This window comes from Cibotium barometz, chromosome 56 (genome assembly GCF_041138505.1).
Source record: "Cibotium barometz isolate CiBa-2024 chromosome 56, ASM4113850v1, whole genome shotgun sequence".
In the NCBI taxonomy this organism is placed as follows: Eukaryota; Viridiplantae; Streptophyta; class Polypodiopsida; order Cyatheales; family Cibotiaceae; genus Cibotium; species Cibotium barometz.
The window spans coordinates 24,434,308-24,722,665 of record NC_141101.1 but is presented as its reverse complement, the minus strand read 5'-3'; the positions used below and the strand labels follow the sequence as shown (position 1 = coordinate 24,722,665).

The 288,358-nt window shown below is 43.2% G+C and overlaps 4 protein-coding genes and 2 pseudogenes across 22 annotated transcripts; 3 read left to right on the top strand and 3 right to left on the bottom strand.

Annotated features, from left to right (window-relative positions):
• The first annotated feature begins 25,667 nt into the window (after positions 1-25,667).
• On the top strand, positions 25,668-29,957 carry LOC147607051 (pentatricopeptide repeat-containing protein At2g03380, mitochondrial-like). Of its 2 annotated transcripts, XM_086791605.1 has the most exons (4): positions 25,668-29,104; positions 29,213-29,611; positions 29,726-29,839; positions 29,925-29,957. In XM_086791605.1, exon 1 carries the CDS (start codon positions 25,809-25,811, stop codon positions 28,647-28,649), a length of 2,841 nt encoding a protein of 946 aa, XP_086647731.1. In that variant the 5' UTR covers positions 25,668-25,808; the 3' UTR covers positions 28,650-29,104; positions 29,213-29,611; positions 29,726-29,839; positions 29,925-29,957. The 2 variants fall into 2 exon arrangements, with proteins under 2 accessions (XP_086647731.1, XP_086647730.1); XM_086791604.1 differs by having other exon boundaries at positions 29,726-29,957.
• A 24,743-nt stretch (positions 29,958-54,700) lies between these two features.
• On the bottom strand, positions 54,701-206,214 carry LOC147607047 (uncharacterized). 15 transcript variants are annotated; one of them, XM_086791589.1, is made up of 27 exons: positions 206,004-206,214; positions 205,744-205,864; positions 205,343-205,452; positions 177,939-178,022; positions 158,589-158,669; positions 158,340-158,503; positions 158,145-158,220; positions 157,898-157,987; positions 127,770-127,913; positions 127,440-127,673; positions 127,157-127,279; positions 119,719-119,870; positions 107,349-107,502; positions 88,416-88,532; positions 88,137-88,262; positions 86,566-86,649; positions 86,343-86,455; positions 75,988-76,078; positions 74,975-75,163; positions 74,121-74,176; positions 73,895-73,982; positions 73,416-73,508; positions 72,878-72,994; positions 56,177-56,269; positions 55,854-55,925; positions 55,623-55,709; positions 54,701-55,274 (listed from the first exon to the last, which is right to left on the bottom strand). In XM_086791589.1, the coding sequence occupies exons 1-27, from the start codon at positions 206,091-206,093 to the stop codon at positions 55,230-55,232; spliced, it is 2,994 nt and encodes a 997-aa protein (XP_086647715.1). In that variant the 5' UTR covers positions 206,094-206,214; the 3' UTR covers positions 54,701-55,229. The 15 variants fall into 15 exon arrangements, 14 of the variants coding, with proteins under 14 accessions (XP_086647715.1, XP_086647716.1, XP_086647719.1 ...); XM_086791590.1 differs by having other exon boundaries at positions 205,744-205,855; XM_086791593.1 differs by having other exon boundaries at positions 205,744-205,906; positions 206,004-206,177.
• Positions 138,965-139,961, top strand: LOC147607050 (uncharacterized; annotated as a pseudogene).
• On the bottom strand, positions 186,834-189,692 carry LOC147607049 (uncharacterized; annotated as a pseudogene).
• LOC147607048 (uncharacterized) lies at positions 189,713-197,278 on the bottom strand. The gene is made up of 6 exons (XM_086791126.1): positions 197,266-197,278; positions 195,227-196,177; positions 191,392-191,537; positions 191,245-191,347; positions 191,072-191,134; positions 189,713-189,798 (listed from the first exon to the last, which is right to left on the bottom strand). Exons 1-6 carry the CDS (start codon positions 197,276-197,278, stop codon positions 189,713-189,715), a joined length of 1,362 nt encoding a protein of 453 aa, XP_086647252.1.
• A 29,506-nt stretch (positions 206,215-235,720) lies between the features above and the next one.
• On the top strand, positions 235,721-262,940 carry LOC147607046 (glycosylinositol phosphorylceramide mannosyl transferase 1-like). 4 transcript variants are annotated; one of them, XM_086790915.1, is made up of 6 exons: positions 235,839-237,063; positions 257,244-257,498; positions 257,604-257,658; positions 257,752-257,921; positions 258,019-258,089; positions 262,191-262,940. In XM_086790915.1, the coding sequence occupies exons 1-6, from the start codon at positions 236,897-236,899 to the stop codon at positions 262,349-262,351; spliced, it is 879 nt and encodes a 292-aa protein (XP_086647041.1). In that variant the 5' UTR covers positions 235,839-236,896; the 3' UTR covers positions 262,352-262,940. The 4 variants fall into 4 exon arrangements, with proteins under 4 accessions (XP_086647039.1, XP_086647040.1, XP_086647042.1 ...); XM_086790913.1 differs by having other exon boundaries at positions 235,721-237,063; positions 257,244-257,658; XM_086790914.1 differs by having other exon boundaries at positions 235,761-237,063; positions 257,253-257,658.
• Positions 262,941-288,358: the final 25,418 nt, after the last annotated feature.

Sequence of the window (288,358 nt, the reverse complement as noted above, 5' to 3'; positions counted from 1 at the left end):
GAAGTAGGAAGCTTAGAGTAATTAGTGTGGTAAAAGTGTGATTAGAGTAGGAAGTTTAAGTGGAGTTTGCTAACTTTAACCATCTTCGTGTCCTTTGTTTTCTAGATTTTATCAATGTGTGATGGAAGAAGGATGGAAAACCCTCCATGTGCTTAGGTTAAAATCCCATGACTTCCCTATGTACCAATTTCATCATCAATCGTTTCGATTTTTCCCAGTTTTTGCTTAGTTAGACTAATTAGATACTTTCGCAAAAAATCTTGATTTTTTAGAGTTTGATGCTTAATTGATGGTAATGTTCCATCAAGTTGAGCCTCAAACTATAAGGGGTCTAGGTGATAAATGTGGCCCGTAAAACTATGTAGGAAAAAATGGCTCACTGGAAGGTCCAACCATTGGACTATGAAGTCCAATTGTTGGTCCGGAGTCCAATCGGTCCCATCGCTCAAAAATGAGCAAGAGTGGACTTAAAAATCAAATCAAGGGCAGTTCTAGTCTTTGCAGAGCTGTAAATAGTAAGAGAAGCGACTAAATGGGGAGTTATATTATTATTACTGACTGAATCTAATAGAGAATATTGAGGAAACGTGCAAATTGAATGCAGAAAAATTTGAAAAATCTATTTAACTGTTTTGCTGACAGCTAGCATAGGTGCTGTGTTAACCCAATTCTAGGGTTAACAAGAGCTACTGCCATTATCTTACATCAAGGAGTCACGGTAGATACGCCAAAGGGTCATACATTCAAGATATGAAGCAATAGTGTCCAAAGCTACAACTTGGACGGGCGCTCGTAATGGTGTGACGGAGCATTTATGGTGATTCCCGCTTCAAGAGCGTGTGGTAGCAAGATAGGATGAAGTCCTAAGTGATGTACTTCATAGATATATTATGAGAGTAGTCATTGTAATAGCATTAGGCCTTTTATGAGCCTAAAATGCCCGGTCGACCACAATTTAAGTGATTGTAAACACTTATGGCCATGTATATAAGTGAATTTCTCTCATAATACAACAAACTCTCCCATTGTGCAATTGAGTCTTGCTCTTGCTAATCCTCTTGCTAATCTCTCTCTAATGCATGCTAGTGAGTGTGTGTGAAGTGAGGTGAGAGGTAGGACGAGGACCCATAGTGTAACGCGGCGGTGTGACAATGCTCGCGGCGGGAGACACAGTGGAATTTCTTCTCAAGGAGTTGTAGAGCTTGGAGACCTCAAGGGTTATGAGTTTAGCCATTGGAAAGATTCTTACGATAGTTGAGGTTCACCAGGTAATCTCTTTTTGGATGTGTTTCAAGGAGGGTTAGGGTGAGCCATAACATTTTTGGCGCCATTGCCGGGGAGCCATTTGTAATGAAGGGGGCTTGGAATTATATTCAAACAGAGCCCATAGGCATAGTAATGACCGGGCAAGTGTAGAGGCCCAACATTAATGAGTGAAATGGGGGCAAGTATATAAGTGAATATTGTACATACTTTTACCAACATACTTTTATCAATGAATTGATACTTCTTGGAGCTTCATGCTTCTTGGCTATGGTGGTACTCCCTTCAGTGCATGTGGTACTCCATTATGAGTGCAATATTCTCTCTCTCTTTTTCCCTTCATTACAGTGGTATCAGAGCTTTGTTTTTTATCCACCATAATTTCTAAAAATAAAAAAAATCTGCATTTTCTTTATTTTCTTGGAGTTTCTTGAGAATTTTCTCTATTTTGATTGAGTTCTTGATCAAGAAATGGGCATGGGGAGTGTGGAATGCTTGGATCATCTTGAAATTTTGATTTAGGTAAAGTTTTGGGGTCATGAATTTCTGGAGAGGCGGTTGCCCCAAAATTTGAAAGGGAGGATCAAAATTGGAGAAAATTAGTGGCTAATCTTGATTAATCTTTACCTAATCCAAAACGTTTTTTTATTAGCCCCTTCATCTTCAAATGTCTGATTTTTGAGAGAAATAGGGTTTCCTTTCTTTGCCATTGATGATCAACTCTTTAGGGTTTGGATGAAGCATTTCAAGAGCTTCCTACTGATCGTAGCGATTGATTGATTTAAGCTTCTTCCATGGAGAAATCAGATCGTCTATGGCACCATATTGCTGTTGTTTTCAGACCGTTTCTGGCTGTCGTTTACTACATTTTTCACATTACCATGAGTCGAGTTTGCTTTTACATGTCATGGCTAAGCTTAGCTTAGGTTTAAGCTAAGCTAAGAAGGCTTCGGTCGAATACCATCTGCGTGGCTGGCCGTGACTGTATGAAACGGTATGAACTCTGTGATCTAATCATGTGATTGCCCTAGATAAAGCCTCAATTGCTGCGTTAAGCCTAAAACAAGGTGGTTTTCACCTCACGATTTCTTTTAAGCAAGCTTAAGTGTGCTTAAGTTTGGCTTAAGCATAGCCAAGGTCACTGAGAAACATGGAGAACGGGTCATGAAGCAGCCACCATTATCAAACTGCAAGTTCAAACCAATGATTCGATCTTCTTTAAGGTTTCAACCTTCTAAAGCATCAAGCTTCAACATCAAGCAAAATCATGGAGTAAGGGTACATTTGATATGATTGAATACCATTGTTAAGAAACCTGATTACAAGTGATTATGGCTGCATTTGAAATGTTTGGAATGCGATTAGTTTGGCTACTTGCATGCTAATTGCAATAATGGGAATGTTTTCATGAGACTTTGAAGCTCTTGCATAGCCATTACATCTATGATTAGTTTGGCTACTTGCATGCTAATTGCAATAATGGGAATGTTTTCATGAGACTTTGAAGCTCTTGCATAGCCATTACATCTATCATTGAAGGAATTTTGGAATGCATCATATGAGCTCTTGCTTTGCTTAAGCATTAAGCAAACATCAGTCCCTTAGTGTTCATTGAACCAATTGGAGTCTACTTGCCATATGATTGTTTGATTGGTGCATTGATGAGAGCCATGGACCAAAGGCAAAAGGGCGGAAGTGATGCAAATTAGTGAATTGTGCTTGTGAATCACATGATTTTTGGATGCTATGTGGATGTTGTTTTGTGGTGATTGATGTGATGGAGCTACTTTGGATGAATTGGGGAAAGCATGAGTGCATGCTCTTTGTAATGATGAAATGAAATAGCATGAGTCATGCTATAAACATTGTAAGTACTCCTATCTTATCCTTTTGAAGCTACATCCACATACACTTCACATGTATCCCACTTTAATTCATAGTATCTAGTATGCTTGTGAGGGTACTTCGGGCATGGCATGAACTCTCCTTGTCGTCGTGAGTGCTTTTGGTAAAGCGGCAAGAAGGGAGATTAGGTACTTGAATGTGAAGACTTGGCCCCAACTTGTGCCAGGTATGAGGGTGGGAAGGCTTGGCTGAGAGATCAGCAAGCATAAAGCTCTTCTCCGATATACAATTGACTCTATTGTAAGCATGCCGAGGCTATGGTAGCCATTGATCACTTGATTGGATATGCCATGGATGTTTGCTAGTGGTCAAAGCATAAAGGTCACATGAGCAAGCATATTCTTTTGATGATGATTATGTGGGGCATTAGATCATGAGTGGATATTGGACAATTGCTTTTATATTTTGATTGAGATTTGGGCCAAATTGTGAGGAAACTATGGCAAACATTTTGTGAAATTTTTACACTCTACAGTAGGTAAAGAAGTGCAATTCAGTCCCAACTTACTCAAGATCTCTCAAGGGCCTTTGGAAGTCTTAAAAGGGTGTCTTAAGGCGGTCCCAACTAGCTATCAAGTGGTGGATTCGGACACCATCTCAGGGTACAAAGTGGACAGCTCTATCAGGCTGAAAACCCTAATTCAATCAAAAATGGTGCGGACTAAATTGAAGGTGTTTACATAGCTTGCGAATACTACTAAAGACCTTCCCAAAGAGCCAACAAGTTCTCAATTCCATGACCGTTTAGATGCTCAATCCCTCATAGTTGACTTTCAGCTAAAATTCAAAACAAAGAGGTATAGGGGTGATCCAGGGTGATAGAGGTGTTCTTCTTATCGAGACGGATGTGGCAAGCCTTTGATTTGCGGCAAAGCAATGTTCTCATGGAGCAAATGTCCAATGCTATGAATGAGAGCTTTAAGAAGCTTGGTGATGGGGTAAATGAAGTGCAAAGGTGTGCGAAAAAGATTGATACTTCCCTTGATAGGACAGGAGGCTAGTCACAAGCACAAAGGTCATTTCTCCAAATCCATCATCATCTTGTGGGCTTAATCGACATGGAAAGATTAAAATTGAAGTGGAAACTTCCAATGGGTATACTCAAGGTATGAAGACAACACTTCAAGAGAACCCAAAAGATGTTTCTCATGTTGATTCACCATTGTCAAAGCCTTATGGAAAGGAAGGAATGCATAGGCAAGATTTGATGGAGTCCAAACAAAAGAAAATAGCCATAATTTTCAATGAAGACAACAAAGATAGATATGCATGGTTATATGATGAGGTTATACATTCCATGTTACCAAAGTTTGTGGCAAAGGATGAATTTGTGGATCGTATGATTTCGACTCCTATTGGAAGCTTTTGGTTCAAGCATGGTGAATCATTTGTAGAAGCTTTGCTCTCTTTTGATAGGGAAGGAGTCACTCGTATTTAGCTCAAGTATTGGATTCGCAATTGGGATGCCTACTTTTGTGCATTTCCATGTAATGAAGGTGACAAAGTGAGGCAAGTGACATGCAAATTTGGAGGCAAAGCTAGATAGTGATGGTTGCAAGTTATGCATGAGTACAAATGGGATTGGCCAAATTTAGCCTATCAAGTGGTGTAAAACTTTGTGGCTACTCAAGAGCAATGGAGCTTTAGGGAGAAACGCATGTCATTATTACATGTGGATTCATTGCCTAAGTATACCGAGGAATATTGGTACCTTTCCTTCTTTGTGCCTAACATTGAGGAGAAGGAGATCATAGGTGGATTTATACAAAAATTAGGCAAGGAGTTCATGCAAATGGTCCAATGCATCATGGATATTGACAATAACATTGCTCTTAATGAGATCATGTTGTTAGTGGAGCTCTTCTATAAGCCTACCCCGTCTATACATGGGCTTTCTTCTACTAGGAGTTCACTTCAGTTCACATGTCTTATTGGAAGCCATTGCTATGGGGACACTTCAAGTGCTGAAGGAGATGCTAATGATTTGTATCAAGTGGCTTCAATGCATGTATGGATGGATGAAAATGAACCAATGGACAACCATGAAGATGCAAGTGTTGATGGGAAAGATGAAGAGAAAATGCATGGATCTTTTCTTGGGGAGAATTGTATGGATAAAGATGAATGCAATGAGACTCTTCTTGATGAGGGAGACAACTCTTATGAAGATCTTTATGGTGTTGCATTATATGAAGGATTTGTGGTTGCCGACCATGAAGATGTGGCATATGATATGGATTCACAAAATGATGGTGTGGATGAAAGCAATAATGTGGTTGATTGTGATCCTTATGATGACATTTATGAGAAAAATGCTTTGGGTAATGATGATGATAATGCTTTGCTTCATGGAAGTGATTCATGGGTGGACTTTGATGGCGGATTATTGGTTGGCGACACTTCCAATCATGATGTTTCATACCCATTTGATCCTAGTATACATGGAAAGATGCTTGATGTGGATTTATTTCCATATAATCCGGGTGGATAGCATGCATTGCCACTTGAAGCAAAGGGATTTCCACATATGATCCGGGTGGACAACATGCATTGCCACTTGAAGCGGATGAATTTCCATTTCGGGTGGATACTATGCTTGAGTCTTCATGGAATAAGTACAGCCGCATGGTGTCTTTGGACAGCTATATGCATGGAATGGGATGATGATATGAAGGATGCCATTGCTGTAAATTTATTTTATGGACAGCCATGGTCATTGGTATACTTCACCACTCATCAATCACCACTCAACAAGACTCCATGCGCTTATAGATATCATAGAGAGTAGCCCATATGTATATCAAATAAGCGGATAGCTCTATGTGGAGTTCTTTTGTGTGAGGCACTTTTGGAGATGCAACAAATGTACTTCCGCATTCATGAGGGACGTTAAGAAGATTCCAAACAACCCATATATTGCTCCATACATGGTTTTGAGGATGAAACCTTTGGGTGGGGATGGTTTGTAATGAAGGGGGCTTGGAATTAGATTCAAAGAGAGCCTATGGGCATAGGTATGGCCGGGCAAGTGTAGAGGCCCAACATTAATGAGTGTGAAATGGGGGCAAGTATATAAGTAAATATTGTACATACTTTTACCAACATACTTTTATCAATGAATTGATACTTCTTGGAGCTTCATGCTTCTTGGCTATGGTGGTACTCCCTTGAGTGCATGTGGTACTCCATCTTGAGTGCATGTGGTACTCCATCTTGAGTGCAATCTTCTCTCTCTCTTTTCCCCTTCGTTACACCATCCCTTGGCTTTTTCCATCATTTTGTCTCTAATCTACGCACAACCAATTGTCCATTATCTTGATTAATGGTTTCCCATGAAAAGATGGGATTTGATGGTGATCTGTGTGAGATTTGGTGTAGAATAGCTCTCTTTTTTGTTTTTGAAAAGAATGCTTTTTGCTTGATTTTTGGATTAATTTGTTATTTTTATGGTTTTTCATGTTCTTAGGGCTTGCACACAATTTGTATTAGGCTTAGTTTACATTCATTGCATCAAACAATGCATTAGAATGCAATTTTTAGTGAATGTTAGCTCTCTTTATTAGTGTTAAACATAGAACTAAGGTCATTAATTCTAGTTGAATTGTGTATTTGTTGTTGAAATTGTTTGGATTAGAGTGTTAGCAAGCATTAGGAGTATCTTAATCTTTCAAAAATTTTCTTAAAACCATAAAAAAATCCTTGAATTTGACTAATTTCTTTTAATGGACTGGTTTTTATCATTAAGGGTAATTAATCTTGTTCAAGACACCAAAAATTTTAAAAATGTGTTAATTGGGGTCTAAATGGATCATATGAGTAGTCGAAATTGGTGTTTTTGAGTGTTTTGGGAGCATCTAGATGCATCAAAACACCTAATTACATCAATTTTTTCATCAATTGGAGAAATTTGACTCTTTTTGCTTACGTTTTTCTTAAAAGAGGAGATCATAATTAAGAGTCTAATTAATCTCTTATTTTAGATTAATTTACACAATTATTGATGTGCAAAGATTAGCATTCCCTTGCTCTATCCAATGATGTGCTCAATTGTGTGAATTAATTAAGGATTAGTGGTTAATTAGAGTCCTTGATTAGTGTAAAAGAGGAAAAAATTAGTGAAAAGATTAATCTTGGATTAATTCTTAATCACTTTTTTTACATAATTGATTAAGGCTAATGAGTATTCAATGAGTAGATGCTCATAAGTTGCCAAAATTGTCCATTTTGGGGATCATTTATGAAGGATGTAAGGGGTGTCATTAAAACGTTGACTTTTTTTATTCCCACTTATCTTTGTGGAGAAATGCATATATTCCTTTCATTTTAAATTCAAAAAATATTCCCCTCCTAGAAAGGAAAATTCTTATTTCCCACTAGACTCCAAAAAAAAGGGGTGGATCATGAAAAGTCTGTCGACTATGAAAATTTCGGCCTGAGAAAAACTAGGCCGTGAAAATTTCGACCGTGAAAAACCAGGCTATGAAAAGTCCGATGGTCGTGAAAAACCAGGTCGTGAAAAGTCAGGCTGTGAAAAACCAGGCTGTGAAAAGTCGGCCGGTGAAAAACCCGGCTGTGAAAAGTCTGACCGTGAAAAACCAGGTCGTGAAAATTTCGGCTGTGAAAATTCCGACCGTGAAAAGTCAGACATGAAAAATTCGGTTGTAAAAATTTAAACGTGAAAAAAATAATAATAATTTTAAAAATCAAATTTAATATTCCGTAAAGTCCAAAAACCAAACATCCTTAATGTCTCTAAAAGTGAGGAACGAAATGTCTTGTGTTGAGTGCAATGACTACGACCATCCCAATCCTCATTGTGCATACAAGGCACCTGTTCTTCTATACTGCATATATTGTAAAACCTTTGACCATGATACTAAAAAGTGTCCTGCTTCATCCACAATGGACTCAAAACCTCCATCTCTCGTGCACCAAACAGAAACAATCCAAAGGGTAGAAATTACTCAAGAGGCAGGTAATCGAACACTTCAGTGTTTCTATTGTCGTCGTGGACCTTACAAGAAGGTGGAAGATTGCATAGTTTGGAATACTTTCATGCCCATAGTCACTGATACCTTACGACCAATGTGTGAACGATGTGGCATTGATCACATGTTCCAAGATTGCCCAAGATGAGTTGCTTCAATGCAACTTGTCTCACAAAATATAACTCTTAACATCTTAAGTGTACAAAATAGAAAAATGGCCACGGTGCCCTTGAATGTGCTTACACGTTTACAAGCCAAGGCACAAGAAACAATCAAAAGGAATGCAAAAGACAATACCTCAACATGGGTAGAAGAACATGCTTTAAAACAGAACCCAAAAGAGAAAACAAAACCTTCTAAACCCAAGAAAAACAAGGGACTACAAGTAAACAGAAAAGAGCCAAAAGCTATACATGATGCAGAAGCATCCACCTCAAAGACCACCACACAAACCTCAACACCCATATGTGCAACACAGGATACAAAAACCCAGAAGAAAATTTGATCTCATCGCATGGGTAAATGTAATGAAAAACTGACAAACTAAAGAAAGTCAGAGAATGAAACAAGTTCTAGTACATCACTAAGTGAGGATGAAACAAGTTCTTACTCTTTGCTCAATGCACCACATAGACCAATCAAGAAACTAGAACCCATTCAACCACCCCAAATAGATAATAATGATCACATGACATATATGCGGAATGCAAAAAGCAAGCTTAGGAGAACATGCTTAGCTTGGTTGAATGTCTTACAAGGTCACCGGTTGTGATTGAGCCTCATAATGCCAATCATAAAACAGCAACCAAAATACAAAGCCTAGATGAGTACCGATTCCTCTTTCAAGAGAAAGACATACTCTCTACAGAAGAGTCATTTGAAATAGATTGTACGAACTATACGCTTGAGAAAGCACGTGAGAAATTCGATATTTCCCTTACAAGATTAAAACAATCTCTTAAAACCTCATTTGAAGGAATGCTCTTCTCTCATGATAAAGCCAGCATCACATCATAACTTGCACCTTTAAGGGCTCAACCTGAGTTAAACCAAGACATCAAGAACTCCATAAAACAGGACTGTAAGGATTCACAAATTTCCAAACAGACCTCATTAAGAATTGTCAGAGAGCCAAGTGTGCCAGTGTACGCATTGGGTACTCTTGAAAAAGCTGAAAGCCAAAATGAGGATGAAAGCCAAAATGAGGATGAAAATGGAACAGAAATCGGATCTGAAGCCGAAACAATAACCGAAACAATAACCGAAACACCCATGGTTCCTTTGGAAGATTCTATCATGGTATGGTTGGATTTTCCTACAGGCAATGATGTTAAATGCAAACGCGCATTGATTAGCTCTAGAGCTAGTCATAACATCGTGACAATTGACACTTGGGTGTCATTGGGACAACCTAAACTCATCCCTACAAGCAATAGTCTTGCACAAGAAGCCAAGGGACAAAACATTCAAGTTCCAGGTTACTTTAGATACACTACTCAAACAATTGATGGCGATATAGAATTTACATAATGACCTTGAACACTCCTGCAAGCAATGTAAAATTGCTATTACTGGAGGAAGAAACCTTGCAGGAGCTGGAACTTTCAACATATCTTACTGAAAAGATCCATAGGATTTTGGTTAGATTGGAAATTGCAAATAAAATCACCACAACTCAAGCACAGCTTTATCCAACATGAGAACACAATCTCATGACCCTTGAGCTATGGGAATTATTAGGTCAACCAACACTCACGGCACATCCTGAAAGGATTCATCGATAAATCTCACCAAAGGAGACAACCACATGCTCAAAGGCCTCATCATCGACAACCACTCCACAAGAGACTCTAACCTCATCATCATCATCAACAATGCCCATGAGTCTTAAACTTGCAGCCTCAGTGCTAACCAAAGTCAAGGAGGGCCCCAAAGCTTCCACATCAACCCTAAAGAAAACTCCACCAAGACTTCCACAATCACGATATCTTACTAGTATCAAAATGTGGGTGGAGAAGCAACTACTTGTAGCTCAAGGCTACTGTGAAGGTGCCAATCAAATTTGGGTGCCTTGACAGTCAAAACCTCTTCCTCAACGTAGCACTCTGAGGCCAAGGAAAAAGAAAAGTACTCAACGACACAGTCCACAAAAGCCTATGCGAGTTCCTCAAAGAAATCCACCAATGCAACAAGTGTGGGTACCAAAAACACTGCTGCACGCACAAGAGTACTACCAAAGAAATACCAAAGCTTGGGTCCCCAAGTGCATCACAAAGTCCCCTAAGCTTGCACAAAGAAGAAAGCCTCAACAAGCACATCGGCCACCAATTTACAGTGTTCATCAAAGATGGGTGCCTGTGCATGTACTTCAACAAACAACAAAGGATACTATGATGGTAATTCTATCATATGGTTGCCAAAATCAAACAATGTGAAGAAAACCTCACCACCGAATTCAACCCCAACAACTTCACCTAAAATTCGACAAGAATGGAGGCCAAGCAACGACTAGCAAATCACTCAACAACTCTCGTGCATGCAGCATCAACACAAGAGCTTGTGTGTTCAACCAAAAAATCAGCAATCTTTCCCCTACTGCCTCAACAACATGTGAGCAACAAATTCCAAAATCAATACCCACATCTGAGCAACAAATTCCAAAATCAATACCCAAATCTGCCACACAGACTTATGAGCGCATCAAGGACAAAATAACAACAAATTCCAAAATCAATACCAACATCTGAGCAACAAATTCCAAAATCAATACCCACATCTGCCACACAGAGACTTATGAGCGCATCAAGGACAAAATAACAATGCTCTTGTCACCCCTCTGGATGTGAGAAATAAGTGAATAAGAAGTAGTTGCTTGCAAGTCATGACCTAGATGATAAAAAAAAACTATCGAGGTCAAAACTTGGAAATTCATGAAATTCCATCTCACGGAATTACAATTCATGGAGTTCCACCTCATAGCTTAAGAACCTGCACTTTCACAATTTAAGCCTCATCACGGATTAAGACACCTCACGCATTAACCATTTCCAATAATCTTCAATAACCATTATATATTTGTTAGCTTATTGGCTTACTATTCTTTTGGCTAAACTAATGTAGCAGCAGCTCCATGAGTACATATCCATACTCATGCACTGGAGAACATTTGCAGCAAAGCCTCACCATCGACAACTTTCAGGTACATCTCTGTGTGGGGGAGCCATGGTGGGCGAAAGCCTGGTCAATGGTACAACCCATCGCTTGGAATTTTCCTTCAAATTACAAACCTCTCCAAACCATGCCACCATCTTCACAAATTAATGATCTTCAATCCTTACTGAAGATATCTATATTAGCCTCGTAAGTCGACATATTTTTTTCAATCCTCACCAACAAGTGGCTACTTCAACACACAAAGCAGTTCAATAAGAGTCTATATGACTCAATTCTTGTACTTCATGTAAATCTACTTCATAAGAGCACTTAAATATACATAAAAACATAAAAAATACATGGGCAGAAGAAGATAGGAACAGGTCCTTCTCAACAACATTTGACAAGAATCGTGCCACACAAAGGGACATCATCAAAAGCCAATTACTTCAAATGATGAATGTCGCTTCAATAAATCAAATGAGGAACGGGGAATCACCATCTCGTTCTGATGATTAAGTCTAAGTTCCTCCTAAATCCTTCCCTCTCTTCTCTACCATCATTAACATCTCTTAGTGTCCCCACTAACAAAAATCACATGTAACCTGGCCAATGATTGCCAAAAACAAATTGAGCCAACAAAAAAAGGGGGGGAGGCTCGTACAAATATAAAAATATAATCATTCGCAATAAAAACCCCACCCCATTAGGAAATCCCAACACACCACTAATCTCTTCGTTCATTAACTAGCTTTTCTTATTTCTTTTCCGGAGGAATAAAGACAATTGAACGTCACTCAATATCAAAGACATCGACAAAGCTTTTTCATTCTCCCCACACAAAGGCCTTTAACGCGATCTCGAGGACGTGATCGCAATCAGGAAGGGGGGAATGTCAACCCAATTCTAGGGTTACCAAGAGCTACCGCCATTATCTTACATCAAGGAGTCACGGTAGATACACCAAAGGGTCATACATTCAAGATATGAAGCAATGGTGTCCAAAGCTACAACTTGGACGGGTGCCCGTAATGGTGTGACGGAGTATCTATGGCAATTTCCGCTTTCAAGAGCATGTGGTAGCAAGATAGGATGAAGTCCTAACTAATGTACTTCATGGATATATTATGAGAATAGTCATTGTAATAGCATTAGGCCTCTTATGAGCCTAAAGTGCCCGGTTGGCCACAGTTTAAGTGTGTGAACACTTATGGCCATGTATATAAGTGAATTTCTCTCATAATACAACAAACTCTCCCATTGTGCAATTGAGTCTTGCTCTTGCTTATCTCTCTCCCTAATGCTGCATGCTAGTGAGTGTGTGTGAGTGAAGTGAGGTGAGAGGAGGGACGAGGACCCGTAGTGCAACACACAGTGTGACAATGCTCGCGGCGGGAGACACGGTGGAATTGCTTCTCAAGGAGTTGTAGACCTTGGAGACCTCAATGGTTACGAGCTCGGCCATTGGAAAGATACTCACGATAATTGCAGTTCACTAGGTAATCTCTTTTTGGATGTGTTTCAAGGAGGGTTAGGGTGAGCCATAACATGCTAATACGCTAGAAGTGTAATCATGGGACAGTCCAATCGTCGAACTACTCCCATATGATCGATCAGGTGTACGAGAAACTCCAAGAGTCTAATCATTGACTAGTGAATCCTATAATTGGATGTATAGATGTTATATGTACATTATGTGTGCTATGTTATATACAAATTATGTGTGCATATACTAGGAGGCTAACCCACATTAGGCTTGTGAGCATGGGAGCATGGGAACAAGCTCTAGTGGAGCATGGGTTAGGACTAACCTTAAGGTTTAAGGTTAGGGTCAGGCATCCAAGGGTCACACATGAGGAATGGAAAGTCAAGAGTCACTTGAGGGCCCTCCTATATAATAGGGGCATGGGGCACACTCAAGGGGGCTTGGAGGCTAGGAAGCTTGAGGCTTATGCTATGGTCTCTTGTGTAGAGATCCATATCTACTCATCTACCATTTCACACTATAGCTACATGCTATTGGATTGGAGTTATACCTCTTGATGGTATGGGATATCAAGGTAGAGGTATGATGTATTTCATTTATGATTCATGTGTGCATCCCTTGGGCTCAGGGGTGGTTGGGTGGTTGAGTTTATACCTGATTTATGCATGTTTATGCATAACAATTATCTAGAGAGATCTTAGGGTTTTAACAGTGGTATCAGAGTAATCTCTATTTAATTGTTGTTGATTTTTTTTAGTAAATTTTAATATTTACTAATAAAAATATTATGTTGTTGATTTGTGTTGATGAATTGCACGTGGATCATTGATATGGTGATTGGAACGTGTGTAACTACAATTCAATGGACGAATCGACGTTGCGGGGGAATACCGTGAGTTAATGCTATTTTTTCTTTTTTTTAATGGTTAAAATCAAGCATTAATGGATTTTTTGACAAAAATACCATAAATTTTATGGTAGATATTTTTGTAGAATGGATTCCCTGAATTTCTAGAAATTTTAGAAAAATTTTTCTAAATTTTTAGGAATTTTTTGAGTATTTTTTTATTTAAAATATATTTTTATATATTTTTTACGGGTTTTTTCGCGGGAATGCGATCAAATTTCTGTCAATTTGCTACTGAAATTCAGTAGGGGACAGCGTGTTGATGCATAAATTGCTCTCCCGTGTGCGTGGGATCCTCTCCGCCTCTCAAATCTGATATTTCCTTCATTTTCTCGTGAAATTTCTCTTAAAAAGGAATTTTTTAAATTAAACATTAATCATAATTAATGTCTAATTATGATTATGAGTTTAATTAAAAATCTTAATTAAAGATTAAGCTAATCTCTCTCTGATTAAAAGAGAGAGAGAGAGAAGAGATTGGAGGAGAGATGGAAATGGAGAGGAAAGGGAGGAGAGAGGGGAGAAGAGAGAGTACTCTCTCTCATTCTCCATGCGCAGGCGACGGGAGGGGGAGCTGCGCACAGCAGCCGGCGGAAAAAAACGCCCCCCCCTAAAAAATCAAAACCATGTAATAAGCTATAAAAAGCTTATTTTTCTTTTTTTTTCATTTTAAAAAAAATGAGTTTTTTATTAAAAAAACTTTTGAATTTACATCAAAAAAAGGCTGGAAATTACTGAAAATTACGGGATTTGAGAAAAAAAATCTCTGAAAATTCTTGAAAATTTTCTGGAAATTTCTTCTTGAAAATTTCTTGGCTTTTCAACTTCCGGAAAACCTTTGGCTTTCCGTTTTCCCGAAACCTTTTGGCTTTCCGAATTCCGGAAAAACTTTTGACCTCCCGCATTCCGGAAACCTTTGACCTTTCACATTCCGATTTTTTTTTTTGTCTTTTCATTTTCCCAAAACTTTTGGCTTTCCGTATTCTGGGAAAACCGTTGGAATTCTGAAATTTTTTGACCGTTCGTATTCTAAATGCATTCGGGGTAATTTAAAAATTTCAAAAATTCTTGAAAATTAGTGAAAAATTAGACAAAGGTTATTTTAAATTTTGGAAAAATGTGGGGTTGGTGTTTGGCATGTGGTGTGTCCATTCGGGCGCCCGTGACCATTCAAATTCTTTTAAAAATATATTTTTTGACCTAGAAAATTAGAAAAATCCATTAAAATTGAAAATTTTCATTGGATTTGAGAATTATCGAGCGAAATTGGAAATTTCGTGAACGATGGGATTCTCAGGAAAAATTAGGAATATTCTGAAATTATTTTTAGAAATCCTAAAAATTGGTATTTTTAAAATATCAATGGTATTTTGGCAAATTAAATTGCTAAAAATTTTCTGAAAAAATATAGGTTTGGAATGCCATGAGATAGGTTTGGTGGAATTCAAAATTATTATATTTTGAGGCCCTATAAAATTTGGAAAAATTAGAAAAAAATCATGATAAATTTTTCTCTCTCGAGAATTTAATATTTTTGAGGGTTATTTAATGTTGAAGTACGTTTTCTCGTGCTGACATTAGATAGATGCGGGTTATTCGCATATTATTAATACGATTATACCTCGTATTAATGGATATTTATGTTTGGATTAATTCTAAACGATGTATTCATGATTTTTTTACCATTGTTTAGCCATTCTTTTTGGACATGTTCCTTAATTTCTTTTGATGGCTATAATTTTCGTTCAAAGTGTGTTTCACCTTTGACATTTTTCCATGATAATTTATTTTGGCACTTATTAAAGTGTGGATTGTGCTTAATTTCTTAAGCCTAAGATAAACTCTATCATGGATTAGTTGATCGGTTTATTTTGGTGGATTTCTATTGGATGTTTTCCAAGTTTTATATGGACTCATCAGGTTCTGCCTAGATCACTTGTGTCTAGGGTTTTTTTAATTGAGTGCTACACACATGTGTTTCACTTTCTTACTTTGGAGTTTTATTTGAACAATACAATGTTTATATACTCCGGATTGATGAGTTGGCCACCAATTTTAATTCTTTTGGCATGTTTATGTCCATTAGAAGGTATGCATTGATTTTTATGATCAACTATGGTTTTTATGGATTTAAGAAGCTTCTATGCTTTTATCCATGGTTTTATAAGGATCTTTTGATCTTTTGAATAATTACATGTGCTTTGAAGGTAGCATTTGCCTTCGTTTTTTGCACATAATTTTGGAGTATATTTCTTATACTCTTGTATATTTCCAACTCGGATACCTAGTTACTTATATATCTAGGTGAGTTATTTTTCTACCCTAACTTTATTGTGTTTTGGGTTGTTATCATTAGAAAGGCGCAAATAATTCAATTTCTTTTCTAATGATGTACTCATAAGGAATTATTCCTTGATGTAGTCTCAAGTATATAGAGACAGGTTTAGTATGTGAAAGTCTGGATAAGGCCATCTTATTCCTTTAATACAGGATTTTATTCATATTTTCCTAGACGGCATACTAGGGAGTTTCAAATTGTTAAGGTATGTATGGGTGGTATCATGGTGGTATGGGACGCTAGGGATCCCTCACATATATTATCTTATGGGATAATTTGGGCTCAAGATTGTTGCTTTGCTTACATCACTTAGCATGTTTACCTCAACATTCAAAGACAATCTTATTTTCTAAATTCACTAGAAGTTATAGTGTGGGCATTCTTTAGATAAACTTCTTTTATCTATAGCCTGCATGTTATGATGAGGGTAATCTCATCGGCATTTTCACTTGTTGAAATCTCTTTCTTTAGAGTTCAAACAAGTTTATCTTGTTGTGTTCGGATAAGGAAATTTGGATTCTTCCTTTATTGGCATTTCTTTCTCTAGTTCCGTACTTTAGGTGATTTAGACAATCAACCTGATAGGTTTACGGATGGACATATGTGTCTCATCGAGACGTTGATGACTCTCTATGTTGATATGGGTAACTCGAGACGTCGATTAATCCATAAGCAGATGTGGGTATGTCGGGGCGCCGATGAATCCCTGGTTTCTGCTATTATAATGTCATGCTTTCCTACTTTATTCCGAAAGTTTTACAGCGAGAAAATTACTTTGAATGTGAATTGCTCTGATCATCCGCAGTCTGATGGGCAAACAGAGCGTATGAATCAGATTATAGTGTATATGCTTCGTGCATATGTCTCTAGAAAATCATCATATTAGGAAAAATATCTTCCAATGATGGAATTTGCCTATAACAGTTCTAAATTTACAGCTATTATTTTAGTCCGTGCATACTTATGTATGGGTTTCAACTCAGGGCACCTATTGATGTCAGTCTTAAGGACATCGAGCTTGATGCATCGAGGGATTTCTTGCGAGATATGCAGGAAATGCTGACCGAAGCTCGGAATTCTATCAGGAGTGCTCATGATAGGGCACGGTTTTATGCTGATAGGGGACGCTCATCTCGGTCTTTTGAACCAGGAGCGTTGGTTTATTTTAATGTTCCTAAAGATTCTCAGACTTTGTCAATGGAAAATGCTCGAATTTATCTCCTAGATATTATGGTCCATTTCGAGTTATACATCGGATTGGCACGGTTGCTTTTGAACTTAAAACTACCTCCACATGTTAGAGTTCATCCAGTCTTTCATATCAATAGATTGAAAGGGAAACTGGGAGGTGAGGATAGCACAGTTACTCCTCAAGAACTCGTTGAAGTCGAAGATTTATCCTATGTTCCACATGAACCTGATAAGGTACTTGAATTCAGGGAAAGGAAACTTTGTAGTTGACTAATCCCTGAGGTTAAAATTTAGGTGGAAAGATAGGGAAATTGAGAATTCGACATGGGAGTCGGTTGAGATTGTTCAAAGCAGTTCTCCTTCTTTTCATTGCAAGAGTGCAATGTTTTGAGAGAGGGGAAGTATGTTATATGTACATTATGTGTGCTATGTTATATACACATTATGTGTGCATATACTAGGAGGCTAACCCACATTAGGCTTGTGAGCATGGGAGCATGGGAACAAGCTCTAGTGGAGCATGGGTTAGGACTAACCTTAAGGTTTAAGGTTAGGGTCAGGCATCCAAGGGTCACACATGAGGAATGGAAAGTCAAGAGTCACTTGAGGGCCCTCCTATATAATAGGGACATGGGGCACACTCAAGGGGGCTTGGAGGCTAGGAAGCTTGAGGCTTATGCTATGGTCTCTTGTGTAGAGATCCATATCTACTCATCTACCATTTCACACTATAGCTACATGCTATTGGATTGGAGTTATACCTCTTGATGGTATGGGACATCAAGGTAGAGGTATGATGTATTTCATTTATGATTCATGTGTGCATCCCTTGGGCTCAGGGGTGGTTGGGTGGTTGAGTTTATGCCTGATTTATGCATGTTTATGGATAACAATTATCTAGAGAGATCTTAGGGTTTTAACAGTAGACCAATCATAGTACAACCAACGATATACAAGAAATCATGTACAACTAGCTTGATCAATTGTTAAAAGTATGATCGCTAGACAATCCAATTAGCATGAGTCATTTAAGACCCGATTGCTCGTAGACAGTCAAGTCGCCAGTCATTTGAGATCAGATCATCTGCCTAATGAAGCTCAATCATGTACCAGCCTAATCATCAAAGATGTAATCGTCATGGGTTTGATCGCCCAATTGAACTAGTCCAATTTTTCGATTAAAGTGTCGAAAACTTCTTGAGACTAATTTTATAGTTTGTCAGATCTATAGGCCCCCCCAGAAGAATTACCATTCCTTAAGAATATACAAATATTAGAATATCGAGAAAAATCCATAAAAAGAACCTCTCTGTAAGTGACTCTAGCATTGGACCAAGTGCTTATGCATTTATGTTCAGGTTAAAGAATTATCACTTCATACTTGAACCCAATTATGAACACGAAACATTATCATACGTATCAATGCCAGGGAGTGGGATGGGACCAAGAGTCGACTTACCCACCCTAGTAGCTCTTGATTTGAGTTTGGAAGTAGACCAAGAATCCTTTACTATGGAGGATACTAGATCAAGATTGTGAGGCATTACCGTGTAGTGTTTATAGAGGAGTCATCAAGGAAGGAGCTGAAAGGTCCCAAGCTAGGAATCCTTCACTATGGAGGGTATACTGGATCAAGATTGTGAGGCATTAGCCCAATTTAGCATCTAAAGTCGGATATGACCGAATGAGACTATGTAGTGTTCAGAGGGGAATCATCAAGGAAGGAGCTGAAAGGCCCCAAGTTAGAAGACTAATGGGTGAGAGAAGGGCTGCAAGCAAACAAGTCAGGAGCTAGGCCAACAACATAGGAACTAGTGAATCATACATCTTACAACGTTATGGCTTCCACACAACGAACCAAGCCCCAATCTTCAATGACACAAAAGGGATACTCCTAGAGAGATGGCCAATGCCATCTTACAATGTTATGGCTTCCACACAACTAAACAAGCCCCAATCTTGAATGACACAAACAGGATACTCTTAGAGAGATGGCCAATGCCATCAGTGCGTGGAATTGAGCCAAACCTCTTGGATAACCCTAAGTGGTATTGTTGGCTAATGGAAAAAGGGAGTTCTATCTAGACTCTGATGGAATGATGTATATCCCAAACAAGGGATAGAGAGAAGGTTAGACCAATGGCCATTGCAAAAATAAGATAGAAAAGTGCAAAAGATTGTAAGAAGCTACCAGAGCTCAAACAGAGCCAGCATCCTAATTTCATTGGGTAAATTCTTTTTGAGGAGACTTAGAGTAAATGATGAAGGAATGGTGATGTATGAGGATGCTTTATGCTTTATGCAACCTCTAAACAATCATTAATTGCCATTGCAAATGAGATAGAAAGGTCCAAAAGACTGCAAAGAAGCTAGTAGAGCTCAAATAGAGCCAGAATCCTAATTTCATATGGTAAATTCTTTTTGAGGAGGCTTAGAGTCGATGATGAAGGAATGGTGATGTACGAGGATGCTCTATGTAACCTCTACACAATCATTATTCCTAGGGACTTTCAGGATCATTTCGATTCCCTGATACACCCCTAGTGAGTAAGACTGATCAAATGACATATGTTGATTACGAAGGTAAGGAATATAGAAAGATCTAGGAAAGGGGGAATTACACCACCCTTAGCCTACCAGAGTGAAAGAACAACAAGAGGAAGGAAAGCAAGAACCTCTCAGGAGGAAATCACTAAAAGAAGAGGCATCTAATGGAGGAGCAAGAATTCTCATTCTATAGGTGGAAAAAAAGACTTCTGTGTTCCTTCCTCATTGGACCCAATTAAGAAGAAAGGAAGAGGAAAAATAGTACCACACAGAAAGAGGTAGCACCTTGAAAGAATAAGGTTAACCACTCCCTTAGATACTAGGGTACCAGCTCAAGGAGCTTGGGAATGCAAGAGACTACATAGTCTCACGAATGGAGAGCTACGAGCTTATATGACCAATGTGCTCCCAAAACCCTTACCCAAATCATCAGTTGGAGTACTAGTCTATGGGTATACATGGCCATCTTATTCACTAGTACCTCCTAGGAGTACTAGCATGCGAGTATGCAGCAAGACCGTCTTATGCACCAGTACCTCCCAGAGAGGTAAACCCAATTGGCTCTAGAACCAACATGAGCCTACATAACTTAGATCACGAGTTTGTATTTCTAATGAAAACAAGAAGAATGCTAGATGTCATTCCTATGGTGACTTCCCAGAGGAATAAGGGACGAATACGATCATGGCCATCCAAAGATTAGAGCCTCACACATATCCAAGCTAGTGTCCAAGTTTAAACGATTAGGGGATCCCTACAGCCATCTTGCTGCATTCAGACAAATATTCCCAACACAGAGAGTAATAGATCGTAAAACTAAGATAGATGCTTTTGGATTGACTTTAGAGGGTAATGCATTGTTGTGGTTCCAAATGCTAGAAGACTCACAAAAAGGGACCATGGAGGATCTTGAACTAGCATTTCCCACAAGCTTCTCCAAGACTAGTGTTAAGTAGCATAGATTAGTTACACAATTGTACCAATTCTAGTAGATCAATTACACAATTGTACCACATGCTTCTCCAAGATTGGTGTCAAGCATGGATCAATTACACAATTGTACCAATTCTATAGCTTGAGCACGAGTCTATGAGAGACTATATTAATCATCTTAAGAACCTAAACATCAGATGTCCTACTGAGGGAAAACCAAGCCAAACCAAGTCGATCTCATTGTTCTTAAAGGGATTGCCACAAGACACATAACACTAGTGGAGTGTTTCCTAGACGCAATAGATTTCGACAATAACTTTACAAGTATCCCTTCCACAAAAAGTAGAAGACCATACTCTTTGGTCAAAAATAGAACCCAGTGTCAAAAGTCAAGACACTAGGAAAATAGGAGAGCCCAAGAGCACAGAATACATTGCTAAGGCAGTGATCAAAAGGCTAGAAGAAGGGTGGAAAACCTCTGCTAGGGGGAGATAGGCCATCTGCATTTAACTCCAAGATGGGAAATGACTTGGTGTGCTGTTTGTATGAGTATCTAGTCTTCTTATGAGCAAGGGGAAACCAGTGGTGCGAATATTATAGAGAAGACATGGAAATCATGAATCATCTAAGTGCTATTAATGAATGTCTACAATGATAGAAGTGTCTACATTATTGGCATCTCCTCAACAACTGTTAGCCTTACCAACCCTACCTACAATAGGACTAGACACTACTTGTGTAGCAATGAACCCCATGTTGGCTAGAAACCCATACAGAGCATAGCTCGAACTTCAACCCATAGATCAACCTATTAATGAGGTAATTATGGATGATGCAGTGAATGAGGAAAGGGTAGTCACACAAGCACTTAAGAGTATGCCAAAATGGCTGGTGCAGACATTGCAAGACAGTAAATTTTCTACTCTTATACCTAGCAAAACACGTGCAAGTTCTTATCATGCTTGGAAGCCCACCCCAAAGTGAATACCGTTCGGGGACAACAAGGACCAATGATGTGGGATACATAATAATTGACTATATTAATGCAAATAGCATCGGGAGCCTATAGACCATGAGACATTAATGGCCTAAGGAGAGGTCCTCTTGCTTGTTTTAGATGTCAAGGCTCCCATAGAGTAGCTGAATACACAATAAAGGCAAATCCAGAAGCTATAACAATAGAGATGATGCATTAGGTGTGGCATTAATCACTTGATTTAGTGCTTGCATCAATCACTTAATTCAGTAGCCAACAACTTCAAATCCATCTTCCATCATACCCCAATCCCCACCATAGAAAGCTTTGGGATAGTGAGTGTCATAAGCCAACCTTAAGAAAAAGAAGAAGAACGGGAAGTACCAATGATGATTGTGACTAGGACATAGGCTTGAAAGAAAAATCAGGCTAGTCCTCAATCTACAACCCAAGCACAATCAAAACTTTTGAAAGTGTTGAAAACAAGAAATAAGGTAAAGAATATAGCAATGGAAAAGCTACATTACTCCCTTCAGAGCCAACTAAAGTACCCCCAATCATCCCCACGGACCTTGAAAAGTCCTAGTGGTAAGGAGACAAGGGTAAGAAACTCAAAGGACCATCCAAGTTATGCTGAGATCAAAGATGTTTCTGATTCTGGGAGAAAGTAGAAAGACCTTTGTGAGTCCATAGAGTCTTAGAATTAACAACCCCAGGGATAAAACCAATTGATGATTTGTGCTATGTAGAAATAGAAATTATCCTAGAACCACCAATTCAAATCACTCTTGGGGGTGAGGAAAGTGAAGATGGATCAATCATAATGCATCGAAAGAATGAGGTTCTTGAATTAGCCAAGAAAGTCGTGAAAGGGAAATACACATTCAGAGTATTATAAGAACACCTTCCTAAGAAGTTACACCTTCCTAAGAAGTTACACCTTCCTAAGAAGTTACAAGCTTACCCTAACCCAAGAGAGGAAATCTTGAAGTTGAATGGTGCACAAGAGTTGGTTTAGTAGACCCAACTAGAAATAGAAGGGGCAACAACAAGACCAATTTCTATGTTTCCACAGTGTTAGAGCTAGTTAGAGAGAAGTCAAGTCTCAAGGAACAAGAATTGTCTATAGAAATGCCAGAGCCTCATGAAGAGCTAAAAAATGAAACAAAAACATTAGAAGAGATCCAAGAGCTTGAGGAAACCGATAATATGAGGTTTCTCCACAAGCCCATCATAAAAAAGAGGCTCAAACAAGAAAGGAAACATGCCCTCGGAGAACCCCTAATGGGAAAATACACAGAGACATTACCTTCAGAGTGTGTATTGGATGCCACACAAATCTAAACCTAGCTCATTACCAATCGCATTATCCTACATGGGTACGGATGAGGATTCGACAATAGTTGCAAACGTGTCATCTTTAAGGCCTGCATTGAAAGGAGAAATGGGAGTCTCAAGAACAATTCTCTTAGCCCCAATCACTATAACCATGGCTAAATACTTAGCATGCAAGCTAAAAGCTTAGGATAAGTCCATCAGTTGGATGAAAGAAAAGCTCAAACCAATTGGAGAAATTGAGGAGACAGACCAAGCTAAAATAGATAGCCCACGATGAACATTCAAGGATGTTCTAGTACTATGAGGGAGATGATATGAATGCCACCATTCTAATCAAATTGGGAGATGTGACCCACCACCACTGCAATCCTTAATGGGGGAGCACGAGTGAGCATTGCTACCAAAGACTTGTGGCAAAGATGGGTAAGCAAGCCTCTTAAAATAGAAAAAATAGTCCTTAAGCTAGCAGATATGAATTTAGGAACCCCTATGGGAATCTTGAAGGATGTTGAGGTAACTTCGTGTGGCTTGACCTATGAGCATACATTTGCCATTCTTGACTTTGGAAGGCCTACCTGATGTAATAATGGGAAGACCATTCATTCACCAATTATTGATAATCCACGATTGGGGATATGATATCATTTACCTCCGCAAAGAGGGAAATACCATAAAAGTAAGGTAAACTTGAAAGACCATAAGTATAAAGAAGTAACCAGAATGCCTATTGTTGATGATTTGGGGGCTCAAATTCAATACACATACACCATTTTAATAGACAAAGCAACAAAAGATGCAAGGATGAAGATTACATAGTTTCATGACCAAACCCTAAAGAGGAGGAAAACTGGATACACTTCCTAGCCACGATGGATGTATGCCCTACACCAATGGGAACATAGTTTTGTAATGAAAATGGTAGAGATATAATCCCAGTTAGAACTGTGTCCCCAGTGTTTCCAAAAACAGAGACACCAATTCTGCCACCACAAGGAGGAAGGAATCAAAAACAGGAAGAAAGTCTTTCAAAGAGTCGAAAATGGTACCAGTCAGGGGCTTAAGTGCAAATTTTGCACCAAGCAGCTCCTTAGACAATGAAGGAGAAGCATTGCAAGAACACTTGTCCCTTCTCAAAGAATTCCTCGAAAAGTGAGAAGCTCTACTCACAAAAGAGCTAGAAAACCAGTAAAGATTAGAGCTAGAGACCCACCAAGCCTCAAGGGGGAAGAATAATACTTAGAATATGTGGAAGCTCTACTCACAAAAGAGCTAGAAAACCAGTAAAGATTAGAGCCAGAGACCTGCCAAGCCTCAAGGGGGAAGAAAAATACTTATATATGTGGAAGTGTTGAAGGTAACAAAGGAGTTTTGATCTAGTTACAAATATTTGGGGTTTATGACTATAGAAATGTGGGGTTCCATTCCCTACTGGCTGTGAATGTAGGAAAAAACTAGAAATATTTGGCAAAATACACTACCATTGCATCATTTTTTGCCTTGCCTTTTGCAAGATATTGTGAGAAATGGGTTGGAATTATTCAACCAAAGCTCTTAGGGTCAATCATTAAGCAGTACAAGGATGGAGGTTTATTTTACAATTTTTTTTTTGATTTTTTAAGATATGGTATATATATATTTTGATTAGTATTTATTGTTGTGTAAGTATCAGTAATTTTTATAATATAAAATCAATCATCAAGCAATCCAAGGTGGATATTTATTTTTACATTTTTGGATACGATGTAGATGTGTTTTGTTAACATTTATTGTTTATGTAACTGTAGTTATTATTTACAATAAAAACACTACACAGGGGTTTTTACAACTTCTTTTATCTATATGGTATTTTCTTTGTACATCTATGCTACAAAGATGTGGATGTATTACGCCCTACATGATTGGGCAAGTTTGTTCATCCATTTATACCGCATCAAGTGTAGTGCAGTGCTATAGCATTGTATCAAGTTCCCTTTATACCACATCGTAACAAGTTCCCTTCATATCAAGTGCAGTGGGTGCTATAGCATCCTATCAAGTTTCCTTTATTTTGCATCAAGTGCAGTGCTATGACATTGTATCATTATAAGATGTAGCTATTGATTATAAGTGCATCTAACTGGATTGATGGTTCATCACCATACTTTCTTTATCAACAATACTATCACTATAGTGTGGGTGGACGAAAAGGAGGGAGGACCTTCCTAGCAGTATGCATTCTCTTGAGCTAAAATGAACTAGTTGTTTTTAGTGTTTGATATTTTATTTATTTAGGAGCTAAATTGGAATAAACTATCATCACAAAAAATATTATCTAGAGCGTGTACTTTATCTAATCAATGTCCTCTTTAGAGGGTGTTGTACTATTGAGCCAACAGTGTCACATAAGTTTTCACAAAGGTTGAAACAAAATTTGTAAATATGTTATTAAGGAGGACAAAGCTCCATTGGTCTTAGAAGGAGAGTCTAGATGAAAAGGGCTCATGCTTCTTTGAGTAAACGTCGAAGTAAAGATAATGAAGCAGCCCTAACAAAACCCCACAAGACCACCAAGAAAAGTTAAAGGCCTGAGCCGCTAATGTCGAGGTCGAGCCACTAACGCCAAGGTCATCCAACGAACGCTTGAGCCACTACTAATGGGGAGGTCCTTGAGGTGCTTTGTAAGAAGACTTTACTCTTTGACTAGGCCTTAAGTGAGGAAATGTTGAGCTCTCTTTGGTCGGGTAACCAGCCTGAACAGCGTATGGTAAAATCTTGGTCGATAATGGCGTGCAGGCTGTTGGGCCATGGAGTCTGCTCCTTCTTCTTCTATGGCGGGTTTAATATGCTATTCATGCTTGGCGAGTGGCTCAATCTGCAAGTGCCACTCGTGTGTTGCTGTCGCTCCATCATCCACCAGTCATGGTGCACCAATTCCTCAACCCAAGCACCTTGCAGACCCCTCCAAATGGCGAGACAGCAGAGTGGTCAATAAGCGGCCAGAATTCCATGAAAGAGAGGTATGCAATCTGAGCAATCCTGATTCTCGTTCAGCTCTCCATTATCATCATCAACACCACCATCATGATCATCTTGAACATAATTACCATCGTCATGATCATCAACACCATCATCATCATGAATGTCAACACTGTCATCATGAACAGCATCATCATCATCATCATCGTCATCATCGACAAGATCGTCCTCATTACCCACAAGATTATCATCATCAACAAGAGTCCCCAATGAGCCTTCAAATCTCCGGATTGATTCATGAATTTCAAACCTTCTGTACAGAGGGGCACCTGGACATGGCACTGGATGTGTTATCCCACATGGATAATGTGGGCACTGTCCCTACCCATTCCATGTATCTGTTCCTCTTGCAGGCCTGCAGTAAGCAGAAGGCCATGAATCATGCCAAACAAGTGGGTGCACACCTGGTCTCACATGGTCTGGATTCTAACACCTTTCTCATTGACAACCTGGTGAGCACTCTGGTGAAGTGTGGTGGCCTAAAATATGCCCTTGAGGTATTTCACTCGTTGCCACATAGAACTGTTTTCACCTGGACTGCATTGATTTCTGGCTACACTGAATGTGGAAAGGGTCAGGACTCTTTGAGATTGTATCAATTTATGGGGGAGGAAGGTGTGGAGCCAAATGCGTACACCTTTGTCAGCCTATTCAAAGCCTGTGGTAGCATACTGGACCTGGATGCTGGCAAGGCATTACATGCCGATGCCCGGAGAATGGGCCTTGACTCTTATGTCTTTGTTGGGAACTCACTTATCAGTATGTATGGAAAATGTGGGGACATATTGGAAGCAGAAATTGTGTTCTGTGGATTACCTAAGCATGATCTCGTCTCTTGGAATGCGATGCTCTCGGCATACATTGAACAATGTGACGGAGTGAAGGCTTTACAGATGTATCATCAAATGCAAGAGAAAGGAGTGAAACCAAATGACCGGACCTTTGTCATTTCCCTTCAAGCATGTTGTATGCTTAGTGTTGCTGAGGAAGGGCAGCCAACCACAAAGAAGTCTCTGAAGTTAGGCGAGGCACTACATGCTGATGCAAAGAAAGCCTCTGATGTAAATATTTTTGTTCATAATGCACTCATATCGATGTATTGCAAGTGTGGGAGCATTATGCAGGTGCTTAATGTATTTCATGCAGTGTCTCAGCTCAATGGGGTGTCATGGACTGCACTTCTCTCAGCATATGTTGAACATGGCCTAGAAGAGAATGCTTTACAGCTTTACCGACAAATGCAGGAGGAGGGCTTTAGTCCAGATGAGTGGACGTTTGTGGTTGCCCTTCAAGCGTGCTGCAAGCTTGCAGAGAAGGAAAGAGATCTTGTTATGGAAAGTCAGTTTACCAAAGTGTCATTAAAGATCGGTCAGGCATTACACACTGATGCCAAGAAAAGTGGCTTTGATTCAGGTGTCTTTGTTGGTAGTACGCTAGTGAAATTGTATGGCAAATGTGGGACTTCTACGGAAGCAGAGATTGCATTTGGTAGGTTGTCTGAGCCCAGCATCGTGTCTTGGAATGCAATGCTCTCAGCATATGTTGATTGCAGTGAGGAAGAGAAGGCTTTGCAGCTTTTCAGGCAAATGTCAAGGGAAGGTCCTTGTCCTAATGTGGAGGCCTTTGCAATTGCCCTTCAAGCATGTTGCGCACTTGCAGAGGAGGAGGAAGCTGTTGTGGTAGAAGGGCAATCGACAAAATTGAGATCTCTCAAATTTGGCCAGGCACTACATGCCGATGCCCAGAAAAAGGGGTTTGATTCAAATGTCTTTGTCGGGAATGCACTCGTAAATATGTATGGCAAGTGTGGGAGTGTTCTTTGTGCGCAAAAGGTGTTTGATGGGTTGCTTCACCGTGATGCTGTGTCATGGACTGCCATGCTTACAGCATATGTTGAACAGGGCACAGTAAAAGAGGCTTGGCAATTGTACAGATTAATGAAAGAGGAAGATGTGACTCTAGATGAGGTTACACTTGTCTGCATCTTGCAAGCCTGCAGTGAGATGGGAAGTGTTGAGATCTGTAGGCACATTCATTTTGCTGCTGTCTCTGCTGGATATAATTTGAGTCTTCCTGTGGCCAATACTCTTATCCATGCATATGGGAGTTGTGCAAGCATGGTTGATGCTGAAGCAGTCTTCAATTGGCTGCATGTGCCTAGTATAGTTTCATGGTCAGCAATGATTGCTGGTTATGCTCGAGCAGGAAACTATGCTGCAAGCATGCATAATTTTGAGAAATTGTTGCGAGAAAATGTCAAGCCAAATGAAGTCACATTTCAGTCTCTTGTTTCTGCTTGCAGTCATGCTGGTCTCATGGAGAAAGGCATCGAGTGCTTCAAAATGATGACGACAGATTATGATTTAACTCCAGACCTTGAGCATTATGTCATTATGGTAGACCTCCTTGGGCGTGCAGGAAACTTTCCTGAAGTTGAAGACATGTTGAGAATGTGTGAGCAGCCAAATCTAGAATTTTGGTTGAGTTTTCTGGGTGCATGCCAAAAGCATGGTAATGTGGAGCTAGGCAAACATGCATTTGACCATGCAGTTCATCTACATCCCAAACAAGCTGCTACATATGTCTTGATGTCTAACATCTATGCTTGATGTCACAGAACTGTGCAGTGGAGGTTGATAATGCTAGACAGAAACACAGTGCCTTGAAGCAGCCTGGCCAAAGCTGGATCAAACATATGGTAAGAGATTACACAGCCGAACACCTGTATGATCTATGAAAGATAGGGAGAATATAGTTCATGTGGAGATCTTTTCACCATTGCAGCGAGAATTTCATGGAAAGTTTGCATACTTTTGCATGTTTTCCTTGTGGCCATCACTGGCATGAGTTTGCGCATTTGGCTTGAGAACAAGCTTTGAGTCTCACACAAACATGTAGTGGGCTTCTTGTGGCGCACAAGTTGTTGCCAATACTCAAGAGTAGACAAACTGGGAAGACTTTGATTGCAGAAGAGCCATTTTGCTATTAACTCCCTTGCAGAATGTGGATACCTTAGCAGATGATCTGTCTCTTTCCATCTATCCATCCTTCATGCAAGGAATCGGTAAATGCATGTCTGGTTTCATTTTCTTGTTATCTTGTGTAGCTTTTCTCTTTTACCCTCTTTTGCCTCGACTTCCGGGGTAACAATTTCTTGGAAAATTTTTTGCAGCACTGGTGTTGTGGAAGGGTGATTGACTCATGCAGAAGGTTTGGGTCTGATGATGGGGGATCTGCTCTCAATGGGCCGGGAATGAACACCTACTGTGGGATGATTAAAATCAGCAAGGAGGAATTTGCCAAACCATTTCCTCGTCTGAGGGTTTTGTTTACTAGACAAAAGCTAACTTAGCTGTGCATAGGACAGAAGGAAAACCAATCTAAAATGGCAGGACAGGAATTTCCCGAGGCAAAACGTGGAAGTTCACTTAGCCTAATGGCCATACCATTAGATCAAACACATACAAGAGTGACAGATTACCAATGTTGGATGGGAAACCAGCTCCAAAACTGCAGAAAACTGTCAAAAAGTGATAAGTGGAGAAGTGTGAACATCTCCTTTGGACAAGTGGTAAGTGTTAAGTGGACAAGTGTTAACACCTCCTTTGGATGAGTAGGTTTATAGTTTGTGTGAGAGAGATATATAAATTAATTTTAATGATTGTTCTTCTCTTTGAATATGCAGGCTGATAGTGAGATCATTAGATGCAGAGTCCCACAGCAACATGCTGGCTTTAGCTGTGGTTGGAGAGTGTGCTACAACGCCATGCACTCAATGTTGGGATTGCCCTTAGAAAATGTAAGCATGCACTTATTCTTCTAATGATATCTCAGTTTCTTTGTACATTCACTGATAGCACATATGTAATTTTTTGTATGTGTAGAATCTACGATTAGCGGAATATATAGATTTTGATGTACAACTATTCAAGGCCACAACAATTGAAACTCTAATCAGCAATATTGGGCAACGAGAGCTTGATGTGCCATATGCATTTGTGCAACATCAAGGTGGGTCCATGATGTTACGTACCTAGCACTAACCCTTGGGGTTAGGGACTAATTCAGTAGGGTTAGGGGAGCCATGGGATTAGGGAAAGCAAGTGGATTTATGGCTAAGGTTCATATTTAGGGAAAGCAAGCAGATTGAGGTGGCTAAGGTTTATATTTAATAAATCCAAGATTATTGGCTATTTATGATTGGACTGTTATTTATAGCAGCAATAAGCACTATATAAGTGTCTTGGGCTATTATTAATTCATTGTGGTCTGGACTTGGACCAAAGAGGCTTACTCCTACCATGGACGTGGCGGATCATGGGTAGTCTTGGGTAGGCACTGGTGGTATGGGATGCCAGGGCTGACTGGCCTAGACTCGTGGGAGTGGAACCTTAGCCCTTGGCTCAGGAGAGGTTGTAGACGCGAACCTACGGTTGGGTGGTGAGCTTGCTTGTGCCCCTTTTATTTGGTTTCTCTAATTTTGTTTATGCATGTGTATTAGGTGATCCTTGGGAGGAGTCTCTCACACATGACATATGGGCATGACTAAAAAGATGGAACCCCCAACCCCCATGGCCCCCTTGAAGAGATCCTTCTACTTACTAAAAAGAAGTAAAACTGCACAATAGCATACAACCACCTTCTAGGTGGTCTACAAAATAGTACAAAACAAGGGAAGAGGGGTGTCTCCTTCCATGGCTACAAAACAGGGGAGGGGCGCAAAAGAAGAGCATGTCCTTTCCTAACCTTATGCAATGGCTACACAATCTTCACTACACTCATACACAATCGCAATAGCATACAAAGAAACAAGCTGTCATGTGCATCACGGATGCCATGGACATTCTCAGGGCTAGATCCGGAAGGGGCAAACAGATAAAGACCATGAACCAGTAGAAGATAGGTAGAACCAGAATGTAGGAGCTTCAGGTGTAGCATCTGAGGTGAGCATGGAGCAGGACAAGTGGGATCATGGAGGGAAGCAGATGGCTGAAGCACATGAATCCAGACAAGGGCTGTCGGCTGCAAGAAAGAGGATGTTGGCTGTCGGCTGAAGTCAGCAGAGAGGGTGGGCAGCAGGCACATCAAGGACAAGACCAGCAGCAATCGGGCAGCGCCAAAAGGGCTTGTATGGACATGGAACTGGCCGACCAGCAGTCGGCCAGCATAAAGTGTCCAAAGACCCATATAAATAGGGCCACATGCTCAAGGTTTGATTCATTCAATCCCACTAGGGGTTTGGATCCTTAGAGGTCCCATAGGGGACAGATTTTAGGGTTAACCACCTTTTTATGAAGGCAGCCAAGGGCTGCAACATATGTACCCTTTTTGTACCATAGTATATACTGAATTTTCAGCACTTCTCACTCTCTCTCTCTCTACTCTCTCTCTACTTGCGTTTTTGCATCAGATGGTGCGTTTTTGCATCAAAAGGTTTCCAAGAGTGTTTAGGGCTGAAAGAAGACTCCCCAGAGCTTCCGCGTGTTACATTGGTATCAGAGCATCAGGCTCAGCAAAGCTAAACACTGATTCAGTCCCAGATGATGGTGTACACGTCCAAGGTACAGGAAAGTACACGGATATGAAGCCCAAGGCAAGGAACACAGATCGGGAAGAACTCCCAGGAGGTTTGTTGGTGGTGTTCCACAGTGCCAGATGGGGATGGCAGTTCCGTGAGCCAGATAGGTTCTCAGGTAACGGTCCCAAGGGAGGTTGATCCTCCAAGGGTGATGTGAGAGTGCCAGACTCAGTTCCAGGAATGAAGACCAAGACGGTGTTGAGAGTCAGGGTTGGAATGGATTGTGGACTAGAGGAAGACCAGATGCATAGATCTTCATCAGAGACAGAGTGGTTTGGAGAACAGGCCGGGTTTTCAGAGATAAAGGTTTGCCAGGGATGGATGATGACAGAGGGACTTCGGGACAGGATTGGGATGATGACAGTCATCCAAGAGCAGGTTGGATTCCCGTCATCAAGTTTAGAGAGGGGGATGTCATGTGCATCACAGATGCCATGGACATTCTCAGGGCTAGATCCAGAAGGGGCAAATAGATAAAGACCATGAACCAGTAGAAGATAGGTAGAACCAGAATGTAGGAGCTTCAGGTGTAGCATCTGAGGTGAGCATGGAGCAGGACAAGTGGGATCATGGAGGGAAGCAGACGGCTGAAGCACATGAATCCAGACAAGGGCTGTTGGCTGCAAGAAAGAGGATGTTGGCTGTCGGCTGAAGTCAGCAGAGAGGGTGGGCAGCAGGCACATCAAGGACAAGGACCAGCAGCAGTTGGGCAGCGCCAAAAGGGCTTGTATGGACATGGAACTGGCCGACCAGCAGTCGGCCAGCATAAAGTGTCCAAAGACCCATATAAATAGGGCCACATGCTCAAGGTTTGATTCATTCAATCCCACTAGGGGTTTGGATCCTTAGAGGTCCCATAGGGGACAGATTTTAGGGTTAACCACCTTTTTATGAAGGCAGCCAAGGGCTGCAAGATATGTACCCTTTTTGTACCATAGTATATACTGAATTTCCAGCACTTCTCACACACTCTCTCTCTCTACTCTCTCTCTACCTGCGTTTTTGCATCAGATGGTGCGTTTTTGGATCAAAAGGTTTCCAAGAGTGTTTAGGGCTGAAAGAAGACTCCCCAGAGCTTCCGCGTGTTACACAAGCAAATGATAATAAGAAAAATAGAGAGCTCACAAGCTGGAGACTAATAGGGAGTGATTTACATAATAGCAAAGAGCATAACGAGCGTAGCTTCTTGGCTGAGTATTCTAGCCCTTGACTAGCAGAGAGAATGAAAATTAGAGACACTAGTATACATCATCATTCTCTCTTTAGCACAAGAATAGCTTATAGCCCTTTTTGCAAATGATGAGAGTTAATTGATGTGGACAATTGCAAAAATGTTGGGCCATGTTAATCCAAGAGGTTAGTTTACCCCCCTTAATAGATATGGCCGTGTCCTCACATTGTTTTTAAATCACATAAAAGAATGTTGGTAGCTGGGCTAATCTGGAGTTTTAATATGAGTTGGAAGAACCTGCATGTGGCTACTATCGTTGGGCATAGCAGGATTCTATTATATTTAGCATCAAATACTTTCATGCATAAGCATGAAATTTGTTGAACACGACGAAGGATCTTCTACATTTTTTTGAATTCATGCGAAGAGATATGGTGCTTGATGAACATTGGGTTGAATTTTTTCTCCCTTAGTGCTCTACAATACTAGTTCCAATATTATGGGTCCTTGAGTTATTTAATGTGCCATTGGGCTTGAATCCATCCACCATGTGAAGAAGGGGGTGTTCTTTCTTACACATGCCATTCTTATGATGGAGGGTGGAGCTAATGAATCTAACCTTTGAAGTTTATAAGTGCTTTGAGTTTCTTATACATAGTTGTTCCTTGTCATAAGATGTCAACGTCAGACATCTTTAAAATCTTGTAGCTCATGAATTCCCAAAACCAGGGTGTAAGCTCTTCCTCTTTATCAGCCATAAGAGGGTTGATAGGTGGAGAGGGTGCATCGACTAGTGGTCTAAGCTGCTCGAAGAGGTCTCTAAATTTTGACACAAACCACAGGGGAGACTGATGATGTTTAACTAGTGTTGGTTCATTGAGAGGACAGGATTGGATTCGCAATGATGAAATTTTCTGATGTAAACCTTGATTGGACTTGCTACAGATTCCTTGAAAGAATTGTTGAGCATCCAAGCTTCTGATATAATGTTGGTAGGAGGATATCCTACATGGATATCTTCTATTGTGGATTTGAGTACTATGATGTTAATTGGATGATATTGTATACTTTGGGAGTTTTCCAAATGAGAGCTACTTGGTCTGTATCTTGCAAAGTAGGACCTTCAAGGCACTCTAGACCTTTGTCTAGTGCTTGAAGGTAAGCCACAAAATTGAGGCCTCTTAGTGCATAGAAGTCATTTGAGATTTAGATTAAGACATATCACCCAAGGAGGTTAATACATGATGGGGTGCTTGGAAAGGGGGTAGATATCAATTGGATTGGAGAGAGAGAGAGAGAGAGAGAGAGAGGGGCTAGCAATGGAGGGTGAGAATGGTGATCAATGCATGAAAGAAGAGCAGAGAATTGATTCGAGATAAGAGAGTTTGTGGAGACTTGAGTCCATCTTAATGGAGGCAACCATCAAAGTCTTGACCTTTCTCTCCTTGCTTTTTCTCCATATCCTTGTATACATTATGTAGGATGATCTGTATGTCCCTACGAGGTTTCTGATACTCGCTTTCCTTTTATTGTGCAAGGTCCACCAGTGATTCGTACTCCTAATTACACAACTAAACTGTCGTCAATCCTTTGTTTAAGAGCATTATTGTTTTAGCCATATGTGTGGCTGCTTCATCTACTTCTTGGGCTCAAGTGTATTTGCCTTCTGTGTTGTTGCCTTTGCAGCCACCTTCTTCTCTTGAAGTTGTGTAATCTGTGCTTGGATCTTCACACAACTACCTTCTCGTCCTACTCCTCTTTTTAAGCTTCAGCTTCCTATAGATTTTGGCTTATAAGTTGACTTTCCTTAGCTAAAATCTCATCATGTCACTTTGCATTGTTAACATAGCAAGTGCATGGGTGGGTTAAAGGAGGCAACACCATAAGTGATTTTCTTAACATGACAAGTAGGTTGTAATTTTCCCTTATTGTTTGTACTTAAAAGTGTACTTTCCTTGGAAGAGGATATGCCACTTGGATGTCCATTTTAGTTAAAGCAATCTCTATTTGCATGCAATTGGGTAAGGTGTCTGTTCCAGTATTTGTACCTTTTGGTAGAAGGTGATGTATTTCAAGGCCAGTGGAATATCAAGTCCCCTAAATGGCTATTTTTAGACCTTCTTGAGTCTCAATTTGTCGAGATAGGGAGCTACTTTTGGATCTTAGAATGCCTCATAGCATTTAAGGTATAGTAGTGAATTCAAAAACATGTTCAATTCTATGCTTGAATGGTTGAATGGATTTGTACTTCTCGATTAGGTCCACAGCAAGGTGTGAATCCTCCTTGATGATGGTGTCATTTTTCACAAAGAATTTCAAGGGGCCTGAGGTTCTCTTCTTCTTTGCAAGGGAGTTTAACAATGTTGAGTCCATGGTGTAGATCTAATGGTGTGTTGAAGGATATGATTTGTGAGGTAAAACTTATATAATGAGTGATTGTAACATTAAAAAGTGAAGAGTTATTATGAGCAAAGAATGTTTTATGGTGTTAGGAATGACTAATGTTTCTATCCAATCTAAGGATAGGAGTTTTAGCTCATAGTCTATGACACTTTCACTTTGTTTGACATCCAAGGCACCTTGCTTTCTTCAACATTTAGATTCTCCAACACATTGCTATCTTTGACATTTCATATTTCATTATTTCCAACACCAATGTGCTTTCTTTGGCTCTCTTTTTTCTCATCATCAAAATCACTAATTTTTTTATGTTCTTTATTTTGTTAATGGTTTTGTAAGTAAGCACTTGAAGTATACAACATGTACGTAGGTTTTGAGAGCTACATTTATATACAAGTACACCAAGTATCTTGAGTGGAATTTAATCAGCAACAAGTAAGAACAAAATGTCTGATCAACCATGAAGATGATTCGGAAGTGATAAATGTCATTTCTGTGTGATGAAGAGTCAACACCTTGGTTCTCTAATTATCTAGCTACTCTTGAGGTATTGATGGAAATTTTCCCTTATAACTAATTACCACTTTATGGCTCCATTGGTGTTGAGAACCTTTCTTTTTTGGTTGTGTTACTGCATGCTTTAAGGAGATAGATTCTAGAAATTTAGTGTTTTCTTCATGTGGACCAAATTAATCACCCTCTTGTGGAGTGGTTTCTTGTTACAATAGAGGTTATTAACTTCATGAGTTGTTGGGTCTTAGCATGTCATGTCCATTGAGCTTTTTGAGGGTGGCTACCATTGCAAGATTTGGAATATTACACGTACAATTTGGCTTGCAAATTGGTACCCAAATCCATCCATTATCTTCATGAAAATGTTGCATATCTAAGGGCTTCTTGAGCAACCAATGTTGATTTGGCTTCATTGGTTGTATATATGGTGCTTTGTTAAGTGAAATTCTTATAGGTATTTGTAATTGACTCTAAGGAGATCCATATGATTATTGTTGAGATTGAGGAATCAATTTTGGCAAACTTTTTTTGGTGATGGGGTTAATATATATTGGCCTTAATTCACCAAAATATTGGGTATCCACCCTCTTCGTAAGTATGATTTGTTCTTACACAGTTCTTGCAAGAGTCACACAAAACTTGCATTATGAGTGAATTTTGCATTGAAGCTTCCAACACTTATCAGGTTATGGGTATCCATAGTATAAACATAGGTCATTGTGGGTGTGAGAGTTGGATGTCTTGAAGAAGTCAAGGTTTCCCAAGACATGTATTATGATTGTGGTTAGTACCAATATCTTCTAGTACTGACCATGTGGAAATATGGTCTTTTTGGAGAAACTTAAGTTCAAGTTGAGCAAATTTAATGATTGATTTTCTTTCATTTGTCTCTACGAGACTTGGCATGTTCATTGAGATTTAAGGACATGAGTGTTTTATGGGTTTTGGATGCCTTCATTTATAAGCTTGTGCCTTAAGGTGCATCTTTTGTTTTTGCCTCTTTTTTATGTTTTTTCTCCTTCTGCTTACAAAAAATGTCTTGAGGGAGTGGAGCAAGGTAGTGTTTCAATGTTCTATCATTTATGTTTTTTCTCCTTCTGCTTACAAATTTGGAAGAGATATGTCTCGAGTGAATGGAGCATAGTAGCGTTTCAATGTACTATCATTTATGTTTCCTTATAGCTTTCATTGTCTTTCAAGGTCAACTAGTCTTTCATTTATGTTTCCTTCTAGCTTTCATTGTCTTTCAAGGTCAAGTAGTCTTTCATCTAGATGACTACTTGAGAGATTATATATGTTATAATTTAAAGACTCAAAACTAAATATTCCATTAACATAATTGCTTGTGTAAGCAATTTGATAGGTCCAAAAAACAAAGGGTAAGATTGTTTCTGCTAGCTTCTCCAATTTTGTTTGAAAATGTGTACGATATTTTATTGGTGCCTTTAGATTCGCCATTCTCCTTGTGGCTCTAATAGGTTATAGATTCGTGGTGTATGACAAGTAATTCTTCTAAACAAGAGTGCTACTCATTAATAAATATGATTTCGTCTTTGACTTTTGGTTTTGCCACGTGAGTTTAGTACATTAGAAGTGGCTTAAGATTATTGTCAAAGAATCAATGTAGATTATTCAAAATATATAGTATTTGTGGGCTCTATATTGTGCAGTTCTTCCACCATCAATGTACTAATAGGAGTATCCTCAAAGATTGTGGTTACGGTGGCAAAATGGGAGGTGATAGAGTTAAATTTAGAGCTCTATGCATGTCTAGGAAAAAGATTTTGTGCTCCTATTGTTGTATTTGTTACTTGAGGTTGTGTAGTAATGCAAAAGGTTATACCAACAATTGTTGAGGTTTTGGTGCTTGAAGATTGTGCTAGCTATAGCACTAGGTTGTATCATGGTTTCCCTAAAGTTGAAAATACCATAATAAAAGATATTTGGAGCTTCAAATGAGAATATTTCATGTTCGTATGGTTATGCAGACTTGCTCCACACTGTTAATCCTATTTTAGAGTTAACAAGGTTTGGCACACCCAATTATATGCCAAAGCATGAGTAATCTACATCAAATGTCAAGGATGGACACACCAAACTCATGTACAAACAAGACATGAAGCTAAATCTCAAACTTGGACAGGTGCTCGTAAAGGTCCGACGATGGATAATTAATGGTGTTTCCCGCTCCAAGAGCATGTGGTAGTGAGCTAGGATGTGCTCCCTAGTGTTGTAATGCATCAATGTATTATGAGATGAAGTAATGTATAAGCAATAGGCCAAATAGAAGTTGGGGGACCTGCCCGGCCACAGTTTAAGTGTGTGTGAACACTTATGGCCTAGTATAAAAGGTAATTTCTCTCATAATGCAAGGACATTCTCCCATTGTGTAATATTGAGCTTTCCCTCTTGCTAAGCCTCTCTCTAATCTCTCCTCTAATGCATGCTAGTGAGTAACATTCATTAATCACTCCTTTAATAGAAAAAACTAGTCCATTAAGAGTAAATAGTGAATTTCAAGAGTTTTTTCATGGTTTTTTTTAAAATTTGATGATTAAGCTTCTTACAAAAGTTAATAACAATAAAATGCACTTAAACATAACAAAAAACATAGAATAACAAACACAAGCCTCATAAGAAGTGCATTCCTCCATGCAATGAGGATGCAATTGACACTATTTTAGCATGCTTCTAAACACAAAAAAAGAGAGTAAAAGAAAGCAAAATCCACACCATTTCCACACAAATTTTCATCAAATCCCACTCTCATTCATGGAACTCCACTATTCAAGAGTGTGAGTAATGGGTAAACTGTAGATTAGAGAAAAACAAATGATAAAGCCAAGGGATTTCTCCCTAGTAAAAAATGTTAAGGCTAAGAGCTAGCAGAGAGAGAACCACCCACCTCTACTCACCTCAACATGTTGTGGGAATTTTTTCGATGGGGCTGAGCTTGTAACCCTTGAGGTCTCCAAGCTCAACACCGCCGTGGGTCACACCATCGTGTGCATGACGAGCACTACTCCCTCTCACATCAAATCACTCATAGAACTTCTCTCCCAAGGGGTTAGTCCTAACGCAAAACATGGTAGTGAGCAAACCTATGCATGTGGTTTTTAACACATTTACTCCTTCCACACATGCATTTGTGGGTGTTAATGTGAATGGTAACTATAGTGCACACCAAGTCTCATGGAACATCAGGTTATGGCTGGCACACCTGTGGTGTTGACGAGCACTAGCTTTTGTTCTAGCCTATTTTCTATGGCCATGCGCAGCCAAATTCTGGCATGCTTCGCTTCCTAGTCTTTCTCTTCTAGGTCACAACGACTTGGGTCATGTTAATGGAGATATGGCAAGTATGCAGCTTGTTTTGCCTAGCCCTAGCTTCATGCTGGGCCTCTCGTTTCATTACACCCTTCTTTATTTTTTTCTCTTTCTTTTGGTGAATAACCTCCAAAGCATTTGCAAAATTAAGGGGCCATAGTAGGGTCTAAGTTTTCTACCATTGAACAATCCTTTCATCTCTACATCATCAAGTGTTTCGATGCATACAGATCCTTGAGGGGTGAGTTCGCACACTAAGAATGGTCCCATTCCTTTGTACTTTAGCTTATTCTTTTGGTTCTTTGTGCTATACATGAGAACCATATTCCTGACTTTGATTTCTTTGCCTTTGAGCTTCTAAATGAACCATTCCTTGTGCCTCATCTTTTCGATGATCATTTTGCTGATGATTATATGTAGTCGAGCTTCATCTAAGCATTCAAGCTCAAATAATCAACCTTTGGTGTTCCTTTTTAGTAAAAGAGCTTCTTGTCACCTAATGTGGTACCCAAGAATAGATGTCGACAAAGTTTTTTTAAAAAAAAGTGTTTTTGTGTCCATTTTGACCATATAGGGTGTCGAAATTAGGGTTTGAGTGTTTAAAAGCATCAAAACACCCAAGTACATCATTTTCTTCATCATTTGGTGAATTCTTGCTCTCTTTTGTCTCATAACACTAAGAAAAAAGGGCATAAGTTAATCTTTAGTTAATATTTGATTATTAAGTTAATAACACAATAAACTGTGCAAATGGTTTAGCATTTTCATTAGTAATCTAAAGATATGCAACATTGTGTGAATCAATTCATGATTAAGGATTAATTAAAGCCCAAAAATTGAGCCACAAGAGAGAAAAAATTAGCATGTATTAATCTTTAATTAGTACTTAAGCTAATTTTTTTACAAAACTCATTAGTGTTGATTGGAGCTTAGTTGTCATGTATTCAATGCATGTTTAAGAGATGTGTAAGAGGTGTGTGTAAGAGATGTGTAAGAGGTGTGTGTAAGAGATGTGTAAGCGGGGAGTGGACATAAGCCTTGAAAAGGTTACAAGTTTTCATGTGCATTGAATGAGGTGTAAGAGGGAGTGGCTACTTTTGTCCCTCACCTTTTTGGAGAAACCACCTTTTGAACATTCCCACTTGTGAAAACCAAGAAACTACCTTAACCAAAATGGAAACTACACTGAGTAGGGTCACACGTGCCACATGGGAACCCCAAAAAAATCATAACGGCACATCACCAATCGCTACCATGACTGCCACATCACCAATCACAGCATGCTTGCCACATCGCCAATCATGTGAAAAAAAAATACAGAAGAAAATTTTGAGCCATGAAAAAAAATCACGATGCCACATCATCGATCATGCCATGATTGCTACATCACCAATCACGCCTCTTCTTGAATCACGTTCATGAAAACTTAAACCTGTAAATCATAGTGCAAGAACAAGGTTAAAAGAGAAAAGAATGACTAGCCTAGAAGGGCAAAGCTTACTTCTACACACGCAAATGTGTAATTTAGACGTCAATAGACCTCGAAGCCAACCTTATGTAGTAGCCATTGAGACATATGCCACACATTGAGGCCTCACACTCCTTAGGAACTTCATACCTGCATTATTGGACCAACACTATACACATGAGTGCTCTACCAGGTTCCACCAGACCTGTAATGACCCAATGCCACCAATCCCAAGTCCCTTGCATAACACTAATCTAATCACTTCTCAAATCCCTTTATCCTTTAGTAAACAAACTCTTTCCATGTTGAACGGTTTAGGAAGGGGAGTCACTCATGGGTTGAAAGATGTTCTAAGCCAAGAAAGAGCTACACATAGCTCAAGGGATGCCCTTAAACATGTTGCCTGGGAAATATCCAAATATATGTATAAATTTAATGATTCCATGGACCCATATGAGTTCATACAAGTGTTTGAACAACGTTGTCATGCTTTTAGAGCTATTGACTGCTCGTCTAAGGTTCAAGCTTTCACATTATGCTTAACGGGCAAAGCTAGTCGATGTTTTACCACAATACGACCTGAAATCAAAGCCAATTTTAGAACTTTGAAGGCAACGTTTATCTTTGGGTTCTTGAGGCAAGGTCATTGGTGGTGTGCATCATTGAAACTTTACTCGATTGAGTGGAAAATTGATGAAACTTTACAAGATTTTATCCTCTAGATAAAACCTCTGGATTCACGATGTGAACCATGGCGAAAATTAAATGACGCTTAATTGAAACGATGTTTTATGATGGGGCTTAAAAAAATGGCTTGCACAATTTGATCCTCATATCAAATCTTGTGACCTTTGACCAATTTTGCAAAGAGGCTATCTAATTGGATGACAATATGTTGGATGATAACCTAGAAGTGGATAATCCCTTGACCTTACAAAGGGTTGTTAAAAAATTGATTTCGAAGCTCACCACTCAACAGCTTTACACTGCTTTGATGGGAAGAGAAATTTGCAATCCTACACATGACATAAAGCCAATGCTTTTATATTGCAATCATTGCGAACAAGGCAATGAAACCACACTTTATCCTAAGGTTTGTGCAACTAAACCAACTAAATCATAAACACAAGTCTCAACTCAACGAAATACTGTACAAATGAATCAGTTTGAGACACAAAACCCTCAAACCTTGCAAATGCACGAACTCACATTAGAAAGTCTCATGCCCTTGGCCCAGAATGAGACCAAACAAGGGACAGAAACTGTTAATAAGGACGTGAAAAAAACCTTCATTCCAATGTTTTTGCTGTTGTGAACCACACAAGATAGTAGATTGTACTGTTTGGAACACCTCGTCTCTAGCATCAGGCATTGCATTGAAACCTCTATGTGAGCAATGTGCATTACACCACTTGTTCAAAGACTGTACAAAACTAAATATAGTAATACCAAACACAATAGAAGTCGCATCACTCAACATTGTTAGTGTGCAGAATGGACGGTTAACCATCGTACCATTGAATATGCTAACACGACTACAAGCCAAGGTGCGAACTGAAACAAAATCTAACAATGTTGAAACTTCAAAATGGGTTGAAAGAAAATGATGTAGCACATCCAACCAACAAGGATCCAAAGCAGAAGGATGAATCCCAAAAATTGAAACACAAACTAAACGGAGATAAACAATCCTTGAGCCAACCAAAAAATCAACCACAAAAAAGGGATTTGGAATCTTAGAAATCAAACAAAACCAAGGGCAAGCAGAAGATGGAGATCGAAACAAATCAAATGAGGTAAAGAAAATTAAAACAATCTCACCAAAGGAACCCAAGTCCGCTCAAAATGTAGGAACATCTGTTGTACAAGAAACATCAAAACTTCCATGTGAAACTATTGATGTTGATAGCAAAAAACAAGTTCCTTTTTACTAGCAGACAAAGAGATAAGGATGCAAGTGCACATGAAGGGACACAAACAAAAACTCAAAACAAAACTTTGTCATGTGCCACCACATGGGAAAACACAAGATTAGAAGACAAGAAATATTTCCAACCAAATGAAGAAGAATTGAGTCCAACTGATAATTCCAAGCATGAAACATAAGAGAGCATGATGAGATTGTTCAAGAACAAACAAAGGTTTATCAATTTCCCATTCAAAATGATCTAGATTTGCCAAATGAAACTCAATCTCTGAGATAAGGTGATTGGAGAAACCTCAATGTGCAGTATGGAGGTGGAAGAATGTCATTGGCTTATTGTAACAATAAGCTAGAAGCAAATGAAACTAGAAGTGTCCATGAAAATGAGACACAAACATCAACACAACGAATGGGAAGGGGTAAAGAATATACATCTTTGTACACAATTGTTATTGTGGGTCTAACAATGACCTTCAAACCCTTGGTTAACCTTCGATGCAAAAATGTAGACCTAAAAATGCTCTAGGAAAATACGAGCTAGGGGTTAAAGATCAAATGAATGAATTTGGAAGTGAATGGGGATCATTCACTGAAATATCTATGCTAGCTCTTGAGGAACCAATCCACATTTGGCTAGATTTCCTAATAGGTAAAACATTCAACAAAAATAGGCAGTGATTAGCCTCAACGCTACTCACAATACTGTTTCGGGTAGCATTTAGGTATCTTTAGGCTAATCCATGCTCACTCCTAGTAGGCAAATGAATGTGCTAGATACTAAAAGCCAAGACCTCAAAGTCGGGGGAGTTATCTCTCACACACAATTCTAATTGAGGATAATAATGTTAAGTGTGAATTTCAAGTTACCCCTAAGGAGTTAGAGGAGATTGTGGTGATTAGTTGGCCAACACATGTACTCCATTGATGAAAGTGATCAAACCATCTTCTTGGAAACCCATAAAACATCCTTCACATTGCGACTACGCAAGGAGTCCTTACTTGAAAGGGAGACTGTAGAATTAGAACCCCTCTTGCCAAAGTCAAACCAGCTGAAAGCTCAATAACTTGAAGCTTCAAAACCTAAGACTCCAAAACCTAAACCATTCCAATGGATTCCTAGAATGGACATTACCTTTGAAACGAGCTTGGGAGTCCAAACTATCCAATCTTAAATCTATCCTTATAGGCAACACAATCTCATGACATATGAGCTATGTCGTTGTATAGGCAAGCCAAGCTTACAGGTTCATGAATGGATTTTGTGGACTGACACTCAAGGCATGTCATGTCTAGGATCTTTTGAATGCACAATTTATGTAGAGTCTAACACTTTGAAATGTAAGAGTTTTGTGTTAGAGTATGTACTGGAAGCAAATCTTATCCTCGAAAGGGATTGGGCTACCTTGGTGCAAGTTATACCAAACTTCATTAGAAGGCAATCATACAAGAAAATGCTAGTAGTAAAGGAAATATGGATTCCGAGAGTATTATTGCAAGCCCAAGGATATCATGAAGGTGCAACCCAAATTTGGATCCCAAAAAGACAAACCATGCTTCCACAGAAGTAACGGTATGCACCTAGGAAGAAGTTTGTACCAAAATGGAGACCACATCAATCAAGGTGCCAAGCTCGCGATTTCCAAGAATCCACCAAAGATGTGTACCTAAAAATCTACTTCTGGCTCAAGGATATTATGAGGGCAATATCATCATATGGGTGCCTAAACCTGTCAAGATAAATCAAGTTTAATCATCAGCTTCATCAACACAAGGTACTAAAAAGAATACTATGGTGTGGAGACCAAAGCAAAAACAACATAATCACATGGAAAACACTACTTTCGCAAGAGGCATTTCCCATCACTTCATCCAATGAAAGGATACAATCAGAGATGTCTCCACAGATCATCTACATGAACGCGTTCTTTGAACTAGTTGAAGTTGCAGAAGCTCAGGGACAGACACAAGAACCTACTCTTCTAAAAATGGAGGTGGCCACAAGGACCTGGTACTTACATGGCGGTAAAACAAATACTAGGGAGCCACAAGAACCACTACCTACCAAGGTAGAGTGCCACAAGAACCTCACATGAACAGAATCTAGTGAATCATCATTGAACCTAGTGCAAAAGTCAAAACACTTCATTAATAGCCAAATGGATGATGCCAAGAAAAAAGATCAACATAAAGAGACAAATTGGACCCATGGGTGTCCAACTCCTAGCAATGCAATACTTTAAGGGTCGAATAACAAAGGATAGACAAGGATTCAAAGAGTTTTGACCACCATGATGCTTCCACATCATGGTTGTGATTTCTAACACCTGTAAAATCACGAAGGCTAAAACTCACACCAATGTGCAACCACATGGCCACAAGGTTTTCTCATCGTATTTCCAATCCAAGAAACCATTATTCTATAATTTCATATAATTTCACCCCATCAGATTCTCAAAATCACGCCTATGGTTCATTCCCAAAGAAAATAGTCTTCAGCTGGCCAATCATCCTTACAGTGTCAAAGAAAGTAGCTGAATATATTTTACTCACCCACTCTTAAAAGAAAATCACGCCTATGGTTTATTCCCAAAGAAAATAGTCTTCAGCTGGCCAATCATCCTTACAGTCAAAGAAAGTAGCTGAATATATTTTTACTCACCCACTCTTAAAAACCTTGTGATCGACACCTTCCAGGTGCATCTCTAGATAAGGGGACCAAGGTGGGGCCTGACCCATGGTACGAACCATTGCTTGGAATTCCTTAAAGTTTGGCCTCACCAACAACAACCAATGATCTCTTCCAAATAGCCTCTAACCCTTTACAACAAATGGCTCCACAACCTTGCAAGTTGACTAAATTCTTTCAAATTCTCTCCAAATGTCTTGACAATAGCTCCAACTAAAGTTTACAAAGTCATTTTTTTTTGTGCTTCATGGTATATTAGCTTGATCAACGGTCAAAGAGAACCTAATTATTCTTAATGGAAAAAAAGCACATGGAAAGTAAAGCATGTCAAGTCAACACAAAATCCTCTCACAACCTATAAAAGGGACACATTAACCAACAAGATGTATGCATAAAAACTTTCTTGTGAATGCTCCCCCCCCGGCGGTCCTAAGTGTGTTCACACACATGACTACCATCTGATGCTACAAATCTCTCCTAGAGTGATGATGTGAACATGTATAGAGTATGATCGATCAATTCTGAAAAGGCAATGAGTCCAAAGCTTTACGAAAAGCTTCATCAAACTTTTGAGGAGGAAGAGCCTTCGTGAATAAATGTGCCATGTTGTCATGTGTAGGCACATAGACTAAGCTGATCTCTGTTGCAAATAGTTTTTCCCTGACAGTGATAATGCACCTCAATGTACTTAGTGTGAGCATGAAACACTGGGTTCCTTGCAAACGCTAATGCGCTCTGGCTGTCAGTGAAAATCATAATGCTAGACGACTGTCCAACACCCAAATCAGCCATAAGACGTCTGAGCCACACACACTCAACTATAGCTATAAAAGCTAACATTGAAGGCTGCTTCTCTTGCTGAGCCATGATATACATGGCGAAAGTAAAACCCACTAGTGGACACTTGTGTGTCATAACATTCAGCCCAATCTGAATCATTGAATGTTGGTCATGTTCACTCCCGACAAGTTTAGGTGTGAACCCAGTACTTTTTCCTTGTGACTGGACATGGGTTTTTTCCCGTGTGAACACACTTATGTGTGTTGGGCACTTAGCCCTAGGCTTTTTAGTACTCACTTGTACTTTCATTTCACATCATTAGAGTACATCTTTTCCAACACACGTTTCTCTATGCTTGAGGTTGTGTGTGTGTGTGTGCGTACAGGCTAGCTGCCCTCCTACCTAACATTGGTATCAGAGTCTCATTATTGTTAGGGTTACACCCCGCTATCTCCCAACATTAGGGTTAGGGTTTTTCCCTTGATGCCCTTCAGCTTTTTGCTTTAGCCTATTGCACACATTGTACCTGCACTCTCTCTAGATCTGCGTGTACTCTTTGCTGTTGCATACAGATTTGCCCACACTTTATCTCTCTTCGCACATTCTTGCTGCGTGCCTGCGTGTCTGTTACAACTGCTGCTGCTCGTCGATTGTACCAACGACCTTGTACGCCGCCCGCCTTCCGCCTCCCGCCGCCCAGTTCGCTGTGCCGCCCGCCGCTGCCCTCGGCTGTACCAACGCCGCCGCCGCTGTACTGCGCCGCCCTGCTGAACTGCTTTGCGCTACCTCACAACCCGCCACCCTACCTATTGTACTTGTTGCATGCCGCGCGACCGTACAAGCATCGCTGTCACTGTACTACGCCGCCCTGCCCTCGCCTATTGTACTTGCTACCCGACTGCAACTCCAAGATCTCAGATCTGCCGAATTGCAACTCCAAGATCCCTTATAGTTTTGTGGGATTTGGCAGTTTTTGACCTCAAATTGCACATTTTATCTGTTGAAATTTGGGACTTTTCACCATTGAGCCTGCAATTGCAACATTGGTACACATTGGCATTGATTTCAGTAGATTTGGTATGAAATTGCACTAGAAATTTGGGGATTTTATAGAAATTTGCACTATTTTGCAAAAATTGAGACTATTTGTAGGCATTTTGGGGATTACAGGCACATTTACTTGGCATTGGGACATTTTTCTCATTCAATTGCTTTAGCAGATTTACAAGTGTAGATCCAGTTTAGATTTGGTCTAATTGGCTGCCTAAAAATTGGGGCTTTTCTACATTGAGCCCATTTTTGTAGCATTTGATCCATTTACCATTGATTTTTCTGGGATTTGAGCACCTTCAGCTCTTACAAGTGTCAACTAATTGTGTCACGGCACATGTATACATTTGTGGTTTGTTGCAGTATATGTATGCCATTGTGGACACACTTGATAGATTCGCATCATCGTGCAGTACACTTGCAGATTTGGGACATGCATATGTATTTCTTGTGGTGAAGGAGTTTCCTTTCAGTCCATTGATTATCCTGCTATTTATCTCCCGCATTCTTACGGTTTCGCTGGACATTGCCTACTCGTGGTGAATTGTGACAGATTTGCTGTGTTATCATGGCCAACATAATAATGACCTCTTTGGAATGCTATCTCAAGAGGACAAGCTCAATGGCAATAACTACCCTATGTGGGCTTATATGATGTGTCATGTATTGGTTGCCAAGAATGTATGGCTATATGTGGATGGCACTGAGGAGCGTCCTCTCGCACCTGGTCCAACGGAAGGTGAAGTGATTCCCGTTCACCCTCCTGCAGGTCCATCTCCTCTTCCTCCTCCTAACCAACAGCAACATACTTGGGATGCTAGGGATGCTCAGGCCCATGTGTTGATTGCTCTCTCGTGTCACAGGCATATCATTCCGAGATTCGTTCCTGCACCACTGCAAAGAGTGCTTGGGATACCTTGGCGACGTTGTATTCATGTTGCAATGAGGCTCGTGTAGCTTACCTTCGGGGCAAGCTTGACTGACCGCATGCTTGAAGGTGACTCTATCGATCAGTACCTTACGTATGTGAAAGACCTACGAGAGTAGCTCATTAACATTGATGCGGTCTTAACAGATGGCTATCTTGTTCAGACAGTTTTGCGTAATTCGCCTAACTCTTATCAGACATTTGGCACCACTTTACGGTTGTTGGTTGGCAATGCACCTAATGCGGTCACTTTTGACAACCTTGTGACTCTCTTGCTCAGTGAAGAGCAATCTCGTTCCAACAGGAACAACATGATGCCTGCTAAGTCAACAATGGCTGCTCCCTTTCGTGGGAATCGATCTGGGCCTACACCGGATCCTCCCAAGAAAGAGGACAAGCCTGAAAAGAAAAATCGCTGTAATTATTGCAGGAAAAAACGCCACACCATAGAGGAATGCAGGAAGCATATTGAGAGTGAAAAAAAGAAGAAGCTCGCATCTTCTTGCACAGGTGCAGATTAGGCCAATTTGGCTACACATGTATCAACCTTGACACTTACATCTTCATCACCTGCAGAGATGTCTTCTGATGCCGTTGTTTTTGATGACTATGCTCTATAGTCAGTACTTCTTGGTATGCATTGTCTGGCAGATGCATTTCAGGGGAGGATTTTACTTGCCCACATGCAGTTGGTGATGCCTCATGGTCACTTATGCGTGTTGACCCTTATGCTTGTCTATGCTAGACACTTTCCCTTATGTGATGTCTACTGGAGATGCCTTTTATGCTGTTTTCCCTTGCAGCAGGATTGTTTCTACACTGTTGACATTGTCACTTTCTCACATGTGATGTTTACTGGGAGTGCCTTCTACACACTTCGCCAGTGTTGGCTTGCCCTCATGGTTTTGACATGTCACATGTATATTATTCATTGTGGGATTATGCATCTTTACACTTGCCATACATGCCACTAATCATGGCATCACTAAGAGTTTACATATCCTCTCATAGCATTGGCTGATGCCCGCCTCGAGCCCCCACTTTTTCTCTCGATTTTCAGCTTTTCCCATTGCTGCATTTTTACTTTTATCAGCCCTACCATTGCTGATTTTTCCTCATCGGATGCTCCATTGATGAGTTTCTCTCTTGCAGCTTTCATTGCATGTCTCATGGGCATGACTTCTGGATCCTGTTGCCTTTACACATGTGTATAACTACTACCGCTTCTTATGCTTATCACTGGTGCAGTTACACAGCCATGCTTTGCTCTCTTGTTGTCATTGATATGGATCACATGCAGTTCAGCTTGGCATTTGGATGTTTGCCTTCAGGAGGGTATTATGTGATGCCTCTTGATTTGATGCAGTTGATGTCCACATGATCTTTGACAAGCGTTTCAGGTGATGCATTTATGTACTACTGTGCTCTAGCATTAACAGTGTGACATTGGGGATTCTCCTTTCCCCTGTCATATAGTGCTTGCTTTTCCCATTGGCATTGCAGTTCATCTTTGCCATCGTGATCTCTCTTGATCACTCTTACTGAGGAGCATAGTGCAGGGCAGCATTCATAGCTTTATCACCCTGCTTGAGGGGGGTTTGTTGGTCATGTCCACTCCCGGCTAGTTCAGGTGTGAACCTAGCTTACTCACGGGCACTTTTTCCTTGTGACTGGACACAGGTTTTTTCCCGTGTGAACACACTTATGTGTGTTGGGGACTTAGCCCTAGGCCTTTTAGTCCTCAGTTGTACTTTCATTTCACATCATTATTGAGTACATCTTTTCCAGCACTCACGTTTCTCTGTGCTTGAGGTTGTGTGTGCAGGCTAGCTGCTCTTCTATCCAACACTGAAAGCATGTAGCTGTGACTCACTCCCCTTTGGATAAAATAATCCAAAATACTAAGTGCCCTGTAAATAGCGAAAAACCCGCTTAACAGCCTGCCAATGCTTCGTACTTAGGCTATGCATAAATCTGCTTAACTGTGAGACTGTATACTATATATCTGGCCTCGTGTTGCACACATAAAGAAGGGATCCAACAGCCTGCTGATACAAACTAGCATTAAAAGAGTCTCCTGCATCTTGAAGTCTAAGTCGAGTACCTATCTCCATAGGTGTAGCCATAGGTTTAGAGTCTTTAAGATTAAACCTCTTCAATAGCTTCTGTATATATTTAGACTGCAGCATAACAATGCCATCATTGCATTGCATAAACTCAATCCCTAAATAGTAATGCAAGGATCCCAAATCTGACATCTCAAATGATGACTGCAAATCAGTCTTAAAGGCTGAAATCCGATCTATATTGGATCCCGTGTGAGCAGCATGTCGCCAACGTATAGAACGATGACCAAAAATGTGTCCTTACTCCTCTTCACATAGAGGGTTCTCTCTACTGGACTGTTGCAAAAATCATTTGCAACCAAGTATGCATGAATCTTCTCATACCATGCTCTAGGAGCCTGCTTAAGGCCATAAAGAGTCTTTTTCAACTTGCATACTTTAGACTCTTCTCCTTTCACAGCAAAACCAGGAGGCTACCATACATACACCTCCTCATGTAAATCACCATTCAAGAATGCAATCTTAATGTCCATTTGATGTATATTCCACCCATGATGTGCTGCCAAAGCAATGAGACACCTAATGGTAGTCATACGAGATGTGGGTGCAAAGGTCTCATCATACTGAATGCCCTTTTGCTAGGCATATCCCTTTGCAACAAGTCTGGCCTTGTAGTGATCAATGCTACCATTTGCTTTGCGTTTTAACTTGTAAATCCACTTAGTACCAATGGTCTTCTTGCCATGAGCTAGATTTGTCAAATACCAGGTGTCATTCTTAAGTATAGAGTTAAGCTCATCCTGCATAGCATGCATCCAATGATCATCATCCTGTGCTTCCTCAAAGGAAACAAGTTCCTTCTCATTACATAAAGTAGAAATGAGAACATGATCCACATGAGAATAATCTACAGATGAGAACTTGCACGAGTTCTGCTAGGTAAAAGAGCTGCAAACTTGCTATCCCTCAATGTTAGCACAAGTCATTTTGGCATACGCCTAGATTCTTCTATGGCTGCTCTCTCCTCATCCACTATATCCTCAATAATTGCCTCATCAAAAGGCTGATTTACAGGCTGATTTTGCACCTGCAAAGGTTGAATTTTAGCACTTGGTTAAGCATTCAATTGCTCTACATATGGCTGCCCTCCATTAAAGAAAGGTAGGAGCGAATCAAACATGTCCTGTGAGCATACATTCTGTTGTTTTTTGCATGACAGCATGGACTGAACTGAGTTTTCGACAAAAACATCCCTACTTATCAAAATCTGCTTTGAGGCCGGATGGTAGAGTCTATATCCCTTGCTTTCTTATCCCTTGCTTTCTGAACTGTATGCCACAAATATGCATTTAATTGCCTTATCATCAAGCTTACTGTGTGCTAAGGTACAAGAGCATAAGCAAAACAACCAAAAATACGCAAATGAGCCACAGAAGGCTTCTTGCTATGCCAAGCTTCAAGGAGTTTTAGACTACAAGGCCTTGGTAGGGCATTTGTTCAACACATAGTTTGCGCACATAGTTGCCTCTAACCAAAAACTATGAGGTAAATCTTGGACTTTCACCATATATCATGCTTTCTCCATGAGAGACCTGTTCTTCGTCTCAGCCACACCATTTTGCTGAGGTGTGTATGGCACTGTACATTGATGCCTTATGCCTTCTTCAGCCATATATGCATGAAATTCCTTGGACATATACTCCCCCCTCAATCTGAACGAAGGGTGCCAACTTTACATTCACATGCATTTTCAGCCATGGATACAAAGTACCTAAAGCACATAAAAACCTGTGACTTCTGCTTTAATGGATACACCCAGCTATATCTGGAGTAATCATCAATAAAAGTGATGAAGTAGAGATATCCCCCAATAGATGTTGTCCTCATAGGACCACATACATCACTATGTATAAGCTGTAATTTCTTAACAGCTCTCACAGATCCATCCTTTGGAAATGATGCCCGATGCATTTTACCAAGAATACACCCCTCGCATACATGTCTAGCAGGGGTCTTAAGAGTTGGCAACTCAGACACCATATCATGCCTTTGAAGACGTAACAAACTACCATAATTCAGATGGCCAAATTGTGCATGCCATAATTCAACATCACTCATAGCACGAGTCGTAGAGACTGAGCCAGCATCATGCTGCAACTTCTCAAATATATCCATCTTGTATAGGCCATGAAACAAGGTACTTGAGGCAATGATAGAATAACTATCATTTCTATTTTGAACTGTACATCTGTCATCCACAAAATTCACCATCAAGCCTGACAAGGCTAAGACTGAAACTGACAGCAAGTTCTTAATACCTGGCACATATAAAACTTTAGAAAGAGTAAATGTGCCCCCATTTGCAACAGTGAGCACAACTCTATCAACTCCTTTGACAGGATATGAGGAACCATTTGCACATGTGACGTTTCTTGCACTTGGGACAGATTCTAGAGATGAGAACAATTTTTTTTGTGAAGTAATGTGCTTACTAGCACCACTGTCGAAGTACCAAGCATCCGATTCTCTCACTAACATGCATACATCATGAACAGAAGGGTCATAATGCAATGTATAGTCCATGCCCAATCATCTTGAGCAAAACTTGCAAAGCCCTTCTTTGCACTTAGTGCAGATGCATCAGCCACAACCATGCTCGATTCTTTCTTTTTCTCCTTCTCTAGCTTTTTCTTGCACTCATTTATGTAGTGCCTTGGTTTCCTGCAATAGTGACACTTGCCCTTCTTTTTAGGCTTATCACCTTCTTTCTATGTATCCTTAACTGAGGATTCTGATTTTGGCTTATAGCCACTATGCGAAGAAGCTTTACCTTTGCCTTTCTGACTGGCAACAAAACCTTGGTCAACAACTCGCATAACAGATCTGTTTTGCCTAGACTACTCTTCTTGCAACAAGAGTACTGAAACCAGCTCATCAAATGTGAGGGCATTTGGATTTCCCTTCATCCATGGGTCTAAGGATAGAGATAAAACTCTGATAAGAATTCGGCAATGCATTGAGAACTGTGGGTACCAATGTACTATCAGGATATATCTCATCCACACTAGCGAGCTGCTCCTTAAAATCTTTGATCTTGGTCAAGACGATGCCCATTGAGTCTCTCTCATTCATGTGCTCAGACTCCAACTGTTTGCGCAGATATACAACACATGCTTCATTGCGCACTTGGTATAATGTAGCAAGTGCATCCCATACCTATTTTGAAGTCTTACATGACTGAATATGAGAAATAATGCTTCGCATCATAGAAAGTATAAGCAATGCATGTGCCTATGCATCTCTTTCATCCCATCTCGTTTGAGGAGAAGTGGGAGGTACTGGGGATGCATGTGGAGGAGCCACATCTGTATCAGATTCTACTTCAAATGTACCTGTAGCACCTGGTTGCACTGGTAGTTGTGAAAGAGGATGAGTTTCACTACCACTGACCACATTCCAAAGGCCTTTAGCAACCAGTACATGCCTCATCATATAGGATCACAATGGTTAGTTAGTCCCATCAAGTTTGTCCTCAGCAGACAACATGTTGAATACATCAATACTGCTGCCAGCCATGACTGTCTACCAAATGCAAAATCTTTCAACACACTGCAAGTACTCAGTATTCACTGAATGCAACCCCGGATGACTGCCAATTGACTGAATCACCTTTGCAAAGTGTATGAAAAATAACATGGAGTAGAGAATAGAGTGTTACTAGCGAAAGTATGATGGTCAATGTTGTTGAAGACACCATAGATGCTGCTCTGCACACCAAATCTTTGTCGCTGCACAGCCCAAACACCCAAAATCGAGTAGAACCAATCCAAAATGACGCCTCTCCAAAACGTATGTAGAAACCTTGCGGTGCCCAAAACGCGCTTGAATCATGTCATGGACCCTGAAATTGTATAGTTCGTATACATAACACTACAGTATATACCTTCTTCTCCTAAGAGGGTATCTCAATCGGAGACAAAAAAACAAGGTCGTGAGGAGGAAAGTAGACTACTAGATCAAGTGTGAAGGAAGCTAGCTCTGATACCAATTGTTAGAATTAGGGTTAGGGTTGCAACAATGCACACACACAAGATAGAGAAGCTTGAGAACACACAAACTCACTAGATTAGAATGAACAAATGTGTGCCAGATACAAAAGATAAGTACACATCCCAAAATGAGTAGATAAGAGGGTGTACATACGCACGAGGAAAAAAACCTCCTAGTGAGGGAAAAAGTACCCCGGTGGTCCTAAGTGTGTTCACACACATCACTACCATATAATGCTAGAAGGAGGAGATGAGTGATTATGAATTGAAGGAAGAGATCTGGCAAAAGTCAAGATATCAAAATAGGGTTTTTACTTCAATAGTGTAATGTTGTACAAGGCTTTGATAAAACATCATAAATGAACAGAAGCACATTCCAATGAGTGTTAGAATTAGACAAAAAGGACTGGACCTTACATTGAAAAAATCCCTGATTAATGAGAAAAAGGCCAATTTTTCTGACATCATGTATGACGACTGCATGTGGGGGCTGTGCTCCTGGTCTCCACTGTCTAGTTCTCCAATCTCAGGGGTGTGGTGATGCCAAGAGAAAGTAGTTTAGAGTAAGTATACTCTAAATTACTAGACACATAAATGACATACAATGTTATTAATAGCCAGCACCACACTTAATTTCCCCTCTTTGGCCATCCATCTCATCTAGGTGCCTAGTCAAGGGTCTAGATCCAAACTCCTTAAATAAGAAGTAAAACATTAACCTTGTGAAAAGCTGAACTTGCGATTCTAAAGTCATTTAGCATTGGCATGTGTTGCCAGTCCTAGATAGGTGGGACAGGTCTCTTGCATGGTTAGTGTAAACTATTCTTGCAGGGGTTGTTCCAGCATAAGCATCGTCCAAGGCCACCAACCCCCATCCTTCAACTCATATGCATGCCATTCAAGCTAGGTAGTGAACTAATGTGGCAATATAATTAGTATCCAAAATTGTGAAATCCTGTCTGAATTTACATGTCTTCTGGCAGTCTACAGCAGAAGTGATGGGACTATTTTCTTTCTGCACACTGAGCGCATGTCCAAAAGAACCTGCTATAAAGTGCACAAAAGGATGATAGTTGCTCAGAGTCCTGGAAAGAGAAGAGTAACTTGTATGTAGGATTTTCCCTATTGATTAGTTGGAAAACCAAAAAGGCTGGATTGGGCTGCAAGGGTTGCTGATATTGATGGCATGTGGGATGGTCCTCTGGCATGATGGAATGGGATGAAGACTCCATTAAAAACCTTTATTTATTTACTTTTCCCTCCCTTCTTCATGGTCCACATGCACACCATTAGCCTGCAACAAAAATAACAACACAGGTACATTCACTGATCTATATTATTTATTGGTACATAAAACAGTTAATTCCACTTCATAATGCTTGTTATTACACGAGAAAGTCATTAACGAAATAAGTGATCTAAAACTTGAGCCAGGCTGCCTGTTATGGATGGATGACAGTCAATCTTGACTGTCAAACTCTCTGCACGTCACATGGGAAACAAGTTGTGTAACCAGCCTAAAGTTCCTCTTCACACACTTTATGACTTGTAATTAACGATGTGTGATTGCAATCCTAATGATTAGTGTTCCCCATCACACACTGCAAAATTAAAAAGGTTTTTATAAAGATGATAATCAAACCTGATATACTGATTTGAGTATATTTTGATCAACATAAGCACCGACAGGAAGTTTGCAAGTATCCATTGTTTGGATTGTTTGATATGCCTACATGATCAACAAATGACAAAACAATTTAAAAATCCTTTAACTTACTTTCTTGGCTATGGCGGCACCCTCAAAAGTTATAATATTGCAAGGATCATTACTTCTTCTTTTGTGTGTCAGAAAAATAAGTTCTGGTAGACTCACATGGCTCATATTGCCTTCTTTGTAATAGAACTCGATTAGTAAAGCATAGAGGTCTCCTACCCGCAGAGCTGCCTGCGGAGTTCACATCAAGTTTATTTTTTTTGCTTGCAGAAAGGAGACTTCTATTAAGTATGAATAGACCATACAAAATCACGGCTGGAAGCCGGAACAAAAAAATCCTCATCCCAGACTGTAGAGTAATCTCAACCAATATGGAGCACAAAGTAATTGACTACATAAAACACGTAACTTTTGTTGAAAAAATATCGTACCACAATAAGCAAAGAATTCGGTTTTCAATAACATGAAAATGTGTAGCTTACCTGCTGATTTCTATCTTGTAGGCTTAATTCAGAGAGAAGTTGAGTACATGCAGATATCATCCCATTTGGATCACTCTTAGCCATCCTCCTCGCCTAAAATTGAAGGCAAACTTTTGATTAGTAATGCTCCTCTATGCATTTTTTTTTTCTGGTTAACCAAGTGAATGAAATAGGCACCCTTTTAAACATGTCATGATTCTTTCTTTCTTTTTTGAGACTCTGGGTGTGTGTGTGTTTTCTTGCGCGCACACGAGCGCCAGCGCATGTGCGCGTGTGCAAATGTGGTACATCCATGTGGGCATATGCGTGTGGGGAAAGGCTGGACAAAAGAATCTGAGAGCTAAATCCGGAGTCCAGACCCACTAGATTCTTGCCCACTTTTGGGAACCTGAATAGAACTTGAATGCTCTGAATGAATTGTTGTCTTGAAAAACCTACATCCAACAAAGAACCCATTGCCATCTCCAAAAAGGCACTTGCATAGTGAAAAACTTAGCAATAGAGGCTGAAAAACAATTTGTTTTTACGCTCTTGGGTACAAAACGATAAGACGTAGAGAATTACTCCCCAGGAAATGTACTTAAGTGTGTAAACCCCATAGTGTATACAATACATGTAAGCTTCCTTCTTTCTTTGGGAATCTTGAATGAAGTGCTTGTCTCTTGTAGCCTCCATCTTTCATGCTTAATACATATCATTTTGCTGAGAATACATGAAGTAGATGCCTAAAACTACAGAAAACATGCAATTGGAGAAAGATATTTCTGAGAACACAAGTAGAAAAACCTTCATTCTTGTCAAACTGTTTGAACAATCTCATCTGTGACCATAGAAGCACAATTCTAATGACATTCTCCCATGATTTATGCAGATGCAAAAAGTGTTGGTCATGTCCACTCCCGGCTAGTTCAGGTGTGAACCCAGCTTACTCACGGGCATTTTTTCCTGTGACCGGACACAGGTTTTTTCCCCGTGTGAACACACTTTTGTGTGTTGGGCACTTAGCCCTCGGCTTTTTAGTACTCACTTGTACTTTCATTTCTTTATTATTGAGTACATCTTTTCCAGCACTCTCATGTTTCTCTGTGCTTGAGGCTGTGTGTGTGTGTGTGTGTGTGTGTGTGCAGGCTCGCTGCCCTCCTACCCAACATTGGTATCAGAGCTTGGTTATGGTTAGGGTTAAGGTTACACATCAGAGCTAGGGTTTGCCCTTATTGCTCAGCTTTGGCCTATTGCACACACACGAGCAAGACACCTGCTGTGCAGCTGCCAACTTGTTCTGCACGTCGCCTGCCTTTGAAGCTTGTTGATTGAACTTGAGTCGACTCTACCTGCTGCCCGAACTGCTATGTGCCGCCTCTTTACTACCCGTTGACTGTACCTCCTGCCTGCCTTCCAACCTGCCGCCAGTGCTGTGCGCTGTCAATGCTCTGCAACCGCCGCCCTGCCCTGTGCGCTCGACTTTACCAGCGCCGCCTTCCAATCAGCCGCCAGTGTTGTGCACCGCCAACGTCTTGGCGCCGCCGCCCTGTCCTGTGCGTCCGACTGTACCAGCACCTTCTGCCCGACCCGTACTGCCCGATTGTACCTGCCAAGCACTGACAGCGTACAGATCTCCACCCACTTGCACACTACAAAATTTGGGGCATTTGAAATTTTTCGAAAATTTCAGCCCCCACAAATTTATAGATTTACAGGTTTATGGGATTTGGCAGTTTTTGACCTGAAATTGCATATTTTGTTTGTTGAAATTTGGGGCTTTTCACCATTGAGCCTGCAATTGCAACATTGGCATTGATTTCAGCAGATTTGGTGCGTAATTGCACTAGAAATTTGGGAATTTTGCAGAAATTGGCACTATTTGCAAGTCTATAAGAGACATTTGCAGGCATTTTGGTTGGTACACGTGCATTTACGTGGCATTGGGGCATTTCTCCCTTTTTTTTATTTGGGCATTACAACATTTGGTATAGGTGACAATGGCTTTAGCAGATTTACAGGTGCAGATCCGGTTCAGATTTGGTCTAATTGGCTGCCTAAAAATTGGGCCTTTTTTACATTGAGCCCATTTTTGCAGCATTCGACTAATTTACCTTTGATTTTGCCAGGATTTGAGCACTTGCAGCTCTTACAGGTGTCAGCTGATCATGTTTTTCACGACACATGTATACATTTGTGGTTTGCTGCAGTATATGTATGCCATTGTGGACATTTTGACTGATTTGCATCATCGTGCAGTACACTTGCAGATTTGGGACATGCATATGTATTTCTTGTGGTTTAGGAGTTACCTTTCAGTCCATTGATTATCCTGTTATTTATCTCCCGCATTCTTACAATTTTGCTGGGCATTGCCTACTCGTGGTGACTTGTGATAGATTTGTTGTGTTGTCATGTGGCCAACAGTAATAATGACCTCTTTGGCATGCTATCTCAAGAGGACAAGCTTAATGGGGCTAACTACCCTATGTGGGCTTATATGATGCGTCATGTATTGGTTGCCAAGAATGTATGGCTATATGTGGATGGCACTGAGGAGCGTCCTCTAGCACCTACTCCAGCGGCGGAAGGTGAAGTGATTCCCGCTCAACCTCGCAGGTCCACCTCCTCGTTCTCCTCCTACCTAGCAGCAGCGTACTTGGGATGCTAGGGATGCTCAGGCCCATGCGTTGATTGCTCCCTCGCCTAAAATTGAAGGCAAACTTTTGATTAGTAATGCTCCTCTATGCATTTTTTTTTTCTGGTTAACCAAGTGAATGAAATAGGCACCCTTTTAAACATGTCATGATTCGTTCTTTCTTTTTTGAGACTCTGGGTGTGTGTGTGTTTTCTTGCGCGCACACGAGCGCCAGCGCATGTGCATGCGTGTGCAAATGTGGTACATCCATGTGGGCCTATGCGTGTGGGGAAAGGCTGGACAAAAGAATCTGAGAGCTAAATCCGGAGTCCAGACCCACTAGATTCTTGCCCACTTTTGGGAACCTGAATAGAAATTGAATGCTCTGAATGAATTGTTGTCTTGAAAAACCTACATCCAACAAAGAACCCATTGCCATCTCCAAAAAGGCACTTGCATAGTGAAAAACTTAGCAATAGAGGCTGAAAAACAATTTGTTTTTACGCTCTTGGGTACAAAACGATAAGAAGTAGAGAATTACTCCCCAGGAAATGTACTTAAGTGTGTAAACCCCATAGTGTATACAATACATGTAAGCTTCCTTCTTTCTTTGGGAATCTTGAATGAAGTGCTTGTCTCTTGTAGCATCCATCTTTCATGCTTAATACATATCATTTTGCTGAGAATACATGAAGTAGATGCCTAAAACTACAGAAAACATGCAATTGGAGAAAGATATTTCTGAGAACACAAGTAGAAAAACCTTCATTCTTGTCAAACTATTTGAACAATCTCATCTGTGACCATAGAAGCACAATTCTAATGACATTCTCCCATGATTTATGCATATACAAAAAGTGTTGGTCATGTCCACTCCCGGTTAGTTCAGGTTGTTGGAAATAAGTGCACACTAGGTGTATTATTTCTCTAGTCTAGTTTCAGTTCAGTCTTTGTGTCTTGAGTCTAGTGCCATGTGGCACCTCTACATTTATCCCATAAGTGAGTCTACTCAATCTTGTACTTCTCACCTATAAATTGTAGGTGTCACATCAATGAATAAATCAATCTTGTGTCTTGTCTACACTCATCTCAAGGAAACTCTTTGTCTTTCATTTTGTTCTTGTTTCATTTCTAGTTTTGCTCTTGCTTTCATATTTTCTACATGGTATCAGAGCAGGCTGCTCCTGCCCTGTATTGCTTGCCATAGCCTGTAGGACCAGCCTATTCACATTCTGCACAGGCTGCGCCGCCTGAATCTTCTGTCCGCCAGTTTTTTTTGCTGTCCGCTTGCGCCGGCCTGATTTCAGTAGCTGCTGCGTACTCCTCTTGTTTTCGTGAAGCTGCTACTGCTCTCTCGCTTGGAGCTGCTGCTGCCCGCCGTACTGTTGCAGCTCTTCTTTGGCTGCCTTCTTCATCGACTCAAGGGTGCGTATCATCTCAAGGAAGCTGCAGATCGACTGTCCTCCTAAACGAGCTATTTTGCTGCATTCAGTTTTGCCATTGCTTCCTTTTGAAGAGTCTACAAGGTACTGTGCATTGTCTCCTTCAGTTTGCTGGTTAGTCCTTTTCTTATCCTCATATCTGCAAACTGCTAGTTCCTCATGCTTCGATGGGCTGTCAAATGCTATGGCCTTGACAAGTGGTGAGAGAGCCGGCTTCTAAAAACAGTTTGGATCTCTTCTTTCATTCATTTCTGCAATCTTGTAAGGGAATAGACACTGCCCTTGCATTTTAGCAAGAGGCTCAGTCTATCAGTCTTTATATCTGTCTTCTAGTCTTGACCATCTTGTCTTCTAGCTTGTCTCTCAATCCTTGTCTAGTCTCTCTGTCTTGGTCTTATCTTTTGTCATGTCATAGTCTTGTCTTTTTGTCTTCCTCCTAGTGTCCACTTAAGGAGGGTGTTGGAAATAAGTGCACACTAGGTGTACTATTTCTCTAGTCTAGTTTCAGTTCAGTCTTTGTGTCTTGAGTCTAGTGCCATGTGGCACCTCTACATTTATCCCATAAGTGAGTCTACTCAATCTTGTACTTCTCACCTATAAATTGTAGGTGTCACATCAATGAATAAATCAATCTTGTGTCTTGTCTACACTCATCTCAAGGTAACTCTTTGTCTTTCATTTTGTTCTTGTTTCATTTCTAGTTTTGCTCTTGCTTTCATATTTTCTACACAGGTGTGAACCCAGCTTACTCACGGGCATTTTTTCCTGTGACCGGACACAGGTTTTTTCCCCGTGTGAACACACTTTTGTGTGTTGGGCACTTAGCCCTCGGCTTTTTAGTACTCACTTGTACTTTCATTTCTTTATTATTGAGTACATCTTTTCCAGCACTCTCATGTTTCTTTGTGCTTAAGGCTGTGTGTGTGTGTGTGCGTGCGCGCATGGTGGCCGCCGAAGACCTGCTCGACTGCTCTCGACTTGCTCCCTTGCTCTGTCGACCTGCTCGTCTGCTCCCTCATCCTGTTCGCCTGCTCGTGTGAGAGCACATGTGGTGAGGCGATTGTCCCAGGACTGTATCGGCCCTGTAGCCTATACTGTGTCAGCTCTGCAGTAATCTACGCGACCTTCTGAGGCTACCCTGATGCTCTTTTTTCTCATCGCCAATCTGCTCTTTTTCATCTCTTCCTCGACCTGAGTGCGTGTATAGGAGTGAGTGTGTGTGTGCGTATGTGCTGTGCCTCGCTACAGGTCTATTTTTCCCCTTCTGTATAAGTCGCTTCAGCTCTCTGTTTTTCCCCTTCTGTATAAGTCGCTTCAGCTCTCCTTTTTTCCTCTCCTTGTAAGATTGCATTCCAATAGTGCTGTTCCCCCTTTTTTCTTGATCTGTGTCTTCCTGCTGAATCGATTGGTCTCGATGGCAGAATCAAGCAAGTATTATGTCAAGAGAGCTCTTTCTCCTGAACCTAAAAGACAATCAAGGGAATCTTTGCCCCCCATAGCTCCTTCATCTAAAGATGCTTCCTATGTGTTTGACATGTTGAATGAGGATTTTCAACAAAGTAGAAGAGAATGGACACTACCTGCTCCGGAACTCACTTACAAGATGAAGTTACCTTCTCTTGTGCATCCTCTGAAGAAGCTCTCTCAAACTGCAGTCATCATCTTTTTTCCAGGTAAAATACCCTCGGCTAATGATGTGGGACAATGGGTGAATTCTCTCCTAGGTGGATGCTATGTAGAAGGAGTCTATTTTGCCTCCAGAGGATTTTATGAAGTTCATCTCTTGGATGTATTGACAAAACAAAAGATGCTGGAAATGTCCCCTTTATTTTTTGGTCGTCAAATGGTGCACGTCATGCCCTGGTCTCCTAACAAGGATTATCAGAATCTCATCAAACATCACTGCCCTGTATGGGTTGAAGTTGTTGATTTCCCAGATTATATGAGAACAGAGCTTCCAGGCTTAGCGATGACTTTGGGACAAGTGATTTGTCCCCCTCGTCCCACAGGTAACAAAAATCGTTTTTGCATTTTATGGGATACTGATAGACCAACCCCCTCTTCTATTGCAGTTGAGATTGAGGGTGTTAATTTGGGAAAGAAATATTTCACTTTGAAATGGGGCATTTTTGCCGGAGCTTGTTTCTCTTGTCACAAGTTCGGGCATCTAGCTTCGGAGTGTCCCTCAATCCTTCATCCGCCTCCTCCAGCTGCCATTCCTCCACCATCTAATAAAGGAGGTCAAAAGACTTATGTGGAAAAGATTGAAGCTAAAGGAGCAAAGCCTTCACTTCCTACAGGGAACCAAGCCAATTTAGCCCAAAATAAGGATAAAGGAAAAAGCAAGCTAGTGGAAAATATTTCATCTTCTCACGAGGGTTGGCAGAATGCAAAGAAGACGGTGCCTCTCAAACAAAGACCTCTCCAATCTCGCAATTGGGATGCTTCTGCTCCATCTCCTGGCCAACCTTCTACCTCTTCGGACAGCCCCATCTCAAAAGCATGGGTCAATGCAGTTAAGAAGGGTATTCCACTTTGTGAAGAAGATGATTTAGCCAGGGAATTGTATTTTGAGGGTCAGCAAGACCCTGTGGCAATGGCAGAGGCTTGATGCCTCCCTTTCTCTTTGAGGATTGCTCATCTCTTGTACATATTTTCATGCGTACTTCTCTTAAATGTTTTTCTTATAATATACAGGGCCTCTGTAATCAGCACAAATGGAGACTCCTATGGCATTATATAAACAATACTCATCCTGATGTGGTGTGTCTGCAAGAGCATAATCAGCATTCTTTTGCTGGCCAGCATGGGTTCTTTTCAGGCTATGATATATTTTATGCAGGATCTGGACATTTCTCTGGGCTGTGCATTTTAGCCAGACATGATCTGCAGCCATGTGTAGCATTTAATGATCCTTATGGCCGATGGATGATTATCCAATGCATGATCAATGGAGAGATTTTTGAAATAGGCTCCTTGTATGCTTATCAAATTTCAGCTTCCAGAGCTCAAATGTGGGACTCCATTAACCAATATCCTTGGTCTTCAAATGCTCTACTTTGTGGTGATTTTAATAATTCCCCTCACTGGAAAGACAATATCACACATAAATCCCATATGATTCCCTCTGAAATCCAGCAATGGGAACATATGAATTCTTCTCTTCATACTGCAGATTTATGGACAGCAATTCACCCTTCGGTTTTGGGATTCACATATCATCATAATGCTTTTACAGAATATTGGGCCAGGCTTGATAGATGGTATCTTATTCATGCTCAGCAATATGATGATTATACATGTCAAATGTGGACTGATTATTCTCAACAACTATCTGATCATACTCCACTCTGGCTCAACCTTTCTTTTGGTATGCCTCTGGACGACATTCAGCTCTCTTTAGTCAGACACTTGCAGGTTAATCAATTATATCTTTCTCATGAAAAATTCCAGCAAATGATCAGATTGGCTTGTAAGCCATTGTTAGCTCATGCTCGGGAGGATCTGGATTTTGCTTGGAACTCCTTTGTACATCGTATTCAAAATGTCATTAAGGAATATGGAAGATGGTACATGGCAGAAACTAGACAGCATATCCAGTGGGCAAAATCATACAAGCAGTCCTTGGTACAGATTAGCCATCAAAGGTCTCTTTCTGCTTCTGAACAGAATTCATTGTCTTGTGCTTCTTCCATAATTGATGCTAATGATAAACGCAAGCTTTCCAAATGGCAGACAAGGGCTAGAGTTAAACCTATGCTGGATAAGGGCTGCTCCTCAAAATCTTTCTTTCGAAATTTACACACGTACAGACAAAGTCAATCTATCATGAGAGTCAGGAAATCGGATGGTCTTTGGACCCAGTCTCTATCTCAGTTAGAAAAACAATGCCTGGATCATTTTCGGCTTCTTTTTTCTCTACCATCTTCTTCTACATCTCAGGCTGCATTGGCTCGGAGCAAATTTATTGAGCTTGTTTCTCCTATTGTTTCTTTGCAAAAAGCTTCAATGCTGGAAATGTCCTTTTTGGATACAGAATTGGATGAAGCCCTCAAGCATTTGGGTAAACATAAATCCCCAGGTTGGGATGGTTTGACAGTTGAATTTTTTGTAGCCTTCTGGGCTGAATTGAAGGGTCCAATCTTGAAGCTCGTTAATGTAGCCTGGCAGCATCAACATCTTCCCTCAGCTTGGAAACATGGTCTGGTTAAGCTTCTGCCCAAAAAACCTCTGTGTGAAACAATGGATGACTGGAGGCCTATCACTTTGATGCCTGTTATATATAAACTTATTGCTAAAATGCTGGTACACCGGATAAAGGATATCCTTCATGATGGACTTCATCCCAGGCAATATGGTTTTGTTCCAAGAAGGCATATACATGATAATATCTCCAATACTCTCATTGCAATGGAATATGCAAAATACTCTGCTCAAGATGTCTTGGTCATGCAGGTGGATGTGGCAAAGGCATTTGATACGGTGCAGTGGGATTATGTTTCTCAAATCATGTCTAAACTTGGTTTTGGGCCAAAGCTAGTTAATGTCATATACTGGCTTTACTCAGATTCCACTGCTCAATGCTTTATAGGGAAACATTTATCTGAGTCTTGGACTCTAGAACGATCAGTTCGACAGGGATGCCCTCTCAGTGCTCTGTTCTATGCTATTGCTTCGCATCCTTTGCTTCTTTACATGGATCATCTGGTTGATACTAGACAGTTAGAGGGGCTTCAGATTTCTGGTTCACGGCCTTTCATTGCACAGGCTTATGCAGATGATTCATTCTTCATGCCAAAGAACAGTCCTGTGGAGCTTCGTCTATTGATGGATACTCTTTCAGATTTTGGGTTGGCAGCTGGTTTAAAGATTAATTTTCAGAAATCGAAACTTTTACCTCTCAAGCATTGTGATTGGCATGCTATCCTGTGGCCTGGCCAGATTATTTATCCGGAAAGCATAGTAAGACACTTGGGCTATCCCATTGGCTGGAAAATCAGAAATAAGCAACAAATATCTTGGGTGCTAAACAAAATTAAGGACAAATTAGAATATTGGAAGATCTCCACTTGGCCATTACATGTACGGCTTCGAATTGTTCAGTCCATTGTTCTGGCTTATGTCCAATTCTACCTTCCTCTATTACATTGGTCATCTCGAGATCTTTCTTCTTTTATGTCTCAAGCCATGGAAATTTTTTGGAAAACTAAGCTTCATAAAAAAGCTTTAAGGCTGCTCAAAATGGACCTGCTTTGCTCGCCAAAAATGCATGGTGGTTTGAATATTATAAACATCAAATTTCATGTGCTGGCAAGAAAGATCACTATGCTCAAAACCTTCTTTCAGCAAGAACAGCCTTGGTCTATCATGTTGGCTATTCTGTGTGGTCGTATGCGCACAAATGCTTATGGTCGCTGGTTGGTTGATCCATCGGAAGTAGTGCTTGGCAAATTTCAAGGTAAAATCCCTGGTTGTCCATTTTCTACTTCCTTGATTCAGGATTGGAAGAAAGTGCTCTCCCGCATCAAATGGTCTCCCCATCCTGCTTCTATAGCTTCCTTGCTTCGAATGGAAAGCATACATTGGAGTGCTGTTTTTTACTCTCCCCTTGCTGTACAACAACCAATCAGACCATACAATCTTATGAAATTGGGCATCCGCTTCATCGATGATGTAGTGGATACTATAGGGCAAATTCTTTCTTTTCCGGCAGCCTGCCAACAATACAATCTTGGGATGCATCATAGATCTATATGGAAAGTTATTGCAGATCTCTTACACCCTTTCATTCCGATTCCAACATTGGATGTAAGAGACAGGCTTCAAGATTGGCATCTTCAGTCTTCAGGCTCAAGATTATCCTCTCAATCTTTGCATCAGTTGACTTCTATACAGGCTTATCGATTGATATTACCTCCTCCATGGATTGCTCAACATGCTAATTCTCTTTGGCATCTGGATAAGTCTTTAGCTTGGTGGAAAGCAAAACTGACTTTGATATGGAAGTTTAAAATGCCACTGAAACAGAGACTCTTTCTCTGGAGATGCATTGTTGGTATTTTTCCAGTGGGAGTGAAATTGGCTCAAAGAAAAATTGCCTCTCCTTTTTGTCCAAGATGTCATCATACTACTGAGAGTGTTCTGCATTTATTGTGGTCTTGTTCATGTTCCAGAATCCTTCTAGACAAGATCTCCTATTTTTTATCTCTCAGATTTCCTGCACACAGATTCTACAAGTTTTTCTGGATGTTTGGCACCTTATCAGCTTCATTGTCACAGTATTCTCTTTTCTTCCATTGGATCAGATATTGGGCCTTGTGGACCCTCTGGCTACAGCGAAATTATACATATCTGAATTCACCCCTTCAGCAGCCTTATGAGTTCTTCCGAGCCTCGTTGCGGCAGTCTTTATATGATGCCGTGCATGAGGGAGATTTGGATGTTTCTTGTGTTCAGCTTTTCTTTTATTGTTTCTGATAGATAGGACATAGGCTCTTTTCTTGAGCACTGCCCTGCTCTTGCATAGAACTTTTTTACTGCTGTTTTTTGAGTTCTAGGGTTTAGACATCCTCCTGATGCCTAACCCTTTTGTACATTCATGATATAATGCAATTTCAACTAGTTTACAAAAAAAAAAAAAAAAAAAAGTGTGTGTATGTGTAGGCTTGCTGCCCTCCTACCCAACATTGGTATCAGAGCTTGGTTATGGTTAGGGTTAGGGTTACACATCAGAGCTAGGGTTTGCCCTTATTGCTCAGCTTTGCCCTATTGCACACAAACGTGCAGCTGCCAACTTGTTCTGCACGTCGCCTGCCTTTGAAGCTTGTTGATTGAACTTGAGTCGACTCTACCTGCTGCCCGAACTGCTATGTGCCGCCTCTTTACTGTACCTCCTGCCTACCTTCCAACCTGCCGCCAGTGCTATGCGCTGTCAATGCTCTACAGCCACCGCCCTGCCCTGTGCGCTCGACTGTACCAGCGCCGCCTTCCAATCAGCCGCCAGTGTTGTGCACCGCCAACGTCTTGGCGCCACCGCCCTGCCCTGTGCGTCTGACTGTACCTGCCAAGCACTGACAGCGTACAGATCTCCACCCACTTGCACACTACAAAATTTGGGGCATTTGAAATTTTTTGAAAATTTCAGCCCCCACAAATTTACATATTTACAGGTTTATGGGATTTGGCAGTTTTTGACCTGAAATTGCATATTTTGTTTGTTGAAATTTGGGGCTTTTCACCATTGAGCCTGCAATTGCAACATTGGCATTGATTTCAGCAGATTTGGTGAGTAATTGCACTAGAAATTTGGGGATTTTGCAGAAATTGGCACTATTTGCAGGTCTATAAGAGACATTTGCAGGCATTTTGGTTGGTACAAGTGCATTTACGTGACATTGGGGCATTTCTCTCTTTTTTTTAATTTGGGCATTACAACATTTGGTATAGGTGACAATGGCTTTAGCAGATTTACAGGTGCAGATCCGGTTCAGATTTGGTCTAATTGGCTGCCTAAAAATTGGGCCTTTTTTACATTGAGCCCATTTTTGCAGCATTCGACTAATTTACCTTTGATTTTGCTAGGATTTGAGCACTTGTAGCTCTTACAGGTGTCAGTTGATCGTGTTTTTCACGGCACATGTATACATTTGTGGTTTGCTGCAGTATATGTATGCCATTGTGGACATTTTGCTTGCATCATCGTGCAGTACACTTGCAGATTTGGGACATGCATATGTACTTCTTGTGATGAAGGAGTTTCCTTTCAGTCCATTGATTATCCTGCTATTTATCTCCCGCATTCTTACGGTTTTGCTGGGCATTGCCTACTCGTGGTGACTTGTGACAGATTTGCTGTGTTGTCATGGCCAACAATAATAATGACCTCTTTGGCATGCTGTCTCAAGAGGACAAGCTCAATGGGGATAACTACCCTATGTGGGCTTATATGATGCGTCATGTATTGGTTGCCAAGAATGTATGGCTATATGTGGATGGCACTGAGGAGCGTCCTCTAGCACCTGCTCCAACAGTGGAAGGTGAAGTGATTCCCACTCAACCTCGTGCAGGTCCACCTCCTCGTTCTCCTCCTACCCAGCAGCAGCGTACTTGGGATGCTAGGGATGCTCAAGCCCATGCGTTGATTGCGCTCGTGCCGCAAGCATATCATTCCGCATATTTGTTCCTACACCACTGCAAAGGGTGCTTGGGATACCTCGGCGGCAGCATATTCAGGTTGCAAGGAGGTTCGTGTAGCTTACCTTTGGGGCAAGCTTGAGACTGACCGCATGCTTGAAGGTGACTCTATCGATCAGTACCTTACGCACGTGAAAGACCTACGAGAGCAGCTCATTAACATTGATGAGGTCTTGACAGATGGCTATCTTGTTAAGACAGTTTTGCGTAATTTGCCCGACTCTTATCAGACATTTGGCACCACTCTACGGTTGTTGGCTGGCAATGCACGGTGCACCTAATGCAGTCACTTTTGACAACCTTGTGACTCTCTTGCTTAGTGAAGAGCAATCCCGTTCCAGCAGGAACAACATGATGTTTGCTGAGTCAGCAGTGGCTGCTCCCTTTCGTGGGAATAGATCTGGGCCTAAACCTAACCCATCCGATCCTCCCAAGACAGAGGACAAGCCTGAAAAGAAAAAACGCTGTAATTATTGCAGGAAAATAGGACACACCATAGAGGAATGCAGGAAGCGTATTGAGAGTGAAAAAAAGAAGCTGGCATCTTCTTCCACATGTGCAAATCAGGCCAATTTGGCTAGACATGTATCAGCCTTGACCATTACATCTTCATCACCTGCAGAGATGTCTTTTGATGCCGTTGCTTTTGATGACTATGCTCTATTGTCTGGCAGATGCATTTCAGGGGGGGGATTTTACTTGCCCACATGCAGTTGGTGATGCCTATTTGGATGCTTGCCTTTAGGGGGGGATTATGCGATGCCTCTTGATTTGATGCAGTTGATGTCCACATGATCTTTGACATGCATTTCAGGTGATGCGTTTATGTACTACTGTGCTCTAGCATTAGCACTATGACATTGGGGATTCTCCTTTTCCCCGTCATATAGTGCTTGCTTTTCCCATTGGCACTGCAGTTCATCTTTGCCATCATGATCTCTCTTGATCACTCTTACTGTGGAGCATAGTGCAAGGCAGCATTCACAGCTTTATCACCCTACTACCCGTTCACACCGTTCACTTGAGGGGGGTTTGTTGGTCATGTCCACTCCCCGCTAGTTCAGGTGTGAACCCAGCTTACTCATAGGCATTTTTTCCCTGTGATTGGACACAGTTTTTTTCCCTGTGTGAACACACTTTTGTGTGTTAGGCTTTTTAGTACTCACTTGTACTTTCATTTCTTTATTATTGAGTACATCTTTTCCAGCACTCTCACGTTTCTCTGTGCTTGAGGTTGTGTGTGTGTGTGTGTGTGTGTGTGCAAGCTAGCTGCCCTCCTACCCAACAAAAAGAAGGTGTCACAAACCTTCTACCACAAGATAACATTGTCCCTCCTCTGAATAAGAGCATTAAGGTTGAACAATTGAACCTTCATATCACCATCATGAACATGATTCACCACGTTCCAGCCTGCACAGGCATACCAAAACCAACCACCAAAGGAAGGATTCTCACTGAAACAAAAGCGCACGGAAGAATTCCAAAAGGTGCCACTTGCACTAGGATGGGGTGAGAGGGAGTGAATTTCATCAGGTAATCCTACAGTTAGTTACCCATTCTTCCACCACACTGTCAGAGGAGATTCCACATTCGGTCCAGACAGTGGAGACCCTCTGGACAGCAGCACTGGGAGAGTTTTCAGAACACGCAAGAATGCAGAGATGCTTTTGGAGACTGGAAATCTTTCAAAACAAGAAATATCTTTTTTTTCTGGCTTTCTATTCCACGAGGTAATTAGTGGAGGGAAATTTTTGGGACAAACCCTTCTTGCCCACGTTACTCAGCACATACAAAAACCATCCAGCATTGTACACAGGTGAGGATCATTTGGTACAGGACGGGTAGCCTGATCAGTAGATTTGTATTATCCATCACTTATATGACTTGGTATTCAGTTGCCTCGCTCACCCAGTCAGGTCCTCAACTATTCCAGAAGAGAGCAGACTCATCCAAAGCTAGCAAGATAAATTGTCACACAGTTGAGTTTCGCCACTTGGATGAGGTGCACGTTTCTCAGTTCAGGGCATGCCATACACCAATTGATGGTCCAGGAGACTGTTGCCAGCATTACTGTGTGTAACATATGTAGAGCCAGATGCATAGAGGTGATTGAGGGTACTCAGATACATCCATCACAGATGCTTTGCTGCACTTCGACCAGAGTATAGGGCTCCTCCAGAGCTGCTACAGCCAAGAGGAAGATCTTTCTCATAGAATCGAAGAATTGCCCTTTTTTCTTCTTCTTGCCTATCTTGGGGCTTTCAGCCAGCTTTATGGCTTTTCCATGCTTTGCATGGTGTATGTGTGCTTTTGAGCCTTCTGACTTTGTACATCTTTTATATAGAAGTGTTTTTTCTTAGGAACAAAAATAGCTTACTACTTCATCTAGCCTATGCTTCTAAAATACAAGACATTTATTTGTTTTAACTCCCCCCTCCTCACTATGTCCCTAAACCTGAAGTAGAGGGGTGGAGATGATCTTTCATGACCCATTCTTGTGGCAACTCAGCATTTTACACAAGCCCTATCATGTTTAAAGCAATGATCCTCAATAGCAAGGGAGGCCTACCAGTATTTTCTGAAACTGTCTCAACTTCCCCTCTCCTCTCTCTGTCCCTAAACCCGAAGTAGAGGGGTGGAGATGATCTTTCATGACCCACTCTTAAGGAGACTCAGCATTTCACACAAGCCCTATCATGTTTAAAGCAATGATCCTCAATAGCAAGGAAGGCCTACCAGTATTTTCGGAAACTGTCTCAACTTCCCCTCTCCTCTCTCTATCCCTAAACCCGAAGTAGAGGGGTGGAGATGATCTTTCATGACCCATTCTTGTGGTAACTCAGCATTTCACACAAGCCCTATCATGTCAATAGGAAGGAAGGCCTACCAGTATTTTCTGAAACTGTCTCATACAAGAAAACACCAAGTATTTTATAAAACTGTCTCATTCAAAAAGCATCAAGTATTTTCTAAATCTAGGGGATACTGGGTCGTAGTGGGGGTGCAATGTAACTCCTGATTCTGTTCTTTTGTAGCAAATAGATATGGCCAACCACTTGAGCTCTTCTCTTTGCCTGGCTGAGGAACCTGGGATTGTCCGTGTATGTCTATCTTTGAAAAATCATGTTGGAGACGGTTGGAGGTCACTTGTGTGATGTGAAATGCAACATTTTCTGGTCCTATATGTGGGCTGGGGTGGCCTTGCCAACCGATGAACATTAGGAGACAAATTTAAAAACCCGTGACCAGTCTTCATCCTTGAAAGACTTATTTTCAGCTGATAAGCTTCCAGGATCATTTTATAGGTAGAATCTAAGTTCTGTTGGGACTATTGTCAAGAGCTTTGCATTTATGTATAGTTGGTCTATGTAAATCTCAACAGAGCGGGAGATGGTTATGCTTTATAGGTAATATGTATGATATCTCGGGATGGCCAAACCATCGGTACTTTTTAATATGAGAAGAGATTAAGCTTCTTTTTTAATATGAGAGAGATTAATAGACAACTGTGCGTCCAGGGGCATAGCAAGAGGGTTGAGGCTCAAGTCCTCACCCAGCAGAGTGGAACACTTTCACCACTACAATACTGTAGCTGACTTGAATGCCCAAATTCAACAAACGATTTAGTTTACTGCTTAAGAGAAGTGAAAGATGGATCACATGGCAGGCAATAGGTAAAAACAGTGATGGCAATGAGGGGTTGCGGTAGTGATAAGCACAGAAAGGGGGATGATACGCGGGTGAAAAGGGCGGTGATAAGCGCGCAAGGGGGCAAGGTGACGGGGTGATGGTAAGGTGATAAGCGGGATAGAGGGAGCGTAAGAGTTGCGCACTGGGCAAAAGCCGGCCGTTTGGGTGTGAAGGAGCCAGCTGTGTGAGTAGCCACTTGCAAGTGCGAGGCACTGAGGACGTAAGGAATCATGAACAGCCACCAAGAAGGGAACCCACCATGAGAGCATCCGCAGTACCCCATTCGTAAGAAGACGAGCATGGTGGCTAAACCCCAGATTAGCAGCATCGCAGAACTCCATTACTGATGACAAAACCCTAGAAACTTAGAAAACACAATAAACCCAGGATCGCCAGAAATCAGCACTACGTGTAGCAATGCCCAAATACAAGATAAATTGAATGTGGGATAACTCACACACACCTTGTGATTTCACATGTGCATACCATGGGCAACCTACCCCTCTGCAAATACACACCCATGGAGTTGACTAACGTTTTAACACTTAATAAACCTTTTTCGGATCAGACACCCTAATGCACTGCTTTTTGTTCGGATTTTGAGACATGAAGTAACATGCATCTCTAACATGACAAAAAGATCATAGCTATAAGGTCAATGGCAACCTCACACTTAAAAATTATTGGACCACCTGCATCATCTGTTCAAAGTAAAAACCATTCTAACATTTAATTTCTCAATGGTCGTTAAGTCTATACCTGAACAAAACGCTCCACCACTTCTATCCGCATCTTCAATGAGTGCATTTTTCCATCTCGACGAGGACTCTGCATCTTTGATAGAAATTTCCATGCCTCTTTCATTGCTCCTAGGGCCTACAGACATTTTTTCAAATGGCTCAATGCACCATGAAAAATCAAGAAAAATAACATTTTATACCTCATGTTTTGTTTTTTTTCCTGAAAAATAGACTTAAAACAACCACCACCACCACCACCACAACCACAATGATGCCAAGATATAATGAAATAATTATTAGTAAAAATTACAAAGATACGAAATGTATAATGAAATAATTTTCAGTTATTTCAAATGGAAAGGAGGCCTTGTGGTAGTGGATCTGGATATGCTAGTATTGTATCATCTGAGGATACATGTTGCTTTGGTGGATTGAATTATGTTAAAAAATGGGTTATGGGAGATTTCAGGGGCTGGAGTGTATGAAGTGCAATAGGAGTAGTGGTAGAGTAGGAACACGAGGCCATGAGTAGGGGTGTGTTCTTGACAATCACTCACCTTTTCATAATCTCGAAATCCATCAATCTCAATCTGGGCACAAGCCTCATAAAAGGAAGCCAACAATTCCATTTCTGATGCCTTTGTGTACATCTAAAGATAGAAAATAACTCTTTAATATGATACAAGAGATCAAAAAATGATCATTTAAAAAATCCATTAAAAGACACAATTATGATGTCATACCATGAGAATGAAAAAGCCTTGAAAATACACGTCATTTTTTAAGTTTTCCATGGCACTGTATACCCATGGTATCATTGTACTATTCATGGTCTCATATGCCATGGATTTATTGTATCACTTTGGTCTCATAGGCCCTTTGGGTCTTTATTAGACGCTTAATATCTCTCCTCTCTCTCTATCTCTGACACACACACACACACACACACACATGCGCGCGTGGCCACCCATACCCGCCTACGCGGGCATGCATATACACACACATACGCATGCATGCATACGATTCATCTACATACTTGAACAATTTTCTTCATGATGTTTGCATCATGATGCCAATTTAGTGTTTGTAAGTAGCTAGCGGCCAGAACATATAGTTGCTTCTGCCTGCACAAGTTACAAAGGTTTTACAAACTGGAACTCTTTATCTTTCTTTTACCTCGTCTGCAGACAAGGTTCCCAAGCACATCAATTCTTTCGTGCATTCAAAGAAAAACCATATAAAAAAATAGCCTAGAATCTCACCTGGAGACATTTGCATACATGAGGATCTTCTCAGTGTCACCTGATTTCATCAAAGCCTGCACAAGCATGATTTACTTTCATCAGAGAAAAAAGATTCTGACTACCCACTTTTTTTTTCCCTGGGGAAAAGATCCTTCCATTAGTTAATTAAAAAAAAGCCACGAAGGGCTAGATACAAACTCGCCTCCATATACGGGCAACGACAAAAAATCAAAAGGTGGAGAAAGATGCTCGTCTCCTCCGGCTGGCTGCTCTATGAGGAGAAGGCTATCTCATTCAGGGGGAGGGGGGGGGAGGGGAGAATAACCACACAGGTGGTCTGTAATGCCAAGTGGGATCACCACCTCTATCGATAAGAAACAGGCCAGGCCGCAAGAGCGTCAAGAAAGCTTCCCGCCGCTTCCGCATGCGATCAGAACCACCCTGCAGCTTTCCCTATGGAAGAGTGCTCTACTACCATGGGTGCTGCAGCAAACTCTGCCAAGATAATATCATGTGGGACTGGTGGTTTGCTGCATATCATACGGGAGGGCATCATGACCCGAGTCCTCTCTATCTTCGGCCATTTGGCCCCTGTGAGATCAAGTGCCAAAAAGGGTGCTCCATACATCAATGCCGGAGCGACCACGGTGTTAAATAGCCACATCTTGGTCCTTGGCTCCTGGAAATGGGCCTAGAAGCACTGTCTCTCCATGAGAGCAAGAGAAGCACACCCTCGCATCTGCAGTCGAGAAGAAGTGTCCTGTAAAAGTGACTCCCAAGTACAATATGCGTGTGCAATCTCCATTGGGCTGCCCATGTAGGTGAAACTCAGTCGAGATGTGAAACTCAATAGAGAGAGAGAGAGAGAGAACCTTCATGGCTTTGAGTTTGTCCCCAGCTTGTGTGTACGTTCGACACGCTAGATGAAAGGATCCTTGTGCTTCACAGAATTCAGCAAGGGCTGTCAATAACTGTTTTGAATCTTCCATCTTCTCCTCAGAAATTTGCTTTGAGAAGAGCTCCATCATTTTATCGGTGATTTGGACACCCTCGTTCATGCACTATGCAAACAAGAAATGAAAAATGAAGTCCATAGTTGATATAAAAAAATAAGGCAGATTCTATCAATAGACCATTCACAAATTAGCTCATACCCAAATTGCCACTGCAGATTTAAGCTGCAAAATGATTTTTAAAACAAATTTTTTTGTTAAAAAACTGTAATTCTTTGTAATAATCCTTAACTATCAGAAGTGATCCAATCATGGGGGTGTATATCTGTGTTTTAGAAACCTAATTCAATAAGTAATCCATTAACGCATTTTTCAAAACATGTATTACCCTCAATCTGTCCCCCACGAGTTGGTCTAATAATCAGCTGCTCATGCTTGTAGCCCAAGGGCATGAGTTCAAACCTCACCACTGGCAACAGGCATTGTCTAGTGAGAAAGACTCAAATTCTCACCCATAGTCACCATGGCATTCAAAGTGTGCCAGCCTAGAAAGACAGGGAAGACTCCTTACCTAAGAGAAAGATTTCTTATGGCTGAAACCAAATCATTTGCAGCATGGAAAGGGGCCGAGTGCAAAAAATACCTCTCATCCATGGCCTATAAGGCTGAATGGGAAGCAACAAAAAATCATGCAATAAAAAACTGCTCCCCCAATATGAAAATCATTGCCTTCAACAAGAAAAGAGACATTATCCTCAATCATGCGTGTGGGGAATGTCAAGCTTTTGAAAATTCAATCAACAAAATATTGATACAAGTGCTACTCGACATACATTCTGCCATATGCAGAAAATAGAGTCACTTCAGAAGGGTTGCAACACAAAACTTCACAACTTCAGATCAAAGGGTTGCACTTCTAAGAATAAAGATACCAGATCAAAGGCTCGCCTGTGTTGACCTGCAGCAATAAGAAGTAATGTTGCCTTCTCAAACTGTTTATGTAACAAAAGGCAGTCCCCACACCTGTAAGGATCACCAAGATTATGAAATTAGGGATGCATTTAATTGGCAAGCACTTCTCATCAAGTGATTTTGAGAGTGACTGAGAATTTCATTTCCATCTTCTCTCACTCTTTAAAATCAAAAGAAAGCTCTTCCTCTCTTTCCCTTTCCCTCTTCCTTTTCCTTTTCGTCTCCCTCTCCCTCTCCCACTCCCACTCCCTCTCCCTCTCCCTCACCCATCCCCCCATCTCTCAACTCTATGATGCTCACTGTCCATCCCTAGAGAACTCCCATATGTCATCATCTAGCACAGAGAAAGGAGACTGCCCTCTAGGTGCTGCATATGTGGATGTACTAGGAGCAAAATAGCATATGGCAATATACAGGAATCTGCCTCTGTCGGCCCTCAGTCTCACCCACATATATCTAGCCTGATCATCTCTCCGAACGATGTGTAGAAGCGGTTGCAGCTCCTCCCTAAAAAGAACCGCCACTCCCCCTGATCCTCTACTACTGTGTACCGATCTCGTGCCTACTCTGCAAGTTGTCTCCCATGTGTATCCTGTCACCTGTGGCATCATCTGACCAGGGGCCTGGTGAGTCTCCGAGTAGAAGACTATCTCTCTATCTCTAAAGCTGTCCTCAAAGGCACCTACATCAAGTCTGAGGGATCCATTGCAGTTCCAAGCTGCCAGCTTTAATTTGGTCCCATAGGTCTTGCACCGTCATGTAGAGCGTCACTCCACGATGACCACCCTCTCTTCTCTATAAAATGCTATCTTTCCCTTTTCTCTTGCCGCCCTAATCTCTAGCATGACTTCCTTCATATGTGCAAGCTGTGAAAGAGTAAGATCGTCACCAAGAAAAATGCCTGTATTCTTTAAAGTGGGTCGCCTCTTCAAGAACTCCTCCTTCGCCTCAATAGAGGGGAAGCAAAGTATGAGAGCTCTTTTCTTTGATGTTTCCCCGAGTTCTGCCTGACTGCACCTCCTACGCCGAGAGAGAGAGAGAGAGAGAGAGAGAGAGAGAGAGAGAGAGAGAGAGAGAAATGGAGGGGGGTGATGTTGCGGAGGGGTTATTTCCGCGCGCGCATTTCCTCGCTCTCCCTTTCGACAAGCTCACGGGAGGGCTTGCCTGGTGCATCACCGCCAGTAACGTCGACGTCGATGAGAAAATGCACGAGGGCTCGCCTGGTGCATCACCGCCCGAGAGAGAGAGAAAGAAAGAAAGAAAGAAAGATTTTATTAACGTCTTCCAAAAGACCGAACTCGGCCTATGAGACAAATCAGAGTACCTGTATGGGGTATCCTCTGTCATCCCAACAAAATGAAAAAGTACTGAACAAAAAAAGCTGAATCTGGGTGTGCACGGGATGGAGCTCTACTACTACGAGAATGCAAAGCTATATGCATGGAGTATACAATCATGATATGCAACCTAGCTAGCTCCATCCTGTACCATATTGGGGGTATAAAATGGTATACATCAATGAAGGGGGTGTCCACAGCTCCCTGAAGAACATGCCTGGGTTTGCTCTGAAGCGAGCCAGTCGCTCCGCACCCTCTCTGTGACACTGAGCTCTGATCTCTGTCATCTCTCTCTGGTATAGGCGTGGTGTCCGAAAGCCAGGTGTCCTCTGTCTCCTACGGGCTCTGAGTGTCTCTGCTCTCTGGAGAGTAATTCCCTGCCGTGTAGGAGCTGGGAGTGGGATGGATCTCCGAAAAAATGTAGTAATCTGTGTCTGTCGTCCCCCCTCTGGAGCTGTCTGAGCCTGTAATGATGTCTCTCTGTGACGTTGTATGTCTAGAATGAATCTCCCCAGTATGCGCTGGTCTGCTGCCTCAAAGATCTGGCGTAGGGAATGTGGCTCTCTGAATAAAATGGGATATCTCTCTCTGATGGCTGTATATGCTCTGCATCTGCATACATAATGCTCCTCACTCTCCACCTCCTCTTTGCACAATCTACATACCCTCTCCTCTCGAGGGATCCGTGTTGCTTTGCCAGTCTCGATCTCCAATCGATGGGATGAAACTCTAAGCTGACCAATAGCCACTCGGGAGCCGTGTGGTAAAAAGCCCTCCATGTATCTAGGCCTCTCTATAAATCCATCATCAGTGATACTCATGAAGTGATCTCTGTAGTATAGCATCTTCGGTGGAAGAGGCTGTGTAGGCGATATCCATGTCTCTCATGTATAGAGCCGCCATAGGTCCTGTCTCAATACTCTGTTCCTCTCACTATGAGAGAGATGGATATGTGGTGCATCCCTGTCATACTGGAATGGTGGTAGATGATCCATGTCTAGGCCATGCTGTGAGAACCAATGTGTGACCTGTGCATACCATGATCCTCTGTCTCCTACCTCAGCCAGCTGTCTAGATGCCTTGAAAGCTCTGTATGACAATCTGTCCTGTGGCATCTCTCTGAATCTGTCTAGCAGGCATATAGTCTGAAATATGGCCTCTACCATCATAGGAGGCGCAGCAAACTCTGCTCGGATCATGTCATGAGGTACTGACGGTTTGCTGCGTATCATGCGTGCCATCATGAGGGCCTGTGGTCTCTCTATCTGTGTCCACCAATGGGTAGCAAGGACTGGCGCCCATACCACTGCTCCATACATCAATGCCGGTGTGACTAATGTGTCAAATAGCCACCCCTTCGTCCGCGGCTCCTGAAAATGCGCCTGGTGGCACTGTCTCTCTAGCATAGCCAATGCTGCATATCCCCGTGTCAATCTAGCTCTGGCTGCTGAACCCATGGTGAAGCATGTGGCTGCTGCAGAGAAGGTAACCCCTAGGTACACGTATGATGTCACCACCTCCACCTGGCGTCCTGCGAGAGTGAATGTCAGCTGACTCCTGCCCTGTCTCGATGTATGAAAGACCATAACCTTGGTTTTTCCAAGGTTCACAGTAAGACCCCTCTATGTGCAGAAATCATCGAGTGCATGTAGATGATGCTGTAGACCTCCTGGAGACTCAGACACTAATACAATATCATCAGCATAAAGCATAATATGTACTGAGGTACCTGCTAAATCAACTCCATCTCCGCCTCCCCGTGTAATGAAGTCAGCCACCTCATCAATGTATAACCCAAATAGCGTGGGGGAAAGTGGGCATCCTTGCTTCACACCAATGGTGCTAGCAATAGTCTCAGACATACCTCCTGGACATCTGACTCGCCCAAAAACCTGCTCATATAATGCATAGATGCCCCATGTCATATCTGCTGGTATGCCAAGAGACTGCAGGCGCTGAAAGAGCCTCTCTCGTGGTACTGTGTTAAATGCCTACATGGTCAGTGGTAGAGAAAGCTCTCCTGAAGCCTGCCTGCCCGCCCTGATGAGCGTAAACCTGCTTGCTCAGCATATAAGCTAAGCTCTTGCTCCAACACTGCACCATAGAGCTTGGCCAACATGTGGCCAACCATATCTGTCTAAGGGTGTGTTCGCATGCAGGTGGACACATAGGCAGCCATCCACACTCCTTAGGCCATCATCGTTCGATCGTCATGGCGCTTGCTTCCACCTTCCTCTTCGGCGATAATAGTGTGCAATGCTTGCCCTTCAAGCTCATGCTCTGGATCAGGTACGATGGTTGCCATGGACATCAACTCAACTTACGACGCCGAGTTCTACCAAAGTTGTGTAGGGTGTTCACTCCAATCTGCCGAGCGACTAACTTGTGGGGTTCGTCCGGTGGCTTGTCCACTGCCTATACAAAAAGTGGCCAATATTTGGAAAGGGTGGAACCCACTCGGGTGTGTGTGTGTGTGTAGCCGCATGAAATTTCTGTGTGCAACTAGGAATGCAATAAGACCTCATGAAAAAAAAAAAAGGATTCATGAACCAGGAACCAAGCTCCATATATCACTTAGAGTCCGAACTATCGGGTCTACCACTAGCAGCCTCACTCTCATTAGTACTAGGATAAGACTCCTCACTAGATTCAAAATAAAAATCCCCATCTGAGATGAGATTGCCATCATCATCATACTCGGGGCTCCAAACATCTACACAAGGTGGTGCATCCTCATCCGCAACATAAGTAGAAGAGCTAGCAAAGCCCCGTCGACAATCTTCGGATGGGTGGTCGAGCTCCTCGTCTAATCAAGAAGCCTCAACTTGCCACAATAATGCCTCCTCTGCTCGTGGTGGTGACAGAAACCACTAGCAGCAAGGCACTCACGACCTCGACTACAGGTGACCTCTAGATGTCTGCGTTGGACCAGACCTCGTGATCCGAGAAGAGTTCGAGTGTTTTGTAGAGAGGGTGGATGAATGCGCATATACCATGAATAGGCCTACACACCCATTGCCACTTCCTCTCCACAATGGTCTTGATCTCATCAAGCATATACAGACACATGCCACATTGCAAAAATTAAAATCAAGCTTAAGTACTGTGTACACACCTTGATTTAGGAGTGCATCGATTAAAATAGCTTACTAACCTTCTTGCATCAAGTTTCGTGCAAGCTCGGAGCTCCTCAATTGCCTTTCTCATGAAGTGTGTGAGAAGGCCCAAAGTGGATCCCTCCATGTCCGACATGCGAAGTACTCGGTACAATGGAGTCATCACAACTATGATGGTCCGTACATCATCTCAAAAGGAAGGATCCAAGCACTTGTGTTGCACCGCATAACCCTCGGGGCTTAGATGATCATCCCATTCTGCCCACTCCTGGGACACCACCGTGCGTTGAAGCTCGCTCAAGGCAATTCCATGCGCTTGGAAAGTATTCATTGGTCCTCTCTACATCCTGAGTCTCCAGCCTTTCAAGAGCCTCGAAATGCATATTCTCTTGCAAGATTTGCCATAAATCAAATAGAAGATGTAGTGGATGACAGTGGCAAGGTAATTTCTTTTCCGTAGGCTTCTAGAAGATATGGGCTCGGTATGCATCATAGGCTACTATGGAGAAAGCTGAAAGATATGCTGCGTCCTCTCGAACCAGTGCCCCCTTTAGATCCGCATGCTAGAATGCATGATTGGGCTTTCCAACATCCTGATGGAAGCACATTACCATTTCATATGATTACCACCGCTCCATGTACCACCATTTACTTCCACGGCCATGGATATAGGAGCATGTGAATCATTTATGGGTTTTGAATAAACCTCAAAGTTTGTGGAAGAAATGCCTACAATGTATATGGAAAAATGGTCTTCCACTCAAACAAAGATTGTTTCTGTGGAGACGTTTGACTAGAACATTGCCGGTTTCTAATATTCTTATGAAACATGGTATTGCATCTGATAGATGTTGTAGATGTCGTAGTCACATTGAGACTGTGCCACATCTGTTATGGCATTGTACTTATTCCAAACAGTTCTTGACATGTCCAGCTGATGATCTAGCTACTCGTTTCCCTCGTAGAAGATGCTCAAAGAACTTTTAGCTTTTTGGTGTGCGCAATCCAGGATTACAAGATAACGCTTCGTTCTTTTCTTGGGTTAGATTTTGGGCATTTTGGACAATATGGCAAATGCGTAATGCTACCATGTTCAGTCAGCTAGACTTTGATCCTTCCCAGTGTGTTTTTGGTCGTGATCTTTCATCGAAGTGGAAATTGCAAAAATCTATGCGTCAAGGATGCCCTCTTAGTGCATTGCTCTATGCAATTGCCACGCATCCACTTTGATGTATATAGATCTCTTAACTGGATAGGGGCAATTACATGGTCTGTGATTACCCAATGGTTTGCATTTTGTAGCCCAGGCCTATCCAGATGATTCTTTGCTCATGCCTAAAAATGATCCAAATGATCTCAAGTGCATCATGAGAACTTTGGAATTATTTGGTAAAGCAGCTAGACTTTATATCAACTTCTCTATGTCTAAATTTCTTCTATTGACTTCTTGTGCTGGTATACACTGCTATGGCCAGGGCAAATTATTCCACTAGACCACTTGGTTAGACATCTAGGATATTCACTAGCATGGTATCTGTCTACGCACGATGCTATTCTTTAGGTATTGAACAAATTGAAGGCCAAGCTAGCATATTGGAAGCTTTCTACATGGCCTTTACATGTGCATCTCAGAATTGTTCAATCAATCATTATGGCCTATGTGCAATTTTATTTGCTGTTGTTGATTTGGTGTAGAACCGATATTGATTCTTTTATGTCTAATGCCTTGGAATTGCTACGGAAAACCAAGCATCATATGAGAGTGCTATGTTTTTTGAGACGATCTTTGGTCTACACTCCTAAAATTCATGGTGGATTAAACATACTCGATCTACATTATCATCTCTTGGCAAGAAAGGCCACCATGATTCCCACTTTCTTTCAACTTCGGCAGCCATGGGCCATAATGCTTGCAAGCACGTGAGCTTCTATCATAATAGAGCTTATAGCAATTGGCACATTTCTCACTAGAAAGGAATGCTTAGTAAATTTTAAGGAAAAATTATGGGATGCCCTTATGCATCTTTTCTTCTTCGTGATTCGAAATTAGCTCTGTCTTCTATTTGCTGGCATGGTAGAGATGTGCTAACTTGGAATTCTTTTCTATTGGAAAGCATCCATTGGTCTTCAGTATAGGAACCACGAAAGGCATGCTTTTTGGCCTCTATTGGAATTAACATTGTGGCAGATGTTGTCACAGATGAGGGATTTGTGATAACTTTCCCACAAGCCTGTTTGAAACATAACTTGGGTTTGCATCACAAGCAAGTGTGGAAAACTATTACTATGTTGTTGTGGCCTTTTGAACCCATCCCACCCTTGGATGATCAAGACAAACTTCGTAATTGGCAACTTGTTGGTCATACCAACTCTCTTCGATTGAATGCGCTTTCGGCAAGTAAATGTTTCCTTCACCTTGGATTATGCTTTATGGGGCTTGCATAAGAATACTAAATGGTGGAAACAAAGACTTTGAATAATTTGGGGTTGTAAGCTGCCTCTCAAACAACGTCTATTCTTATGGAGATGCCTTGTGGGAATATTTCCAGTTTCTACTTTTCTAGCAAAACGACATATCTCTAGTGATGGATGTTGTATATGTGGACCGCATGTAGAGTCTGTTCCTCGCCTTCTTTGGCATTGCACGGAGTCCAGAAATTTCTTGCAAGCACTGACTCACAACCTCCGAGGATGTTTTCCATTGTTCAAAGGAGGAAAACCCTTCTAGATTTTTGGGTTCTGCCATCTTGCATGGCTGGATTTGACGCTTCCATCATTTGGATGAGATATTGGGCACCCTGGACTATTTGGAAGGCTAGAACTATACTGTGTTACGATACCTTTCTCGAGATGCTTATGCTTTCTTTCATGCCAATCTTCGCCGGTCCCTACATGATTGTCGATAGCTAGAGGCTATTGACATCCCACAGTTTGATATCTTTTTCTACTGTTTTTAGTTTTCTTCCTCCTTGAATGACTTCTCTCTCAAGTACATCCTCCCTATGTATATTGTTTCTTGGTAATAGAAAACTGGCTTTTACCCCCTCCCCCCCCCCAAAAAAAAAAAAAAGTGTGTAAGAGAGACTCACAATACAAGTGTGGGCTGTGGGAGAGAGTGTGTATGAGAGAAAGAGAAAGTGTGAGAGAGTAAGAGTGTGTGTGTCATGTATGATGTGAGAGGGGGATGGGGGCTGCCTTGGGCCCTTAAAGCCCCCCATAAAGTCCTCTAGAGACTCAAATGGGTAGAAACGAGCAAAAAAAAAAAGTTGACTATGGATGCCTCGAACACATCGAACGCCTCCAACGGTTTGAGGAGCGCCTCGTAACAACTAGGCCAGAGTGATGGAGACATCATTGTAAGCCATGGGATTTACATGTTGGATAGGTATGAGAGATTGGCACATAATGCTTGTTCAGTTACTGCCACACGTGCCATGAGTGACGCGGAGCTATGTCATGCCAGGACACCATCGATCAACGGATATCTCTACTTTGTGACTTTTATTGATGACTACTCCAAGCACAGCTACGTGTAGTACCCGTTGATAGCAAAGTTAGAAGTTTTCTATGCCAAGGGGAGTAATATTCAACTGCATGCTTTGTGTATGGCCTAGATGCCTTTTGGCAGATCTTGGTGTTGGTGGACAAAAATCCCCAACCTCCATCTTCACCGACAGCCATAGTGCATTAACCATTGCAAGGAAAATCCAATGTTTCATGCTCCCACAAAGCACATTAAGGTGCATTATCATCATGTTAGGAAGGGGCTCATTGCAAGAGATTAGCCTAGCTTATGTCTCTGCACACAACAATGTGGTAGATATGTTCACGAAAGCTCTCTCACAAGAGAAGTTCGAAGCTTTTCGCAAGCTTTGGGCTTATTGCCATTTGGGATTTGATCAGCCACATGATCCCTATACATGTTCACACCATCACTACAAGGGGGATTTGTAGCCATTTATATGGTAGTGATGTGTGGACGTAGGATACGGAGGTTTTTTCCCCCGAGAATGTGCACACACTCTTATAAGTGAAAGTGGTCTTATCATGTCACTTCACTTGTACGTCGCTCATTCTCATCAATCTACTTTGAGCATTGTGCTGCTCTCTATCTCTGCTTGCTTGCTGCATCTATGTGTGTGTTGCTACCTTTGTCTCCACTCCAACAATGAGCAGAGCAACCCTCTGCCACACCCTTTCAACCTCTCTAGAGCTCCAAATGCACAGATGTATGGATTCTACCGAGGGAAATCCGATGGAGAGCCTGTTACAGCTCTATCCCTACCAATAACTTGGAAGAGCAAACCAAGAATTTAGTCTCTCAATATTTTGGGCAGCTCTTTCTTAACGTATGTTAATGTATGCTTCGTTTATTCTTTTTTTCTTTCTTTCTTTCCGAGAAGAAGATCCTTCTATTAGTTACAGAGCAAAACAACCAAAATGGCTAAATACAATTCTCTTCCCCAAATGGGAAACAAGAGTCAAGATATACAAAAAGGAGGGAGGATGCACTTCTTCTCTGTCTAGCCGCTCTAGGAGGAGAAGGCTATCTCATGCAATGGGGGGAGGGGGATCACATAGGTGGTCTATAATGCCAAGTGGACTCGCCACCACTATCTGTAAGGAAGGGACCGTGCTGCTAGATCCTCAGGAAGGCCTCCCCGCGCTTTCGCATGTGGTCTAAGCCACCCTGAAGCTGCCCCCACTAACCACGGAGGGTATGAATGATATCGAGCCAGATACTCGAGATAGACTCCGCTAGCACAGTGAGGTTGCCTTCAATGGCTTCGCTCCATCGAGCTCTCCAGTCTACCATGAAGCCATATCGAGAAAGTAAGGGAGAGCTCTCATCTGTGCCATAAACTGCCGAGGGAATATCGTCCCTGGTGAACATCCTCAGCCACTATGGGGGAGGGGGGTCCGGTATCGAGGCTAGCCACTCCGGAGTCAATGTTGAGGCTAAGTTTGTCTCTGCCTCAAATCCCAATAAGGCTTCTCTCCTGGTCCTCTAAGAGCAACTGTCAGAATGTAAGCCAATCTCCAAGTGACCTAGCAGGGCCCGTAGTCAAAGCTCCCCATGATATATGCGGAGCATGTGACCACTAGGCAGACGGACCAAGGGGTTCCAAATCAGAGGCTATTGAAGCCGCTTCTTGGAGGCTACTGGGACTGACTGCTAAAGGGCTAGCCCCCTGAATAAGAACCTGGCTGTGTGAAGCCAAGTAGAGTCCCAATACACCTCGGACCCACTCCTCCAGGAAGCCTATCCTGTACATCATCCCCTCCAGAAAGCCCCAATCTACTCTGTCATAGGCTTTCTTGAAATCAAGGAGAACAATCAGATCCTGTCGACGCATCTTGGCCAACACAATCGGCTCTCAGATGTTCCCTAGAATACATCCTGAACGAAACCTGGCTGTGTACCATGAATCAAGTCAGGGAAAGGGGTGCAGTCTCCGTCTAATGGCCTTGGCCAGAATTTTATAGGCCGTCCCTAGGAGGGTGATTGGTCTCCATTGCCAAATCTCCAATTTGTCACCACCCATCTTGGGAATCAGGTCTTCATTCGCCTCCACCTTTCAAGACAATGATCACCTTTCTAAAAAGAAACTCCAAGCAATTCACAACTATACCACATCTGGCACTCCAATGACCAAGATGTGTGGTTCCTCCTCTCTTATTGGATTGTGGCACATTTCAACATATTCCTTGTGGCACCAGATCTGTAGAGGCTCTTCAAAGTACACAGACCTGATCAGTAAGCACTATCTTTGCATCGTATTAAAAGAGATTTTGAGTGGTATGTTGGGCACATCCATTTGAAGAAAGAAAATCTCTTATATTTTCCATCCTTGGGCTAACCTTGCCAGAAGGGAAGGATCAGTTTCTTCATTCAGATTGTCTGCTATGGCTCTCAGCGCATCAAAAAGCTGAGAGTGAACACAAACATCGATTGCTTTCTCAAGGTCACCACCCTGCAATCATTCAAATTAAAAAGAGTTGAAAAAAAAACATGCAAAAATTAATGCATGTGTTGTAGAACCATAAGCTGAATTCAATTATTAGATCTTTAGATGTTTATTACCTTTTGATAAAGTAAAACAGCTTCCTCACAAGATCCTTTCTCTTCAAAATATCTTGCTGAAGAAAGCATGGTTTTCTTGGTACCCTGCTAGTATATGTAAGGTTTAACTAATACGATCTTCAACATTAATAGACAAAAAATTGCAAGATTAATGTATTTATGGGACACCACCTGCACAACCTTGTATACACAACAAGTTTGGAGATTCCACAGCCTCTTATACACACAACCTCTCAAATAAATACCCTTATTTACCACATACACATGGGGTTTTTACATTAAAAAACCCTTGTACCCATTGTGTATATGAAGGCCCCAAAAAAGCCATATTGTTGAGTGAATCCATCTTGCATTAAACACAATCCATATAAAGCCATATGCTATTCTTTGCCAAACAGACCTTGATTTTTTTCCCATGCTATGAAAAACAATTTTAACTGCTTTGGCAAAAGAGGCATCCGTATTAAATTAAACAACCTTCCTATAATACAACTACTGCTGGCCTAACCACTCCTCGAGCAGATAATGCCAGACGAGTCCATTGTGAGTGAAAGAAAAGAAGGGATAGTGGCTCTAAACCTTCATAAACGCTGCCCTCTTAAGAGATACTCCAGATAGACAATATGGTGTGAATAATGCCTAGCTAAATGACAAATAGTGAGAAGACATTGATACATCTAAGCACTCTTCATAACCTATGTACATTTTCCATGCGAGCCAAGGATGTGCTATGCTGAATAGCTCTTATATACCAAGGTATGGTGACATTGAAACTCCAAGGGAGATTTCAAATTGTCATGCAGACTCAACACAGATGGGAAGAGACTCAACATTTTCCAAAAATGAAGGAAAAAGAACGATGCTTCTCAAAAGTGTTCTATCATGGTACCTTGCTTAAACTTTAAAATGTTGTTTAACTTTCGAAAAAGCATTGTGAGGGATCATTTATGAGTTGATTAGTTGTCTAAAAAACTTTGGTTCCTTAAAGTCTCCTTGCATAAATGATGTCTAAATGACATGCAAGTGATTTGGAATTTATGAGGTGAAGGATAGGATAGGTCTCTGAAACAACTCGCAGATTCAATCTAGCCATGATGGAAGCACACACGACTATTGGCTATATGCTCTTCTAGGGTGGGCAATCATATGCGCATGGACCTGAACTTTGTTCATGGAAAGAAGAACAGGCTTTGTGAGAGTCATTTTTCTTTCGTTAGCATTCAAGAAGACAAATAGCAGTATATTCACAAAGGATCAAATATTTTGTGGGTTACTGACTACATTCTCATTCATATTTTGACAAAGATGTCTTGAATGAGCATGGTGGTAAACCTTCATGGAACCACCTCATAGAAGACCTAATTGGTGTAGCTCCTACAATCTCTGATCAGGAAGGGGTTGTTTAGTGTTCATTTTTAGATTTATTCCTCTTCTTAAGAGCATTTGATTGTCTCCAATGGACCTTGATAAAGTATCAAACATAGTTTAAGATATTCGAGATCAATATTCTGAATGCAAATGATGAATTGATGAGCATGTTTGATGAGTTAGTGAGCATATTTAAGATTCACCTGAAGTGCTAGGGAAAGCAGCTCTTTGTCAATCCCATGCTTCATTGCGAGATGAGCAGCACTATCACTCTTTCCTGCCTTTGCAAACAGTTGCATAGCCCGAAGAACATTCCCTAGTTTCTCATACTTTGGAAAATCTAATGTCAGGAAAGACCATGCAAAATAGATGTAATTTTAGGTAGACAGAAGAACTTTGTGACACAGAATGCAGAAAAAAAAGTATTTTTTTAAAGATTTTTCAAAGATCCTGTGAGAAGTGTTTTTGATTTCGATTGTTACCTGCTGACCGAGGTGAAATGTGGCAGATGGGTCTGAAGTTTCTGCCACAATATTCTCTGCTGTCTCCAAATCACCAAGGAAACAGTGAACTCTTACCACAGATGTGACTTCACCAGCCTGACAAGCATATAGGGCAGCAATAAGCTGACGTTCAAGATAATCAAGGAATAAGGAGTTTTAAATTGTGTATACTGATATGTATGTGTGTATGCTCATGTGTATGTACGATTGTATGCATGCATGTGCCTATATGTACGTATGTATGTGTATATGCATGTATGCATCGTCGATCATTACGCCAATCATTGCATGACAGTTTTGAGCCGTAGTAGATTGATCAGCAGAATTATGAAGTCTTTTTCCACTGTTTTTAGATGTACTTTAATGAGAGCCTCACACCTAGAGGGCTCTCCAATATAAGATAAAATAGTGGTTTCACCCCAAAAAAAAAAAAAAAAGTTTTGTGACAGCTATCAGCTACAACAGATTGATCTACCTCAGTTTCATTTGTTTTTTCACTGTTTCTAGATGTATATCATTGCACGTTAATATAGACCGTGTTTTTACCCAAAAAAAAAAAGTATGCATCTATGCGTGCTTGTGTGTACACATCGTGTTGGTATGTACGTATGTATGTATTTTTGCATGCATGTATGTGTGTGTACATATCTATGCATGCATGTACGTATGCTCAGCATGCCTTTGCTAGAAAAATAGGCTATTTTAGAGGTTTTAGTACATTTTATGCAGGAACTACTGATTACTCAGGCACATGCATATTAATACAAACAACTTTGAGGCCAGTGATCACCTATAATGATCCTCTTGGTAGATACATAGTACTGCAATGTATGCTAAATGAGCAAATGCATGAATTTGCGAGTGTATATGCACCGACAACATCAGCTAGAAGGGCAAAACTCTAGAGAAGCCTGGCTGTCTATCCGTGGTTGACAAATGCATTTGTGTTAGGGGACTTCAATAACTCTCCATCAGTGCAAGATAACACATGGGAATTCACACATGATTGCAGCAGAAAAAGAGGCAGACATTTATTACAGACACTGTAGCAATGGATATGTGGAATGTGAATTGTTCGGACAAAAGAGGATTCACATTTCAGCATAATGTTAGATCAGCGAGGCTCAACAATGCTATATGTTAAATGTGCACAATGGGGATCCGAACCCTGCGAAGGTATGGGTGGATTATGCATCACAATTATCGGATCATTATCCATTATGGGTGGGGATACATTTTGAAATAGATATGGACAATGCAAGGTTGCCATGTAAACGACTGTGCATAGTCAATACCTCCTACCTCTCACATGATGTGTATCAAGAAAAGATATATAGAATCATTGCATTACTTAGAGAATTCCAGCTTCCTGGCAAAAGGGCCTTGTGAAATTGGCTCCAAAAAACGATCTATGCCTGAATTTGGCTGATTGGAGACCCATCACTTTAATGCCAGTGCTATACAAATTGGTGACAAAGATGATCTCCAATAGAATAGCCAACGTGCTTAACAAAGGGCTGCATCCTACCCAATATGGGTTCATTTCTAGATGACAAATATATGTAATGCTTATGTGGGAATGGAGTATGCCAAATATATTGGTCAGGAGGTGTTGCTACTGCATGTAGACATTGCCAAAGCATTTGACAGAGTGCACTGGGATTTTATTGTTGCCACCATGAAACGTCTAGGATTTGGTCCGAAAACATCTATTGATTGTATGCAAGCAGCATAGCTACATGTATCATTGGGAAAGGATTACCATCACCCTAGACTTTGGGAACATCAGTTAGGTAAGGCTGCCCACTGAGCTCCATGTTGTAAGCAAATGCCACTCATCCTCTATTGATGTATATAGATATACTTACTTGGAAAGGATAATTACATGGACTTATGTTGATGACTCTTTTTTCTTCCCGACAGATACTCCATGGGATTTGACAGTGATTATGAATGTTGTGATATTGTTTGGGACAACAGCGGGGCTGAAAATCAACTTTAGAAAGTCGAAGTTGCTACCACTAAAACAGGGAGATTGGCATAGTATACTCTAACCAGGAGATATACTACCCCCACGCCAAATCACTAGGCATTTGGGATATCCTTTAGGTTGGAACATATCTTTCAAAGAAGCAGTTGCATGGGTGCAAACAAATTACTGGCACTTGTCTACATGGCCATTGCATGTCACACTACGAATAGTTCAATCCATCATAATGGCTTACATAAAGTTCTTCTTGCCATTGCTAATTTGGGACAAAAAATCTCTTGACACATTCATGTCATTAGCAATGAAACTGTTATGCACTCATAGGAAGGCTTTAAGGCTATTGAAAATGGAGCATGTATGCAGCACTAAAATGGATAGTGGGCTCAATATCTTGAATGTGCATTACCATGTTCTAGCTCGGAAAAGTACCATGATAATAACTTTTGTGGAACAAGGATAGCCATGGACACAGATGCTAGCTGCAATGTGTGCGCGTTACAAGGTTGATTCTTTTGGGCATGGGAATCTCTCCTACTAGGATATCTTGGTAGGTCGGGTACAAGGAAAAATCCCAGGCTACGGCACGGGAATCTCTCCTACTAGGATATCTTGGTAGGTCAGGTACAAGGAAAAATCCCAAGCTACCCCTATTCTTCCAAATTGCTGCAAGACTGGAAGTCTGTGTTCATACATTTGCATTGGGCACATAGGCCAGTGCCTCCTGGTGGTAGCTGAAAATGTAATGGCCTCTTGGTGGTAGCTGAAAATGTGCATTACAACATAGCATTTGATATGCCATTGGTTGTGGCTGAGTCAAGAAAAGCTTATTTTTAGCACGAAATGAATTTGCACAGTGGAAGGTGTCATATCGACTGAAGGCAAACCATTATCGTTTCCACAAGCACGACCACAGTGGCAATTGGGAGCCCATTACCACCCTGTTTGGAGACTTGTTGTTGCTCAGTTAGCAGGACATAGGGATATGTCGTATATATCGGTTGGCAACAACAGGATGATTGGTTGTAAACAATAGCCGACCAGGTTATATTACGGAGTTTCCTCTTTGTGGATTGACAACGGCAAGGATATATAAATTGCTTCCACAGCCATGGATAAAGCGATATGCCGATTAGGTCTAGCATATGAACAAGTCCTTAGGTGGAAAGGTAATTTGGGAAAGATATGGCAAAGCAAATTGCCTTTAAAACAAAAGGGTGATGGGAGAAACAGAGTTAGGTCATGTGGGAGACATACACAGAGAAGCAAGGGAGAGAGAGAGAGAGAGAGTTGTGGGGATAAGTCAACTCATCAAGTGAGTGTGTGACTCCCCTATCACACATGTATATTGCACTAGTACACATAGTGCACTTAGTACATTAAAAGTACTAAGTGTACTATGTACTATAACTTATGGGCTTGTACACACTATAAGGGTGGGCATAACGCCTTTACCCCAACAACCTCCCACTTAAAGGCAAAGTGCCCTTAAATGAAGGAAAAGAAAAATCAGCATGTACATGATAATATACAAGGCCATATCAAGGCTGAAAATGGCCTCATCCAATGCCCATCAAGTGTCTGCAATGAGCAAACCGCTCCGGAGGCAAACTCTTTGTCAACAGATCAGCCGGGTTGTCATCCGTATGAATCTTAACAAGCTGAATTTGCTTGTTCTCTATCACCTCTCTGATGAAGTGATACTTCACATCCACATGCTTCGTCTTTGCATGAAAGACAGGGTTCTTTGCCAACTGGATGGCACTCTGACTATCACAATGCAACAATGGAATATCCCCTGTATAGCCCAAATCAACCACTAACCGAGATAGCCATAATGCCTCCTTGCAAGCCTCTGTGGCTGCAATATACTCGGCCTCTGTAGTAGATAAGGCAGTGCACTTCTGCATCCTGGATATCCATGACACAGCACCTCCTGTGAATGTAAATACATAACCGGTAATAGACTTCCGGTTATCTGGATGACCGGCATAATCCGAATCCGTGTAACCATGCACTAATGCATCCTGTTTGCCAAAGCAAATGCACAAATCCTGTGTGCCCTTCAGGTATCTCATGACACCTTTCACTGCTTCCCAATGCTTCTTGCCAGGGTTGGCCATGTATCTAGAAACCACTCCCACTGCAAATGCAATGTCCGGCCTAGTAGCAACCATGGCATACATGAGACTGCCACAAGCTGAAGCATACGGAATCTTGGCCATATCAGCCCTGTCTCTATCCGACTGTGGGCTGTCCATAGCACTGAGTTTCACATATGGAGGCAAAGGAGTACTAGTCTTCTTCCCCCCGTCCATATTGAACCTCTGCAAGACTTTGCCAATGTATTCCTTCTGAGACAAATACAACACATGCTGATTTCTGTCCCGAAGTATCCGCATACCCAAGATGTGATTTGCATCACCCAAATCCTTCATATCAAAGGTTTGATGCAGCCTCTGCTTCAAGGCATCCATCTCTTTACGAGATTTCCCGGCAATCAACATATCATCAACATACAAAATGAGAATCAATAGACTGCCATCCAAAGCTTTCTTGGTGTACAAGCAGTGATCTATGTCACTTCTCCTGAATTTCTGAGATTTCATGAATGTATCAAATTTATGATACCATTCTCTTGGTGCCTGTTTGAGTCCATAAAGACTCTTTTTCAGCTTGCATACAAGCTTCTCCTTTCCACTCACTGCATAACCCTCTGGCTGCTGCATATATATCTCCTCATGGAGATCACCGTGAAGAAAAGCAGTCTTCACATCCATCTGAATCAAGTCCAGATCATCATGCGCAACCAAAGCTAACACAGCTCTAAGTGTGGTCATTTTGACCACTGGAGAGAAGATCTCATCAAAGTCCACACCATATTCCTGCTTGAAGCCCTTAGCCACTAACCTGGCTTTGTATCTTGGCTTTGCATCTGGTGCAACTTTAAGCCTGTAAACCCACTTGCATGGCAAAACCTTCTTGCCTGCAGGCAAATGCACCAACTTCCATGTTTCATTTTTATGCAGAGAATCCATCTCTGACTTCATGGCACGCTCCCAAAGAGCTTTGTCTGCCCTCTGTAAAGCCTCCTTATAACATGAGGGCTCCCCACAGTCAGTGAGCATCAAGTAGTCAACCCCTGGAACAAACCTGTCAGGGGCTCTGGAGGGTCTAGTGGACCTCCGTACCCAATGACCATCATTTGCAGGTTGCTGTCCAGCCTGCATATCACCCATTGGTGGCTCCTGTTCCATGCCATAAGGCTGAAAAATCATGCCCGGTATCTCCTCCAACTGTGGTATATCCATAGGGATATCTTCTGCCATCTCTGGCTGTCCATTTGGACCATTTTCAGCACCATTTAAGGGCTGGTTTTCCTGCTGTAATGGCTGATTTACAGCCCTTTGTTGTTGTCCATGATGTCCATCATCATCAAAGATGACTCTGCCAGGCTCCTGTTGCCTTGCAGGCTCCTTATACATGCATGTTTCATCAAAAATGACATCATTGCTGCGTATGATCTTTCTATTCACGGGATCCCAAAGTCTATACCCCATTTCACCTCTGTCACCATATCCTAGGAATATGCATTTGTGAGACTTAGGATCAAGTTTGGTGCGCATTTCCCTGCGTATGTGCACGTACGCAACGCAACCAAACACTCTCAAGTGCTTGTATGACGGAGGCTTTCCAGTCCATACCTCTTCTGGCACTTTCCCACCAAGCCTCGTGTTAGGTGACCTGTTTATAAGGTGAATGGCTGTCATAACAGCTTCAGCCCAAAAACCATGAGGTAATGCAGCATGTGACAACATAGAACGGACCTTCTCCTGAATGGTCCTGTTCATCCTCTCTGCTGTCCCGTTTTGTGGAGGATCATAAGGAGTAGAGAGCTCCCTCTTGATGCCTTTAGCATCACAAAAGTCCTGAAACTGTTTGGACATATACTCTCCACCATTGTCGGAACGCAAAGCCTTCAGTGTTTTGCCAGTTTGATTCTCAACATGAGCAACAAACTTCTGAAACACTGAAAATGTATCACTCTTCAAACGAAGAGGATAAACCCACACCTTGCGTGTGGCATCATCAATAAAAGACAAAATATTTTGCCCCTCCCAAAGAAAGCTGAGGCATCTCACATACATCTGTATGCACAAGCTCTAACTGAGCATCTTTCTGTCCAAGAGCTTTCTTGTGGGGGCACTGGAGTTGCCTACCATATATACAATGCTCACAAAATTGAAAACTTGAAAACTTTAGAGAAGGCAAGTAACCCAAACGAGACAATTGCTCCATTCCTTTGACACTCATGTGTCCCAACCGGCTATGCCACATAGAGATTTCCGGCAGCTCGGTTGCATTTACATTAGCATGGTGACAAACACCTGCATGCATGAAATAAAGAGTGTCCACCTTAGAGCCTCTGGCAACAACCAGTGAGCCCTTACTAATTTTCCACTTTCCATTACCAAATGTGGTAACATAATCAGCATCATCAAGCTGTCCAGTAGAAAGCAGATTCTTCTTGATCTCAGGCACATGCCTGACATCATGGAGCATAAGCTGTGAGCCATCTGAAAATACAAGCCTTACATCACCTCTGCCAAGAATCTTGCATGCATGGTTATCACCCAAATAAACCACTCCTTCATTGCCAGCAGTATACCTGACAATGGAGGCACCTGAATCAATGATCCATGAGTGCATACCATGACCACCTGTAAGAAGTGAATGGGCATCAAGTGAAGAAGTAAATAGGACCTCATCCTCACTGCCACCTGCATGTGACACATTGATTTCTTCAATCTTGACTCCACTTTTGCCCTTTGGCTTTACATCTTTGGCTTCATCTTTCTCTTTGTCTTTGCCTTTTCCCTTTTCTTTTTGATCATTTTTCCATTTGTAGCATTGCTTTTTAATGTGTCCCTTTTTGCCACAATAATGGCATTCCAAATCCTTTTTGGAGCGAGACTTGCTCCTTCCCCTTTCTTGGCTTTTCCCCCTTTGCTGGGATCTCCCACGTGCATTCATTGCATTGGACTTTCCAACAGAGTTGTTTTTCCTGTTCATCTCTTCTTGAAGAAGAGCACCCTCAACATCTGCATATGACAGCATAGCATTCGAATTGCTAGTGGCTGTCCTGAATGTGTCCCAACTCTCTGGCAAAGTGCATAACAAAAAAGTGGCTTTGAACTCATCGTCCATTGCCAACTTTTGATTAATGACCTGGTTGACAATACCATTAAACTCATTTAGATGGGCTGTCATAGACGCCCCTTCCTTCATCTGAAGACCTATGAGTTTCTTCAACCAATACACTTTGCTTGAGGCACTTTGTTGGGCATACAAGTCCTGCAATCTTTGCCACATTCCCCAAGCTGTCTTCTCTTCACGAATGCTGAAAAGTAATGAGTCTGACACAGACAACATGATAGTAGATCTTGCCAGCTCATCCATATCTTCCCACTCTTCAGCAGTAAGAGAAGCGGGCATCACACCCCTTTCTTTGATAGGCTTGTGCTGCTTTTTCTGGAGCAACACATTGTAGCACTGGGTTTGCCAAATATCATAGTTATGTGAGCCTTCAAGCTTCTTGATGTGAAGCAATGAAGAGCTCTCACCTGTGGTTGCCATAGCAAAATGCAAACTGTCAATGCCTGACTCCCTGCAAAATGTGCAAACACTGCACCAAAAGCACACAAAGTGCTCACAGTTTTTCTCCCAAGTTTTATCTCCCACTGCGGAAGCAAGAATGCAACTTTTCTCCCACTTTATGTGATGAAAACACCAAAATCTGGTTGCTGCAGATTTTGGACAGCACCTTAAATGTGCTCTTTTGCCCTTCCAAAGTACTGTACAGCAGTACCAAGTGCTCACCAATGATGTACCAAACCTGTACTGGCAAGTTCAGTAGCTGAAATTGAACCTTTTGGTCACTCAAAACAGTGTACAGCCATGCCAAAACATGCACAAAGCTGTGCCAAATCTGTACCAACAGGTACAATAGCAATAAATGCTCTCCTGGCTGTCCAAATGAGTGAAAATCAGACTTTTACAGTCTCGAACACTGCATACAACAGTCCCGAACAGAAATTGGGCAAAAGCCCCTTGACTGCAAGCTGATTTTTGAGGATTCAAGGCATAAATGTCTTGCCTGCTGCTTTGCCAAGCTCAACAAGCATACAAACTTGAAAAGCCCCTTGATTTAAGATCAATTTCTGATCATACATGGTACATTGACGCACATGAAGGCATCCAGAGTGTTCACGATGCTTTCCCCTGGCCACATATACATCAAATACATGAAACCCCCTTGATTTACAGGCACATTGAGTGCTTGTAAGGCATCAATACATTATCCACAGCATCAAATGCGATTGCCTGCATGCAAATCAACCAAATCGGCACAAAAGCCTCTTGATTTGCACTGCAATTTGCTGCAATTTTGCCCAAATGTGCGATTTTTCACATCATACAGCATGTATGAGTGCTTAATTGCACAATTACATCAAAATCCCCAAATTTCGACATTCAATTTCCTGCGAATTGATCTTGATTGTGACCAATTTTCTGCAAATTGATCCTGATTGTGACCAATGTCACCCAATTTTGCCAATTTTGCTCAAAAATTGAGCAATTGGGCACCTGTACCTGCTCAATTGTTGATTGTACTTGCTCAATTGCAAATCCCAAAAAAAAATTGAGGAAAATACCTTGTAATTTTCTGATTTTTCTCTGATTTGCAGGAAAAGGAGGGTTTGCTGATGCTGCTGCAGAATTAGTGCAGATGAAGGACTCCTTTGTAGCAGCCCGTGCGAATCTCTACAGTTCTCTGATGAGACCCTTTTCTGTGCCAAAGTGTGCTGCAGAAACCAAAAGGAGGTCTTCCTTCTCTGCTTCGTAGCTTCAGCGCACCATGGGAAGGTTCTCCTGAGGGGTTACAGAATCGCACGGAGAAGTGTCAAAGAAATTGATGCCAAAGCGAGCAGCTTCATGGACAGAAGCAATGGCGTCTTCCTCCTTCACGGTCCCGAAAACATTACCGAGGGGGGAGGCACCGAAACCAAGCTTGCTGACAAGCAGCCCCGTGCGGCCAAGCTCAGTGTAACCCAACCCCAAGCTCGCCATCGCCAAAAGCTTTTCAGACAGGAACTCCACGCTCTAGCGCCATGCCGACTTGCTCGCTTTCGAAATTCGTACGTGCGCTGCCCAGCGCTCATACGCGTTTTCGCCAGCCGAATCGCCTAGCTGCCGCCGACTCACGCTCGACGCCTATTATGTCCGCCTGGTTAATAACGTGGTCAGTTGAGGGCGCCGCTACACGTTGTTGTACGCAGCCTTCTACTGTAGCACACAGTCGAGCCAGTAATCGTCAAAGCAAGCTTCTAGCGAAGACCAGCACAGAGGTGGTTCTGCCTACAGGGCGCCTTCAAGCTGTTGGCTGCTCTTCCGTTCAGACTGCCAGTGCCGTCTGGGTAGCTCCAGGAGTGACTGGCTCTGATACCAGTTGTGGGAGAATTAGGGTTAGGTCAGGTGGGAGACATACACAGAGAAGCAAGGGAGAGAGAGAGAGAGAGAGTTGTGGGGATAAGTCAACTCATCAAGTGAGTGTGTGACTCCCCTATCACACATGTATATTGCACTAGTACACATAGTGCACTTAGTACATTAAAAGTACTAAGTGTACTATGTACTATAACTTATGGGCTTGTACACACTATAAGGGTGGGCATAACGCCTTTACCCCAACAAAGGGTTTTCTAAGGAGATGCGTCACAAGAACGCTCCTGGTAGAAGAGTATTTGGCAAAGCAAAAAATTGCGGCTCCAAATTGTTTAAGGTGCCATCATCAGATGGAGAGTATTTATCATTTGCTATGAGCATGCATTGACACAAGGGATTTTCTGAATCATCTATTTTCAAATATGCGAATCAGATTCCCTAGGGTGACATTTGGGAAGATGTTTTGGATGTTTGGAAGATATCCTTCTAGACTGTAGTATTATGCTCTTTCCGTTGCATGGTCGAGATATTGGGCTATATCGACAATATGGCTGGATCATAATTATGAGGTGTTTGCACAACCTCCGATCGACAAGTATGTATATTTCTGTCAATCATTGCATCAGTCATAACATGACAATTTTGAGTTGCAACAGATTGATCAATAGAAATATGAAGTGTTTTTTTGTTGTTTTTAGATGTACTTAAATGAGAGCCTCTCGCTTTGAGGATTCTCGAATATAAGATTTGATAATGGTTTCACAAAAAAAAAAGGAGACATGCATGCAACATGTGTCTGTGTTTTTTTTTTCCTGAAAAGGAGACTTCTATTAAGTATGAAAAAATTTACAAAATGGAGATTTCACACCAAGCAAGGTGGAGATCTCAACCAATCAGGAGCCCTGTGCTGCCAATAGGGTTCCGAATGACAGGACGTGAAAAAGATACCAATGTCCCATTCTCTCATAAACTGGCCGCGCTTCCTCTCCGCAGCCCTCGAAGATCCCTGGATTCTGGCCCAAGTAACCATAATGGTGTGAATAATATCACTCCAAATCCTGCAGAGACACTGAGAAACAAGAACAGGAGTACCCTCAATGGCCTCAGTGCATCTAGCCTTCCAGATATTCCAGGCTGAGATGCTAGCAATAATCTCCCAAGAGCTGTCTAACCTCTCTGCCGAAGGGACAAAGTGTGAAAAAGGAAAATCCTGAAGACAACACTACCGAGCAACTCCTTGCCTAACCATAATGGCCAAGCTCCTGTCAGTCCCCTCAAACCTCAGCTGAGGCCCCGACTCTGTCAACCAAATGATAGAACCGAAAGAAATGATAGTATCCCTCTTAATCCTACCAAAGAGGTGTGCAATCACAGACCAAACCCTCTGTGCTTCCCTGCATTCCCATAAACAATGGTAAACTGACTCCGAAACTCCTGCATATCTAGGGCATGCTGGGCAAGCACCAGTAACAAACCTCCACTGATTGGTGGCGAGACCACGATGAAGAGAAACCCAGATAAAGGAGGAAATCTGTGACTTCTTATAAGAATGCCACAATCTCCGACAAAATACCCTTTGAATGTCAGCCGAAATGCCGTAAGATTCCCAATGGGGTCTAAGAGTAGGGACACTCTGGGTGTATCCCAAGATAAGATGTCTGGCATTCCACACCGTATAACTGAAAAAAGGCATGCTTTTCAAAGGGTTACAAGCATCCTTCCACTGCCACTCACCGAGGTCCCAATGCAAATGTCTGAAAGGGCAGCCACCATACAACCAAAGGCTAACACTCTGTGATCATCCGCCGGGGGGGGGGGGGGGGGGGGGGGGGGGGGGGGAGGGGGGGGGTCAACAAAGACGTACTTCCCTAACTGCCAACAACTCTGACTGGACAAATCTGGGGGCCCTTAATAAGGTTCTCCACGTCACACTCTCCAACTGCCATCCATCCTGTACAGAAAAAAAGACCGGCACATCATCCTCCCTAGGCAAGGGGAGACCCATAACCTAAAGAGGAACACCTGTCCCAGAAAAAACCCCAAACCAAGAATGATGTCGGCCATCCAAGAAAGATCCAATAATCCAGTGGTTGGGAATGGCTGCATCAATCTGTGCAATCCTCCAGCTAGAGTCTCTCAAATGCTGCGTGAAATCTAATCTTTGCACTTCGGTGAGGCTCTGAAACCTCTTCCAAGCCAACACTGTGGAGCATAGGGTCTCCCAGCCAGCCCAAAGAATATGCATAGCTGACCCAAGAGTCTACCATGCACATCTAAGATCAAATCATTCCACAAAATGGGTTGCCGATTAGCTTCCTCCATTGAACGTGGGGGGATGTGTACCAAAAAACTCCTCAGGCAGTCCCAGGCCCGTAGGAGGGACCTAACCAAGGGGGATGAAGGGGAGCGGTGAACTGCATCCGAAAAAATAAAGCATGAGCTGAGAGCCCAGACACCTCCGCGAACAGGGACACACTTCGCGATCTGCTGCATGAGAAAGTCCTTCCACGGCTCAATGCCTGGAAGAAAGCCCCTAACAACAAGCTTACAAAGCAAAGCCTTACATTGCACCTCAGGCTCAATGATATTCACATAAACAAGCATGTGAAGCCTCAAGGAACAACGCCGTATCATCTGCTAACTCAGAGTCCAAAAACTCTTCCTGCGTGCATATGGCAGCCTGAGACCCACAACACCAGGGGCAGCCCAAAGAAACCTGCTCATAGCCTCAGCTACAATGAGGTTCAGTAAAGGGGCGAGGGGACAGCCCTGCCTCACTGAACGGGAAATCTGAAAATGCTCGCCACGCCCCCCACAAGCTAAAGCAGTGCTATGAGCCTCCTGTATAGGCAGGACACCCCTCTGATCCAGTTTTGGGAAAACCCCATGTGTGCCATAGTGCCCTCCAAAAAAATCCCAATCCACTCTGTCATAAGCTTTTTCAAAATCAAGCAAAAGAATGGCAAGAGGCTGTTGACTAGATTTTGCCCACTTGACAGCTTCCCAGAAAGAAAAGATGTTATCAAATATACTCCTTCCTTGGAGGAACCCATTCTGTGTATATCATGGATAGTTCTTTGGAGAATCGGCTGCAACCTTATACTCAAGGCTTTAGCTTAGATTTTATATGCAGATCCAAGGAGGGTGATGGGCCTCCATTGCTTGATGTCAGTCTTGTCCCCACTTTTGGGGATAAGGTGAATCAGCCCCTCCGTGAGGTATGGCAGCATCATACCCGACAAGAACATTTCCTGAAGGGCAACAGTGATAGCATCTCCAATATGATCCCAAAAAAGAATAAAGAAGGCGGGAGAAAGACCATCATCCCCTGGGCATGAACCACTAGAAAGAGCATGCAGTGCGTGAAGGAATTCATCCTTCGAGAAAGAGGCATCCAGGGAAGAACACATAGCATCTGTAGTGAGCCTGGGCATGCACTCCCAAACTTTCTGCCGTGCCACATCTCTCTGAGGAGAGGGCACCTCTGCAGTCAACAAAGACCGATAAAAATCTGAAGCAATACCCCTCACCTTATCAAGCTCAATCTGAACCTCACCTTGTGAATCCTGCAAGTACCTCACAGAATCCCTGCTATGGGAAGGCCTGTGTGCTCAGAAAAACTCTTTGTTGCATCTGCCACCCATCTGAGTCCAAAAAGCCTCATTCGCATGAAATGCGAACTCAGCCCTCCTGTCCATGGCCAACTGCAGCTCTGCTCTAACTGTGGTCAAGAGGTCTGTAATCCAAGACGCATGTGGATGCTTTTCATGTTCCCTCTGAAGAGGAGCGATCCTACAACTAATAGCTCTCTCCTTGTCTAGAGCCTCCTTCTTCTTGGACAAGGCAGTGCTATGATAATAATGGCTGGTCCTCTCAAGAGCTAGCGCAATATTATGATGAGGATTAGGACCATCACAAGATCTCCATATCTCTGTGATCGCAAGGGAGATGTTAGCATCTAGATAAAGAGAGTCAGGGATACGGACACGGGGAGAGGCCGAGCGAGCCCCAGGCTCCCTGAGACACAAAACGACGGGGCAATGATCGGATTTGGTGGTGCCATGCATAATAGCAATGGTGCCTCCTCTGTCCAAGGACCAATCATCCACATAAAACCTATCCAGACGTGCAAAGATGCTGTCATCCCCGCTCCTGCGGTTATGCCAAGAGAAAGATAAGGAGTTTGGCCTTCTCTGGAAGCTCTGGAAGTCATCCTCAGTCCACAAATCCCTGCCAAAAAAGGAAAGCGTGAACCTCTCCCATGAGGTTCGCTCCTCTAAAGGGCGTAAACTCCCTTCGCGTCCACCCTTCTTGTCAGAAGGTTGCTCAACCATATTAAAATCTCCTCCCACTATCCAATGATCAACCTCAGGAATGACATTTGTAATGGTGTCCCAAAAGGCCACCCTTTCACCTCTCACGTTAGGTGCATAGATATTCAAGATTCCCAATTTTGTGACCCTCATGCATGATCAAGATCCACTGCGCTCTAGCAAGGATGATAACACCGTGCCCAATAACATGAGGCATAACAGATGCTACCACTGAAATGCAAACACCCCCTCTAGTCCCAACTGCCGAGGAATAGAAGGTCTGGCCAGAAAGCATCTTACCAGTTTTGCCACACTGAGATCTATCCAATTTGTGTTCCTGCAACAAAAGTACATCCATAGACCCTCTTGTAACAACAGGGTGAAGATGTTCCTTCAAAAGGCGCTTGGTGGGAAGCCCTCCAACGCCTTGAACATTCCATGAGACGATTCTCATGGAAGAGAGGAGGGTTTGACCCCCGATCTAAGAAGACGATGAGTAGCCTGAGGACGCCTCTCATAATGCTAGAGGACGAAATAATCTACGGGGCAAAGTCCATTGACATGCCCTTCTCCAAGGCCCTGCACAGTACCTGCATATGTACGAGAAACCTTTTCGCCCTACGAGGCATCAAGAGCAATGGCATCGTGCTGAAAATCCTGCAATACATGATCCCCACTGCGTTGAACATCCTGCATATCGCCCCCTCCAAGTAGAGAGGACTCAACAAAATCATCCTGATCTGAGATATCATCTCTCTGCAAAGATGCATCAGCGGACACATCCCTCTAAGCAGAAACATCATCTATTTGTACATGATCCGAGAAGGCCTTCCCATCAATCGCACCAGGGAGGCGGGAGTGAGAGACAGCTCGCCACACCTCGCGGACTGAAGGACGGGAAGGAACCAGGGGAGGTGGCGCCTGAGAAGCACGCTTGCGAGGCCTTCTGCGACCCCGAGCCCGAGGGCAATCTCGAGCAAAGTGACCCTATTGGTGACAAACCCAGCACTGATCCGGTTTACCTGCAATCTCCATACGTTGCTTTAAAGGGCCACAAGGGCCCGGAAGCAAAACATAGTCCTCAAAGAGCTCAATGTCACGGCCAAGAACCATGACCCTGGGGACAGCATCCGCCGAGGCAGTGACCACCTGGGCAGAAGATGTCGGCAAGGCATGGAGGGGGGGCACTTCAAGAACCAGCCCAAAGGCGGACCCAATGGCCTCTAACATAGGCCAATATGCGCGAGGAAGACCTGGGAATCTTAGAGTAATCGGGCAACGGTTCCGGTCTTCCTCATCAGGGTAAAAATAGCTGGAGTAGGGAAGAAAGAATATCTTCCTCGGGCCCAATGGCAAAGGGCTGCCCTTCAAAACCTCTGAGGCTGCGTTCAGAATCAAAATCCACTTGGAAGAAACCTCTTCCAAGCAACAACCTGACATCTCGAAAGTGTGAGGTGAGGTCGGAGGGCAAAGCCGCCAAGACCCAATCCTCCTGAGCCTGGAGACGGGAAGGGTGAGATCCAAAGATTCTGGCAATGAGGGTCATTTTGGAGTCTTTCTCGATTTCGGCGTAGAGGACCGCGAGCTCGGCTTCCGAAAAAACAAAGGTTCACCCGCCCGAGGGAGATTGATTAGCCATGATGCTAATCGAAGAAAAAGGCCGACTTGAATCCGGATGAAGAGCAATCTGAACCAACGGGAAGAGGCAGGCAAGGAGGCGGAGGAAAGGAAGGGAGGGTGGAAAAGGGGCAAAACACACACACACTTTTTTTTTTTTTGGTGGTAAATCCATGAACAGTATATTATCAATGAAATTTACATGAGAGTCTCCAAAACGAAGAGCCTCAACGGGAAATCAGAAGCAAAGAGAAACTATTTCCAGGCATGACTGATGAAGATCTCCTTGGTGGCAAGCATCATAAACAAATTGCCGTAAGGAGCTTCTAAAATACGGATAAGATTGCAAAAACGGTTTCCCAAAATATCTCATGTTGTGATCCTGCCATATGGTCCAGAAAGCCCAATATCTGACCTAGTACAAAAGTAAAGAGTAATGGACCGTGGTTGTAGGGAGTCTGCCAAAAAGCCAAAAGTGTTTCCCAAAAAACGAGTTAGGGAAACGAAGGCGAAGTAACATGGAAATTTTGCGGATGAAGGCCTTAGTGCTGGAGCACGTCCAAAACAAATGAGGCACCGTTTCAGAAGGGGCCATGCATCGAAGACAAGAAGCAGATGCAATCCTTCGTTTAGCAAGAGTGACCCCCACAGATAAGGAACCTGTAAGACAACGCCATAGGAAAAGCTTTTGCTTGAGAGACAATTTACTCCTCCATAAATTGCGAAGATTCTTTCGCCACCAAGCAAGTGATTTTGTCATATGCCAAAGAGAATTAGCATGTGAATGAATCCATGGTGATGGTTGGAGGAAAGAGTATGTCGTCCTAACCGTTAGGTCAGAAAGAATAACAGGACGAGAATTTGAGCCCACCGGGTGTAACTGCCAATCCTGTAATCTGTCTCTGTTAGATAAAGGAGGGATGGGAAGAAAAGGCTGCAGCAAGTCAGCAATTTTCCCCCAAATGAACTTGTGATGCATGGCTAGTGGATAGGAAGCCATAGCCTGAGGGAAGAAAGCATTTGACCAGTAGCATCAACAACATCATTTATGCACCTAATCCCCAATTTGCTGAGATTGTATGCCCGAATCGGCTCTTGCAGGGCCAATGGAGAATCAAAAACAGCACTCCAGTAAATGCTTTCCTGCCGAAGGGAATTGGCATGAGACAAAAGGAAGGGTGCCCAATGAGCATGCGAAAGGACCTGTTTCCAATCGCAAATAAGTGAAGTGGTAAAAGGGCAGCCCGGGATAGAACCTACACATGGTGCATGGATCACTGATCACTGGGAGGTCATTTTGGGCAACACACACACACACACACACACACACACACACACACACACACAAACAAAAAAAGTAAAAATTAAAAAACAATAAACAATAAAAACCAAAAAACAACAAAAACAACCCACCCCAAAAAAAAAAAAAACTAAAAAACAAAACTAAAAACTAAAAACAAAAAAACGGGAGAAAAAGGGCGGGGGAAGGGCAGCGCAGCAAAGGCTACGCAGAAAGGAGGCGGCGGAGGAAGGAGGGGAGGCGAGCAAGGAGAGCAAGAGGGGAAGGGGTGCAGACTGGAGACAGCAATGGGAGGAAGAGGGGCGGACAAAACCAGGGGCGGGCAGAAGCAAGGGCGAACAGCAAGCCAAACATTGTCTTGACCAAAATAATGCTCGCAAGTTGAACAAGCGGCAAACTCGAGCTCAACAAAAGCCCCTTCTTGATAAAGGTTGTTTTTCTTGATAAAGCCAAACATTGTCTTGACCAAAATAATGCTCGCAAGTTGAACAAGCGGCAAACTCGAGCTCAACAAAAGCCCCTTCTTGATAAAGGTTGTTCTTCCAAATCTTTTTTCAAAAATCTGCATACAGCCAGACGAAAACACTCTATTGCAAGAGTGAAATTATCTGATGGAACTTGGACATGTAACAAAGCACAGCTTGCAAATGTTTGTCATCACTGTTTTGCAGACGTGTTTACAGCTCCTCAACCCCCTTATGATGAAGTATTACATGCACGTCATGAACTCTTGCAGTATGTTCACCCTATAGTCACTCCGCATGAGGAAAATGTTATGGATGCATCTTTTACTAAGGAAGAATTGGATATTGCTCTCAAAAATTTGGGTAAATGGAAATCCCCAGGATGGGATGGTCTTACAGCAGAGTTTTTCATGCATTTTGGGATGTTATGAAATAGCCCATTCTCTTGATGGTTAATTATTGTTGGTCGATTGGATAGCCGCCAGGATCCCAGAAAGAAGGCTTACTTCAATTGCTGCCCAGAAAATAGCTTTGTGAAGGTTTAATGGATTGGCATCCCGTCTCTCTGATGCCTATGGTGTACAAGCTTGTCACTAAGATGCTTGTGAATAGAATCAAAGGTATATTGCATTTTGGTATCAATATGGTTTTGTCCCAAGAAGGCAAATTATGGACAATATAGCCAATGCTTATATTGTCATATTAATTACTTATAAACATTGCTACACATATCTTCGTATTTGTTTGAAAAGTAACTAAAAACTTTTGTCAGGTGGCTTCCTGGATATACACCTCTTCATTTTCATCAGCTCTCTGTTTTTAGGGCATAAAAGTTTCTTTTGCCCCCCACTTGGATTCATGAGCATGCGAATCATCTTTGGCAGATGTCTAAATCTTTGCCTTGGTGGAGAGCAACATTGGGAAGGATATGGATGAGGAAATTGCCCTTGAAGCAACGACTTTTTCTATGGAGATGTATTATGGGTGTTTTCGGTGGGGATTCTTTTGGCACATAGATGCATTGTTTCAGCCTCTTGTAGGCGATGCTCTCACCCATATGAGACGGTGCCCCATCTTCTCTAGTACTGCTCACACTCTCATGCCCTCTTGGACAGATTGTCAGGGGGCCTACGAGCATGATTTCCATGCAGACTTTTTGTGAGACCGTTTTGGCTTTTTAGTCAACTCTCTCCTGCATTGCCAGCTTATGCAATCTTCTTGGATTGGACCACATTCTAGGCTTTCTGGACTATCTATATGTCTGGAATCAGCTGCTTTTTTATGTTGTTCATGTCCACCCTTTTTCCTCCTCCTCTGTAGATCTCTTTACCACTCTCTCATAGATTCTTATGATTTTGGAGAGCTTGCTTCGCTGCAGCTTGAGGTGTTTTCCCACTGTTTCTGATCTGAGTCCTAGTTGTCCTGTTCTGGGACAACTATGATTGTACATTTATTTTATCAATGAAGCAGTGGTTTCAACTTTAAAAAAAGCATGTACGTATGTATGTATGTATGCATATTATGCCAACATCAATCGTATCATTAATAATTCTGATTGTCTCTACTTTGGTCAATGACATCATTTTTGAAAACGCAAAGTAGCACAATAGGAGCCCAGAAAGGAGATTTTTTCCTACATCTATCACAGGGTTTAGATTGTCATCCCAGCATTTGATAACACAAAGAGAAAAAGATGGTCTTAGAAAGTTCAAACGAATTACATACCAATTTGTAATGATCAATGGCATCTTGCAGTAAATTTTTAGCTTCGCAGTAATTTGCCCACCATCGATGTAAACTACGATCTTTTTTTTCATCCACATACTTCTTTAGATCATCTACTTTCCCTATGGAATAAAGCATGCGAGGAACTTCATACCTGCAACAAGATGGTCAAATCAAAGGTATAATATTTAGAAGCAAAGAGCCACATTCAGTAGTCTCATTTACTTGCAACAAAAAGAATCATATAATTCTTTGAAGCAAACAGCTACAATTACTAGGCTCACTTACTTGCAACAAAAAGAATTCCCCATCAAAACTAGTCAATACTTTATGTAATACAGAAAATGTAACTGTTTAGAAAGTTAAAACTCATGTCTGCATGCATATAGCCTAGTGGTGAAGGCATTTGTCTTCCGGAATATGAGGGTTCAAACTCTGCTCAGTGCTAGCTACACCTGCTGGACATGATTGATGTCTACCACTTAATATCATATATAATCTCTCTCAAGAAGAAAGTTGAATTCATAACACTTCAGTCTTCTTACTATTTAAACAAAGTGTAAAAGTGAGACCACAGATTTTGACATGCCATCTATCTTGAAGACAGATTGCCACGTCTCATAACCTTAACACAACATAAAGAGTTAACAGGCTTGTAACTTTTGAACTATAGAGCGAACAAGCATACTAGGAGGGATTTGTAAAGAAACCACCTCTGATATGTTGTTTCCTCCCAAACACCTAGACTACTGCTGATTTGCAACCCTTTCCATCATCAAAGGTGATGTTTAGAGCCCCCCACTTCCAAACTTGATATTTGTCTGCTATGTGCTGCTCAAAGCTCTTTTTTCCCCCAAGATAGAGGCCCTAATTTAAGTCGAGAAAATGTATGCATGATGTAGAGTACAACCCTCAATAGAAGTAGGTATAGTAGACTTGGTTGGTGCCTGTGAATTTGGAGAAATCATCTATGAAGGTAGAGAGAAAGCTCCGACTTGGGTGATCCCAAAGCCACAATGCCAGTAAGATAGGTCAGGGATCATCTCCTGTGTCGAAATTGAATTCTTTCACTAGATCTTGACAAGATGGAAGGGAGAGAGGCTCTCCAAAGACATCTAGGAGACATGCTCTATGAAAGCCTCACAGCGCGTCGTGATGTGGGGTGAGAAATCATCTATGAAGGCAAAGAGAAAGCTACGACATGGGTGATCCCAAAGCCACGATGCTAGTAAGATAGGTCAAGGATCATCTCTTGTATCGAAATTGAATTCTTTCACTAGATCTTCACAAGATGGAAGGGAGAGAGGCTCTCCACTGTCAGCAGCTTGAAAGAGAACCTCAAGGTCATAAGCAGGCTGCTGGTCTCAATGGGGGAGTCACCATTGCTCGTGCTTCCACAAGGGAGGTAGTTCCTCAAGGCAAATGGTAAGCTCATGGGACGATGCATGCATTAGCCCGGGTAATGTGGGAGTTCCTCAAGGGGAATGGAAAGCTCATCAGATGATGCATTGGCCTAGTCAATGTGGGAGTTCCGGCATGGACAAGGCTATGGGGAAGTGGTGGCCTGCTATGGAGAGGTAGCGTAGAGGTAGGTGTGTGCTCTGTCAAAGTACTCTCAAATTTCTTACCACCCTGCCCATCAGTGCTTGGTTCCCCCAGCCCCACCACTTTGAAGTGCTCCAGTCCCATGTCACCATTCAGTCCATCTCCATTTCTGGAGCCACTTCTATGGGACTGTCACTCCATATAGCGACCACCAGGCCAGTGTCCCATGTGGAAGGGCCAGTCTTTTGGTGTCACATGGACGGGAGCCAAATTAATGCCACCCGTGTATGACCAGTACTACGTCACATGGATGGGAACCAGTTTCGTGCCATCCATGTGTGACATGCTTCGTGCTGTATGGACGGGAGCCTATTGGTGCCATTTTCTATGGGACTATCACTCCATAGAGCGGCCAGATTTGTGCCATGTTCACATGGGGCCAGGTGTGTCCCATGTGGAAGGGCCAGTCTTTTGGTGTCACATGGAAGGGACCCAGATTAGTGCCACCCGTGTGTGACCACTACTGCGTCACATGAACAGGAACCAGTTTCGTGCCACCCATGTGTGATCTGCTTCGTGCTGTATGGACGGGAGCCAGTTGGTGCCACCCGTGTATGGCCAGGATGGCGTCTTACCTATGGGACTGTCACTCCATAGGAAGACCAGGACATATATTTATATTTCTGTTACGCAATGTGCCCGACAGAAACTTTTTGTACAAGTTTCATGAAAGGGAGATTTCATCCATTACATGTGCACATACATTTATGATTGCATGCATAAATTTGTTTTTGCATGACTTATTTGCGTGTGTTTGCCTGTTATACTGTGCCAGTACACTGGACAGGGACGCCCCCAGTGTACCGTGAAGTGCTACTTGCTGACACATTGGTGTGGCATGTGAGCAGGTGGTACCATTTTCCCCTTTTAAAAATGTAAAATCCATAAGTTATAGCCAACTTTAATATTTATAAGCTAATGTGTTCACACACATTTAAAAGAAGGGCTGGACATTTTCTAGTGTGGGTGCCCATGGTATTAAACATGAATTAAGGTTTTATAACCTTTGGGGAAAGTCTTGCATGAAATTTTTGAGTAATTTTTCCCACGTGGCAGGGTTGGCTGCATTTTCTCCATCGCCTGGCCCTAAATGTACTGCTGCTGAATTCACACGTGTGAATCTGCTGTACCCGCCTACTGAATTCACATGTGTTGTACCTGTTGTACCTGCTGTTGAATGTGCTGAAATCTGCTGAATCTGTTGTACCTGCTGAGCAGTACCTGCTGTACCCTTTCACACCTGTGCTGTACCTACTGAACAATACCTGCCTGTACCTGCTGCCCACGTGTGTTGTACCTGCTGAACAATACCTGCCTGCACCTGCTGCCCCTGTGTGCTGTACCTGCTGAACAGTACCTGCTGCCCACATGTGATGTACCTGCTGAACAGTACATGCTTCTACCTGCTGCCCACGTGTACTGTACGTACTGAATAGTACCTGCTGGACCTTTCACACGTGTGATGTACCTGATTGTACCTATTGAGTAGTACCTGTTGGACCTTTCACATGTGTGATGTACCTGATTGTACCTGTTGCAAATTGTACCTACTGTACTTGTTGTACCAAGTGCCCCCATGTTTCTTAATTGTGTATATAGTCTTCCGATCTGTAGGCCTCCTGTAGGGAGCAGTCACATTGGTATCAGAGCCCGGTCGTCTCTCTTTCTTAAGAGAAGACACGGAGTTTTGAGATCGGAAGCAAGTACAGACACTTGACTCAATGGACAGCCAGGGCAACCCATTGGAAGTGCCGAATTCGAGGGACCAATAAAGTGCTTCACGGGATTCCAATGCATTGCATGGAAGGCATAAGCCTCTTGAGAGAGTTTATGATAGTGCATTGATGGGACAGCCATCACGTGGTAAAGAGCCCATGCATGAGGAAGAGCCCAATGCATTAAGAGCTAAGTTGGAGCACATGAAGAGGTTCTTGCATGCAAAAGAGCAAGAGCTGAAATTCTTGCATGAAGACCCCCATGTACAAAGTGTCATAGAAGCCAAGAAAACTGATGCTATGGTGGACATGACTTTTGAGTCTATGGCTCGAGAAGTGGGCAAGCAGCCAAGGGAGTTGGCACTCTCTTATCTTATCCGAAAGGGTGACCTAAAAGAAGGAGAGGATGGACAGCTTATGTTCAAGAATCCACCCCGTTTGAAACATGGAGACCCAGCCTCTCAAAGGTTGAGATCATATTTGCATAAAGAAGAAGTGTCGGTCACTTCTCACCATGCATCCACTCCTCACGGCACAGGAGGAAACAGATTTATGCATGCTGAAGGCCTTATGGATTCCAAGTATGTACATCATGGAGACAGTGGTCAGCATGCAAGCCAAAAGACTTTGCCTACTGAGTTGTCTCGTAAGACAATGCATCTTTCAGCGAGGTCACATGCAGTGGGGCCACAAGAACAAAAGGCCCATGTCACTTTGCTAAGTGAAACACCTAAGATTGCCCATGAAGCTCATGTAGAGAGAGCTGCCCCGTTGGACAAGGGCAAGAGAAAGAGGCAAGAACTTGAGCCTCATGCCAAAAAGCTCAAGGAGTTCAAGGCAAGGGACAAGTCAATGAAGTTTGATGCCTATCATGGGGAGTTTGATGCTTCTAAGGTGCTTGCTTTTGTGGCTTAGTTTGATATTGCATTTAGTGAAGAGGACCTCACTGAGAAGTCCAAAATCCGTCATGCAAGCATGTTTTTGAAGGGGACGGCTGCCCATTGGTGGATCACTGAAAAGACCACCAAAGATCCCATTTGCACTTGGAAAGAGTTCAAGGACAGATTTTATACCCAATTTTTGCCTCCAAATGCAGAGCATACACTCACCCAAAAGTGAGATAGACCAAAAGGATAATGAGAGTGTGCAACAGTATGTGAGCAAATTTTGAAAGTTTTGCTCGAGGTTACTCCTTTCATGCAACTCTCCGAAGACGAAAAGAAAAGAAAGTTTCATTCCGGGTTGCAACCAGCCTACCGTTCGGGCATCGAATTGCACCCGAAACACACCTTAGAGCAGCTTTAGCATCTGCTCTTGCTACGGAGCAATTGGTGCTTAAAATCAAGCAAGATCAAGGTGGTTCCAAGGGCAAAGAGAGGGCTGTCCAAACCTACAAAAAGGTGGACAGCCACCTGAAAAGAGCTTTCGAGAAGCCCAAAAGGGAGGTAAAGCTGAAAATACCTCATCCAAGGATAATGGGCCAAAGAAGAACAAATTTAGCTTGACCCCCGAGCAAAGAGAGCAATATGCAAAAGAGGGGAAATGCTTTTCTTGTGGAAGTAAAGAGTATATGTTTAGGCAATGCCCCAACCACAAACAAAAGCATGAGGACAAGCAACCCAAGGCAAATGTGCATGTTGTTCCCGATGTGCAGGGAAACACGAAGCATGATGGTAAAGAGAGGATGGTATGCAAAGCATGGGGCCAAATCAAGGATCAGCCCACTTTATTTATGTTTGATGATTGTGCAACAGATAACTTCATCTCTACCCAAATGGCAGCCACCTTGGGCATTGAGGTTGAGGACAGGGAGCCTCAAATTGAAGCAGAAACTGCCTTTGTTGGTAAAGAGGTGCAAGTTACCCCACTTATTGGGAAGTTGCGCATACATATTCAGGATTATCTTGATCATGAGCATTTCTTGGTTGCACCTCTAAATGGATGTGATGTATTGCTTGGCAAGCCATGGCATCATAGGCTTGAGCCCCGTAAAGAGTACAAGACAAACAAAATTTCCTTTATGCATAAAGGCCCGCATGCATGTTATTGATGCTGGCAAGGAAGGGGATTCTATTCCAGTTGCATCTCACATCCAGATTAAAAAAGCAATGAAAAAGAGTCTTTACGTGTATTTGGTTTTTGTTCGTGATGATAACATTGAACAAAGTCATGAAAATGTGAATGTTTTGACTCAGGATAGGCTGAATTTTCTTCATGCATACAAAGATTGTTTTGCTGATGCATTGCCAGGTGAACTACCTCCTCAAAGGCCTGAGGATCATCGCATAGATCTTGTGCCAGGTAGTTCTCCACCTAACAAACCCGCATATCGTGTGAGTGCCGCACAACAAGAAGAGATTATGAAGCAGGTTAATGAGCTTTTGGAGAAAGGTTTGGTTCAGCCAAGCTCCTCACCTTTTTGTTCTCCCATGCTTCTTGTACAAAAGAAAGATGGGTCATTCCGCATGTGTGTGGATTATAGAGCTCTAAATAAGCTCACCATCAAGAACCGATTTCCAATCCCATGCAACGATGACATCTTGGATAAGCTTGATGGCTCGATTTGTTTCAGCCGTATTGATTTGAAGAGTGGTTATCACTAGATACGAGTGGTGCCAGAGGATATCCACAAAACTGCATTCAGGACAGCTTTTGGATTGCATGAGTTTTTGGTGATGCCTTTTGGTCTCACCAATGCCCCAGCCACATTCAATCATATGATGGATAGAATATTCCGACCCCATCGAAAATTCACAGGTGTATTCTTTGATGACATCTTGGTTTTCTCCAAGAATGAGCAAGAGCATAGGACTCATTTGGCTACAGTGCTTGAAGAGTTGCGGAAGCATAAACTCTTCATTCATTAATGCCAAGAAAAGTGAGTTCTTTCTTTCAGAGATACACTATTTGGGCCACATTGTATCCAAGGATGGTGTAAGAATGGATCCTACCAAGATTGAAACCATTCGGAATTGGCCAGAGTTGCAAAATGTACATGAGGTACGTAGCTTTTTGGGGTTATGTTCATACTACAGGCACTTTATAAGGCATTTTGCTATGATTGCCACGCCTTTGAATGATCTTACGAAGAAGAAAGCCACTTTTAAATGGACTTCAAAGGAGCAAGAGGCCTTTTTGCAACTCAAGAATGCTATCAAATGGGACCTGTATTGATTGTTCCCGACTTGCAAAAGCCATTCACGGTGGAATGTGATGCATGTCGGAATTGTATAGGGGCTGTCCTAAATCAAGAAGGTCATGCAGTTGCATATGAGAGCCATCCATTGCATGATGCCGAGCTTCATATGGACATGTATGAAAAAGAGCTCTTGGCTGTAATTCATGCCTTAAAGATATGGAAGCATTATCTTCTTGGGGCTGAATTTGTAGTCAAGACAGATCATCAAAGCTTGAGATATTTTCTATCTCAAACAAAGCTCTCGGAGAAGCAGATGAGAATGGCAAACTTTCTTTCCATGTTTCATTTTTAGATTGTACATACTCCGGGAAAGAAGAATGTAGTGGCAGATGAATTGTCCAAGAGGCCTTATGTGGCTGCAGTTTCAGTGGCCTCTCATGGGGACTTATCAGCTATGCGAGATTTGTATCATTTGGATGCTGATTTTTGCCATATATGGACTGATTTGATGGCTGGTCACTCACATGCCTCTTATGTGATCAAAGAGGGTTATCTTATGAAGGATAACTGCTTATGTGTGGTGAAGAATATGCGTCGAAAGGATATGCTGGTCATAGAGGTATCATGCCTACTACACGCATGATTGAGAGAGATTTCTTTTGGCCAAGCATGCGTAAAGACATTGAGGCATATGTACGCGCATGTATTATTTGCCAAAAGGTGAAATTTGATAGGCAAAAGCCTCCAGGTTTGCTTCAGCCTTTGCCTATTCCCTCGCAGCCATGGGAAAGCATTAATATGGACTTCATTATGGATTTGCCTAGATCCCAGCATGGGAATGATGCTATTTGGACCATTGTGGACAGGTTTAGCAAGCAAGCTCAATTCTTGCCTGTCAAGAAAACCATTAAAGTTGATCATATGGTGAAGCTTTTTCTTGCTCACATATTCAAGTATCATGGTATGCCTAAGTCCCATCATTGGGGATAGCGATCCTAGCACTATGAGCCTCTTTTGGAGGGCTTTATTTGATAACATGGGCACTAAGCTTGAGTTTTTATCAGCTTATCATCCCAAATGGATGGCCAAAATGAAGCTGCGAATTCAGCCGTGTTGGATTTGTTGAAGTGTTATGTGGCAGATCAAAAGACTGCGTGGGAGAAGTATCTTCCACTTGTAGAGTTTACCTACAAATACACAGTTATGTGGCAAATCAAAAGACTACGTGGGAGAAGTATCTTCCACTTGTAGAGTTTACCTACAACAACACAGTTCATGCCTCCATGGGACAGGCCCCGTTTGAGATTATTTATGGCAGAGCAGTCTTGCCACCCATGCTTCGTACAAAGGATGAGATTTTTGCAGCTGATGAGTATGTGCGTGACTTGGATATAGCCTTTGCTCAGGTGCAGACAGCCATTGCAAGGTCACAAGACAAGCATAAGAGGGCTGCTGACAAGCATAGAAGGGACATGCAAGTCAAGGAAAGTAATTGGGTATTGCTGAAATTTGAGAAAGCTAGACTTCGGAAGAGGCCAAGACGAGAGGGATCATATCCAAAGCTTTCTACTAAATATTATGGACCCTTCAAAGTGGTTGACAAGATCAATGAAGTGTCCTTCAAGCTTGCTTTACCCAGCCATTGGAAGATTCACAATGCTTTTCATGTGAGTCTTTTGCGGAAGTATGTGGGGCCAGATCCAGAGGAACCTGTCATAGAAGATCCGCCAAAAGTTGATGAGCTTGAGGAAATCCTTCAGCCAGAGCAGATTGTATTTCACAAGGAGAGAAAGTTACCACAGGGAAGCTTTCCAGGAGATACCTTGTGAAATTTAAAAATTATTTGCCAATTGATGCAAAGTTGGTAGACGAGCATTATTTTGCTGACTACTCTCAGCTTTTGCAGGCATATCTTGAGGCTTTTCAGTTGAAGACAACTGTTTAGAAGCCCGAGGGGATGTCACCATTTGGTCCATCTCCATTTCTGGAGCCACTTCTATGGAACTGCCACTCCATAGAGCGCCCAGATATGTGCCATGTTCACATGGAGCCAGGCCAGTGTCCCATGTGGAAGGGCTAGTCTTTTGGTGTCACATGGACGGAAGCCAAATTAGTGCCACCCGTGTGTAACCAGTACTACGTCACATGGACGAGAACCAGTTTTGTACCACCCGTGTGTGACGTGCTTCGTGTTGTATGGACGAGAGCCTGTTGGTGTCATTTTCTATGGGACTGTCACTCCATAGAGCGGCCAAACTTGTGCCATGTTCACATGGGGCCAGGCCAGTGTCCCATGTGGAAGGACTAGTCTTTTGGTGTCACATGGACGAGCCAGATTAGTGCCACCCGTGTGTGACCACTACTACGTCACATGGACGGGAACCAGTTTCGTGCCACCCGTGTGTGACCTGCTTCATGCTGTATGGACGGGAGCCTGTTGGTGCCACCCGTGTATGGCCAGGATGGCATCTTACCTATGGGACTGTCACTCCATAGAAAGACCAGGACATATATTTATATTTCTTTCGCACCAGTTTTGTGCCCGACAGAAACTTTTTGTACAAGTTTCATGAAAGGGAGATTTCGTCCATTACATGTGCACATGCATTTATGACTGCATGCATAAATTTGTTTTTGCATGACTTGTTTGTGTGTGTTTGCCTGTTATGCATTGCCAGTACACTAGACGGGGATGCCCCCAATGTACCATGGAGTGCTGCTTGCTGACACATTGGTGTGGCATGTGAACAGGTGGTAAGTATTACCATTTTTCCCTTTTAAAAATGTAAAATCCATAAGTTATAGCCAACTTTAATATTTATAAGATAATGTGTTCACACACATTTAAAAGAAGGGCTCGATATTTTCTAGTGTGGGTGCCCATGGTATTAAACATGAATTACGGTTTTATAACCTTTGGGGAAAGTCTTGCATGAAATTTTTGAGTAATTTTTTCCACATGGGAGGGCTGGCTGCATTTTCTCCATCGCTTGCCATCTCCCCTCTCTTTCTCCATCGCCTAGCCCTAAATCTGCTGCTGCTGAATTCACACGTGTGAATCTGCTCTACCCGCCTGCTGAATTCACATGTGCTAGGCATACCTCTGCAGGTCATTGCTCTCCCAGGCCAGGAGGATACAGATTTCCTCATTCATTCTATCATGCCTGGTGGGAGATTGAGGAGATGTAGTATGGAGGAGATCATACCAAATACTGGACTTAGTCCAGTGAGGATTGTTGGTCGCTCGGGGAAGCACTGGTTCATTGACACTTCTCCTCAGATAGTGACTCATGGCTCTTGGTGTTTGTGGCTATATGGTGGCAGTCCTATCAGATATCTATAGTGGGATCCAAGAGAGTGGGAGTGGATTGATGCCTTCGATCCTTTGAAAAGCCTTACTTTTTTCAGTTTCACTGTTCGGAATGCCAGGCTTCTCCTCACTTGATAGATGCATAGGATCCCTACTCTCAGGCCTCATTGGGAGAGCTATGATATTTCTCCAGTGATATAGTGCAGATATTGGCATAGACTTTGGCACTCATACAGAAGGAGCCAGATCTCTCATTTCTTTTGGTTATTCTTACATGGTGGTCTCCCCACCAATCAGTGGAGATCAGTTTTCAGTGTAGCACCTTCCTATCCTAGATGTGCGGCAGATTTTGAGTCCGTACAACATTGTCTATGGGGATGCAGCATTGCACAGCAGATTTGGGGTCCTGTAGCCCAATTTATGGGCAAATTGAGTGGCTGACCATGCATGTGACTTGGGGGGCAGCTGCTTGGCTCTCCCAGTCCGGTCCGCAACTTTTTTATGAGGACAGTGGTACAGATTCTGTTTTTTTCATTCATAGAGATATTGCCCAGCATGGTTTATTGCAGGATGTTCCTCACTCTGATCATACACCCCCTAGACAGAGAATTGACACCAGTTGGGGAGGATCTCGAGAGCTAGATGCACGGAGGCTATTGAGGGTGTCCAGATTTTTGGGTCTTAGTGCATTAGTACTATATGGGGTGATATCATCCACTCTCTTATGGCTACTTGGGCTCGCATTCAGGGGCCCTCTCGTTCTGCGCAAGCGAAGCGTGTGATATTTATGCGGGAATGGGACCATGGCATCTTCTTTTCCTCTAGTACCACAGGTCTTACATGGCATCATGATGCTCCTCAATGATTGAAATCACCTTACATATTGGGGTGATTCTATTCTCTTCCGGCTTATAGCTATGATTGTTGTATGTTTTTCTCATGCTTAATAGAAGTCTCTTTCTGAAAAAAAATAAATAAATAAATAAATAAATCACATGTGCTGTACCTGCTGCTTCTGATTACACACGTGCTGAATGTGCTGAAATCTGCTGAATTTGCTGTACCTGTTGTACCCTTTCACACGTGTGCTGTACCTGCTGAACAGTACCTGCCTATACCTGCTGCCCACGTGTGCTGTACCTGCTTGAATAGTACCTACCTGTACCTGTTGCCCACGTGTGCTGTACCTGCTGAACAGTACCTGCCTATACCTGCTGCCCATGTGTGTTGTACCTGCTAAACAGTACCTGCATGTACCTGCTGCCCACATGTATTATACCTGCTGTACCTTTCACACGTGTGATGTACCTGATTGTACCTGCTGAATAGTACTTGCTGTACCTTTCACACGTGTGATGTACCTGTTGTACCTGGATTGTACTTGTTGTACCAGGTGCCCCCATGTTTCTTAATCATGTATATTGTCCTCCGATCTGTAGGCCTCCTGTAGGGAGCGGTCACACCCCAAGTGTAGAAACTTCTTGGGACACCACTATGGTTTCCACCATGGGATAGTTGAGGCTGTCCACAGACTGGAGAGCCAGTCAAGTATTTTTGAGTCATAGGGTACAACACCTGGTGTGGGTCAGGAAGACAAACCAGAGATTGTTGGCACCACATTAGTGCCACACACCATGACCAAGACCTTCCTCTAGCTTAGTTCTCAGGCCATGCTCTTGGGAAATCCACAACTTGTCGGATCCCTAGTCATGCAGCACACCTGCGCACCTCAGCCATGGTCTCCCAATGTGGAATGAGTAAGCTCCCTTTACTTGTGGTAGCCGGATCACCACAAAATCGAGAAGGTGGTGTCCACAATTTCCACTTTGACACCTTCCACCAGACAAACAGAGATCACTTCATGTTGGTTGGCCATCTGCGCAGAAAAGTTCGTTGGCCTGGTTATCTTGAGGCCTACCACCTCTAATGTAAATTCGGCATCAATTGACACCGGATCCATCATCTACAATGGCAGTGGAATACAATGAATATGCATAGGTAGGCGAGGACTCCTGTTACATACATGACACAAATCCTCGGGATTAGTGGCCTAATCTGGCAAGGTTATCTGGTTGGATTAGGGGGGCCCGAGATTAGGGAAAGCAGGCTGATACATGTGGCTAAGGCTCATAATTAATAAATCCATGAATACTGGCTATTTATGACTGGACGGTTATTAAAGCAGCTGTAGTCACTACATAAGTGAGGTGGCTGGACCTGATTAGCTACCACAACCTTGCCTCCAAGCGATACTCTCATTGCACTCTAGTGTAGGAGCTTCCGACAAACGCTCATAAGAAGGGGGCCAATCTACTTCTCAAGGGAGAGGTGAAAGCCCAACTGGCATCCAAGATAATGAACTTGGATGCCTCGGGTGATCCACTGAAAGCTGTCCACCAGCCTCCAGTTCAAGGCACCCAAAAGCCACATATTTTGTTCCAGTTGGCAGGCACCCAAGGCAAGGAAAAACACCTATTTTATGACCTTAAGTCCCACAAATAGTCTGCAAAGGTATTGAAATGCTTGGAGGCATACAAAGGAAACTGTCCACTTACGTTAAATGAAAAATTTACTAAACTTGTATTCCAAAGTAGTACTTACCTATGGGTATTTGATGATTCATAATGTCGTATTGCCATTTGAATGTCACCAATAGCCTCTAGATGTTTTGCATAAGCATGATGAACATTCTTCAAATTTACGTGATCATATTTTGATGCTACTTCTATTGATTTTTCCCAGCAACCACAAGTCTACAAGCAATAAAGCAAGAGAATTTTAAAGCTTCCAGTCACCTTGTCATGTCGCAATTTGTTGTCTCTGATAATTTCTTAAAATTACTTAGAAAAAAATTATTTCCTTAATTTCATTATCAATTAACACCTCATTGAGCATGTATGGGCATTGGGTAGCCATGACTGTTTTTAGAATTGAATAGACTCATGATTCTACCACATAGACGAAGACTTCTACTCAGCATGCATGATGTTCAAAATATGAGAGCTCTGAGTATAGAAAATGACTCTGAAAAGTAAACCAATTATGGTGAAGTTACATTCAGGTGTCGTATCACCGTGCTGTCCCACCAGAGATTGTGATTCAAGGAAAATCATGACAGGGAAAAGCTCCATGCTTCAAAGACCTTTCAAAATGTGATTGAAGTTTGACATCAAACAAACACAGCATTTACATTGTAAAGTAGAAATGGTATCAATGGCATATCAACATCTTTCCTTCCAAACCTTCCAGGAGGCCATGCTAGTTATAATCTCCTAAGCAATGCCACCCCCATATCTTGAAACTGACCCCTCAACTAGGTGATGGAAGATGCGCCCAACTCCAAGAGAGAGAAAGAAAGAAAGACTATATTAAATACCGAAAGGGTCTATGACACCAAGAAATACTACAAATGATCCTTATAAAAGCTTATCTACCAAAAGAAAGAGGGCCTGCAAACGATGTGTGCCCTTCATATACAATAAAACAGATGGAATCCATCATGTTTCATCTTCCCCTGCAATAGGGTACATGGTGTTGATGTTCACCTCCTGTGTCGGTGCCTCTCTATGGCACCAGACAGTGCCCCAAATCTGAAGCTGACACAGCAAGAGGACCCAGATCTCTCGAAAGAGGGGCGTCTACCTCTCTACAGGAACTGTGCCCTCTTTCTAAGGACTCCGTGTGTGTGCACAAGGTCAGCATATGTCGGGCTCAGGGGTGGACTCTCCTGGAAAATTTGGATCTATCGTCCATGATCTGTTTACTCCCTTAACACAGGCAGGATTGGTTATCTGTCATATTCATCTGATGGGAGCCAAAGAAGTGTTGATAGATTTTTGGGTGGTATCCTGTTGACCCTGCCTCCCTGCGTGTGACCTCATCAGGGCCTCCCTGCAACGACACATATCTGACAGGTACACGCCCAAAGTTCAAACATCTCTGACCTCTGTTATGCATCACCCATGACAAAGTACCAAACCCCTCTCTCAAGTGACACTACAACATCTCATAGTAAGGTGGGTATATGAATAGAAAATGTTCCTATGTCTATCTCTTTAGTCATGCATAGTCAACATTCTACTCCTTCTATGGATGCCCTCTACTCTCCCTGTATCTATCTTGAAGCGGTTGGAAGATACCCTCAAGAGACCAATGGCATGGGACATGCCATTAGAGATAACTGGGTTTCTCAATGAACCCATCCTTGGTGACTCAAAAAATGATATCTAAAGAACTAGAGCTTCGTGCAAAACTGCCGAGACAACCATATCTGACTCTATGGTTGAAATCTCCTACCATGAGAGATAAGGAGGGCATCCACTGTTACGACCCTAATGAGAAGGACCCAATCGCAGCATACAATGACAGTTGCAAAGCCATTCAGTCCTTCGAATCTCACCACGATCACCTTATCAGCTCCAGATCCAGGACATGCTCCACCACCATCGAGCTACCTTTCCACGTGATATAGCTGAGGGAGACCTCTCGGCCATACTCGTCAGCCCCATGCTTCACATTTTGGAGAGTGGTATACCATCTACTCGAAGCTGATGTTGCTCCCATGTTTTTATGTTCTTAGTATTCCATGATGAGTTTCCATGGACAGTTTTGTATCACCCCAGTGAGATAGCTATATTTATGTTTTCTTTCTGTTTTATTTTCCATTCCATGATGAGATATGCCATGGACATTATTGTATCACTTTGGTCTCATAGGCCCATTGGGTCTTTAGTAGACGCTTAATATATCTTTCTTTCTTTCTCTCTTTGTCTCATACTGATATCATCAATGCCTCAGATAGAGAGTCTTATAGTATTTGAATTCACACTTGTGGAGTTCCTTTGATCAATTGGGTAAGAATAATGATCCTTTTTGTGACATCAATGTCACAAGATCGACCTTGATTCACAAGATCAATTGGGTAAGAATAATGATCCTTTTTGTGACATCATTGTCACAAGATTGACCTTGATTCATAAGTCAATTGCTCAAGTCGATTGCAGTATTCAACTCCAAGCTCATATAATGTACAATGTATAATATAGTCTCAACATGCAAAAGTCCAACAGGTATTCACTTAATATGATCGTTGACCTCAGGATAAAACTGGATAAACTAATGGGTTAGCCAATTTTGTGCTTGTCCATTACAGTCTTATCGTTATGTCTAACAAATCTCAAAAGTCATAGTATTTGACTAGGACCAAATAACTAACGTGTACAACTTGTAAAAGTCTGAAATATAGATGTTCAAAGCAGTAGTCTAACCAATCCGTAACAATCTCAATATGAATCGTATCGTTTAATATGTCCAACTAACCCCGATTTAAGTCATGTTCATTGACTATATAATTGTAAAGCTGATTGTTTAACTCATAATAGTAGTCCAGTAACCTTCTGAAATCCACCATAGAGACTCACCGAAAAGAAAAATGCCGAAAGTACAAAACACCCCTCCAAAATTCAGGTCTCTTAAGTCACAACAGTGGAAGTATGACCCAGATCATACACTTCAAAGTCCCTGGAACCTTGAAAGTCCTCAACAAATGAACAGACTCTTGTAAACGTTGAGATATGAACCTTAGGCTTGATTTTTCTAAAATCTTAATATAAAATCTTGAGGTAAAACTTTCACAATCGAATGGCAAGAAGAAGGGAAGATGTAGGTGATAGCGGCCCACAATGGGGTGCATGATTGCAGTGACTTTTGGATTCAAGTGCGTCAAGGCCTCCCCCATGCAAACTATTGGTGCATGGGGGGTGGCTTCAACATGAGGGACCCCGGAGGACTGCAGCAGCGGCAGCACTGAGGCCATAGTGACTAGCCCATAGGGAGGGACAAGTTTTCTTCCAGAGAGGCTCATGGCGGGCCTCATCCATCTTATCCCCAAAGAGAGCCAGGACCATTTGGAGATCCAATAGTGGCACCGCATACAAAATTCTTGCCATGACAATTAGCCTGTGCTGTCTACCCCACCTCCCTAATCACATTCATGGTACCCAAACAGAGTTCACTTGGGATAGGAGCATCTTGGATAGCATCTTCACCTTCTCAGAGGTGACAGCATCAGCACATGCGTAGAGAGGATGTAGCAACCGTGCTGCTTGACTTTGAGAAGGCCTATTACAGGGTAGATTGTGCTTTCTTGGAGAGCACCCTATGGCATTTGTCACAAACGGGTGCATTGAAGACAGATTATGCAACTTACTAGCCCATGGGTGCAATCCATGCGTCCCCAGATCCATGAGCTTCACATGCAATGAAATCCAGGCATTGTCCAAGGAAACAAAACAGTAGACAGAAATAAAATAAGCCATGCACACAAATATATGCATCTAAACACATATTTTGGAAGAAACCCCATCTATTTACAAGTACTTGAAATTTACAAAGGCTGTGGCATTTGGCTCTCCAAGATCCATCAAATGTCCATAGCATTATGTATTGCATTTGGTTCTCCAAGATCCATCAAATGCCTAACATGCTTCTTTGCAGCCAAGATCTCATAACTACAGCTGGCATACACATACATGAGAAGCTTAACCATAAACATACCATGGCTACCAACACCCATGTCCATGGATAATAGAGAATTAAGAATATGAATCCCGAGAAATTAGGGAGTAGTAACAGCATTACAGGCCCCCAATGTGGTTTTGTGGGTAAAAAAGGGGGGGCAAGGGTCATCCAGCCTATATAAAAAGAGGGAGAAGGGGAAAGAGGGGGGGGGGGAGGCAGTGTTGTGTTTGTGGGGGCGATTCATCTAATGGCCATGTGAATCAAACTTGATCTGTCTGTTCTACGCAAACTACCTGGAAGAGTCGATGAGGTAGTCTCTAACTAATGTGTATACATGATATATGTAGGTGATAGTCTGGTAGAGGGCATCAAGAGCCAAAAAGCTCCCCTCACCCGGTACAAACTCATGTAGTACCAATGGCTTTACTCTAAGGATGAGCTTGATGTTCCTTTGGCACAAGCTACCCATGACCATGAGGTGAGCACTTCACGTGGATGATCATTCATGGATCATGAATCATGGGCCTTCTTCTTAGCTCTAGGCTTTAGCACTTTTTGTCATTTGAGTCCTTCCATGTATTGTGCCTCCTTAAGGCTTAGTCCTCACTCTTGAGTCATGACTCATTTTGCATCTACTTAATTATTAATACAATCAACAGTCAACACCTTCACTCTTTGACCGACGTATTTTGTTAATATAACTCAAAAGCTTACCATTTTAGTGTAAATTTGTGCTCATTTTGATGTACTTCCGAAACAGAATAAGTGTAGAGTAGAAAAACTTCAAAAAAAATATTTTTTTAGTGTCGTTCCCTCCCCCGTCCTCGTTCCCTACTTATGGCTGTCCCCCGTCCCATTTCCGTCCCCGTCCCCCGTCCCTTGTGACTATGGTATATGGATTAACCACCAAGCTATGAAGATGTGGGTCACCCTGATTTTCTATGCAAGTTGCTTAAAGCTTTATATGGCTTGAAACAGGCACCGAGAGCATGGCATGATAAGATAGCACAATATCTTATCACCATTGGCTTTCATGTAGCAAATGCTGATCATTCACTCTATGTGCGATAGAGTGATAAGAGCCTTGTGGTCATCACAATCTATGTGGATGACTTGATTGTTGGGAGTAATAGTGCAGAGGAAGTTGAGAGGTAGCTTGGTTGTGCAAGCTACTTAGTGATTTGGGGCTGCAAATTACAGACAGGTTGTCATCTATTGTGACAACCTGTGCAGTATATAGTTGGCGAGAAACCTGATTTTTCATGCGCGGACTAAACACATAGAGATCCACTATCATTTCATGAGAGAGAGTCTTAGCACGAGACATTGATTTCATGTATGTTAGCACAAAGGAGCAGGTAGCTGACATTTTCACGAAAGCCCTAGGAGCAAAGAAGCTTCCCAGATTCCGGATTATGCTTGGAGTCCTAGAGATGTAGTTGAGCTTGAGGGGGAGTGTTGAGATGTCAAGCTCAACACGAGACACTTATGGTATGCCTGAGTGATCTTTTCTGCCACTTACATCCCTAGCATGTTTGGTAGGATACTGACATGATAGATCTTCGCCAGTGATTCTACAACTGGACTACACCAGCTACTAGTCCACCACTTAGTTATGGCATACTTATCTTGCCAACTCACTCACTTAGCATGTTCACATTATGGACCGCATGTACATAGTACTTATGTTGTATTTCCCTTATCTTTTGGTAGAATCCTTTTGTTGTAAAGAAGAAGACGAAGAGAAAAAATTTTAGCCTCTCATCTTGTGTGTTCTCTTCTAGGGTTTGTGTGAGTGTGTGTGCTTGCAAGAGCTCAAGCTCTCTTCCTCCCTGCATCTTTTCAAAACCATCGTTGCTTGAGGGACAATCCGCTCTTCCAAATTCTTTTAATGCACCTTTCCACCAAGCAAGAGATTTCGACATAAGCCAGAGGCGATTTGCATGGTCCTCAATACATGGGAACGTAAGAGCAACCTGGAAGCCTTGGCTACAAACAATTCGTATAAAAAGTCACAGGAATACATCCCGGAAGGTGCCTATCAAAAAGCCAATCTTAGCGTCTCCCTGCCACCTCAAGTATTGGGACTGGCTGAAAAGGTTGCATCATTTCTGAAATGACTCTCAGGATTGGCCTGTGATGCATCCCCATATTACATTACCTAATGGCTTGTGAAAAAGTGAAAACATAACCCCAATGTAGGCAGATTGTAGGTTTTTCTTGGATGAGACAAAGCATGTAGTCAATCAAAAACCCTGCTCCAATGAATACTATGCAACAACATTGAGTTATCCTGATTCGGAGGCCTACCGCGTTGGCATAGAGTAGCGCACTAAGCTGACAATCCTACTGAACAAATTTCCCAAAATGCCAAGAGGCTGAACGTTCTCTACCTAAAATTCCCTCTTGTGAAGCCAGAAAATGACAATTTTCATTCTAGGCCCGAAGCCCATTCTGTCCATTACTTGAGGTATAAAGTCCCAATGCACTCTGTCAAAGGCCTTGGCTATGTCTACATATACAATCACACATACACACATACCAACTTTTTTGTGAAGCCACTGTTTTATCTTATATTCGAGAACCCTCAAAGTGAAAGGCTCTCATTAAAGTACATCCAAAAACATTGAAAAAACACTTCATAGTTCTACAGATCAATCTGCTGCAGCTCAAAACTGTCATGCAACTTCTAGACTCTCAGCAGTATAGTCTGGATCGAGATTTTGTATTTCAAAGTGGGTTCAGGCTTATCCCAGGCAGTGTGATTTTCTTCAAAATCCTTATGCAATACATCAAACAGGTACTACACATAGGGTTATCATGGTTCACAGATAACGATTCTTTGAGTCTCTTGGGATCCATTTCCTCCGGAACCTATCTCCACGACGGGAGTAGACTACATGTTGCTGCTAATCCATGTCAAAAACAGAGTAGGAAAAGAACACACACTCTCTCACAGACACACAAAAGCCAAAAGGCTGAGAAGAAACAGAGACTGATGTGAACAAAAACGGGCGACAAGCAAGCAAAAAGCGAAGGAGGGGAGGGTGACAGCCAGCCGGAGAAGAGGTGAAAAGCTATGCAAGGAGACACTACAGCAAGGAGATGAGGCAAAAAGCTACTGTAAGGAGAGACTACAGCTGACAGGAAGAACAATGGACTGACATCACTTCAACAGTTGGTGCCCAGAAGAGAGGATAGCGCTAACACCAGCAAGAACAAAGCGACGACCCACTGAAACAGCAAGCAGATGAGCAGAGGTCACACACCGCCAATGTGCGAGCAGCGTACTACACCCGTACACCACACACATACACACACACATGTATCAGCTGGAATGGCGAGAATTGAACCTGTGACCTCCCACTTGGGACTCCAACTCTTTAGTTATCCTAGGATGTAGCATTCTCGAGTCTGGTTCTCAAGGTTGGTATACCACTAATCTAGCACTGCTTTAAAATTGGAAAATGTGAATCCATATCATTTAGACCAAGCAATTGTTAACATTTATGCAATGTACCTGGTAAAGCTTACTGAGAAGATCATAGCGTTTGCACTTCATATAGAGTTTTTCAGCATCTTCTACACATCCAAGCTGGATAGCCACTGCTGCAGCCTTCGTTTCTGTGTCTTGAAAATTCAACTGCAAGATTTATAAGATGCCACCATAAATGCCCCCTCAGCATACACTTTTAAATTCGATTTTCATGATCTGGACATTTATGCTAGTCTCCTTTAGGTATGTAGAAAAGTGACCTAGTTAAAGTAAAAAATAGATTTGACTTTTGCATACACAATCTTACCATTTCATCATTCAAATTGCTGATTGCTGAAACAGCATATGCACGACCCATTCTTGCAAAGCATCGTACGGCTGCATCTAGAAACTCATGCTTCATGCAGTACCGAGCAATTTTCTTCAGTGTTGTGACATCTTTTACAGATTCAAGGACCTTGTATACTTCCGTGTCACGTCCTGTCAAGATTTGGTTACTGAAGTCCAGTAAGTCCTGGCGAGTTCTCCCATCAGCTTTCTCCTGGTAAAAACGAACAAAAAGTACAAATCCATTAGAAATCCAATTCAAAAAAGACACTTGGAGGTTGAAATGTTATCCTGACTTCATCCACATTACCATGCCGGTAAGGACTCCCATTGATATTTTCTTTATTACAGGAGTTTTTTCTGTGCCTGTCTGATCACTAAAGAGCCTCTCATAAAGGTATGCATAAGGTTCATGTTTCCCGAGAAGACCAACTTGATCATGGTTGATATCTACCTGCTAAAATGCATACAAAGTTGATGTCCGAAACAATTCAAAGTAAAAGCTTGAAGTTTTCTTCTCTCTCCCCCTCTTCTCTTGAAGTTTTCCGGCACAAGTGGCACACAGGAAGGAGTGCATGCCACGCATCTTGGAGGCACGGAAGGCCAGAAAATGGGTAGTATACAGGGACAGAAGGCTAATTATTGCAGAGAGATGTGCCAAATGATGGCACGTGACCTATGAGACCAGTCTTCAGATTGCAATCTGGAACTGTAATGGGGGTCTGCGACTAGATGCAGGATTATTCGAGGAGACTTTCAGCGACCAGTGCCAGAGGAGTACGCTACCCGGAGTAGCAGGATACAGGTTGGAATTGGTCCATCACCCCCAGCCACACATCACTGGAGGGACCAGGAGATCCAGAGGTGTAGGTATGCTCTACAGACAGGAGCTCCACCATATGATAAAGGCGATTAGACGGGATATTTAGGCACAGTACATGTGGATCAGGGTCAGGACAGAGGATGCCTGTGACATATATATTGCAGTTTGCTACTTCGCCCCAGCCAAATCTCTTATATGCATCCAGGGAACACTCACTGTACAAGAACCTTTACAGTGACATAGCTGAGCTCTCCAGGATAGAAGACATCCTTCTTACAAGGGACTCCAATGCCCGGACTGCCAGTGTTCAGGTGCCCTTTTTTGTGTGAGAAGACCCCATGTACCAGGAGCTTTATATTGAGAAAACTGAGCTTAGCCGAACTTCAGCAGATATGGCACCACGCACAACATATGGAGACTACCTACTCGACTTGGGGAAGCTCATGGATTAACCATATTTAATGGCATGGCTCGTTGGCCAGCTCAGGAGCATTCACATGTTACCCTGAGAGACAGAGATCTAGTACAGTGGACTATCTCATGGGCTCGCTCTCACTGATACCTCTCATTTCGGGGTTCACTGTCCCTCCCAGACCTATTGGAGTTGCAGCTGATCATGCCCACCTGGCTTCTCTCTCACCTGCAAATACACCACTCAGCCATTCACCATACCCTATCCCCGCTACCCAAAGTACCACTTCACCAAAGAAACCTCACCCGTCTATTCCAATCACCTCTACCGCAGCCTCTTCGACCTAGATCCAAATGATGGTCCCATGGATGACTTTACCCTGCTAGCCAACAAACTCCACACATCAACATCCATAGCTTTCCCTCATACCCAAGCCACCTCCAAGTCACCCTACGAAAACGTCCCACAGAATAGTTGGTATGCCGAGAGACCCGAAGCCGCCTCCACCGCAAGGTAGTCCAAAGCTCCACAACACACTGACAGGCTCGCATTGCTTTTTGTCACCTCGCTAGAAGGAAAAAGCGAGCCTACCTAGCCAAGCTTGAACACGAACCAACTATTCTTGGGACATGATTGTAAGGAGTCTTGGAGGCTTTTCCAAGATCCTCACCAGCAGACCCCAATTACTTTGCCAGATACCTACCTAGCACACTTACGCTACCTACCTTTATCAGGTCCCTAATCAGCCACCCATACCCCACCCCCCAAGAGCTCGCCCTCACAGTCATCCCTTTTCAGTCTAAGCATGGTGAGAGATGCCATTTAACGTTGCAGAATGGGAAGACACAGGATCGTAACGGTCTGGTAGCTGAGCACTTTTCCCAGGCCAAGGACATTTTGGCACCCATACTAGTCCATGTGTTTAACAGGGCTCTTTGTGAGGGCTTTCCTCACAGCTGGTCATGTAACACTATTGAACCTATCCTGAAGGCAGGAGATGCTATGGATCCAAATAACTAAAGAGCTATCATGATTGGTGACATACTGGCCAAGCTTTATGGATCTATTTTGGAACATGAGCTCAGTAGATGGGCAGAGGCACAGTGACTTAGCGCACTAGGGCAGGCAGGGTTCAGGAAATGGCATTCCACATTAGATCATATTTTCACATTGAGGGCCATCATTGAGTAGGGGAGAGCTCACAGGAAGAGGATCTATTGCTACTTTGAAGATTTCTGCAAGGCATTTGATACAGTCCCACAAGCCGAGCTGATGAGGAGACTACAGGACTTGGGAGTCCCAGATGTCATAGGCGATTCTCTCCCTATATGAGTCAGTGACGGGCAAAGTATGCGCCCCAAGGGGAGACTCAAAAGATCATACAGCACGATTGGAGTAAAACAAGGCTGCCCATTGTCCCCTGCCCTCTTTGGACTCTACATTGATGAGGTAGGTTGTCTGGACAGACAAGGAGGGCAGGGAGCACCACTAGCAAGAGTTCTGATACCGATCCTCTTGTATGCAGATGACATAGTCCTCATCTCGGATTCACCGGAAGGGCTATAGAGACATTTGGATGCTTTACAGGCCTTCTGTGAGGCACGGGACCTTCCTGTGAACCTTGGCAAGACCAAGGTTATGATCTTTAACACCACACCACAGTGGATTGGCAGACCCCACAGTTTACATACAGAGGAGAGACAGTGGAGTATGTCACGTCATATGTGTACTTGGGAACCGGTCCAGCATTCTCTATGAGGAGGGAAGCAGAGGCTAGATTGACACGAGGGTATGCAGCCTTGGGATCATTAGAGAAGAAGTGTGCTCATGTACAGTTCCAAGAACCTAGAACAAAGCTATGGCTATTTGACACGTTGGTCACTCCTACACTACTATATGGGGCTCCCATTTGGGGGCCAAGCTTATCTCTCACAAGAGAAGGAAGAAGAAAAAAGAACCCAATGACGTAAAAATAGAGGGTGAGGAGGAGCCCACATGCCTAGAGACTGAGGATGTATCTGATGAATGGGGACATATGGAGAGACCTCTTGTGATGATGATCTCACAGTTGATCAGGAGTAAGCCATCTATGCCACATGAGATTGTACGGGCTGAGATGGGAGCCCCACCGATGGCAATAAAGGCCCTGTTCCAGACTGACATTCCTACACAGATTATGGACCTCCCTCTGCACAGATATCCTCGCTTAGCTTTTTGTCCTCTAGACAGCTAGCCTGGGATGGAGATACACAGTGTTGGTATGCACAGGTGGTTACATGCTGTGGACTTCATGGCATGCAGGCGGATGCTTTGCCACCATTTCAGTATAGTATAGAGGCCCCCACCTATGACCTCAGCCACATAGAGCGGAACAGAGTGATCCAGCAAGATATCATCTGCCTTGATACTTACTTGAAGGTCACCCACACAACCACTAGGGACCAAGATGAGCTTCTACCGTGACCACATGCTTCATTTGACAAAGGATGGCTTCATCATACGGCAGAGATACATGCATACACACCTATCTTTTGGAGTGAGGTGTGCGATTGGCCAGGTCCGTACATCCTCCCATCAGCTGCAGATAAAGACAGCCAGATATGGACCAATGAGGATTGCACCAGCAGATCGGATATGTGAGCTGTGTCACACAAAGGCTGAGACAGAGGAGCATTACATATGTACGTGCCCGGTATACTACAAGATCGGGGGGAATTCCATTGTCTCTTCCATGATGGATTTGGTCCACTTTCTAGGGTCATGGACTACCATGATCAGAGATGCCTAGGACTCTTCCTCTTGGAGCTCCACAGACAAAGAGTCCCTACTACACCACAGGACAGAAACAGCGAGGGGACCAAGGCAGAGGACACTTACAGACTTCTTCTGGGCAGAGACTTTTATAGAGTCCCCCCTCCATCTGGATCCCTCTACAGCAGCCCCCACCCTATCACCCGAACCCCAGGCGCAGCAGCAGTTCGAGCCCGATCGAGAGGAGTACGATTAGGCCAAGCCATTGAGCTTTGCAGAGCAGGACGCCCTCGCACACGACCCCGATACTTCAGGCAGATCACGGCCATCATCTCCCACCATAGGAGGACCTTCTCTCACCAGCTCAATCCCACCACACTGAGCACCATGCAGCAGCTCCTAATGAGGGATATATTAGGGTGAGGGTAGAGAGCCATATGCTCTCAATTCTAGCACCAGCTTTAGCTTTTCATTTTTAGTTCCTAGAATTTCCATTTTTTTATGTAACTCAGACATTGTATCACATGGACTTGATGTAATTATTTTGGTCTCATATGTCACTTTGGCCTTTTGAAGACATTAATATATCTTTCTTTCTTTCTTTCTTCTTTCTCTCATCACACCTTGGAGCTCCCACCGAAGATGCACTTCTATAGAGATCACTTCCTCATGCTCACTAAGGATGGATCCAGCACCCGGGCTACCTGAGTGTTCGCATGTCCCATGCCATGCGGATTGCAATTGGCCAGATACGGGTGCATCTTCAGATCCAGGGAGCTCTTACGGAGACCTAGGGAGGAGAGGATCTGCAAATTATGCCGCATAGAGGTTGAGAAAGAAAGTTATATTAAATGTCTTCAAAAGACCATAAGGTCTATGAGACATAAAGGATTACAAAGATTATGTGTTACAGAGGAGCACTACATGTGTCGCTGCCCAGTATACTATGAGATCCACATGAGGTTTCACTCTCTATTCCATGAGGGATTTTGGTCCACTCTCCAAGATCATTGACTTCCAAAACAAGCGTTGCCTAGGGCTCTTCCTTCTCAAGCTCCGCACACACAAGGACACTTTCTTGAGAGAGCTTCGGCCCCAGCCACCCCAACCCCTCCCTGGCGAGCCAACCATCGCCACCTTCTTCTGGACCCAAGAGGAGGACACCCATACAGTGGATCCCGTGGACCCTCATCGCCCAGAAGGAGTTACCTTGGACCAGGTCTCCACATTCCAACGTGCCCAATGCCCCCAGCCCCTGGCCACAATCCCCTCATCAGCTCCAATTCCAGGACATGTTCGATCGCCATCAAGCTACCTTTCCACATGACAAAGCTGAGGGATACCTCTCAGCCATACTCATTAGCCCCATGCTTGATATTTTTTTAAATTTTTTTTTCAAGAAAGAGACTTCTATTAAGTATGAAAAAGGCATACAACAATCACGACTCTAAGCCATGTTCCCACTCCCTCATAAATATAACGCGCTTTGCCTACGCAGAACGAGAGGACCCCTGAATACAAGCCCAAGTAGCCATGAGAGTATGGATGATATCACCCCATATAGTACTAATGCACTGAGACCCAAAAACCTGGACACCCTCAATAGCCTCCGTGCATCTAGCTCTCTAGATCTGCCATGCTATAATACTGTTAACATTCTCCCAACTGGTGTCAATCCTCTATCTGAGGGATGTATAATCAGAGCGAGGGACATCCTGCAATAAACCATGCTAGGAAATACCTCTACAAATGAAAATAGCAGTTTGTACCACTGCCCTCGTAAAAAGGACTCAGAGAGCCAAGCAACAGTCCCCCCAAGTCACATGCCTGGCACGGCCACTCAATTTGCCCATAAGTTGGGCTATAGAAACCCAAATCAGTCTGGGCCTCAGCTGAGATTCAAGGGGACTGACAAGATCTTGGCCATTATGGTTAGGCAAGGAGTTGCTCGGCAGTGTTATCTTCAGGATTTGCCACTTTCACACTTTGTCCCTCCAGCACAAAGGTTAGACAACTCTTGGGAGATTATTGCTAGCATCTCAACCTGGAATATCTAGAAGGCTAGATGCACGGAGGCCATTGAGGATACTCCTGTTCTTGTTTCTCAATGTCTTTGCAGGATTTGGAGTGATATTATTCACACCATTATGGCTACCTGGGCCAAAATCCAGGGATCTTCGAGGGCTGCGGAGAGGAAGTGCGGCCCATTTATGAGAGAGTGGGACATTGGTATCTTTTTCACATCCTCTCATTCGGGGACCCTATTGGCAGCACAGGGCTCCTAATTGGTTGAGATCTCCACCTTGCTTGGTGTGAAATCTCCATTTTGTAAATTTTTTTCATACTTAATAGAAGTCTCCTTTCTGCAAAATATATATATATATGTTGTGCAATGCTGCATCCCCATAAACAATGTTGTACAGTCTCAAAATCTGCCACACATCTAGGGCAGGTAGGTGCTACACCGAAAACCGATCTCCTTTGATTGGTGGGGAGACCGCCATGTACAAATAAACAAAAGAAATGAGAGATCTGGCTCCTTCTGTATGAATGCCAAAGCCTATGCCAATATCTGCGCTGTATCACTGGAGCGATATCATGACTCTCACAATGAGGCCTGAGAGTAGGGATCCTATGCGGGAGTCTTTTTGAGGATAGGCATACGTCTGTAAGTCATTGCTCTCCCGGGCCATGAGGCTACAAATTGCATCATCTATTCTATCACACCTCCAGGGAGATTGAGGAGACGTAGCATGGAGGGATCATCCCAGATACTAGCCTTAGTCCAGTGAGGATTGTTGGTCGTTTGGGAAAGCATTGGTTCATTGACCCTTCTCCTCAGATAGTGACTCATGGCTCTTGGTCTTTGTGGTTATATGGTAGTAGTCCTATCAGATATCTTCAATGGGATCCAGGAGAGTGGGAGTGGATTGCTGCTTTCGATCCATTGAAAAGCCTTCCCTTTTTCAGTTTCACGGTCCGGAATGCCAGGCTTCTCCTCACTCGACAGATAACCAACTCGGATGATAGTCTCCATGAAAGGTCCCAGAGAGCCACTCATGCAGAATAGCTGCATCAATCTGCTCAATACGTATGCGAGAACCCCTAAGATGCTGAATGGATGCAACTCTCCAATCCTCCGGAAGACTCTTAAAGGTCTTCCAAGCAAGAACTGTGTATGCACATCTCTCCCATCCTGACCACTGCATGTAACGAGATGCACCAAGTGGCCAACCGGCCTCATCCCTAATGAATTCGTTCCACATAATAGGTTGTCAGTCAGCCTCATCCAAAGACCTAAAAAGCCTTTCTCGCAAAAATTGTCTCATGCTTGATATCTTGGAGACTGGTATACCGTCTATTGGGGACTAGTGCTCCCATCGTGTTTCATATTCCTAGTATTCCATGATGAAATTTCCATGGACAGTTTTGTATCACTCCCACATGATGATCATTGTATCAACCTCTACTTTTGGAGAGCAATGTTAGTTGTACTTGTTTTGTTTTCCTTTTCCATGATGAGACATACCATGGATAGCATTATATCACTTTCGTCTCATAGACCCATTGGGTCTTTAGAAGATGTTTGGTATAACTTTATTTCTTTCTTTCCAGTAAGATAGTTTTGTTTTGTTTCTATTTTATTTTCTGTTCCATGATGAGATATGCCATGGACATATTGGGTCTTCAGTAGACACTTAATCTCTCAATCCCTCAGACTTGATGTAGGTGCCTTTGAGGATAGCTTTAGAGATAGATAAATAGTCTTCTACTCGGAGACTCACCAGGCCCCTAGTCAGATGATGCCACAGGTGACAGGATACAGATGGGAGACAGCTTGCAGAGTAGGGACGAGATCGGTACACAGTAGTAGAGGATCAGGGGGGGTGGTAGTTCTTTTCAGAGAGAAGCTGCAACCGCTTCTACACATCGTTCAGAGAGATGATCAGGCCAGATATATGTGGGTGAGACTGAGGGCCGACACAGGCAGATTCCTCTATATTGCCATATGCTATTTTGCTCCTAGTACATCGACATATGCAGTGCCTAGAGGGCAGTCTCCTTTCTCTGTGCTAGATGATGACATATGGGAGTTCTCTAGGGATGGAGACATCATCCTGTTAGGGGACTTTAATGCCCGGACGGGCAACCACCAGACAGCCTTTCATGATACCTCAGAGGAGATGCTAAGAGAGTTGGAGACTCTGGATATGGGATTAGACAGACGCTCACAAGATGTGGAGTGCACAAAGTATGGGAGATATTTGGTAGATATGGGGACTGCACATGGGTTGGCCATACTTAATGGCTTGCAGAGGTTTCCGTCAACAACTGGATTTACTTGCTTTCCACGTAGACATGGTGCTAGCACAGTGGATTATGTTATGGCTATGCCGAGCTTTGTTTCATGCATTGAGGACTTCACAGTTGGATCTCGACCCATTGGGGTAGTAGTGGATCATGCATTGTTGACATTGACCATCTCTTTTCACCTTGCCACAGCTGAGAGGACACGAGGGGCAGATCACACTCGATATACTTTTACTTCAGAGACTGATGCTATCTACAGAGATGGGATTTATAGACGTCTATACACAAAGGAGCCAGGGAGACCTTGGAGGAGCTGACCCATATACTGACAGAGACTTTACAGGATGCAGCGAGAGAGGCATATCCACATACTCAGCCTGGACAGAGACAGCGTTCTGGGTGTATGCCCCAGAACAGCTGGTATGATGAGGAGTGCAGAGAGACAAGAGCCGGACTCCAGCGGGAGGTTGCTTTGGGAGTCACTACTCACCGACAGTCACGTATTGCCTTCCGGCGCCTTGTGCGAAGGAAGAAGCGGGCCTTCCTTGCTCAGCTAGAGCAGGCAACTGTTCTTGAGCCAGGATTGAGGGAGGCTTGGCGTTTGTTTCATGAGTCCTCCCCTGCTTTGGCCATCACTTCTACAGAGGTCTGGGGTAGTTATGCAGCATCTCTATATACAGTTCCTGGACAGACACCTTTTCCTGACCCGCCAGCACCACGCCCACAGACATGTACTTTCTTTACCACAGAGATGGTAAGGAAGGCCATTGATAGGATGAAGACTGGGAGAGCATATGATCATGATGGATTGGTCGCTGAGCACTTTATTCATGTGAGAGACATGCTGACAGAGCTTCTAGCAGTGATGTTCAATCGTGCTGTGTGTGAAGGCTTACCCGAGACTTGGAGTATGTCCACCATCGTGCCTATCTTCAAGTCAGGCGACCCTATGGAGCCAGGGAATTATCCTACTATTATGATTGGTCACACACTAGCATGATTGTATGCATCCATTCTTGAGCAGTAGTTGATGAGATGGGCAGAGAGAGGGCATTCGAGCAGAGGGACAAGCAGGGTTCAGGAGAGGTTTCTCTACTCTTGACCACATCTTGACTCTGCGGGCCATTATTGAGGAGGGCAGGTCGCATGGGCGACGGATTTATTGTAGCTTTGTGGACTTCCACAAAGCATTTGATACAGTGCCCATAGCCAGATTGATGAGGCGATTACAGGAGATGGGGGTACCCACAAAGCTCATATGGGGGATTATGGCTTTATATAGATCCGTTGCAGGACAGGTACGTACCCCAGAGGGGGTCTCTACTTTGGTTCACTCCACTATAGGAATGAAGCAAGGTTGCCCGTTATCTCCTTCATTGTTTGGTATGTATGTGGATGAGGCTTCTGACTACATTGAGAGATTGGGGGACACAGGAGCCCAGCTAGCAAGTACTTGGATCCCACTATTGTTATATGCTGATGATATTGTGTTGATCTCTGACTCCCCTGAGGGTATGCAGCGTCATCTGGATGCTTTACATGATTTTGCACATGATAGTGGATTGTCTGTCAACCTTGGCAAAACCAAGGTTATGGTGTTTAACACCACGCCACAGTGGGTTAGGCGATCAGCTCCCACATTTACATATGGGCAGGAGATTGTGGAGTATACACATGCATATACATATCTTGGGGTAGTATTCAGTGGGCCAGTGTTTTCGATGAGGAGAGCAGCAGAGACTAGATTGACTAGAGCACATGCAGCCCTGGGTGGTTTGGAGAGGATGTGTTCGCAGGTTCAGTTTCAGGAACCTCGAACGAAACTTTGGCTTTTTGACACTCTAGTGACATCAGCTATGCTTTATGGAGTGCAGATATGGGGACCTTCAGTGGGCCATCACAGCGCAAGCGGGTGGAGAGGTATAGAGAGGCCTTTGGTATCTATGATTGCTAGGATTATTAGGGCCAAGGCCTTGGTACCTCATGAGATTATTCGAGCAGAGCTAGCGGCTGCCCCTCTGGTGATTGAGGCTCTTACGAGATCAGTCTCCTACATACATGGCTTGTGGGATCTCCCCCGAGACAGATATGCACGCCTCGCCCTTGAGTCCTCCCGACAATTAGCTTTACAGGGAGACACGGCTTGTTGGTATGGACAGATGACATCTTGGTTCCAGGCACATGGTTTTAGCACGGACAGATTGCCTCCCTTCCAGTATTCTCAAGAGGCACCCTCTCTCACTCTCACATGGATAGAGATTACCAGACTCATCCGTCAGGATTTAGTTCAGTTGGACATTAGGAGGACATGGATACAGCCGACTCAGGAGCTAGGCACGAAGATGGCTTTCTACAGAGAGCATTTTCTTCAGCTCACAGCAGATGGTTTTGTGATCAGACCCAGTTACATGGATGTACACTTGTCTCATGCAGTACGATGTGCTATTGGTCAGATTCGCACATCCTCACACCAGCTTGAGATTGAGATTGGCCGATATAGAGGTATACCAGCTGAGGCCAGGATATGTCGAGTATGCCATGGGGAGCAAGAGACAGAGCTGCATTATATATGCCATTGTACTGCATACTATGAGATACGTGGTCATTTCCACTGTTTATTCCGAGAGGGTTTTAGACCACTTTCCAGAGTCATGGGGTACCAGGACCAGAGGTGTTTGGGATTGTTCTTGCTTGAGCTGCGGAGATATAGAGATAGCCTGCTTAGGCGCACAGAGAGCCAGACTCAGAGGCACATTACAGACTTCTTTAGTCCAACCATCACTGCGCCAGATGGACCACAGCAGCAGCAGGACATGGATACCGCCCACACCAACGGTACACTGATTGATCGTGCGATTGAGCTTGGGTGGTCCAGACGCCCACGACTACGGAGGAGGGCATCCCAGCATAGACGGAGGTTGCAGTGGCGGATTCGGATTATTCTTGCGAGACATGCGGGCTTGTTCACTTTGTTGCACTACTGTTCGCCGCCCTTGCTTCTTTCTCTCTCTCTCTCTGCGCTTCCCTGTTTGCCGCCCCTGCTCGCCGCCTGTTCACTTCGATGCGCTACTATCCACGCCCCTGCTCGCTTCGCTAGTGTTCGCCGCCCGCAACTCTCCCGCCTTCTGTTCGCGCTGGCTTGCTCCCTTTTCCCACCCACCCTTGCTCCCTTTTCCCACCCACCCTTGCTCCCTTTTCACACCTACCCTTGCTCATGCCCCCAAGGCAGCAACATAAGTGTTAGGTCTCTCCGAGGTACATCAACATGGCCAAGGGTGCAAGCAAAAAGGAGATAGTCAAAATGGAGGATAAGCTGAACATCTCCATCAAAGAAAACAAGAAGACGGCGGACTCCGCCATCAACAACATCATCAACCGACTTTCCAAAGTCGAGAAGGAGATTGAAACTTTACAAAAAGAGAAGGAAGCTTGGAAAAGGGAGAAGGAGACTTGGGAGAAGGAGAGGGAGAAAGAGAAGGAAGGAGGGAAGAAGGAGAAAGAAGCATGGAAAGAGGAGACAGAGGAATGGAAGAAGGAACGGGACACTATGAAGGAGGAAATCGACACCCTCAAAGCAGAGGTGATCTCTCTACGGGACCGACCACCACGGGAGGAGGGGGAGATTGTGGAAGTTGACAAAGAGGCCATCAAAGAGGAACTCACCAAGAGCCTAGAAGGTAAGATGGAGGCAACAAGGGAGGGTTGGGTAGAAGTGGTGAAGAGGAACATCAAAAAGGAAGTGAAAGAGGATGCCCAAAAAAGAAGGGCTCCAAATCGTCAACACCACCATTGAGGAGGAGCGGATGCGACATGCTCATAGACTCAATGTGAGAGTCACGGGGATTCCCGAGGTAGCCGACTCAACCCCCGAGGGGGATGGGCGGACACTATGCACATGACTTGGATACTCACATGAGGGACCCCCCCCCTTCCTCAAAGCTTGGAGGGCCGGGAAAGACATGACAAAGAAGAGAGCTCTCATCATACAGTTTCGGGATGTGGAGGCACGCACCATCTTCATGAGGAAGAGGGTCATACTACGAGGCTTAGTGGGAGCTTCTATTTTCTTGGATGAAGATCTCACGAGGATGCAGCTAGAGCATAGGAGAGCTTGCATGCCACGAGTCTTATACGCGAGGAGAGAAGGCAAGAAGGCCTTCTATCAAGATGGTCGGGTCATCATTGATGGCCGGCCCATGGATTAGCGGTTTGGGGCCTATGGGACACAGACCAGGCCACTAACAGAGATACACATGGCAGTATGGAACTGTAATGGTTCACTATGGGTGCAGCCTCTCCGGAGGGATTACAGAGACATTTGGATGCATTACAGGCATTCTGTGCAGATAGAGATCGGACAGTGAACCTTGGGAAAACCAAGGTTATGGTGTTTAACACCACACAGGCATGGGTGACGAGATCAGAGCCTCAATTCACTTTCGGAGGGGAGCCGGTTGAGTACGTCAGGTCATATGTCTACCTGGGAGTTACTTTCACACGACCGCGTTTCTCCCTAAAGGAGGCAGCAGCAGCTAGATTAGCGCGAGGGCAGGCAACCTTGGGGACACTTGAGAGGCAATGTGCACACACACAGTTTCAGGAGCCGCACACCAAATTGTGGCTATTTGATACACTTGTCACACCGACCCTCCTGTACGGAGCCCAGACAGAGGATCCTAATAGATTTCTTCAGCACCATCACCAGCACCAGCAACCCAGCCCACACACCTCCTGATACCTCCTCCATCGGGCCATCAGGGCACCAGCCACGCTCCCAAGGAGTCACCACTGATAGAGTAGTCGTCTTATGTCGTGCTCGTCGACCACGCCCACCAGGATCCCAACCACGGCATCCTCACCATCACCAGATCAGAGCCATTATTGCTCGGCATCGGAGGCACCTACCTCGCTTCTACGACCTCTCCATTCTAGACAGCCCCATGGTGGAGATATTTGATCTGAGGAGAGGGCAGCACTTCAACTGATCAACATACATGGATCTACTTGATATACATTTTCCAGTATTTTCTACTCAATATCATCTAGGAGTCTTACTTACAGTTCATATAACTGTAAGACAGTTTATTGTACTTCTCAGTTTCATTGGGTTGTTCTCTTTGATGAGACACCAACTTCAGATGTACTCTCAATTATGGTCTTATACGCCATTATGGCCTCTTCGAGACGTTAATATATCATTTCATTTCATTTCTCTCACACATTCACAGTATCAGTGCCATGCCCCCCCTCTAGAGACTCCCGAGGCTCGCCCTACAGTCCTCCCAACAGCTAGTAGCAGATGGGCACAAGTCATGGTATACCCGAGTATGCACCTGGTTCACAAGGGCGGGACTCAAGATGGATCGCCTCCCCCCACTCCAGTATGGCCTAGAGTCCCCATTCATTAGGCTCTCTCAAGATGACACGAACCGGGTGATCAGATATGATTTATTGGGACTATACATATAGGATACCTGGATCACAACACATGAGCCACTCTCACACAAATGGCAGTACTACATGGATACTTTCATGAGGCTTACAGAGGATGGTTTCATACAGAGGGCCACATATCTTGACATATACATGTCACATGCCGTGCGGATTGCAGTGGGCCAGTTGTGGGTGTCATCGCACCGCCTCAGGATAGAGACAGGGAAAGCCATGCAGATACCTCGTGAGGAGAGGATATGCACTATGTGCTAGCAAGAAGTCGAGTCAGAGGAGCACTTCATATGCAGATACACCGTATATTATGAGATTCGAGGGAGATTCCACTTTCTCTTGAGAGAGGGGGTTGGACCCTTATCCAAGATCATGGATTGCCCAGATCAGCGATGCCTAGGCCTCTTCCTACTAGAGCTTCATCGCCACAGACTCACTGATTAGGGAGTCGAGACCCCATGGGAGACATCCACCCCGGCCCCAGGCGACCATCACTCAGTTCTTCAAACCACGAGAGGAAGCCCTATCACCCATGGATGACATGCCCATAGCCTCATTGAGCCACACATTCTTGAGTGCCCGACCCCCCGCCATACCCCACTCTGGTGCAGTGTTGCCAGGCGTTTCTGAAACGGCAGGTATGAAACGGGTTTCATACGTTTTGAAACGTTTCATAAGAGGTAAGGTACAAAAAGGTTTCATACAAAAAAGAAAAAGCATGTATATTTTTAACTTGAAATATACAAAAGAAAAAACTGTTGACATAAATAGCCTCTACGCTCGCTGAAGCTCTCGCTCCCCCCCTGCTCGCGCTGACTGCACGCCCTCCCCCCCTTTTCCCGCCTTCCCGTCTGCTCCCCACTCCCCCCCCCCCCGCCTGCCCTCGCGTTTGCCCCCCCTCCCCCGCCTAGTTGTTCTGCGCGCCCCAGCGCTCCTGCGCCGCCGTCCCCTGCTCCAGCTCCCCTCCTTCGGCCCCCCCCCCCTTAGCCGCCGTCGCCTCTTCTTCCCCCCGCCCCCCCTTCTTCGCGCTGCTGCCGCCTCCCCCCTAGGGGCTTTTTGTCCTCACCGCCTTACCCCCCCCCCCCCCCCCCCCACCCCCCATTTTTCCTTTTCTGATTTTTCCGTCCCCCCTGGGGTTTTCTTCCTTTTTGCCTTCCCCCTTCCCTCGTCCTTTGTGTGCATCTCCGCATTCGCTCCGCCTTCGACATAGCTTCAGACACTGATGGAGGCTCCTCCCGCCCCGCCTCAGACCGCAGCCGCCTCGCTCGCCCCTGAGGACACCCCCATCACGCTTTCTCTTTCGCCAGCAGAGGAAGCGAGCCTCGCCGCAGAGGTGGAACGCCTCTAGGCTCATTCCACCATCTGCCGTATAGTCAGCACTCGCCCCAACAGAGGGGAGATCCGGGATCTTCTCCTGGCCCGCCTTCTTGCAGATGTGGGCAAGATCCTGGACGTTCAGCTACTGGGCCGTGGACATTACGAGATCGAGTTTGAGACAGCCCAGAGCGTGGCCAAGGTCCTAGCCATGAGTCCCCTTGACATCAGGGGTGCTCGGGCTTTCTTCAGACCTTGGCAGCATGGCTTTGACCCAGTAGCGGCCGAGCAGGGAGAGCGCCTTTTCCATGTTACAGTCTGCTTCCCTGGACTCCGCCGGGAGTACCTTCCGCTCCTTTCTAGGCTAGGAGCATTGGTGGGTTCAGTGCTAGAGACTGGCCCCACAGCAGCTTCAGTAGTGGCCAGAGCAGCTGGGCTACCTTCGGTCAGAGTTTTGGTGTCTAACATCTCCTCCCTTCCGAAGGTCATTCAGCTACCTAGGATAGGGGGGGGATGGATTGATCAGAGAGTGGAGTTCTCGGGGCTCCCGAACTAGTGCTTTATTTGCAGGCAGGTCGGTCATCTGGTCAAAGCCTGCCCTTGCAGGAGACCCCGACCTTCACCGCAGCAGCAGGTCCCTGATGGCCCGCCCACAGATGCAGCTCGGCAGGCAGCCTCCGGGACACCTGCTCAGGCCACAGAGCCCTCGGAGTGGCAGCCTGGACAGGGGCGCCGTCGAGGGAGACAGCCACAGCAGTACACCCACAGACCGTTGCAACAGCAGCCACAGTCTCAGCATCACTGGGTTCCCGTAAGGAACAGCTTTGCTCCCCTCCAGGGAGGAGACCCCTGCGACGACTGAGGACCGGGAGATGCCAGCACCCCCTCCTTCACCCCCCCCCACCCCCGTCCCCCCGTACCGCCTCGCTGCCACCTTCGCCTCCTCCCGTCCCCGCTCCGGTTTCGGCAGCGGCTCCTTCTCCACCCCCCTCGCCCCCCCCTCCTCCCCCCCCGTCCGCCTCAGCTCCCCGGGAGACCCTTGCAGTCCCCTGGCGCTCACCTGCAGCCCGGAGGGCTCTGAGCACCGACCTTGCTCGAGCACCGCAGAGGAGACTTACCATGCCGACTCGGGCTTCACGGATATCATCTATCCGCAGTCGGCTGAGTCGCCTCGGCACTAGACAGCGCTCGGAGGCTTTTGATTACTCCTTCACACGGCTGCAGAGGGCCCCCATGAGCCAGCACCCATCAGAGTTCATGTAGTGATTCCTCCGGCCCGCGGGGAGGAGGCACTTGATTCAGCGGTGGCCTTCTCGTTCCCTCTCTGTGGCCCATGCGACCGGGAGTGGACTCTGGAGCTCGCTCTTAGCACTTTAAAGACTCAGGCAGTTGAGTTTTCTCACCGTGTGAGCGATCTAGAGGTGACAGATGTGATAGGCCGACTATGGGAGTTGGCTCATTTTTTCTTGGATCTCGGGAGTGTGGATGCCTCAGGGATTCGTCATTTGGTCGTTCGCATAGTGGCAGACCTTGCACGCGACCCTAGATATGTATGTATACACGAGGTTGCTCTGTCTGAGCGGGAGGCAGTCACCTTGGGGGACAGCCACTCTCGCCTGATCCGTGATTCTTGCAGTACACCGGGTGGGCAGATTCGCAGCCGCTCGGATGGGGACTACTCTCCATCCAAGCCGCTTGCGAAGGCCCGCCGTACGGCTGAGACAGCATCCACCTCAGCAGGTTATCCATGAGGATCATCTCATGGAATGTTCAGGGCCTTGGCGAAGCACATTATATACGCTATCGTGGTTGCTTGAGGCAAGAGCTTCAGAGATGCCTGGTTGGTGGCAGCATTGATATTTTGATGATGCAGGAGCACCACTTGGGTGAGAGCAGGATCCGGAGATATGGTTCGGTCATGCCTGGTAGATGGGACACCTTTTGGTCTGCAGGGTTTGGTCCTTTGGGTGGACAGGGAGGAGTATGCATGTTCATTGCAGATGTATGGCGGCAGGCCATTGTGGATCGAGGGATCATTGTGCCTGGTAGAGCACAGTATGTCATTCTGAGGATGCATGATGAGCTATTGGGCGTGCTCAACGTCTATGCGCCCAACCATGCTAGTGCCAGAGCAGAGTTTTGGACCCAGGTTACGGATGCATTGCCACAGGCCGCACATTGGTGTGTCGGGGGAGACTTCAACATGCTTGAGGACCCGGCCGATAGGGTGGGAGGCAGTCATGTTACAGTGCACGGCACGGAGCTTGCAGCTTGGGAGCGATTTTGCATGTCACTGAGGATCACTGATGCATGGCAGCATGGGGCCTTCTCCCGCTCTCAAGACAGTCTTAGTTTCTCTCGGTCGGATCGCCGGCAGGGAGGGACTAATCTATCACGGATTGATCGCTTTTATGTGGGCAGCTGGTTAGGGGAGCGAGGGGGCTCCGTTGGCATTCTCGCTGGCACCTCATTTTCAGATCATGCGCGAGTTATTTTGACACTTGAGGAGAGGACACGGGAGCCCAGCTTGCAATGGAGGATCCCAGAGAGGGTACTTACAGATCCTAGTCTCGCTGAGGACATTGAGAGGATCTGGCATGATAGTCAGTGCTCTGACCAGGATGCAGCAGGCCAGTGTGCCCAGGGACTCATCGAGCTTAGCTCTTTTCTGCACGCTGCAGCTTTGACACGGCTGGGAGAGATTCGCGAGCGGGAGCATCGGCTGATGTTGGAAATAAGTGCACACTAGGTGTACTCTTTTCCTAGTCTAGTATAAACTTTTGTCTTGAGTCTTGTGTGTCTGCCATGTGGCATCTTATTTGTCCCACATATCAGCGTGGCTACTATCTCTTGTACTACACACCTATATATTATGGGTGTCACATCATAAGAAGTATCCAGCTTGTGTCTTGTCTACACTCATCTCAAGGTAACTCTTTGTCCTTCAATCTTGTTCTTATTTCATTTCTAGTCTTCTAGTTTCTAGCTCTTGCTTCCATATTTCTACATGGTATCAGAGCCACTGCTTCCTTGCTCCTAGAGATTGAGGAGAGGGAGGCCAAAAAGAGAAGCCATGTCCTCTCTCTCTTTCTTTAAGTGCAAGAGAGTATGCTCTCTTTCCTCTTGAGGACCTCTACTACCTACGTGGAGAAGCGACATCTTGAAGAGGAGGCCGCTCCAAGTTGCTGCCCGCCATCTCCATCTTCTGCCCATCTTCTCCACGATTGTTGCTATTCAGGCCGTCACCTCTAGCTGCTGCCGTTCCTGTTCAGGCTGTCTCTACTGCTGCAGATTTGCACGCCACTTCTGCCCCCTGCAGCCCCTCTTCTCAGAACAGAAATCTGCCACCATTATCTTGCTCAGTTCCGCTCTTATTCTCAGCCACCACTCAGCCTCGCAGGCCTGAACTTCTTACTGCACGCTGTTACTCGTGGAGAGAGAGCTAGAGCAGCAACCGACCAGCATCTATTTGCTACCGACTTGCTGCTGCAACAGCTCAGCAAATTTCCGCCGTTTTTTTTGGAGCCGCCTCAGCTTTGGACGTTCATCGTACTACCCTGATGCTTTCCTTTGGCTGCCAAGGGGCTGTCTTTGCCTGGGATTTATTGCGCTTGAAGAGTCTACAAGGTACTGTGCATTGTCTCCTTCAGTTTGCTGGCCAGTACTTTTGCAATTTGGATCTCTTCTTTCATTCATTTCTGCAATCTTGTAAGGGAATAGACACTGCCCTTGCATTTTAGCAAGAGGTAAGACCTTCCCACATGGCCTCTTCTACTCATTCTCTCATGTCTATCGACAAATTCAATGGGTCCAACTTTCATACTTGGCAAATCAAAATCAAGTGCCATCTTATGAAAGAAAGTCTTTGGGACGTTGTTCACCATGCTGCTCCCGAAGATTCCGACATTGAGCAAGTTGTCACTTATGTCCCCACTGCCAAGAATGACAAAGCCTATGCTATCATCTTGCTCGGTCTTGGAGATGATTACATTCATCACATCTCCGACATACAGTCTGCTTCTCGAGCATGGATCACTTTGGATACCCTTTTTGGACCCCGCTCTAAAAACTCTAAGATTGCACTCATGATCTCATTCTTTGATCTATATATGCAAGAGGGAGCTACTATAGCCTCTCATGTCAATTATCTTCGCAGTCTTATGGTTCAGCTTGCATCAGTGAAGTCCCCCATCTCCGAAGATATTGCTATTGCTGTGCTTCTCAAAAGCTTACCTGACACCTATGCTACTCTTGTCACTACCTTCAAGTATCACAATAATCCTACTCTTGAAGGTATCATCAATGCTCTCCAAGAAAAGGAAAGAACTCAACAACAAAAGGTAACTGACACTGCATTTTTAGCAAAGAAAGGAAGTTCTAAGGTAAGAAAGCCTTGCACCCATTGTGGCAAAACTAATCATATGGAGAAGGACTGCTTCAAGGCTCATCCATGCACCATTTGTGGCCGTGATAATCACCAGGAGAAGGACTGCTACTCTAAACCCTCTACATCAGCCCCTACATCTACCTCAGCCCATGTTGCTGCAGCATCTCCATCAGCAGATCTTGCTGTTCATTCCTCATATGATGAAACATGGGCTTTCTGATTACTTCATCTTTCTTGTCTACCACCTTGACCACCGATGATGTAGGTCAAGGGGTTCTAGTGTCTTACTCATTCTGCTTTTGGACCTCTCTCTTGTCCCTACCCAAGAGGGAGAGATTGCCCTTGAGGAGGGGATGTCTTCAAGGTCCATCTATTTGTCTACAGTCAGTCTTCTGTCTATCTAGTCTTGTCTGTCTGTCTATTTGTCTATCAATCTGACTATGTCTTGTTTTAGATCCATCTTGTCCCTACCCTTGTGGAACCATATGAGGATATCACTTGAGGAGGGGTGTCTCAGGATCTTTTCTATCTCGTCTTCTATCTTGTCTTTCAGTCTTGGTCTTGTCTTGTCTGTCTTTCAGTCTTGTCTTTTGTCTTCCTCCTAGTGTCCACTTAAGGAGGGTGTTGGAAATAAGTGCACAGTAGGTGTACTCTTTTCCTAGTCTAGTATAAACTTTTGTCTTGAGTCTTGTGTGTCTGCCATGTGGCATCTTATTTGTCCCACATATCAGCGTGGCTACTATCTCTTGTATTACACACCTATATATTATGGGGGTCACATCATAAGAAGTATCCAGCTTGTGTCTTGTCTACACTCATCTCAAGGTAACTCTTTGTCCTTCAATCTTGTTCTTATTTCATTTCTAGTCTTCTAGTTTCTAGCTCTTGCTTCCACATTTCTACAGCTCAGACGCAGCCTTGCTTCGCTTCAGCGCCTTCAGGAGCAGCAGCCTGCATGTGAGTGGGTGACGTCCCAGCTGAGCCAGGCACGCCAGGAGGTCAGAGAGGCAGAGGAGCAGAGACATGAGTTTTACTATCGTCGCCAGGCCTCTCAATGGACGCAGCTGGGTGATAGAGTGACTGGGGAGTTTTTTGAGATTACTGGACCCCGCCATGCTCGAGCACGAGTCCGTCAGCTTGGGAGGCCGGACGGATCGGTAGCTACTGAGCCTGGGGAGATCAGAGCCATTGCCACTGGGTTCTATAGAGACCTGCTTTCAGCGGAGCCAGCCACTGAGGCTCGGGATGCTTGCAGACAGACTGTGTGGGCCCATGTGCAGAGGAGGGTCACAGATCGTATGCGTACAGTTCTTGGTGCGCCTCTTTCAGAGGTTGAGCTTGCTGAGGCCTTGAGGGTCCTACCACGCCATAGTTGCCCTGGGGAGGACGGACTAACGCCTGCCTTTTTTATGCGCTATTGGGACCTTTTGGGGCCAAGCCTCCGCAGGGGCTTTCAGTATGTTTTGGACACTGGGGTGATGCCACAGAGCTTTTCAAAGGGCTTGATCTTTCTTATCCCCAAGGGAGAGGAAGTATCAGATGATATTCGGCATTGGAGACCTATTACGATCCTCAATACTGTCTACAAGGTCTTAGCAAAGGCCTTGAGTTTGAGGATCCAGCCCTTCCTGAGGGCTACCCAGACAGGATTCGTCAAGGAGCGTAGTATCCTTGACAACATTTTCACCTTCTGGGAGGCGACGGCCCGAGCTAGATTTCTTGGTGAGGACTTGGTCGTGATGCTTCTCGATTTTGAGAAGGCATACGATAGAGTCGATTGGGGTTTCTTAGAGGGCACTATGCTTCGCCTGGGCTTTGAGCCAAGTTGGATTAGAGGGGTGGCGGCTCTATATTCCACAGCTCGTAGCCAGGTGTTGATTGCAGGATGACGGGGGCCGAGTTTTGAGCTGACCAGATCAGTCCGTCAGGGGTGTCCCCTCGCCCCTTTTCTTTTTCTCTTCTTTGCGGAGGCTATGAGCATGTATTTGATGGCAGAGGAGGTTGGTTTGAGAGGACTCCCAGTCCGGGGAGAGAACCTGCTCGATGCTGAGTTTGCTGACGACACGGGCTTATTTTTGCATGGCCAGGAGGCCAATCTTCTTCAGGCAGAGCAGTCGCTCCAGGTTTTTAGTGCAGCTTCGGGAGCATTGATCAATTGGCACAAGACAGTGGCCTTTTGGATCAGTAGCGCTCCCACTCCGGCATGGAGCCCGGACCCCGGTTTTAGTGCGGTATTTGGGATGCCAGATTGGACTAGATTTGTCACCTGAGCAACAGATTGCCCCGCTTCTTCTGAGCATTCGGAAGAAGCTTTTGTATTGGAGTACAGCTCGACTATCCTTGGCTGGGAGGGTGGTGGTGGCAAATCAGGTGCTGTTAGCGACCATGTGGTACATTACGTCTTGCTGGATCTTCTCGAGCTCTTGCATCAGCCAGGTGCAGAGGTTGATCAGGAACTTTCTTTGGTCTAAGCGGGATGGTCAGCCAGCCCGGGCAAAGGTTGCATGGGCAGTTATTACACTTCCGCTGGCTCAGGGAGGCTTGGGCATTATAGATCCAGTCGATCAGAGTAGAGCCTTATTGGGGAAGCTTATTGTTCGGGGGCTGCTTCCAGGCGCTGAGCCTTGGAAAGAGATTCTCTTGCAGCGGCTGCAGGCTCGGGCTCCCCCAGCAGGGGGTGTAACAGCAACAAAAATTGCTTAAAATTTTAAAGTGAATCTGGGAAATAATGTTTTCACTTGTTAATATTATGTTGAATAAACTTCAAAAATTGAAAAGTCATAAATTGAATTGGAAATTTATAGATGGATACCCCGAATCTATCTGGCATTCCTGAACTCTCCTAGAGTCAGGATATGATAGCCTTTGCATTCGAGCACCTCATCAACTGTGCTAACGACCCAAGTAAGCAGAGTGAGACTCGCACCTCATCAACTCTGCTACGACCCAAGTAAGCAAAGTGAGACTCACATGTCATTTTGAGAGTCTTTACTTTCCTGATCCTATTGAGCGACGTCGGTATATGTGGTTCTTTGGAGGACGATGTATTAATGTCAGTACCAGTCAGTGTCAGAGGCTCAGGCAAAATATTTCCTTAGCCATGATTCTGATAAGGCTAGGGCTTGTTTAGCATGTACAACGCTTTGATCATTCACCCTGCGCATATAGGTTGCATACTGAGCCTCTAGGTAGTGCTCCATCCATCACACCCCCCCACTAGCTCAGTACTTTCATAGTTTATTTCATGTTCATTTTGTCCTTTTTTTTGTGGACATCCAAAAGACATTGACAGTTGTACATTGATTTGTCTCATAGGTCGAGTTTGGCCTCTAGTAGACATTAATACAGCTTTCTCTCTCTCTCTCTCCATCACCGCCATCAAGAAGGACTTATTGACGCGCATGGGGAAGCTGGAGGCCGAAGCGGAAATATGGAAGGAAGAGAAGCTTACCATGCAAGAGGAGTGGGAGAAGGAAAAGCTCGCCATGCAGGAGGAAATCAACCTTTTGAAGGGCGAAGTGGCATCCTTACGCGATCGTCCACGGGAGGAAGGAGAGACTGTTGACGTGGACAAAGAGGCAATCAAAGAAGAGATCACCAAAACCCTCATCCACACAATCGAGGGAAAAATGGAGGCGGCCCGCAAAGGATGGGTAGAAGTGATGAAGAAGAACATCAAAAAGGAGGTGCAAGAAGATGTACAAGTGATGAAGAAGAACATCAAGAAGGAGGTACAAGAAGATGTACACATGATGCAATCTACTCTTGATGAAGAGAAGATGTGACAGATCCGGCACCTCAACATCCGAGTCACAGGGATACCAGAGAGCACTGCCTCCACGCCCGAGATTGACGGGCGGAACCTATGTACCAAGCTGGGACTAAAGGAGGATGAGCCGCTCCCATTCACTAGAGTATGGAGGACAACCCCAAAGGACTCCACCAAAGGCAAGGCCTTAGTGCTACAGTTCCCGGACGAGGAGAGTAGGATGAGCTTTATGAGAAGACGGGCTATCTTGAGGAGCTTGCCAGGGAACCCCATCTACTTCGATGATGACCTCACATGGATGCAGCTGGAGCACAGAAGATTATGCATGCCGAAGATCAAGGCGGCACGCAAAGAAGGGAAGAAGGGACATTATAGGGATGTTCACATCTACATTGATGGTGGGAAGAGGGTCGAATAGCGCCATCTGGCCTATGAGACACGGAGGAAACAACATGAAGACAAACAGATACACATAGCAGTCTGGAACTGTAATGGAGTCCTATGGACACATCCAAGGAGACTTGAGGAGGTGATGGAGGGCCGGGATATCATCTTGATGACAGACACATGAGAGCCCGGAGAGGGGCTTACCACAGGTTGAGGGTTATCAGTGGGAGTCAGCTCACCGACAGGGGATGAGACAGGCCACCTCCCGAGGTTCAGGAGGTATTGCAGTGCTTTTTAGACATGGGTTACATGAGCATGTTTGAGTCGTAGCACGAGACTCGGAGGCGAGATACATGTGGATTAGCTTACGCCTCTCGGAGACCAGATGGATTTATATCGCCCTTTGCTACTTTCCTCCGAAGGGGTCGCGGTTTGCCACCACCGAGGAGCCGGGTGGAGGAGAGGCTAGTGAGTCTCCATACTCTGTCTTATCTGAGGAGATCTTACACTATTTGACACGGGGAGAAGTCTTCTTGATGGGGGACTTCAATGCACGGACTCAGAGCAGACAGTGCGAGATCTATGACTTTGAGGATCCCTTGAGACTAGAGCCGCTAGCTACAGAGGATACAGGGACCACTCGGATCTCCGCTGACGGAGGAGCTAACAGCACTGGATATGGGCAACATTTGCTGGAGCATGGGGCCCGACACCATCTCGTTATTTATAACGGGATGACTCAGTGGCCAGATTTAGGTGGGTTGACTTGCTTTCCAGTGGGAGGCGGCAGTAGTACAGTGGACTATGTGATGGGATCCCGGGAGGCAGCAGATATGGTGTCTCACTTCACCGTACCACCATGCCCCATTGGGGCGGATCATATATACCTATCCCTCACTTTCAGGAGCTTACTGGAGACCCACCCACCCATCATACAGCCACCACGCACTATTTTCCACTTCACTCAGGACCTAGCTGATGTGTACGACTATCATGTTCATGATCAGCTATTTGCCTTAGATCCATCGGCACCCATGGCTATGCTCACCTCCCAGCTCTCACATGTACTGCACTCCGCAGCCGCGAGGAGTTTCCCATACCACGTACAAACAGGACAGCCACCTACATCTAGTAGCATGCCCCAGAACCGATGGTATGATGATGAGTGCAGAAACCTTTACCGCAGTCTCCGAGTGCAGAGGGCTCGCGGGGAGATCACCCAGAGGCAAGCAGGCAGGAAGATGCATACTGGCCTGCTGCTCTCAATCCCCCAACCTCTGCATGAGTGCTAAGCTCTGCCTCCAAAACTGCCCCGTATAGTTTGGCCAATATATGGCCAATCATGATGGTCCTATAGTTCCCGTGGTCTAGTACATCTGCCGCTTTATGGATCGGCACAATAGTGTGCATCGTCCACTCAGCCGGAAACCCCTCTGACAGAGCTCTGTTGAAGAGATGAGCAAGAAATGGTGCCAATGTATCAATAGCATAGATAAGATGCTCTCCCTGTAATCCTGTATGATCTCTCGCCTGTCCATGTTGGAGTCGGCATATGGCCCTCCTAACCATAGGTGGGGTGAAGAAGGTGGAGATTGTGGAGCATGGCTCTGTGGGCTGTGGTATAGGGGGCTGTGCAGGCACATCATAAAGTCTCTCTGCATATGTCTGCCAGGTCTGAGGATCGGTAATAGGTGTGGGTGGACGGGGCTCTCTGAGTCTCCTCCAAGCAGCAGCAGCATCTCTACTCATGAGCATGTGATATGTGTCCCAGTACTGAGCCTCCTCATAAGCTCGCCGCTTACGGCGGGTGAGAGTATGCCCTGCTCTGGAATGTAATATCATGTTTGGTTTAGTTAGACATACATGCTTGTGGGAAGGTGGTGCTCTAGAAACGAGCTTCTCTTTTGTGGTACTGTTATGCAAGTAGTGGACCCTAGTCACTTTTAAAATTAAAATAGCTTGTAAAGCTAACATGCAAATGCTGGTACAGTTCAATGGATGGTGTTCTGGGAACAACATTTTTTTGTTGTAACTAGGTAGATACTGGTGTCTCATTATATTTGCTCCTCTTTTCTTACAAGTTTTTCCCTTTAAGCTGGAAGGCAGAATGGTGAAAAACCCTGTTGGGAAGTGGGTGCATTAATACGTGACCTTGCCAGGTACACAAAGCATATTCCACTGAAGGACAGATGGGTTGCTTCTCCTCCTTGGAGTCACCCTGCAGGACACTAGGGCTGGATATTTCTTGGGAGTACTGATACCCTCTGGATGCCGATCTGTCTCTTTTCTACTGAAGGCCTTTTGGCTCCCTACTGGTGATGCCTGTTTAGTAGTGTGCTGTTCTGTTGGATGTATATGTACTGGCATGGTGGCCTGGATAGATAAAATGTAAATGATCTATTGATAATAAACAAAATGGTAGTTGGGCAGTTTATGATAGCAATTTTTTTGTGACTGGCAGAGAAAATGTCGTAACTTTTTGCTGTGATTGGCAGAGAACTCATGAACACATGAAACCGTTACCTCTCCCTCTCCCCCCCCCCCCCCCCGTCTTCTAGTGGGGGAGTGACATCGACCTTGTCATCTGCCGAGGAGTGGGAAGCCAGAGCCCAAAAGTACAAGCAAGAGTACGAAGATTGGTCCAAGGAGTTCAAGTCTCTAGTGGGAGTGACATCGACCTTGTCATCTGCCTAGGAGTGGGCAGCCAGAGCCCAAGAGTACAAGCAAGAGTATGAAGATTGGTCCAAGAAGTTTAAGGCTCTATTACAGTTGCTAAGCAATAGGCTCCCCAAGAGGATTCTTCAAAGCCATCAGAAGGGTTGGTTGAGAGTCTTCACTTCCTTCAGCAACGGAGGTGATTTCTACAAAGATGGCTCCATACATGGACATGTCAGTGGATGTGTTTTCACCACTGAAGGCCATGCTAGGAGATGGGGTTTCATTAGAGACAACTTTGGAGAGGACGGAATATTTTCTTTGGCGTATCGTATTATCTGGAGTATGCTCCATGGACCATAACGAGGTGTCCATAGGGAGGACCAAGCAGGGAGGGAAATGTTGGTTCGAGTATACTAATGCCTAGAGGTACTGGCCGTAACAGTGTTGATGGAGCAGTTCTAGGAAGCTGCGGACTTCTGTCTGATTCCTTCATTGGTAGACATATGTGGGGCTTTTGGAAGCCAAGGATGGGGGTCCATATGCAGAGTTTCACACTGGACTTCAAATTGGGAGTGTTCTCTACATGAGGCAGTTTTTCCAGAATTTGGACAGCAGGATATTCTAGTCAGAGGAGCAGTTTGAGGAGGAGGCTTCAAGGAATGTGTGAAGGAGATGCCTGTGTGCATGTCTCATCTTTTTTCATTTCTCGGGTTGAGCACACGCCAAGGGTGCTTCATTGCATCATGCCAGAGGCTCCGACATAGAAAGTTTCTAGCCAAGTCTCCGAGGAGAGTCTTCACAGTTACTGTTTGCACTAGGTGGAGAATCGCCTCAGAGTGGTGGTTGCTTCAGTTTCGGGGCTAGTTCAAGAGGACTTTTAGGAGGACTCTTCCCACGTGCTGTTTGCATTGGGTGGAGTTTTGGTGTCATGGAGGCACCACTCAAGGACATGTCTCCAGACTTGTCTTCACCTTGGGTAGATATGCTAGTGGCTGTGTCCACAATGTAAAGATCTCTTGGAGACTGTACCGATGATAGCTAGAGTTTTTTCTTCGGTGTATCAGTGGAGATATCACTTGGAGTATGTTCCTCAAGGAGATGGTGTTCTAGACATATATACATGTGCCAACGAGCAGTACTGATGGATATAGGTTTGGTGCAACTCCTTTGTTCTCGATTGCTTTCTTCCTTCAGGGTGCATTAGAGTTGTTGCAAGTAGTTCTTGTGATCCATCTATGCTGATACATGCGTGGCTGGAGTGTGGATAGCGGAGTTTTGCCAGGCCTTTGTTATTCATGTGGGTTACCAGAGGATACCGAGCCACGTGCAGTGTTTCTTCATGGATGGTTGGACAAAGGGAAAGTACTGGATCAAGCGAGAGTTGGTCATCCACATGTTTCTTTGCATGTCTTTGTGCTAATGTGGCAAGGACGGCATGTGAGCCTTCGCACTGGACGCAAAGTGGTCTCGTTGTTTTGAAGCCTGGCTTCCTGTTCACAACCTATCCATAGGTGAGATGCGTCACATTATCCCCCACTTGCATTGCGGCTATCATCAGTTGCACCGTGTCAATATAAAGTTCCCTTTCATACAATGAAAAGATCCAAGCAAACCTCATCCATGTGCCCAAGATCCTCAACACCGGTGCATAGGACAAGTGGGGAGGCACGTCCCATGGGGCGTCTCAACAACATTAAATGCTGGTCGTGGGTAATAATAATAGGCCAGCAACATTTTATGCTGGCCAACCAACAGATGGAGTGCTATATATATGGATATTAGGAAATCATCATAATCATCTGCATTCTCCTAGCAATTGGAGCCTACAGGGTGTTTCCCTACAGTACGGGTTGGTCAAGGAAAATCTATATCAGTGTATAGGCTGAGAACTGATGTCTGCATCCTTGGTCATCTTTTGTACTTGAAGTACAGTTTTTTCTTGTACATAATACATAAAGCAGTATGACTCTTGTGCGTGCTGTGTGTTTAATTCTCCTATCAGGTTAGAAGCCACTTTCACTGCCCATTCAAAGAGGGATTCAGTCTTTTTTGTGGACTCATAGAATATAAAGACCAAGGTATGCTGAGCTCGAAAGCTAGATGACCAAGAGGAGAAGATGCACATGCACCACACCAGGGCACACATACAGAGACTCCAGCTACAAGGAATTTCCATCCTGACCTCCAAACACATAGCTGCTGCTAAACAACTCGGACGGTGACTTGTAGAACACATCAACATAAGACCCAAAGCTTAGCAGAAGAGACCAACCTATGTGCAACATCACACCTCCTCAAGGATAAGACCATTTTCGATATTATGGTGATCCAAGAGTTTGGAGCCCCTCATGTTTGTGTCAACTGGACAAGATCTTGAGATGGCTCTGCACCCATATCAAATTGGGCACACCGCGCCTTCATTGTCCACCATCACTGTTGTCTTCTTGGCAGAATCAACAGTTTCCACCGACGTTTCTTTTCTTTTGGGAAAGGAAGAGGGGGGGTCTTATCTGTAGTGGTCAAACCGTTTCTTGTGTGTGACCATCCATACCTTTGTATTGCCGATGACGATTGTTTGGAGAGCTTCCATGCCTGCTTTCATGACCCTCTTCCCTTCTGTAGCCATGGTGATGATGCCACTCTAGACTAGAATCATGGCCATGCCTACTCTCGCAAACACCTCTCTGGATTGTAGTCAACAAGATATATATATATATACCTAGATGAATCCAGGGACATGCCCAAATTCACCTTTTAGGAACGTGCATGTTATATACTCATGGTAGTCAACCCACAAGACTATATAACTATCAACTCCATTATGCATAGTATGTACTAGATACTACGACATCCCCACTAACATCATCAGTGCCCAATAGTGGGTGTAGAACTCTGTATCAAGATATGCTCTCACACACGCACTCCACACACGCACACACATAAGAGCATATATTCACACAAAGCCCTTCGTACTAAGTTTCTGTCAAACCTCCGAAGATGCAGGGCAAACTCAGCCATAATGAAGCCTAGCACTAAGGGAAGTAGCAAATAGAAAGAATTAGTATAGCAAATAAGTAGTTTATAGGGCAAATGCACCGCTAAAGATAGAAAGAATAAGCACAATATCAACTGGCCGTAACTCGGACGAAAACTTCACAACGTGAAATCTGCATGTCCGCTAATACGGCTGAATTATATACCTAGATGAATCCAAGAACATGCCCAAATTCACCTTTTAGGAACATGCATGTTATATACTCATGGTAGTCAACCCACAAGACTATATAACTATCAACAAGATGTCTGCTCGCATCGAGAAGAATGCTCACGACGATGGGCATGGCGATCTTGCAAATGTCCCTCATGCCTACTACGGTGGTGACTTTACTGTTTACTTTTTGTATCCATGTGAACAACCAGTAACCAGTGAACAAAGAGATGGCGAGGGTTGCAGCTCTTCGCACCGACAAACAGTGAGTCGGATATTAGAGGCACCGACAAAGAGTGAGTCATGAGAAAGAACCCAAATAGTGACTTTTCCCAAACCCGACCTTGAGCACTCCTAGAATTTAGGAGCTCTACCCTATCCAAGCAGTCAATGCACACGGGTGCCAAAAAAGAAAAAAAAATTGCAGGTTCGCTAGGCTCCGATACCAACTATAGAACACTTGTACCTATGTGCAAGGGTCTTCATAGATAGAAAGAAGAGCAGCATAATCCACATACAACCCTTAAATTTGTACTCGATTTTGAATTTATCTTGTATTGCCCTCTCTTCTTGTCGAACTCCCATCCAATCGAAACCCTTTAGAACATGGTGCAAATGGCACACATAGAAATAAGCAGCTGCAGCTAACCTGATACCCTTTTAGAAGAAGAAATACAAGTTCCTCAAGGTGAGGTGTGAATCATAATTTTTCTTCTCAAAGAAAATGCTATGACATGCATGTATGTTGAGGTTCATATGGTTGACAGTCCTTACACTAAACCTTTAAGCTTTAACATACACTTTTCATCACCTAAACTTTGCAAAAGAAAAATGATCTTCCACCATAAGTTTTGTTCTTATTGTTTCTAACAATATCAACTTTATTTTTCTTAAACATGATAGTAAAATAAATCTATAGCGGTTTATGATGTTGAGTTAAAATTGACCATAGGTTGTGAACGAAAAAAGTTGCCTTGTCTTGCTGGACGATGCCCATGTCGTGGTCTAGAAAAAATGTTACAATTTCTGATTTAGCACCGCCCCCATTCTTCTCAATGTCCAACTAGCCCAGCAGCAGAGTAAAATCAGAACCATAGTACATTCAACCAAGGTACACAATCCACTAGTTTATCATGAATACCAGGAATCAACTCAGAATACCATGTAATTCAGAGCTTCAAACAAGCGCTAATCAAAGCGAAAACTTCAGACAAACTTACAGGTCTGATTTCACATGCAAGTTGTTGGAACTCCTCGCTATCCCAACATTGTCTCACAAGTATTCTTTCTTCAAGCCTATATATTACCCTCAAATCAAACTTGTAGCATGAGAATGTGACATCCATCTTGCTTCACAAATTACATTAAAAATTTTTTAAAAGCCTAAAAGCTTGTGCATCTAAGACTCGACAAACCTGAAATTATGATGATAAAATTTGTCAAAAATTGTGTCGTACACATAAAGAACAGACTCATGGCCCTCTCCTTGTTGGCTTTCCGTCAAGAAGCTCACTTTGCTACCATTGTAGTTGCAGTTAACTAAGCATATATTGCACATATCTTTGGAGAGAAGGAAAACCTGCCTTAGAAAACAATGCAACATACTTACACATACTGATAGTTGCAATTTATCTTCTAAAGGTAATCATGTATTTAACTCTTACTTTTCTTCCAGAGCCTGGTAGCCAGCTTTTGCTAAACTCATCTTCAAATTTCCACATCTGAATAAATCCATTTTTGGTAGCCTATCAAAAGAAAGTGGCATATGCTCTCAATTAGTCGCCGCATGGTTTCCTCTAATTATTTTGTAGGAGCATGAAGGCCACATTGATGATCCAAAACATAACATTCTACAATGAAAAAACTAGTTTTTTATGCATATGTTTCACAGCTGCATGTTATAGCTCACAAGTGAGTGTTTCTTCCATGTATATGTAGACCCTCTAATGCAAACTTGAGTGTGATTGATGTCACATGAAATGATGCATAGAGATTAAGCATCAAAGCATTCCTATCACTTTCATATATATGCATCTCCAGAAATGTGAGATCACATGGGAGGAGATTTCAAAATAATGAGGAGAAACAGACCATTTATCCCTTCTATTCCTCCTCCTATTCCTCTCAGACCCTCAACCCCATACTAATTACCTTCGGTAGGATTTCTTGTAGAAGGAAAAATCACAGAATCCCATGAAAGCATCTACATCATGCATCCCAAAACTCTTGAAAAGTCTTGAGACCGATGAAATGTCTTAAGCTTGTATATAAGTACCAGGACATTTGCTATAAGGTAAGACAGTTGCATCCTCAAGCTTAGGTGATGTAAAAAGTGTATACCGGGTAGCTCGTGCCACATCAATAAAAGATCGCCAGGTAAAACTTGGGACTCTTTGCCAATGAGGTGAAAGCCCAAGTGGTGAAGGTGTTTCCCTAGCACCAGGAGGTCTTGGGTTCAAGACCCCACAAGGTGCTTCCTCGGCACGGCATCACCTATGGGCAGACAAAATGCGCCTACCGGCACTGAAAAATGGTAACTACGAGAGGATCTTGGGCCTAAGGCTAGTCGGGAAAGGGGAGGGGGGGGGGGGGTGCGGAACTTGGGACTCTTTGTTGGGCTGTAGCCCTTTGAGCAACACCCCTATTTAGACACTGCCAAAAAAGTAGACCACAATTTGTTATGTAGCTCAGAAAGAGTTTCAGAACCTGCATCAGAATGAATATATCAATTCCATGTTCTACCAATGCAATGCCATGCACTGCTGTTCAGCTCAGGCAACAAAAAAAAGCTAGCTGTATGCTTTCATCTTCAAAGATTTGGTACACCATCAGTGGGGTTTTTTTTAATACTAGTAATGTTCCGTAAGGTCCCTGAATCTTAATTCAGACGGATGCAAGAGTATGTGCAGTATCTGACCCAATTATTGATAACGCCTCATTTCTAGTTTAAATTGATCCACGTAGATGATTTTGAAGATATTTCTTCTAGGCAGATCTCTGCGTTCCATAAAGTCCTCACTACTCAAAGAATCTAGATATTACTGCATGGGTCCAAGATTGGCTTGATAAGACTACTTTCATTCATGAAACAAAACAGGACTAGATGTTGATATACTTCAGATACCTGGTTACTCTGATTGAAACTAATTTTGGTAATCAAGGATCATTCTACTTGTTTTAATGAACTTATTTAACGAAATTATTAAAATCACCAACTTTGTGTATGAATCAAAAACAATTGCCAAATTTATTTGCTATTTTCATTTATTTTAATGCATGCTCTGTACCTTCTACATTGTGATAAGATTATTCGTGACAATTAGTAGAAGGGCAACAAACTTTTGGTATGGCTCATATATTTTGGTTTTCACCTAGGAGGGTCATACTTGCTACCTAGAAAAACAAAATAGAGAATATGGGTAGATATATTTAAAATTAAAACTTTTAAAGGGGTGAAGAGAAGGATACCACAATTTGTGCTCGTTGGCAAGTTTAAAGGCCTAGTCCCAGAAAGAAAGCTGTGGTCATGGGAGACCTAGACAGCTAGAGGGTGGCTTGATTGAACGCTCAAGTTTTGAGTATGGAGGTAATTGTCATCCCTAGTTTCATATGGACAAGAACAATTGTTTTTGGCCTAATCCTCTCCAAAGTGAATTAGTGGCCACTCTTGCTTCAAACAAGAGTAGAACCCTCAATCCCTCAAGCCAAAGGAGAGCTTACAAGCTCCATGTAAGCTAATTTTCTTACTTGTTTAATGAAGAATCTATGGTTTTCTTAATTTTTATGTTTTACAGATGTTGAATTAAATAAATATCTCTTTCATGGAATATGATCGTAAGATTTGGGCAATGTCCTTTATCTTTATTATGATCTCGTTATGCTCGTTGGCAAGTTTAAAGGCCTAGTCCCAGAAAAAAAGTTGTGGTCATGGGAGACCTAGACAGCTAGAGGGTGGCTTGATTGACAACCTAGTCATAGAAAGCTCAAGTTTTAAGTATGGAGGTAATTGTCATCCCTAGTTTCATATGGGCAAGAACTAGCCCCTTGCTAGGCTAACCTAAGGGTTGGATATCGGCGTCCAAGGGGAGGTTTAGTGGCATCATGCTAAGTATAGCACCTATCACTTTGAAGAGCAAAATTAGCCATTCCAATCCATACTCGTAGGCTTAGCAAGAACTCTTACATGTAATGTGTCCTAGTGGTATGGGATGCCATGATTACTGCATGTGAAGTCTCTTGATGCCTGTGTCACCATTTGGCCACCCAATTGGTCCAATCGTGCTTTCTCATCATGTATGTACATTGGACTAGTGTCCATGTGGCAGTTGTATATGCCGGGGATTGATGTCACTCATGTGATACTGTGGACTTGGCTTTCCGTTGGGACTTGTGCCTCTGTGTACATGCCCGAAAATGATTGGATTGGTGTTCCATTGGGTCTGGTATCTCGTGTACTTGCCTAGAGCACGTCTATTTTGCTATAGTCTCATGAACGGGGATTGTCCATACCAATGCTGCATTGCATAGCATCTTTATGTGCTTGCTTGCAATTGAAATCGCATGTTGACCAATGTGCAGTTCTGAGTAAAGGGACGCCCGCCCGCAAACCGTGCGTGTGAAACTGTCTGCTGACATGGTTATGTGGCATGTGACAGGTGGTAAGTATTGGTCATAAACCTAGCATTAGGAGTTAGCACCATAGTCACCAGGGAACGGGAACGGATATGGGAACGAGGGGCCAATCCGGAACGGGAACGGGACCCCTTGCAATCCGGAACGGGATCCGGAACGACACGTTATCATATTTCAATACACATGAGTAGACAAATATACAATTAAAAGCAGGCAAAAAGAGACAAATATACAATTGAAAGTAGACAAAAAGAGACAAGAATTTGATAGCAAACTCAATGACCTTGTTCATATTTAGAAAACCAGAAGTACAATAGCTTGTACAATGTACAGCCACATAGTGAAAGCTAGATAGCTAAGAACAAAGAAACCTAAAGTCCTAGGTGATATCAAATAGGTGCAAAGATGTTAGCTAGATCATCCATAGATGCATCATGCATCGATGCAGGTGGAGGTGGAGGTGGAGGTGGAGGGTCGTCATCATCCGACTCAGACTGTGGCTCCATATCTATGAAGCTCTCATGGTCAAAGTCACCACTAGCAACCTGGGCTAATAGTCGCAAGTTGGCTAACACATACACAAGGTCATTTGTTCTAGTAGTGAGTAGCCGATTTCTCTTCTTCGAGGCAACATGGCTAAAAACACTCCATAGTTGCTCAATTGCTCCATATCTATGAAGCTCTCATGGTCAAAGTCACCACTAGCAACCTGGGCTAATAGTCGCAAGTTGGCTAACACATACACAAGGTCATTTGTTCTAGTAGTGAGTAGCCGATTTCTCTTCTTCGAGGCAACATGGCTAAAAACACTCCATAGTTGCTCAATTGGAGAAGAACTTGCATTCTGACTGAGAATGCGCATTGCAAGCCGTTGTAGCTCTGGAGTACTCGATCCGTAGTTCTCCCACCAAAGAGCACCTCCCATAAGTGTCCTATCTTGCTGGGCATCTGCTGAACCAAAATTACCTGTCTTTGCTCTGTACTTTCCCAAATCAATTCTAATCTTGCTTCTCATCGTAGCATCAGGCACCAATCTGGCAAGGATTTTGTCCCAGCCATTTGTGACTTCTTCATCCGATTCCTGGCCTTTGCCTTGAAACTCTGGATCAATCACAAATGCAACTGCATGCATTGGTGAGTGATATCGGTCCCACCTTGCTTGACACAAACTTTGAAGTTCTGCCTTCTTTGTTGTGTCGGGCTCCAAAGAAAGGATACGCTCCACCATCTTGTCCACGCCCTCATAAACTTTGCCAATGCAAGGTTTTTTCCCATCCACCATACGCAGCATGTAGATAATGGGTTTCGTAATGTTGACAACATGCTCAATCTTCACCCACAAAGGAGCATCCATGATGTGGGTGTAACAAGTTGTTCCTTGTGTGCTACGGGCAATGGGCCACGTGCTCCACTCATCACTCACTACAAGCTGCTTGAGAATGTTATGGAGTGCAACTAGCCTCTCTAGCATAATAAAATTATTTGCAAAACGAGTTTCCGAATATTTTTTAAGATCCAAGTTTGGGGATCTTTTCCTAAACTCGGAGAGGCTAAATGTGTGCCGAGTGATGAATGAAACTATGTCTTTTCCCTTTGCTATGCATGGTGCTACCCATGAAAGACCATCAATGTCTTTCAGAAGATTATTCAAGCCATGTGCAATGCATGGAGTGAATGTGATGTGTGGATACCTTGCCAAAAGAAGGTCGCCTGCAGCTCGATTTGAGGCCTCCCCATCACCAATGACCTGGATCACATCTTGAGGACCCACTTGCTCAATTGCCTCAGCCCATTCCTCCACGATGACGTCAGCATACTTGCCCGTTGGAGAGGCATCATCAGAAGACACAAAAAATGTGTTCCCTCAAGAGTATGCGATGGTGCCATGGATGGAGCGAGATTGGCTATCACTCCATCCATCACTAATGATGGAGACACCGTTGCGTTGCCACCCTTCCTTGACGTTTTGCATGGCTTGCTCAACAGCTTCCTTTTCCTTTGCCAAAAGCGTGGTTCGAAGGCTCTCCAAAGAAGGGGGAGTGTAGGTTGGTCCAAATTCAGCAATGAGACGAACCATTTCCCGAAAATAAGGGGACCTTGCCACATTGAAAGCGATGTGGTCATGGTAGAAGAACCTTGCAATAGCTGCATCCACGGCTTCTCGTTTGCGTGGATTCCAAGAACCCGCAAGAGTTCTTTGCATGCCTTTGGGGGGTGGTGGTTGATGCACGGAAGAAGAGCCTACGGATGTGGAGAAGTTGCTTGAAGGAGTTGTAAAGAATGATGGGTTCGCAGCCATAGCTCTTGGAGGAGGAGCACGAAAAATCACTTCGTTATGCCTAGCTTCTAGCTCTCTCTTTTTCTCAGCTGAGATTGACAAGCATGGTTGGATTTCTTGTCCCGGCTCATGCATTAGGTGACCTCGAACTCGGTTGACTCCCCCATGTTTGGTGCTGCCACAATAGCGACATTTCCACTTCCTAGCTCCTCCGCCTTGATTGGCCTCAAGAATATCCACCTCATCCCACCATGACCATGCTTCGTTCTTCTTGGCTCTCTTGGTTCCCTTAGGAGGCATTATATGAGAGAGAGAGAGAGAGAGAGAGAAATGAAATGATATATTAACGTCTTCAAAAGGCCAAAATGACCTATGAGACCAAAAAGGTTACAACAATTGGTGGATCTGATACAATGTCTGTGTAAGAAAAGCTAAAAACAACTAACTGAAACTGAAATAACTGTGAGGAAAAGTACGGTACTAGGAGCTCCTAATGGATAACATCTGGGAGGAAAACTCTAGCAACAAAGGTAAGCATCATACACATCACTATCCAAAGATGTCTCTCATCGGTCGATGGCGGATATCCTCAATGTCCTCCATGGTGAGTACTCTGACTGGACGTCTCCCATGCCGTGCTAGTATGGTCCTGATCCTCTGTTGTAGTGTCCGCCGGTGTCGAGATGGGCCTCTCATCTTGGGGCGCCTGGACCGCCCCAGCTCTATAGCCCGATCAATCAGTGTACCTCTAGTGCGGCTATACTCTGGGGCTAGCTGCAATGCCTGCTGGCCTGACTGCTCAATCTCTGGTCGAAAGAAGTCTGTAATTTGCCTCTGTAGGTGTGTCTCCCTCTCTGATCCCGTCCCTCTCAAGAGACCCTCTCTATGTCTACGAAGCTCCAGCAAGTATAATCCGAGGCATCTCTAATCCTGGTATCTCATGACTCTAGAAAGTGGTCCGAAACCCTCTCTAAACAGGCAGTGAAAACGGCCTCGTATCTCATAATATACTGGATAGTGACATATGTAATGTAACTCTGTCTCTGGCTCCATCTGGCATAGCTGACAAATCCTGGCCTCAGCTGGTACTCCTCTGAATCTGCCAGTCTCAATCTCTAGCTGGTGTGAGGATGTGCGCATCTGACCAATAACACACCGTACCCCATGAGAAAGATGAGTATCCATGTAGCTGGGTCTAATCACAAACCCATCCTGCGTGAGCTGGAGAAGATGATCCCTATAGAAAGCCATCTTCGTACCAAGCTCCTGTGTCGGCTGTATCCATGTCCTCCTAGTGTCCAGCTGAATCAAGTCCTGCCTGATAAGTCTGGTAATCTCTGCCCGTGTGAGAGAGAGGGAGGGTGCATCCAGGGAGTACTGAAATGGAGGTAGCCTTTCCATACTAAAGCCATGCAACTGGAACCAAGCTGTCATCTGTGCATACCAACATGATCCGTCTCCCTGTGATGCCAACTGTCGTGAAGACTCCAGGGCTAAGCGAGCATATCTGTCTCTAGGGAGAGCCCAAGTGCTATGTATAAAGAAGACTGATCGAGTGAGTGCCTCTACCACCAATGGGGGGGCAGCCATCTCTACACGGATAATATCATGTGGTACGGAGGCCTTGGCCCTAATCATCCGGGAAATCATAGAAACCAAGGGCCTCTCCATGTGTCTCCATCCATCAGTGCTACCAGCTCGGCTGTGGTGATCCACTGAGGGTCCCCATATCTCCACTCCATACAGCATGGCTGAAGTGACCAAAGTGTCAAAGAGCCAGAGCTTTGTTCGAGGTTCGTGAAACTGAACCTGCGAACACATCCTCTCTAGTCTCCCCAATGCTGCATAAGCTCTGGTCAATCTGGTCTCCGCTGCTCTCCTCAAGGAAAATAGTGGGCCACTGAAAACCACACCAAGGTAAGTATATGCATCTGTATACTCCACTGTCTCCTGACCATATGTAAAGGTGGGTACTGACCTCCTAACCCACTGTGCTGTGGTGTTAAACACCATCACCTTGGTTTTACCAAGGTTAACAGACAATCCACTGTCCTGTGCAAATGTGTGCAATGCATCCAAATGACGCTGCATCCCCTTTGGAGAATCTGAGATCAGCACAATATCATCAGCATACAATAACAGCGGAATCCATGTCCCTGCTAGCTGTGCTCCTCTGTCACCCTCCCGCTCTACATAGTCTGAAACCTCATCCACGTACATCCCAAATAAGGTGGGAGAAAGGGGGCAGCCCTGTTTCACTCCAATAGTGGAGTGAACCATCTCAGATATACCCTGAGTAGTACGTACCTGTCCCACAACTGTCCTGTATAAAGCCATGATTCCCCAAATCAGCTCTGTGGGCACTCCCATCTCCTGTAGTCTGCGCATCAATCTGGCTCTCGGTACTGTGTCAAAGGCTTTGCGGAAATCCACAAAGCAACAATAAATCCTCCTGCCATATAATCTGCCCTCCTCAATAATAGCTCTGAGTGTCAAGATATGGTCAAGAGTGGAGAAACCTCTCCTGAACCCTGCCTGCCCTGATGCACGTATGCCCTCTCTCTCTGCCCATCTACTCAACTCCTGCTCAAGAACAGATGCATATAATCTAGCCAATGTGTGACCAATCATGATGGTACGATAATTCCCAGGAAGCATGGGATCCCCTGACTTGAAGATAGGCACAATCGTGGACATATTCCAAGTCTCAGGAAAACCCTCACACATGGCTCGGTTAAACATCATAGCAATAAGCTCTGCAAGCATATCTCTGGCATGAATAAAGTGCTCTGCTACCAAACCATCATGATCATATGCTCTCCTAGTCCTCATCCTGTCAATAGCTTTCTTTACCATCTCAGCAGTAAAGAAAGCACATGTCTCTGGGCATGGCTCCGATGGGTCTGGCAGGGGCGGCTGTCCTGCTGCTGTGTACAGGGATGCTGCATACTCACCCCAAATCTCTGTGGAGGTAATGGCTGGTGATGGTGAATGCTCATGAAATAGTCTCCATGCCTCGCCTGAGTCCCGACTCATAAATAACTGATACAAATCCCTCTCTAACTGAGCAACATAAGCCCTCTTCTTCCGTCGCACTAGGTGCCGGAAGGTAATCCGTGACTGTCTATGAGTGGTAACACCCATGAGCACCTCTCTCTGTAATCTGATCCTCATCTCTCTGCACTCCTCATCATACCAACTGTTCTGGGGCATGTTCCCAGATCGCCTCCGTGTAGGCTGACTATGGGGATATGCCTCTAATGCTGCAGCATGAAGCGTATCTATCAATATCTGAGTGAGCTCATCTAATGGCCGTCCCGGCTCCTCAGCACATAAGCGTCTGTATATCTCATCCGTGTACACGGTGTCAGTCTCCCTCGTAAAGGTATAACGAGTGTGTGTGGAGACCTGTCCCAATGGAGCGGTGCTGAACTGAAATGTGAGAGTGAAGGACAAGATAGCATGATCCACTGCTATTCCAACCGGCCTAGTGCCTACCATAAAATCCTGAAAAGAGGAAATGAGACTGGGCTGAGCCATAACATAGTCCACTGTACTAGCACCATGCCTATGTGGAAAGCAAGTGAAACCGCCCGATGTCGGGAATCTCTGTAGGCCATTCAGGATGGCCAATCCATGTGCAGTCCCCATGTCTATCAAATACCGCCCATACACTGTATGTTCCTCATCCTGTGATAGTCTAGATAGGCCCATATCCCTAACATCAAGCTCCCTCAACATCTCCTCTGAGGTATCATAAAATACTGTCTGGTTATGGGCGGTCCTGGCATTGAAGTCCCCCAGGAGAATGATGTCACCATCCCTGGAGAACTCCCAAATATCATCATCCAAAATAGAAAAGGGAGACTGCCCGCTAGGTGATGCATACACTGATGTACTAGGAGCAAAATAGCATATAGCAATGTAGAGATATCTGCCCGTCTCTGGCCTCAGTCTAACCCACATGTACCTAGCCTGCTCATCTCTGCGGACTATATGTATCAGTGGCTGTAGATCCTCTCTAAACAATACTACCACTCCTCCTGAGCCCCGTCCTCTATGCTCTGAACGAGTCTCCTGTCTACAAGCTGTCTCCCATCGGTATCCACTAACATGTGGCATGGACTGTCCAGGAGCCTGATGCGTCTCACAGTAGAAGATGATGTCCCTCCCAGTGAAACTATCCTCAAAAGCCCCTACATCAAGACGTAGAGATCCATTACAATTCCAAGTAGCAACTTTGAGTGTAGTCCCATAGGTCTCGCTATGAGAGAGAGATTGTACTTGGCTATGAGAGAGAGAAAGCTGTCTTGGTTCCCTTAGGAGGCATTATATGAGAGAGAGAGAGAGAGAGAGAGATTGTACTTGGCTATGAGAGAGAGAGATTGTACTTGGCTATGCACACTGTACTTGCAGCTGCACTGTGCAGGATTTTATAAGTTCTCAGAGAGGTACGTTTTTTTTTAACGTTGATATTGACGTTTTTTTTTTTGAACGTTGCAGGGCAAGCTGCAGGTCGTCTTTCAACGTTTTTTTTTAACGTTGCATAATCTTTTCGTTTTTTGTTTTTTTTTTTTTTAGGGGTCGACGGCGGCGCTCAACGCAGGTATCCGTTTTTTTTTAATAATAAAACGGGTGCCCAACGTTGTGGGCACCCTTTAAAAAAGGCCCAAAATTTGGGCCTTTTTTAAAGGCTGCCCAAAACGGGTGCCCAACGTTGTGGGCACCCTTTAAAAAAGGCCCAAAATTTGGGCCTTTTTTAAAGGCTGCCCAACGTTTTGGGCAGCCTTTAAAAAAGGCCCAAATTTTGGGCCTTTTTTAAAGGGTGCCCACAACGTTGGGCACCCATTTTATTTCAAAAAAAAAAACGGATACGCTGCCGACTGCCAAATCTGGGAAAAAAAAAATCGTTAACGCTGCCGTTTCGCGAATCAGGAAAAAAAAATAAAAAAAACGTTGCTCCACGTTCCACCGTTCCCAGGGTGGCTTCCTCCACGTTCCCCCGTTCCACACCAGTGGAACGGCGTTCCCATGTGACTATGGTTAGCACTAATTTATGAGTGTGTACACACTTCATTAAGTTTTGGGCGACCAAAACTCACTTATAAATTATGACCAGCCCGGTGTTCACACACACTAATGTCCCAAGGTGGACATAACCCAATGTCCACCACACCCAGACCTTATCCCCTTTGTACAAAGGGAGTAACCAGTCATGTGTCCACTCTAGCTTGCTCCACAAAGCACTTGCCTGCCACCTACACTGGACAACTCACCAGCTCACTTCTCCTCCTCTCTCTACAGATTGGCGCCTCCTTCATGAGGGCTATTGGGCTGCATTTTCTGCACTTTCTCCTTCCCAACTCCATTTCCAAGCTTGCTAAGGTATTTCTCAAGCTTCCAAGAGTGTTTCCGGATGCTAATCACTCTCCTACACACTCCCAATGACTGAAATTCAGCAAAACAGCTCTCTTTATTACTGTAATTTTTGGTCTTTTTGCTGAAAACCCTAATTTCAGCCCTCCTTTCTCAAGTTGAACCAAAGGGGAAGCTTTCCCAAGGTTCCCTTCATCCTCTTGAAGACTTTTGTCGTGAAGAAATGCGACAAATTGAAGATCTTATCACTCCAAGAACTTCCATCACAAAGACTTCCGCTATCATCAACTCTACTTGCAATTGGTAAGCTTTTATGCTTAAATATGGAAGCAAGTAGCAGGAGGGAGGAACCGGATTACAAGATCACATACCCTGTGTAGTGGTCTCTTGTCCTACGTGCTCTCTTGCAGATTGTTGCTACAATGTGTTGGTGGAACAATAGAGAGAGCAGATGGTAGGGAACATGGGCACTTGAGAGGGTAGTGTGGATTGCAAGTCTACATCAACAACCACTTGTTTGCAATACTGCATTCATATGCATTGATATGGAAATCTGGTCAGAAATGCCCATGACACTATGTACTTGATTCTCCCAAGATCAATATACTTTTATTTGAGGGAGGGGTCGGCTCATTGTTTGTCTCTTGTTGATTCAGCAAATTACTTCTTGTATTTGAGCAAGTGTCCATCAAATCTTAGTGTATTTAAGTGTATCGATTAGCATTGTGTTCAACCAAGTTACAGCCTGTATATATATCTGTAGCTAAGAAATGCCTATACAAGCGAGGCATAGTCCTACCCAGTGTTGACACCGAGATAACAGAACTTTTCCAGATATTTTGAGCATTGTAAAAATTTTGAGAGCTTCCATTCTAAGACCATATAACTATACCCTTGATTGATTGTTGGAACAGCAATGATGTAATAACTTTGTAACGCATCTGGCACCCACAAAGCTCAGTGATGCTCCAGGTGTGCACTATATCCTACAAAGGAATCTATGATAAAATAAATTCAGCAATTAAGCTTCATAATTGAACAACTAGTGTCATGTGTGCACATTAAAATGGTGGCACATGGACATGTCTTCCAGAATCCAATTGCAGCCAATATTTGGGCAGGAACAGAAGCCATGTGTGGACTGATAGGCCACAATTCGGACAGCTGGACACTGGTCAGTTGGGCTTCCATGGCCGGTACACAAATGGATGCATTGTTAGCACTTTATTGGGGTCTGTGCAGCCAGTCAACTGGCCGACCAGCCTTGTGTGCACTATATAAGGCTGAGTCGAGGGTCATATTCATCATCCGTTGTACCAGTATCTCCAGCACCAACCTTTTTGTATGCTAACGACAGAACACCCAATTGATGATTAATGCTAAGCAAAACACATTAACACTAATCAAAACTGCAACGCACAGTAGAGAAGACTTGAGAGACCTAAACTACTATATATTGCAATGAATGGATATATAAAGTGATAAACGCAAATCTGAGTTGTGCAAGCTACGAACCTAGCTACATGCATACAAAAGGTTGTGCTGTTGTCCTTAGAGAAAATACTCAGTAGGACTTCCTTCTGCTAATCCACTTCCTCTGTTGACTGCCCTAAACTCGGTGCTACATATATTGGTGTAATGAATGATGAATATGACCCTCGACTCAGCCTTTATTGTAACCACCAAGGGTGCCCACACTGAAATGTCCTGGCTGGACCGTCCCAACTGGACCATCCAGCAACGGATGTCTTGAAGTGCACCACCAAGGGATACATGGGAGGTGCACACACCAGCATTGAAGGCACCGCACTATCACCCCCAATTGGCATCTGCCAAAGATAGGAGATACCACCAACTCCACCGCCTCTACAAGAACCATTAAAATGATTCCTCAGCTCATCCTTCGATTCATCATTGTCATCTCATCTTGTTCATAGAGTCCTAAAGTCATTGTGTCATCCCATCCTGAGTGTTGTCCATCTCACTACTGTGACTGCTGCTGGGTATGCACGGTGTGCAGTGAGGGGCATGTGACAGCTTCTTGGAAGTAATATAAGTAACGTTTACAATATTATTGTCATTGCACTATGTTTACATTCAAGTATGTTTAGAGTGCTACATTGTCTCATGAGTGTCGTGGACTCCGGACATACTACCCACAGAAGAACCACCACTTTAGTGTGATAGCACACTCAAGGTTGGTCGGCTGGCTGCTCTTGGTCGGCCAGTTGGCTGGATACACACACCCCAATAAAACCCCAATAGAGTGCTATTGTCCTCGCCATGGGTGCCCTGCCCATTGTCTGACTGCCCAAATTGTGGCCCATCAGCCCACACATGACCTTTAATCCTACCCAAATACTTGGTTGTAACTGCCGGAATGTGGCACCATTCTGCTGATGTGTACATATGACATCCCCTCTTGCTAAACTTAGAGCACTGGAGTCTGGGGCAAATCATCCACCTTTGCTCCAATTCTAATCTGATCCATCTGTAGGTTTTTCTCCATATCCACTGGCTTAATCACCAATAGATCCACTAGTGACGTGACTGCCACGGAAACTGCTGCCTCACTTGTAGTCTCATCCTCCTCTGCACCGGATTCAAAGAGACCTCTACAAGAGTATCCTCTGAAATTAGTTCGGGACCGCTACCATGCTGACTTTATCCTGGTTTGGAGAGATTCACTAACTCTTAACATCTGCACTCTGCACAACTCTTGGTCTTCAGACAAAGATTTGTGTGCCAGCTCTAACTCAACTGCCACCAACATCAGCACTTCATCTTTGGGATCCTCCACCAATCTTCACCCCATACTTGGGCAGTCTCCTATGCCACAACCTGATCCTAGAAGCTCCAATTCTAATCTGATCCATCTGTAGGTTTTGCTCCATATCCACTGGCTTAATCACCAATAGATCCACTAGTGACGTGACTGCCACAGAAATTGCTGCCTCACTTGTAGTCTCATCCTCCTCTGCACCGGATTCAAAGAGACCTCTACAAGAGTATCCTCTGAAATTAGTTTGGGACCGCTACCATGCTGACTTTATCCTGGTTTGGAGAGATTCACTAACTCTTAACATCTGCACTCTGCACAACTCTTGGTCTTCAGACAAAGATTTGTGTGCCAGCTCTAACTCAACTGCCACCAACATCAGCACTTCATCTTTGGGATCCTCCACCAATCTTCACCCCATACTTGGGCAGTCTCCTATGCCACAACCTGATCCTAGAAGCTTCCGAGCAACTTTAAAAACTCCCTCCTGCTGAGTTTCAACCTCATGTAAACTCCTTCCTGTCCTAGAAGCTTTTGAGAAAACTTGGAAACTCCCTCCTGCTGAGTTTCAACCTCATGTGAATCCTCTGCTTCTATGCCTTTGTCCTATGTCAAGAATCCTCATCAAAGCACACCTAGAAGCCAAGTACATGCATTTCTACCTCAATGTGAACTAGCTGGAGAAGGAAGTCCTACATGCTAGGGCTGTGACACACGTGTTCTACCTTAGGAAAGGATTTCATAATGATCTCATTGACCAGCCTTCTTGAGTTCTTGATCCGTTGGCTAAAGCCCCTCTCTTCATTATGTGCGTTGGGACCCACTTTTTGATTCAAAAATAAGCCTAATAAACGTTTGCCCAGTCTGGGTTAATTTCTTAGACCTGCCAACCTGGCTATGGCCTGCTATAGGAGAGCTTGCTAAACAATTGAGGCAACCTCTATATGTAGCTACTGAACCTTCTTTTATGAAGGCCCTCCAACAAAGTATGCATCTCTTGGAATACCTTCAAGGAGAAGCCCAAGGTGACGAAGGTTGGTGAAACCGGCCTTCAGAAATCTGATGGGCGGTGGAACAAACACTCGCACACAAAACACTTCATCACCCATGGGAGCCTGAAAAGGGAAAACAAACAGGGGAGCTAGAGTGCTCCTGCAAATAGTACAAGGACACTGATTGGCCCCAAAACGTAGTGGCGCCACCCAGGACTTCCCAAATAAAAACTCTCGTTACTACAGCAAAGCATTTCATAGAGAAGGCACACCTGTACGACACCGCCCTGCTTGAAAAGGTCTTCTCCATCTCAACCATGGATCCCACAACCCTTTCCCAAACAACAATAGGGCTATACCAAACCATATGTCCTTCCTATAGTCACAGCCTGCATGTAACCTCCGGAAAACTATAACCTTCCTATAGTCACAGCCTGCATGTAACCTCCGGAAAACTATAACCTGTCCACATGAATGCAGAGACATGTTTTCCACATGAAACCAAAAGACATGTATCTGATAAACCAAAGACCTGTATCCATAAACCATAGGCATGTATCCTCGATACCTAAGTCATGTTTCTTTTCGAAAGACCAATGTCCTGTTTCCATGACAGATAAATCCACATATGCACCATCAATCACGATGCCAAAAACCCATAGACCCGCTTTCATCATGCTGGTCTAAGCCTGTCCAGTCTGGCTGTGGAGATGCCTCAGCGATGCGGTCTGCTCCATGATGCAAGAAAACCCGCCTGGCTGTCACATGCAAGTAACCTGCTCCACGTCCACCAATACCTGGTCAAATTCACTACTGTGTGCCCATCCTCTGCACCGCATTCCCACACCTGGCGTCCATTTGACTTCCCAACTGGCTGTCCACCTAACTGATCGCTTGCCTGGCTGCCCACCTATCTGGTCGCTGGATGCTGGCAGTCCGTGCATATAGCACTCTTGATATCCATGCGCTGGCAACAATCCATCTGGCGCCTAGAGCTGTTCAGAGCCCACCTGACAGCGCCCAGCCACAACCATCGGCAGCAGTAGTAGCATCACCCGACAACTGTAGCAGCAGTATCAGCAGCAACGGCAGCAGCATCACCCGGCAGCGGCAGCAACAACGGCGGCAACAGCAGCGGCGGCGCCCAATAGCAGCAGCATTAGCAAAGCGGCAGCAGCAACATCAGCGGCGGCGACAACACCACCACCACCCGCCTGTTTGTAGCTATATGAGCAGCAACGCCCAGCAACGGTAGCGCTCAACGGCAGCAGCTGTACTCGGCGACGACAACAGCTCCTGGCGGCGGCGGCAGCAACAGCTCCTGGCGGCGGCGATGGCACCAGCAACTCCTGGCGGCGGCGGCAACGGCAGCAGCTCCTAGCGGCAACGGCGGCGGCGGCGGCTGTCGCCTGGCCCCTGCACAACAGCACCACCCCTGAAGATCCATACGGCGACCACCACCCTGCTCCTTCGAATCTCCGCCACCTTCCCTTTTATAAAGAAAACAATGCGCTTTTTCCTCAAAAACACCAAAAGCCAAGGATTAAAAGAAACGCATGCTTTTCCAAATAAAATAATAATAATATTTTTAAGCATCAAAGGTTTAAAAACCTTATAACTTTTAAAGTTCCTTTTTGTCCCCTTTCACACTTGGGCTGGCCACCAACATGGGTTTCCTTTTCACATTCAACTGATGCCTGTCCACACTATGCGTCCTGGGCCCGTGCCTGTGCTTGTGCCCGTGCCCACCTACTTGTTGTCCAGAGGGAAAAACACAGGGTCGTAACAGTTGGGGCTGGGTACGTAAGGGGAAAAGTTGACTTTTGGTCCATTTCCTGGAGGCTGCTTTCGATGTGGGATATTTGGGCATTTTGCAAGATATTGTATGGTTCCAAAAGAGGAGGGCTTGAGTGGTTCCAAAAGTTGAGGAATCAAGTTCCGAAAGGGGAGGGCTTGTATGGTTCCAAAAAGGGAGGGCTTGTGAAAGAGATGAAAAAGTTGAGGAATCAAGGACTGAGAACTTAGAAGGGGTCTGACAAGGAAAAAGGGAAAGGAAAGGATACTTATAAGGAAATCCCAAAGGAAAATGTGAAGGGAGAAGCGGAGAAAGGGGAGATGAGGGGGAGGTATCAGTATCCTTCTTCGCTACGTGCATTTTTTCTGTCCCTTGCTGGTGGAGAAAGGGGAGAACTCTGCTGGGGGGAAGTATCAGTAATTAATTGCATCGTGCATTTTTTGTCCTTCGCTGGATTTCAAGAAGAGACACTGGTTAAAGCCATTCGTTCTAGTCAAAGCTTTTCTTTGGAGGAACAAGGCTCAGTGAAAACCATCCCAGTGGCTATCCTAGAAACGAGTTTGTGTTCCTAACAAATTGGGAGGCCTGGGAATTTCGGACATGCAATTACATGCTAAGGCCGGGGTGGCCTCTCAATTTGGAAAATTGCTCAGCAGGAAGAAACTGGGTCTTTGATGCTTAGATAGGTGATAGAACTTTCTCAAGTGGTCTGCCATGGAATCTGGAGGAACATGTCTTCCCTGGATAAAGCCTTCTCTTTTGCGTCATTAAAATGTAAAGGTTCACCTTGCTTCAGTTTTCTTCTTAACTCTTGAAAGAGTGATTCCTATCTTATCTTATTGAATGGTGTGGATCTCAAAGAGTCCCAAGAAATATAATAATGAGTCTACATGTATAGTGGTCCTTGTTGTTTATCCCCCTCTTGCTGTTGGACCCTAAGGGAGCTAAAAGGCTCAACAACAAGCAGATTGCTCATCTTCAAAATTTGTGGGATCGCCCTCTTTTGGGCTGGAGAGAAGAACAACAGATTGGGGTTATGTATAACGTGGCCAGATCTCATAGGAGGCTCATTACTCACGTGTTGGACAAAGTTCAGCAATTGTTTGTCAACACAACAACAAGGATTGATGCATGGTTCAGGGACTGGCAATGGTCAGGGAAGTTCCCCCTCCTCAAACCTCAAACTAAACGTATTTAATAAAAGCTAGTCAAAGGAGGGGATACTGGGGTATATTTAAACAGGGTTTGGAGACTGAGATGGACTAATGAGGTCTGGGCTGGAAGGTTGTAAACTATATGGAATGCTCGCAGCTTTACTCCCTCATAAAGTTAGCTTTTTCCTTTGGAGAGTTCTGATGGGAGTACTCCCCCTACTTGTCTTCTCTCTAGGACTGTTTTGAGCTTAATTTTGAGGTGACGTACACTTTCATGATGGGCTGAATCATTCATGCCATCCTTAAGCTGAAAATCTTCACTATTTACTTCATCATCACCATTAAACCAAGATAAAAGAGTTGCTGTCCTGATTTCGCTGTGAAAAATCAGCACTCTTTTGCTCATCGTACGGACGCAGATTAGATACAACTACTTCAAGAAGTGTCCATACATCTCAAGAGAATCTTTGAGGATGATCTTACCCTTGTATAGGCGGCATGAAGCTTTGTAAGTAGGATTACTTAATAGACATTTCTCTCAAAAATAATAATTTGGAAGAATAATGTTTCTTCAGTAACAAGTTTACAAAGGACAAGAAAATCCTGTTGTGTCTAGTTCACGGTGATACAAGTTTAAAAGGGTCTATCGGAACCTTGTAGCACAGGTTCACCCATCCACAGCCTGTCCACCTGCCTGTCCTGTATGTCCGGCTGCATGTCCTGCTGGTGTTGACTGGTCAGCGCCCAGTCTGACCACACCAAGGTGTGTCAAAAGACATACGCAATGTGCTCCTCTGCCATACTCTATGAGCCTTTCTACATCCCCAAAGACAATTCTTAAGAGACTCTATGGAGAAACTGGCAAACAGGTGTGGCACCTCTCCATTGATTAACCACGACTTTACAGCTTCTGCTAGAACTCCAAAGTCTCCTTCAAAAGAAGCTTGGAAAACATGATTAGTCTCCCTAGTAGGATGCCTTGATGGGATCCAATATGGCATCCATTTTTTACCATTATAAAAAATGTAAAATCCTCTCCAAGATCCTTTAAGAATCAATCCATCCTCGCTGTCCACCACCCCACTGCACAATAACCACCAAACAACCATACTCCAGAGTCTCCACTACAGACCACTGACCATGGCGAAGGGGATCCATAATTCGATGTTTCCCATACTCAGCTATAATCCTAACTGGAAGAACCTCTACATCGACAACTGACCCATGTAAAGCCAATCTCCTAAACCTCCACTAGGTGTCTCCATCCAAGTTCCTGTAAGAGGGCAACCACCTAAAGGGGGGCAACCAATGTATGTCCTCAACCTCCACTAGGTGTCTCCATCCAAGTTCCTGTAAGAGGGCAACCAATGTATGTCCTCAATAAACTCCAAAATAGTGTATAAGAGTGTCAGACTTAGAGCCAAAAAAGGTCAGAGGGATGGCCGAGTCAAGTTGAAGAATCCTCCTCTGATGCCTGAACTGCGACTATCCTGGGCATGTCCTGGTAGGCCTTTAAAGGCCATACATGCACCTATGGAAGAGGCAGGCCCTCTATCCCATTTTGATCATATGACCACTATCTCCTAACTGCCGTCCATGCTCATTCCACATAGTATGTTGTCCATCAACCTCATGCTGCAAAGCAGAAATAGATTGCCTAAGCCAACATCTCAGGCGCAGTGCCTTGACAATCAAGGCCAAAAAAAAGGGAATGGCATGCAAATATCTAGGCCTTTACCCACGACATTATCCTCCCTTGCATGCACTGTTTAATTTGTGTAAGGAAAACTTTTATAGGGCTGGTCACCGGGAACATTACTCTACATGTCAGGGTCAATCCCTCTTCATGGATTGAATTATGGGAAAATCCAGAATCGTGTATTCCTCATAACTAAAGACTTTCCACAGATGTTTGAAGTATCTCAGGTGACCCACAAAATTGCATGGGTAGCTTGAAGAAAATTGAAAAGTGTACTGCAGAAGTTGAAATGTCTAAGATATCTCATACCACAACAAGATAGTCCTCGCAAACATCCAAATGAACCACATTCCCTTGAGTGCCATTTAACTCCAACTTGTGCTTCAAACAACCCTACATAATTAAAATGGCAAACAAATAGGTTATGCACCAAAAAAAAAAAAAAAAAAGTTGACCATGAGCTTAGGTTGGAATGTGTTTATTTCAATATTTAGCTTAGTATTGTCCTTGTAAGCATGCATATGGATATTCATACATACACACATGCACACATGTGCACGGGCGCACACATACTCTTTTTTTTTGTGAAAAGCTATGTTCTATTCCTTCACTGTACAAAGAAAGAAGCCCTCAAAAGTGAGGCAAACTTCTTGAAGCACACAAACACAAGTTAAAAACAGTGAAAAAACAAAGCCAACTGGCCATCATCGATCTGATGCAGATGGATACTGTCAAACAAAGACTAACACAAGGATTGACGAAAGTAGTGCAATCCTTACGGAATGAAAAACCAACTGATTTCTTGCATGCCGTATTGTTCACAAAGCCCAATATCTAGTCCAGATTCGAAAGGGCCATGCATGATCCAATGTAGAAGACCACTTGCCAAAAAGCCAAAAAAAAATCTAAACAGAGAATACCTTGGGAATCTAAGTTTAAGAGAATGTGAAATTTGTCGAAGGAAACTTTTGGTCTCTCAACAAGACCAAAGAAGATCCTTTATGCAACGACAAGAAAGGCTTTGCAGCCTCTTCTTCTTCTTTTTTCCCAGTCACCCTCCCTTCACAAGACCTTGTGAACCTTTGAGATGGCAGACTTCCTTGAGATGGCAAAGAAGCATGTGAAGATCCCAACACTCCCTACGTTCCCGGTGGACCGACAGTTGGACGAGAACTTGTTAGCAGTCATCTCTTGTCTATACACTATGTCAGGGCCTCTGTTGTGGGTGTGCCCACCCGTTTTAGTGTCTTCCCCTTTTTCCTCACTCTCCGTATATTTTTCCTATTTTTCTGGAGGTGTGTATGGGCTGTCGGCTGCCTTCAGGTGCTGCCTGACTTCTTTGGTGCTACCGGACCACTCCCTCTGTGCTGGCCAACTGGGTTTATACTGGCCGACTGACTTTATTGATGGTCGTGAGCTGCTGTCGGCCTGTTTATGGGCTGGCTAACCAGCAGCTAGGGGCCATACAAAATTGTCAAAAGTGCACAGCGGAAAGCATGAGACATAGCCACACAGAGAAAGAAAACAAATCTACATAATGCAGAAGAAGCAATGATACAATCAGCCCTGTGCAAGGGGTGGTCCCCGTAGGTGAGGGCATGATGAACAACTACTCCCGTAAGGGAGGACCCGGGCCTCGAAGCCCTTGTCAAGGTGTCTACAAATGAGTAAGAGCCTGGCCTTATATAGCCCCTACTGGAGCTGGCCGACTTGCTCTAGAAAAAGACCCACGACTAGCTAATAATAAACATGTGAAAATGGGTGGCCAACCCTACAACCAAGGGCCCTGACCAGAGGGAAAAATATGGTGTTGCCCGGGATAAGTCTGGGCACCCCTGATACACAACTTGGGCACACTACCAGGAGATGAATAATGCTAACACCCCCTCTCAAAACCTGGGAGAGAAACCGGTCCAAGGAGCTGGAAAAGGAAACCTCCAAAGCAAGTCCAGAAGTCGATCTACTCCCGCCTCTGCCACTTACTCCAAGAAACTGCTCCCGATCCAGAAGTCCAACAAAATCCAAAAAGGAACCACCAGATGTCCATATCTCCATCCCAATTTGTATCGCACCAGTCCACACAATGTGCTCCCTCTTCAGCCCAAGAAAGGATGTCGTCTGACTCTCTACCTCCAAGAAAACATCCGCTCCTTAGAGAATACCGCCAAACTATCTGCCTGTTGGCACCCCCTCTAGACACCCTAGAGGCCCACAATGTCTATATCAGCCATGGTACTCAAGCCTCCATCTCTGAGCTTGTTGAGCACCAATCTCCAGATACAAGGTTTCCGGATCTCCATGTATCCCTCGGTCCAAGAATGCCTCTCTGTCCTACTAACACTCCAAGTGGCAGACGAGACCAAAACACTCCCTCCTCTGCAACCAGAAGTACCAAAAATGCAAAAATCCTTCTCTCAGAAAAAACGCCAAAACATGTTCTGTAGAAGAGCCTCAACCCGGTGCTCTAATACCATGTCAAAAGTGCGTAGCGGCAAGCCTGAGACATAGGCACAGAGAGAGAAAACAAATCTGCTTAATGAAGAAGACGCAATGATACAATCAACCCTGTGCAAGGGGTGGTCCCCGTAGGTGAGGGCATGATGAACAACTACTCCCATAAGGGAGGACCCGGGCCTAGAAGCCCGGGTCAAGGTGTCTACAAATGAGTAAGAGCCTGGCCTTATATAGCCCCTACTGGAGCTGGCTGACTTGCTCTAGAAAAAGACCCACGACTAGCTAATAATAAACATGTGAAAATGGGTGGCCAACCCTACAACCAAGGGCCCTGACCAGAGGGAAAAATATGGTGTTGCCCGGGATAAGTTTGGGCACCCTGATACACAACTTGGGCACGCTACTAGGAGATGAATAATGCTAACAAAAATGGTCCCTTGCCCCCACACTCCAGATTGTACATTTCCGGGATTTTATGTGGTGTATATAGTAGAGTCACTAGCTTCTCTCTCTCTTTCATCTGTGTATTGTTCTCTACAGCAGTTGTCTTCATTTCCACTGTGCATTCTGACATGGTATCAGAGCCCTAGGTGGCTTGAAGCTTGGAGACAGTGGGACGTCGAGGGTTGAACAGCAACTTGCCATTGAACACCGGATTGGACTTGAGCGATCCTGTGGGGCTGATGAGCTCATTTATGCAGACGACGTTGAAGTCTCATTGGGACGCAGGATTGCGGATCTTGCAGTATCTAGTATCTGTAGGGTACGAAGGATCTTGGACTCTTCTACACCACTGGAGGTGAAACGAAGGACCAAGTTCGACTCCAAGGTTGGAGTGACTCAAATTGGGGAGGAGATCCAAACACGAGGAGATCTACATCAGGCTACAGTTTTACCCTCGGCTCAAGAGCTGTTTCATGGGGCAGCAAGAGGTAGCCAACTATTGTCTTGTCGTCTACAGAGGCAGAGTACCGGGCTGCTTGTGGTGCTGCTTGCGAGGTTGTGTGCCTGTGGAGGTTGCTTGGCGAGATTGGGTTTCCACAGAAGGAGCCCACGGTCATCCAGTGCGATAACTAGAGCTGTATCGCTATTGCTCGGAACCTCGTCTTCCATGCCCGGACCAAGAACATAGAGATACAATATCACTTTGTTCGTGAGAAGATCTTGGCTGGTGACATCTTGCTTCTTTATTGTTCGACGGAGGACAATGCGGCGGACCTTTTCACAAAGTCTCTACCTCAGGCTATGCTCCGGCGGCACTCCAGCTCGCTGGGATTGGTTCCACATCCAGGAGTTCAGAGGGAGTGTTCGTAGTCATCTCCTGTCTGTACACTATGTCAGGGCCTCTGTTGTGGGTGTGCCCGCCCGTTTTAGTGTCTTCCCATTTTTCCTCACTCTCCGTATATTTTTCCTATTTTTCTGGAGGTGTGTATGGGCTATCGGCTGCCTTCAGGTGCTGCCTGACTACTTTGGTGAAACCCGACTACTCCCTCTGTGCTGGCCGACTAACTTTATTGCTAGTCGTGGTGAGCAGTCAAGCTGTTGTCGACCTGTTTATGGGCTGGTTGACCAGCAACCAGGGGCCATATAAAATGGCCCCTTGCCCCCACACTCCAGATTGTAAATTTCCGGGATTTTAGGTGGTGTATATAGCAGAGTTACACAGCTTCTCTCTCTCTTTCATCTGTGTATTGCTCTCTACAGCAGTTGTCTTCATTTCCGCTATGCATTCTGACACAACTACGGCATATGGAAGGTAATGATGGAGTCCGTTTTGGAGTCTTATGACTTGGTTGATTTCATTGTTGTTGGTGTTCCACGGCCGGAGTTGGAAGACGGGAAGTTACCCTCTATACAGAAGGAACGGGAGGCTCAAGCACAGTTATGGGATCGTGTCAATGCCCGCATCTGTTCTTTATCTTCCTAAATTACACACCATAGGTGATCAACCATATAAAGCATATGACGCTAGCCAGAGGAATTTGGCAACATTTGGGTTCTCTGTACAACAGGGTATCACCCATGAAGAGGATCTCCTTGGAAGTTCAGATGCAAGTGATGAATCCTGCAAAGTCGTCGACGATGCGGGAGCACATCAACAAGTTGCAGGCTCTTCAACAAGAGGTTCTCTAGGCAGGGAAAGAGATATCGAGGATATGGCCATCACGTTGTTGTCCCATTTGCCCTCTTAGTACTCAGCATTTTACTCCTCTTTGATCACCAGTGGCAGGCTCAGCACCATCACGTGGGAGGATCTTGTCCCAATGGTCTTGGACCAGAAAGAGCGATTTACGAACCCTCCATAGGGCAGAGGTTCTGAGGCCTTAACTGGCTAACAGTCGAAAGGCCATAACGACAACAAGGGCAAAGAGAAGTCTTCGTCGGAGAAGTCTTCTAAGAAGAAGCCCGATTCAAACCATGAGAAACTGAAGGCCAAGCGGACCTGTAACGATTGTGGCGAGAAAGGCCACTATTGGAGGAAGTGTCCCAAGCGGAATAATGAGAAGAGTGCTGATTCTTCAACTTCAGCTGCAAAGACTCCAACCTTTGTGCACTTGGAGATTTTGGACACAGATGCTTCATCTTCTTCGAGCGAGGAGGCAGTTGGCTTCACCGCCAGGGATACTCGAGAGTGGATTCTTGATAGTGGTGCTTCCAGGCACGACTCCTTCCCGTGAGTTTTTACAGGATCTTAGACGACAGTCAGGTCGCATTTTCGTTGGCGACAATTCCACTATACCGATTCATAGTGAGGGCCAGATGGAGATCATTCCCGATGGCAAAGGGGGGAAGCATTTCTCTCGTGTTCTTTACATCCCCGCACTTGGTTTTCATATGTTGTCAGTGCATGAGGTTTGCAAGACTGGCTTCCGGGTGGAGTTTGAGGAGCATTTGCTCTAAGGGACAAAGAAACAGGCCAAGTTGTTTGGGAAGGCGGAGTGGAGAACGGTATCTACAAACTCTCAGCACTCTCCTCTCTTACAGGCACTCAGATCGGTGACTTGTGCTACTTTCGGTTTGGCCACTTGAATGTGGAAGCGCTGCGGCGAGCTTTCCGGGACTAGATGGTGGTTGGCTTGCCAGATGTTGGCAGCACGCAAGGACACTATAGTTCTTGCATTCATGGTAAGCAACACAAGGAATCTTTTCCGAAGCAGGCTTCCAAGCGGGTTTCGAAACCTTTGGAGTTGGTACACACTGACTTGTGTAGACCTATGCAGACCCCATCCTTGGGAGGTTCTTTGTATTTTATAATGCTTGTTAATGATTGTAGCAGATTCACTTGGGTTTATTTCCTTTCCTAGAAGGACCACGCTTTTGCTCGGTTCAAGGAGTGGCATGTGATGGTGGAGAAAGAGTCTAGCTTGCAGATAAAGACTCTTCGGGCTAACAAAGGAGGAGAGTTTTCTTCCGATGCGTTTGTGGGGTTTTGTGCCGAACATGGCATCAAGCGGAAGCTAGCTAATACAGGTTCGCCTTCCAAGAATGGAGTAGTTGAGCGTAAGAACCGGACTGTGGTGGAGATGGCGAGGATGATGTTGGAGCATCGTGATCTTCCTCGTCCACTTTGGGGAGAGGCTGTGGCTACGGCTGTCCATATCCTCAACCGATCTCCGACGACTTCAATACCAAACATGACTCCCTTTGAGGCTTATTTTGGCAAGAAACCAGATGTCTCCCATTTCGTGTGTTTGGGAGTGATGCGTATGTTCACATTCCAAAGAAGCTGAGGGGGAAGCTTGACACGAAGTCCCAGAAGCTTATCTTTGTGGGATATAACTCACTTTCCAAAGGATACAGTTGTATGACCCGGAGCGGAACGAGGTTGTCATCAGCAGAGATGTGGTTTTTGATGCGCATGTTCCAGCTTCCACTGTTGATGAGCCGCCACTTCTTGGAGACCCAGATGAGTCTGATGATGATTCCCAGTCGATTGTTCCAGCTGGACAGCCTCAGTCAGTTGAGTAGGTTGAGCCCGTGGCTGGAGATGAGTGCCCGAGCAGCAGGAGGCTCCACATTTTGTTTGAGTACCCAGGTGGTTGTTAGACACCCTTCGGGAGTCCAGTGTTAATGGACCTTCCCTCCGAATGGACCACAGAGGATGGACCTCGAAGATCGCAAAGAGTTCATGACAAAAGTCATTCAGCAAAGCTCTTACAGGTAAACTATGCTTTGATGTCTCGTATCATGGGGGACAAAGAGCCCACTTCTGTAAAGAAAGCCCTTTCACAGGATACTTGGAGGAAAGCCATTGAGGTGACACTGGATGCAATAGAGAAGAATAAAACTTGGGAGTTGGTTCCGAGGCCGTCAAAACGGTCAGTCATTGGTGTCAAGTGGGTCTTTAAGACCAAGTATACATCAGATGGGTCGGTGGACAAACTTTTTTTTTTTTTTTGTAAAGCTTCATGTCATTAATTACAGGTGGGAAACCTCAAAACGAGGAAAACCCACCAAAAAGACCACACTTTTTATTTACAAGTGGGAAACCTCTAAGCGAGGAAAACCCAGAAAAAGAAGAGTAACTATAGGCTTCACTACCTAGAAGCAATCAAAGTAAATCCTATAAGCATCAAGAGTGATGTCCCCAGCATCATAAGCAAAATGAAGCGCGTGACCAAGCGAGAACTTGAAGTAATGGAAGGGAACAATGTCATTGGCTTGGAACATGAGGTTGTTCCGAACATGCCATATGGTCCAAAAGACCCAGAATCGGACCCAGCTGAAAAATACAGCAAACTGAGACTGTGATGCTTGTAACACCCCAAAAAGCCAAAAGCATCTGTGAAAAATGCCCGAAGGGAAACGAAGGCGAAGAGCAGTCGAGACCCGGCGAATGAACGATCTAGAGCATACGCAACCCCATAGTAAATGTGGGACAGTCTCCTCAGTAGCTTTACATCGGACACAACGTGAAGGCGCAATATGACGTGCATGTAACAAGCTACCAACAGGAAGAGCACCAACCAAACAGCGCCACAAGAACAGGCGTTCTTTAAGAGGCAGATGACTTTTCCAAATGCGAAACAATGTACGTTTCCACCACATTGAAGATTTGGAGAGAGACCATAGCTGATTACCATGTCTGACTATCCATGCATCCGATTGCAAGAGGGCATAAACTGTCCCAGCTGAAATACATTTCATAGCAGTGGTTCCAAGATTCCAATCAGATAGACGGGAATCCACAGTCAAGCGAGGTAAAGGAGAAATATCAGCAATCATCCGCTGAATTTCTGTCCAAAGATGAGAATAATGGGATCCCAATTGAAAACGATCCGCGGCAACAGAGAAGGAAAGAACCTGACCAGTGTCATCCACCACCTGATGTATCTGACAAATTCCTTTTTGAGATAGAAAATATGCCTGACGAGGTGAACGGTCAACCAAAGTGGAAGAAAATACACGACTCCAATGCAAACTCTCTAGCCGCAGGGAATTGCCCATCAAAGATCGGGAACCATGCCATATCATATGTGAAGTAACTTCCTTCCAATCAATAATGAGAGAAGAAGTGAAAGGACATCCCGGAATGTGTCCTTCAAGTTTTCCACATATAAGATCCCAGTATGTGGGTTGCCAATGACCATAGAATGGCGTGACAATATGCCGACACAAATGGGACACCATGAGAGTCCAGGGTTGCTGCTGATCCAACAAAACCGGCAAAAGCATAGCTTTCCTAGCCAAAACATGACGTCTCAAATCCAAAATATTCAGGCCTCCAAGGCGCTTAGGAGAGCATAACTTGTCCATGGATAACAATCTGAGGCCCTTTCCACGAGATGAAGTGTGCCAGAAATGCGCCAATATACTTGACATAAGGGACTTCAAGCGGGATTGAGACCAATATAGCAAAGGTAGATAAAACTGCACATAAGCTACAAGAATGCATTGCACAATTCTAAGACGCACATGAAGCGGCCAAGTGGACAACTTCCAATAATGTAACTTGGAGTGCAAGCGCTCGGCTACCCAATCCAATTTCCGTGTAGCCGATACAGTCCAACCCAGCGGATAACCCAAATGACGAACTATAATGTTCGGAGGAACAAGTTCGCCTGGCCAAAGCAGCTTATGCCAATCATACTCAGTCAGAGCCAATAGTTTGGATTTACGAAAATTCACTTTGAGGCCTGCTGCCAATCCAAACAAATGAAGAGTATGCATAATTTGTTCCACATCATCTTGGTGATTGCGGGGCATAAAGAGAGAATCATCTGCATAAGCTTGCGCAATAAAATGTTTCCCAGAGGGTAATTTCAAGCCCTGCAATCTTCCAGACGAAGTCAAAGATTCCAAATACATAAGCAGGGGATGAGTAGCAATCGCATAAAGCAAAGCACTGAGAGGACAACCTTGCCTTACTGAACGTCCCAAATGCCAAGGATCTGTGAGAAAACCATCCAACAAACCGGCAGAGGTACTGTCAGCATACAAGAAATAAACCACAGAGGATAGCTTAGGCCCAAATCCCAGCCGAAGCATGGTATCTGCAATGTAATCCCAAAGAACAGTGTCAAATGCCTTTTCAATGTCAACCTGCATGACCAATACATCTTGTCGAGTGTATTTCGCATACTCCATGCCAATGATGACATTTGCTAGATTATCAGTAATTTGCCTTCATGGAATGAAGCCATACTGAGATGGATGCAAACCATCATGCAAAAACCCTTTAAGTCTATTGACAAGCTAGCCAGCAATTTATAAACCACAGGCATGAGCGTAATCGGCCTCCATTGCGAGAACTCTTCACAAAGTGCTTGCTTTGGAATCAACTTGAGCAAGCCTTCTTTCCAAGATGAAGGCAAAACCTGTTGCTCCCATGCCCTGTTTATCATTAACAATAGTGGCTGATCCAGGTAGTGCCAAAACGACAAGAAAAATTCTACAGTAAGGCCATCCCAACCGGGAGATTTCCAACGGCCCAAATCACACAAACTGGCATACAATTCTGTTTCCGTGAAGGCGGCTTCCAAAAGTTGAGCCTGGTGCGCCGATAAAATCGGTGCAACTTGAGATAAAAACAAGCGACGAGCCTCTCGACCTTCCTGCGTGAGAGAAGAGGCCTCAAAAATCTTGCCATAATGAGATTCCATGGCCCGTGCAAGCCCCACACGAGAGGTAGTCCAATCACCAGTCGGGAGTTTAATCCTCTTAATAGTTTGAGACTGCCTAGAAAGATGTAGATGACGAAAGAATTGTTTAGAAGTGCATCCTTTATCCGCTATAGCCTTTTGGCGAGCTCTAGTCTGCCACTTTGCCAATTTTCTCTCATCATTACGATGCAACAAAGCACGAGCAGAAAGCAACTCTGTCATCTGGATTTCAGTAAGAGATGAAGTGTTAGCCAGATGCATCAAACTTTGACAAGTGCCTTTGGCCTGTTGAACTTACTCTCTGAAATGCGATAAATAGTGTCTGCCATAATCCTGGATCACACATTGAACCCGCATAACAAAACGAAACCATGCTGTGTCCATATCAACATGCATTTGAGAGATCAATGGCGAAATAATATCCACAATCAGATTGCGAAAAACCTCATGCTTAAGATAAGCATTATTGACATGCAGAAGTCTCTTTCTAGTTAATGAATCATTGGCAGAACATGAACCGAATTGTATTTTCAAGCATATCGGAGCATGATCCGAGAGACACAAGGAGTAATCAATCCACATATCACATACAAAATCATCATACTGCTGCATCTGAAAGAGATACCATCGGTCCAGACGAGCACGATACATTGATCGAGCGTTATGCTGAAATGTGAATCCTGGATCATTGGCTTGCAACAGAGGCCACAAATCCAAGGCATTACATGTGTGTTGAAAGAGATCCCAAGCTTGTCGTTCCACATGAAGCATGTGAGAATGTCCAGTAGTATTATCCACATGATTTGGAGCATTATTAAAATCGCCACAAAGAAATGCATTAGAACGCCAACAATAAGAGGAGATGGCATGCCACAAACGAGCCCTGTCAGTAGAGGCTGTGTATGCATACACACCACCAAACTCAAAAACTTCCCCATTGATAATACATTGAATGACCATCCATCTGCCAGCTGGATCATTGAATACCAACATGGGAAATAATTCATGGCGAACAAGCATCAGCACTCCAGAGTATCCAGCGGATCCTGCATAAGCTATCCAATATCCCGCAAAATAGGAAGTTTGTCCGGCAAAATTATGCTGATTATGCTCTTGAAGAACAACAATATCTGCTTTGCAAGTATGTACATAGTGCCAGATTAGCCTCCATTTATCCTGATTGCATAATCCGCGCACATTATATGAAATGCAATGTATAGAACTATGAATCTTAAATGGTATATACAGTGGGCGAGAAAACCAACAGAAAGCTTAAGAACTCGTGCCCATGGGCACATCCGCATCTGTCGCGGAAACATCGGCTGCCAAATCAAAACTCGAATGTGGAGGAAACAAGTGATGGCCTTCCGACGTTGAAGCGGTGCCCCCTGTAACTACTTCCTTATAAGATCGAACAACTTTATCCCAGGCCTGAGCCAAGGAAGAGTTATCATTACAAGGCAGTTTTTGCTGAGCAACATTCTTCAAGGGGGGCACATAATTGCGAGAAGATGGTAAGAGTACGTGCTTTGACAGTTTTCTTGGGTACTATCCACGCCTGAGTAGCAGGAAGCTTCTCTTTGCCCTTGTCTTTGATGTTCGGGGAAGCAGGAACACTTGGCATTTGAGACTGCTTCCCTTTACCTTTATTTAGTCCAGTTGTTGATGTGGATGCGGAAGCACCTTTAGATTGTGCCTCAGGGGAAGATTTCGCTGGAGGAGGAGTCTGAGGGGTAGGGACAGCCGAAGGAGGGGGTTGTAGATTTGGTTCAGAACATTCAGATTGCATATGACCAAATTTGCCACAGCGAAAACAGGAATTGGCAAATTTCCCCCATTTAAGCTTGAATGGTCGCTTTCCGACCACTGTGTCCCCAAAATCAACGGTAATGCCCGTAGGAGCAGGAAGATCAGTGTCCCATAGAATACAAAAACGATTTGTATTGGCATCCAACTTCGGGGGGCAAATCACTTTGCCCAATTGAGCAGCCAACAAAGGAAGAAAATGACGCCAAGTACGAGGAAAATCCACCACTTCAACCCAAACCGGGCACTTATGTCGAATAAGGCTCTGATAATCTTTAGTAAGAGCCCAGGGAAGAACATGAGTCATTTGCGTATTGAAGAAGAGGGGAGACATTTCCAACAAAGCATCTCTAGCTTCCATGTCTGCTAACAAGACCTCATAGAATCCTCTTGCTCCAAAATAAACACCCCGGACTGCTTGACGCTTAAGCAAGAAATCAACCCATTGTCCCACATCCTGTGCACTAGGCATCTTGCCCGGGAAAAAGAGAATCACTGCATTCAATGCATACTGCGCAACCGGATCCATGAGCTCCTGCACCGGAATACGCACTTCTGTGACTGGAGCAGGTCCTTCCCAAGCACATCTTGCTTCTTCGAAATCCTCATGCAGGCATTCCTTAATCAAAGACATGGCATCCAAATTCGAGGTGTTCATTGCTTTCCGACGCTTATAAATGGCCAACTCAGGTGATTCCATCCCCAGAACTGCTGTAAGCCCTATTGCTGCTGCAGACAAGAATTTGCTGCGGTACCACTGGCCGAATCTGCTGCAAGCCCCAAATGAAGTAGAAACCCTAATGCTGCTGCAGACGAGGAAGTACTGCTGCTGTAGAACGTTGCTGTAGAACAAGAGTCGGGCTGGCTGACACACACACACACACACAAAAGCACGCACACACACACAGTACGCACGCACGCGCGTACAGACACAAACAGAGATGTACAACGCAGCACACACAGGGGCGAGTGAACACACTCAGCGGCACAGAGAAGACTCACGCTGTCGCTGGACAGATTCTTTCATGTGGTCGCCGGCTTTATCAGACAGGTAAGTGGCGAGCAGAGTCGAGCAGAGACGCAGGCGAGGACAGTCGCAGGTTCGCAGGCGAACAGAGTCGCAGGCTCACAAGCGAGTAGAGTCGCAGGCGAGCAGTCGAACAGGGTCGCAGGCGAGCAGTCGAACAGGGTCGCAGGCGAGCGCACCACACACACAAGCTTTTTCGCGGAGCTACACACACACACACATACACAGCCTCGGGTCGGTGGACAAACACAAAGCCAGACTTGTGGCTAAGCGTTATGCTCAGCGGCCTGGCATCGACTATCACGATACCTTTGCACCGACAGCTAGGATGACCACGATTCGGACCGTTCTTGCCCTTCCTTCTTCTCAGCGGTGGCCCATATATCAGATGGACGTTGTGGGGCGAAAGGAAAAGGGCAGTCCTGAAACCGGCCTCTGGTAGAAACCAAAGTGCGGTAGACTAGCAGTCACCCTTCTACTTGTAGTCCAGATATGAAAACAAATATGATTGGAGCTAGAGTGCCCCAAATCTGAAAATAGAACGACACCTATTGGCCCCAAAGCTTGGCGCCCCTTGCGGTATTTCTTTATTCAATTTCAAAAATATGTAAGGCTGAGTACAACAAAACCAGCCAAGAGAATACACCTGTATGTCCAATCTAGCAGCCCACAATACCTCTTAGCACAGAGGACTTACACACACAGATCTGTGTCTCAAAGCAACACTCTGTGCTTCCCTCTGATCAGCCAAGACTATTCGGCAGGACAGCCTTGAGCATACATCTAGCATATCTCATGCACATGATCCCACAACTCAGCACAAACATACATTCACTGTCCCAATCTCTGTTTCCACCCTTTTCAATCTGCCATACCCCTCCTCTCACAAGGGGCCAGATAGTACGCAGACATAAGCTAATGGAAAGAAAGGTAGATGAACAAATTCAGAGCTTACCAAAATCAGCTCGTGGATCTGCACCGGAGGAAGTGATTGTACCAGTCTGTACTTGCACACTTGTTTCAACAACTTTGCTTCACACGTGTGGGTGTACCTGTCTGTACCTTCCTCTCTGCATCCACTTCAGTGCTGTACCTGACTGTACAGACCATAATATCTGCACATTACCAGTCCGTACAGACCACGTGTCACTGTACTTGCATGCGCTGCCTGCAACCAGTCTCTATACCCGACTGTACCTGCTCAGCCAGTCAGCGCCGCCTGTACCTGCTCTGTCCGTACAGCTGTCCATACACTGTACCTGCAAAACAGAACCTGCAAGCAGAACCCACAGCGCCGCCTGTACCTGCTCAACCTCTGTCAACGCCGCCTGTACCAGCAAAGCTTGCAGCAGAGAAGACAGCCGTACTGTACCTGCAGTCGTACAACTCTGTACGGGCTGCACACGTGGACTGTACGGGCTAATGTGAACAGAAAAACAGCAGCAATCAGACTTCTCTTCAGCAGCCAGAAGTCCCACGTTTGTTCTCCACGCTTCTTTCTTGCACGACTCCCAAAAGCTAGAAAGAAAGAAAGAAAGAAAGATTTTATTAACGTCTTCCAAAAGACCGAACTCGGCCTATGAGACAAATCGGAGTACCTGTATGGGGTATCCTCTGTCATCCCAACAAAATGAAAAAGTACTGAACAAAAAAAGCTGAATCTGGGTGTGCAGAGGATGGAGCTCTACTACTAGGAGAATGCAGAGCTATATGCATGGAGTATACAATCATGATATGCAACCTAGCTAGCTCCATCCTGTACCATACTGGGGGTATAAAATGGTATACATCAGTGAAGGGGGTGTCCACAGCTCCCTGAAGAACATGCTTGGGTGGGGGTATAAAATGGTATACATCAGTGAAGGGGGTGTCCACAGCTCCCTGAAGAACATGCCTGGGTGTGCTCAGAAGCGAGCCAGTCGCTCCGCACCCTCTCTGTGAAACTGAGCTCTGATCTCTGTCATCTCTCTCTGGTATAGACGTGGTGTCCGAAAGCCAGGTGTCCTCTGTCTCCTGCGGGCTCTAAGTGTCTCTGCTCTCTGGAGAGTAATTCCCTGCCCCCTCTCCAAAAGTGGAGTTGTGAGAGAGGCATGCACTCCAAAAGTGGAGTTGCCCCCTCTCCAAACTTATCCTAGGGCCCCAACTTTAATAAATATTAAAGTTCCCTAGGGGCCACTAAGGCCTAGGGGCAACCATGCATAAAACATTAAATTATTAATGTTCTAGTTCCCCCCTTCACACCTGGAGATGTCCACACATCATTATCTCTGTCCGGGCACCCAAAATGTAAATCATTTAATATTTTGACTCAGCAACCACCATGCCCACACTTGTGCTGTTCCATTTTCACAGGGCCATGACATACCCCCCTCTTGAAAAATGGCAAGCGTCCTCGATTGCATTCTGGTGATACAGCAAAATATCCAAAGTGAAATATACAAAATGGCAAGATCAGCGTTCCAATCTCTCTAAGCCATGCACATGTATCAACATCATTCACTGCAAACCAATGGCGTAGTAGTAGTCCAAGTTGTATACCACTGTGAACCATACACAACCACAATATCCCATGTGACTAGTACACATATATCATAGAAGTCTCATAAACAGATATACTGTCAGCCATCAGTACCTTCGGGTGAGATAAAAACTGCACCAAGCGACCTCTAGATGTCATTTGAGCCTGTCTGTATCAAGGGAGTGGAGGTGCTATCCCCCTCTTGAGCATCAGGCAATGCTCCAGACCCATGCTCTGCTGAACCTGAATGAGCCACAACAAGAGTTGGCTCTAACTCAAAGGCATCGAGATAAAGCTGTAAAACCTAAGGTGAATCTGTTAAGTCACCTTCCTCCATCCACTTCGCATCCATCGGTGAATAGTTCTTGAACTTCACAAGATAGCAACGGGAAACTTTACCTCGTACCTTTCTTTCCTTATGTGCCAGTATCTGCTCTGGAATAAGAACCTCATCAAGTTCCTCAACTTCCGGCTAAGCCTCATCTGATACATCCTCAGGCACATCCCCACGGAAAGGTCTAAGGATACTCACGTGAAAAGCATTATGAATCCTCCAGTGATCTGGTAGCTTCAAACGATAGGCTATCTCACCAATCTTTTCCAATACCTGAAAAGGCCCATAATAACGCATGCTCAACTTAGGGAATAAGCGCTCTTTACCCTTCATCTTCTTGAGTCTAGCCTTTTCAAAGCAAAAGAACCCAATCACCCAATGCAAACTCTAAAACACGTCTATGACGGTCTGCGGCTTTCTTTTGCTTCTGCTGAGTTTTCTGGAGTGCCAACTTAACTCTCCGATAAGCTTCATCCATGTTTTTGACATACTGATCAGCCTCAAAGATCTTATCCTTTGTATGCAAAATGGGTGGTACCTTCTTCCCTCCTTCCACAATCTCAAAAGGCGCCTTGCCTGTCGAGGTATATACAGTGTTGTTATATGCAAACTCCACCAAAGGAAGATACTTTTCCCATTGTTGCTTGTGCTCTGACACATAACACTTAAGAAGATCCAACACTGTAGAGTTAGCCTCTTCTGAGACTGACCATCTGTTTGTGGATGAAATGATGATGAAAACTTGAGAGTTGTATCCATGTTGTCAAACAACCCTCTCCAGAACAAACTCGTCATCCGTGGATCACGGTCACTAATGATAGACGTGGGCAAGCCATGATACTTGAAGATGTTCGCCATACAACTTCACCATATGATCCACTTTGATCGTCTTACGCACGGGAATGAAATGAGCCTGCTTACTGAACCTGCATATGATAGTCCAAATGCCATCATTGCCCGTTTGTGTCCGTGGAAGATCAAATATAAAATCCATGGCAATGCTCTCCCAAGGTCTATCTGGAATAGGTAAAGGCTGTAATAACCCTAGTGTCTTTTGACGGTCAAACTTTACCTTCTGACATACGATGCATTGCCGCACAAAGGCATCAACATCTCTTCTCAAGGTTGGCCAATAAAAGAAAGTCTCCAATGCTTTTACCGTGGCGTCAATACCTCTATGACCTGCATACGGTGGAGCATGACTTTCAATCATAACCTTGAGTCGCAATGGCCTGGTAACACACAGTCTGCCAACATCAATAAAAACCCATCTCTAAGAGTGTAATGCTCATGCCGCTGACCCTCAGACATCTGATCATACAACCTTTCAAAATCCTCATCATGGGCATACTGCTCTTTCATTTCATCAAGCTCATGATGATAAGCAACTGAAACTGCAGAGACTTGTGGCTTGCGTGACAAAGCATCTGCCACTACATTCTTTTTACCTTCTGCACAATCTGAAAGTGAAACATAGACAAAAAGTTTGCCCAACGCAGATGCTTCTCTAAAAGCTTAGTTTGCGTGAGGAAATAACGCAAGGTCTGATGATCTGTCTGCACAGTGAAATCAACCCCAAGCAAGTAGTGTTTCCATGTAGAAAGAGCGTGAATTACAACCAACATCTCTTTCTCATAAACCTGTAAATGCTTCTCGGCATCTTGCAATATCCTACTCTCATAGGCTATCACATGTCCCTCTTGCATGAGAACTGCACCAATGCTACTTCCGCATGCATCACATTGGACAATAAAAGCCTTTCAGAGGTCCGGTAGCACCAATACTGGATCCGAAGTAAGCTTTTCTTTGAGCTTTTTGAATGCTGTAATTTCCCGATCAGCCCATCTAAACGGTGCCTTCTTTGTTAAGGCATGAAGGGCAAGGCAATTTCAGCAAAGTACCGTATGTACCGCCTGTAATAGGAACACAATCCTAGAAAGCTGCGTACATCATGCACAATCCTCAAATCTGGCCAATTAAGAATTGCTTCCACCTTTGCTGGATCCATACGGACTCCATGCTTAGACACAATATGCCCCAAGAAATGTATCTCTTGCAAAAAGAACTCACTCTTTTTGCCATTAACAACCAACCTATGGTTCCTGAGTTCTGCAAACACAATGGCCAAATGCCTTCTATGCTCTTCCTCAGTTTGTGAATGCACAATCATATCATCAAAGAATGTGCCCACAAACGCTCTATGAGGCCTGAAAATCCTGTCCATCATTCTGTTAAATGTGGCAGGTGCATTTGTCAAACCAAAGGGCATAACCAAGAACTCATACAACCCAAACGTAGTTCGGAATGCTGTCTTATGCACATCCTCGGGTCTAATTCCTATCTGATGATACCCACTTTTCAAGTCAATGCGACTAAAGACTGTGCCGCCCTGTAAGCGGTCCAAAATGTCATCGATCCTCGGTATGGGGAATCGATTCTTGATGGTATTCTTATTCAGCGCCCTGTAATCAATACACATGCGCCAAGATCCATCCTTCTTTTGCACTAAGAGTACAGGTGAGCAAAAGGGTGATGAGCTAGGCTGTATCAACCCTTTATTCAAAAGCTCCTGCACTTGATTCATAATCTCTTCCTGTTGGGCTGCACTAACACAGTACGGCGGTCTATTCAGTGGAGTACTACCAAGAATTAGATCAATGGCATGATCTTCTGGCCTCTCAGGAGGAAGTTCTCCTGGCAATGACTCGGAAAAACAATCTTGGAACCCACATAAGAAATCAGTCCTGTCCTTATCTAACATTGACAAATTAGACTTAGACTCATCATCTTGTGCATCCTTTACATAAATCAAGTACGCGGAAAGATGCTTTTTCATTACTGATGAAATTGCCGAAGCAAATACAATAGGAACAGATTCCCCTTTAAGTTTTACATCCAAAACATGTTCTTTCCCTCTATGAGTCAGAGTGATTTTCCTATTGTAAGTATCCACCACCGCATGTACTCTGTGGCACCATGGCATACCCAACAAAACATCACAGCCATCAAGAGGCATGATGAAAAACTCTTCGCTGTCCACATAACCCTGCAAATGAAGCCTGAGCTTCCCAATGATAGGAGTGACGGGTTCTGAATACCCTGGACAAGCCATGTTAGCCTCATATAACGGCCCCATCTCCTCTGCACGAATCCCCAATCGGCCAACCAAATCTGGTGAAATGAAGTTGGCTCTAGCACCTGTGTCAAAGAATATCAAGGCATTCTGATCTCGCACTTCGCCCCATGCCCTACACAACTCTGTCTCTTCTCCACCTGGCTGTTCCCCAACAAGATCACGAACTAACCCTGCAGAAGGTTTTGGTTTCTTTGACTTGGGCTCTCCTTTATTGTCAGAGTCCTTTTGGGACTTTCTCTTGGGACAATTAAATGACATATGTCCCTCTTCAGTACGGTAAAAACATTTCCGAGCATCTCTCAAAGCCTCTCTTTCCTCAGAAGTTCTCTTGGGCATTGGCATACCTCGTCTCTGAAGACCCTTTAGTATCACGAGAAGCATGCCCAGATTTTTTAGCTTTCTTACTCGAGTTCTTACTTCCTTTAAACCCAAATGATCCTCCAGTGAGTAACGCATTAGCTGTCATAGCATTCTCTATCATCTGTGACATGTTCGTTACTCAAGTCTTGATACAATAATCTCGCACCTCCTTGGGCAGCCCACAACAATACTTCTCTACCTGCTCAGACAAAGGCACAGCACGGTAACAGGTCACTGGGAGTAAAGCTTCCCAAAACTTCTTGTTATAATCTTCCAAATTGTCACATTCTGAAGCATCCAACTTGTGCCATGCAGTCATAACATCCACCTCAAATGTAGATGTGAGCCATACGAAAGAGAAAACCTGTTTAAATTGTACCCAAGTAGTGGGTGCTATGCCCTGCAAAAGAAGAGTAGACCACCACTGCAAAGCATTGCCCTTGAGAAAAGTGGCAGCTTTCCTCACCTTAGAGGACTCTATGTAATTTCCACCAGAAAAAGCAGCATCAAACTACTGTAAAAAGGTAAGTGCTTTTAATTTATCTTTGGCTCCACTGAATGTATCAAACTTCACAGCAGCTCCCCCTTCCTTATAATCCTTCGCTTTTCCCATAGGTGTTAGATTATCATATGGAAGTGGCTTCGCAAGATTGCTGCCCCCAACATTCTGTTAAAAATAGTATCTCACGTGGGAATGCCAGCTGGCCTAGGTGGACTTTTATTGGATTTAATTATCATATTGAGTCGGCCAACTCCCTTGTGTGGGTATAAATATCCTTGCCTTCCATTGTAAATCTTATCTTCATTGCTAATAAAGTTCAGGCTGTTCGTCCACTTGTCTCTCTCTGCGTCAACTTCTCTCTCTCTCTCTCACTGCGTGTGTTAACCTTCCGCATACACGATTCTGACATGGTATCAGAGCTAAGCTCTTGATCCTCGGCTGTACGCAAGGAGCAGAAGGAGAAGGAAGGCAAAGGGCTGCGTTTTCTCAGCTGGAAAGCTCGTGACCTTGGCACGGAAGAGAAGAGCGCAGAGCAAGCACGCAGGCTGTGCAGGAGGCAGAACGTGACGGGTGCTCTTCCCGAGGAGGACAGAGCGCCAGGACCACGAGTTCGCGTGGAGCGTGAGCGGCAGCTCGAGTCAATCGTTAGGCTCTTGCAAAAGAAGAGGGCAGCTCGCGTGTAGCGGTTTTTTGTTTCTGCTGAGTATGGCTAGGCTGGTGCACGGCTGTAAAGAGCACTTTGATGGAAAGAGTACGATAAGGAGGGCGCTGGAGGAGAGGCTAAGAGAGCGAGCTATGCGCATTCGGGCATGCTCTCTGTGTAGCCTGGCAGAGAAGCTCACGAGAACAGCAGAGCAGGAGCTTGTGCGCCGGCAGGACAAGGCTACTGGCGCTTGGGAATGCCACCCTTTCAATCGCTATGGTAGCAATGTGCTTAGCTGGATCGGCAGTGAGGCCCTTACTTCTGCTTATGCATTAGCTTCCCTAAGGTGCTCTAATCCCAAGAAGTCATTCATCGAGCTTCCATCGCTCACCTCCGAGGTCATCAAACAAGACAACAAGCTTGATGGAATGGATTTTGCGCATAGGGATTTGATCCTAGAGTCATATCCAATGAAGGCAAAGATCATCCATTATGAGCTATTGGCTATGAACCACACAACATTCATCATGTTATCCAGTCTACAGGTGGCTGCTTTGATCTTTAGAAAGCTTCTTCAGGAACATGATATAGTCTCCAAAGAAGATGATGAGACAATATTAATGTCCCAAGGTAAAGTGTATGCATCCAACTCAGTGGAAGATTCGGAGCAAACATTCCAAGCTAGAGGAAGACAGAAGGCAGACAATCGTGACAGTGATACTAGAAAGGAATTGGAATTCCATAATCGAGCTTATGTGGTCCAAGCCACATTGGCTAAGGATTCTGCATTCTAGTTGTATAACAGTTCCACCACATGCTTCAGCCAGAGAGAGACACGTGAGTGGAAGAGAGGGCTATTCTGAGCTCTCAAACAGGTGATTTGGACCCGTGTGTCGGAGTTCAAGGCACATGCACCTGGCATGGAACAGCTTGACAAATCTATGGACGTGATGTGTTCGTAGTTCATTGGTAGCAGACTATGGATGGGATGAGTTCCTGGTTCATTGTGTAGCAGAATTTTGGGCGTCGTGTGTCGACAGTTCAAGGTTCAGAGGATTTTTTGAACGTGATGTGTTCGCAGTTCAACGAATGGGGGATCATGGATGTGGAGTTGTCTACAATTCATTATTCTATGTGGCAGCTAAAGCTCAAGATGGCATTTCTTGTGAAGACATGTTGATTGGTGCGTTCTCCGAGGTGTATCCAGTAACTGCAGTGCTGGAGTGTCCATGGTTGCATCTACATCGATTTGGCTTGTTCATCTATGCCCACTATGAGCTACAGAGAGGGTGTTAAAAATAGTATCTCACGTGGGAATGCCAGCTGGCCTAGGTGGACTTTTATTGGGTTTAATTATCATATTGAGTCGGCCAACTCCCTTGTGTGGGTATAAATATCCTTGCCTTCCATTGTAAATCTTATCTTCATTGCTAATAAAGTTCAGGCTGTTCGTCCACTTGTCTCTCTCTGCGTCAACTTCTCTCTCTCTCTCACTGCGTGTGTTAAGCTTCCGCATACACGATTCTGACACATTCATGCCCATCATAGGGTCAACATTTCCCATTCCCACACCTGGCATACCATACATTCCAGCCATGTTTCCAAACATTCCATTATGCATACCTGGCTGCATGCCACCATACATATTTGCTTGCATTCCAGGTTGCATGCCCCCAAACATATTTCCTTGCATACCAGACTGCATACCACCATACATATTCCCCTGCATTCTAGGCTGAAAATTAGCTCCAAAAGGCCCTGGCATACCCATGCCTCCCTGAGGATAACCCCCAGTCATAGATTGGAACACCGAGCCACCACAAAAATAACCTGGATGCATAGTCTGCTGAGGAATAGATGGCTGTCCAAAGAAGGAACTCTAAGAGTTAGCACCATAAGCATGCTGCATGTTCGGAAACTGTCCAAAAGATGGATCCTGTGGGATGGCACCACTATGACCCTGAGGAAGGTTCTTAGAACGCACCTTCTTCTTCTTCTTTTCGGGCTCTGTGCGGGATCTCATAAATTCAGCAAACTTCTCACTTTGTGTGAGCTGCATAAATACATCCATAGCACCAGCCAAATGATCTTTAAACCGAGCATCATCATCCTCTTTACCAAGTACATCTTCTGGCTGTGTTACATCCTCATATTGCTCAACATCTACAGCCTGTTCTCCTGCAAGATTATCCTCAGATTCATTTCTCTCAAGAGAGGTCTCTTGCTCTTCCTCTTCATGATAGAAGTACTCATCTTCTGTATCAGACATGTTGCTGAATTTTTCAGCGATGACTTTCCTCGAGTCAACCACGAGCTCACCCCCTTAAGAAAGTTGATGATTGGTCCCGGCAACGGAACCTTGAAACCGGCCTCTGGTAGAAACCAAAGTGCGGTAGACTAGCAGTCACCCTTCCACTTGTAGTCCAGATATGAAAACAAATATGATTGGAGCTAGAGTGCCCCAAATCTGAAAATAGAACGACACCTGTTGGCCCCAAAGCTTGGCGCCCCTTGCGGTATTTCTTTATTCAATTTCAAAAATATGTAAGGCTGAGTACAACAAAACCAGCCAAGAGAATACACATGTATGTCCAATCTAGCAGCCCACAATACCTCTTAGCACAGAGGATCTACACACACAGATCTGTGTCTCAAAGCAACACTCTGTGCTTCCCTCTGATCAGCCAAGACTATTCAGCAGGACAGCCTTGAGCATACATCTGGCATATCTCATGCACATGATCCCACAACTTAGCACAAACATACATTCACTGGCCCAATCTCTGTTTCCACCCTTTTCAATCTGCCATACCCCTCCTCTCACAAGGGGCCAGATAGTACAAATCTGCAGCAGACATAAGCTAATGGAAAGAAAGGTAGATGAACAAATTCAGAGCTTACCAAAATCAGCTCGTGGATCTGCACCGGAGGAAGTGATTGTACCAGTCTGTACTTGCATACTTGTTTCATCAACTTTGCTTCACACGTGTGGGTGTACCTGTCTGTACCGTCCTCTCTGCATCCACTGTACCGTCCTCTCTGCATCCACTTCAGTGCTGTACCTGACTGTACAGACCATAAAATCTGCATTGTACCAGTCCGTACAGACCACATGTCACTGTACTTGCATGCGCTGCCTGCAACCAGTCTCTTTACCCGACTGTACCTGCTCAGCCAGTCAACGCCGCCTGTACCTGCTCTGTCCGTACAGCTGTCCGTACACTGTACCTGCAACATAACCTGCAGCAGCACCCACAGCGCCGCCTGTACCTGCTCAACCTCTGTCAACGCCGCCTGTACCAGCAAAGCTTGCAGCAGAGAAGACAGCCGTACTGTACCTGCAGTCGTACAACTCTGTACGGGCTGCACACGTGGACTGTACGGGCAGATGTGAACAGAAAAACAGCAGCAATCAGACTTCTCTTCAGCAGCCAGAAGTCCCACGTTTCTTCTCCACGCTTCTTTCTTGCACGACTCCCAAAAGCTAGAGAGAGAAAGTTGTGAGAGAGGCATGCACTCCAAAAGTGGAGTTGCCCCCTCTCCAAACTTATCCTAGGGCCCCAACTTTAATAAATATTAAAGTTCCCTAGGGGCCACTAAGGCCTAGGGGCAACCATGCATAAAACATTTATCCTCCTTGAGAGGGGGTTGATTGTTATCATTGTGGTCTATGTTGATGACCTCATCTTCACAGGTTCTTATTCTGTGCGGATCCGTTCTGTTATGGATGAAATGGAGACAGAGTTTGAGATGATGGATCTTGGCCTCTTGCATTATTTTCTTGGCTTTGAGATTTGGCAGACCTCGAAGGGCATTTTCTTCTCTCAGCAGCAAAAGTACACTCGGGAGATTCTCGACAGATTTCAGATGACTGGGTGCAAACCAGTATCTTCTCCTATGGATATTGGTGAGAAGCTTTCTTCACTTGATGCTTCTCTAGGGACTGATCAGGGACAGTATCGGGTTCTCGTCGGTTGTTTGGTATGGTTGACCTACTCCCGATTGGACATATGCTTCCCAGTCAGTTTATTGAGTTCCTTCTCATCCAAACCCCATCAGCAGCATTGGCAGTGTGCTCTCAGAGTTCTTCGGTACTTGCGTGGCACTCTAAATTTTGGCATCTTTTATGGCCAAGGACGCACTCTTGTTGGATGGTCTGACTCAGACTGGGCTGGAGATCCAGATACACGGCGTTCGACCACTGGTTGTGTTTTTTCACTTGGGTCTGGAGCCATTTCTTGGAGCAGTAAAAAGCAGCCTACTGTGGCGCTTTCCTCTACCGAGGCGGAGTACCGTGCGGAGATTATTGGAGGAGCTCGGCTGTCCTCCTACCGGATCTACTCTTCTTTGGTGTGACAATCAGAGTTCCATCGCCATCGCCAAGAACCCTGTGTTTCATGCTCGTACGAAACACATTGAGATTCAGTATCGCTATGTTCGTGAACGGGTTCTTGCTGGAGATTTGCGTTTGGAGTATTGTCCTTCCGCGGAGAATGCTACAGATTTGTTCACCAAGCCGGTTTCTCAGGCTTCCTTGGCTCCTCATCTTCGGATTCTCGGAGTTTGTTCAGCATCTGGTGTGCTGAGAGGAGGTGTTAACACATTCATCCCCAGATTTTGCTCTTTTATGGTGGCCATTTGGTCCCTTTTTGCATGGCCCTTGCTTGTGGGCTGGCCACCCCTACTATTTTTCTGGGATTTTTCCCATAACATTTACCAGTCGGCCATGTCCATTAGCTCCAGTCAGTCTGTTTATCAGCTCCAGTCGGCTAGCATAACCTCACTATAAATAGTGGGTGCTGGCCTCTCTTTTCTCATTCAATCTTGTACATATTTTGCTCCCTCACTTATGAGACTATCTGTGTCTCTTGCTTGGGACTGTTTTGCTTCAGTATATTCAGCATAGTTCTCTCCATATCTCTCTCTCTCTCTCTCTCTTGCACTCTCTGTTCAGCACATTCTAGTGCCACTCTACTTCTGCTCTGTGCACTCTTTCACTTCACACAGATAAACACACATATAGCAGAATATCTGGAAAAAAACAACACATTCATGCCACCAGGAGACACCAACAATTGCCAAACCCCCACATTCTCGAAACTGGTCTTGGCTTTGCTGACCCAAATTGATCCCAGTACAACGATTAGAAGTGATTACACAAGTAGAGCACACTAATTTTTGCTAATGTTAATAGTCATACTAGTGAGCATGATGATGACTGCACTCAGCTCACAAGTACATCAGCAAACAAAGAAGTTGATGGCAAGGATTTAGAAAACTCATTGATGAACTAAAGTTGATTGAAGTTCCACAAGCACCTCAAGCCTTCATGACCTTCACTACCTTCAGTATCTTCACAAGAAGGACCTCACAGCAGTGAGCGGTTCCTCTCAATCAGCAGCATCACGATCTTCCCATTCTGATCCTCTACAATAGTAGCTTGAAAAATTCACCACCTTCTGCACGGCAACTTCTTCACTCTCACTTGAGTGAAGTCTTCAGTATGAGTAGCAAGAAGACCAGTTGATGCCTCTCTGTACCGGAAGCTGGTCGGGTTGCTGAACACCAGATTGGACTTGAGCTTTCTTGTGGGGCTATTGAGCTCGTTCATGCAGATGCCTTTGAAGTCTCATTGGGATGCAGGATTGCGGATCTTGCGATATCTGCAAGGTACGAAGGATCTTGACTCTTCTACGACACTGGAGGTGAAACGAAGGACCGAGTCCGACTCCAAGGCTGGAGTGACTCAGATTGGGGAGGGGATCCAGACACGAGGAGATCTACATCAAGCTCCAATTTTACCCTTGGCTCAGGAGCTGTTTAATGGAGCAGCAAGAGGCAACCAACTATTGCCTTGTCGTCCACAGAGGCAGAGTACCGGACTGTTTGTGGTGCTGCTTGCGAGGTTGTGTGGCTGCGGAGGTTGCTTGGCGAGATTGGGTTTCCACATAAGGAGCCCACGGTCATCCAGTGTGATAACCCCAGAGCTATATTGCTATTGCTCAGAACCCTGTCTTCCATGCCGGACCAAGCATATAGAGATACAATATCACTTTGTTCGTGAGAAGATCTTGTCTAGTGACATCTTGCTTCTTTATTGTTTGATGGAGGACAATGCAACGGACCTCTTCACAAAGTCTCTACCTCAAGCTATGCTCCGGTGACACTCCAGAGCTCACTGGGGTTGGTTCCACATCCACGAGCTAAGAGGGGGTGTTCGCAGTCATCTCCTGTCTATATATTACACCAAGGCCTCTGTTGTGGGTGTGCCCGCCCGTTTTTGGTGTTTCCCCATTTTTCCTCACTTCCATGTATTTTTTCCATTTTTCTTGAGATGTGGAGGGCTGTCAACTACCTTCTAATGCTGGCCGACTGAGTGGTGCTACCCGACTTATGATCTGGTGTTCTGGCCGACTAGCTTTGAGCAAGTCGTGAGCATCCCAGATGCTAGTCATGAGCACATGCTGCTATTGGTCTGTTTTAGACTGGCCGACTAGCAGCCTGGGGCCATATAAAATGGCCCCTTGCCCCCCACACTTCCCAGTTGTATATCCGGGATTTTCTTGTCTGTATATAGCAGAGTTACACAGCTTCTCTCTCTGTCTTCCATCTGTGTTTTGCTCTCTACAGCAGTTGTCTTCATTTCCGCTATGCATTCTGACAGGGGAACGAAGAGCCAAAGGAGCAGGGAATACATGGCTCCAAAAGATACTTTCTTGTCTCAAGGTATTGCCAGTCTCAGGAGGTCTACCCAACCACTGAATATATTGCAAAACAAGCTTCCAGTCTCCAAGGAGACGAGATACATAGGGACATCCAAAAACCTTACCCTCCACATAGTCAAATAAAAGTTCCCAATGAGTAAGCTACCGTTTTGCCAAATGCATATGTGTTGACATTAAAGCAGAGAGCTACAATCATAAGCATCCAGGGTTGTTCCTGCCCAAGAAGAGTAATCAATCCACATACGACATGGAAAAGTGCCAACATAATCTGCATGCAAGAGGTGCCAACAATCCAACCTTGCACAATAATCCGAATGCGCATTATGGTGAAAAGTAAAACCTCTCTTATCAGGAGAAGTGGATGTCCATAAATCTCTCAATCTAAGATCAACCACGACATTTCTTCATGCCACTCTCTCAGAAGCAAGAATATAAGAATGATCCCAAGTCTTGTCCTAAGGAGAAGGAGAGTTACTAAAATCCCCACAAATAAGAGCATTGGACAACCAAGGATACCAACTGATAAAATGCCACAGCCAAACTCATTGAGCTCCCCATTGAGCATGCACTACAAAATAATCAGTCTACCATCTGGATCATTATAAGCCATTGTAGGCTATAAAATCTGCTTGATCAACACACAAACACCACAAAAAGAACCGAAGCCAGCGTAGTATATACAATAACCATCAAAGAACTTGTCTTGCCGGAAAATTCATGCTGGTTATGCTCCTTAAAAAACATGATAGCAGGATGCATCTTATGTACATATTCCCAAACAAGTCTCCATGTATTAGGGGAACCCTGTACATTGTATGATACACATTTTATGGGTGCATTCATCATCATCAATAGGAGGAAGTATGCGCACGCACGCGCGTGCACACACACACACACATATGCATGCATGCACACATGCAGACAGACATACATACATACATATAGATGTGTACAGATAAATACATATGATGTGTGCAGATAAATACATATAATGTGCATGGATACAACCTATGTGTATGCAATATTCAAGAGGGAAAAAATTTTAGACAATTACAGAAATCTCATGAAGCAAACAGATTAGTATTCGATAAAACGTGACAATTACCTGCAAATCAAAGACTTCGATTGTTGTGCCTTGAGCCTTGAAAATGAAGTTTCTTTGCAAGGCAAAGTATTCACTGCCTAAAGAAGGGAGAGAAAACTCCAAACGATGGCCTATTTTGAGTTTGGATGATGAATGAGTAATGCATTCATCATACTTCACATAAATATAAGTGACAGCATACATACTTACATAAACACATACTACATACAAACACAAACATGCATATGTGCATATTAATCATGATAACAAGGAGAGTAACAAATATCATACTTTGCATAAACATGTATAAGAGAAGGCATACACATGCATGCATACATACACACACCCCAGTACACACATATACATACAACATATGTGCAGGTGCGACCATGTGTATATGTGTGTTGCTATATGCATCATACCTGATTCCCCAAGTTCAAAAAGCTCTGCCTTGGTTGTAGACCAAAGCAATGCATGAGAATCCCAAATATCAAGACCAATAATGGGCGAGGTGGAAGAGATAACCTGGACAGTCTGCATGCCCTGGACCTCATCATGGTGAACTACTTATATAAAGCCATATCTCTACATAGGATGAACCAGTAGTTGAAGTATTTTGCAAGCTGAATTGGCGAGTAAAAGGGTGGAGAAAAAGCAGTAAAAAAGAGAATCGTAAGCATACCGAGGTGATGAAGGAGTAGGCAGCTGCGGTGGTGGGCGACAGTTGCAGGATGGCCGCGTGCTGGCGGCACTTCACCAAGGGAGGACCCATTGTTTTGTTAATCTATTTAAAATTTGAGCATGACCATGTCCATGTCAAGACGCTCGGAACTTCAACTAACATGCCACAAACAAATGCAGAACCAAGAAAAACCCCCTTGCCTAAACACACCTTCCTCTGCCCGCCCAAATGTGACTCCAATGCCCACCTATGTTACAGCCCAATCCTCACCCTCGTGAGACTAAGTCACACATCATGAATCAGGGTGAATGTGCCCAATCCTCACCCTCGTGAGACTAAGTCACACATCATGAATCAGGCTAGATCTATGGTTGAAAAGAGGCGTCGCGATCGGGATTTGATCAACGTCGTTGGATTCCCCAGTGAACTACGGGTGAACTGTGGGTAAACTTGGGATGAACTAGGGGTGAACTCGCAGGGAAACTCGGGGTGAACTAGGGAGACATTTTCCGGCAAGAAAGTGAACTAGGGAACAAAAATACAAAGATTTAAATTTAAAAACACTCTCCACAACCTGCTAGAAAGTATAGCATAGTGGTTAGATGATGAAAACTTGAGCGGCCGGATCCGAGTTCAAATCCTCTTTTGCATTGAGCTCAATCCCTCGAGTCCCAAAAATCCCATAGTATACCCTGATTTCACCGTTTACCCCCTCCTAGTTCACACCTAGTTCACTTGTCCGACGGTCTAGATTAGGCAAGATCAGGACGCCTTTTTCATCCTTAGATCCGTCTTGATTCATGATGTGTCATTTAGTCATGTGTAATGTCCACCCAACTCTCATTTAAATACCCAACACCATGCCACACCCTGCTTGACTCAGCCTCTGTAGTTTAAAATGGTTTGATGACATCCTCATACTGGCACCTTCTCAAGATCCTACCTAATAACCACCCTCCCTTTCCAAAGGAAACCTTTGTAGTGGGTGCAAGGAAAATCGATTATAGTTGCATATTAGAGACCTTCCATTCTCGCACTTACACAAACACCTTTTTAGAATAAATCAAATAGTGAAAAGGGAGTGCGAAATTGTCTCAAACCTCCAGTTCTCACTATTATGCAATATATAGAGCACTCGTGTCTTTCCCCACCTATGTACAAAAAGAGCTTTCAATGGCATCCCCATCTCTAGCAATACCAAATGAGCAAGGTGATTCCAAATGACTTTTAACTTTGTTATGCCTTTAATCTATTTGGAGCCATCAGCTCTAATGTGAGTACTCTCATGTAAAAGTCTACGCATTAACTTTAGCTCTTGTTAAGGTGCAACATAAATAAAGAATGTATGGTACCTTTTTCACCAAATTGGGTCTCTGCTAACTTTGTTTCCTTGAGATATGAATGATATTGAAAGGACTATCATTGAAACAATCAGATTTTTAATTGAAAAGGTGAAAAAATATGCACATATGACCAAAAAAGAATAATTTTACCACCACCATATCAACAAGCAAAGTGTATTTAGAATGTCAAAAATTCATGGACAAGAATATCTCTTGAATTGCACGTACATATGGGGTTTTCATAAAGTGAACCCCCCCTCCCCCCCCTCGTTGCGATGGTAACTTGCTTTACTATAGCACCAACTAGTGCTTCAAAATTCCAAGCATCTCCAAGATACTTCACATTTATCTTTTCACATGTACAAATGATGCGTGAGTAACTTCTCTTGATTTAAACCATCCAATAGTTTTGTTTCGGCCATTACATGGCACTAATCATTGAGGGTGCCACTTCAAAAGAGAGAACCTCCCCATGCTAGAAATGCTCCACCTTTATTATCAAATTCCCACACTCTAACTAGCACGTGTATCAAAGGCCATATTTATGAAACTAGCCCACAGTTGATTAGCCAAGACTACTCACATCAAAACCCATTGCAATTTTACGTTGCACATTTCAATTATGAACACATATTCTTCTCCAATAGTTATTATGATAGGTATTTCACTCCAACCTTGGATGTTGCATTGGGATAAAAAAGATCATAACATGAAGAAATCATGATTAAAAACACGATTTAAGACTAATGATGAAGATTAGAGAACTAATGGCATACGAGTTATATCACAACATAAACAAGATCAATTTATTCAAAAAATGGAGCCTCTTTTATAGGCACAATAGAAGCATATGGATCCAAGCTTGATTCCCCCAAAATCCTCCATTATCCTCTCCATTTAACCCACTTTTATCTTCCCAAAATGTATGCCTTTTTCTAGATCCATAGCGGGCTAATTGTAACAAAATGAATGGTCTCATATGAATAATGGGCCCAAGGCCACTTGACCATGCCCCCATGAACAACACTTATGATAGTGTGAAAGGATACAATTTTGGTGTGTACATTGGATGGGGACATATATTGAAGCAAGATAGTTTGTAAATTGATTGGGCACACTACCAACTATGTTAGATGCTTGTAAATCAATATTCATGTGTTGCCATCATGTATAGGGTGGGAGCACTTATCCATCATTGGGGTATGGGGCCAAAATGGATGTGCTTGGATTTTTTTGGGTGGCTCCATGTCTTAGTAAGAATGTTGTGCATTTCTTGTATACTTTGTTCTTTACCATTGATACTTGTTCTTGTGGCCCCAAAAGCTCCACATATACTATGCAACCATCACACAAATTTTGCATTGTTTAATATCGACAAGCCATACACATTTAGATGAATCACAAAAAGATTTCACATAACACTTTTCTACATCTCCTCTTCCTTCCCTATAGGTCACTTTGTTTCTTGTGCATGGGATAAAAAATGATTAATGTTAGCACTAATGCACATGAAATACTAAATCAAATTAATATATTTAAAAAAAACAATTGCTTGGTAATAATAATTACCAAATAATATAGAGTGATTTTTTTGTAGAGGCTTTTTTTGGAAAAGGATAGTATAGTAATCAAGCAATTACGAGAGGAAGCCACAAAAGGTTTACAAGCGCCTGATCTAAACTAGGAGAGGAAGAGTGATGTAACAGATTACATCATACATATAAGTCAAAACAAGAATCAAAAACAACAAGAGGCCAACATCCTAAATATGTCTGCCAAGGGTAGAAAACTAAACTAGCCAGACAAAGACAATACTCCCATGAGATTTCCAAGCCCAGCAAGATAGCTGGATAGCTTTCAAAGAAGACATGGTAGTGGGAGTTCCTCGTAGTATTTCTGACTAGTATACTAGCCTCTCCAATTGGGTTCTTCCATAGTCTAGTTCTTTTCCCTTGAAAGTGAAAGAAGGGTACTTGTACAAAAAGGAGCAACTTGTCAGCCCGACATCATTTACAATAGTAGTATGATAAAAGCTTTCCTAACATGGTGCCAAATTTATTGGAGGAGTCATTATTAACATGCGCTATCAACAACTTAATATTATATTTACACTTCAATTTGAAGTGAGAGAGATCCATTCTTTGATGACTAGAAGATCCCTCAAAATCACACTTCCCATGAGCATGTGTATTTGATAACTTAAAATATTAGAACTTTTTTCTTAGCGAGACTTGTGTCCTTTCCCAATAGCCAATGAGTCCAAGTAGCTCTCTTTTTCAAGGTCTTTCCCAAGTTGGGTCCCTAGACTTTTCATTTTTGTGCATCCTTGTAAGACCCCTACCTTGTCATTCTATTCTAATTAGACAACAGAAGATTCTATTCAAGGGGGTAGAGTGAGTTAGTTGGGGTCTCCCGTACATTATCTCTTTGAATGGCTATCTCGATGACCCCACAAGGCTCAACTGAAAAAGTCCCCTCGTCGACGCTGAGAAATGCCTCCATTGAGAATCTAACAACTTTTAACCCGAATGTGTTACCCATGTTTTTCTTTTCCTATATATTGGTTGAATCTGACCCCATCAATCTAGTGATTTTCCACTCAAACTATGGATCTAGTCAAGTACTCACCCACTACCCCTCATTGAAATGACTTTTTGCTTTCACTCACACACACATCTCTTGAATACAAGTACACATAGACAGCTCTTTATAACAACATTGTGATTGAACTCAATGTTATTAGTATCATCGTCGTCGTCATAATCATAATCATCACTTTCATGTGCAGAAAACAACATGCTTAGGACCACTTCCTTTAGGTCCTCTCATCATGGTCAACTAATTTAGACCTCAAAATCACGGCTAGTTACTTTAGGCCTCTCGCATATAGCCATGTCCAATTTCGGATTTATAACGAGCAAATAAAAGAGGAGTTATCATATCTCTCCCGCTAAACATGCATGTGGGATTGCTAGATTACATGGGAGCATGTCCACCTTTGGCCCGCTTTCAATGCTCCTCACCCAGTCATGTTGAGCACACCCTTATGCACTCTTCTCAAGTAGGGTCACAACCTCAGAAGACAGTCTTATGTGAGCACCACTCAAATGACACCACATTGCAACTTCAGAATGCACTAATTCTCATCTTATCATATGCAAGGGCCCCACAATGTATCAATAAGCATGGTCTCACATCACGCAATGCTTCCCAAGTAGTTGCATCAATTCAAGTGCTTAATCATGCTTACATAGCTTAGCAATGAATAGAAGAAGGCATACCTTGCTCTATTTGGTGGGAAGATGAGGTTGCTCCAAGTTGTGCACAATTACAATTGAAGAGGATCGAAAAAATTGCATGGCTTTTGGGCACAAAGGTCACTTTTATAAGAAAGTAGTAAATGTCCTAAAAGTCACCACTAGGGCTCTCTTATAACTTCACCTGGGGTATTAGTCTCTTCAAAAAACTTTTTTCAAGCATGCGGACTCTTACATGCTTCGTTTACTCAAAATCTATTGCCCTAAGGTTTCACAATGATCTATTACAAGCTCTCCAATTATAAGGTTCACTTTTTTACATTAAGACTTCTAACATCTCTAACCTTCCTTATTCCATGTTGGCTCTTACAAGCTTCATTTACTCAAAGTTCTATTACCTTAAGGCTTTATAATGATCCATTACAAGCTCCCCAATTATAAGGTTCACTTTTTTACATTAAGGCTTCTAACATCACTAACCTTCTTCCATAGTGTATTCGACCAAGCTTGATTCATACTTGTTTTTTGTCTTCCTTAGGGTAATTTACCTTTCGTTACCACGTAGGTACCTTAGATTTTGGGGCATTTGGAGAAGAGTAAACTCTTAGAGAGTTACAAAATATGAATTGTTTGACCTTCTAATGGAAATCACTTGCATTAGATCCAAGGGTTCCTTACACTCCTTTCCCATGCATACATGTGGCTAAGAGGCTCAGATATTTGCACGTTATTAATGTGGTGAAAGAGCTTGCGTACTTTTTTATGGCTCATACGAGAGCTACAGGTCTTATCTCAGGCTTCTAGGACCTTAATCCCTCACAAATAAATCCTACCTTTATGTTTATATAGGGGTAGAAACTTTACACCCTCCGGACCATTTAAAAAATGACCTCAAGCTTCTAGGACCTTAATCCCCCATAAACAAAGCCTGCCTTTATGTTTCTATAGGGGTAGACCCTTTACACGACCTCTGAACCATTAGTCACTTTACATTTAAAAACATAATTATTATCCTAACTGTGATCCAGTAAGTTTGGGGACTTAATCTAAATGTTACAATGTTCTTAAAATATTTGGGCAATGAATTTTGATATGTTATATGACGAAAAAATGAAATCGAATTTCTAAAAAAATCCATCGATTAGCTAACTTTTTTGATTTTTCGTAATAAGTTGGAACTCCAAAAATCTCACTTGCCTGGAATTTGATAAAAGTTTTGTTTGTTAATATGTGTTCCTGGGATCAAAAGTAAAATTTTCATTCAAAAAACTCAACCTTCTCTTTCGAGACCTATTTTCTCTCTCTAGCTTTTTACTTAGAAAATGAAGAGATTTATGACATACCAAGTACGGGCTCATCAAGAAGGGATCTTGCAATCCCTATAAATGGTTTTAAGCCTTCTCCCCTCAACTACAAATGCTCTAGTTGTCTAGAGGCTAGATTGAATTTTTGGCAATCTAGTTGGGGAGGGGTTGACTTCCCATTACTCCCCCTCCCGATTCATCGTAGGGTTATAGTATCCTCTGCTATTCTATGTTTTCTTTGTTCCATGTTGATGTTTATAGTTTAGGGTTTGACAACATCTATCTAGTCTAGTGTTCCCACTCTGCTGCTCAGGGTTTCATCATTAATATGGAAAGACTTATGCATGAATACTACCTTATGCTCATCTTCCTCATGAAAGGGCTATGGATGTGTATTATTGAGCACCAAACCGTGTCATGTGATTGTTTAAGCTCCTCTAGGCTAAACCTTGCTCCTCCCTCAACTAACTCACCTTTGGATCCACCCTTGTGTGCCCGGAAAGGTTTGAAGTAGCACATACCAACAACTTAACCTCCAAATATGCAAAGATTTCTTCCTATCCCCAATAAGAATGTGTGAGTTTTGTTGATCTACATTTTCTCTCAAAATGAAATTAGAAGTTCAAGTGGTTAGATTCGCCATGCTAGTACCCCATCATATCTTGGAGGTGGCTTAGCCTCTAGTCCTCCTATAGGATGTAATATGGAAGCCCTCGATAGTAATTATGTTGTTGTGGAGGGCTTATTATTTGGAAATACAGAGGGTTGTGAGGAATATCACTACAGTGGTTGGGCAGTTGGGCAGTTGGCTAACCCATGGGACTGGATGGGATTAGGCTTGACTAATGGATCCCTAAAATGAGACTCCATTCTGTTATGGTACGATAGATGAAGTAAATCCCGGACAATCCTTGTTCTATGCAAAAAGAATCAACGGTTGTGCCTCTCGATGAGAAAAAAAGCGTTGGTCGCTATGATCCAAGTGCAAGTCTTTTCCTTGATCTAACCATGTGTCTTACGAGTTCGGTCGGATCAGTTTGATTAGTGATGACCTTGACTACGTTAGAATAAAAATATCCCTCTCCCACTTGAAAAATGCGAGATGTCCTCATCTCGTAGGTGGAGTATGATCTCTTTTATCTTCTTGTTCTTCTTTAATTGCTTCCAACGTTACTGCCTTGGAAGTGGATGGCCGATTTGGAAACATCTCTCTTCGACTTCCCCTATTCTGAGGTGGAGGTCTTGCATTACTTTGGATTGAAACTGTGGGTTGGTAAGAGGGTCTACCTATGGGATTTCCGTGATTTTGGCAAAAAGAAACCTGATTACTCTCGAAAGGAACCTGATTAAATAGAAAATCAAAATAAATTTTCCAAGGTGCATTAGGAATCAATTAAAAATTATTTAAAAGACCTTAGCCTAAGGGTCAAGAATTTCTGAAATTTTTGGATTATGGTCAAATTAAGGTTCTTATGGACCAATAAGATTAATCCAAGTGCTGGGGGATGAGATAAATCCAATGAATAAAAGAAAATACCCAAAAATGAGCAAATGCCCACATAAGATGAAGAGCTGACTGAGTACAAGATTTATTAGTTAAAAATTATGAAATATTACTAAAAAAAATGAGATATTTTGGAGTAATCATTCATTTTTGACACCTTGGTAAGGAAAGGGGGAGCCTTCAAGGAGGCGCCTATTTCACACATGTGAAGGAGTTTCAAACTCAAAAATATTAAGATATTTTTATCTGTCCTCTCTCCTGGATCAAACCAAATTAAAAAGGGAGCCAAATTGGTCCAAATCTTGTCCAAATTCAGCTAAATTGAAGCTGAAAAATTCTAAAACTTAGTTGGACTCAGTTAGTGGCCTCAATCACCTATAAATAGACCCTCATTCTTTTGTATTCTCATCTGTGATAACTAGATTTTACATCTTATCACATCCCATTTACATCTTATCACATCCATTCACATCCTACCACATCCCATTTATATCTTATCGCATCCCATTTACATCATATCACATCCATTCACATCCTATCACATCCCATTTATATCTTATCACATCTCATTTACATCTTATCACATCTATTCACATCTTATCACATCCTATTTACATCTTATCAATCCATTCACATCCTATCGCATCCCATTTACATCTTATCACATCCATTCACATCCTATCACATCCCATTTACATCTTATCACATCCATTCACATCCTATCGCATCCCATTTACATCCATTCACATCCATTCACATCCCATTTACATCTTATCACATCCATTTCTATCGCATCCCATTTAGTAGCCTTTTCTACTTCGATACTGACAATGAGACTTTTTCTAAATTTTTGCCAATTGCTTGGCCTAAATTCCACTTTTATCATTTAAATGATTGAATTCCAAATATGGTTAGAATTCCTCTTTCATCATTTAAATTCATTTATGCATAAAAATAAATTTAACTAAAATCCTTCTTTAATAAAATATCTATTATTTTGGTATTCCAAATTTTCTCTTTATCCATTGGAATACATGGACTTCCATTGTTATGGGAATTTCACTTTTATCATTAAAAAAAATTTACTAGAAATTTTTATTTTTCTCTAATTAACTATTTATGAATAAGCATTAAAAATTAAATTTTCCATGGTTATGATAATAATTATTCAATTAACCTAGGATGACTAATCCTAGAATATGGTAGGAAGTCCTCTTTTCATATTATGTATGAAAATGATTTATGTGTTAATTTTCCACAAATTTTGCCATAGCTCCACTGCTATTACTGATAATTCTTAATAATTCTAAAAAGCATAAGGTTTAGTAATACAATATGATAGAATAACTATCATTTGGATCAATATCCAATTATGGACTTGATTCCTAAGTTTATCATAATTTAAGTAATATAAAAGCATTAAAAAGCCACTTCTTTGGCTTCTAGTTTGACAAGCATAGAGTTTACTTTTAGAATTAAGAATTACTCCATGAGAAGCATCATTTGAATATAGAATTGGTCATAGGAATGGGATGTGATAGGATGTGGTGTAATGAAAATGAATGTGGATGAGATGTGAAGTAAATGGATGAGGATGTGTGTGTGAAAGAATGGATGTGGATATATATGTGAAAGAATGGATGTGAATATGTATGTGAAAAAATGGATATGGATGTGTATGTGAAAGAATGTGATGTGATGTAAAGGGATGTGGATGTGAATGTGATGTAGATGTGGATGAGATGTGGTGTAATGTAAAGAGATGTGGATCTAAATGTGATGTAGATGTGGATGAGATGTGATGTGATGTGATGTAAAGAGATGTGATGTGATGTAAAGAGTTGTGATGTGATGTGAATATATGTGGATGTGAAGTGAGAGATATGAATGGATGATATGTGATGTGAATGGATGAGATGTGAGGTCATCAGTGTAACCGCCTTTGTTTTATACATATCTACTACCACACCGCCTACAGTAATATATATGGACATGGTGCTAAGGTATCCAATACTTGTGAGTATCCACCCCCTTCTACACTTCATACATACTCCATTTAGAGTCTATCTACATTGCCATCTTAGCTCTACTTGAGAGTGCACGGGTGGACAAAACCATCACTTGTACCTCTTTGGTATCAGAATTTTAAATTCTCTCCATTGTGTATCTATTGCATTGTATATTGTGCTTTTTGTCTTTTTGTCTCTTTCCCCTATGCCATATTCTTATAGATAGAACTCAATATTGCAAGATTTTGGCTTGGGAAAATTAAAAAGAGGACTTCCATTCACTATCACATTTGGTCATTGCATAGAGTATAACTATGTGGATTTTTATGCACACATTGTGGGTGTTTAAGTGAAGGAGAAACTTATAGTAATTTATGGACAGCAAGAAGATGAAGATACTTTGTTGTCAGATCTTTCTTGACAAGTCACCAATGTATCCGTGGTGGTTAAAGGGGATACACAAGCTGAAAATGGGTATGATTGGACACCTTTCATAAGTGCTTTGATTGAGAAATTTGTGAATGAATGAGATGTAATGTAAAATGGATGTGATGTAATGTGAAATGGATGTGATGTAAATCGGGATAGATGTGAATGGATGATATGTGATGTGAATCGGGATAGATGTGAATGAATGTGATGTGATGTGATGTGATGTGATGTGATGTGAATCGGGATAGATGTGGATGAATGAGATGTGATGAGAATGGATAAAGGACGATGGGAATACATATGATTGGAATTGGATTAAGTAATGTAAATTGATGTGGAACAATGTGAAAAGATGAGAGTTCATTATAGAAACTGTATTTATGACCTGTTTTTAAATGACTGTTTTATGTCAAGAATACTGGGGAAGCCATTTTGACCGTCTTGTGAATGAGGTCGTGGAGACGTAACTGATAAAGTTGCAACAGCTGACGGAGAGTCAATGGAGGACGTCTCGTGTAGCACGGTCGGCCGAGGTCTTGACCAGCCTCGGTTTGACTTAAATGGTGAGCTTCCGTTTTACGGTGGATGAGGGACCAAGAAAGCGGCCTATGAGTGAAGCGTTAGGTCACCTGCGAAGGATCCTAGAGGGTGCTGACCATACGGTGCTCGGGCTTTGGGTCGCCGAAGATACCCACACGTGCATCGAGGAAGATATTGGAACAAGGAGTAAGAGTTGTTTTTTGAATTCGGGCATGGATCTGGTTGATTGACCTTGCTTGTCCTCAACGGATAAGTCCATGGCTCTTTTATATGGATCTGTTGGTTGATCTTGCTGATCTTCAACGGAGAATTATCAGTAATAGTAGCGGAGCTATGGCAAAATCTCTGGAAAATTAACACATAAATCATTTTCATACATAATATGAAAAGAGGACTTTCTACCATATTCTAGGATTAGTCATCCTAGGTTAATTGAATAATTATCATCATAACCATATTCTAGGATTAGTCATCCTAGGTTAATTGAATAATTATCATCATAACCATGGAAATTTTGATTTTTAATGCTTATGCATAAATAATTACATAGAAAAAAATATAAATTTTTAGAAATTTATTTTTTATGATAAAAGGAAAATTCCCATGACAATGGAAGTCCATGTATTCCAATGGATAAAGAGAAAAATTGGAATACCAAAATAATGGATATTTTATTAAAGAAGAATTTTAGTTAAATTTATTTTTATGCATAAATGAATTTAAATGATGAAAGAGGAATTCCCACCATATTTGGAATTCAATCATTTAAATCATAAAAGTGGAATTTCTAGTATAATGCAATTAATGAAAATTTTTATTTAATTTTTAAGAGAAAATTTAGTTAAATTTATTTTTTTTACGCATAGATAAATTTAAATGATGAAAGAGGAATTCCCACCATATTTGGAATTCAATCATTTAAATGAGAAAAGTGGAATTTCTAACATAATAGAATTAATGGATATTTTTATCTAATTTTAAAGAGAAATTTTAGTTAAAATTATTTTATGCATGTATAAATTTAAATGATGAAAGAGGAATTCCCATCATATTTGGAAACTGGCTTGGCATTCTTCACTAGGATATTCAAAGGCTCGTTCAGTCCCCTAATGAACCTCCCCATCAGCTGCTCCTCATCTAGCGGTGGTAAGTATTTGAGGAGGAGAGCGAACGCTTGGTGATACACTTCAATAGTCCTGCTCCCCTTGGTTCACTCTAATAACTCGTTCATCTTGGTTTCCAAAAAGCCGAGAGGACAGAATCTCTTCCTTAGGTAAATTTTAAGATCATTCCATGTCTGAGTGTTCCGATCCAAACGGTTTGTCTCGCAGTGGTTTCTCCATGCCACTCTGGCTATTTCTACTATGCTCAGCCTTACAAGAGCCATTTTGCTTTTCTCATTGTACCCAGTGACATCAAAGTACTCTTCCATTGTACCCAGTGACATCGAAGTACTCTTCCATTGCTTCAATCCACTTCTTTACAGCCTCGCCCAAGTTTTTCCCTTCACCCTTAAAAGTCGAGCTCTTCCTCATCGAGTTGGGGGTTATCATTCCAAATATGGTTGGAATTCCAAATATGGTTGGAATTCCTCTTTCATCATTTAAATTCATTTATGCATAAAAATAAATTTAAGTAAAAATCTTCTTTAATAAAATATCCATTATTTTGGTATTCCAATTTTTCTCTCTATCCATTGGAATACATGGACTTCCATTGTCATGGGAATTTCACTTTTATCATAAAAAATGAATTACTCAAAATTCTTATTTTTTTCTATGTAACTATTTTTGCATAAGCATTGAAAATCAAATTTTCCATGGTTATGATGATAATTATTCAATTAACCTAGGATGACTAATCCTAGAATATGGTAGGAAGTCCTCTTTTCATATTATAAATGAAAATGATTTATGTGTTAATTTTCCAGAAATTTTACCATAGCTCCGCTGCTATTACTGATAATTCTTAATAATTCTGAAAAGCATAAGGTTTAGTAATACAATATGATAGAATAACTATCATTTGGATCAATATCCAATTATGGACTTGATTCCTAAGTTTATCATAATTTAAGTAATATAAAAGCATTAAAAAGCCACTTCTTTGGCTTCTAATTTGACAAGCATAGAGTTTACTTTTAGAATTAAGAATTGCTCCATGAGAAGCATCATTTGAATATAGAATTGGTCATAGGAATGACCATTCTTTGGGGGGGGGGGAGAGATATGCTTAAAAAAACATTTTAATTTAAGCATAAATATAAACTTTATGTGTTTAATCACTATAATTCATTAGAGAACTTCATTTGCATTGAAGAATCATTCAATTGAATACTTCTCAAGCTTGAGAGGGGTTGAGAAGTGAAAAACATTTAGAGATTAAGAAAAAATTCATAAAGTCACACTTTACCTCCTATTTTGCTTGATTCTTTAGTCTTAGGAGAGGCCCCCAACCAATCAATTGGTTTAGTATGTTGAAGAAGACTCCAAGAAGGTTGAAGAGAGAGAGAGAGATAGAGAGAGAGAGAGAGAGAGAGAGAGAGAGAGAGAGAGAGAGAGAGAGAAGCTCCAATCTCTCCAAATTGTAGAGGATTTTTAGAGGATAATAGAAAATATGCTTATTTTAGAGTAATACTGGCATGGTCTAGTTTTCACATATGAGAATACAAAAGAATGAGGGTCTATTTATAGGTGAGGGAGGCCACTAACTAAGTCCAACTAAGTTCTAGAATTTTCCAGCTTCAATTTGGCTGAATTTGGACAAGATTTGGACCAATTTGGCTCCCTTTTTTATTTGTTTGATCTAGGAGAGAGGAGAGATAAAAATATCTTAATATTTTTGAGTTTAAAACTCCTTCACATGTGTGAAATAGGCGCCTCCTTGAAGGCTCCCCCTTTCCTTACCAAGGTGTCAAAAATGAATGATTACTCCAAAATATCTCATTTTTTAAGTAATATTTCATAAATTTTAACTAATAAATCTTGTACTCAGTCAACTCTTCATCTTATGTGGGCGTTTGCGTATTTTTGGGTATTTTCTTTTATTCATTGGATTTTTCTCATCCCAACACTTGGATTAATCTTATTGGTCCATAGGAACCTTAATTGGACCATAATCCAAAAATTTCAAAAAATCTTGACCCTTAGGCTAAGGTCTTTTAAATAATTTTTAATTGATTCCTAATGCACCTTAGAAAATTTATTTTGATTTTCTATTTCAGGAAAACATATTTTTGATATTTGTAGAATTTATATATCAAAAAATATCTCAATATTGAATTACCACTCTCTAGAAATTTTCATCTCACTAAGCAAAAACAAGGAAAAATAATCAATCATTTAAATGGAAAAAGAGGAATTCCCATGACATTGGAATGCAAATAATTAAATGCAAAAAGAGGAATTCCCATGACATTGGAATGCAAATAATTAAATGCGAAAAGAGGAATTCCCATGATAATTGAGGTCCAAGAAATTAAATGGGAAAAAGAGAAATTTTTAGTATAATTCAATTTATGATTATTTATCAAAAGTGAAAATATGGGGTAGAATTCATTTTTTTAAATCGCATGAATTCTTTTATTCAAAAGAGGAATATTGAATATAATTCATTTGAGAAACTGAGAAAGAATATGGAAATAGTCATCGTGAAAAAGACCCTTTATCTAGGCCAAACAATTGGCAGAAATTTAGAAAAAGTCCCATTATCAGTAGTATCGAAGTAGAAAAAGCTACTAAATGGGATGCGATAGGATGTGAATGGATGTGATAAGATGTAAATGGGATGTGAATGGATGTGATAAGAAGTAACTGGGATGCGACAGGATGTGAATGGATGTGATAAGATGTAAATGGGATGTGATAGGATGTGAATAGATGTAAATGGGATGTGAATGGATGTGATAAGATGTAAATGGGATGCGATAGGATGTGAATGGATATGATAAGATTAAAATGGGATGTGATAAGATGTAAATGGGATGTGAATGGATGTGATAAGATGTAAATGGGATGTGATAGGATGTAAATAGATGTGATAAGATGTAAATTAGATGTGATAAGATGTAAATGGGATGTGATAGGATGTGGTGTAATGAAAATGAATGTGGATGAGATGTGAAGTAAACGGATGTGGATGTGGATGTATATGTGAAAGAATGGATGTGGATATGTATGTGAAAGAATGGATGTGGATGTGTATGTGAAAAAATAGATGTGGATGTGTATGTGAAAGAATGTGATGTGATATAAAGGGATGTGGATGTGAATGTGATGTAGATGTGGATGAGATGTGGTGTAATGTAAAGAGATGTTGATCTGAATGTGATGTGGATGTGGATGAGATGTGATGTGATGTGATGTGATGTAAAGAGATGTGATGTGATGTAGAGAGTTGTGATGTGATGTGAATGTAAAGAGTTGTGATGTGGATCTGAATGTGATGTGACGTGGATGAGATGTGATGTGATGTGATGTAAAGAGATGTGATGTGATGTAAAGAGTTGTGATGTGATGTGAATATATGTGGATGTGAAGTGAGAGATGTGAATGGATGATATGTGATGTGAAATGATGAGATGTGAGGTCATGTGAATCGAGATGTGAATGAATGAGATGTAATGTGAAATTAATGTGATGTGAATTGGGATAGATGTGAATGGATGATATGTGATGTGAATGGATGAGATGTGAGGTCATGTGAATCGAGATGTGAATGATATGTGATGTGAATGAATGAGATGTAATGTGAAATTAATGTGATGTGAATTGGGATAGATGTGAATGGATGATATGTGATGTGAATGAATGTGATGTGATGTGATGTGAATGGATGATATGTGATGTGAATGAATGTGAGTGATGTGATGTGATGTGAATCGGGATAGATGTGGATGAATGAGATGTGATGAGAATGGATAAAGGACGATGGGAATACATATGATTGGAATTGGATTAAGTAATGTAGATTGATGTGGAACAATGTGGAAAGACAAGAGTTCGTTATAGAAACTGTATTTATGACCTGTTTTTAAATGACTGTTTTATGTCAAGAATACTAGGGAAGCCATTTTGACCATCTTGTGAATGAGGTCGTGGAGACCTAACTGATAAAGTTGCAATAGCTGACGGAGAGTCAATGGAGGACGTCTCGCGTAGCACAGCCGAGGTCTTGACCAGCCTCGGTTCGAACTTAAATGGCGAGCTTCCGGTACAGTGGATGAGGGACCAAGAAAGCGGCCTATGAGTGAAGCGCTAGGTCACCTGCGAAGGATCCTAGAGGGTGCTGACCATACGGTGCTCGGGCTTTGGGTCGCTGAGGATATCCACACGTGCATTGAGGAAGATATTGGAACAAGGAGTAAGAGTTGTTTTCTGAATTCGGGCATGGATCTGGTTCATTGACCTTGCTGGTCCTCAACGGATAAGTCCATGGCTCTTTTATATGGATCTGTTGGTTGATCTTGCTGATCTTCAACGGAGAGTCCATCTGGATTTTTTTTAGTGAATTTATTACCGGGTACTATGAGCTAGGAACTATCGAAAAGGCCCCTGACTAGACAGGTGGTGAGTGTTCTGGTTACCAATGATGCCATACATACACCGATGAAGGTATGATTGGAAACTAGAATTCAACCGGATATTTTGGAGGATTATGATCAGTGATACTATGATTTCATTAAAAGATTATTTTAAAGTTAGCTGAATCTGTGAAACAGGCAATTTCATATTGGGTATGTAAGTGGTGTGACTATCTTGAAGTTTGCATGAAGCGCTTGCTAGGGGGCCTGGGAACTCTTCTCCCTGGTACCCGCCAGGACAAAACATAACCAAATTCCTAAACCGATTCTATCACTACAGTGGTTGGGCGGTTGGCTAACCCATGGGACTGGATGGGGTTAGGTTGGACTAATGGATCCCTAAAATGAGACTCAATTCTGTTATGGTACGATAGATGAAGTAAATCCCGGACAGTCCTTGTTCTATGGAAAAGAATCAACGGTTGTGCCTCTCATTGAGAAAAAAAGCATTGGTCTCTATGATCCAAGTGCAAATCTTTTCCTTGATCTGACCATGTGTCTTACGGGTTCGGTCGGATCAGTTTGGTTAGTGATGACCTTGACTACAAAAATATCCTGGAGGAATTGCCCGTGCTTTCTAGGCGAGGGAAGTTTTTCCGGGTTCGGTTTTGGAAGAACCGAGGGATTAGTCTCTTGTCCGGATATCCGTGGGCAAGGCCCCGAGTGAGAGGCTCTGTCCTACACAAGAAGTGCTGCTAGCACCCCCGAATTCATTGCACGGAGGGGGCAGGGATCTTTCAGCTAGTATCAGAGCGAATTGGCTAAAGTGGATCAACCGAGAAGCCAGAAATGTCAAAATTTTATGATGTAGAAGTAAAAGGTTGGAATTGTGTGATGAAATTCATACAAATTGATATTCATAATGAAGATTCATAAATACATAATAGGGTCTTCAGATGATGGAAGTACCGAATTTGTAGGAAATCTCTCGCTTGAGGCCCAGACATGATGGTAATTACCTTATAATTCTAAGGACCATGACTACCGTATATACCGAGGGTATAACTGCCGCTCTTTACTGACAGTATATACGAGTAAATCTAAGACTTTGAAATTATAAGCAAAAATGCTATCCAAATGATGAATTCGAATGCTGATTGATATGATTTTAGAATTCTGGTTGAGAATTGATAAGCTGATTTGGATTCTGATTGAAAGATAATGATTTCTGAATTCTAGTTGAAAGAAGATAAGTTTAACAAAGCCACAATGAGGATGAATGGGACGAATCCCTGTAATGATGATAATAAGTGAAATGATGATTGTGACTTCAGCAAATGGAAGAGTACTTCGATGTCACCGGACATGGAATGATCTCAAAATTTACCTAAGGAAGAGATTCTGTCCTCCCGAATTTTTGGAAACCAAGATGAACGAGTTATTAGAGTTAACCCAGGGGAGCAGAACTATTGAAGTGTATCACCAAGCGTTCGCTCTCCTCCTCAAATACTCGCCACTGCTAGATGAAGAGCAGTTCATGGCCAGGTTCATTCGGGGACTAAACGAACCTTTGAATATCCTAGTGAAGAATGCCAAGCCAGTTTCCATGGCCGAAACAGTGCGGATGGCGAAGGATTTTGCCAAGGCCTTTGATGTCAAGGTCCCGCCGAAGCCAGCACCATCATCTTTCAAAAATATTCTAGCACCAGAAGGTGATTCCAACGTTCCACCGCCTAAGAGACAACAAGGTCAAGCTTAGAATATGGAAAGTTCCAGATTGGAAGAAAAGTCCCTTTCCCGGAACTCAATCCCCTAGATTTCAAGTTCAGAAGTTCCACCCTTGAACAAGGAAGTGAAATGCTATAACTGTCAAGGATTTGGACATCGCAGTATGGATTTCCCAACCCCTTTTGGATCAAGGTTTTTGGGGCGGGGAAATCAGGGACCAAGATTCCAGACTCCAGCTCCTTCCTTTCAGAGTAATCAGGTTCCTTTCCGCCAAAATCAGGGAAATCCCAGAGATAGACCCTCTAACCGACCCGCAGTTTCAATCCAAAGTAATGCAAGACCTCCGCCTCAGAATAGGGGAAGTCGAAGAGAGATGTTCCCAAATCGGCCATCCACTTCCAAGGCAGTAACGTTGGAAGTAATTAAAGAAGAACAAGAAGATGAAAGAGATCATACTCCACCTGTGATATAAGGACATCTCGCGTTTTTCAAGTGGGAGAGGATGTAGGATTCCTCCTCAGCCTGAATAATGAATAAGCTTTACTTCAATCCCCTGTAATCATTCCCTGTTTCTGAATACAAGAAAATATTATTTTTCCTTGTTTTTGCCTAGTGAGAAAAATTTTAAGAGAGTGGTAATTCAATATTGAGATATTTTTGGATATATAAATTCTACAAATATCAAAAATATGTATCCCTGAAATAGAAAATCAAAATAAATTTTCCAAGGTGCATTAGGAATCAATTAAAAATGATTTAAAAGACCTTAGCCTAAGGGTCAAGATTTTCTGAAATTTTTGGATTATGGTTCAATTAAGGTTCCTATGGACCAATAAGATTAATCCAAGTGTTGGGATGAGATAAATCCAATGAATAAAAGAAAATACCCAAAAATGAGCAAATGCCCACATAAGATGAAGAGTTGACTGAGTACAAGATTTATTAGTTAAAAATTATGAAATATTACTAAAAAAATGAGATATATTGGAGTAATCATTCATTTTTGACACCTTGGTAAGGAAAGGGGGAGCATTCAAGGAGGCGCCTATTTCACACATGTGAAGGAGTTTTAAACTCAAAAATATTAAGTTATTTTTTTCTCTTCTCTCTCCTGGATCAAACGAAATAAAAAAGGGAGCCAAATTGGTTCAAATGCCATTTTAACGATTAGATCTGCTTTTTTTAGATTAGGTTTTCCTCAGTTCTCCGAGCAACGTTTTGTGATGATGCTAACCCCCACCCCACCATCCAGGATCGCCAGAGCCTGGTACCCATTATGATGAATCAAGATTGTAGCATTTTTATTGTCGCTTTGTAATAACACCCCAGTTGATTAACTGGTATCTTAATAACTCGAGTTTTCCTTGTGTGTCTTAAGGTTCTTTCTGTCCAAAGGTGGTAGAATCTCACCTATAGTATCAATTGGCTTTAGTCCGCCTTCTACCCATTCTTTTTTGTATGTCCACGGGTTGGTGAAGTGCGTAACAGTTTCCCTAATGGAATTTGTACAGGCGTGGATAGTACAGCCACGAGACTTCCTGGGTTCTTTGGAGATTGAGGGTTCTCCCCAGGTATGTGACTCGCATTCATCCATAGGGAAGGAATGGATGGACTCACCTAACCCATTTTCCTCCAACATTATGGGCATTGTGTTTGCTTGGGATCCCTCTTCTGTTTCTTTTGGAATTGGAGTAGGTACGTCCAATTCCCTTTCCTTGGTTGGCTCGTTTCGTGGATACATTGTATCCATGACCCGGTTAGCCCTTAGCTGGCTTCATGAAGCCGTTGGCATTCTTTGACTAAGGTCGTGGTGTCTTCGAGCTTTCTTATTTCCTCATCGGCATTGGGGTACTCACCGACTCCTTCACATCGGCACTTGCACCTTTAAGGGCTCAACCTGAGTTATACAAGGACATAACGAGCTCCATAAAATAGGATTGTGAGGATTTGCAAGTATCCAAATAGCCCTCATTAAGAATTGTTAGAGGGCCAAGTGTGCCAGTGTACACATTGGGTACTCTTGAAAAAGCTGAGACCCAAATAGAGGATGAAAGTGAATGGGAATATGAAACATAAATGGGATCTGAAGCCGAAACAATAACCGAAACACCCATGGTTCCTTTGGAAGATTCTATCATGGTATGGTTGGATTTCCCTATAGGCAATGATGTTAAGCGCAAACGCGCATTGATTAGCCCTTGAGCTAGTCATAACATCATGACTAGACACTTGGGTGTCATTGGGACAACCTAAACTCATGCCTACAAGCAATAGTCTTGCAAGAGGAGCCAATGGACAAAACATTGAAGTTCCAGGTTACTTTAGCTACACTACTCAAACAATCGATGGTGGGTGGCGATGTGGAATTTACATTCCATGTTACCCTAGATTCCCTTAGGTATGATGTCGACCTGCGGAACTTGGATAGGTGAATCGTTGTATTCACTAGATGAATCCATGCCAATATTCACCTTCTTGAACACTCCTGTAGGCAATGTACAATTGCTATTACGGGAGGAAGAAACCTTGCAAGAGCTGGAACTTCCAACATATCTTATTGAAAAGATCCCTAGGATTTTGGTGGGATTGGAAATTTCAAATAAAATCACCACTGCTCAAGCATAGCTTTATCCAACATGAGAACACAATCTCATGACCCTCGAGCTATGGGATTTGTTAGGTCAACCAATACTCACGGCACATCCTAAAAGAATAAACTTTACACCGCAAGACTTAGACATGCCATGTTTGGGGTACTTTGAACATACAATGTATATTGAAACTAACCCCCTCACTTGCAAGTTTTTTGGCGCTGGCTAGGGGGCGTGGGAACTCTTTTCCATAGTACCTGGGATAAAACATAACCAAATTCCTAAATGGATTCTATCACTACAATGGTTGGGCGGTTGGCTACTAACCCATGGGACTGGATGGGGTTAGGCTGGACTAATGGATCCCTAAAATGAGACTGAATTTTGTTATGGTACGATAGATGAAGTAAATCCCGGACAGTCCTTGTTCTATGGAAAAGAATCAACGGTTGTGCCTCTCGATGAGAAAAAAAGCGTTGGTCTCTATGATCCAAGTGCAAGTCTTTTCCTTGATGTGACCATGTGTCTTACGGGTTCGGTTGGATCAGTTTGGTTAGTGATGACCTTGACTACGTTAGAATAAAAATATCCTGGAGGAATCGCCCGTGCTTCCTAGGCGAGGAAAGTTTTTTCGATTCGGTTTTGGAAGAACCGAGGGATTAGTCTCTTGTCCGGATATCCGTGGGCGAGGCCCCCAGTGAGAGGCTCTGTCTTGTGCAAGAAGTGCTACTTCTGCTGCTAGCACCCCCAAATTCGTTGCGCAGAGAGGGCATGGATCTTTCAGCTGGTATCAGAGCGAATTGGCTAAAGTGGATCAACCGAGAAGCCAGAAATGTCAAAAATTTATGAAGTAGCAGTAAAAGGTTGGAATTGTGTGATGAAATTCATACAAATTGATATTCAGAATAAAGATTCATAAATACGTAATAGGGTCTTCAGATGGAAGTACCGCAATTGTAGGGAATCCCTGACTTGCTTGAGGCCCACCAGGCATGATGGTATTTACCTTATAATTCCAAGGACCGTGACTACCATATATACCGAGGGTATAACTGTCGCTCTTTATTGGCAGTATATACGAGTAAATCTAAGACCTTGAAATTATAAGCAAAAATGCTATCCAAATGCTGATTGATATGATTTTAGAATTGTGGTTGAGAATTGATGAGTTGATTTGGATTCTAATTGAAAGATAATGATTCCTGAATTCTAGTTGGGAGAAGATAAGTTTAACAAAGCCACAATGAGGATGAATGGGACGAATCCGAGTACTGATGATAATAACTGGAATGATGATTGTGACTTCAGCAAATCACTATAAGATTAGTGGATTGTGTTCGCAGATTGCTACTATTGACCTTGACCCAGTGACTCTAGTTAAGGGATGACAAATTGAAAACCTGCATAACTGAAATTCCCGTGGAGGAATGTTCAGATGAATTTTTTAGTCTAATGGACCATTTTTGTGTTAAGATTATGAATGAATTATTCTCTGATAATGAGTTCTGTATGTTCTTCTGTTAGAAGGGATCTTTATCCCAGGATTCTGTGGGGGACTGACTAATCTAAAGAACCCCAGAATTAGTTGGATCTAAGGTCGGATTTGAATTCTAAATAATGGGGATTAAACAAGAATTTTCGTATTGATAGGGTCATGGATCGAGGTCGTCGTGGTAGGAATGATAACCCCCAACTCGATGAGGAAGAGCTCGACTTGGATGTTCGTAAAACTCTTCATAGATCGCAGCTTGTACCTTTCAAGGGTGAAGGGGAAAACTTGGGTGAGGTTGTGGAGAAGTGGATTGAAAAGTAATGGAAGAGTACTTCGATGTTACAGGGTACAATAAGAAGAGCAAAATGGCTCTTGCAAGGCTGAAGATAGTAGAAACAGCAAGAGTGGCATGGAGAAACCACTACGAGACAAACCGTCTGGATCGAAACACTCAGACATGGAACGATCTCAAAATTTACCTAAGAAAGAGATTTTGTCCTCCCGGCTTTTTGGAAACCAAGATGAACGAGTTATTAGAGTTAACCTAGGGGAGCATAACTATTGAAGTGTATCACCAAGCGTTTGCTCTGCTCCTCAAATACTCGCCACCGCTAGGTGAAGAGCAGCTGATGGCCAGGTTCATTCAGGGACTGAACGAACCTTTGAATATCCTAGTAGTGAAGAATGCCAAGCCAGTTTCCATGGCCGAAGCAGTGCTGCGGATGGCGAAGGATTTAGCCAAGGCCTTTAATGTCAAGGTCCTGCTGAAGCCAGCACCATTATCTTTCAAAAGATTTCTAGCTCCAAAAGGTGATTCCAACCTTCCACGACCTAAGAGACAACAAGGTTAAGCTCAGAATATGGAAAGTTCCAAAATGGAAGAAAGGTCCCTTTCTCGGAACTCAATCCCCTGGAATTTAACTTCAGAAGTTCCACCCTTGAACAAGGAAGTGAAATACTATAACTGTCAAGGTTTGGACATCTCAGAATGGATTGCCCAACCCCTTTTGGATCAAGGATTTCGGGGCGGGGAAATCAGGGACCAAGATTCCAGACTCCAGCTCCTTCCTTCGAGAGTAATCAGGTTCCTTTCAGCCAAAATCAGAGAAATCCTAAAGGTAGACCTTCTAACCAACCCGCAGTTTCAATCCAAAGTAATGCAAGACCTCCACCTTAGAATGGGAAAAATAGTTAATTAGGGAAAAATAGAAATTTCTAGTAATTTATTTTTTATGATAAAAGTGAAATTCCCATGACAATGAAAGTCCATGTATTCCAATGGATAAAGAAAAAAATTGGAATACTAAAATAATGGATATTTTATTAAAGAAGAATTTTAGTTAAATTTATTTTTATGCATAAATAAATTTAAATGATGAAAGACGAATTCCCACCATATTTGGAATTCAATCATTTAAATGATAAAAGTGGAATTTCTAGTATAATGCAATTAATGGAAATTTTTATTTAATTTTTAATAGAAAATTTAGTTAAATTTATTTTTTTGTGCATAGATAAATTTAAATGATGAAAGAGAAATTCCCACCATATTTGGAATTCAATCATTTAAATGAGAAAAGTGGAATTTCTAGCATAATGGAATTAATGGATATTTTTATGTAATTTTTAAGAGAAATTTTAGTTAAAATTATTTTATGCATGTATAAATTTAAATGATGAAAGAGGAATTTCCATCATATTTGGAATTCAATCATTTAAATGGAAAAATAAGAATTGTTGGTATATTTGGAATATTGAATATTTTTATTAAAGAAAAGAGGAATTTTAGATAGATTTAATTTATAATAAAAGAGGAATTCCCATGACATTGGAATGCAAATAATTAAATGCGAAAAGAGGAATTCCCATGATAATTGAGGTCCAAGAAATTAAATGGGAAAAAGAGAAATTTTTAGTATAATTCAATTTATGATTATTTATCAAAAGTGGAAATATGGGTAGAATTTATTTGAATCTCCCCAGTATACGCGCTGTGGTCTGCTGCCTCAAAGATCTGGCGGCGTAGGGAATGTGGCTCTCTGAATAAACTGGGATATCTCTCTCTAATGGCTGTATATGCTCTGCATCTGCATACTCAATGCTCCTCACTCTCCACCTCCTCTCTGCACAATCTGCATACCCTCTCCTCTCGGGGGATCTGTGCTGCTCTCCCGGTCTCGATCTCCAATCGATGTGATGAAACTCTAAGCTGACCAATAGCCACTCGGGAGCTGTGTGGTAAAAAGCCCTCCATGTATCTAGGCCTTTCTATAAATCCATCATCAATGATACTCATGAAGTGTGTGTGTGTGTGTGTGTGTGAGAGAGAGAGAGAGAGAGAGAGAGAGAGAGAGAGAGAATAGAAAGAACAGTCTTGCTTATATCAACCCAACAAGGAAAATGATACAATCGACAACCAATCTTTATAATGCTCAGGATCCATTCTTTTATACTACATGCCTACAATCTTCGTCAGCACTGTGATAAGGTGCGCCGACTGGGTATTAAGGAAGTGTCATTTCCTACAATAAAGTAGGCAGGCCATGACAATTGACGGTGCTGACATGTGGCTGTCCGGCTGCTGCTGCTGGCTGCGGCGCTAGCCCGCGGCTCAGGCTAGCCTACAGCTAAGCCTACAGCTAACAGTAGATCTTTTTGTTCCTCTTTACAATAAGCTGCACAAACTCCTTTCCATCTTCCAAGAAATAATATATTGGGTCCCAAGAGTTGTGTGTCCCTCTAGAGTCTACCTCTAAACATCAGAGGGGGAGGAGTTCTATATACTTGAGGACTCTCTTTCAACCCACTTCGCAATAGTTGATGCTTTGTTAAACTCAAACCCACAACCAATAGACATCTTAGATAGCCCGCCCAGAGGACTTCCAACTCAATCAAATGTGATATATTTATGTAGCCCCTTACAAGATAACAACAAAACCGATGCATCAACCTCATCCACTCTTGCAAAAGGATATGGTAAGAATATATTGGGCATGAAGAAGGGAAACACATTAACAAATATTTTATTGAATCTCAAAGAGTTTATCAAGGTCGTGGAGATTCCTAGGCAATATAATGATGATATTACGTTTGAGTTCCCACCAGCAATGGGATCATGTGTAGGAAAGGACTCCATGGAGCATAAGTATGATCCCCACTGGTGGCTAAAGCTGCAAACCTCCAACATCCTTCCTTGGAGTGTGCTGGAAACACTATTTCCTAGGTAGTTTGAAGTGTGTGAATGAGCTTTGCATGTGCTTAAAGAACTATAGGGTCTCAAAAAATACATCAAATTTTAGTGGAAGCATGGCACCAACCACCACTAGAGAGAAGTGCAACAATGCATCTAGAAAGCTCCTTTGCCATTACTACTTAGTGCCAATGATGTGCATTACTACTCAGTGCCGACGATGTACATTTCTACATGTAATTGCTACATCTATTATGTGATGCCCTCTGATGAGACGATGAGCTAATTAATGATACACATCGGTGTCCATCAACATAATGTACGAACAGGCACATCAAAGGCACTAACTGCTGATAGGACAAAGAAAATGGTGTCCAGGGTGTTAGGAGTAGATTGCAATGCCATGGCAAGAAAGGTACAAATGTGTGTGACAAAAGAAATTGGGATGGCAGCGCTAGTGCAAGAAGGTGGTTCCTCACATTTCATTGGGAACAAGAGTTCATCAACATTGGAGAGGAGATGGGACCACTAATAGAAGACAAGTGGTAGATTAAATTGGTTAGACAGTTATGTTTTTGTAAATGAGTTATAAAAATCTAGATAAGTGAAGTGTGAAGCCTAAACAATTTGATTATTAGGTTTTGGAGGTCAGTAACTCCAACCTGACACGGACCTTCAAAGAAGAGCTTTTGCTTGGATGCACTTTTGAAGCTGAAATGAGAGTGCATGTTCTTTTCTTTTTTGGTTTTTTTTGTCATTGGATTTATTATTTAAGCACATGTCTCTTCTATTACATAATTATTTCTATTCGATGTGAAAGTCATGATTAGGTAAGTCACTCAAAATAGTGGCTATGCTTAGATGTGATTATTGTGCCATCAAGATGCCCAAACCGTGCTCCCAATTTCTAGTGTCCATAGTTGCCAGTATGTGTATCCAATTCTCCAAATCATGAGGTTTGGGGGTAGGTGTGAATTTCGACTCACATGAACTCTCATCCATCACACATTTAGTGCATTTTTAACAAACATTGGTTATAGCGGATCTTCTTGTTGATTTCGGCTCATCGGAAAGAATATTTCATGTGCGAGGGCATGTGTCTTCCATGTCTTCAAATCCACTTTTACTATGTGATCACGCAAATAAATCTTATCAATGTCCCAATCTTGTACTATAATCATGCTTCGCATTTAAGGACATCCAAGAATCGTGTTATATAATCCCAGGCTTTCAAGATTCATGACTACAAATGTGTGTCATTCCCAAGGTTTTGATTTTAAGATCATGAGTATTCCCATGGGTTTGGAAGTGTTCCCATTTGCAAGTTTTAGTATTAGGTTTGTGTGGTCGAGGGGTGGTTTTCCCCAAGACTCCCAACATTTCTTAGTGATAACACTGAGTGCCACCATATAGGATTGTTGTTTCTTGTTTTCCTTTGTACACGACTAGTAAAACTACATTTAGGTCATCGCTTTCAAAGTATTGGCCCAATTTGTTCATTGGTACTTTTGTGACTAAGATTTTTCCATCACCATTGTCACCATCTTACTCATCCACTTTGGCTTGCAATTTACCCTCCATCCAATCTTTTTAATCCTTCCACAGATGCACATTTCCTTGTAGGAGTGATCCTACTAGAACTTGTTCTTGCAAAGATAAGAATGATGTCAACCTTGCAATATCACTATATCTCGACTCACTAGGAGATAAGCTAGATTTGGCAATTGCATAAGGAAATGTCATGAATCTCTGATTTGGTGGATGGTTCTCTGATTTGGTGGATGGTTCTCAATATGTGGATCTTCGGGTTCACTGAAGAAATTGTCTCCTATCACTTCGAGAAAAGAGTGTGTCTTGTCCCATAGGCAGTTTGTCCGAAGCCTTCTTCTGTATCCTCAACTCTTGCATCTAGAAGATCTTTGGATGGGTTCAAGGGGTCCTAAATTGGTAAATCAAGCACATCTTGTCCAATCCATTCTGATGTTAAAGGTGGATTCACTTCTTGCACAAAGTTTTGGATCATGGATCTACTCTGTCTCTGGGGTTATAAGTGGCTCGTACTCAGTCCCGAGAGATTCACTCACAATAAAGGGGGACATCACCTGCGTGCATGAACCTCAAGAAAACCCCCTATATATGATGCTCATAAGATGATAACACCCCCTATTTAAGCTTATAAGGATACCTTTAAAAATGGCTATGTCACCCACCCTTCCTTAGATCATTGCTAAAAGTATTGCTGGAATGCTACCAAAACATTTCAAGAATTTTGTACAACTATGTTCATCAAAAGTACTTATGACATATCCTTAACGTTGCTATACCCCTAGCCATCCCACCCCCCCTCCCCCTAACTTAAATTTAAGATTTAGTATTCACCTAAATACATGGCCTTACCCCTACCTTATAAGCCTATGCCTTATTTCAAAAAACCCCCCTCTTGTACACTCACATGATATCATAAGTTTTCTAAGAGTGGATCCCCTAGGTACTTACTCTTTTGTTCAAGTATGGGTTCAATTTCTTCTTGCAATTGTTTGATCGAATGTTGTGCCAAATTGATTGGCGTATTTAAAGAGTTTTCTTAGAGGGCTGTGTGTCTTTTTTTTGGGAGCTATAATTATAGGGTCTTTCTCTTTTGGAAATAGTAGCTTGCTGATTTCCTCTTAAGAGGCAAATCCTTAAACCCACTTTATATAGAAACACCCTCTTTTCCCTTGCCTATCATTCTAGCAATACATTTCTTAGTGCTCTTTGCAACCTTGCTCTTCATGCCAGATGGGAAAGTAGTCTTTTTTCTAGTCCCTTAATTTTCTAGAGGGACTTGTTCTTGAGTTGGTGTGCCAGGAAGACGGATTACTCCCCCCTTTGGTTAGACAACATTTGTAGCTTGTGGTGGTTGCATAACATAAGGAGAAGGTAAGGCTAATATCTACCTTTGAGGAGGGACACACAATAGTCTTCGTCCATAACTTTGCACTCGTGGGTTGCGTTGGCTGTAGCATTGGTTGGTGTCATGATTACCATATCTTTGGCAATGTGCACAATACAATATAATTAGGGTCTAGCCCTCAAATGCAGGCAATGTGATGATTGCCATATCTTTGGAGGCAATGTGCATAATACAATTGGGGACTAGCCTGCAAATGAGGGCATTTTGTGATTGTGTGGTTCTAATGACATATAGCACAATAAACTAACTCACGTCTTGGATAGAGGTATTGCCAACACCTCTTGGAAACTCACATCTTGGATAGAGGTGTTGGTTACCAACTGGTAGCACCTTACACACTTTGATTTTCTGGAGCAAAGCATTATTATAGTCATATGTTTTGCCCATTAATCTGCATTTGCCTTAGAGGTATGTCTTATGTATCTGATTTAGACAACGTAACTGATGAAATTAAAGATTCACTCACCTTCTTCCTTCGTCTCTATTATATTCTCATCTGTGATGATTGCGGATGCATGCTGCAAGATGGCCATCAAATTCGAAGATAATATGTTGGAATTACCCATCATGAAGAGAATAAGACTCCATCTTTGGCTACACCATCTCGGGTGTCAAGTCGACATGACTCAGACACTAGGGAAAGGCATGCAAAATGGGATGGTTGATGAATAAACCCCAACTTGAAGAGAATAAGATTCCATCTTGGTTGCACCATCTCGAGTGTCAAGTCAAAAGGTTTGGTAAAAACATGACGGTTTATAGCTTTCAGATAAAAGGTCTATTTAAAGGAGAAATTCAAATTGTATTTTCTTACATGAAAATTATGACCCAAGTTGTGGCACACATACATTTCCAACTCTTCGGCATCCTCCTCCTCCTCCTCCTCCTCCCCCCCCCCCCTCTCTCTCTCCCCCCCCTTCTCTCTACAGGCTTTCCAACATGCACATAAGAGCTCTTTCTCTCTCTCCCTCTCTCTCAATAGTCGACGTGCTCTCTGTGCGGGCTTTCCAACAAACATAAGGGCTATGGCTCTCTCTCTCTCTCTCTCTCTCTCTCTCTCTCTCTCTCACACACACACACACACACACACACACACACACAATCAACATGCTTTGTGGTGTACTCTTTGTGTGGGCTTTCCAACGCACATAAGCTCTAATTCTCCTCTCTCTAGAAGACAATCCCCCCTCCCCCTTCTCATGTCCCTTTCTCTCTCTCCAATGGAGTCATGAAGAAGCGCTCTTCTCCCCTTCCTTTCTCTCTCTCCATTGGAGTCTTGAGAAGTGCTCTTCTCTGATCGTCTCTCTTTCTCCATCTGTAGAGAAGTGCTTGAGCTCTCTCCACATCTTGGTATGTTAAGGTACTCTCACATGCATATGTGTGGATCAGGTTTGATGAAGACGAGGAAGTCTTGCACATATATGGTTTCACATGCTTGAGGTAGCCATTTGATGTGGGGGAATTTGGCTATCTAGATTGAGTGCTTGGTCTCGTCATCATCTAAGCTCTTAACAAATCGATTTAGGACTCTAGTGGGTAAGCTCTTAACAAATGCATCTAGGAGTCTAGTGGGTTGGGCTTGCTGACCCTTTTTTTTTCCCATACTCGGGTCATTTTGTTGGGCGGCGTAGACATTTGGTAATATTTGAGACCTTTCAACTTTGCCTCTTGCCCTTCCCCTCCCCTTGCTATCCTCTCCCTGCTCCCTTGTTTATCCTCTCCCTCCTCCCTGGTTTGTTGTGTGGAGGGAAAGGCAGTTGATGATGTGGCAATATATAAGGTTATAAAAAAATCAACCCGGATTTTTTTATCAATAAATAAGGTGTGGATTGAATCAAATCAAATATGGATAGAAGAAAAAATTCATATATGGGATAGTCAGTGTCGACAAGCGGACGCCCAACATAAGAAAAATTCTCATACGGTAGCGTACCTTTCAAAAAAATCACGAGGAAACGTGGCTGCAGAAAACACGACCCCGAGAGAGAGGAGAGCGCGCGCGCAGAGAGGATCAGGACAGCGCAGTGTTTGCAGTGCCGTGTTTCTTTCATCCCCGGAAGCCGGCAGAGAATTCTCTCTCTCTCTCTCTCTCTCTCTCTCTCTCTCTCTCTCTGCTGCGATAAACAACACAATTCAGAGAGAGAGAGAGAGAGAGAGAGCAGATCAGGGCTTTGTGGGATATATTAGGATTTTTCCTGCACGTTTTCGTTTTGGTGACTCCCCCGGCGGCCCTCCGGCGAGAGTTACTGTGCAAAATCGTACGGTACCATAAAGCTTCGAGCAGGCCATCAGCATATGAGAGGGGCCCCAAGAGCGCTTAGAGAAAGTGGATATTAAGCATAGAGACTTCGGAAGTTAGGATTTCTGGTCGGGTAATCGAAAATTAGGATTTGCAGCTTGGCATAGGTCGTAGGACAGGGAATCCGATATTGGGGTTCTTTTCGGTACACGCAGGGAATCGAATATTAGGGTTTGTGCCGTTGGTTTGTTTTAGGTTTGTTCCCTACGCAGAGGAATCTCAAAGTAGGATGCCCTGGCCAAGGTCGTACACAGAGAATCGGAAAGAAGGGCCAGCAAGAAATCACGGTTTACAGCAATGATAGGACGGGGAGAATATGAGTAACTGGAAATGAGGATTTTGTGCTCAGGAAAGAGGGGAGTACGGGGTCTGTGTAGTTAGAGTTTACAGGTAGGGAAGGAAGGAAGGTTCTGATTAACCTGCATTTTAGGGTTTGCAGGCGTTCAGGGGTTTTAACTACAGAAAATTGGGGTGGCTGGGTTCTGTAGCTTGACAAAGTGGGGAAGAATCTCCCAGTTTTACAAAACAGGAAGGCACAACTAAACCTGGTTTTCAAGGGAAAACATGATCCTTTAAGCTAACCATGATCCAGTAAGCAGGGCAAGGACAGGCGACTCCCCCCCCCCCTTCCCAGGCAACAGCAGATTTCTAATAGCAGTAGAGTTCCTTCACCAGCAGCACATCAGGATTTTAAGGTGTTTTGGTTGCCCTCGTGCAAAGAAGGGTGAGGATGATGAAGGGGGCACACGGCCGCTTGCGCAAAAGGAACTTCATGTGGCTCTTCAACAATAGGATTAGGTTCCTCGTGGGCCTTTGCATGTTCATGGGCCTTTTTGTGCTAGCAGGTCGGGTGTCCTCTATCATGGGATGGCGCCACCACAATCACAAATGGGACAGGTAACTTTGTGATGAGCATTATCAATGTCTTGCAGCATTTGACTTGTGACTCGGATCATTGCTTGTTGACTGTATTTGGATGGTTGGCTACTACCTTTTCCCACATGGGTGTGCTATTTTGTGTATGCCCATATGGGTGTAAGGCTGTCATGGTGTGGTGCTAGTGGTATTTGGGTTTAGATGTTCTACTATGTAGTTTATGCTGTGATGTTATTAAGACTACATATTTTGCAACAGGGCATTATATAGTTCCGAGGTTTGATAGTTTGGATGTAGTAGGATCAGGTGCTACTCTTCATTTTTTCTCCTTGGGAAAAGTGGTTTTATGTATAAGAAAGAACCCTACCAATACAACACCATGATTCTCTTAAGGAATATCTAACTCCATCTATCGATCATATGCCGGACATTGTAGATTGACATGGTACCAAGAGAGTTTAGAGAGAGAGAGAGTATTGCACAACCGAATGATTACTTGATTGATTGATGTGTAAACCTTCACCAAGAACAATGCTTTTATAGGCATGCAGCCTTATCTTTTGACCCAAAGAAATCACACACACACACACACTCACACTCAATGAGTGTTACATGGCACATTTATCCTATCCACACCTAAGGGTGTGTTCACATACACATACACAAGGCTCCGAATCCCAACAAAACCCCCTTTGGAGCGAAGGTGGAGATGCTTGCGAAAACCTTCAATAGTCATAATGGTTTGGACTCTAGATTGCACAACGTACTCAAAGGAGTCACAACAACACCAACACTTGGACTCTCATGTTCGGCTTGATATAAGAGCTTGACCATCTAATGACAGCTTACATCTGCTTTCTAAAAAAAACCCCTTGCTCTAGGTAGGGATATGAAATGGGAGCGAAGCCTTTTACAACAAACACACAAAGATTGTTTAATTCAGTTTTTTTGGGGACTTCCCGGGTAGAGAATCCTTGACGCACACACATAGGATTTTAGAAAGCCCAATCATAATCTTCCTCATTAAGAGAAATATCTTCCATAGTTGTAAATTCTTGCTCTCTGTGGCCCTGAATGTCTCAGCTTCAGGGACATCTTCTTCTTTAGCTTATTGTACAAGGTTGGCATGTGGCTTTTCCTACTCTTTGGCTCTTTTTGAAGCATCTTTCCTCGTTGTGTCGAAGCTTTTTACAGTAGTTGCATGTGAAAGGCCTTGTTCCCCTTCTTCCACTGGGTTACCATAGCTCTCTTAGAATTGACCCCTTTCTCAAATTGACTTTTGAGATGACAGTGTACCTCAATCAGTCATATCATCATATGATGTCTCTCGAGCTATCCTCAAAAATGTTAGAATTTGGAGATATCTTCTATACTGGATAGAAGCACAACTGTCTTATATTTCACTTGGCAATGTATCTGCAAAGAAATTTCTATACTCACTTAGAAAATTCGGCCACAAGTAAGAGAATCTACGTAGACATTGCTATGTTCTACATTATCATGTACAATAACCTAGTACAAAGAAACACTCTTTTTTACTGCTTTATTGATTTGAACATGAGATACAACCAAGAGTGTTTCTTGAAGTGCGAAGTGGCTTGGTCTTCTAGCTCTTGCGGAGATCAAGGCGTGCATGCTACGGTTTTCCAAGCAATATATCACATCCACAAAGAGGCACAATAAGAAAGTTCTCGTGGTTGAGGTAGCCTTGGATGTGGATTCATAGCTTTCCAATGAGAGGAGTGACTTTCACAAACTTCTCAATGCATGTATCTGTTAGAAGTCATCTCCTGTCTTTACCAGACACCAGGGCCTTTGTTGTGGGTGTGCCCGCCCTTTGTAGGTGTTTTCTCATTTTTCCTCACTCCCCGTATTTTTCCCCCATTTTTTCCATTTTTCTGTGGCTTGGGGGGCAGCCCGGAGGTGGCAGGAGGCTGACAGCATAGCTTTATACTTGGCTTTGGTTGCTCGTTGAGAGTCATCACACGACGAGCAAAGCAGCGAGCCTCAGTATGACCTGTCCTGCCATAGTAATCAGATTCATTGCTTTTGTCCTTGGACTCCTTTGAATCCTGTTTACCCTTGCCTTTGCCTTGGTTTTTGTTGTTGTTGGAGTTCCCTTTTCTGGCTTTGCCTTTGCCCTTGTCAGAGGCAACAAAAGCAGACTCCGACTTGTCTTTTCCGTGAAGCATACACTTGTCGTGGGGATAACTCACGACTTCCTCAAAAGAGGGGAGAGGATCACGGAAATAAATATTATCCTTAAAAGAATCAAAGGAAGCATGCAATTTACCAAGAAGTTTATGGATGGGATTGTTGATGGTGCTCCTGTATCCCTCAAGCTGCAGCTTGATATGGGTGAACTCTCGAATCTTCTCAATCAAGTTATCTGACTTATTGATTGTAAGCGTCTCCAGATTTGACTCCAATTAGGCAATCTTCACTATCGAAACTCTCCCATATCTCCTCTGGATCTCCGTCCATGTCTGATGAGCATTACTCCAGGTAGAGACAAACTGTGCTTGTATAGATGGAGTCATGCAATGGATGATGATAAGACGAGCCTAAGCATCCAATATACTTCTCAAAGCAGGGTCCACCTGTAAAAGGAAGGGCAACTGAACACGGAAAATCTAATCAATCATGAAATCTGAAAATACACATAAGCATGCCAGATAAAACAAGATGACAAATCTGCATAGTACACACTAGGGGCTGGAAGATGGGCTGACCCCCCCCCCCCCTCTCGTTATGGTTAGATTACCAAAAAGGAGTCTGCTTCCAATACAACTTTGCGGGTGCTCAGGGTTCACCACTGGCTGCACCTGTTTCTTCCAATACAATATGAAAACAAGAAAACATCACATAAACTGAATCGCTGACAATTGTCAGCACAAGTAAGCATTCCGGGCATCAAGCATGCAGGACAACTATGGACAGCCCATAGCACTCCCACATCAGCCCGGGACAACTCAACATCATCTTCTTCCTGTCTGGCTCATAGAGCAAGTCAACCAGCCCTCAAAGGCTGTTTTCAGTAGTCAACCAGCCCTCAGTAGCCTCAGAAGAAAGCGACCAGTAGTTGTACACAAGCCTGCAAACCCCCAGTCGGAAGGAAAACTGTCTAGATGCCCATAACCAGCTCTTCCTCTCTGTTTTTAACCTCTGTCCAGCCTCTGTTCAAGCTGTAAATCAGCCGGCCAGCTGCAGAAGGAGTCGGCCAGCACCTCCCAGGCACCTGATAGGTATTCGTTGCGATAGAAGGCTGTAAACAGCTTGGAGAAGCAGTCGACCAGCCCCCATGCACGTGGAAAAGTAGGCGCATGGAGTTTTCTCCCATAATAGGGCTTCCCTGCTGAAAATAACCCACACGTGTGCTTTTTTGGTCCAGAAAGGGGGCGCCTACATGAAGGAGGTCCAAATAATGTCCAGTGCCCAGTTTTTGGCCGCCATGTGTATTAAATAAGTCCTGCTCTGCTCAATGTGTACTCACTTATAAGTTGTCTGGCCACTTATAAGCGAGTGTGAACCTGCATCAATAATTATTAGCATGTGAACTCATAAAGCTGTAAATTGAGTTTTTGGGAATACTTACTACCTGCAAAACACATGTAGACCACCTGTCAATCCCAAAGAGGTGTGCACATACACGTCCACCGGGTGCCCAGGCGTCCCCGGCCCCATGGACAACAGAGGAAGAAATCTCAAGCATTGTCTAGCCAAACAAGACAAGTCATCCAAAGATAAAATCAAAGTCATGCACACACATGAATGCAATTATATTGGAAGAAACACCCATCTGCTCAGTTGTATCCGACCGATAAAATGTCCAAGGCTCACGATCCTTCCGGAAATCATAAATACAAAAGATCTCCAAGATAGCTAGTCCCAGAGAATTTCATCATGTCAGGCTCCATGGGTCATACATATACATCATGTCAGGCCCCACAAGCCACACATTTTGGCGTAATTCACGCACTACACAAATACGATTTTGCATCATCAGAAACCCATCTCTAATCGAATAAGATGGGACAGCAATACCATGATTCAAATCAGCCCAAATAAGCTGAAAATCTGTGTCCAAAGCATACATATCTCGCATCCTTGATAAGTCATGATGGTAGGCAATAGTTACGGCATGCACTTGTGGCCTGCGTGACAAAGCATCCACCACCAAATTCTTCTTGCCCAGGGTATGCAAAATCTAAAAATGGAACATGGACAAGAAGTTTGCCCCCTTAAATGCTTTTCCAAGAGTTTAGGTTGTGTAAGAAAGTGCCGTAAACTCTGGTGGTCTGTTTTTACCATAAATTCAGTCCCCAAAAGATAATGCTTCCATGTTTGAAGGGCATGAATAGCGGCTAATAACTCTTTCTCATAAACCTGCAAATTCAATTCCGCATGTTGCAGGCAGCGGCTTTCAAAAGCCGATGCATGTCCCTCTTGGTTCAAAACAGCCCCAAACAATCTCCGCATGCATCACACTCGACCACAAAAGGCCTATGCAAATCTGGAATAATAAGAACTGGCCCTGATATGATGGCATCCTTCAACTTTTGAAAAGTTGTCTTTTCGAGTTCCGACCAACGGAATGCTACTTTCTTCTTCGTTAGATCATGTAACGGTGAAGCTAAGAAAGCAAAGTGTGAATAAATCGACGATAATACGAGCATAAACCAATAAAGCTTCTAACTTGATGCACATTCTGCAGTTCTGGCCAATCCTTGATTGCTTGAATCTTTGCTGGATCCATGCGTACTCATCCTTGGAAACAATATGTCTAAATAGTGAATTTCTGACAAGAAGAATTCACTTTTCTTCCCATTGATGAAAAGCTTATGTTTCCTTAGCTCTTCAAAAACAATGGCAAGATGCTCTTTATGTTCAGCCTCACTCTTTGAAAAAATGATAGTATCATCAAAGAAAGTTCCTGTGAACTTGTCTTCGGGGGAGATCGGTAACTTCAATGCTCAGAAATCAGCACACTTTTCATGACGGAATTAACGCACAAAACTGAATGAAGATGTGCAGAAAATAGAGAGAGAGAGGGAGAGATGGAGAGGACACAGTATTGGGTCCAAATACCCTCTGTAGGACTCCCACCACGGATGGTGTATTTGCTTTATTAGAATGATGTAAATCTGAAAAGAAAATATAGAAACTTGACCTTTCTTGGCTGAGAAATCCCTGCCCTTGACCTTCAGTCCTTCACCCCTTTGCGTTAGCAAACCCTTGGCTGTCTTGGCCCCTTGGATTGCTTGAGCACTTGGTGAAATATGAGATAACACAATGACTTGTGGGCTCACCTATTTATACTCCCAATAAATAGCAGTCGGCCAGCTCTTATCCAGGCGGCCAGTTCTATTTTCTGCCCACGATTGTAAATCAGCTTTTAATGCTAGAAAATTCACGTAAAAGGCTGCGCTTCTTTCCCTTGTTGGTTGGGCATCATGCGCCTGAAATCCAAGGGGCTGGACACTGAATCTATGGTGTTTTGGGGACTGGGCAGCCTGTATGGGCTGCTCCAAACTTGCCCTACAGCCCTATAAATGCTTCATGTACTGTCGACTGCCCCTAGCATGCCCCTAGGATTGTCCCTACAGCGTCTTCATGGCTGGTGGGTTCAGCCAGGGCCTTCCTGGCCCTCATGGGGGTGGTTTTAGACTTTCCCCATGCCACACAAAGACTTGGGGTAGCCCTATGGGCTGGCCTCTATTCCTAAAAGCAATAACTATCTACACAATGATCTGGCATCTGGTACCATACCAGATACACAAAATCACTGACATCATTCCAGAGGGAGAATCACAGTGCGGACTGGCATTGTTTCATGTGCAGGATAGTGTACACCTGACCTTGGACTCATGTGCAGGGGACAATGCACACCTGACCTCGGACGATTGAGATGGATCCTTGGCTGACTCGTCCCGGACTGGCGCTCACATGGGACCAGTTTACCATCCCAGGTCCTGCACCTTCTGTACAGACATGTCGACGTGGCATCCAAGTGTGGGATGCACGTGACATCCCCTTCTGCTTAACTTGACGGAAGTTGCATAGCCTCCAAATAATCTGTCAATAACGTCGGATAGTCTTCAAAAAACTCTTTGTCAAGCCATACCGCTTCGTGTGTCCCTCGGTCTTGAAACTTCGTGAGGAACTGTCTTTGTCTTCGGCCGGAGCCATGCTTGAAACGGTGCAAAAGGATTTGTTCCGGAACCATAACTTCTGTTTCATCAACAATATCTGGTTCCGCCTCGTCTTTAACTTCTGAAGGGATAGGACTTGCATATGGCTTTAACCAACTGACGTGAAAGACATTGCATAGTCCAACTCGCTTCATAATCCGAAGATAAACCCAGTCCCCTTCCGAAAACTTCATATCCCTTCGGTCTTTATTGGCGTGTCGAGTGTAGGCCTCTTGCGCTTTAGCCAACTTGTCTTTAACTGACTCTAAAATCTCCTGGTAAGACTCCGTCACTCTGTTTGCTTCAGGTATTGAAGGCGAGGTCAAATGCTGCCTCATATGGAGTCTTGCCAATAGCTGAAGAAAAAGAATCATTCGAAACAGCTTGAACTAAAGGCAAATAAGATTCCCACTTTGCTGATATGTGAAAGACAAAAGAAACTGAAGTAATTGAAAAGCTGGTATCTACAATGGGAAAAAGTGTTGGATGATGAGAAGTCAAGGGGGAGGAGTGGTGGTGGGACTGGAGTGATGACTGGCATAGGATGGCGTAGGTGCAGCAGAGGTAGAAGGTGCTAAAGGAGGTTGTAGAGGCTGAACTAGAGCAACCAAGCTGGCTTTCCATTGGCAAAGTTGATCGACTTCGGCTCTTTCCAGGGTAACAGTGGCTTCGGCAACTTGAAGTCGTGCTTCCAAAGTAGTGATATGCAAACGAAGCTCAGATATGGTAGCTTCACTAGCAACTGTGTCGTGCTGTTGAATGGTCATGGCAGCAATCTGCCAGCGGAGATCAGAGATGAGTGTCGCGAGGTAAATATTTTCGCGAAGGTCGCAGAGGGCTTGAACGGTTTCGTCGTAACAACTCGGGTGAGCCTAAGAAAACCCTGATCCAGGTTGGTAATAGCTGCATTGAATTTGGTAGCTGCCGTCTCAGCGCTTGGAAACCTGCGGTTTGGATCAGGAGACCCAGTCAAGACTGTGGACCGAGGGCGAGAGTGGGGTGCTTACGAAGAGGGATGAGGAGATGAAGGCCGAGAGGTTGAAGGCAGAGAGGTTGCAATAGATACTGGGGCAGCGGGTGGCACAGTCGTCGAGGCGGACGGGATAGGAGCTGCAGCATAGGAGAGGTTTGGAGCAGAGATAGGAGGGGGCAAAGGTGCAGACCTCCTCCCGATGAGATGAAATGGGCGCTCGTATAGAGGGATTTGGGCGACCCGTTGAGGGGTGTCCTGAACCACCCTAGGGCGCTTGTGACGGGCGGAGGGTGCAGACGAAGAGGCTGGTGCGGAGGGTGTAGAAGTGGGTGCTGATGAAGAAGCTGGTATAGAGGGTGTAGCAGTGGTTACAGGGTTGGCAGAGGGTGCTGACGAAGAAATCGGGGGAGGGTGTGCTGACGAAGAAACCAAGGAAGGGGGTGTTGACAAAGCCGGGGGAGAGGGTGTAGAAGTGGTGGTGGGGCGTGTGCGACGGAGTGTGCCCAGCATTGCCGAAGCTCCGGGAAGACGAAAAAGAAAGGTAATGAACGGAGCAGAAGGGAGCGTAAAGCGAGAAGTGGCCTACTTCTTGAATTGGGTGGTGAAGCGCTTGCTTCGATCGTGAAGGTTAGTGTATATGAGTTTGGGAAAGGGATAGGGTTTGACTAAGAAAAGCATCGGCAAGAATGGAGTTGGGGATGGATGGTGATGAGGGGGGTTCTCTAAGAAGGAAGAAAAAATAAAAAAAGGCGGAAGATTTGATGAAAGCGGGAATATGATGAATGCCTAGGGTCGAGATAGGTCTTACACTAATCCATCAAGGTGGTCAATGGTAAACCACAGAAAGATTGTGTAGTAGGTTGAGGGATAGGTGGAAAGTTTAAAGCATGAGCAAGGCTATCGGGGGTCATGTAGCCAATAGAGAGAGGCGTGGAAATTGATGGAGATAGGCACACAGGAGGGGTTCATCAATGTTGGGAAGGGCGAGAGATGCAAGGGCTTGACAATGCAGAGTAGAGATGTTAGGAGGAGAAAAAATGGAAGTGAATGAAGGCAGGGGGGAAAGGTATGAAATTTGAATTGTGAAAGGTGCAAGGGAAGTGTGTGGGAGAGACGGAGATGCTAAAGAGATGCGCGAAGACTTACTGGGGGATTTAGGTGGTCTGCGGGATGGAGCTTTTGCAGGTGCCGATGAATCAGATGCGGAAGAAGAATTCGAGTAGCCTCCACGACTCGGGCGATAGGCTTCGTCAGAGGAGGAATAGTCACCAGAAGAGGATGCAGAGTCGGATACTGTAGAGGGGGAGTGGCTAGCAGATAGGGAGTGTGCTGACGCCATGGTGGGATGCCGTAGGTGGATGGTGAGCTGCTGTCGTGTTGGGCGCTGCAGCAATTCTGCGAGTAATTGGAGGAGAATTTTAGACGAGGGAAGTGGCCGGTGGGTATGGGGGCGAGGGTTGGAGGGCGGTGAGGATGGCCGAGGGTTGGACCGAGAGGCGAGGAGGGCGATCGAGAGCGGATGGCGAGGAGGTGGGCGAGAGGATTGCGCGAGAGGGGGTGGGCGAGAGGATCAGGCGAGAGGGGGTGGTGAGGGCGGGAGGGGCGAGAATCGATGGGCGAGAGGGGGTGGCAAGGTGAAGGGCGAGAGTGGGAGAGGAGAGGGGTGGACAAGAGTGGTGGGCGATGGGCGAGAGGAGAAGGGCGATACGGGATGGCGAGGTGAAGGATGAGAGGTTGCTTTTCAATTTTGCTGCTTCTTTTTCTTTTTTTTTGGGGGGGGGTTATATAAATCATAAAATAATGGTAAAGGGTAGTGGAAAAAGGAGCTAAAAGGGTGTCTTCTTTCTTTTTTTTAAAAGAAAAATAGATATAAGAAATAATAAGAATGAGAGAGAATAGAAAAAGAAAGAATAGAGGAATTATTTATCTGTTCAAATGGATAGAGGCAAAGAAAAGCAAAGAAAAGAAAAGGATTAATTGGGTTGAGAAGTATACTTCTTGATGCGGGAGCCGTTGATCAAAGGGAGCAGGGTTCCATCAAGATGGGCGAGTTGAACAGCGTCTTGCGGAAGAATCTCTGTGACAATGTATGGCCCTTGCCAAGCCGGAACTAGCTTCTTGGCCCTTTTTAGAAATTTGGCTTGGTACAGGAGTACCTGGTCTCCCTCTTGGAACTGCGGTCTACAAAGGTGACAATCCTGCCAGGCTTTACGATGATGTTGCTCAGCATTGAGAACTTGAGCGGCCAAGAGTCTGGTCTCCTCTAGGCTTGTTAAGCGAAATACTGCAATAGTACATGCGGTAGCAAAGCTAGGGAGCTTTGTGATGCCGACACGAGTAGAGCCTGTGTTAAATTCGAATGGTGAGATTGCTTCGAGACCATAAGCTAGCTAGAAAGGGGTGTGCTGTGTTGTGGCCTTGAAAGCAGTGCGATAAGCCCAAAGAGTTCCATAGATCGCTTGGCCCCATGTGTGCGGGTGAGAGTGACACGTTTTTCAGAGAACAGTGCCCAAGACCTTGTTGGTGCTCTCGGCCTGTCCATTGGCCTTGGGGTAGTAAGCACAAGATTTCCGATGAAAGACTTTGTAGTGAGTGAAGAGATGAGAGCGCATTTCGTTGATGAAGTGTGAACCCCGATCGCTGGTGATTTCAAGAGGACACCCATACCTGCTGAAGATATGCTCATAGAGAAATTCGGCCACTGTAGCTACTGTGTTGTCCCTTGTTGCCTAAACCTCAGCCCATGAACCTCAGCCCACTTGGTGGCATAGTCTGTGGCGACCAGGAGATATTTTGCTTGAGAGGGACGTGCCATTGGGTCTATAGGCCCCACAAAATCGATGCCCCACCGCTCAAAGGGAAGCCAAGATAATGAGATGTGAAGGGGTCGATTCACTTGGCGAGAGGGTTTCGGGCCACACCTTTGGCAAATGTCACAATGTTGGACATGCAGATTGTTATCTCTGAACATAAATGGTCACCATAGGCCACTCTTAGAAGATTCGGTGTGCAATGATGTGACCGGGATAGTGACCGCTAGATGGACCAACATGTGCATCCTCAAAGATAGAGGGAACTTCATGTGGACTAACACAACATCTCATAACACTGTTTGCGCCGGCTTTGTAGGGTTGTCCTCCGATGAATTGAAAGGGCTTACTCTTGAACGGGAGGCAGCGTTTATCTCGCAGTGTAGCCATGGACGGGTAAGAGCCTGTAGCTAGCAATTAAAGAACATCCCCATACCAATCGGGGGCAGCATCTACCTTAAATAAGACACTATCCAGAAGATCATCAGAAATACTTGAAGTTGGTTCACCCCGGCGTCGATGCGCGAAAGATGGTCAGCCATGACATGATGTTTCCTGGAGCTCAGAAGACGTCGAAGTCGAACTCCTGGAAGACAAGGAGCCAAAGCCATACTCAACCATCGACTTGAGGTTTGTTGAGGAGATACTTCAGGGCATGGTGGTCAGTGATGACAATGAAATGGGAACCCAAGAGATAATGGCAAAACTTCTAAAGCACGTAGACTATTGCTAGTCATTCTCTCTCTGTAGTGTTGTAATTTTGTACTGCTGAAGTCAGAAGGCGACTGGTATAGTAGATGGGCTGATCCGAATTGTGCTCGTTGTCTGGCTGAGCGAGTACAGCACCCAAAGCTGTTAGGCTAGCATCGGTGAAGGAGCTAGAAGCAGATACAAGGAGCTAGAAGGTCTTTATGGGTTCGGTCCCGTAGAATAAGATGGTTTATAAGAGACCGATCTTCTATAGAATCTTTGATAATTTCATGGAGGTGGGTGTATGATGGTCTTGATGGTGGAGTACAACCATAGAGGATAATGTAGAGATTGGGATAATGGATAGGCAACCCTAAAGTGACTTTTAAGAGGTTTTTTGTCATAGGCATGAAGTAGGGTTCCTCCAACTTTAAGGAAATTTGAGGGACCAATCTGGCGACACTAGGATAGGGGCTTTTGTGAGACAACGTTTGAGAAAAGAAAAGGCATTGGAGGCAGAAGGGGACCAAATGAAAGGAGTAGAGAGGCTAGTGAGCTTGGTGAGAGGAAGGGCTATGTCGGCGTACATGCGGATGACGCAGCGATGGTAGCCCGTGTGGCCGACGAAGCTCTTTGTGCCCTTGGGATTGATCAAAGGTGAAAGACGAAGGATAGCCATCTTCTTTGGATCAGGAGCAAGACCCTCAATAAGCTAACTAATGTCCAATCGGGAGTAGGTCAACCAAACCAAACATCCGACGAGAACCCGATACTGTCTCAAATCAATCCCCGGTGTAGCCGGCACCCTTGTCGTGGGAACGGCTCGAGATGACATGGCAAAAGGGGAAGTGACTTGGAGTGACTTGGACTTGGTGGATAGCCGGCCACGGGACAGCTGGCCAGATGTTGCTCAGCATCCGGTGCTGAGAGGGGGTATTAGCATTTCATCCGTGTATGCTGCCCATATTTGTTCCCTTTTATGGCCCTTGATTGTGGGCCGGCCACCCTTATTTTTTCCCCATTTTTTCCCTTTTTCCTGTTGGAATATATCATCTCCAGAGGGTCTACATGGACCTTTTCATGCTTGTTCTGGTCATTTTTATGAGGCCTTGCATTGGCATATATTTAGCATATATTATTTAGGATTTTTCTACCATTTTTTAGGCCTTTTTATAGCATTTTTATGCTACATGACAGTTGTCAACCTGCTACAACTGACCAACCAACTCATAGGAGGGATATATAAGGGTGCACACCCTTCCCCTCATATTTCATCTCATTCTTGCATATGTACTTGAGGTCATTGGCTGTAACAATAGTCTCTTATGCTTGTAAGCACCTACGGGCTTCCCTCGTGCTCATTTTCAGCAATAATTAACTGTTCACAGCCTTCTACAGTTTGTGGTTTGGGTCTACAACCTGTGTTTGCTCTTTTTTTCATGGTATTAGAGCCAAATGCTGATCTACAGGTAAGAAACTGCTGCGTTTTTCCAATTGGAGCAGAGGCTTCATCAATTTGCTGTGTTTTCTGCATCTGTACTATTGGACTACTACGTTTTTGCTGTTGAAGGCTGGAGCTCTCTTCTAGGTGCTCAGGATAGGTTCCTGAGAGATTTGCTTTCTCTATTTCTCTTTTCCCACCCTCCCTCCCTTTCTTCTTTCTCTCCTCTTGTTGTGCACAGCTTGAGAGGAGGCTATTTGCTGTTTTTTTTTACAGCCCTCTTGCTTCATAGAAGGTTTCTTGTTAGAGGACATGGCTTCAAGAGATTTCTCTACTGCTGCTCCTTCTCTAGTTGATACTCCAGCACCATCACAACCTGGATCCCAGGCTCCCGCTCCACAGGTGGTTCCTCTTCCTAATCTTTCTTCTCTAAGTTTCTCTCATCCAGGTCTTGCTCCCACCCCTACCCGTATGCCTGTTAGAATTTGTGCATCTCTGTGTTTTGGGGCTTTACCATTTATTTGGTATTTTACTTGATTTTCTCCTATTTATTTGTCCAGGGCCAGTCAGCCAGCCCTAGAGGCAGTCGGCCAGGTCCCTATTGCACTATATAAGGAGTTCCCCATTATTCACTCATTCATCCACTTCCCTTGCACATTGTTCAACACTCATTTGCTGGCTATTGCCATTGTAAAGCTTTACTGCTATTATAAAAGATGATCTGTCCAACTCTCTCAATATCCTTTACACTCTCTCATATGTTTACTGTTTATGCTTCAGCCTGTGCTATCTCCTTCATGGTATCATATGCTTAGGTCCAGGCTGCTCCAAACTCTGCAAATCTGCCCACCTTTCCCTCCTTTGCTGTGCGTTTTTCTCCATATCTCTCCTGGCTGCAGATCCGTGGCAACAAGTGGCTGCATTTCCCAACTTTGCTGCGTTTTCAGGTCCAGCCAGCCTGCTGTTTGCTGCCGGCCAGTTTTGGTGGCTGCATTTTGTCCTACAGAGGCAAGCCGGCCAGTTTACTTGGCTGCGTTTTCTTCTACAGAGGCAAAAGGTGGAGTTGTGGCTGTGTTTTCTGCAATAGCATCTGTTTTTTGGTGAGTTCTTTGCATTTGGTGCTGCCAGACAAGTGGCCCTACATTGTCTTCTTCCTCCACGAGTCCCTGCCCTTCCGGTAGGAGGTTCCCACTGGATCTTGGACTGTTTTGCTGCTGTCCAGCCTCTTTCTCTCTCAGGTTTGAGAGGGGGCTGATTGTTCTTGGTGCCTCGCTTTGTTGGAAAGCACTCGAGAGAAGTGTTTGAGAGTTGAGATTTGTTCTTTGCCGCTGTGGATATGGCTCCCCCCTGTACGAACAAGGATGACAAGTTGAAAGGACCCAACTATGCTCATTGGAAGCTTCATATGCGGATTTGGTTCATCCACAAAGGTTTGTGGGACATTGTTCAGGGCACTGAAAGGAAGCCCAAGCGTCCACAAAACTCTAGGAGGTGGACTCAAGATCAGGAGGATGAATTTGCTACGGAATTACGAGACTGGGAGAATCGGGACTCGAAGGCGTGTGCAGACCATCACAGAGGAGGTCTCACCGGCCGTGCAAACTCTCACCAGTGCTCATCAAGTATGGTCAAAATTGGAGGATCTCTTTGCTCGAGATTCATCGATGAGGGCAGTTACCTTGCAAGAGCAGCTTTACGGTTTGTTATTCCCTAAAGGCAGTTCCATGCAGTCTTTTCACATGATGGCCAAGGTTATCCATGACCAGTTACTGGCTATGGGTGCTACTTTGTCCTCTTCTCAGCTGGCTGCTCTTATCCTTTGATGGCAACGCGCTTAGACTATCTACCCATGGACTACTGGAGTCGGCTACTTACCTACCATAGGCTATTTTGGTCGACCTCTACCAAGGGCTACTAGATGGCTACTACACACGTTCCTGGTAGGAGCAGATATATATCACATCCTCATCACATCAGTTTTGTATCTCATCCTGGGGCACTTAGCCCCTTAGTTTTCCTTTGTAGCTGCACTATTTTCTCTTACAGTAGTCTAGCTTGGTGCTTTCCCTACATTTAGGCCCATCGAGCCATAACAAAAGGAGCGGAGTGTGTGTTGATTTATGTCCACTCTCAGTCTAATGCTGTTCAGACAGCACCTGCAGTGGAGCAGTGGATGGTTGGTCTTTTGTCTCAATACAGCAACATTATGTTGCGAGATGACCCACCCAGTAGATCTGAGGACCATCGCATAGAGTTGGTTCCTGGTTTAGAGCCTCCCAGCAAATTTCCCAACCGCCTTTCTAAGGCATTGGAGAAAGAAAGAAAGAGAGGGATTTGGAACAATAGTTATTCCAGCTACTCCGGTGTGGATTTATTGCGCCTTTCTCATCCTCATTTGTCTCTCCCATTTTGTTTGTCCAAAAGAAGGATAAGACTGCACGCTTATGTGTGGATTACAAGGTGCTAAATAAGCTAACAATTAAGAATAGATTCCCCATGTCTAGAATAGAGTACATCCTAGAGCGACTCAATGGTGCAAATTTTGTCTCTAAGATAGATTGTAAAAGTGGCTGCCATCAGGTTCGAATCTTTGAGGCAGACATTCCAAAAACCGCCTTCAGGACTGAGCATGACCACTATGAATTTGTGGTGATGCCATTTGGAATCACCAATGCACTAGCAACGTTCAACAAGATGATGTCTCAGGTTTTTTATGATCTCATTGGGAAATGCATCTTCATCTTTCTAGATGACATCCTTATCTTCTTAGGGACTACAAAGAAGCATAAGCGAGATGTGGCACAAGTTTTGCAACTCGTGCAAGACAATGAGTTGTTTATCAATGCCAAGAAGAGTGAGTTTGGAGTACTAGAAATACATTACTCGGGCTACATCAGTAGTTCATCAGGTATTAGCCTTGACCTTGAAAAGGTACATGCCATTCTAAGTTGGGATATTCCCTAGACAACCCAGGAAATTTGTTCATTTGTGGGTCTTTGTTAGGCCTACAGCACACATATGGACAAGTTTTTTGACCTTGCAACACCTCTCACCGACTTGCTCAAGGGCGTGAAGACTCATTGCCAGAAAGTCTCTGTCACGGGCAAGGCTTTAGAGGCATTCCAATTTCCAAGCAATGAAGAAAGTTCACTTTCCAGAGGGACCTTCTCACGACATCAATATGGACTTCTTAGGCCCTCTTCCCACCTTAGTTGGATCTAGAAACACACAATGTATGACAATTGTGGACAGATTCAGTAAGTTTTGCATGCTTATTCTATGCAAGGAGACGGTCACAGTCGAGAACATAGCTCGCTTGTTCATTCGGTTTTGGTATCCCATTGGTGGTTTGCCACGGACAATCACATCAGATAGAGATCCTAAAATTCACGTCTCATTTTTGGAGAGCATTGTTTGATAATTTTGAGACTAAATTACAGCTGTCCAGGGCATTCCATCCTCAAACAGATGGCCAAAATAGAAATGTATAATCAATTGGCTTTTGACGTTCTCAAATCATACTGCCATGATCAGCAGTCGAAATGGGAACAATATCTTCCATTGGTTCAGGCAATCCTTACTCATCGAGTATTTGTCGGACGCCGTATGAGGTAGCATTTGGTTGCTGGTTATCTCTTTTGACGAGAGTGGTATCACCATCTCTAGAGGCCAACAAGACAACCGAAACATTTTTGGAGATCATTGAGTCAATTAAGGAGCGCCTTGCCAAAGCTTAGGAAGCTTATATGTGGCAAGCCAAAAAATCTAGGTGAGATGTCAACTTTAAGGAAGGGGATTGGGTATATCTCCGCATTATGAAGCAACGGCCAAAGCAAGTGGGCAAGCATTGTCCCAAGCTTTCATTCCGAAGTTTCGGCCCGTTTCTCGTCATTTAGAAGTTAAGTGATGTCTCTTTAAAGTTAAAGTTGCCGGAAAGTTGGCCTATGCACAATGTCTTTCATGTTTCTTGGCTGAAGCAATATGTAGGTCCAACATTGCAGGATGTATGAGAAAAGCAACGACGAGATATGATCAATGAGGTAGAATTCATAGAGCCAGAACAAATTCTCCTCCACAGATGGAAGCATGGTTCCGGTCGAAGAATCCGACAGTTTTATACGAAATTCAAGGACCGAGGAACCCACGAAGCAATATGGCTGGATGAAGAGTTCTTTGAGGAGTACCCCCTGTGGTGGACTACTTGGAAGCCCTGAACCTGCCACCAAGTTAAGCAGGAGAGAATGCCACGTGCACCTTGCACTGGGGTACACAGTGACACACTGGCATCATCATTAGTGCAATATTTGAATAGATGTAATACCTTTTTCTAGGAATATTTGAACATACGTAATACCTTTTTCTAGGAATATTTGACGTACGCCATGACCCCATTGCAAGCCCTCAGTCTAGGGATAGTTAGGCACGAGCTACGTAGGTCAGTCTCCAAGCCATAGAGGTCAGTCCGGAGTTAGTCCTCTTAACCCAATTGGAGAATTCATTAGATAGGTACATTTGGCGCTCAGCCTCAGCATGTAGTTGCATTGCTATGGACCAGCCAAAGGCCATCCAATAGCATGGCCAGCCCATAAGGTCAATAACTAGGCGGCAAAAGGAGCCAATCGGCAACCTGTAAGTACCCCTACTTGCAGTCAGCCAGCAATAGATGCCTTAGTGCATCAGTCGGCCAACACCAAACCATTCAGCATCATGTCGGCCAGGGGTTATCAGTCAGCCAGGCTCAAGCATCTCGTTGGTATCCATCACCGGAACCAGACATGGGAGTTCGTTCCGAGGCCCAAAAATAGGAAGGTAATAGGAACTAAATGGATCTATAAAGCCAAATATAAAGCTGATGGTTCCTTGGACAAATATTAAGCCAGTATGGTTGCAAAGGGATATGCTCAGTTGGAGGGCATTGACTACAATGAGACCTTTGCACCCACCACTCGGATGTCAACCATAAGAGTAGTGCTGGCTGTTGCTGTAAGCAAAGGATGGTCCATCAGCCAGATGGACGTGAAGGCAACTTTCTTAAATGGAGAATTTAAAGAGGAGGTTTATGTGGAGCAACCTCCAAGGTTTGAGGATGGTGAAGATCTTGTGTGCACATTAAATAAGGCTCTATATGGGCTAAAACAAGCTTCGAGGTCCTAGTATATACGCATAGATCAATTCTTTCTCATGCATGGGTTTACTAGATGTACTTTCATTTCCAATTTGTACATATTTTCAAGAAATGCAGCCATAGTTGTCATCATCCTGTATTTAGATGACTGAATATTAACAGGGAGTGATCAACCCATGGTGAAGATGGTTCAGCATATGCTCAATAAGGAGTTGGAGATTACAGATCTGGGCCAGGTGACTACTTCATTGGGGTGGAAATTGCATATAAAGCTAATGGTATCTTCATATCACAAAGGGAGTACTGCCTAGGTGCTAAAATTCAGATGGATGAAGCTAAGCCCATGAAAACCTCAATGGAGGTGAATCTCAAGTTTACCAATTCTCTTCCTCTCCTCTTGTCATTCCTTCGCTGTATAGGTGGCTGGTTGGATCTTTGCTTCATCTCATTCATACCTGCCTTGATATTTCTGCACTTAAGAGTACTTAGATTCATCAAGGGCACCATTGATTATGGAGCTATTTACAAGAGGGGTGAGCCATTCTGTTTACAGGTATTCACTGATGCTGACTGGGCGGGAGATGTGGACTGCCACAACTGGTTACTGTTTTTCCATTGGAACAGGTGTTATTTCCTGCTGCAGCAGTGTCTCTCTCACATCCGTGGAGTCGGCCCGCATTGCTACGTGTGAAGTAGTTTGGCTACTAAAGCTCTTAAAGGATTAAGGACAAGCACAAGAGGATGTAGTGGTGGTGCCAAATCTGCCTCTAAATCTACTCATATACGTGCTAAGAAAGATAATCATGTCCATGAGCATCGGGATTAATAGATGCACATGACATCCCCTCTTGCTAATCTTGTAGCACTGGGGTACTCCATACACCTTTGCTTTGATTCTGTTCTGGTCCAATTGAAGACTTCACTTCATATCCTTCGGCTCAATCCCCAAGTTCTTTGACTTGGTCTTTAAGTTTGCTCCGTGTCTTGATCTTTTGAATCACATGTACTCTCATCCTCCTCACAAGATTCAGAGAGATTTTCTGGAAGCTCCTCGAAAACTGTCGGGCTGACCTCATCCTCCTCCAAATAGGATTGGGAGAGATCTATCTTCTTGGAAACTATTTGGCTTACCTCATCCTCCTCCGGGCTGAAACCCTAAAAACAAAAACCCTAATTTGGTTTTTCCACTTTCCACATTGAATCTAGGGCTGAAAACACTGTTGCTAGGGCTGAACTCATGTAAAATACAAAAACCCTAATTTTGGCCTACAAACCCTAATTTCAGAAATCCTAATTCAGTGTGCAAAAAACCCAAGCTAAGGACTACCCTAGTTTAGCAATCACACAGAAGACAAGGTAGACCTAATCTACTGTATATTCCAAACATGAATATTGACAATGATCTTGGATCTTGACCCAGATCCAATTTGTGCATGCTAATCTACGTGTATACAAAAGTTGCTGATTCCACAGCCTTTTGCCTAGAACAGCCTCTATGCGGGGGTTCTCGCCAGCACTTGTGAGATGCTTGAGAGATCTATTTGATTTCTACCTTTCCATGTGCTTTGACCTCCTTTATCTAGGGATAGAATGGAAAGTCGTGTTCATGTCGGTTTTGCCTTTTGACCTACATAATTATGTCCAAAAAGTCATATTTGGCCTCCAAACCATGCCCAAAAGGTGTCCCATCCATGGGCGCATGTCCCGAGTACTTCTGGGCACTTGTAGGGCCTCAAAATCAAGTCCAATTCTTCCTCTAAATATGCCCATACACTTGCTAGGAAAGATAATCATGTCCATGAGCATTGGGATTAACAGATAATCTGAAAAGCCGCTCAACAAATTCTTGTGCCAATTGAGTTGCTTCTAGAATCACTCTTGTGGGGAAAAAGCTTGCCATCTTCATCAACAAATCTACCACTATTGAGATAGCATCATGTCCTCTTGGCAACGACAATAAAACCCATGGAAATATTGCCCTCTACTGATTCGTGGCAATCCGACAATAAAACCGGATGAAACATTTTGACTGACTAACAAATTTTGAGTGTTGGTCTAAATTCCCATCTAGTTTTCCTTGTCTCTCTCGTCCTCGTTTATCTTGAAGACAAGATATATGACCTCCTCAACTAGAGGTTGACTCCCAAAAACTGGGAAGTATAAACACTCAACCTCCTCAACTAGAGGTTTACTTCCAAAAGCTAGGAAGCATATTCACTCAGCCTCCTCAACTAGAGGTTTATTGCCAAAAACTAGTAAGCATATTCACTCAACCTCGTCAACTAGAGTTTTACTTCCAAAAACTAGAAAGTATAAATGCATGTGAACTGGCTATTTATGACTGGAGGGTTATCTATAGCAACAATTATCACTATATAAGTGAGGCGTGGGTTATTAATAATGAACATTAGCCACCCGTATCCGCCTACCTTCCTAATCTCAGGCCCCCCTAACCTTGCCAGATTAGAGTCTAATCCCAAGGGTGGTTATTAGGTACGTAACACGAAGTCTCGCCATGTGTCGCAAAATCCCCCTCTTACTCATGGTCATTCCTGTTACTTTGCTTCGGCGGGTGCTACTCTTCTTGTATTATTCCAAGCCTGGATGCAAGCAATAGCATGAGCTACAAGTGTCAAGTATCTAACATTTTGCTGTTTTGATGCATATGAGCCTATTTGGGGTGAATGCTCTCTCTGTACTACGGTGGTGTCTTTGCTGCCTTTCCAGCTGGTTATGTACGATTAAATAGTAGCATTGGTAACACAGCTGGGTAGGTGCTCTTTAGTGCTAGCCTTTATCACGCTTGTGTTTGCCTTTACCTTAAACATGCGGTGTTTGTCTTAAGCTGCAAGAACTACATAAACCTTGTGGGCATTGATGATGTAATAGGGTGTAGTGTATACCAGCATTACTGCTGTTGGATGCATAACAGTTTGTTTTGAAGCTTTCTATTCTGTATTTGATGTTTCAGTTTACTCAGGCAGGAGCGCTTTACTGTGCTGATCAACACTTGGAGGCGCCCCGACTTACTGAAGAAATCCGTTCAACACTACTCGCTTTGCCCTAATGTAGATTCTATCCGTGTTGTATGGAGCGAGTCCACGGACCCACCGTCTGACATGTTGCTCTCTGATCTGCAATCATCCGTCAAAGCTGCTTCCCGGAAATCTACCCATACTATCAAGCTCAAAATTGACATGCATGATGAGGACAATCTCAACACCAGGTTTAAGCCCCTCGATGACCTTGCCACGAATGCAATCTTTTCCGTTGATGATGATATTGTGGTTCCATGTGACACCCTGGCATTTGCATTCACTGTATGGTCTAGTGCTCGTGACAGCATGGTGGGTTTTGTGCCGAGGATGCATTGGCTCCACCCCGAGGTGTGATTTTACCTAAGTCGGTTTGTTTCTTGACTTCTTTTAATCTTCCTTTATACTTACTTGAATCTGATCACGATATGGTTGTCTCCGTAGAAGCATGAGTCTAACCAACCACACTTTTCGTATGGTGGCTGGTGGTCTGTATGGTGGACCGGAACATACAGCATGGTGTTATCAAAATGTGCATTTTTCCACGGGAAGTATCTTGACCTCTACACTAATCACATGCCAGCTCAAATCAGAGACTTTGTAACAGAGGAAAGGTGAGATATATTTGGGTGCAAAAGTTGGTGACTTGGCTCTGTTTTATGTTTGTGGCTTTTATTTCAGGACCCATCTGATTCTGTTTGCCTTTTGCAGAAATTGTGAAGATATTGCGATGTCATTTCTTGTTGCTAATGTGACTGGTGGTCCTCCCATTTGGGTTAAAGGTACCTTTTATTGGCTGGAAAGTGTGGGTTGTGTGTGTGTGTGGCAATGATCCTCTCCAAAATGCTTGATGAATTGGAGATATTTCATAGAGGCACAAGCTATGCATGACATAGTTGTCAAAGTTTGTTGGCGAGGTCCCAACTCCATCCACATGTTTTTGCCCGAGAAGTGCTGTTGCCAACCTGGTCGACATGTTTGGATCCAACTTGCCAGCCAATCTTTTCCAACTTTGATCACAATATTGGAAAGTGCTAGCTGTGGCAAGTTGGGGAATGCAACATTACATCAAGCCTGGCCTTAGGAAATCGATCAATGTCAACGAAGGGATAGTGAGCGCTGCTGTAGCAGCTGTACCATTACCATTCTGGTACATCGCATCCAACTCTTGTGCTCACAGTGCACACCCATGTTGTCAAGTGCACCCAATGCTCTTGGCTGGTATGCAGACATGACTGCAATGTAAGGGTAAAATTTTGTTAACCTTTGGGTTGGAGATGTGTGCTGAGCATTTTGTGAGCCCTAGTCCAGGGTCAAGAAGTTGGCTACGGTAGGCTAGTGAGTCGCCCATGCAAAGTCCCACACAGTTTTGTAACCCTTTTGGAGTTGAAGTGTGTACAATTTCCATTGAGACTATATTAGGCCAAGTGCTGGGCGCTGGACAAGTCTTCTAAGTGAGTTGGGCAGTCTTTTTAAAGTGCCAATGGCTAAAAAGGTCAATTGATTGAACACTCTAAAAGAGACGCCAATTGGGGGAGGCGTTGAGTCGTCTATATATACAAGGCTGGGCTTTTCACTGTACATCACATGAGTAGTCAGTTATCAATGCAAATCAGCACAGTCCTCATTCAAGAGCTCGTGTCTACTTATGTATGCATCCCTATGCCTGCTTTTTCTTTCATTTGCATCTTGCAGCAGCATACACAGCAGCTGGCAGGCTTGAGCTTCTGTGTTTTACTTGTGGGCATGTGTTCAGCCTTTTTGGGGCTCAATTCAGCACTTGGATAAGCCCGTTTGCTGCTACCCGTAGCCTCCAGGTCTGCCCAGCAATTTGTGTTGGTTTTCGTCCTGCTGAAACAGCAAATGCAGACTGCATACACCTTTGCTTTGCAATCAGCTTGCTCAGGGTGTGAACATCCCCTCCCCCTTAAATTTGGATAAGTGTGCCATGTGTCACTTGTCTAGTATGTATGTGTGATTCCCTTGAGTCAAAAGATAAATCTTACAGTCTACAAAGCATGTACCTGGTGTAAGCTTCAACACAATCAATAGAATTATCATTGAGTCGTGCACATACTCTCTCTTTGATTATTGCTACTTCTCTCTCTCTTTCTCTACATATGCACACCATGGGTATGTTTGATGCCCTGACCTATGTAGTTCTCTAACCCTAATACCATAATTGGTATCAGAGCTCTGGGTCGTCACTGCTTCATGCTGCTGGCCAAATCCTCTACAGCTCTTGTGAGTCTCAGCTCTGTGCAGCACCTCTAGCATTGTCGCCTTCCTCTGCAAGTGGTGAAGCCTTCGTGAAGCAATGTTTTTTTAAAAAAACTTTAAGGTTTTTATAACCTTTAAGTCGCCATGAGGCAGCACCTTACACTTGGAAGTGTTGGAGGGGTTATCTCCACTATTCTGGGTGCTTCCCCATTGTTTCTGCACCTCTGGAGGACCTGCCTGAAAGGGTGCACAGAGCGGAAGCAAGATGAGCACTAGAGTGTGCTTTAGAGAAGTGCAAGAGAGAGAGAGAGAGATATGAAGCTAAAAAGTTGAATATATTGCAATGAAAGCAATCCCGAGCAAGAGACATAATAGTGATGCGTTGTGCGCGCGGGTGAATGTGCACGTGCGAGTGTGTGTGTGTGTGTGTGTGCGTGTGCGCGCGCGCGCATACATGTGTGCACACGTGCACGGGTGCATGTTTCAATGCTCTCCATTGGTGCTTAGTCTTCGTGAGTGGCGTTAGAGGCAGGGCCTTGGGGGTCTACACACCCATTTGGATTTGTCATTCATGAGTGCATTTGTGGGGATCTGGGGCATGGGTTTCTTTGATCTTGGCACCCAGATGTGGGGGTTCCCTCCGTAAAATCCTTGTGCTTCTAGCAATTTTGTCAGGATCCAGCGAAGCATCCACTTCTGAGGTGGTACTGGGTATTGAGGCCGTCTCTTGGATCTTTTGGGCTTCAAAGGTTGTGTTGATGATGGGGTTCTTGGGACCAAAACAGATGGGTTCCCTTTGTAGAAGCCGTGGGCTTCTAGTAGCTTGACGGGGATCCAATGGGTCTCAGGATTCGGATTCGGATAGAACTTTGTTGCATGGAGCTTCTGCTTGGTAGGTCCCCACTCATGGTTGGACTTTGGGCCAAATGGTGACTGCCAAATCTTTGCTTGGGTGTCGAATTTGCCTTGGCTAGCCATGGTACTCTTGGGTACCCACTCCTTCTTAATGACCTCTCCTAGAGTTTGTTGAAGTTGACGTTTTGGGGGTTGGTCTTCGTCTCTGTCGGCGAGGTTTTGGTTCTCCCATAGGATTGGAGGGGGTGGCTGATGCGGTGAGGCGAGAGTGTTGTGAAGTGGTGGCTTGTAAGTGGAGGACGAGGCTTGGGATGTTGATAGGTTCGGGGTGGCCTCATCCAGCAAGGGTACGGTAACCATTCCGTAGGAGAGCTTGAGCGTTGTGGTCCTCCTTTGATAGCTGACGATGCAATCCATTCCCTTATGAGGATGATGCTCTCTCTCATTGTACCTGCGGGGGTTACTTAAAACTTGCACGATGCAGGTTTAGATCCAATTAGAAACTTTGCTTCAAAACAACGAATGGTCATGGATTGGGAATTGTTTACTGTGGTAATGGTTGTTATGGAAGGTGTGATGGGTGAGTGGCCTGACAAAACATTGTGGCTAACCCCAGTGTCCACCAAAGCTGTCCATGTTGCTACATGGTCTTCTTGGGGGGACTCTAGCTCAAGGCAAGTGGGTTCCATGGGTGTTTCTATTTCGGCCGCATCATGGAGATGTGTTGCATGTACATAGATTTGTACGCTTGGGGATGTACGGCCTCTTTGGGTCTTCTTTTGTCGGGTGGCCGCCTCGACACGCTTCTCCTGTTTTTCGTTGTTAGTCTCTCCTTCCTCTTTTTTCTTATGGATTTTGAAGAGCATGTCTTGGGTTAAAGGTCCATAATAGCGCTTCAGCTTACTACCATTGAAGTATCCTTTCATCTCAATCCCATCCAGGGTCTTGAGGAGCAATTTTTGTGACTCGGTAGGGACATTGGCCTGTGTACTCAAGTTTCGATTTGGTGTCTTTGACACTGTACATCAGCACCATGTCTCTTACCTCTATACACTAGTCCTTGTGTTTATTGTTGAACCAGCTTGTGCCGTAGTTTTTCAACCATCAATCCGTAAACGGATCGCAATCTTAACTCACTATGTTGCTCTAAGGCAACTAACCTCTCCATGAGAGGGTTTCATGTGGGCTTGGGTAGTTGGAGGCGCTGAACCTATGGTTGGGTGGTGAGTCGCTGGCGACAATCTATTGTGGCCATACAATGCATACGATGTCGGGTCTATTAAACCTCATGTAGGGTTTCTCTGGTATGCGATCAAACCATGGTCCTCAGGGGTTCTACGTTAGATGATCCTTGGTTAGGCCATGTGGGGGGGACCTTACAAGAGTGATGCATTACCGCCATCGATGGAAGTGATTGAACTTGGAGAGATTGCAAGCTGCAAGCACACTCTTGTCCACCTTGCCTGTCATGGCTGCCCTTGGCATTCTGGACATGCTCATGCTGCACCTCACCCACAGGCTTCACCTCTGTATCCTATGCAGGTGAAATGCAAGGCATCTGGCTCCATGCCACCCATGCCAAGATAGATTTAACATCACCAGATCCCATCTGTGAAACATTCTCCTTGGCTAAGGAAGCTTTTCACTAGGAGCTTGCTGCTCCACATCCAGCAAATCATATCATTTATTCATTTATGTTTTTCCTCTTAAGTTCATATGTTTGGTTATGTTTTCTGGTCTTATAAAGGGGTATAGCTTTTGATGTTGGAATTTCTATTTTTTCTGATAAGGAGTTCTTGTTGCTGCAGGAAAGCTGTTTGAGATTGGTACCACTGGCATTAGTAGTTTAAAGGGGCACAGCAAGCACAGAACAGTTTGTTTAAATAAGTTTGTGGACATGTATAGACACATGCCGCTTGTGCCAAGCAATGTTAAGGCTATGGATGCACGATCCGCACGGTTTTGGTGAGGAAAAGTTACAGACTCCATTTTATAGGGCAATTTTCCTCGTTTGCTATGAGGAACCGGAAGTTTCACATTTTCTCTCCACTGTATTATAATCTTCTTTGGGGGAAGTTCTGGCCTTGTATACACAGGAAAATTTACAGAGCTTCATTGGATAGGCTTTCCTTGATGGTGTGCTTTACTAAAAGCATTTGTCGAGAAGTGCTGTTGCACTCCCACTGCCTCAACCTTCGGCATTTCAAGGATGTCACATCGTTTGAGGTACAGCACATGTATGTATCTCTAGCAGAGATCATCATGATTGTTGCAGAGGGCATTTGTGCTTTCAACCACCTGGGTTTGATTGCTTGTGCCTGTCAGTGCTATGGAAATTTTGGATGAGAGGCCACCATTGCAGAATTTGTGGCAGTTGTATCAGGCTGGTGAGCTAGTGTGCAGGAGTGGATGAAATCTACAGACTTTTTTCATCTTTTGATAGTGGCATGGTCACATGTTTTATGACTCATGAGTCAGCCAGACATTTGTTCATACAACATTAAGCTAGGGGCTTGTATTATTTTATTATGGACAGTAATTTTTCAGATTTTGGAGTAGGCTTGTGCCATTCACCTAGTGCTTGATTGTTGACTTTAGCCTTTAGGCTGGGTTCACTTCTGTGGAATTAGCTGAGCTTGGAATGGAAAGGATGGCAGACGTAGGGGCATGTTTGGCCAACCAGTTCAGACCGATTTCTAAAAAAGCACTAGTCCCTTATTTGTCACAAATATGAGTAGGCCACCTGATACAGAATCTTGCTTTAAAGATATGTATTGGTCAAATGATCAAATGTATGCAGGCCAGACAACTTCTAGCTCAAAAAGCTGCCGCTTGATGAGATGTCCATCCCAAGTCTGGGCATGGGCAGGTTAGACACAGCTTCTGCGGTAGGACTGATTTGCGGGCTGGTGATCCCGTGTGAACCAGTTCTCCTAGCCAAAGACCACAACTCTACAAATGATTTGATGCATTAGGAGATCCTTCTAGGCGGCTCCTCTCACTCGCAGTCTTAGCCTTGTTCTCCAAGATGAAGGCATCCACGTAGAGTTATATTGATCCTCTGATTTAACAGACTACATATGCCTAAGAGGATAAACAACTTGGCAGAATGTAGAGAGAAGGAATTGAAAGTGCTGCCTGTCTGTCATTGAAGCATTGTAGCATCTGTGTAGTGTGTCACTAGCTGTATGCATTTCAGGGGCAATCTTATTCATGAGGCCTATTGTTGTTGAGCATTGTGCTGGAACACAGTTGAGATGTGTGTAGCTATCACATTTTCTTGGTGGGCTATTAGCTGTGTACAGCTGCAAGATCTAGTTTGTTCATGATGTGCACTTGGGTCCCAACGGTGAAGGTTTGAAACTTCCTAAGAGTTGCTTAACTTTCATGGAAATGTGGGGTTTACCACTCAGTGTAAGCTCAATTGATCAAAATCTCAGAAAGAGATCATTGAGTGCCCTAGAAAGAGAAATTGAGGGTATTTGTGGGTGTCGTCTTGTCGAGTCAAGGGATAGGGTTAGAGAGAGAGAGAGAGAGATAGAGAGAGAGAAAGAGAGAGATTTGAATTGCACACTGTGAGAAGGATAAGAAATTGTTGACATGTGAGTTGTGGCTATGCAAGGAATCTAAGCAATGCAAGTTATCTTACCTAACTCTAGACCCCCCTTGTCTGATGAATCTGTGATACCAAAACTGGAGGGCCTTCACGAGTTGAGCTGATAACTCGTACCTTTGAAAAATAGACTTGAATGAAAGCAGGGTGTGAGATAACTGCATGGGGCACTTCAAATAGTTTGCATGGCATCATGATTACAAGAGTTTAAACTCTTTGATGAGGTGAGCATGCACAAGCTAGGTGGAAAAAAGAGTATTCTTAAGTGAAGGACGACACACTCATTTGTAAGGGGCATTAGAATCTTCTGGTTATCTGAACCAAGTGTTACAGTGTTGCGAAGGGAGTGTTATACAATCATACCTTTAGATCAATCTATTCTTTGATGAAAGCTGAATTGAGATACATCTCCAATCTATTGATTTACAAGCTTGAGAAACATAATGAACAAAATGAAGTCGCTCCAAATGAATTTACTACTTTCTATATGTTTGCTTTAGTGGTTGTGAACTGACATTTTTAGTGGTATTTATAGGGTTGGGATTTGTGCTAGATTCACTTAGAGACCTTAAGTATGCCAACTTTGCATTGCAAGCATCCAACTTCATTGGATCAAAGATTACCCTCATCTTCTCTAGTCCTCCTCTTGGCAATGAGGGGTAAAGCTCCTTGTTGTCACTATGGTCGAGTGATGTAAGCTGCTTTAAGCCTGAACTATTGACCACATGCTTAAGTGGAGTGCATCCAAATGTTTTAGATTGTATACACCATTGTTGTAAGCATGCACAATTGTGAAAGGACCCTCCCATCCTACCATGAACTTAGCATCAAAATGATTGTCTACTTGTTATCATACCTTAGTTAGTGAACCTTCCTCAAAAGTATCTTTCTTTACTTTGTCATCAAATGCTTCCCTTCTCTTTAGTTGAGACCAGAATGAAAGTTTGTCGAAGCATCATCCTTGATTTCATCCATGGTCTCTGATTGAGCAAGCCTTTGTTGTACTCGCTTAGAATCAGAAAAACCTCGTTGCATTGAAAGCTCGAGAGACTTGACTTCTAGCTCCGTTGGTAACACAACTTCAAACCCATATGTTAGCTGGAAAGGAATAAATCCTAATGATTTCTTAAAAGTAGTTCTGTAAGCCCACAAAGCAAAAAGGCAACCATTGATTCCAATCCCTCTTTTTCTCGTGAGTTAGCTTGGAAATAATACCACATACAATACCATTAGTTTTCTCCACAAGACCATTACATTGAGGGTAACAAGGAGAAGAGTGTCTGTGCTGTACTTTGAGTTGTGTCATCAATTGTTGCAAAACACTTCGTCTAAAGCAAGATCCCCTATTAGAAAGGATTTCTAAAGGGCATCCAAAATAGGTACAAATGTCTGCTAGAAAGAATTTAATCACCGTCTCCTCTTTAGCATTAGATGTGGCTTTGGCCTCTGCCCACCTAGTAGCATAATGAGTTGCATCAAGAACATATACTCTCCTAGAAGAAGATCTTGGTAAAGGTCTAACAAAGTTTAGTCCCTTGTGTAGAATTTTTGTGCTTCCGTGTGTTTGCATGCCATTGGAAGACGATGAGGAGGCTTGGGCCCCAAATGCTTCTCTCTCACACAAGCTCTCGGGGATGAGGATGTAGAGAGAGTAGAGAGAACCTACACTACCTAACACCCTAACAAATGGAATGAACAAGAAATGAGCAACACAACTATACAAATCTCTTGAGATAACCTTCTCTCTATCACAACAATCCCAATTGACAAGATTAAGGGCTTTTACATGGACTTCTATCACCATCCCACATGCAATGAACCCAAGAGAAGACCATATCACTCTTCCCATCCCTCTCCAAGCAAGATGCAAGCCCTCAAGCACACAAACCTCCCTCTTGCAACACAACCTCACACCTTCTCAGTAGCTACATGGCAAGAAGAAGGGCCAAGGGATCTTCCACCCTTGCAACAACACACACTCTCTCTCATACAAGAACTAACAAGAGGGCAAGGGGAACAAGAGGAGGCTTTGTACAAGAGCAAGCTCACACTCTCACTCAAGGACAAGACACGAGTGGATTCCAACTCTAGGGTGGAGGGAATGAGCTTTGCCTCACCTAGGCCTTCATTATATAGAAAATACAATGCCACATGTCAAGCATGGGTGAGATTTCATAGATTACAACCAATGAGGTGTCACTAAACCCAATCACCCTCATGCCTAAGATATGAACCATATAATATGTGCATCAAATGAATAATACAATGTCAACAAATCATGTGCACATGCACCTAGAGTGGTCAATGAAGCTCAATGTCGGCCTAGGTGTTAACCCTAGGGTTAACACCTCTGCTTCTCAAAAGGGCTAAAGACAATGATAGGATGCATTGGATCACTCTGTAAGGTATGTTTGCCAAAACATTGACAAGTGTGACAAGACTTACACCAAAGCATGATGTCCTTATGCATACCTTGTCAGTAATACCCTTCGAGTGAGATCTTCCTTTGAGTGGCTTCTGGAGTATAATGACCTTTGTAGAGACCTTCATGACATGCTTCCATGACCTTCTTAGCTTAATCGCGATTGACCACTCTCCTTAAAAACACCATAGTACCCTGTCTATACATGACATCATCTAGCATAGTGTAAGCCTTCACTTAAAGAAAAGATTACTTTTGTGATTTATCCAGACTATATGGTAATCTCCGGTGTTCAAGAAATCAACAATATTCTCCATTTATCCAGACTAGATGGTAATCTTCCTATGTTCAAGAAATGAACAATATTCTTCATTTGAAAGGGAGAAGAGCTAAGCACCATCACCCGAGCATCCTCTTTAAGACTTGATGTAGCTAACAATTTAGCCTCAATATTATCCTTCCTCGATATAAAGCAAACAACCCAATGTGGAATTTAGGCTAGTTTCTCAATTAGTTGATCATAGAAGAGTTTAAGAGTCTCTCTCTTTGCCTACCAAGTACCTTGCAATTGTCTTACCACCAACAAAGCATCACCTTTGATTGCCAAGGACTGAATTCCAAGATCCAAACATTTTTAAAGACCAATCAAATAAGACCATGTACTTAGTCTCATTGTTGGTGTGGATATCTTCTATAATCTTAGCCTCCTTTTCCAATCACTCTAGAGCTTGAATCCTTAAGCACTACCTCAATACTATCCTTACCCTTTCTCTTTACAAAAGGCCTATAAAAAAAAAGACATGTGCACATTCCATGTGTTCTCCCTGACTGTTGAAAGATAGAGGATAGTTCTTACCCTTAGCCTTAGAGTGCAATTCTTCATGGATTTCCTTGTGAGCAAGAAGATCAGCTAGTGTTGCTTTACTAGATCCCTCTATGAAGAAAGAGAAGTCTTACTACTAATCACATTTGCAAGACTGGTATTATGATGCAGTCTGCCACTCCATGGTCTATCAACTGAACCACTAGATGAGGACTCTCCTGGTCCACTCAAAGACTGTGATTGCTGACTTGCATTCTATGCAAACCACATTTCCACTCACATCAGCCCCAACAGCTTCTTTTTTAGTAGCATACTCATAAGGGACAAGAATCTAAAGTATGCAAGTTAAGAAAAGCTTTATATGGCCTTAAGCAGGCTCGCAGAGAGCACGGTAAGAGAAGATAAATGCATACTTGGTTACAAATGATTTTTATGTACTGAGAGCACCCTCTATAAAAAGGAGAAGAAATTTTTGTTGGTCATATGTTGTGAGGAGAATCCCAAGCCCATTCTAAACTTGATGTATAGATAGAGGAAGTGTACATAACATGGTGTGTAGAGGATCCCATATGATAAAAGCGGTATGGTAACCAGATGTACTCCGCATGTGTAAAATGAAAAAGGAAAGAACATGGGAGAACAAAGGAAGTGGGCTACGCAAGTTCTTGAAGAAAGCCAAGGTGGCGACGGGATAGAAGAAGGTGAATTGGGTAAGATTTCGGGGACTCTTTGAGAGTGGTGGGTGTGTCTCACCAAGAGAGACTCTCCAGGGGGTGGTTCATTGAGTGTGTAGCCAAAGAGACCAGCCAAAGAGACCACTAGAAGATAGAGAGACTGCAGTGGAGTGTGTAACCAGAGAGACCACCAGAAGAGAGAGAAACTGTTGTAGAGAGACCACCAGAAGAGAGACCAGAGACTGCAGTGGAGTGTGTAACCAGAGAGACCACCAGAAGAGAGAGAGACTGCTATAGAGAGACCACCAGAAGAGAGAGAGACTGCAGTGGATTGTGTCTCCTCGCAGGTCTACTTTCAAAGTGAAATATGTAGGCTAGAGTTCCTACAGTTTTTTCAAGTTTGCACAGTGAAGATCAGTGCAATGTGAGAAGATTGACTATGTCAAAGTAGAGAGAGTGCTAAGTTCTCTGTGCATCTCTATTAGAGACTTGACTCACTTCAATATTTTCTCATTTGTAGCTGCTGAAGAGATCCCTGCCCGCTCCGCACAACGAATTCAGGGGTGCTAGCAATGGAAGTAGCACTTCTTACGCAAGGCAGGGCCTCTCACTCGTGGCCTCGCCCACGGATATCCGGACAAGAGACTAATCTCTCGGTTCTTCCAAAACCAAACCCAGAAAAACTTCCCTCGCCCAGGAAAGCACGGGCGATTCCTCCACGCGATATTTTTATTCTAACGTAGTCAAGGTCATCACTAACCAAATTGATCCGACTGAACCCATAAGTCTAATAGTCAGATCAAGGAAGAAAATTGCACATGGATCATAGAGACCAATGCTTTTTTCCTCATCGAGAGGCACAGCCGTTGATTCTTTTCCATAGAACAAGACTATCTGGGATTTACTTCATCTATCGTACCATAACAGAATTGAGTCTCATTTTAGGGATCCATCAGTCCAGCCTTCTAACCCCATCCAGTCCCATGGGTTAGCCAACCGCCTAACCACTGTAGTGATAGAATCCATTTAGGAATTTGGTTATGTTTTGTCCCAGGTACTAGGGGAAAGAGTTCCCAGCCCCCTAGCCGGCGCTTCAAGATAGTCACACCACTCACACACCCAATATGAAATTGCTTGTTTCACAAATTCAGCTATCTTTAAAACAATCTTTAAATGAAACCATAGTATCACTGATCATAATCCTCCAAAATATACGGTTGAATTCTAATTTCCAATCATTCTTTCATCGGTGTATGTATGGCATCATTGGCAACCAAAAGTCTCATCACCTGTCCACTCAGGGGCCTTTTCAATAGTTCCTAACTCATAGTACCTGAAAATATATTCACTTATAAAAATCTTGATGGACTCTCCATTGAAGATCAGCAAAGATCAACCAACAGATCCATATAAAAGAGTCATGGACTCATCCGTTGAGGACCAGCAAGGTTAATCAACAAGATCCATGCCCGAGTTCAGAAAACAACTCTAACACCTTGTTCCATTTTCTTCCTCGATGCACGCATGGGTATCTCTTCACTCATAGGCTACTTCCTTGGTCCCTCATCCACCGTACCGGAAGCTCACCATTTAAATCGAACCGAGGTTGGTCAAGACCTCGGCCGACCTTGCTACGCGAGATGTCCTCCATTGACTCTCCGTCAGCTATTGCAACTTTATCGCTTAGGTCTCCACGACCTCATTCACAAGATGGTCAAAATGCTTCCTGAGCATTCTTGACATAAAAGAATCATTTAAAAACAGGTCATAAATACAGTTTCTAATGAACTCTCATCTTTTCACATCGTTCCACATCATTTTTCATTATTCCACATTCTTCTAAATCAATTCACTTTGCTTAATCCACATCCAATCATATGTATTATCATCGTCCTTCATCGATTCTCATCCAATCACATCATATTACATCTCATCACATCTATCCTCATTACATCTTATCCATTCTCATCTACCCATATCCACATCACATCTATCCTCATTACATCTCATCCATTCTCATCTACCCATATCCACATCACATCTATCCTCATTACATCTCATCCATTCTCATCTACCCATATCCACATCACATCACATCACATCCATTCACATCCCATCTCATCCATTCACATCTACCCCGATCCACATCACATCTATTCATGTCACATCTCATCCATTCACATCTATCTCGATTCACATCATATTCACATCTATCTCGATTCACATCATATTACATCTCATCACATCTATCCTCATTACATCTCATCCATTCTCATCTACCCATATCCACATCACATCACATCACATCCATTCACATCCCATCTCATCCATTCACATCTACCCCGATCCACATCATATCCATTCACATCACATCTCATCCATTCACATCTGTCCCGATCCACATCACATCTCATCCATTCACATCTATCCCGATTCACATCACATCACATCCATTCACATCACATCTCATCCATTCACATCTATCTCGATTCACATCACATCACATCCATTCACATCACACCTCGTCCATTCACATCTATCCCGATTCACATTACATCACATCACATCCATTCACATCTATTTACATCACGTCACATTCACATCCATTCACATCTCATCGCATCTATTCACATCCATCACATTCATTGCATTTTCATCACATCACATACATTGTATCCACATTACATCACATCCATATCCATCCATACATTCACATTCACATCCACATATATTCACATCACATCACATTTCATCCATAGCTCATCACATTCACATCCACATCTCTTTACATCACATCTCATTTCATCCACATCTCATCACATTCACATCCACATCCCTTTACATCACATCACATCCTTTTACATCCACATCCACATCCATTTACATCACATCACATCCGATCACATCCACATCCACATCCACATTCATTTACATCACATCACATCCACATCCACATTCATTTGCATCACATCCTATCACATCCACATCCACATCCACATTCATTTTCATCACATCACATCCTATCACCATTCATTTACATTACATCACATTTTATCACATCCACATCCATTTACATCACATCACATCCTTTCATATATCCTCACATCTCATTCTCATCTCATCATTTACATCCACATCCATTTACACCACCTCACATCCACATCCACATCCATTTACACCACCTCACATTCCATCCACATTCATTTACATCACACCACATCTTATCACATCCACTCACATCTTATCACATCCACTCACATCTTATCCCATCCACATTCATTTACATCACACCACATCTTATCACATCCACTCACATCTTATCACAACCCATTCACATCTTATCACATCCATTCACATCTTATCACGTCCATTCACATCCTATCACATCTCGTTCACATTTAGTAGCTTTTTCTACTTCAATACCGATGATGGGACTTTTTTTAAATTTCTGCCAATTGCTTGGCCTAGGTAAAGGTACTTTTTCTCGATGGATATTTTCATATTCTTTCTCAAATTTCTCAAGTGAATATATTCAATATTATACTTTTGAGTAAAAGAATTCATGGGATTTACAAAAATCAATTCTACCCATATTTCTCAATAATGCTCAAAATTCTTCTTTTGATAAATACTCGTAATTTGAATTATGCTAAAAATTTCTCTTTTCTCATTTAATTTCTTGGATATCAATTATCATGGGACTTCCTCTTTTTGTATTCAAATGATTACATTCAAATGTCATGAGAATTTCTCTTTTATCAAAAAATAAATTTATCTAAAATTCCTCTTTTCTTTAATAAAAATATCCGATATGCCAAGAATTCCACTTTTACCATTTAAATGATTGAATTCCAAATGTCATGGAAATTCTTTTATCATTTAAAAAAAATTACCAAAATTTTCTCTTTTCTTAATTATTTAATTATGCATAAACCTTAAAAATTACTTTACCATAAATTTGATGAAAATCATTCTTTTAGCCTAGGATATTCAATCCTAGAATATGGTAGGAAGTCCTCTTTTCACATTATGCATAAGAATGAGTTATGTATTAATTTATTAAAAATTTTACCATAGCTCCACTGCTATTACTTTTAATATTTTCTAAAAGAATAAGACTTAGTAATACAATTATGATAGTATAACTATCTTTTAGGCTTAAATATAATTTATGGATTTAAATCATAAGATTACCATAATTTTATTAGCATAAAAGTATAAAAAGCCATTTTCTTAACCTCTAGCTTCACAAGCCTAGAGTTTGATTTGTGAATTGAGAATTTATCAATGAGAAGCATCATTTGAATAAGAATTAGTCATAGGAATGACTATTCTTTTGGGGGAGAGAGAGAGAGAGATAAACATAAAAAGCATCCTAATTAAGCATAAATGTAAACTTTTCTTAATTATTCATTATAACTCTTAAGAAAAGCTTGATTTGTATTATAAACACTTAATTAGAAACTTCTCAAGCTTGAGAGGAGTTGAGAAGTGAAAACATTGAGAATACCGAAGAAAAACCATAAAATTACATCTTACCTCTTGATTTACTCGCTTCTCTATCGTAGAAGAAGCCCCCAACCAATCAATTGGTTAGTGTGTTGAGAGGAAAGATCCGAGGATGGTTGAGAAGAGAGAGAAGTTCCACTCTCTCCAAAAGTAGAGGATTTTTCAGGGAAAATAGAAAATATCATTATTTTAATGTAATACTAGCATGGTATAGCTCAAAGATGAGAATACAAAAGAATGAGGGTCTATTTATAGGTGAGGGAGGCCACTAACTGAGTCCAACTAAGTTCTAGAATTTTCCAGCTTCAGTTTGGTTGAATTTGGACAAGATTTGGATCAGTTTGGCTCTCTATTTTATTTGGATCAGTTTGGCTCTCTATTTTATTTGGATCAGTTTGGCTCTCCTTTTTATTTGGTTTGATCCAGGAGAGAGGAGAAATAAAAATATCATAGTTTTTTTTGAGTTAAAAACTCATTCACATGTGTGAAATAGGCGCCTACCTCAAAGTCTCCCCCCTCCTTACCAAGGTGTCAAAAATGTATCATTATTCCAAAATATCTCATTTTTTAAGTAATATCTCATAGTTTTTAACTAATAAACCTTGTACTCGGTCAACTCTTCATCTTATGTGAGCATTTACTCATTTTTGGTTTTTTTTTAATTCTTTGGATTTATCTCATCCCCACACTTGGATTAATCCTATTGGTCCATAGGAACCTTAATTAGACCATAATCTAAATTTTTTAAAAAATCTTGACCCTTAGACTAAGGTCTTTTAAATCATTTTTAATTGATTCCTAATGTACTTTGGAGAATTTATTTTGAACTCTTGTTTTAGGAGAAACCATTTCAGACACTAGGAGGATTTTTATATCCAAAGATATCTTAATTTTGGATTACCTCTCCTCTAGACATTTTCTCTCTCTAGGCCAAAACAGGGTAAAACAAGATCTATCTTTTATTTCAGAGAGGGGAATAATTACAAGAATAGAAGGGGAGGTTCTTACACCTTTATACCTCAAAAGCTGGAGGGAGGAATCTTACATACAAAGGCTTTTGTTTTAATGTTTTAGTTGTTGGTGGCTAGTGTGTTGTTTTCATTAAATTCATGGAGGTTGAATCCCAATGTGTGTCAGTATGTTGACCGGGGTACTTGTATTGAGTCAGTGCTAACTCAGTTAGTGTTAGTTGAGAAGATATAGAGTCAGTCTCATGGTTAGTTGTGGATCGAATAGCATCAGTTGAAGGTGTAGAGGGTTGGATTTAGCTTGTTTGAGTTGGAGAGAAGTGTTTGTTAGTTGAGAGTCAGCAAGAAAAAGAGGACACATGGGAGAGGGTTTTTGAATTAGTGGAGGTAGCTGAATCAGCCGGTTCTATGTGAGTCAGCTGAGTTTAGTCATAGAGGTATGAGAAGAAGGTCAACAAAGGTTTCAGTAAGCTTCTAGGGTTGTGAGTTTAAGGCTAGCTCATGCTGGAGGATAATAGAGGAGCCTAGAGGATGCATTTCGGATTGGAGTCAGCACATCAGCATTCTGAATCAATTTACAGTTAGTTTACAATCAGCTGAGGCTAATAGATTAAAGATCAGAGTGCTTGAGGTTAGAACTGATTGGGGAGGATAGTAGGAATAGTTAGCTGGATTGGATTGGAGAGTGTTGAGGTGTGTATTGGTGTCCATGAGACAGTGTCAGCTAGAGGGCTGAGGACAGGCAAAGTTGGTTGGTGCCCTTGGAGCAGGGATCTTGGTGTCCCCCAGTTCTGGTCCCTTTATGTTTTCTTCTTGTGTGTCTATTGGTGGTATTATAGAGGCCATCACCCAGCCACCACACATGCTTTGGTCTTCCCCCACTGAGGATTAGAAGGTTCTTATTTAGGACTTGCTGATCAACTCAAGACACCAATGGCTAGATTTGGATGGATATGATGTTTTCAGAGGTTAGAAGAGAGAAGATGTTACTCTATTTCTGAGAAGTATTGAGGTGGAAACTTTGAACAACAGAGATGAGGATGCCTACAAGCTTAAATTGGTGAGTTTGATGTTAGAAGATGCAACTAGGGATTGGTTTGAGTATGAAGCCACAAATGCTGAGAGAGGAAGCTGGGATAGGTTAAGAGAACACTTAAAGAGGAAATATGGTAAAGATGATAGTCCAGAGGACTTGTGGAGAGGACTGACCAAGTTGAACCAAGGAGAAGATGAAGAAGTGTCAGATTTTGTGGATAGATTTGAAGCTGGTTGGAGGAGAATGCTTAAGACCTTGGGAGAGAATCAGGTTCAAGGAAAGGGATATATTCAACTGTATATTTTTAGTGACTCCAATTGGGATAGATGTTATGACACGTAACTGTCCACTAGTGTCTTTTGCTGCTTTCATCTTGGTGATTCATATATAATATGTCTCAGCAACAAGAAGAAGCCAATGCCACTTTAAGCTATGAAGCTGAGTATAGGACAACTTTTACAGTGATCGGCTGCATATTTTTAGTGACTCCAATGGAGTTAGATGTTATGACACGTAAGTGTCCACTAGTGTCTTTTATTACTTTCATCTTGGTGATTCATATATAATATAGCTCAGCAAGAAGAATCCAATGGCACTTTAAGCTATGAAGCTGAGTATAGGACAACTTTTATAGTAACTGTGGAGTGTGTATGGCTCGGTGGTAAATCTTAGTGTTGGACAATAGTCCTCCACCTCCATCTTCACTAAAAGTAGCCAAAGTGCATTGGGCCATGGAACCCAAAGCTTAGCTTTCAAGGATGGGCCTCAGTAATGGGCACATAGGGATTATCAGGTAACTGACAAATCTGAATGAGGGCAGAGGACTTTCCTTGTGAATGACCTTGTTTAGGCCTTTGACCTTGTTAATGCTATTGAAGACTTCTATGACACTGTGGTCGGCCACCACATATTTTGACATTCATTAGCTAAGGCACTAGAGAATTCATGTTTCTCTTCTAATTGATTATTTTACATGTGCGATCACTGCTTATATATGAAAGGCATGCCATGGGATAATAAGGTTAGAGTTACTAGCAACAAGGACAAGGTGTTTGCACTAGTGTAGGTAGTCTTGGATGTTCTAGGACCTCATTTTTAACATTGGCCAGCCAAGTGTAAACACTATAGTATAAAGGTCAAATTGTAACTCTAAATCCTCATTCCTGTGTGCACTCTTGTATGCTCTTAGTGCTCTATTCTTCTCTCAAAACTTGCCTATATGTTGCCTTCAATGCTTGCGCGAGTGTGTGTGAGGGAGGGAGTGAGACAGAGCAGTGGCTATACTTGAGACATGGTGGTGTTGGTTTGTTGAGCTACTTCAGGGTGCTTCCAGTCCCCAATTTAAGCAAACGAGATAGAGGTAAGTGAATGTTTCCTCACTAATGCATTGCATGCTTCCCATGGCATATTGGGTTCAGGTTGGAGTTTAGGTTCCCTGAGGCATGAGAGAAGAGTCCCATTGAGTGGCCAAAAGGCACGACATAAATGGTTCCATTGCCAGGACACCAATCTTTTATCAAGCATCTTGCATAACTTGCTTGCTTGAAGTGAGTTTCACTAATGATCATGTTTTTCATGTTTCTAATCACTTCTTGTTACTCTAAATCCTTACAAATTCAAGTTTGTTTAGTAAATTTTGTTAATTTTTGTTTAAATTTGTTTCTAATCACCTCAACTTCTCCACCACTGCCCCAAAAAAAAGAATCAAAGAGCTTATAAATGAAAACCAAAACGTGTTGTAGAGTCGACATCATATGAATCTACTAGGAGCAGACTTCTCAAGAAATTCCAATAGTTTGTCCAACCATTGGCTACTCTCCACCAAAACCCAAGCTTGCAAGAAGTAGGAGAAACAACAATAGGGAGATCAAAGCTAAAAACTACTCCTCGATGGATCCAAAAGAATCTTTTACAAGCACAAGGATTTTATAAAAGAAATTCTTGGATTTGGGTCCCTAAGCAAAAGCAAACTACCATCTTACCCAACCCAAGTACATCAAGGTTTCTTCATCAATGACCATAACCAATGTGCCCAAATGTGCAAAACACACTTGGAAGAGGAGACCTATCCAAACAGAAACTGTGACAACTCCACCAACCAATAGCAATTTCTTCACTGGGAGTAGACAAGGGCAAGGCATTTATGGATGTGTCTACAACATCCCCACCTCTCCAAACTTGGCTACCTAAAAAGATTTTGAGGGTACAACATAGCTCAAGAAGGGAGGAGTCAAACCTTGCTTCAACATCAAAAATCCATAGACCTCCTTGCCAAGAGGCTTCTTCACCCATCAAAGCATCAACTCATGCTACTAAACTCCAACTCTTCAATACACCCCCTCAAGAGGAAATAGACATGCCAGTACATCATGAAGAGAACCTAAGCCAAATTCACTCTTATGAAAGCACATTGCTACCTCAGTTGAATGTAAGCACTTCTCAAGAACTCACAAGTGTACCATCACCTAGTCCTTCTCAACATAGCATCTAGAAAGGATGGTTTCATCTCAAGCTTATACCAAAGTGAGTAAAGGAAAAACTTGAGGTGGTGACCCAAGGAGATAGTCTCATCTTTCTTCAAACCCTCCCATACATTTCACCATGTTCACATCGAGAGGGAGTTTGTTGGAAAATTTAATACCATAAAAACTGGTATTGATCCAACATGTATAGCATTAATACTTTGTACTTAGCCTAAACATTATTTCTTTCTTTAATAATCACAAAAATATTAAGAAAAGGTTAAAAAATTTAAAAAAAGTAAGGAAAGAGAGCACTATTCAATGACAAGCAGGTATGTACTTTATAGTCTTCTAATCAACATGTGCAGAGCTTTCCTTGAGGATTTTTACAAGTTTATCATGATGCAACAACGAAGTCTTCTACTACAATAGTAGCCACCTACACAAAAATCTTCATTCTTGACAAGTAGCTACAAAGTCTTTCACCAAGATCAAGAGCAAAACGATAAGAAATGACTTCACGAGCTTCAAATTAAACAGGTGTACTCGAAACTGGCTCTTCATACATCTCTCTTTTGTAATTCTATACTTCAATTTTTCCCCTTCAAGAGCATAATTACATTGCACTTTACTAGTTTGCCTTTCTCCTATTAGCTTCCAAGATGAATATTAATGCTATCACCTTTTCTTTTAAATCGTCCTAGTCATATGATTTTGTATCTATGGATAAAGTATGCCAAAGGAGTATGCCAAGTCCTCCACTTTACATTTATTAAACCATCTTTAGCCATATTCTAGCTCTCAAGGTAGTGTGTAAGTAAAAAAGATGGTTATTACATTATAAAAAAGCATAAAATTTTAAAAAAACCAAATAAAACAAGACCAAAAAAACATGACCAAGAAGATCCATGTGGAATCTTGGTAGTGGTACCATAACACCGATGCCTTGATTTCTCATAGGATGGCACCTTGTGTCTTTGCTTCACTATAAACCACCATAATTGGAGGCTCTTATCAGTTCTTGATATCCTTGGCAAGAGTCATTGGGCCATTGCTTTGGTCTCCATGGGGTGGTAGCTTATCACCCTTCATTTCACAAAAGAAGCAAAAACACACACACACACACACACACACTTTGTTATGTGAGTAATCGTCTAATCACATGTAGTTTTATTTCCAAAAAGAAACATATAGTTTTAGATGGTTTGTATGTGTGTCATTGTGTTTGAAATTGTGGTCATAACCATAGGCATATTTTTTGAACTTAGTTCATGAATTGTAGACTTGTACCTATTTCTAAGTTAGATTCGCATTAATCTTCATCTTTGTAGCATCTTTGGGAAGCTTAACCAGTCTTATCTCCGATTTCATAATTGCTTATTCAGCTATTTTTTTGTTAACTTCTACTTGAAAGTGGTTGAGCCCCTTAGTATGCCTGACATTTCTGTAGGGCATTCTCATGTTGATGGAGAGTCTAGTGGCTTAGAGATGAGCCTTGATGAGGATCTTGGGATACCAGCTATGAGAACACCTGGTGTAAAGAAGGCTATGGAAGCCATGAATGCAAAGCTGCGAAGATCTAGGAGAGTGAAGAATCCTGTGCAGAGGTTTACCTATGATGGTTATGTGGCACATCACTATGCATACATGGCAAAAGTTGTATAGGTTGTAGAGCCCACATGCATTGATGAGGTTGTTGGAAATGTGTGTTGGGAGAAAGCTATGGATGAGGAGATGGATGCACTATATGGAAATGAGACTTGGGATTTGTGAAGGCAAGAAAGCCATTGGATGTAAGTGGGTGTACAAAGTAAAACATAACAGTGATGGAAGCATAAGCAGGTACAAGGCTAGATTGGTAGCCAAAGGATATGCACAGACATATGGCATTGATTATGAGGAAACTTTCAGCCCAGTTGTCCAGATGGCAACAGTGAGAGTTGTGATAGCAGTGGCTGTATCAAAGCAATGGTCTTTACATTAGATGGATGTAAAGAATGCATTCTTGCATGGGGATTTGCAAGAAGAGGTGCCATATGTTGCAGCCACCTGGTTATGAGGATGTGAGTCACCCCGAGCATGTTTGTAGGTTGAAGAAAGCCTTGTATGGCTTAAAACAAGCACCAAGAGCATGGTCTGACAAGATTTCTGAATATCTTGTCACTATTGGCTTTCATGTAGCCAATGCATATTTCTCGCTGTATGTGAGACACAGTGATAAAGGGGTTGTGCCTTTTGTCATATCTAATTTCAGGTCGTTTCGAGTGTGTATTTCAAGGTCGGGTGGGATAGCAAGGATGCATAGGGACATGTATTGTTGGAACTTTCCTTAAAAAGGAGAATTATTCCTTATATGCACTCATTTAAGTTGGCTTGGGATACACTTGGTACGATTTACTAAGTGCATAATGAGGCATGTGTAGCCTACGTATGCAAATGCATAATGAGGCATGTGTAGCCTACGTATGCAAATGCAGTTAGAGTCTAAGCATATGAAAAAGGGAGACTCAATGGATGAGTTTCTCACAAGGATCAAAGATCTTAGAGAGTAGCCTACATGTATTGATGAGGCCTATCCGGATAGTTCATCGGTGTCTACTGTTCTCATAGCTTTATCAAATTCATAGCAGAGTTAAGCATCCACACTTTGGCTTATGATAAAGGGTAACCCTAATGCCCTTATGTTTTATGAGTTCGTTTCTGTGCTCTTACAACAAAATTGAGCTAGTATGCATGTGGGAGATAATCCTTCTCTTAGGGTGGCTACAAGCTAAAGGTAAAATCAACCCAGAAATTTGGCAAGGATGCCAAGAAGGAGAGGGATAAGCCTAAGAAAGAAAAATGCAACTATTCTTGTTTGAAAGCCATGCCATTACATTGATAAATGTAAGAAAATGATGGAGAAGGAGAAGAAGAAGTAATCAAGCATGGCTGGTTGATGTATCAACACCAACTATTCTTGTTTGAAAGCCATACCATTACATTGATAAATGTAAGAAAAGGATGGAGAAGGAGAAGAAGAAGTAATCAAGCATGGCTGGTTGATGTATCAACACCAACTACTAAAAAGAAGGAGTCAACAAACTATGCACAAGATGGTTGTACACAGCAGTTATGACCCTTCTATCTATGATGTATGCATGTCAGTGATAGATCAACATGTCTAGTATTTTAATAGTGGTACCAACAAACATATTACTTCTCAGCATGGTTTATTTTATCCCTTGAGTCTACTCCTCAAGGAGGCATAGTCACATCTGAAAACAACTCCTCATATCTAGTGAGAAAGGCATTGGTAAGGTTATGCTCATTACTACAAATGGTGGAATAATCACTCTCTCAGAAATCTTGTTTGTGCTAGGTATTAAAAAGAACTTACTATGAGTCTCTTCCGTTTCTTAGCCTACCACCCATCACTTGGGTAGGTCTAGTGGTCAGATTTGATGATGGTAGACAGGTGTATCATTCACGATCAAAGTGATGGAGACATCATTATAGTATCGATACTCTAAGCCATGGGATTTATTGGCACACAATGCTTGTTTGGTTATTACCACCATGCTATGAGTGACACGGAGCTATGGCATGCCCACTTTGGTCACTTGAATTTTGCAGTTTGTTCACCCTTAAATACAATATTAGACAACCATGTGTGGATTAAATGAATGCTCGACAAGGTGCTATGAAAATCAACCCATATCGGCGATTGAAAATCAACTTGAATTTCAACTTACAGATCAACCTATTATGAGGCAATTGTGGATGATGCAATGGATGAAGAAAGTGCAGTCACATACATGCATTGAAGAATATGCCAAAATGGTTGATGGGCTGAACTTAGCTACTCCTTTGCCTATAGCAGGACATGTGCAGGTTCTCATCGTGCATTTTATTCTTTTATGGATAATGTTCTCATTGCCACTATATCTAATCAAGAGGAACCTATTGTTTCCTTTAAGGAAGCATAGGAAAATGATCATTGTTGGATGTAGGCCATGTAGGATGAGTACGACTTAATCCTCAAAAATGAAACTTAGTATTTGGTAGATTTGCCATTAGTATAGCTTGGGTTTATAAGCTTAAGCATAAAGCTGATGGTATCATTGAGACTACTCTATAAGGTAAGGCTTGTTATTGCAAAGTGTTATTCTTAACAAGGGCACTATGAAATATGTGAGTTTTAGTGATGGAAAAGTGTGAGCACCTATAACTTAAGTTGTATATAAGTCAAAATCTTAAAGCTTAACCTATAACTTAAGTTGTATATAAGTCAAAATCTTAAATCTTAACACAATTTTTACACGGTAATTTCAACTTTGGGAGCTCTCATGCACTTCTCACTACTCTTTATATGTAGTGTTTTGTTAGAATTTCTAGCTTTCATGGAGCTTGTGAGTGCTCTAGCTCTTCTATGAGTTCTTGTGTTGTTTTGCTTCTCATGGGAGTTGGCTCATGATCCTTCATGCTGGGTTATCACATGGCTTCCTTGGGTATCGCTTAGACCCATCCACTATTGCTATCATCTTCATGTTTCTTCAATGTTATGTTCATGCTATGGCTATGGAGTTCTCACATAATTTCTATCATTATTATTATTATTATTTTGCATTTTCTTTATTTCCATGATTACCTTGCTTACATTGGTATCATCAAAGCCTTGATTTTGCTCAAGGGCAAGAAGAGATTGCAAAAAAAAATGTATACTTATGTTTCTTGCATCTTTTGGATTCGGGCACACATTTTTTTATTTTCTTAGAAAATGTTTCACTATTTTTCTTGATTTTGGACATTTCAGGTGCTAAAAGTAAATCGTTTCTTCTATGCACTCAACTATCATGTGCAATGTAAAGCTTGAATAGCCTACCTTTGAGACTATATGGGGAAGGTTGCTTCTTGACTTTAGAAGTCATTATTGTTGTTTGCTAAAACAAAAAAACACAAACAAATATTTAGCTAGAGAGAGAGAAAATATTAAAGTGAAAGAGGCATGCACAATATGTGAGAGAAAGAAACCTACAAATACACACCCACACACATTTAAACGTCACCAATGTGTGTGAGAGAGAAACCTACACACACACACACACACCCACACACATTTAAACACAACCAACATGCACCTTAGGGACATGTTCAAACCCTACATAAATAGAGTAAAGACTAATCCACACAAAGAGAACTAGATAGATCTGTATCTACAAGTCACAAAGACACAGATAGGTAAAGCCTATTTTAAGCATGTGGCTGCGCGCATAGTTGCACATAGGGAGGGAAAGAGTTCCTGAAAACGTGTGTGTGTGTGTGTGTGTGTGAGAGAGAGAGAGAGAGAGAGAGAGAGAGAGAGAGAGAGAGTTGAACTTGGAGAGCTTCCTCCAACCATTCCTACAAGACACAGAGAAAGAGAGTGTTAACCTATGTGACGGACATTGAGACGTACTATGTTTTACGTCATGTAATTAGTTTAACTATTCTGAGTCATGGGTCGGGCTTGTCGGCACCATATGCAAAGGATAAAGGGATTGGGTGATTGCCGATGAGAGGCGCACCTTGAATATCAATAGGATAAGGGTTAGGATCGGCCGGCCATGTATGGGCGTCCATGTGTGAACGGCCAAGTCACCTATAAGAGTCAAATGTAACCCTAAAATCCTCATTCTCATGTGTTGTGAATACAAGAGTGCTCTTGCCTTATCTCCTTGGTTTCCTTCTCCTGCGTGTGAGAGAGAGAGAGAGAGAGAGAGAGAGAGAGAGTGAGAGTGAGAGAGCGATCGAGCACTGTGTAGTGGCACGGCGGGCGGAGAGGCGGTAGAGCGGCGACGACGGCTCCTCCTTTCACTGCTGCGTCTTGGGAATCCTTCACGGCAGCGGTTAGAGCGGTGAGTGACACACCTGTGCATTCTGTTTGAGCTTGCTTTCCTAGTTGTATGCTTGCAGCCATTCATGGCTCGCATACGGTGTTCGCCAGCTACGACCTGTGGTGCGACAAAAGCGCACATTTTTGGCGCTGCTGCTGCCGGGGAGTTGCCCTGCACCAAGCTCCAGCTTGCAACTCGGACTGCTGCGTGAAGTTTAATTTACACTGTAGGAAAGCGACTGTGTGTTTGTTGGTGAGGTGTTTTCGTGTTTTGCAATCTGTTTATGCAATTTGTCTTCTGTATTTCTGTTTCTTTTGTTATTTTTCTGCTTCGCGTGTGGGCGTGCGTTTTGCTATCTGGTTTTCTGCGTGCGAGGGGGGATTTCTGAATCCCCAGACTTGTACTGTGTGCGAACTGCGCCGCGGCCAAGGCTGAACCCTAGAAAGAAATCCCAGGAAACTTATCTCAAAAAAAACTAATTATGAAAAAAAAATTATTTTAATTTCAAAGAAAAAAACCAAACGTGTGGAGAGGAAAGCTTTTTTATTTGGAGAAAAAAATTTTGAAAAGAAAAACCCCCAACTGACTCCGACCCCGGTCTCGGTCTTTTGATATATATATATAGGAGACTGAGCCTCCATAGCTTTCTTTCAAGTGAGAGCTTATGGGAAGTTGTGCCCTATATGTAGCCCACTCCCAAAGGAGTAAAGTGAGCATGTGGGATAAAGCCCTCACCCTTTTCTCCACAAGCAAATAGGCTTTCGCCCCTTCCCCCCAAGGGAAACGGACTGTTTTGAGGACTACAGGAGCTCTGGATAGGCGAACACGGTGCTGTAAAGCACACTAGGATCCTTTGAACGATATGCTCGTTTTCGAGCAATCACATGCCCTAGTCCAGGTTCGACCATAAGTAAGGGGGTCAAAAAATGGCTTAAAAACAATCTAAAAACAAGTAAAAACAGGGTGCGAAATACCCAAGAAACCACTTGTGTGGACTTCAAGGGTAGTTACCAATGCACGTAGGGTACCCACGTCACATGCATCTACGCTGTGGTCGGGTGCTAGAGTCTGAGCCACTAGAAAGCGTTTCAGTTTACGCAGGCTCACACCATCCCTCCACGTTAGCATCTTGGCCTTTCACTGGGACCCAAGGAAGTGCAACCCAAGATCCACGAATAGTGGATAGTGACTCGTCCTCTAACTCAGAAGCCATGGAAGGGCACCCTACCAAGAACCCTGAGGAGACAAGCCAAAACATGCCAGTGTGGGCCCCACAACCCGGATCTAGCATGTTTAGTCGTCTAATAGAGACCTTTAGTAGAGCTACACGCTCTGAACATGCGACAAGCGAAGTAAATGAAGAAGGAGGGGTAGTGGATTCACCATTCACATCTCCTGTAGACCCTACCCTCCCAAAGAGTGTCCATGTGGATATTCTACCCACTTCGTTTAATGAGGGCCCTACTGAGCTACCACCTTCCGATGCTCTTCCTAAAGTAGAGGTCCCTAGAAGCCAATCTATAAGAAGTGACATTGCGTCCACGTCAAGAGAACCGTTTGGCACACCAAGTCTGGATGGGATATTTCTCAATGAAAATTGGAAATATGATCTACACACAGAGACTCTAACTGACCTATACATGGGTTACACATACCATGTAGGTTGGTTAGAAGTCCTACGATCTACATCTAGCGCCACTAATCTAGAGGAGCAACAACAAATGATATGTGAGGTTATTCATAGAATTATCCAAATTGAGAGCCAAAATAGGGGAGTGAACTTAGTTTCCACTAGCCCTATGAGATTTTTGGATACGGGCAAGGCCAAACAACCAACCCTATCACAATTGGAGACTCCCTCGGTGAGTCCCATAGACCCTTCGTATGTTGTTTTGCCTGGAGTCTCAATGCAGGTTGAGCCCACGAGCAGTAACTTTAGCTTTCCAACCTTGACTCAACTTTCCATTAAGGAATCCACAATGCCTACCCCAATGATGAGCATGACAGAAAGCGCACCTATTACCACTGTAGTTAGTACGACGCCGCTACCTAGTGGAATAGTACCTACAACAGTGTGTGCAAGTGTCTATCGACCATATGTACCTATCGCTACTCATGCTCATGTAGCTCCTACGCCTCTTAGTATGCCAATGGCATATGCTCCACGATCGCCTTATCACAACCCTTATCCAAGAGGAGCTAGGCCTAGTCACATATCATATTCTACGTCATTTGCAACATACTCAGACCAACGCCAACTCCTATCAGCCAGGCTATCCCAGAAGTGCCTCCACCAGCTATGCCTGCTCACCTAGGTGATCTCACAGCGTTTGCTCAGACGATCGGACAATCTATTGCGGAAAACATGCGGGGCATGCTTGAGAGAGAACCTAAAAGCAAGGCAGTACAAGTGGCTAAGCTCACTCAAAACTTCAGTGGTAACGAAGATGTGAGGAAGCACATTGAAGTCTTCAAACATGTGTGTGATTCCTTGGAAGAGCACAATGAGCTGCATAAGTATAAAGCCTTAGGCTTAACCTTGTGAGTGGGAAGGTCGGAGATTGGTATCGAACCTTAAGGTTGAAGAGCGCACTCACTACCCCACTCTCAAGAGATTGTTCTTGAAAGAATACATACATGAGGGTGTGCTTTGGGGAGTAGCATCTCAACTCCAAAAAGCTGAACGCGAGGAAGGGGAGTCAGTGAGAGACTTTATAAGTCGATTGAAGCATCTAAATTCTCGCTGCACTCCCGATGAGCGCTTCAATAATAACCAACTGCTCGATAGATTCATTCGAGGATTGTGCCACGAGGACATATACAATGGCCTAGTTATTAGAGGTCTTACAACGTGGGAAGCAGTCACTACCAATGCAATCTAGTTAGAAGACAACTTGATGATTACAGGTAAAAAGGTGTCTTCGGAGACAAAATCCGTTAGTTCGCAAGTATCTGGGCACGAGCCAATGACGGTGAAACCTATTGCCAAGGAGCCCAAGATATCTGAAATGTCTGTTTGACCGACCTTACTAAGGCTCTCCAAGAATACTTTAGGGGTAATCGAGCTCCTCAGAATAGCCATATGTACCCAAGGAGAGAGCAACAATGGTGTTCGGTGTGCTTAGGACCACATAGCACGAGTGAATGTCCCACATTCATAGTCAAATTCAATGGGAATTGCAATGCATGTGGTAAGTATGGCCATCAATCTAAAGATTGCCTAATACTTAAGCGAATGTTGGCAAACCAGGCACCACTAGCCTGGTCAAACACACCTCAAGTACCCGCGCTAATGCCTGCACAACCTGTCGAGCAACCGTCACAGCACATAGTTCCAAGGAATCCGAATGTAGTCCAGTCTGTGCCGTTACCACTGCCAGTGCTAGGACCACAACCTCCACATCCAAGGATTACTCCTATAAACCAGATGGGTTGTGAGTCACATAGTGCGTGTGGGGATTATGAAGAGGAGATAGACCCCACTGCTCCATACGGGATTGATACATTTGAAATGACTCCCCAGTACTACATGGAGGATCATTTCGGGTAAGTCAAGTCTGTATATCAAGCGGCTGCTCTCGCCACAAGAGGGCAAAACCTTAATACCTTGGCAAGGAGACCACCTCTTCAATGCTATGAGTGTGGTGGACCGCATCGTGTAGCGGAGTGCCCTAATAGGCTATAGAAGATCGCTACTCAAATGTAACCAAATCAAGGGAGCACATCGGGAATGCCGGTACTTACATGTAATCGTTGTGGCATAGATCATTTGATTACTCAATGTCCACATAATCCTAATGCACCCAAGATTACACCATTGAATTTGGTTGAGGTCACCAACCAGGCACGAGGAACCATACCTGCCGTACCCGCGAATGTAGTTACACGATCAATGCTTCAAAATCAAAACTACATTCTTGAAGAGAGGGATACTGCATCAATTGCTCGAGCAAAGAAAAAGAAAATGCGACGGAAGAGATCGCTTAATGCCACGAGCTCCAAGCCTAGTTCAAAGACTAACATAGGAACAGGAGATGACCCCGTGTATATGAATGATCCTGAGGATGATTCTGATTCAATAGAAACCATGGGGACCAAAGCCACTACCTTAAGGGAGGATCCCACTCGGGAGCTCAACGAAGGAGAATCAAGCGAATACATAAATAAGGGGAAACAAAAGGAAACTTCCTCGGCCCCACAACCAAGTCAGTTAATGCCCTCTCGACCACCCAAACTGACTGAGACTCCCCAAGACAAGCCACGTGGGCCAAAAACCCTCAAGAAAAAGATTGGAACCTACCCAAAGCCACTTGAGGAGATTGAACAAGTGCAACACTTAAGGGGTTTGGTGGAAGAAACACAAAGAGAACTGGAGCCAAACCCGAGAAAAATCAAAATTCCAGACACCGTGTTTCCTACGCAAGTTCAGCCTCACAGGAACCATAAACCGTTAGCTATACCGAGTATCATTCGGGAAGAAAGTGAGGATAGGATATCCGGAAGTGTGCAAACACCCTTCTTGCTAGAAAGAATGTTTAGTGAGGGAATGCCTGACCCCATTGAAGAGGAAGTGATTCCATCTTCACCAGTCCCTAGTCAAGGGGCGATGTCTCAAAAAGTACCGTTGAATGTGTCCAAGCTAATGGATTTCATGTCCTCTGAGATCAGAACCACGATCATATCCAAATTATACGGAGATCCTGAGCTATTCTTAGCTCTTCGGGCATTTGGAGAACTAAAGGCGGGGTTACCACAATTTACAAATATGGATAGACCCGACACGCTTCAAGATGAGGAACATTGGGATCTACAACCCAATCTAGATGAAGACTTGGTCGTTGAAATACCTGTGAACAAGTTGGGACAGTACTTTGAAGATGACGAATCTAATGCCACCCTCCCCATTACTACCAAGGGATTAACTCTAAAGGGAATCCTTGATAGTGGTGCTGGAGTGAGCATTGTGACTAAAAACTGTTGGGAATCTATGGGAAGACCTCACCTCGAAGTCACAAACATAGTGGTTAAAATGGCAAATGGAACTATTGCTAAACCTATTGGAATGTTAAGGGACCTTAATATCAAGGTCCTGGGATACAAGGTAAAACATACCTTCATTGTAATGGATTTCTCCAAGCATCCTATGTCATATCAAATGATCTTAGGACGTCCTTTCATGAGGGAAGCACAAATGGTACATGACTGGTCGAAAAACCATGTCTACCTACAATTCCAGGACTCTGTCATTCAAGTTGATCTTGAGAATGGTCGTGCACATCCTTTAGGAAGCAAGGTTATCATTGATAATACCACTATTCACTCCGCCCCATTAAGGTATTGCTATACATGCAAAAAAGAGACTGATGATGATGGGAAAGATTCTCCTTATATGGATGTCCTATCGGGTATGACTGAGTCGGATAACGTGGATTGGGTACACCTAGCGGCAACCATAGACACATGGGGGAATAGAGGCACAAGCTGGGTAACACCTGAGGGGCAAGATATGCCACCGTTAGTGCCAATAAACATGATAGGTGTTATGCACTTGACTCCAGATGGCGAGGAAGTGGCAAACTCTCTTGACAATGACAGTAGCGAAGACTCTGACCAA

Bases quoted from the DNA above. Each gene is read 5' to 3' on its own strand.
- LOC147607051 (XM_086791605.1), top strand. From the start codon at position 25,809: ATGGAGTCTGCTCCTTCTTCTTCTATGGCGGGTTTAATATGCTATTCA.
- LOC147607048 (XM_086791126.1), bottom strand. The intron at 191,348-191,391 runs GTACAGTACGGC...TTGCTGGTACAG, and splicing joins ACAGAGTTGTACGACTGCAG to GCGGCGTTGACAGAGGTTGA. The intron at 191,135-191,244 runs GTACAGGCGGCG...GGTAATGTGCAG, and splicing joins CAGCTGTACGGACAGAGCAG to ATATTATGGTCTGTACAGTC.
- LOC147607047 (XM_086791589.1), bottom strand. From the start codon at position 206,093: ATGGGTCCTCCCTTGGTGAAGTGCCGCCAGCACGCGGCCATCCTGCAA. The intron at 158,670-177,938 runs GTATGAGATATC...TTCTTTTGATAG, and splicing joins GCGAGGACTATCTTGTTGTG to GCTACCAAAAATGGATTTAT. The intron at 86,456-86,565 runs GTAATAAACATC...GAATGATTGCAG, and splicing joins CTGTTTTACTTTATCAAAAG to GGTGGTGACCTTGAGAAAGC.
- LOC147607046 (XM_086790913.1), top strand. From the start codon at position 236,897: ATGATGAAGGGGGCACACGGCCGCTTGCGCAAAAGGAACTTCATGTGG. The intron at 257,659-257,751 runs GTGTGATTTTAC...TTGTCTCCGTAG, and splicing joins TGCATTGGCTCCACCCCGAG to AAGCATGAGTCTAACCAACC. The intron at 257,922-258,018 runs GTGAGATATATT...TGCCTTTTGCAG, and splicing joins GACTTTGTAACAGAGGAAAG to AAATTGTGAAGATATTGCGA.